This window comes from Hermetia illucens, chromosome 4 (genome assembly GCF_905115235.1).
Source record: "Hermetia illucens chromosome 4, iHerIll2.2.curated.20191125, whole genome shotgun sequence".
Lineage (NCBI taxonomy): Eukaryota > Metazoa > Arthropoda > Insecta > Diptera > Stratiomyidae > Hermetia > Hermetia illucens.
In genome coordinates, this window is record NC_051852.1 from 113,100,014 (window position 1) to 113,362,887 (window position 262,874).

A 262,874-nucleotide genomic window follows, 5' to 3' on the forward strand; every position below is an offset into this window, starting at 1 on the left:
TTACAAATATTTCACTCAAAAAAGTTCCATCCACTGGAGGTGCATCTCCACTAAATCTTATACAGCTTGAAGTCACGGTAAAGTGCTCTTTCCACTGGTTAAGAGTACTTGCATAGTGTTCCATGATATGGCATGAAACATATAAGACCACATGATTTTTATTCCATTTTTAAGGTTTTGTGTAAACACAAAACCTTATTAAAATCGGTTTACTGCCTGTCTGTCCGTCACACGTATTTTTCTCGGAGACGATTATAGCGATTGACACCAAATTTGGTAGAAAGGGGGGAACAGTGGGAACAGTGAACATCCACACATACAGTGAGTTACATCCTGTTACAACGAATTTAAGGGGGGTCCCCATACATGCAAAATGGGGGTGTAACATTTTTTTTCATCAAATATAGCCATGTGGGGTATCAAGTTAAAGGTCTCGGTTAGTACTTTCCGAAACCGGTCTTAGTTTTAACATTTGTTTGAAAGGTGGGGAGTGCGGGGGGTTAAAAGTGATCATTTCTTTAAGGGGGCCATTCTCAGAAACTACCAAACCGAAAAATCTGAAAAAAATCAGAAGGCTGCCAATATATGGTGCCTAGACTCCGAAATACCTTCCATATCGATATATGTTCAAATAGAGTTAATAATAATATAATATATTACTGTAATTTTTTGTAATTGGCTGGAAACCCCCCTTAAGTTCATCCTAGCACCACGTGCAGTGATGTAGGCTATAATATAGAGCATGACCTTAGCAAGTTTGGTGGAAATCGCACTATTACTAAGAAAGTTATAATATGTCAAAGTTGTAGCTTCTTTGAAAATTGAAGACTATGAATGTGAATATCACCCGAAAGTGGATACTCTCACATAATATATGGATATATTACGTGCTACGTACCAAGAAATACACAAAACCTTTCGTACCTGAAGCGTCCAGCTTCCGGTTTCCCGACTTGTTATTTATGTCAACGATATTTTAAGTTTCCAAAAATCTATCTTGTTCTATTCTTTACAAATTCCCCTAGGCCGCCACAATAGAAGTGCATCATGCTCGTTCTCATCGGAGAGATTGTTTTAGCTAGCTCCTCGCTCCTTGTGTTCATTGGTACCCCTGTAAGTCTCCATTATAGCACTTTGTGCGCAATATTTACAGCACAAGTTTTTTTTTCTCAGAAGTTAGAATTGAAAACGTCTTTCATTGAATTGCATAAGAACGAAAGTACACTCATTTGCTATGTCAGCAAGGACACGTCGCTTAGATACAAAAGCCAATTCCAAACAACGACTACGATCACTTTAACAATTGGAGCGACTCCATAATCCTCATTCTTTCCACTACACGCAATCCGGGGAATCTTGGCAAATTTAAATACAATTCCCACTCATCTGTCCCCATTACATCCGGCATTATCTTTTTATTCGTACTTAAATTAAAATTATCCATCGATGAAAATTCATGGCCAAAGTCATTATAAATTTCGCATTTGCTCTGGTTATCTACATTCCCGACGCGGCGAGCCTGGAACTTTTCAGCTCGTGAAAAATTATTGTGGCGATAAAAGGCTCAAGACAAAATGCTATCATTTTTGCAAATATGTTTTTTGGTTTAAACATATGATGATGTAGCTGCTTAGTGGAAGGCATTCAGTAAGAAGACGTCCTCGAACACTTTTTACTTTTCTGGCAGCCTTTTGCGATGCTCTTGTTTCCTCCATGCGACTATTCAAATGAAAACATAGGACAAAAGATAAATATCATTTTTGGCATAGGCACTCGCTGATGTGAAAAGTTGGCAGCTTACATCCTCTGTTTAGTGTTCTCTTGTTGTCCTTTCGGATTCCTCCTGACGTTTCATTCCGTCGACATGGGAGGAACAATTGGACACATGGTAAAAAGCGAAGGCATAACAATGGAAACTGTGGAGGCCGTTGTCTCTTGAATGCTGGGGATGAAATAAACGACAGCACGTCAAGGATAATGGCTCGAAAGTCATTTCAAATCGAGTGAAATGTCTGCTTAGCAGATGTTACATAAGCAGCAGTGTCATCTGAAAAAATCCTTACTAGGTATCAACACTTTCCACGACATTTGCTCCTTTTATATGTACAATGAACCGCAAATGGGGCTTTTCCATGGATTTGAAATTGAATAAGCTGCAAACCAAACACGTAGGAGTCAAAATGAGTATTCCGTGTCTGTAACGCCTTAGCAACGAACCTCAATTACTACAGACAGGCTTCTGTGACTTTGACCTCCAGATTGCTGATTACTGACTATGAGTAATGTTGGAATGAGGTACAAAAACAACGAATCAATGTACTCTTGTCAGAGCAGAATAGCGTAGCTTGAATAATTCGTCACTGATATGAAAGAAATGCAAATATTTACTTTTAAAGGGAACTGAATTCATCCTTTAAAATAAGGATATCCTCAGAATAATAAGATTTTCAACCGGACTCTTCTTCTTTTTCGATATGGCATTCTCACTGGCATACAATTTTCATATGGAGTTATCTTTCCAAGTTAGGGAGCAAATATTAGTTGCCAAGAGATAGAGCTGGGAAGGTTACACAGTGGACGGGGAAGTAATCCATAAAGCAAAGAACCCAATTCCAACGTCATGCTTGTGCTTTGTCATAATGAAACCAGATAAATTTCTTCTCTTAATTCAAGGGCTCTTTTGATTTTCTTCTCGTCCAATAACATAACAAAGAACTAGTCAAGTGCTGTTTTCCATTTCCATTTCTTTAGTAGAAAAATTTGATCAATCCACCTGAACTGTCTAACCAAATGTTTCAGCTTCGACCAATTTGTCTTTTACTCCTGAAGAGCGGGAATCCTAATTTGAGTAAACATAGCAATTAAAACATCGACATTTCTTGAGAGAAAAGTACATTTATTAATGTGTTGAACAAGTGGAAATTAACAATAAGTTTTCAGACCTCACAATTAAATTTAAAATGTATTTTTCGCCAATGGAATACATTGTTTATAACGTAAAACATGACTTTTTGTTACATTTTTTAAGGCTTTCTATTTAAATAATACCTTATCGGATTCCTTTTTTAAGGTTTTGTGTAAAACAAAACCTTATTAAAATTGATTCGATGTCTGTCTATCCGTCTGTGTGTCTATCTGTCTGTCACACCCGATTTTCTCGGAAACGGCTAAACCAATTGTCACGAAATCTGGTGAGAAGATGCAGTCTGTGAATCCCTTTACATATAATAAGTGGGTCCATTTTGTGTTGAGTTTGAGGGGTTCTCCCCATACGTGTGAAAGAGGGGTTTAAAATCTTTTTTCGGCGAATATTGTCATGTGAAAGGGTGCAGTTAGCACTTTTCGAAACTGATAATATTTTTGATACTGGATGAAACATAGGAGAATGGGGACTCAAAATGTCTGACCCAAAAAGCGTAACAGGTCTCGTTTTGAAAACTATCCAACCGAAAAACCTGAAAAAAAATCACGATGATGCATCCATATGAAATCTAAGCCTCAAAAAATACATTCCATTCCGATATCTGCTTAGAAAAAGTTAATAATAGTATATTACCATATTTTAGAAATTTACCCGAAACCCCCCCTTCAGTTCATTCCAGAAGTACAAAATTTGTTACAGTTATAAATAATAACATGATGAGAATCTATTATTAACAAAGCTATAGAAAGTAAAAATTGTGTATTTCACGTGAATTTTTTGTACTCTAAGACGTGTATGACGTCATCATTATATAAAGTGAACTCATATGAACGGCAGAGTTGCAGTTTGGAAATACATATGTATATTAGAGATATATTGAATTGGAGGTATATGCGAATGGAAAAACGTGAATACGAAATTTCTCACACAATATGAACACAAAACCTTTATACCCGAAGCTTCAGCATCCGACTTTTTTAAGGTTTTGTGTGAAACAAAACATGAGAAACGAGGGTACACTTTTTTTTCACAGAATGTGGTCATGTGGGGCCAGTAAGTACTTTTCGAAACGGGCCCCAATTTGATCTCGGGTGAAACGCAGGGGAGTGAGGGTTCAAACTATAACCCTCAGAAAGTGTAACAGGTCTCGTTCTCAGAACCTGTCTGGAAAAAATCCAGTGGTGTATCTAAACGAAATTTAGGGCTCAAAATAGATTCCGTTCAGATATCTGCACAAATAAAGTTAATAATAGTATATTAGCATTATAGTTCATGCCAGAAGTTCAAAATTGGCAGTGGTAGAAGGGATAACATAAGGCATAATTCTGGGAAGTTTGAAGGAAATCCAACAACAAAGTTATAGAAGGTAAAACTTTTACATTATATGTGAATTTCGCGCTTCGTGTCATCATAACGTATCAATTCGGCAATACCACAAAAAATAAGCTCACACAAATAGGAGGCCGGAAGGAAATATTTCATTTCAGTTTTTAATCATCTATATATCAATATCAATTTCTTCAGACATAAGATGAATACAAAACCCCTATACTCGAAGTGCCAGCTTCCGGTTTGACGACTTGTTTAATCGTTGGAAAGTGAAAAGTTTCAAAACCTACCGCTGGTTACTACAATACGGTTATGTGGGACTTCCACTCACTGCTTTCTCCTTCGCTTGCCCCGTGGGATATCACGATGTTACGTAGCGAGGCAGCAGATTATGGATCGCCTACATGGTTTTCCCACGGCACTTCAAGTTATTTCTGAAGGTCACATCAATGTCTCCGCATCAGTTTCTAACTTCGCTCTATGTGCACAAACGCCATGTTCGCTTAAGAATCGTAACTAACTTCACCACACCGTTGTTTAATCCACTTTGAAACATCTAGCAAAATTAGCAAAGGTCTAGCAAAGGTGCAGCGTCCTTTGGGTGATCGTGATAGAATCCCAAGCCCAGGTAAAGGAGAAGGGTTTGAGGCAACGTATTGTGTACTATCCCCAGTAAAACAAAAATAATATCAGGAAAAGAGATAAATAAAGTATAGTTGGTGTTACTCCACTATGCTAAATCCTACTTGATCGCTCTTAGTGACAGCTCAGAAAATGCATCCAAGTCGTTAAAAACAAAATGATAAGATTGAGTAACAATAAGCTTGGGAAAAATGCTAAGGCGTCCACCTTGGTCGACGCCCGTCGAGAAATGGGCAAGTGTTCTTGATGCACCGACGTAAGTTAGTCCGAACAAAACAACTACGTGTCTGCACGCTAAATATTGACACCCTCACTGGAAAGAGCGCGAAACCCACTAGAGCGAGGAACTCGCAAGAGCCCTTCAGCTACACAAGAAATTCAATGTTCTGGTGCCCAAGCTGTGACATAGAACAGGAACGTTGGCTATAAACTTCTCTTCTTTGGTAGCCCATAAACTCAATACGGTATTGATATTGCTATCTTAGAAGATTGCCGTGATGCCATTTAAAAAGTCGAACGATTTGACGACCGACTGACGAAGCTCACAATTATATCAACTGATCGCACTATTCACTTTTCACCGCGTACGCACCACAGAGAGGTTGATCTGATGCCGAGGAAGATACCTTCTGGCAACTTCTCGATGCAAAGACTTACAACATGCCATTACCGCGACCTTAATGGTCATGTGGGTGACAAAGCAGAAGGTAACAGGTGACATGGGGCAAAAGAGTTTAAAGCGTGCAATATGTGTAGCGAGCGTATAGTCGATTTTGCGGACATCCATGACCTTGTACTTATGAATACATCATCCTAGTATTCCTGGGAATAGTAAAATGCAAATCAACTATATTCTTATAAGACGCCGACATTTTACCACCGTTACTGATTGCAAAGCCGACCATTGATTACCGCCTTGCGAATCCAGCCACCGATAAAACAGTGCGAGGAACGCACTGGCCCGTCGAGCATTATTATGGTGGTGATTTTGTGAAAAGAAAGAAGAAATGATCTTACTTACGCGATTACCAACCATTACGAATGTGGGAGAATCATGGAACCAAATTAAAATCACAATCCACAAAGCGGTCTATGCAATTCTCGAGGTCGCCAAGCAAGGTAGCGGTTCATCAACCAAGGTACTTGGGTTTTGGAATGACGATGTTGAAATAAAGGTCCGTGAAAAGAAGCGGCTCTGCCACAAGTCCCTCAGCTATAACCGGGAAGCGAAGAAAGCGATCGCTATCACCCGAGCGGCCCATGACAAAGATCTTTAAGAAAAGCTTCCCTCGTGTGGACTACCTCTCCCGCCTCCGTTTTCTGAACCTTCCCTTCCTATAACAGCTGATCCTATCTGGATCTATGCACATTTTTTAAACTTTACTCGAGTCTGATGGACTGCTCCCCGGAAGTGCATTTACTTCGCTTCCAAGGGAACATTTACTGAAGATCGCATAAGGCATCTTCATGCTTCTCGAGAAGCACTTTTGGATATGGCAGGGAAGCCCTTCCATTTCGCTTCCAATTTTTCCTATTGGGATGTGCCAGTAAAGCTTGCGGGTAGTAGCCAATGTAATAAACTTATTTGTACCTGGGTCTTTGATAGTTATGTTCATATGAGTATCTAGGGGTTTTTAAAAATATGCCAGAATATTTTATATTCTTAGCTATGTAGCTTCTCGCATAAGATGACCACAAAAGCTTAAAATCCCAAGCGCCCAGTTTCCGGTATCCCAACTTGTTTAATTAGAAAAGCGGAACAAAAAAACTTTTTTGGAAATATTCAGTAAAAAGAACCATTACAAAATGAACTAATTTAAATAAGTTGTAATTCTGCTATTAACCGCCCCGAAACATCTTGATATAGTCCTAATTTTATAATCGGTTTTTCTTCCAACTAATTCCATTCCGTACAGCGTCACCTATACGTCATCTCACAAGTTTCAACGTAAATTCACCCTAGCATTGTGACAAAATTTCCCCACACGAACTGTCACCAAGTTCAGGCCCATGTGAAGTTTGAAGTCGGTCGTTCTTTCACTTCCGCCACGATCTGAGTCGTACACAGTTAAAATATGGGTGAGTGTTTGTTTCGTAAAAAGTCGTGTAAATAATGTGCGAAATTTCATGTTAGCCAGTTAAAAGTGTAGTTCCAACTCCTGCCTGTAAATTTCACCCGAAATTCCTGTGGAAATAGTTCAAAAACCTGGAAAATTCGTATTGAACTCTGACTCCCGTAGGCAGTCAATCTGTCACTCGGTCATAAGTCAAGTGCATTTCGTTGGGTACGGTTGCGTCCCGGTTCAGTTGCGGTCTCATGGGCGTGAGAAATCGTGAAAAAGTTTGTGAATCTGTCGCTAATGAGTTACTTGTTCACCGTTGAATTAACGGCATTGACGGTCCGTTGCGACTTTCGTATTTATTTGGCTCGATGAGGTACTTTTCTGTTATTTTTTTATCATTGGAAATTTTGCCGCGAACCTAACCCCAAAAGGAAAGGAAATGTTTGCTTTTGACTGGCTAGCAATGTGCGATTCCTCGTTTTCTTTAAAGTCGGTCATGACCTGTTCCTGGCGTAATTGGGAGCGTTTGTTGTGATTTTCGCACAACTGTCTCGGTTGACCCATTTCGGCCAGTTAACGGAAAAGTCAGTGACGCGCTCCTTAGCTCGCAAATGGGTGTATCAAAAGCTGCCTAACTTCATCTTTTCTTGTTTGTAGGAAAACCACGAGGTATTCGTACCGCTCGCAAGCACGTAAACCACCGTCGTGACCAGCGGTGGGCTGACAAGGACTACAAAAAGGCTCACTTGGGCACAAGATGGAAGGCCAATCCCTTCGGAGGCGCCTCCCACGCCAAGGGAATCGTTTTGGAAAAGGTGTAAGTACGCTTTCTATCTTTAGTGGAATCTTGATTTGCGTCAGTTTCGCCCCGACCACCGAAGGGTGAGGTTTGCAGGTCGCCTTGCAGTGTATTCCTGTGTTTTTGGTGTTATCGAAATCCAATCACAGGAGTATACTGTGAGCTGCCCTGCAAGGATACATCGAGGGTTTCTTTTATCAAATTAAAATGTTGCATTTGTCTCGAAACTTCAAATAAGCGAAATGTTTTGATTGAGTTGTGTGAATTATTCGCATCAAAAGCCGACGAACTGCGTCTCCACGTGTTCCGCACTACACACAGACAAGTGGGCGTGGTTTCTGCGAAAATTTGGATGCTCCCAGATTAGCTCGTAAATGCTAATTCGTCGGAAACAAGATTTGTAACGGAATTGAATTTTGAACCAAGAACTGTTAATTGATTTACTTTGCCGAGCGTTTACGAGTAGGAGTCGTTTGCCTTCTTCAAATGAATTGGTCGTGCTTGCTGTACTACGGATGGTGTCGGTTATAGCGGTGAAATCAGCATTTTAACTACTTGTGCAAACCATTTTGGTTAACGTGACTTTTCTAATGCTGTTTTCCGACATAGAGTGAACTCCGTTTGTAAGTTCAATGGCGTCGCTGCTAATTGTGAATTGGCAATGAAGTTTCCGCGTGTCTGGATGATAGCGGGCATTTGTTGAGGCCGGATTGAGTTGATAACCCTCTACGTCGATGGACATCTTGGAAATGCTCACTTGTATATCGAAAAATAAGACTGAATTTCTTAGAGACAACAGGGCGTTCGTGTTTTCTTCAGTGTCGTCCAGGAAGTTAGCGTAATATACTCATAACTTCTGCATTCATTAATCACTGACTTGGTTGCAGGGATAGTTTCAATCCATCCGCTTGCGCTGAGAGCATTGAAGAAACTACAAAAGTTCTCATGGCATGATCCGCAACTGACATAACTTTGAGATAGATTAGTCATGCAAATTCCCCTTAATCTCCACATATTTATCTATATCACAACCGTTGTATGTTGGTTTTTTATTTACGTTCCAAAATTATAATTCTCTGCACTAAGGCAAGTGCGATTTATTGCTTGAACACGATCACTTGGCAACTTTTATTCCTTAGCTAGGGGTCAATTTGTTTCCGCTAGCAAATGCACGTGGTAAGCTATTTCCACGGCAGTATTATGGTCAAACGGCCTAAACTCTTGCTGCTGGCTTGTTGGATTATTTACATATTTAAGCGGAAGGAAGCCAGTTGATACCAGGAGTATAAGTTGTCATGGCACAAATATGGCATGTGATCGCATCAGCACAATTCTAGAAAAAAACATCTTCGGTGTCATGATATGCATTGTCAAAACTGTTTCGAGGAGTCAGACGATTTTTGGATATTTCGAGAACAATTTGTTTACTCCCTTTGGTACTATACGTCGTATAGCCTTCCCGAAATTTTCTACATGTCTTTAGTTAGTTTAATGGAGAAACCATTGTTCCAAGCACCTAGGCCTTATGTAAGGCCCACTATCCCCGAAAATAGCTTATTTAATGGCCTACCTTACATGAATTGAATTTCTAGAAGCGCGTTGAATTCGTAGAGGTTCGTACAATCAAATGAACTGTCGATGGGCCACGATCTTTATGTTGGGAATCGCATTCTTTTTTTTTCTTTTAAGCAGGAAGGTCATGGGTATTTTAGTAAGGTTCGTGATACTGCTCCTTCAACTATCACCAGAAAAATGTTGGGCAGTGGATTCTGCTGTGTATAACCAACCTAAAGAAAAGGAGGAGGAGGGAGTGCCTGGACAATGTCCTTGTAATCCTTTGAAGTCCTTGGAATTACAAGTGCCTTCATCGGTGGCAGGCCTAAAATACCAATTAACCCGTCCTAAGCGCTTAATACTTTAATTCCCCCATCTTAATCAAATCTCAACTCAAATTGTTGAAACCTTGTTGATCTGATTTGCGCAATCGCAACTCCTCAGATGCTGTCTCACCTCTGAATTGGGAGCAGTGTTACCGAATATCGTTATGAGGTGGTATTTGCTCTCTTGTATGAACTCAAAAACACGTGTATGAATTATAACGAGGACAAAAATCGCCTAGTAAAATTTAGACGTAAGCCGGCCGAAACTACAAAACTTTGTACTGAAGAAGGGGCTATGTTGCTCCCGAAATATATATAAACAGTGCTGGACAAAAGAATTCGATCAGTAAGATTATGTAAAATTTTTATTGAAAATTAGTCTACGAAAAATAGGTAAATTTGGTGAATGTTTCATATCAATCATAAAACTCGTCGTATCAATGATTTTTTTGTGTTTACTTAATAACTGAACAATAAGTTCATAAATGCTTAATTACAATTTCGTTGCACCTCCTTCTGCCTTAATTACTTCTCTAGTCCCCGCAGGCGTTGATGAAATAAGATTCTGCATCATCTGCAGGTCAATTTCATCATTCCACTTCCTTAAGAGGCTTAAACCCAGCAGAAACTCTAACGATACCAATACTTTCCTCTCTCCAATTCAAGTTAAAATAACGCACTTACGCGAGTAGGGCACACTTAACTGACCGGATTTTTTTGCCCAGTTCTGTATATATACGTTCAAAACAAAGAATTGTAGTTTGGGGGAAGCTACTCCTTGTCTATTAAGTTTTAGGCTGGACTTCAAGTATAGACGAAAATCTAATCTCCTAAGCTAGATTTTTATTAGGGAATGGAGGAATCCCTAAGTTCGCCATCCATGTGATGAGTTGCCTCTGCCCTGGACGAAACCACTAATTATATTATTTTTGCAATTTAGGTGCCCAAGAACCGAGGGGCCGTGTACCACAGCTCTGGTGGAAGTAGTTGCTTTCCAATTGGTCCGGTCCGCCATCGGGCGATACCCTAGCACAAATCAACTTATTCAACCCATCACGATGCTGATGCGAGTATAATTTACAGCGATAAGACTGCTTGCCCCCAGAATTGCATTGCTTTTGTTGTCCAAGTTGGAAAATACTCATGGAGAGGACGCAGCCATTCCACTATTTGATGTTGCGATCGAACTTTATTCGTTTGTTCAAACTACACTGTTTTGATGCTACGAACTTCCTAAGACTATGGGAAGGGCAAGGGGAGCAGAATCCAGCAAAGGAAAGATAGATACTCTTCCATCCTGCCACTAGAGAATTCTTCGAGATCCCCAAATCAGTTTATTGTCCTAGTGTTCGCCGTCTGGTTCCATCTAGAGCTAGGCAATTACAAAGGGAATACCTGAAGGATTTTCCCTTCTCTCTGCAACTTTGACAAAGATATGGGTATCCCGTATCCGGCGTCATGGTCCATATAAGCCAGCCGTGCAAACCACCATAATCTTGTACGCGTTTTGCACGCGTCTGACCCGAAAGTCTTCACGTTAAAATCCTTTTTATATGACGGCCAAACCCTCCTTAATTTAGGCAGTGAACCTCCGTCATCTGAAGTCAGCGGTTGTTAAGCAGGGCGAGTAAATTCCACCCTTCCCAATCGTCAGTGGGTCGTCTACTGCTCCGACCGAGATAATGCCCAGTCGGTCCGCCCGTTCCTCTCTACGCTCTTATGGTCGAGAACTAAGGACAGGTTGATTTTCATCGCAAAGCCCTATCCCATCAGCTTGGACTACATCGCCATTAGGGATCGGATGCTCCAGACGTCGACAGGCTTCTGGTATAGCCAGTACCGCTTGGAATGCCCTGGTAGATCCTGGCAGACCATACGACTCAATTACATTGTATCCGAGAAAATCCCCTTACTGACTCCACAGACCCTCTTTGATTCAACGGTAATGAATATTGTTATAATCTTGCAACAAGTTCCTATACTATCCTGAGGGGAAAGCTCACAGCAAAATTCCTTTTGAGACTTAGCTTGCGTGTGACGTAATCTGCTGGGAAAGCGCGGAGTAAATCATTGCGCATATTCGACCATCTACGGTAAATAATAATAATCGTTGGTGCAACAATTCATATTGGATCAGGGTCTTGAAATGTGTTAGAGCAATTCATTCAAGATCGCAACGGTACACTGTAGTGCCCTTTATGAGGCAATGTGGTCAGTATTGCGCTCACCCGAGACTATTATCCTGATTTGACTCAGGTACTCATTCGCAGCTGTGTCGACTGGTATCCGACATCCAGTCACGATACAAGTTGCTCTGCTACCAGTGAGCCATCCGGAGAATGCGGTAAATGAGTGTGAGAAAAATTTCGTCCATAGGCTTGATGGTGGCCAGTTAGCTACCTCGTCCCTATTCCACCGATATGCAATGACATTTCGTACCCCCAATGCACTTCTTCCTCCTGTATTCTTGATTCAGACCCACGTGGTTTGACAACACTGCATGTTATAGCGTATTTAGTACGGAAGTCCAGGGTGAGGAGACGGGGCCCCAGTAACACCTGCACACACATGGTTCTTTAAATCCCATTAAGATTTCTTGTTCAGTGCCGTCCAATATGCTTAGAGTTTCACCCTTCACTGATTAACCAAACTGGCAAATGTGTTCAAATAGACTGTTCAAACGTATTCACTGATACTGAACCGCTATTTGGAATTGAATCGATCTTGTGAATGGACTCTAAGGCATGAATATCGTTAACGATGTGAGGAGAGCTGAAGTATGAAGGACAGTCAATTTCCTGAAATGATCAACAGAGTGGTGAACAAGTATTTTTCGCCATGATGTTTGGATCGTTGGTCAGTGCTGTTGCACGTACTCGAAGAGGGCGATTAGACCTGAGTCTGAGGGATTAACTTTGAAGTGACTGTTGTCACGAATCCGCATCGAAGGTTATCTGGAACTAATTTCTAGAAGGTCTGCTCTCGATCCGATTATTTGCTGTTGGCATCCTTGTTTCATAGTGATAATGATTACGTTCACATTTTGGTCATCTCCCATTCTCTTGTGCATTACATGTTAGATATTTCACATGAGGCCTAAATTTCTGATATGTCTGATAAATGCCGATGGCCAAATAGTCCCTCGTAGCGCACATTTAACACAGGACAAGATGTCAATTTTTTAAAATGAGTGAATTTGACCCAATGCAAAGATTAGGAGCATTTAATTCCCGGGCAAACAAGCAATTACGAAAGAAATATTAGATTGTAAAAAGAAAAGTGAACACTTCAAGGCTAGATCCAAATTAAGTTTTTGTGCTCTAGTGTCCTAGATACACGACAGTATCCACTTGTGTACTGTGTTCTCGAGATTTCTGCCTGATGAGTAGTTTATCCTGTTGAAATTCGGCGAGTTTTGTAGTCAAAAGATCTCTCGTGCCTTAGAGAACTTTAATTGAAAATGGATCAGCTCATTCCTACTGAAGTATGAATCCACCTTAGTTGAAGGGTGTGTCGCACATGATTTAATATATTACGGAGAATTGACTACTGGTAGATCAACGTCGATTCCGTTATTAATTTGAGAGAATTTGGTTCGTTGATTCATTTGATTTATGAGGACTGAACTTTTGCTTTCAGCTTGATCCAAGCAATTCGAAATTGTTCTGGATTAATGCTTAGTTCTGCGACTATAACGAAAGATGGAAAGTGGGCGGGTCTTTAACATCGAAACCACTTTGTTCAAGCGACAAGCAGCGAATTTTCTCAACTGGGCAACTTGGATAAAATGGTGTTCTCGAAAAATTACAGGGGAGGCGTTTTCAATGTTATGATCATATATCAGGTTGTCCACAAAGTTTTCGCACAAATCAAAGACAGAATTCAGCAGATAAGTTTATAAAAACCTTTAATTATTTAATCTAATATATAATTGCCTCCATTAGATACGACTTCCCTCCATCTATCGGGCAACTTCAAAATCCCCCCTCTATAAAACTCTTCCCCCTTCCCCTCAAAGTACGTGCGAAGTGCACTTTGGAGGTCAGCTTCAGAAGTCATTTTTTTACCATCCAGAAAATGTTGGAGGGACCTGAACAAATGGTAATCAGAAGGAGCAAGGTCGGGACTATACGCAGGATGACTCAAAACTTCCCAGCCAAGCTCACTCAATTTTCGCTGAGTAGTTAAAGATGTATGCGGCCGGGCGTTATCATGATGAAAGACAATATTTCGCTTGTTGACCAATGCTGGTCGTTTCGAACGTAGCTGGGTGTTTAATCTGTCGAGCTGCTCGCAGTACTTATCGGCGGTAATGGTCTCGTTTGGTCCCAAAAGCTCGTAGTGTATGGGGCCACGAACGTCCCACCATATACTGAGCATTCGCTTCTGCTGATGAATAGACGGCTTTGCTACCGATGGACCCGGTTGATCTCGATGAGTGTAGGCTCGTTTCTTCGCTACGTTTTCGTACACAATCCATTTCTCATCGCCAGTTACCAATCGATTCAAAAAAGGGTCGTTTTCGTTCCGTAAAAGGTTAGCGGAGCAAATTCTCACTCTATCGGCCAGATTTCGCTCAGTCAGTTCGTGCGGTACCCACTTTGTGCTCTTCAAAACATATCCAAGACGCGTAATGGCTACTGCTACTCCTGATTTTGATACACCGAGATCCTCTGCAAGCACACGTGTCGAAAGAAAAGGATTCGCTTCCAGTTTGTTGCGCAGGATATCGTCGTCAATCGTATAGGGTCTTCCTGAGCGAGGTTCATCTTCAAGTGTCAGGTCTCCGCTGTAGAATTTTTCGAACCAACCGTAAACTGTCCTGCGCTTTACCTTTCCTTCACCGAATACCTTCGACAAATTTTCAATCGCCTTCGGCACCTTCGTCCCCATTTGAAACTCGTACAAAATGCAATGACGAAAATGTACTTTGTCGAATTCCATGTTTATCCTTGAATATCCTTCACAACACTGATCCTTCAAGGATAATTTACCATGCATTTTATAGTTAGGACTCTGACCTTTCCATTGGGATATCACATGTTGTACCTGCTGTTTTGGTTTGTCTGCTAATTGCTTTTTAATTGTCACATTAATATTTGTGCGAAAACTTTGTGGACAACCTGATAATTCGCGCTGATAACAGTTCGTTATTTAAGATTCCCCTGAACATCGGCTTTGACAGAAAAATACCAAAAGTCGGACCAAAACAGCGCTGGCATTGATGCAGCCGGGCCAAGTATATGACGGAGAAAAGTGGACACAAGAGCTTGAGAAGAAGATAGACTGATATAAACTGATGTATTCATCCTGAAATCAAAAATTGACTGTTTTTGCGGTATGAACAGCGGCATAGTCGCGTTGGAAATTTGAACCTGCCACATATGCCGAAATATTACCAGAAGCCCCTATTTTATGATCTGTGATAACCATCTACATGGTTAACATTTCCCTATTCTGTTACGCCTTCTTGAAAATCAATTTTCCTTTTGAAAGCAAAGATAACCCAAGTTTCTGGGGTTGTTCAAGGCAGGTGACCTTTTTTGCACAAATAAAAGCTGGTTCTTAAGGGTTCACCCTTAATTTGACCAATTCTTCTACTGATTGTTTCCTCTTCCTCTGGTCGTCTCAAATAAAGCACATCTAATAAAGTGCCCTGAGATTGAATTGGGAATCTTAACTCTAGTTATTTCAAGTACAAATGAAGTAAGATTTCAATATGTAGTGCACGCGGTACATTTCGGCCAAATTTGCGATTGCCAATGGGCAATTGGAGACCACCCTTATAAACAAAAAATGTTGCGTTCGAAGCAATAATTAAATGTCGACAAAATCACAACAAACCTACTGAATTGTAGAAATCGTAAATTGTAAATCTGATCAGCAATTTTTGTTTTCAACGTCAAAAATGCCAATTCTTTTCGTTTTCAAGAGCCGCCATGTTCTCTTTTTTTCGATTTTTTGCTGGAAGACTGATCCTTTTGTTATGAAAAATGTCGGGTTTCTGTTTGATTCTCAATTTCCGTTGTTTTTGTAAATTTGTTTATTTTTATTTTTTATTTCAATGGAAAGTTATTTCATAGCATTTTTCTCTCTTCACAGAGGTGTTGAAGCCAAACAGCCTAACTCTGCCATCCGAAAGTGCGTTCGTGTACAATTGATTAAGAACGGCAAGAAGATTACCGCTTTCGTTCCACGGGACGGTAGCTTGAACTACATTGAAGAAAACGACGAAGTTCTAGTTTCTGGTTTCGGTCGTAGTGGTCACGCCGTCGGTGATATTCCCGGTGTCAGATTCAAGGTAAGATGTCAGCTAACAATTCAAAGGTTATAAAACTGCAAATGTTTGAATGTTGGTGCTTTAGCCGATTCTCTATTTGTAAACTTAAAACTTGATAATGAGGCAGAACGAACACGCTTTGTTAGTCCAAAACAAATTTTATGATGATAAATTAACAGAGCCAATCATATGATTCCTATGATTATTACTGTTAATCCCAATCAACTGAAAAATTAATTTGAAAGAGAGTTATACTCTTTTTGCGTGCGGTTCTAATACGTTTTCCTTTCTTTTCAGGTTGTTAAGGTCGCTAACGTATCACTTCTCGCCCTCTACAAGGAGAAGAAGGAACGTCCAAGATCTTAAGTTATTCCATGTAAAACGATAAAATTTTTAAAATACAAACTGAGATTACCATTTATTTTGGTATGATCGACAAAATATATGCGTTTTATTACTGATTGAAGGAGGAACTCTACTTTGTTGAAAATAGGAAAATTTTGAAAAAAAACCCCACCTGAAATTTGAATTGAAAGACCCTTTCCAGAAAGGAGTGTCATTCTCAGTGATTTAGAATGGCCCTGTCGTTTTGAGATAAGTTTAGACTAGTCTTGAAAACAAGCGATTTTTCGGATATAAACCCTGCGATCGGAACATTAATATTCACGAATTTTGAGAGGGTTTTAGGCAAATGTTTGTGACCGTTGGGAATTACTGAGGGAATTGAATATCAACCCAACAGCAGGCCCTCGTCCCGTCATGATTGACCAATAGAGGCAACGTTTGAAACTCACCGAAACATCACTGAATTCAAAACGGTCATTAACCCCAAAGAGGAGGCGAGCTGGCGGCAGATTTATATTGATTACTAACACTAATCAAGGACAACCGCGTTAAGAACTTGAAACAACTGTAGAGTGGGAGTCAAGTTAAATAAGAACTCGGACAGTGTATTCGAAAGAATATGTTATGAGAAATTAAAGCCATTAAGGCACTGAAGAGTCGGCTTGTACAAGAAGTAGCACTAAAAGATTTACATAAAGTTAATGCTCAGACAATAGATAGCGCTCTTCAATTTAGAAGCTATATTTAAAATTATTCCTGGGTTTGTGTGTGTGGTGGGGGAAAAGCTGCAGGTTCTGAGCCCTCAAGCCGTGTTGGCCTATTGTACCCGCTACCCCCATCTAACGGAATATTCCGGATTCGTTAGCGTATTGCAGGATTTCCGTTAGTGGATGTAATGCTACCCGCCGCAACTGCAGAAAATTCATAAAATTTCATTGGTATGATCGAGTTCTATTCAGATCATTCATATTCAAACGACAAATTGCAAAAGAAGCCAAAAGCTGAGACCATTCAGAATTTCTTAAAAAGTTAAGGATAGTTTTAGAAATAAGATACTACTAGTACTATTCATAGGGAAATTTCAAATTGTAGGCAAGGTGCAATGCCTATCGAGCCCTATGATGCAGCAATTGAAAGACGTCAAGTATCTCCGCAAGTAGCTCACGGAGCTGAAGAAAACAGTTTCATTGAGAGCTTAAATGACTAGCTGGGCTTCAAAAATTGCCTAAACCAGGCATGTAAAAAAATGGCATTTTGAATAGAACGATAAAATTATCTGAAGCAATGCAAGTAGCTTTCGAGATCGAACCAAAAGATTACAAAACATTAAAAATAAACAACGGTAGCATCTACCAACTTTTGAGGGTTTAGAAATAAAATCATTTCACATAAGTGGCTATGTGATAACAAGATTCATTTAGAAATAGACGGAATCTTAGCTCGATATATCTTATTAGGGAACAAATGCAAAGTTGACTGCGAAACACATGTATTGTCATTAACGCTCCATGAAGAACAGCTGATATTACCAATAAACATGAACAGTAGGGTGATTAGTAATGCATGTTACTACTCCAAAAACTGAGCTAATATAAAGAGTACATATGGTTTTAACTGAGCAGCGAGCAAATTGTATTCACAACAAACACCAGAGTACCTTTTTTCTCTTTAGTCCTTGTTCCGTTCACGAGGGGGGTCGGTTGCGCCATGTTGATCTATTAAAGGCCTAATCTGGATGTAGTCGCAAGGTTTTCAAATCACCATCTATCGCATCAAGCCACCGTTGCTTCGCTCGGTCTTTTGGTCATTTACCTTCGACTTCGATGTTCAGACCAATCTCGGGAAGTGAATTTTCGTTAGCGCGATTTACGTTAAAATGCCATCGAAAACGCCTCTCGCAATAGACAAAATGACTATATGTTTTTTACGCCGAAATAGTGGTACAATTTAACAAAACTTCGAAAGACCGTTTTTGAACAAAAAAACTATTCCACATTGTTAGCATTTTAAATTTCAAGCAAATCCAAACAGCGTGAAATGCCAAGGAGGACGATAAAATATTGTTCGTTTGGGGTGAATGCAATATCTACATCTTTATGTATATATGCCTTATAATTTGTAAAAAATATGAAGGAATATTTTGTGTTTTTAGCACAACACCAGCTTCCGGTATCCCGACTTGTTTCCCTTTTTGGATTTTTCATAGCACCTAGAAGCCAAAAACCCGCTATAAAATCAGCTAAGTTAAAAATATATAAAATTAATAATTATAAACAAGTCGGGAAACCGGAAGCTGGACGCTTCAGGTATGAAAGGTTTTGTGCATTTCCTTTATAAAGACATTTGGCTGTGAATTTGTCCCATTAGTACGTAGCACGTTATATATGTATATATTACGTGAAAATATCCACTTTCGGGTGATATTGATATTCAAAGCCTTGAAAATTATTCAAATTCAACAAACTAACTTTATTAGTAATAATGCGATTTCGAAAAAATTGCGGTGCTATGAAGGAATTAGGGGGGTTCTGTAGCTAATTACCGAAAATTATAGTAATATACTAATATTAACTTCATTTGAACAGATATCGCTATGGAAGGTATTTCGGAGCCCCCGCCCCCGCACTCCCCACCTTTCTAACAAATGTCAAAACTAACACCGGCTTCGGAAAGTACTAATCGAGGTCTTTCATTTGATACACATGACTTTATTTGGTGAAAAAAAAATATTCACCCTCCGTTTGCATGTATGGGGACCCCCCTCAAATTCGGCGGAGAATGATGTAACTCACTGTATGCGTGAGCGTTCACACTTTCCACTTAATTTGGTGTAAATGGCTTTAACCGGCTGCGAGAAAAACGCGTGTGACAGACAGAAAAACGATTTTAATAAGGTTTTGTTTTATACAAAACCTTAAAAAAAAGTCCAAGCGATACCTGGTGAATTATATGAAGAAGTACTGTACAAAATTGCAAAACGATTTTGAGTTATGGAGTATACGGACTTCAAAAATAACAGGTTTTACAAAATTGATTTAAAGTTTTTTTTACACTAAAGAGCCTCGCCTGGAACAACGGACGTTCAAATATCAATTTCAAATGTAAATTTTACTACGAACGACTTGAAATTTTAACGCAATATCCTTGAGACATTATGCATTCATTTAAAAAATGGAAAGAAAAAAGTTTAAGTTTAAAAAAAAACTTTAGAATCTGAGTGAAATTATGCAGTGTTTCCAACGATTAATTAATTGAAATAATAAAAACTTGTTGTTTCTTTTTCGTTGGTGTGTTAGCACTGATGAAGGGAACAAGTGGTTCCCGAAATATCGGTATTTGCAAGAATAAATATCCACACCAACGAAAAAGAAACAACAAGTTTTTATTATTTCAAAACTTTTGAAATCATATTATTACGATTTAGAAAAATTATGGCAAAAACATACATGAAATATATACATACATATATACTATATATTAATATTTTATAATTGATGATCTGCAATGAGTATCGATTAAATTTTCAATTTGAAATCAAATGTTCAGATGTTTTTTTTCCTGTGCTTTACAATAGCTTTATCAAAATTATTTAAATCACTAAATTTATACGCCACACGGTATTTTTGGAAGAAAATAGTAGACATGGTTCAAGAATAAATTTGTTGGAGATGTAGGAGGACCCACATATTGAGGGCAACTGCCAGGCAGGACTGCAGAGCCCCGGTAGTACCTGGACATTCCGAATCCTATGAAGTACAATAATGCTTTTTATTCGGCGCCTACCACCGCACAATGGAAATGTACAATAAAATGGGAGGAATCACGGTATGTACATACATCCAGTGAATCACCCTCGGCCGATTCCCCAAGGACTTCTTGCAGGCATAGAAGGCTACTCAGGCCTTCCTAACCTTCAGTTCTATGTTCAGGCTCCAATTTAACTTAGTATCCACGATCATACCAGTATACTTTACATTGGAGAAAAGAGCCAATTTTTGTTCACTTAGTCACGGGAGGTGGAATTTGGGTATGCTTCACTTGATGGTAATTAGCATCAGCTTCGTTTTCGTTGGATTAATGCTGAGTTCGTATTTTACAACGCGTCCTCCATGATTTCACTCATAACGGGGGAAAACATCGCTGACATCAATATTTCCAAGCGCAGTTACTCACGAAAGTAAATATGCAGAGCCCCTTTAAATCTTTCTTATAATTCCAATTACACAAAAACATAAAAATTGTATTGAGTGATATCTGTAGCTGATATGCCTGGAGTGAAGCCTCTTTGGTGTGGGCCAAAGATGTTCTGAGCGTATCCGGTCTAGCAAGATAGCGGAGAATATCTAATAGATGGTAGATTTCTCTCTAAGGTTTCATCCTGCTGACTTGTTGGTAAAACTTGCGCGCCTGGTGTGCTTGCTCCCTGTACTTTTCGAGTTCATAGACCTGTTGGTTCTACCAGGCTTCCTTTTTCCGTCTGTGAAGTCGCTTCTTTGTTCGACGAGTTCGTGATAAGTCTCTGCACATGCTCGCGTCCTTTGAGAATGCATCATTACTTGGTATGTAGCATTCTTCTGTTCCGTTGCTAGTTTACATTCATCGTCAAACCAGCCGTTCCGACTCTACGGCTGGGGCCAAGTATGTTTGTGGCCGTATTTATGATAACGTTCTTCAGGTGATTCTCAAGATCATTTCTTGATGCTTCATCTCCAGGATCTCTGCTGACTGCGGTTATTACGGCGTCCATTTCCCTCTTATATGTGTTGCGGAGGGCTGTGTTGTGGCTGGCTTCAGTGGTAACTCTCACCTGATTGTCAGAGGGGATTCTAGGTGGGTGTTATTCGAGCTCGGAGCACCATGCCAACGAGATAGTGATCCGAGTCTATATTGACTTCCCTATATATTCTGACATTCATCAAGGCTGAGAGGTGGCGGCGTTCAATCAACACGTGGTTAATTTGGTTGCAAGTGGTCCCGTCTGGAGAGGCCCACTTGTGTTTGTGGACCGCTTTCCGCGCAAACCAGGTACTTCCAACAACCATTTCGTGTGACACTGCTAATTGAATAATTTGCAGTTCGTTATCATTTGTATTTTGATGTAAGCTATGGGAGCCAATGTATCGCTTGAATATTGGTTTCGTCCCTACTTGGCTGTTAAAATCCCCAGGTATAATTTTGATATCATGTGTGGGACACGCTTCGAGGGTTCGTTCTATTGCTTCGTAAAAGGTATCCTTTTCCGACTCTGCAGTCTCCTCTGTAGGGGTGTGAACGTTAATGCGACTTATATTTTTAAATTTGCCTCTCAAGCGCAGAGTGCATAGCCGTTCGCTCATGTTTTCAAAGCCGATAACAGCAGGTTTCATTTTCTGGTTGACTAAGAAACCTACTCCGAGCACATCGGTTACTGGATGGCCGCTATAATATATGGTGTAGTGACTCTTCTCCAGGATACCGGTCCCTGTCCAACGCATCTCCTGTAGCTCTGTTACATCAGCCCTATATTGAGACAGGGTATCGGCTAGTTGCTTGGCAGCTCCATCTCTGTGCAGGGAGCGCGCGTTCCATGAGAAAATGCGCAAATCGTTATTCCTTTGTCGTGTCGGGTCCGTCGTTGTGTTATCCATCAGTCCGAGGCTCCTGTTGTTGCTTCGTAACTTCGTTTTTCTGTGTAGGGTTGTCAGCCCTACCCAACCCCCTAATATATTTAAGCCAGATGATCGCGGAAACGTGTGGAGAAAAATTAACAGTGGGCTGTAACCAAAATAATATGTAAGGGTCTGTTAAGCAAGCATACCCACCACAGTGTATTTTGGGGGTTTAGGGAGCATGGCAGCAAAAGGAGTTGAAAATATGCATGCGATATTAAGCTCGTAGAGTATTTATGACAACATTTGACCACTAAGAAACGTTTTGCACAAAAGCCGAAATAATACTAAGCTTAAAAAAAGATTTTTCTAAAACAGTCTGACATTGTCAATATTCTCCAGGGCAAGGGCAGTCATAACGTCAAGAGGATACACAATTAAATGCTAAGTGTCTTTTTATTTTTTTATTTATTCATTTTTAACTTTTCTGCATACTTTTGTGTCATAAAATTTGTGCTTTACCCAATTTTCCTTCGATATTTTGTTTTTGTTTATTGATAAGCTGTTTTCCTATTAGCATTGAATTGATAATCCTTACTTAAATAAAATACACTTTTGTTTTGTTACCAAAAATTTGTTTAACTAACATTTTCTTCAATAACAATCTACCCTTATAGCGTGCATACTTACTTTTGTGAGTAATCGTAGCTTTCCGGTATGAGTACCACATGTGCTGGTGTCCGAAAGAAGTGCAGCCCCGGTAAATCTCTGTAATTCAAAGCATGACCCTTACTGTTTCTGGAACATGACTGCGATTATGACATCTGGACCCGGGGATTCATATGTTTATAGTTCAGCCGATTTTATCCTCGGTAATTACTGATTTGACAATCTCATGAGGCTGGGATTGCAACCACGCAAAAAAGGCTCTAGCGGCAGTACTTTTAGAAGGTGGGAAGGTGAATACACAGGATGAATTCGTATGTTTCTTGGTCAGAATTTTACTGAGTCTCGAAGATTCTCTGGTGCTTTCAATGTTCTAGCAATAATCCAGCCTGGACCACTTTTTCGTAGTCTTGATTTCCACCTTGTATAATACTTTTTCAGGGAATTCTTCTATAGCTGCCATTATTTGTGCCTGAAGGTGATGTTGAATACCTCTCTGGTTAGCTTTAGGTGGACAGAGCTTCACTTCACCGCGGTTGCAATCGACTTTGATTGTATTTTGCAGTGCACGAGACTTTGAAGGCAAATGCTTTTCCAGAGCCTCGACCTTCTGCTGGCGATCTATACAATTTGATTACAAAGTTGAATCATTTAGCATCTTGAAAAAGTGGTAATAGTGCCAGCATTATTTTCTATTCCAAGTAATAGGTCACCATCATTCCAAGTTTCTGTAATAGCTCTGCAGCTTTTGCATATTTTGGAAAATTATATAGCTCGAATATGTGTTAAATGTTTCATATCGGAATAGACCTTTTTTTGAATGAAACTGGTAAAGCAACAAATGCTTTAATCAAACCAAGCTCGTCAACCCCTGTCTACTTTTAATAGGTAAAATCCTCATAAAACGAAACAGACCAGTTGTTCATTATCAAGGTATTTATTGTAATAAATCTGCTTCATAAATATATAATATTTTTGAAAGGAAAATGATACACACCATATAAATGAACCTAACAATAACATTATCAAGAAGGTATATCTACACGACTACGAAAAATTACATTAGAAAACTTCATATATAAACAAATTACTTTTAGTTACAACATAAAAGATATAATGCGAACAACACATAAATCACATTATATATGGAATGTACATGGAACTAACAGAGATTTATTAATGTTACAATAATGGATTACAATAGTAATTGGAGTGAACATGAATAATAGGACTACACTCTTCGGATCTTATTCAAATTTAACGAAATTGTTAAAACGATTCGAATCATAAAAAAGACAAACGGTTTCTTTCCTGTGAAAATTGACTACTTTGCCGGAAAACTATGTTAGGAGGTTTGTAAAAATCATGTATTTCACATATCTAGAGTAGTTTGTATTTTATAGTCTGCTGTTGGATGATTATACGATTTGATACCATCCATTGTCGTTTGTATGATGTCTGTGTGGTAGACAATGAACGGTGCTGGCTGTTAGGGCTAAGCCAGCCTTAATTGTTCGTAATCCTTAGCTGATACGGTATGTAACCTTACATTTTTTATGAATTTTTGCGAAAAATATTTTAAATAGTTGCTGCCGTTCAAGGGTGGCTTTAAAAACTATGTAGCAAAGTGATTGTGTTCTTTTCTCGTGAAAAAAGCTCTGGCCTAACGCATTCCTTATTTAAGGCACAACAGAAATCTGAAATGATTTCTGGCATTTCTGCAAATCTAAGACTACAGTTCAAGTACACAATGATTTCCTGCTTCAAGTGCGTTTCTGGTCTACTAAAAAACTTTTGAATGGTGTACATTTGTTCCTTGTAATTGATTAGTTTTGTATCATTTTGTTTGACTCCTTATTGAAAAATATATAACTTGGGGTTGCAAGCGAACGTGGAACGAATTGGTTTCTTAAACGCTCATTGTCAAGCTCTTAGTTAGTCCGTAAGGCGAAAGTTGAATTTAAATTACTGTCCATTGCATGACGCTTGTATCGTTTCCACCCGTTGATATAACTCTTGTATCGTCACACAGGAACTCGACGGCGGTGACGTGACTACTATGGCCTCCATACAAGTGGCATAAACTCTATAAGCAGAAAAGAAAACATTTTTATGTTACCGATTTCTTGGTTAACATTTGCTAAGCGGGTTACCTTTGGCTGTGCTGCAGGGAAGCTGTACAACTTAACTTTCCCGAAATCATCACCTGACGCAAGGATGGTACTGTCGTTACTTCGAGCTGCTGAATTGACATCAGTACCGTCTGCGTGCTCTGGCCATATTCCAACTGTATTGAATGATAATGTGCAGGTTTGCGATGCCCACTTAACATCACGAAGGGACGAAGCTGAAGTTATCTGTCGACATGTGCTCGCGTTCCCTGGAAGAAGAAAGTACGTACATAGTTTGTTATTAGAGAGTAAGAAACGGTTACAGAGAAAAGATGGTGCCCAACTTTTAATAAAACTAAACTGAGCCGTTGTAATTGCTTCGAATAAAGTCTGACTGATCTGAGAAATCTGGTCTGTCTAGAGATCAGTTGTGATATTTACATTCTTTTGCAACCTAGTGTCCTTAGATGAGTTGAAAATCCCTTTTAGCTTTTATGTATAACGGTAGATATAATGCTATTGTAACATTTTAACAATGGGTATATCTTTGATAGATTACTTGATAGATTACTCCACAATTGTCCGCCGTAGCCAAATCCTGCTGTACCACATTCTATTAGGTCTAATCTGAAGCACAAAGCCGCAATCATTTATGGAATCGATCGGAGAAATTTCAACTCATACCGGCAGGCGAAAATTTTTATGAAAAAGTGTGGGGGGGTTACAAAGCAACTTTTGGTATCCCTTAAATCCGAGTAGAGTTTTTAATAGCCGACTTTCCCTTAAACTACCACCAGGAGAAAATCGAGATGGTGGTTTGACTATGTGCAGACAACGTCAAGAATAGGATGACGCGGTTTTATATTTCATACCCAACTACTAAGTTTCTCTAGACCTTAGGCGAAAGCCTTCTTGAACGAAGCATTTTTGCACTCGCTGCTTCGACCTTTTCCTTTAGCATTCTCAGAATTGCAAGATTCTAAGACAATCGCAGGCAGGAAGCTGAAAAGACGTTATAGTATTACTTCCCATGGCTTTCTTAGGGCAGAAATTAGAGCTATTTTCAAGTTATACTCTCTGATAAACAAAAATGAGATGAAAACAGTTAACAATAACAATAGAGGTTCAAACGATTCCGTTCTAGGAATTTTGAAGGTAAATGAATGCCTCTTATTGAGTGACTATTACGGAAAGTTAATAAAAATGGGGAGTTAAATATCCACCATAAAACTATTTGGAATCATTTGCTTATAATTGGATTCTTCAAGAAGCTTGATAAATAGACGCCACATAACCTTAGTTTAAAATATTTACTCGAAGGAACTTGCTTAAATACATAATTAATTGCTAGAGGAGTATATGACCATATGGCCATGGTAAAACTTTTCACTGTCATGAGAGAATTCGGTTTCTGTACGAAATTAATTAATATTTGTTATACGAGTAGGCTAGATAAACAATAGGATCGATTTCGAGACATCTCTCATCATCTCGAACAAGGTGCCTTCATCCAGGTCGAACAGGCGGGCGAGACCTTCGGCACATTATTAAGGACGAAGTACTTGGTGACATCGTTAGCATCAAAAACGAAACTTTGAAATCCTGTCCCTATACTCTGTCTAGGATCGAAAATCACAATCGATAATAGCTATGACGACGAAATCTGTGCACGATTGTTGGCAGCCAACAGAACCTATTTTAATTTGCAAAAACCTCAGAAGTCAGAGAGATGCTAGTGATGGAAGTTGTCGCATTGATTTTAGTTTTCAGCTGACCTTGAGTAGGTCTCGGAAATTCAGCTGGGTTGCAGTATCTGTGGTTTCGCAGTATGCAGATCATTTGCAGATAACGGCGAGGGACCTTCGCCTCTAGGTAGAATTTTCCTTTCTCTCCTAAAAAGTATCGTCTAGCACCTCCATTATCCTACTTTCAAATTCCAATCCCGACTTCATATTGTCAAGAACAAAGCCCTATCCACTCCATTGGCCCGCTCTTATGACGGCGAAATCAAAGAAAGGTGGCAAACAAACCACGTCTGTTCAGTGCGTCCCTGCCCTGCTTCACCAGCCTGGAGGTAAGTACAAAGTCTTAATGGTGGCTTGAATGATTTTATTACCCTTGAGGCCGACCGAAACAATGGTGGCTTGATACGCTAGATGAAGATTTGAAAGCCTCGTGATTGCATTCGATGAGCCGATCCTGATTGTGAACGGAACAAAGGCTGAAGAAAAAGAGGCAAGAATCATGCCTCAACCATCGATAGGCCTGGTGAAGCGCGAAAGACCATACAACTTGGCCACACCGTGCGTATCCAAGAATATTCCCGCACCGACTACGTAGACCATCTTTAACAAGGAGTTATACTATAGATTTCCAGGTGATATTAGGATTCACCTTTTCTTGCGTTGCTAGATATTTGTATATATGGACATTTAGGTAGGAGCAGGGCCATAGGAAGTGAATCCGGGTCGGAGGTGCAAATTATGCGAGCCCCCTATTATCCTATTAAACACCAGGCTCGGTCCCTCTAATCAAAGTCAGTGTTAGAGCACAGTTTGGTAGCGATTTGTGTTTAATCAATTAATTGCGGTATACGGTTCCAATTCCGTAATGCACCGTTAGATTCATATTCCCTAATATGATTCCATAGGAAGTATTAGCGACAGTCTGCAAACATCACAGCAGTTTTGTAAACAATGAGAATTGAATAATTTGAATGATACCAAAAACATCGACAACGACAACGACAGGCATCGGCCAATAGAAAATACCTGATCTTTCGCTGTACTGGCCGAATCTCGCCAACCGACTACCACTTCTTCAAGCATCTCAACAGCTTCCTGTAGGAGAAATGTTCTAAAAACCAAGACGACATTGCGGCAAATTTTGGATTTGAAACGTTCGTTGATACGTCGATCACAAGGAATGTCAATTGCGGAACGCCACTTCATCTAGGTTGCGCTAATGCGTAAAGCAATATCATAATGCACTTCACCATTTGCTGATAGCATTCATCCGAGATATTTAAATCGCTTAGTTCTGGGCGGGTCACTGCCACTCACCGTGACAGTGCCTGTTTCATTAGGATTGGTCTTCAAAAAATCTGTTTTATTCAGATTCAATCAGAGACCGACAAGTTGCTCTATATTAGCTTTCTTATGCGGTGCTAGGAAAGCATCGTTTGCCATAAAGCACTGTATAGAGCGTTGGATGTTGGATGTCTCGGGTGATGGTGCCCATAGCAAGAACAAAGAGAAGTGGTGAGAGGGCGCTTCCATTATGAACACCGGCAAAGATGCAAACCGGTCTTGATATGCTCGCCACACTTCGAACTTCACTTCTAGATCGTGGTAGAACAATTTAACCCAGCGCACGAGTTCTTCTGGTACTAAGTGTTGCCTCACAGCATACCAGATGAGTTGGTGTCGCACACGACCAAACGTCTTCTCTAGATCCTGAAATGTAATGTAACGAGGGCGATGCTTCTCACGGTGTTTCGCCCTGAGGAACCGCGCAGTGTGTATTGCATCAGTAGTTCTGCAGTTCTTGACAAACCAGGTTGGATTCACGGTTATTTGAACGATGTTTTTCTTTGTAATTTTGTAAATTCAGCAAATTAGCATAATCTCAATTTCTCGTCGTAATTTTTTTTTGCAAAATTAAATACTATGCCACGCAAACTTGTTTAGCCTAGGGGCTCCTATCCTAATTAAGACGTAAACCTTGCAGAATCAGGTCGCTTTCAATTTTAGAGACGAATTAGCCGGTCCGTTTAGATTTGAATCGAGTGCTTTTCTTCCTGGATATGATGAATAAGGGATTGAATGACACTTTCGGTTACGCTACTCTCCTTACGACCTTTACTCTGCACAAAACCTTCCTCTGTACAAAATTCTTCCTTTTTCTAATTTCAATATTCAAGATATCTCTCCTACAACTACTAGTTTAGATTTCCCAAGGAGTTCTGTATTTCTCCAAGGCTAATCAAGTTTTAAATATTCACGCAACCAGAGAACTTCACAATTGGATTCAGTAATTTTTCAGATATCCGCCCTCTCACGTCCAGAAAATTTATCTTTTTTGTAAAATTGAGCGGAGAGTAGAAAAGCTCATCATCACATAATAGTTAATACTTACAGAACAATATTTCATAATCTCCTGAGTTGCTGCGTATCACCTGGCTATCCTCTGACCAATCTATATGTTTAATATAGCTTGAATGACCCTGCAAATGGAGACCAATTTTGTGATTCAATGATACTTCAAAACCAAATCTTCTGATCTTACCGAACACCTTCCAACACGAGCGAATCTTCTTGAATTTCCATTTATCTGATAGATATAAACAGAATTGTCGCGTGATCCAATTGCCAAGAATTGCCCATCCGGTGAAAACTTGATGGTTTGTATGGGTTCTTGCCCATCTGAGAGTTGCGCTAATAATTCTCTGGATGTTGTATCAAAGACCATCCATCGTCCTGAAATACCACCTACTGCAATGTATTCACCGTCAGGTGAAAAAGCGCATGACTGAATGTGTTCACCAATGTCTTTGCTCCAGACTACAGAGTGTGACAGGGAATCCCAAAGCTGTAAAAGTTGGTCAAAGCCTCCTGTTACGAATTGGGCCATATTTGGATGTGCAGCCAATCCCCATAGCTCGTCTACGTGACCCATCACAACAGGGTTGAAACCCAGGTCAAATGATCCAATCAGAATGCAATTTCGTGTGGTTCCAATCAGTAGTTGTGATCCTTTTCCTTCTGAAACAACACGAATTGCCCCGAAATGTGGTTCAACAAAGCCTTCTACACCACTTCGATTCATTTCAGAATCGAATAGGACGAGACGACCATCCTTGCCTCCGCCAGATATCAGACCGCCATCTTTTAATGTACACAAACTAAAGATGGATCCATCATGGACTTTCCTGTAAATATAATGAAATTATTTTTCGATTAGCATTTCTGAGTTATCCCTTTTCAATAAAACTTTAATTTTATACGTTTTATTTTATAACTTACTTGAAAAACCGGGAAATTGTGTTAGTTCCGCGACTCCAAACTATTATGTTTCCATTCGAGTCACCAGTGATGACATCGCCTGATTGCGTGAATGCTATACATGTTACATATTTTGGCTTCTCTCGGCTTTCGAAAACACCCATTCGTTTGTACAAGGTTCCATTTTGATCAAGGGTCCAAAATGCAACATGACCCTTTCCGACTGTAATAATTTGGGATCGATCTAGAGGGTGGAATTCGCCCGCCACAACTGTATCTACGGAACACTGTGAATTTGATTTTTATTATTTATTCAATTGGTTAATACAAGGACACTAATCAAATTAGGAAAACATTTTTCATTCGTAATTTATAAAGTTATGGCAGGTAATCATCATGGATAACCATCAACCACTCTAATCTAGGATTTTTATCTTGAAAAAGCTTTCGTGTGTTACTCGTGTGGAAAACTATCATTAAGTTGTCATAGGCATTAATTTACTCTACTCATTGGGAATTTCAGAAAAATAAAGGACGCAATTCAATGTCAAGTCTAGGAGAGGCATTTATATCCATTATTCATAGCATCAACCATATTTCAATGCAATTATTGACTTTTTGTATGACACTTACCCTAGTTTCTGTAACTCGAAGTCCTTTCTCCCCTTTCTGCCAGTCCCATACAGAAATAATCTTTTCAGGTGAGTCGTCGATGGCTGTGAGAAGGGAGCCACCGTCGGCTCGACTGAAGGAAATGCAATTGACGGAACCAGTGAATTCACCAGCTCCAATTACCGCTACTGTGGCCAAGGATACTGAATTCCATACTCTAATGTGGGGCTGAAAAATTGAAATGGATTCATGTAAGATATATCTATAGATAAATATGCGAACTTTTCATAATTATTTCTTTCAGTTCAAAGCAATTTTCCATAAATTAATATTGGCGTTTCTATATTTAATTTGCCAATTGCGAATGATAGCATATGTTATTGGTTTGATGTAGGGATACTTTTCGACTTTGAAAAAAAAAAACACTTCTTCCTTCATTGATTTTATCATTTCTTCTTTTAAGATTTTGTTGAATACAAAATCGTTTCACTGTCTGTCTATTAGAATTTATGTCTCGATTAATAGTTGAAGCAGATTTTAGTTTTGATATTGGTTGTGAAGGGGAGGATAGCGGGGGCCCGAAAAGGGTCCATTACTTCAAGGGCCCATTCTCAGAAATTACCCTATCGAAAAATCTGGAAAAAATTATGGTGGTTCAAGCACTACATATTTAGGCCTTAACATGTCCTCCGTTATGATATTTGCTCAAATAAAGTTAATAGTCCCATATTGTATTGTATATTACATTTTGAAAATTTAATGCAAACGCCCCAGTTAACCCTAGATCCGTGAAATTTTGGAGTAAGATACCAATGTTTTAAGTTTGGTGAAAATCATACTATTATTAACAAAGTTATAATAGATCAAATTTGTCTCTCTCACATTAAATTACTACTCCCTAAAATATAAAATGCTAGACTTCCTTTTCTCCAGCCTTTGTCCCGTTGGCCCCCTACATGAGGATGGACGATTCCGTAGCCTACATAACTACGAAATCTATAAGCGATACCATGACCGTCAGGTTGTGGATAGAATCCGGCTCAATAGGTTACGGTGGGCGGGTCTTTTAATCCATATGGATGAGGATGATCCATGGAAAGTCTATAAGGGCAATATTTATGGTAGAAGAAGAAGACGAGGCAGACCCTGGCTAAGATGGAGTGATGGCGTAGGCCAGGACGCCAGACAGCTTTCAGGGATATTGAATTGGTGGACCTCGGCGTAAAACCGGTATGTCTGGAGTTCCTTATTAAGGCAGGCCTAGACCGGATACCGGTTGCTGCGCCGTTGATGATGATGATGATTTGTTCCGTTTACAAGCGGGATCGGCTCGTCGTGATCGATTCCGCCATTTGGTTTTATCAAAAGCCTGATCTGAATGTAGGCGCGAGGCTTATAAATCTCCATCCAGCGTATCAAGCCATCGTTGTTTCGGCCGGCCTTTTGGTCGCTTACCATCGACTTTGATGTTTAAACCAATTTTGGCAAGTGAATTCTCGTTAGCGCGAATTACGTGATCTATCATCGAAGACGCCTCTCTCGCAGTTTTTCGACGATTTTTGTAACACCATATCGATTGCGGATATTCTCATTTGGGATGTGATCAAAACGTGTCACAACACAACACACGACGTTCTAGATCCAGAAATGCAATGAAAAGAGGGTGATGATTCTCACAGTGTTTCTGTATGAGGAACCGCGCAGCGTGTATATTGTCAGTAGCTCCGCAGTTGTTGACAAATCCGACTTGATTCACGGTTATTTTAACGATTTCGCCAATACGGTTGTTAAGAATGCGTTCAAAGACCTTCATGGTATGTGAAAGTAACCAGATCGGATGGTAATTTGAACATTCTGCTTCTGCCCTGGATGAAACCGTCAGTCAACTTTTTCGTTCTTTTTTGAAAACTTGAGTGTTTTACCCAAAGGAGGAGTCCGTGGACTATAAAAGAGGAAGTAAGTTCCCAAGTGGTCCGGTCCGTCACGAAGTGGGTGCGATCGCAGGACCCCCATCATCCTCAACAAAAAATTCTGCTGCATCATCTTTCTTTTTCCACGTTGGAACTGTAGTACTTTCTTGTTGGGTCCCAGTTTTTCGATTTCCAGAGCTCAGATGCGATGTCGTCAGGTCCTGTGGCTTTCCCCGATTTGATTCGTTTTATTGCTTCCTCGACTTCAGTTACACTGACAGGTGGAATTGCTCCAATTGCTCGACGGTCGGTAGGCAAAGTATCGTTCTTGCCATTAACGTAACAGAAGTGTTCGATATCCTATGAGTGTTCGTAATGTAAAGTGACGATGATGAGCATTAGTAGATATTGATGAGGTTCTGCAGGGAGTTGTGGCACTAATTGCAGCCACAAACACAAACCCATTCATTTTTATTCTCGACTTTGATTCTAGATTTTATGGAGAATACATAAATACATAAATAACGGAAAAAATTTGATGGACTGCTCAGCTTTTTTCAAAACAACCTCAGCTTCATTCTTACACAGTAATAAAAGTTAGTATAAAATTATAATTGAAAGTTGACATGAGAAATTTTGAATTCGAAATTAAAAATTCTAATCTTGAAATAAAATTGGTTTAGAAAATTCTGAAGATAATTTCGAGAGCCCTGAAACTAGTTTGTAAAATTCTGAATTTGGTTGGGAAAGATCTGATTTCCATACGCCATAGATAGGTATGCTTAAACCTCCAATGTTTAGGAGGCTAAACATTGCAACAGCGAGATGTAAATTAAGGCACTCATATTCAACCAGGTGAAGTCTAAACTAATTTGGGAACGCCTTGATAAATTAAATACATTTGGCTTGTACAATACGGTCAGGTATTCAGGATTCCAGGCCATATTTGATTTATAGGTAACACTGCAGTAGATGTACTCGCAAGAAAAAAGCAGAAACCCCATTTTATGGACCAGAATCTTTTCGATTCGGGAAGGGATTCATGGTCATAAAATTCAGGAGAGAGGAGAAACAGCTGAGCGAACTTAAGACGAGTGGAACATATACACTAAAGCGGTCGCAGAAGTTTTGGATATCAGCAAGAAGAGCCTTAGAATCTTAGTAGGAATACTCGCAGTTCATTGTGAGTAATGACTACCTGGGGAAACTGTAAATATTTGTGGACTTCGCCAAAAATTCTATGGAAAGAGAAATTAAACTTCCATACATATTTTGGAATGATGCCCAACACTTGTGCAAAGTAAGAAAATACGCTTGGGAGAATAACTAATACCAGGCGTCAGGCTAAAACACCTGGAAGTAGAAAGCATCCTAAAATTATAGGATTGATCGATACAATATAGGTTTGACAGGCACGCAGTGCAATCTCCTTTTACTATATTATGGTTATGTATATGGATCACTGGCAAAGGCAAAAATAAAACTCATAAAGCAAATATTAAAGGAAATTACCAAGTAAGGCGACTTTCACACAAGATAGATTAAGTTTTTTATGATTAATACTAATTTTCTAATGCTGAAGATGAAGAAGATGAGATTTTTAATTTGTTAATATTGGTGATAAAAGTTTCTGGAAATTAGTTTAACTTGCTAACAAAAGTTATAGAGAACCAGTTTGCATTTGAGGCGTTAAACATCAATATAATACTTCTGTTAGTGACATTTATTTGCTGCGACCTTACCAAGAAGAAAGTATTTCTATCAATTTTAGGAAGCTGAACGGTTTTAAAATTAGCTTTTAAAAAAATAATTATTATTTCACTTAGGACGAGGGAACTTGTTAAAAGCTGATTTTTGTTTGATTTGGCAGACGAATGGAGCTCGCCGTGGAACGAGGAAGTAAAGGGTTGTTTAGGAAGAATGCGTATTTTTTGGGCAGTTCTTGAAAAATTTGAGTCATATTACCCATAGGCGACAGATATGGAGGATGGAGCTTTTCTGTTCACTCCTTGGTGGAGTATAGGACATCCGCAGAGTCGAGTTATGCTGTAGTTTCATTATTATCACATTTTAACGCTATGCAAGTGATAAGCTCACAGCAGGGAGATAAACACAAGACGAACACAGACACTCATGACGACTGGGATTCGTAACCAGAGGAGCGAGATCGGGATGCTGACGCTCTACCCCCTCTACCATCGACCCGTCCATTTGTACCATGATCACTTATTCCATGGAGTAAAATATAAATTAAAATAGGATAACTAAAACGGTGAAAAACTGAGTAAATAACCGCCGATTCTATTTAAATTACACATCGAATATAGGAAGTTATGAGACAAATTGTCAAAAAGAGTCATCTGTAAGACAAATGTGGTATTTATTGAAATGGACATTTAATGTTCTCGGGTAGGTCGGACCAGCGAGGTGCGAGTGGTGCTAACGAGAAAGCAATTTAAAATGATAAACACTTGGCTATTAGTATAGTGGGCCTGACATCATAGCACCTGCATATATGCAGATCGAACGTATTTTCCTACTATTTCTGCTGACTCATTTGGGAAAATGTATAGTAATCATTATCTCAAACTCAGACCTTTTAAAATAATGGTTGAGTTTAGAAACTGGTACTAATTTATATAATTTGATTAGTTGCTTGATTATTCAACTAAAACTACTCTTTATGTGTACCATGCCAAGCCATAATCGTGGAAAAAAATATTCGAAACAGTTCGGGCCAGAACTTTCATTAACATCGCCACCAATGATAGACATCAATGTTAGTTACATTGTAAGCATTACATCTAGTATGCTACTGAAGTGAAGGGCACTCAATTGTCCAAATAGAAAAATAGGAGAGCCCATGAAAATTCAGAAACTTTTTAGGAAGATAACAAGTTGGGTTACGGAAGCCAGGTGCTCCGGGTATAAAGTTTCTGTGTTCATTCTGTGTTCTCATTCAAAATATTCTTTCATTAATTGCTAAACTAAACATAAATATATAATCCTAAATAAACAAACGTTGCCCATCCAAATTGATCTAATGCATCTTCATTGACTTTATATGATGATGGCGCCATAAACTTACGTGAAATGTAAAACTTTGACCTATAAGTTTGTTAATAATAGTTCGATTTCATTCAAACTTAAGTTTCAAAGGTTCTTCTACCCTATTTTTCACCCAATATCAATAGTAAAATAACTTTCATACTAATCGAGTCGATTTATTTAATATCCCACATGACGATATTAGGCCAATGCATGTGCAGGCTCACCCTTTGCTATATGTATAGGGAATCACAGACCACACCTTCTTACCAAATTTCTTGACAATTTGTTCAGCGGTTTCCTTGTAAATCGGCTGGTGCAGATAGATAGACAGCCAGACAGACAGACATTGAATCGAATTTTATAAGGTTTTGTTTCACAAATATGTCCGGATGACTCAAGTGGGTAGAGCGTTGGGCTGTCGTACAGGAAGGTCGCGGTTCAAATCTGGTGGCAGAGAAATTATGTGTATCTTGACTGAATGTCGCATGTCACTTGACATAGTTGTGAACGAATACCCGAGTCAAATCAGGGTTTAAACCCTGGGCAAGCGCAATGATGAACAGGTAACCTCACCGCAGGATTCCCAAGAGAACATTTGCTTCGCCAGATGGAACGACTTCCAATCCAATTCAATTCCAAAATTGATGGCGTCCTCATCGAGACACTGGTTGCGTTTAGCATCCTTGAAGTACGCTAATTGCGACAGCGACCACAATCACGTCAAAGCCAGACATCGACGTCGAATAGCAAATAATGTGAGTAGTAGATTTATCCTAGCTATCAGGGTCGATGTTGAAAAACTCCAGAATGGAGAAATATATACATATAAAAAAAGTCAAGCGACGACGGCTTTACGGTTTCTTACCAGGGCAGAGGCAAATCGTCAGACGCTGCCTCACCTCTGCCCTGGGAGCAGCGTGACCGTAGGGGCTCGCAGATGTTGAATGCTCATTTATATAATTCGTAGAACACGACATGCCTACGAATTATATTGAGCGCAAATCCGCCTTATTGACCAGAGCTTGGCCAGAGCTGAAATATTCGTTTTGAGAATGAAGGGGGTCCTAAGTCTGCATCAACTTAATGCAGGACCGGACCAACTTTTAAAAGTTTGGGCGCAAGCCCTAAGCGAGGGGTCCGTGGACCAGAAAAGAGGGAGTAAGTTGCTCCCCAGTTGGTCCGGCCCTGCATTAAGTTGATGCGGACTTAGGACCCCCTTCATTCTCAAAACGAATATATACATATGTCGAAGCATTAGAAGAACAAATCCTTCACACACTGAAAGGAGTCAGCTGAAAGACGCAATCAACACGAATTTAGAGAAAACTAAAACTGTACGTCTTAATTAAGAGACGCAAACATAAAATATAAATGCCGAAATCTTTAGAATGATCAAGAACTTCAAAAGGCACTAACAATTTGACGACAAGAATGACAACGGATTTCCAGCTTAGAATCTTATTCGAGGGATATGTAGAACAGATAAAAAATCGATAGGCCCAATATTTTAAAGGGCTACTCACAACCCAAACTCTGTACAACGAAAAAGCAGAGATCGTACAGGAACTTGTCCCATAACCTACTTCAAAGAAGTGAAGGATGCATTAAAAATGCAGAGAAAGAACGAAGCGCCGGGTTTGGATGAAATACGAAATCAAGGAAGGTTTTAAAGAAGAAATATAGAGGAATGTCGTTATTGCGTACAATAGTCAAAAGAACGCTCGAACACAAGCAAAAAATATTGTTAGTGAATGGCAGAGAGGATTTCATTCCGGAAAGTCAATGATTGATCAGATATTTTCAAAAAAGCGGATACTGGAGGAATGTTGGGAATATAATGCTGATGTCCATTTTTTCGTTGGCGTCAAATAGGCATACGACATATGGACTGAACGATACTACACAAAATATTGTGAGAAATTGAAGCTTCAGTGAAACTGATTAGACTCATCAGAATGACAATGGGTCAGTTCAAATAAAAATCCAAAAGAACCTGAAAAGATACTTCGATCCAGGTTCCCAACCCCATCCAGCCTGATCGAAACAGAGGAGGAGACTCTGGTGAAACTTGATGAAGTAGCGAAACAAATTGATCTAAAAGTGAATGAGGAGAAGACTAAAGTTATGATAGACACCAGAAGAATAAAGCCCAGCTTTGAGCAACTCGACGACAAAAGTTTGACTTTCTACAACTATTATTAGTTGGATTGCCTTCAGCATTATGTTGTTCTTTATACTGATTTAAAATTGTATACTTCTAGAATGAACTTTCCGGATCTTCGAGCAAATTTCTAAGATATAGTAATATGCTATTATTAACTTTATTACAGCAGATATCATAATGGATTGTATTTTGGGCCTAGATTTTGTATAGATGCATCGCTGTGATTTTTTTTCTCATTTTCGGGCCAGATAGGTTCTGAGAACGAGACCTTTTTCACTTTTCACTCCCTCAGAATTCAGATCATTTCCGAAAAGTATTAATTTAGCCTTCTCATTTGATACCCCACATTACCATATTTTTCGAAAAAATAATTTTGCTCTCCACTTTTGCATCTATTTAAACAACCTAACACAAAACAGAGGACCTGGAGATGAAGCATCAACAAGATCATTTGTTGATTGACAATCACCTGAAGAACGTTATCATGGATACGGCCACAAACATACTTGGCTCCAGCTGCAAAAGGAGTCGGAACGGCTGGTTTGACGATGAATGTAAGCTAGCAACGGAACGGAAGAATGTCGCATACCGAGTAATGTTGCATTCTCAAAGAACGCGGGCACGTCGAGCGGAAAAGCGACTTCACAGACGGAAAAAGGAAGCTTGGGAGAACCAACAAGTCTGTGAACTAGAAAAGTACAGGGAGCAACCGCAACAGGCGCGGAAGTTTTACAAACAAGTCAGCAGGATGAAGCCTTATACACCTCGATGCTCATCCTGCCGAGACAAAGAGGGAAATCTGATTTTCGACAAAATGGACATATTAGAGCGATGGGTTGAGTACTTTGATGAGCTACTGAACAATCAGAACATCGGCGAGTTGGAGGTCCCGCCAATTGAAGACGACGGACAAATACTGCCACCACCAAGTTTAGGAGAAACAGTCCGTGCAATTCATCAGCTAAAAAATCATAACTCGCCAGGAGCCGATGGAATTACAGCCGAATTGGTTAAATATGGAGGCGACCAGTTACATCAAGTGGTCCATCAACTTGTGCTCAAGGTATGGGACAGCGAATCAATGCCTGACGATTGGCAACGAGGCATTATCTGTCTCATACATACAAAGGGAGATATCACACAGTGCAGCAATTATAGAGGTATCACGTTGCTGAGTACCATCTATAAGATATTCTCCTCTATCATGCTAGGCTGGATAGCCCCATACGCCCAGAACATCATTGGCCCATACCAAAGATCAGATTTTCTCTCTGCGGCAAGCGATGGAATAACTGTTGGAATATGGACAACAGTTGCACCATCTGTTCATCGACTTTGAAGCCGCCTATGATAGCATAGCCAAGGTAAAACTGTACACGGCCATGAGAGAATTCGGTATCCCGACGAAATTAATAAGACTGACTAGGCTGACCCTGACCAATGTGCGAGGCCAGATAAGAGCAGCAGGATCACTCTCAAGACCATTCGACATCAACAACGGTCTACGACAAGGGGATGCGCTATCATGCGTCTTCTTTAACCTGGCCCTCGAGAAAGTGATCCGTGGTGCTGAGGTAAATGCAAGAGGTACGATCCTCTCCAAGTCCACCCAATTACTGGCCTATGCTGATGACATCGACATCATGGCAGCGAGCAGGCGGCGCGAGATCTTGGGCTGCACATCAATGAAGGCAGAACAAAATATATGGTGGCCACGTCAGCACCGAAGACGAATCAAGCAACAACATCAAACCGCACTGGTCAAACACGAAGAAGAATAAGGATAGGAGAATACAACTTTGAGACCGTTGGCAATTTCTCCTATCTAGGGTCGAAAATCACAACCGACAACAACTACGATGATGAAATCCGCGCACGGTTGTTGTCAGCCAACAGAGCCTATTTCAGCTTACAAAGACTGTTCAGCTCGAAACGTCTCACCATAGGGTCAAAGCTCTTACTGTACAAGACTATGATCTTGTCAGTCCTCATGTATTCCTCGGAAACTTGGGTTCTTAGCAAGAGAAATCGCGAACTCTTGGCCGCGTTCGAGAAAAGAATCCTCCGAAGAATTTATGGCCCCCTACATGAGGATGGACGATTCCGTAGCCTAGACAATGACGAAATCTATGAGCGATACCATGACTGTCCGGTTGTGGATAAAATCCGGCTCAATAGGTTACGGTGGGCGGGTCACTTAATCCGTATGGATGAGGATGATCCAGCCCGGAAAGTCTATAAGAGCAATATCTATGGTAGAAAAAGAAGACGAGACAGACCCTGCCTAAGATGGAGCGATGGCGTAGGTCAGGACGCCAGACAGCCTTTAGGGATATCGAATTGGTGGACCTCGGCGCAAATCCGGGATGTCTGGAGTTCCTTATTAAGGCAGGCCTAGACCGTATACCGGTTGTTGCGCCGTTGATGATGATGATAACACAAGATGATTAACTTATTACATTTTTAGCTGTTCACAGACTACACATTCTCACTAAATTTCGTGACGATGACGCCAGCCTATTCAAAGACCAAGTGGAAGGTAAACCCCGGAGCAGATGATAGGACTCAATGTCCAAATTGAAGGACGCGGTTGCTTGACCGAGGGTACTAGAAGTTAAGACTTCGGGAAGCCAAGGATCGACAACAGACTGTAGCGGCATAGTCGAAATACATATATTAATACGGGTATACCTGAAAGAGCGACCATAATCGTTTTTGGATATTCAGGGTCTCGTGTGAAACAAAACCTTACTAGAATCAATTCAATGTCTGCCTGTCTGTCACACCCGGTTTACTTGCAAACGGCTGAAGCTATTGTCACGAAATTTGACGAGAAAATGTGGTTTGGGAGCCCTTAATATCCAACGGGTGACATCATCCTGTGTTGGATTTGTATTTTTTTGTATGTCAGCATCAATAACTCGAGTTCCAATGGATTTACACAGGATATGTAATACCAGCGGTATTCAATTTACCTACATATACATACGTATATGTATGTATGGATTGTTTTCTGCATGCAGTAAATAGGAAATATCTAGATGAGTGAGATTAATTTAGATGCGCAGATATACACTAGGCAGAAAGTATGTAGTATGATACTTTTCCTTAGTAAAACAAAAAAATTAAGCTAATTTTTGTGGCGAATTTATTATCCAAACATTACAAATAGTTTCTTAGTTTTAGTGTATTTACTTCACTAAGTTATAAGTCTTACAAAAACCAGGTTATAAAGCCAAAAATTCAAAGAATCGCAATAATTCCGTAGAAAAAGTCTGCGTACAGTAAACAAATATTTAAAAAAAATTATATTTGAGTAAATATGAAAAGCAAATCAGTAGCTTGTAGGATACCCTTTTCTTTTTATGACCTCTTTTAATCTTTTCGGCATAGAAGATACAAGTTTAGATGTTTCTTCAACACTTATTTTATTCCATTCTTCTTGTAATACATTTTTCAGCATATCCTTTGAAGTTATATCGTATTGGCGAATTCTGCGTTCTAATAAATCCCACAGATGTTCTATGGGATTTAAATCTGGCGATTGTGGGGGTGTATGTAACTGTTTGGGAACTTTATATAACAGCCACAGCTTATTAACCTCAGCCGTATGCTTAGGGACGTTGTCATGCATAAAATAAAATTCGTCACCCAGGCGTAAATTTTCAGCACTTTGTTTTAAATTACGTTTTAAAATATTTAGGTAGTCATATTTGTCCATGGCAGACTCTATAAATTGCAGATTTCCTACGCCACCACTTGCCATACACCCCCAAATCATTATTCCGCCACCACCATGCTTTACCGTTGGCATCAAATTTTCTTTATTCAATGCTGTACATGCTTTTTAAGGTTTTGTGTGAAACAAAACCTTATTAGAATGGTGACGGTGTCTGTCTGTCCGTCTGTCCGTCTGTCTGTCTGTCTGTCTGTCTGTCTGTCTGTCTGTCTGTCTGTCTGTCTGTCACACCCGATTTATTCGGAAACGGCTAGACCGATTGTCACGAAAATTGGTGAGAGTATGTAATCTGGTGATCCCTTTACATGCAGTAAGTGGCGCCATCTTGCGTTAAGTTTAAGGGGGGGCTCTCCGTACATGTGAATGGAGGGTGCAAATTTTTTTTTCACAGAATGTAGCCAAGTAGGATATCAAATGAAAGGTCTCAATTAGTACTTTCCGAATCTGGTTCAATATTTGATATTAGATGAAACATAGGGGAGTGAGGGTTCAAAATATGACCCACAAAAAGTGTAACAGGTCTCGTTCTCAGAACCTATCCAACCGAAAAATCTGGAAAAAATCACAGTGGTGCATTTCTACGAAATCTAGGCCTCAAAATATATCCGGTTCCGATATCTGAACAAATAAAGTTAATAATAGTATATTTCCACATTTTAGAAATTTACCCGGCACCCCCCCTTATGTTCATCCCAGAAATACAAAATTTGGCATGAGTATAACGAAGAATATAATGCACAGTTTGGTCAAGTTTGAAGAAAATCCAACTATTATTAACAAAGTTATTGGGGGTGAAACTTTACAATTTTTTGTGAATTTCGTGCACTCTACAACCCGCATGACGTCATCATCACATATCAATTCGTCAATACCACAACGAAATGAATTCTTATGAATTGGGTCGCAGACAATTATTTTGTTTTAGTTTTTTAGTTATTTGTCAACCAGACATGTATATATGTAGGTATATAATATATGCGTGCTAATGAACTTTGCGGCTAGTGCCTAATTCAGATAGATATAAGACGTAAATCGGAAATATGGGTACGATAAATTTAGATACGTGCATATATGTGTACAGCAGGTAATAGGCAGTTTGTTTGTTTAGGGTGAGCGTGATATCTATGGCTCTAATATGTACGTATGTCTCGTAGTTTGGAAAAATATGAAGGATTATGTTGTAGCTATATACGGACAGAGAAATGTGCGTCTCTTACATAAGATGAACACAAAACCTTTATACCCGAAGCGCGAGCTTCCGGTATTCCGACTTGTTTCCATACTATTTTTCTTCCTTTTATTCCAAAAATGCAGTATTTACTTTCATCTGAGAAAAGCACATTTTCCCAGAATTCATTTGATTGGTTTACGTACTTATTCGCAAATTTTATTCGTTTTCGCCTATTAGTTAATGAAATAAATGGTTTCTTACGTGCAACTCGCCCATGGTAACCAGCTCTCTTGAGTATTTTCCGTGCAGTATCAGCACAAATTTTTTTGTTGAACTTAAGTTCAATATCTTTCGCGATTTGTGGTGCAGTTATTCGTGGATTCTTTTTCACCGAACCTATAATACTTCGCCTTTCCCTAATCGACAACTTCGATGGGCGACCAGATCGTGGCTTCGATGTTATTATTCCCGTCGATTTAAAGTTGTTAACTACCCTTTGAACAGATGAATGTCGCCTTCCTACTATCCTGGCTATTTCGCGGAAACTTTTTCCTTCTTCCCATAATTTTATTATAACTTTTCTTTCACTTATACAAATCTCTTTTCGCTTCAATTCCATAATAACAATTATACACACAAAATAACGAAAAAATGTCCTTATTTTTCACACTTCAAACACAGCCATAAACCAATAACTCACAATCAATTTACTCCAAATGGCAAGGATTTATATTTCGGGGAATCACCTAATTATGTGGCTGTACGCAGACTTTTTCTACTGAACATTTGTGACTTTTCTTATTTCCCTTTTTTTATTTCAGTTTCCTTGAATTCTAATTTCGTAAAAGTGGCCTTATTAAAGCAACAAGACCACAAGCAATATGCAAACAATAAAATGTTTTTAAAAAACTAATTTATTCGTGTGTTTTACTAACGAATAACCAGGAACTGCTTAGTGTACGCACATTTTTTCTAGCGAGTGTATATGTATGCATCAATTTGCGATAGTAGACGATGTTTGTTTGTTTAGGATGAACATAATATTTAATACGTACGTAGGTATATTTTCAAGTTTAAAAATATATGAAGGAATATTTTGAATTTTTAGCTATGTACGAATACAAAAATGTGCATATAATATTTACCGTAAAGCCGTCTTCACCTAATATTTTTTGAAATTTGGATGCTAAGCCCTAAACGAGGTACCCGTGGACCAAAAAAAAGAGGAAGTAAGTTGCTTTCCACTTGGTCCGGTCCGAAATCAAGTGGATGCGGACTCAATCCTTAAACAAAATATATTCAGCCCTGGCCAAACTTTGGCCCAAACTATAGGCGGATTTACGCTCAATATAATTTACAGTAATGTTGAGCGAATTATATAAAGGAGCATTTAACATCTGCTTCGGTCACGCTACTCCCAGGGCAGAGCTGAGGCAGCGCCTGACAATTTGCCTCTCCTGGTAAAAAACCGCAAAGCCATCTTTGCCTAATATTTTGTGCATAGGAGTTTCTTCATAAAAGATAAACACAAAATTTTATACGCGAAGCGTCCAGTTTCTGGTACTTTGACTTTTTCAGTTTTTGGTGTGGATACGAAGTATCAAATCATAGGCTTCCTCGAACCTTAAGGATGCCAGAAGCGTGGGGAGTACGCAGGTCAAATAGAAAAGTATCAATTAAGTACTAATAGACTTTCAATTGGAGTTCAATCAGTATGTGGGGGCTACGACCATAGTTGATGGAAGCAAGGAGAAGATTAGCTAAAGTCTTTTTCATGCGGCAATATAATACTTCGTGGCAGTTTAATGGGGGAAAAGGAGAAAAAGGGCAGTAGTTTCAAGTACTGGAGCATTAGCTATCTAACTTGAAGCAGAATAAGTAAGTGTAAATTGTGTATGCCAAAGGTGGTAGTGTAATATGTATCAACATGAGGAAAATAATCTTCAATTATTTCAATTAATGATTATTAATTAATTGAATATGGACTTACCAAGGCTTCACGACGATCATGTCCAGCGCATTGTCCCGTTGCGACTAGAAGTTTATTTGGGTGTATGGCCAAGCTGAAATAACAAATAAAAAGAAAAAGAAAATCAATTATTCCACTTAATCAATTAAGACAACTCAATTGTGATTACACCTACTCGCCTACCTCTTAACATCATCCGTGTGACCCAAGTAATGCCGCTGGCATTGCTCATCTGGATTATATAATACCACGGCCGCGGCAACGAAATATGCCATCTCCCCGGTTGGCAACTGATACAGGTTCGACCGGCAATCTTTTCCGCGGTATCCATAGACCTGTATTAGTTAAATTACAAACAAATCCGTTAATGATACATGTGCACCTATTTTGGCTCAAACTGGGATTCAGTAGTTGCAAAGATTATACCCAATTACAATTATGCACATATGTATATACAAAAATGAAGGCAATTATATAATTTACCCAGTCTAATTTCAATTTTCTGTTTGGAGCCGGTGAAACTTTGGAAATGTCGAAGTTGTCGCGGACATCCGACGGAGCGTATAAAATAATAGGCCGCCCCCGCAAGAACAGCTTCAGCGCTCCTTCCTCCTCATTGTATGTAGCCGTATGTGTGCTGTTCGGACAGAAGAAATTCATAGAAATTAATAAAATATTTATCTTTAATGAGCATTGTGTGTTGGAGAGATATTGTACGTTAATTATCTTACGGGTTTTTGTCAACATGGCAGGAGAGAACTATTCATACATAATTCGGTTTTTATTCAACCAAAGCCTAAAAAATGTAGAATTACGCTACAATTGCATTAGCTTAGTGGAAAAAAGTTTAGAAGAAAAGGCAATCAATCTTAATAATCCGAAAATTATTCAAATATTCTAGTATGAATTTCCAAGGTCTTTGTTTTAAGATTTTAGACTTGAGGAGAGGAACGAATTCGGCTGAACCATGAATGTCTATGCATGTGCTTCTTACACAAATGTAGATACGTACATACAATTCAAACAGTATTTTCCTTGTACACCTAATTTCAGTTCATAGTGTCGCTCGATCAGCTTGAGAATAATAATGTAATTATCTCATGAATTAGCTTGGGGGATTGTTCGGCCGGCAATTATGTGAACGTAGGTTTTATCATCTTCTTTAAGTATTTATTTTTATTTTGTTTTGGCCATTTATCAGATTGGAATGACCTTGTACTGCATTTCCATATTATTTGCTGGCTAACGAGGGTATAATTACCGATGTATCTCTTACATAGTTGGGGGCTTGTATTCCCTTGTGTTGCACTAAAAGGAGTGTAGATAAGTATGGCCCTGTGTATACACATATGTACATGAAAATTTGCTAAACGCAATGCAAGCGTGACAATAGCGGAAGTACTTTTCCGTTGCTGACTAACACGTGTCAGGTAAAATGTTAATCTCACAATGACTTTAGTATTTTCCGATCCATTCATACGTTTTATTCAGTGCTTCCAAAGAATGTTACATTTCTGTGGAAAGATTTTGATCCTGAAACCAGAGTCCAGCGAATAGTTTTCAAAATCATTGCATCGATGATTGTTTTTGTTGCTTTTGCTATTGATTTCAAAAGTTTTTTAATCTTGGAAGTCAAACATTCTGGAGTAATTTAGGCCAGGGTATAATAGAACACAGTACTCGTACTGAAAAATTTGGAAGAAATACAATGTTAGTATCACTTACGAAGTTCACACATAATACGAACTATGAATTGCCCTGGACTGACTAACCTTTCTGTTATGTTTGTTTTCAAATAGGACATCAGAATAAGAAGGCATCAACAGTACCTAAAAGCCTTACATTCTCTAGCTTGAGCGGTAATTACAGAGATGCAGACTGTACATTCGGGGTTTAAACGAGATGAAGTGATGAAACTGACACGAGTTTGCCGCTATGTTATTGAACTCTAGCAAGTGCCTCGTAAGCAAAACCAGTTTCAGCATTGATGCAATGGGGACCACGCTTACTACGGCCAACACCAGATATATACCATAGTAATCTCCTGAATATAATAAAAGGGGTGGTGACATTGGCCTTTGTTAAAATACATAAAACAGCTTAATAGATTATGGATTTAGACTATGCAATATGGTTCGAGAAATCATTCTCCAAACTAAACGAGTGTTAATAGACAACCGCACAAAGGAACCTCTAGCAACTGGAACATCAACTTTAGTGTGATCGAAAATGTTTACATACGTTGCAGATTATTAAACGAGTCTATTGCAACCATCTGCAGTCCCTATTAAACAAGGAGAGAGCTTTCCCCTTGCAGAAGATGCGACTTATTCGAAGGAAAAGGCATTGCAAATCGTTTACTTGTACGAAGGGTACTGCTTTCCATTCAGTACGATATAAAAAACGATACGTTGACCAACAACGTCTTGATATTAGGAAAGTAGAAGCGTAATTTGTAGCATACTGGGAAAAGGATGGGAGAGTTAACTGTTGTGTCACAATATCATTGTTACAACTCTCGAAACATTAGCAAGTAAAAGCAAACTTCAATACTTCTTATTAATCGGTGCCAGGATGAGAAAACCGAGCGCAATGACACAAGATCGAGCAGCTTAATAGCTTTTATGTTATACCCAGAACAAGGCCCGTGACCAGCGTATCAGTAACAAGGCATGGTGGATCGAAAGCAGAAAAAACTGTGTGGCATGAAGAGAAAAAATCGCCACAGTACGTCTGAGCATCTTATGCAATTGAACAAAGTAGAGAAATATAAAGAAATTATAAGGACTTAAGTCCTGAAATCTGGACAGTTTCTACATGCAGACACGACGGGGAGTTTCTTCGACAATAAGGAAATTGCCATTCCTATAAAAAGGATCTTTGAATCCGAGTAGAACTTTCGGCCTGCAAGCGTTTCGAGTTCGCTTGCAGGCAGGAGCATATTTGAGAAAGGTAATCAAGTAGTTGTAGTGTCCGGGTAGCTGAGTGGTTAGAGCACTAGGCTACCGTACGGAAGGTCACGGTTCAAATCTCACTGGTGACAGTGGAATTTGAATCGTGATTTGACGTCGGATACCAGTCGACTCAGCTGTGAATGAGTACCTGAGTCAAATCAGGGTAATAATCTCGGGCGAGCGCACTGCTGACCACATTGCCTCCTACAGTCTACTGTAGTGTACCGTTACGGTCTTGAATGAAGTGCTCTAACACACTTCAAGGCCTAGATCCAATATGGATTGTTGCGCCAACGATTATTATTATTAATCAAGTAGTTGCAATTGTTACGTGAACGTACTTACTATTCTTCAGAACGGGAAATCTGAACTTTGAGTTAATGCACTCAAGAAGATTCAGAATTAAACGGCAGGAATAAGAATAGAATAGTTATTTTTCCTGCTGTTTGCAATTTTCTCTAGCAGCGAAGTTTTCGAATAGATTTTAAGGACATGCGAAGGAGTTTACATCGAGGGAAAGGTTTCCAAATCACTAAATAAACAGGAGAACTCTTCCATTGTAATTCGTACATTGTTCTCTATCTCCACCCTATTGCCCCCAACAAATCCGTGCTTAAGTTTATTGGTAGCTTTACTGCAAAGTTTGCTATGGAGTCGTAATATTAAGTCTGGAAACGTTTCCAGATGTGCGATATCGCAGCAACTTTATACTTCGTCGTGATATAGTCGAGGTAGTCGAACTATTCAAAGCCGCCGGAAATCAGTTCGAACTAAGGACATGGTATACGACAGATCAGAATGGCATCACTGGAAGAATGAAACTTACGATTCTTGACAAAGCGGAATGCATGCGATACTAAACACTCGGCCAACAGCTCTTCTGATCAGTGGCCAACAGGGCCTCCACCTCAGCACTTGATGGGAAATTAACAGGAACTGCTTGGTACATAGAGGTAGAGTTTAACGTGATGAAATTTTGAGTGTTGGTGGTCCATCGCGTTCCTGAAACGTCCGTAGGGACTACTTGGAGGGAAGTTTGACACGAGGTCCCTTTAATGCTATTTTGCTGGATAGTACCGGGATACATATTGATTGTCGAGTCTGATAGATGGAAATATTGTTTTTGAAAGCGTTATCATTTCTGAGGAACCAAACTCTCCCTCATGGGACTCCAGGAAGTAGTGCTCAACAGATTTTTAACGCAGGGAAAATCGTTATGAAGGGATATTTAAGAGTTCGAAAAGAAAATCGCGATGAAGAGGAATAAAAGGATGAGAAAATGGACAATCATGCATCAGAAGTAAACTTTCTGGAGCAGTGATCAGATTGATAACGCCAAAAATTTTTCTCAGCCATCATCAAAAAGGATCTCATTATGAAGCAAACGAAGGCGGTGAATGCGTTCCTTTACGCCAACCTTGAGAAGGAGATTTGCATGAGCACTTGCGAAGGAACAGAGATGAGAATTACATATATCCGAAAACTAGAAAATACACTGTAGAGCTTTAAGCTACTTTAGGAACCTCCTCGAAGATATGGGTATAAATCAATGCAACCCGATGTTTACATCTGTAGACATGAGACCGTTTTGAAGTGGAAGCGGATTTCATTTCGAATTTCAAGCAATATAGAAAACTTATAGGATGCTTTGAATGGTTCATAGACCTACAACATGGTTGGCAACAGTATGCTTCAATAAAAATAACAGTCGCTCATCCTTTTGTTAGCAAGCATTTTTCCAGGGCCCATAAACTTCACCATAAAAATTTTTCCAAATATAGTCTCTCCAACAACAAGGAATGAACCACAAGGGTCACGAGCCCGTTAGCTACCTCGTACCTACCCTACCCTACGCAATGATATTCCCTGCCCCCTAGAGACTTGATCCTGTGTTTAGTCTTCTTGATACCGACTTAAAATATAAGGAGGAATAAAATAAAAACCGGATACTCCATTCGCAAAGGAAAAATGGGATCAGGAGACTGCGCCAGAAAACTACCCGAAAATATGGCGGCAAGATGTTAAACGAATTGTTGATAGTGAAAAAGGAGATTGGACAGTAAGTCGACCGTAGATCTTCGTTTGTATATTTATGTTAAATAATATAATATTGAGTATGTCTTGACTTTTTTGTTAAAAACAAGTGAAAAACCAAAAGGTTGAACCTTCAGGTTTCACACTTGTATATGTATTTGTATTGCGTTTGATCGCAGCTATATGTATATCCATTGATTGATATTCTACGCTTCTTAAAATTTTATCAAAAATAACAAGCTTGCCAGAATCTAAGAAATATGGTTGTATTAACTTTATTTGAGCAGAGTTCTGGAGGTTCTGCGATGCGCATTGACACTTCCATTAATAAAGGTTGTTATGATTTTGTAGAGGATTGGTTTTGGTGACAAGGTAGGTAATCCCCGTAGTGAAGGGGTGGAGATTCCTCCGGCCGACTAATGACCCGGTTTACGCGAACCGACCGTGTGTACTGGTAAACATTTCGTACCAGAAATTCTATACATTATCCAGACCACGACCCCTCCAGTTATTTGAATTGTTAAAGTTTCGTAAAAATTAATGACTGGGATAGTGGCATGACTGGTGCCTTCGCGGGTAATCAAGCTCCTGTTCCTTTGCTTTTGTTACACTAACACACTGACTGGAGACTCTATATTGCTCTTCATAGAGTTATCTGAGAAGGTTCTGCTGGTTCCTCGCCTACGTTAACTTCTCAACACGAAGGAAGCGGGTTTGCGATGCCATCGCAACTGACTGTATACGACAGAAAGTTCCTATTTGAGTGTATCCAAAATTTTAACACTAGGAATGATATAAGAAATAATAAAAAACTTGTTGTTTCTTTTTCGTTGGTGTATATATTTATTCTTGCAAATACCGATATTTTGGGAACCACTTGTTTCCTTCATCAGTGGTATTTGCAAGAATAAATATCTACACCAACGAAAAAGAAACAAGTCATTTCTTATTTCAGATAATTAATCGTTGGAAACACCGCATAATTACACTCAGGGGATGATATAGTTGCGACTAATCTCTTTAGTTAATTCTTCACTTTCTGCCAGCATTGCCAGTGCTGGTTTGAGTTAGCCTAGCAACGTCCTGACAGATTTTCCACTTGCAATTGCATCACAATACGCAAGTGAGTGTCGTTACAACATTGAAATATCAGCACACATACAAAATGCAATCTCATCATTGATTGGAAATAGAATTTTCGGAGTTGTTAGAGATGCATTAAACCTGGATGTACCTGGTTTAAACAAAGGATCCATTTCCGAAAATGCGATTCCCGCTCTTTGGAATTCGTCCTGAATCTCAGTGGAGACTTCAGCTTGCCGGTGAAGAAGAGCGTTTCGGCGAAAACTGAACTTGCTGCATGTTGTGCGGCGAGATGTTGCCTTTGTCCCCATCGACACTTGGTCACTAATTTCCGCGATCACCTCAACTCGAATACGCTCCCTCATATCGGTTTGAATTGTGTCGTTGCGGATAATAACGTGGTATTGGTTTGCAAATAACTGCATAGCAACGCCCGCCCATTGCGGGAAACGCTCGACGAATCTTTGGTTCAACAAGGTGCGGTAGGAGGCCGTTGAAGACCTTCAAATTTTCTTCTTTTTCATTTGATAGATTTGCATTTTATGCTTAACTACTAGGTGTGGTCATAACTTCCTTAGTGAGTAATCTAGAAGACAATAAATTTTCCGTACTTCCTTCACCTATCCACTGACAACACTCTAGTGGCCTAAAGTCATTTAGACTTAAGTTATTTATCCCTTCTCATTCTCAACCGGGCTTCTGGTTGGAAATGAAGGTTCCTTTCACAACTTTCCCTTAAATTTCGTTTCTGCCAAATCTGGTGACAAAAGATTACAGGGTGGCATGTCCAACACTATCGTATCGATTGCTACATGATGCTCCAACACTCCAAAAATAAAAAAAGTATTCGCTAGATAGGAAGACCCCTGGTGCGGTATAGAATTGATAAAAAGAATGCCCAATTTAGAGTGTTTCGGCTGATTCCTAACATTGAAGGGAGTCATTAATTCGTAAACTATTGGATCAACCACGAAAGTAGAGCATATGGAGAAATTTATCAATTAATTTACAGCTATCATACTACAAACCAAAAAAAACAAAAACCAAAGAACGAACAACATCGAATCGCACTGGTCAAGTGAAAACAATAAAGATAGGCGACTACAACTTTGAGACCGTTTGAAAATGTCTCCTATCTAGGGTCGAAAATTACAACCCATAACAGCTATGATGATGAAATCCACGCAAGGTTGTTGGCAGCCAAAAGGGCCTATTTCAGCTTACAAAAACTGTTTCGCTCGAAACGTATGGATGAGTATGATCCAGCCCAAAAAGTCTATAAGGGCAATATCTATGGTAGAAAAAGAAGACGAGGCAGACTCTGCTTGAGATGGAACGATGGCGTAGACCAGGACGCCAGATAACTTTTAGGGATATCGAATTAGTGGACCTCGGGGTAAAACCGGGATGTCTGGAGTTCCTTATTAAAGCAGGCCTAGACTGGATACCGGTTGTTGCGCCCTTGATGATGATGGTAATCACACATGTGTGCTGTTGTGGTTTCCACGCTTGTGTCCTACGTCTGGTTTGAAATTTACTTCGGCTTCCGTTCTAACAGTAAGTTTGTGGAACCTGTATCTTTTGTCTATGAAAACCAACCAAATTACTACCCTACATTTTGAACGCTAGTGGGTAGTTGTTTGCGAATATGTTGAAAACAACCCTTTAGTATATATTTGTCCTTATTTCTGCGGAAGCCAGAAAAAGGGCAACTTTTTTAACTTTTCGGTTTTCTTTAAGAAAGGGATTGCCCTGAATGATAATCGTCCACGCTAGTACAAAATTCGGCAGGCCTGTCAAGAGGGAGATGGAAAGTGAGCGATTCACCCGGGTCTGGAGTTTTCTCGGGAGCCTGAAGCAGGAATTTAAATGAGAAAGTTCATATTAAGGGGCTCGCATAGTTTTCAATCCAGACCTGTATAATTTTCACCACGGGTCTGATCTTCTCACATAATTTTCACCCCGGACCCAGATTTTCTCTCCACGGTCGTGTAAACAGGCTTTAAAGAAATGAATATATAAAAAAAATTGTTCCAAAGACGCTTTCAGAAAGTATATATACTTTAGTTACTACCTTAGGTGGCTACCTATTTTTCCTGTCTGCTATTGGTAAAAGGTATAGCTTTTCTGAGTAATTTGGTGGGGCAACCATCCGATGTTATTTGTGAAATATATTTCTAAAAACAACAAAGAGCTTCCAAATAAAAATTAAAATCCGGGAATCGAGTATAAACCAATCAAAGCGTTGATCTAGACATAAAAGATACAATTCCGGGGTTGAACGAAGTTACTAAATATCAAGGATGCTACAAGTAATTGGGGAAATTCTGAAGAAATAGCTGTTAGTTATTATTAGAGGGAACCAGGGTTGCATTCTGTTACCGATATTATTTCTTTTTGGTTTTAGTCAAGTTTTTCATGCTGCCTTGTCTGGAGGACGTAGAGGCGTCGTGACGGGGATTGCGATTATAATGTCGGCCCGCTTACTCACCGAGTTATGGACCTTGGCAAAATGGCTCTGCATTTGGAGAAGGAGGCAAGCAAAGTCAGATTAGGAATAAATTCCAGCAAAATCAAGGTTCCTATTTTGACTGGTCATAGAATCTTCCTATCTGAAACTGTTCAGCATTAATAATTTTTCTGTGTGGAAAATGATCAGCAGTGAACTCAAAAGCACCAAGTCTTCGTCAATATTTATTTGTGTCGTGTTATCAGGGTATTCTAGACTGCTTCTACCAATTTTTCGAACGAAGAACTCCGCCGGTGTACCGCTCAGATATACCAGGATGTGTTGATTAGGAAGTAGAAGTAGCAGTGGTTAGGTCTCAAATACATACAATTAAAATCACCATGCCATCAGAATCTGATCGCAAATAATCAAACTATACTTGCCGGAGAAAACGACCGGATTGAACTCTAGGGCTAATCAGAGGAATCTGTTAGGACCCCCTTGTTACTTGAAACCTCTGTTCGAAAGCAGTGCTTCGTATCATTTATTTGCGTTTAGGCAGCGCAATAACTTAAGTTAACGATATTATCCGAAATGCACCAGTTTTACTACTCTATGTGTTCTGTTTATTGCTGTCCATAGTCTTAATTCAATCTAAGAATTCATCGAACGAAAGACCGCTCAAGAAGTTATTGATCCATTTGAAAAATTTAATTGTTTAGAAGCCTAGGGTTGCTCCAATAATATTTTCAGCTTCCAATGTGCTAATATCCAGAAAAGGGGATTTTAGTGCTACATATGAAGAACTTCCAAGGTCATCTACTTTTTGCATACGTGGCCTTTGGTAGTCTTTATCTTTTAACTTTCCATCAAGTATCGTGATAATGAGTTCAACGATTTTTTCGTAAGCTGCCAGTAATAGACAGGTAGGGGGTGGATAGACAGAAAGACAAACGAGCAGAATCCTTCCTTGATAATTTGCAAAAAAATAAAACCCCCAAAATGCTCATTGGTTAGTTAAAACTTTTGTGTACTGATGGTATATGCATTTCCCGTAAGCGAAGGGATTAATCTTTCCAAATTCGCGCTTATCTTTGTTTGTTTTGCGAAAACCCGATAAAGCCTTTATCGATTCCACTTGTAATTTTCGTGTATTTTATTGACGCTAATAAATTCTGCAATGCATTCGCATGAAAATAATATTTGCGGAATATCTTAATTATGAGTATCTAATATTTGGCGATGGGCTGAACTCTAAACAGAGATATATGAATTTTTCCGCTTGTTAATATGCGTAGTACCCTTAAATAAGCAACAATAATTAATAACTTTACAAACCTCGACATTTCCGCAAGTCCTGGTTCTACAGTAAACGGTTTTTTATTCTTCCACCGAGATTAAGTAATAATTGTTGGTGTTCCACAACGGTGGTTAGCCAAAACTGCGAAACAACTAGGTTTCACCAATTTATTGTTCTGCTTCTTGGCCACTTCTGGAGGCTCCAAAGAAGAGATCTTTCGAGTTCGGGAACTCCACCGTAAACACCGCGCGAATAGATTGCCTTATATTGCACTCAATTAACACATTGGACTGACGATGCTTCCACTTCTTATATGGCTAATTGTTCTCCATCCGGCAATTCTGAATGAGAGTCAGTCCAATTACTTGAAAAATCGAAGCACTTGAGTCACACACTGACCGCGATTTAGTTCTGGCTGCAATTACTGCCAACAATTCCCGTAAATTGATACACCGAATGCTAGCCGGACCGACACAATGATTGATACAGGGGAGATGTGATATAATGATTTCTTGATATGTGTGGAAACGGTACTAGCGGCAAGAAAAGCCTTCACAGGTGAGAGTCAGACACCGTGTGATGTGTGGAGGTTTTTCGCGAAAACAAGTTTTAATGGAGCTGCCCAGAGTCGAATGACTCCAACTTGCGAGACGGCGACCGCGGCTTGCGGCTGCGTGGAGTCTTGCGTCAATTCCACTCCATTGGGAGGCTCTTTTGCGGCGAAAAGCCAAAGCCCGTCGTGGTTGGCCCCAGAAGCCCCAAGGCCCAAACCGGCGAGCTTTTGCTTGAGATGAATCATGCCTTGCTGGGAAAATCGTTTAGCAGTTTCATATGTTTGTGGCAAACGACTTCTGATTCTGTATGTGGATTGCTAGCCATGCTGGCTATAAAAGCTTGGATATGTTAGCACGAATTGAATATCTAAAGCTAGAAATGAACAATTCTAAACGAACTTCAAATAAACGGTGACCGAACAATAATAGTTACCCAAGCTTATATAACATACAAAAGTGGAGTTATGTTGGGTTGTTCTAAATAGTCAATGAAAGTTTTATGAAAATTTCAATAAAAGTATGTATGTATAATAAACTATCATATATATATTGGTGTAAGTAGATCAGCGCCCTTGTGAAAATGCAGACTCCGAAAGTGTGTTGAATAGGAAGAGTGGGGCGAGTTGCAACAAGGATAGGTTGCATCAAATGATTTAAATCTCGTGCCATTCGTGTTCTGCTATGTCGACCGTTTTGAGAAATCGTTCGTCCTTATGTTGGCCATCAACAGTGAGAAACGGGGGTCATGTCGTCGGCGCTGTCTCTTCTAAATGTAAGAACATTGTTTTTAGAGGCGATAAGTATAAGTAAGTCAGTTTTCACGTCATACACTCACTGTTAAGGTTTTGTGTGAAACAAAACCTTATTAACATCGATTTAATGTGTGTCTGTCACACCCGATTTACTCGGAAATGGCTGAACTAATTGTCACGGGATTTGGTAAGAAGATGTTGTCTATGAATTCCTTTACATAGAGCCACTGGTGCCATTTTGTGTCGAGTTTGAGGGCGGCTTTTTATGCATGCGAATGTGGGCTGCAAAATTTTTTTTTTCACCGAATATAGTCATGTGGGGTATTAAATAAAAGGACTCAAGTAATACTTTCCGAAGCATGATATTGGGTGAAACATAGGGGAGTGAGGACTCGAAATGTGTGCCCCAAAAAGTGAAGCATGTCTCGTTCTCAAGAAGTGTCCAACCGACAAATTTGAAAAAATTTACAATAGTGCATTTATACGAAACCCAGGTCTCAAATTACACCCCATTCCGATATCTGCTCAAATATAGTTAATAATAGCATATTAGATGGCTTTGATATGAATATACATAATCATATCTAGATTTTAGCAATTAATGAAAGAATTTTTTGCATTTTTTGCTATGTACGAATGGAAAATCGTGCGTAGGGAGTTCCTTACATAAGATGTACACAAAATCTTTCACCCGAAGCGTCCAGCTTCCGGCGTCCCGACTTGTTTAATATAGTAGGCTGGTTTGCTGAAGTTTTTTTAATTAATTTGACAGTAAACCTTAAAATTTAGTTAGAAGGAAAGATTTGTCTGAACACCATGGACGTGATAGTCCGTATCATGACAGGAGAACAAAGTTCTAGCTGCCTATGGTAAAATGGAGATGAGATGACGACTTTCTCGCTTCAAAGTATTGTTTTATTATTATTAGGGAAAGTTCAGACGAAAATTAGAATTGACAACGTTGTTAAAGGCTTCAAGTAAACTGGTAATTTTCTTGTTGATGAAGCCAAGATTCTCGAACATTTCTTTGTTTCGCAAGATCTGGTGTATGAGGTGGAAAGAGGCAAAGCCTCTGGAGACTTAGACACTAGTGGCCCATTGTACACGATTCCTCAGCCTAACATAATATCCCGAATTCATTTATGTATCGGAGGATTTCCGTTAGTGTATTTGATGCTATCCGCTGCCGTTGAAGTATGCGATATTTTTCGTGGATACCGCTTCCTCATTACAGGATGGATTTATGTTATCCTCTTGTAGAATCCCCATTCTGAACATATCTTAAACCTGGAAGGCAAAGACCATTCAATTTTGCTCCTTTTTGCAAGTAATCCCATTGTTGTTTTATTTGGATTTTCTGAAAGCCTGGGGCACCAACTATCAATCAATCAACGGCGTCATGTGCATTTCCACACACTGTTCTGAGATGCGACTCTACGTCATCTGCATAAGCTTAAGCGTGCGTTGGCAGATTTGCAGTTCGCAGTAGTAGTGAGTCGATCAACATACTCCATAGGCATTGCGAAAGCACATCTCCTTGAGGGCAGCCGCTTTGTTGTTAGGTAGCGATCAACCACCACTTCAGCACATAGCAACTTCTGCGATAGCATAATATAGGCATACTTAATTAAAGTTTCATCGACACCATGGTCTACTTTCAGAGTTGCACCCGCTATCTTTGAAAGCGAAGAGTGAACAGAAGACTCGCAGGACTTTTCACGCCGGTAAGCTGTTGATTGTCATTTAGTGGGTGCCAAATTAGCACCTTCTCACAAATGTGACACTCAAGCAGTGATTCCAGACATTTCAGCGAAAATTGCGTTAAGCTGATAGCAGACTCACAGGACGTTGGTAAGCTGTTGGTTTTTATTTAGTGGGTGCGACATTAACGTCCTCTCACGAATGTGACACTGACCAGCTTCTCCAGACATTTCAGCAAAAATAATGGTAAGCTATTTATCTGAAGTTCTTTGGATTGGAATAGTCCTCTTTCCCGGGCTTAGATGTGAAGACTACCCTAACCTTCTACGAAGAGGTAGGCAGCCCAGAGCAAGACATCCCCTTTAGAAGTAACTTTAAGTGCTCCACACCTTCATTTAGCATCGCCATGCCAGGTACTTTGAAGTGTTCAAAGGATAGTATGGCAGCTCTCGCATTTTCATTGGTAACATACAAACATCTGTTTTTTTTTTTGTGCGTACACGGAGGTGGAAAATCTTAGAAAGACACGTCCGCCGCAGCTCCGCCGCCCGAACGCCGGAACTACAGCGGGCGCGTGTGGGATTCACACTGCCACTAAAAACCACCCCCGGTCTCTCCAGCCCCAGCCCAGCGGGACCACCACGCGGGGTAGGTTTGCCCTTAGGCACTCGTCCTTCTCCTATTTGCAGCTTTCCTCCTTCTTTGTTCCTTCAGCAACTCCTCCTGCATTTGGATGATTGCGAAGCCAACTGCAGGCCACTTCTCCTCGAACTCCAGCATCTCAGTAACCAAGCTCTCCGGGGTCCCGCTCCTGGCCAGCACCTGGTTTAAACTCCTTCTCTCCATCGCAAATCGTGGGCAGTGAAACATCACATGCTCTGGATCCTCCGGTATGCCATCGCATCTGGGACAGTTCGGAGAATCATCTAACCCAAAGCGGTGCAGATACTGCCTGTAGCAACCACCGTGTCCCGTGAGGAACTGGGTAATGTGGTAGTTGGTCTCCCCATGTTTTCGCTCAAGCCACACCCTAATGTTGGGAATGAGCCTGTGCGTCCACCGACTTTTCGTAGACTCGTCCCATCTGCGTTGCCAGAGATCAAGCGACTCTGACCTTGCCGCATTTCTATGCTGTGCATGCCCCTCCATACGTCTTGCATTGTACAGGACACTCATTTCTTTGGCCAGGACGTCAACCGGGATCATGCCTGCCACCACCAATACTGCCTCATCTGATGTGGTTCTAAAAGCACTGCAAACCCTCAAAGCCATCCGCCGGTAAACCGAGTTCACCTGCTTCCGTCTCTGAGAGTTTACAAGTGCCTCTGCCCACACAGGCGTCGAGTAGAGCAGGATGGAGCGCACTACTCCGGCTAGTACCAACCTCCGGCAATGTTTCGGTCCACCAATATTTGGCAACATTTTTGCAAGTGCCGTGGTGGCACCGGCTGCCTTTTGGCATGCATACTCTAGGTGTTCCCTAAAACTCAATTTGGTGTCAATTACTACCCCCAGGTATTTAATAGCCAGCTTTGATACGACCGTATGTCCACCGACCTCCAGTTTCACAGTGTTGTTTTTTCTGCGGTTCGTTATTAAGACCGCTTCCGTTTTCGCGTCCGCCAAGGTCAGCCCGGCCTTTTCTAGCCAGGACTTTACCGCTCTCACTGTTTCCGTTGCGTAAACATCCATTTTGCTGCAACAACCACAGCTAGGTCATAAACAAAGCCGACAATCCCTGTGGTACCCAGGCCGTGACAATGTACTTTTTGGGACCCTCATCCGCCCCGTACCAGAGAGTCCTCTCTGAGAGGTAGTTTTCCACCAAATTCTCTAAGTATCCGGGGACACCTATGTCGGCCAACGCCCCTTTAATTCTATTCCAGTTGGCCGAGTTGAATGCGTTTTTGACATCCAATGCCACCACGGCACAGCAGCCGCCAGAAATCAGTGCACCTTTTGCGTCCACCGTAGAGTGGGTGCGTCGGAACCCAAACTGGCGTTCCGACAAACCATTGCTGGCTTCGACGATGGGCAGGAGTCTGTTGTAGATGACTCTTTCCATCATCTTCCCCATTGTATCCAACAGGCAGATAGGACGATACGACGCTGGGTTTCCAGGTGGCTTGCCAGGGTTCGGAAGCAACACCAACTTTTGCTTTTTCCACTGGGCAGGGGATATTCCTTCTTTTAGGCACGCCTCGAAGGTGTTGGCGAAAAGGTCGGGCCTAGTCTTCACTGCCAGTTTCAAAGCTCGGTTGGGGATGCCATCCAAACCTGGGGCCTTGTTGTCACCGAACCTACCATATATTTCCCGCAGCTACTCCACAGTTACAGGCGGTATTATGCCGTCATTTAGCTGGACAAAAATTTGCCTTCCCCTATTTTCGTGGTGAGGGAACAGAGCGGTAACAATCTGTTTCAGGAGGCGCGGACAGGTCACCTGGGGTGATTTCCGCAGCCTTTTCATCACCACTCTGTAAGCCTCGCCCCAAGGGTTTATGTCGGCATGGTCGCACAGCTGTTTGAAGCAGTTCTTTTTGCTCCTCCGAATGGCTTCCTTTAGGCGGCCACGCAATTGCTTGTGTGCCTCCTCTCGACCGTCGCCACCGGGTTTTCCCCTGAGCCTCTGGCAAAGCCTCCTTGCCCGAAAACATGCGGCTCGCAAACTTGCGATTTCGTTGTTCCACCAGTAGTTGGGTTGCCTACTGGGGAGCAATCGCCTTCTGGGCATAGTAGCATCATATGCTTCTGTCACCCATCGAGTGATCTGGGTAGCTTTCTCTCCAGTCGTACCATTCAGGGATATGTCGGATTTGAGCACCGCGGAGAACGTGTCCCCCTCGAAAGCTTTCACTGTCCAGCCAAGCATACCACCCGGCTCTTTTTCGAGCTCGATGCGCTCTTGATCTTCATGCAGATTGCCTGGTGGTCGCTGTGAGTATAATCCTCACTGATATGCCAAGCGATTCTACTGGCTAAAGTGGCACTCACGTATGTCAGGTCCACTATAGACCCCAGGCCCCTTACCAGGAAAGTGTACGAAAACCGAACATTCGCCAGTACCACGTCTAGCTCCGCGAATGCTTCGAGGAGAACACGTCCCCTCACATTAGTTATTCGGCTGCCCCATTCAAGAGCCCACGCATTGAAATCGCCTCCTATTATGATCGGCCAACGTCCTCTTGCATCCAAAACAAGAGCGGCAAGCACCCGCTCATACTCGACGAGTGTAGCGCTGTGTGGAGCATAGCAACTGTAGATGCGGATGCCCTTCACCTTCGCTCTGATGAAGCCCTCTTCCGGATGTTCCATTATTTCCTCGAAGGCTTGTTCTCCACAAGTCCACAGCGCTGTCTGGCCCGTTTGTTCTTTGACCCAAACGCTACCACCGTGGTTTCGGTATGGTGCACTTAGTATGGCCACATCGATGTTTTTCTCGCGGATGGTTTGCGCGAGTAGATCCTGCGCCGCCTCGCAGTGGTTGAGGTTGATTTGTATCAACCTCATCTGCGATTTGTGCTAAGGGCTTTCCTGTATTCCGGGCACCTGCTGCTGCCTGCAATGTGCCGATGGTCCACACCCTCCTTTCCTTTGCACAGTAGACAATTTGGGTCAGCTCCGGAGTCCATGCTGATATGGCCTTCCACTCCGCATCTCCTGCATTGCTTTGACCTGTCATTTGGGCTAGTGCATGGTGAATGTTCCTGCGCTCCTTTACAAACTCACACAACTCCATGATCTTTTTACGGAGGGGAGTAAAGGCAGCTCCAGACTGATCATTGCCCAAAACATCGCTCGGATGAATCGGCGTCAGTGATTCTTCCTCATCGAAGACTCCCGCTATACGCTTCCCACTGGGGGTAGCGATCGTGGGGGCTTGTGCCCGTGTGGGAGGGGATCTGCGAAAAATCGAGCTCCTTCTAAACGGGTCCGTCACTGGAGCCAGTTCAAGTTCCTCCCGTACGCTTGTAACATTAGACGCCACAGTAGCCAAGGATCCAACTACTGAGGCACTGCGGTCGTTGGATATCGACGGCCGGGAGCCCGCTTGCTCACTCCCAAAAACCGCCGGTACTGGGTTTCCGAAGCCCTGCATCGTAACTTCATTCTTCTTCTGCTCCTCCATGTTTGGTTTTATTTCTGGGTATCCTTCCCATAGACAATTTGTATCCACGGGTGGGCGTTTACTTCCCACCTACCCGGCCAGCGCATAAACATGCCCATACACGCACATCTCCGGATGCGTGCATGTGCATGGCCATGACACATTCGCCGAGCATTCCCTTATCCGCATGAAGGGACGCGCCTGATGGGAGATTTGGCAACTCCACACATACAAACATCTAATCAGATACAAATGACAGAAAGCCAATATTTAGAGAAATATAGAATGATGAGCACCGAATGGGTAGAATGGGCTTGCTCCGTTTTCAACGTCCTGAACGATAATTATTTATCTCCCTTAGAAGAATGTTATGTAACTAGGTATAGACGATGACGAAGGCACCTCTAGACCAGCATCCTTAAATCGTTTAATCGACATTGCTAAGGATTTAACAGCAACGAGCTGGATGAACAAAGTAAACACAACTTGTTTGAAAAAGTATGCATATGGATAGGTCCTCACAAATGATGGTGAGCCTTTGAAATATCCGAAAGAGACAAAAACAAAAACAATAACGAAAAAATATCGTCCTGTGAGTTGGGGTGTAACAATACACACAATAGATTAAAAGGGATAGAAATTTGTGGGCTAGCAATTTGCAAATTTTGAAACTTTACTGCTACTGAAACGTCAACAATCCCTTGGATAGGGACTGACCTGGTAAGTTTTTAGAATGCGCGCACGACCCTCGGAGAGGATGCTGGATTTCTCTAACTCAAGTGAGAATTCTAGCTATGTAAGCTGGATATACTGGGTCTAAGTGAAGTAAGGGGGACTCTTCAGAGTACTCCTCTCCCTCCTGACACACTTATGGTAATGCGTTTTTGTACTCTGGAAAGCCAAGCAGTAGCAGATGCGATTCCGGTGTTGAGTTGTTTGTGGCGGCTACCGCAAAGTGCGTCCTTTCAGCTGGGAACTGATCATCACAGTTACCCCACCAACGAAGACTTTCGATATAGTGAAGAAGGATGCCTTCATCGAAAAATTCAACGCAGCTCAGGAGAGGCTTCCTAAAGGTGACATTGTGATTGTGATGGGTGATTTGAATGCCAATGTAGGTTCTGACAACTTTCTGATCGGACATGTTATGGAGAAATACGGTCCTGGCGGGCGTAACTATAATAGTGGGAGTTTTGTGGATTTCTGCATCTTCTATCGTCTTTTCATTGGTGGCACATTTTTCGAGCACAGAGCCTGCCATAAGGGCAGTTGGGTTTTAACTGATCGAGACCGTACGAACCATGACGTCGATGACTCCGTGATTAGCAGTAGATTTAGGAGTTTTCTCCCAAATGTGCGTAGCACGTGAAGCAGTGACACCGGCTTCGAAACGGATCACCATCTGATGGTCGTTTACTGTCATTTGCGTGTTGCGTCTGCCGCGTCTTGCAGGGACCGCTTGTATGATCCAGTTTTTGTTCGTCAGTGAGATTGGACGGCAGGTACACTGAATAACCTGCCTGAGAATATCGACGAAGGGTGGACCACCATCAAAAACGCTCTTTTCTCGGGTGCTATGCTGAAGCGTAGCGTAGCGTAGCGGAATTCGCTATCAGCGAAGCGGAAGATGCCGCAGAGCGCAATGATTTCAGAAGCGTATACCGCATCACCGCATTTACCGCATGTAGTCGCAAATCTTTCGATGGTTTTGTTGAGGACGTTAATGGTCAACTGTTTACCCGCAACGACGATAAACTGAAGAGGTAGAAATACCAGTGATGAAACATCAACAAATGATCTGCACAACCACCTGAAAAACGTTATCATTGATACGGCCATGAAGATACTTGGCCCCAACCGCAAAAGAAGTCGGAACGGCTGGTTCGACGATGAATATAAGCTAGCACCGGAAGGGAAGAATGCTACATACCGAGTAATGTTGAATTTTCGAAAAACGCGGACACGCGCGGAGACTTATCACGCACTTCGGTGAGCGGAGAAGTGACTTCACAGAAGGAAAAAGGAAACTTGGGAGAACCAACAGGTCTGTGAACTCGAAAAGTGGAGGGAGCAACCGCACCAGGCGCGGAAAATTTACCAACAAGTCAGCAGGATGAAGCTTTACATACCTCGATGCTCATCCTGCATTGGTAAAGAGGGAAATCTGATTTCCGACAGGATGGGCATATTGGAGCGATGGGTTGAGGATTTTGATGAGCTGCTGAACAACCAGAATATCGCGAGTGTAAAAGAAACAATCCGTGCAATTCATCGGCTTAGAAATCATAAGTCGCCAGGAGCCCATGGAATTTCAGCCAAATTGGTTAAATATGGAGGCAAACAATTACACTAAGCGGTTCATCAACTTATGCAGACGACAGGCTGTCCCATACATAAAAGGGGAGATATCATATAGTACAGAAATTATAGAGGTTTCACGTTGCTGTGTACGCCTATGATAGCATGGCTAGGATAAAACTTTACACGGCCATGAGATAATTCGTTATCCCGATGAAATTAAAAAGGCTGACTAGACTGACCCTGACCAATGTGCGAGGCCACATAAAAGCAGCAGACCATTCGATATCAACAATGGTTTAAGACAAGGGGATGCCCTATCATGTGTTCTCTTTAACCCGGCCTAGAAAAAGGGATTCGTGATGCTGAGGTAAATGCGAGGGGCACGATTCTCTTTGAGTCCACCCAACTACTGGCCTATGCTGACGACATCGACATCATGGGAAGAACGACCCGAGACATACAAACTGTCTTCATCTAGATCGAGCAGGCGGCGCGAGATCTTAAGCTGCACATCAATAAAGGCAAGACAAAATATATGGTGGCAAATTCAGCCCCAAAAAAAACCAACCACGCAAGAACATCAAACCGCACTAGTCAAACGGGAAGAATAAAGATAGGAGTCTACAATTTTGAGACCGTCAATAATTTCTCCTATCTAGGGTCGAAAATCACAACCGATAGCAGCTATGACGATGAAATCCGCGCACGGTTTTTGGTAGCCAACAGAGCCTATTTCAGCTTACAAAAACTGTTCCGTTCGGAACGTCTCACCATAGCAATTCATAGCAGAGCTAATGATCGAACAATAGTGACTAATTTTGCTCTGATCCTGGGAAATGGAGATGAAGATAAATATGTGAGAAAATTCTTTAATGAAAGGTAGAACATTTTGCCGAAAAAAAAACGCAACCTGCAAAGTTTACTAGTTTATAGCGAGAGGTAATACATAGGTGATGTTTGGAAGAGCAGAAATCAAATATCTCTCCAATTTTGCATTGCTTGAGGATAGGCTTCTGATATCTTGCTGGAGTCATTCCAATCAGACCTAAGTGATACTACACTTTAGGAGTATCTTATTTCAACTCAAGGCAAGAATAGATGATGGGTCTATTTTCGCTTTACTTTCGACTCTCCCCATCACTTGGAGCCATTTTAGTTAAGAGAGCTTTATGTAGCTATAGTGAAAATTAAAACTATAATAAATTTGATAGTTTGGGATATTAGTTAGTTATTTCAATATGCGTAAACATTGAAATTTACGTAGTTTGTATATAGTGAGGCTTCCGCTTATTATAGTTCCATAATAAAATTTTCGTAAGATATACGGTTGCATGTACAATATATATGGGTAAACACATTACTTCAAAAACTATTAGTCATTTAACAAGCACATTGCATAATGTATATCACTACATGCAATAATAAGAAAAACGTAGTTAGATATTTAATTATAAACTACTATAATACTACATATAACGAATAACAAGCGACACATACCCATGCTTTATCAATTGACTTGTCAATGGTTTCGTAGTCAAATTTAACAATGATCTTGCGGAAAATCTAGAAAACGAAAACAATAACATAAAACAACGAAGAAATATATATATATATATATATATATCGAACTGAAAGAAAAAAAAACGGATAATAAAGAAAATAATTATAAATAAAATACATTAAACATGAACATCTTTTTGGAAAGTGCTATTAGATATGACTCTTGGTATACAAACTGAAACAAACTTTCCAGGACAGCTAGTTTACAACTTTAATTGTGTAGTCTTTATGTGTATGTATCAAAAGAAAATAATCTTTTGTCCTTAAATTATGCATATAGTGATTGATATGATTCTTTCAGGAACATGCAAAATTATATCCAAAGTAAGAAGGAGAACATTTAGTCCAATACAAAATGCGATAAAGTATATAATGATATATAAATCACATGTATTGTGGTATTTTTAACGAATCATGCTGTACTGATGATTATTTTCATTTATTATTTCCTTCTTGGATCATTACTGACTCCAAATAAATTGTTATTGAAACTAAAAGTTCGATTTATCTTCAGAAAAAAAACTCTTTCTTTATCTCCTTTGACACGATGTGATTACCTTCCTTGTAATTGTGCTCCAGATGCGCCAAAATCACCAGTTGAGCTCCACCTCTTCCCTAAGCCACTGTGCAGAGAATTAGGCCGAGGCGAAGGAGAGGGTGCTGGTGATACTGAACTGCTACTGTGCGAATCTGAATGTAGAGAGCCGTTTGACTGGTGTATGGCTTTATTTCGGTGTGCAAGCGTTGATCCTGTTACTGTCGAACGTCGCAGGACAACTGATTCTGTTTGATTTGTTGGGGTGGCTCGGGTTAATGTTCTTCTTAATTTCCAGTCGTTACTGCTAGATGTTGAAGAAGAACTATTATTTGTGGGGCTTGGCGAAGTCACTGAAAAAACGGGGCTAATTAGTGATTTGTTATTTCATAGATGAGCACTTTCATTGGATACTAGGACTGTTGTTCATTATGTATATCACTTACGTCTGTTAAATGTTGGCACTGGTGCACTCCTAGCTGGTGTGGATGGGGCACTGCGGCCACCATGTGTTATACTTGAGGGGGTTGTCGCAGGACCATTTCTTTCAATATTTCCTTCAATTAGGTTCAACCGTCTCAATACATCAGCCAAAGTTGATCGCAGGCATACAATTTCATCTTGTTGCGTGAGCACTCGTCTTTCTAAATCATGCACTCTCCCAGCTAAACTGGACTTTTCGGACTCCAACATTTCGTCTGCAATTTGAAAAGAAAATTATTTGATAAGTAAATAACTAACGGAGGAATATAGCAACAGACTAAGGAAATAGTGAAGGAATGATGGAATAGGATTGAATTTGAAAAATAAAAGATTTAACAGAAGCATGATTTTTGTGTGCTCTTTAAAAATTCTTATTTAATACAGTTGGAAAATGGGTGCTGTAATGCAACAAGAAATAAGAGTAATGTGAATCCGATAGTTTACACGCAGATAGGATCTTTTTCCAATAGATCAAGTGTTACTCTAGATAGAATAGAAGACATATCTTTAGATTACTGACTGTCGCAAACCAGAGAGAAATATACCTTAAGTGTATCGTTATTCAAGTTGAAGACTATTATTTTAATAGTGCTGAATGCTGATATAAGATAACCTAGAACCCAAGTTCACATAGAATATGAGCTTGATCATGGAGTAGGATACAAAAGAAATGTTTTTGTGGACTATCGTTAATCATGAATTATGTATCCGTGACAATGGTAGGTTTTGTACAACTCTCAATTGAACGTTCCTTTTCGATTGAAAGCGGGATCATTTTTGTAAAAAGGCAACGGTCTGTGGAAAATAAAACCCTTAATTATGGCAAGAAAAGTTCCGATTGATAAAATATTCTGTTGAGATAGCTTTCAGACCTTTACTGCCTTTAAAAGACATGTGGGCTTATTGTATTGTTTGAAACTTGTTTGTGTTATTCGAGTTCTGTGCATCGTATGAATATATTTCTTCCACCTCAGCTCCTCAGTAGTTAGAATCCCTAAGTGAATACCAAGTCTTCCTCATTGGGACAAGCTATTGTTATATAAAACCCGAAAAACATTCGAATTCGAAAAAAATGCTGAAATTGCGTTGTTTACGCAGGAGCTCCAGAGTGATGTTATCCTATCCTAAGCCCTTATCGTGTTTTCTACTTCGAGAAAGCCACATTAATAAAAGTTTCTTCTTCTTTATCAACCTTTGTCCGTTTCAGAAGCTCGTTGGGTGGTCTTTATCGGTTGCACCATTTTGCCCTGTCTAAGGCGTGATGTGGATAAAGTCGCGAGGCTTTCAAATCACCATCCAGTACATCAAGCCATCGTTGTTTCTTATTGACTTCAATGTTTTCACCAATCTTGGCAAGTCAGTTTCTCTCAGCGCGAATTACATTTCTGTAGTATCGAAAACGATTTTTTCCACGATCGGTGTAATTCCGTATCGATGGCGGATGTCTTCATTTCGGATGTGATCATAGCATGTTTCGGTACCGGTCGAACGTTACATCTTTATCTCCATTACCGCGAAGCGCAATTCTCTGTTTTTAATAGTCGACAGCACTCCGAAACAGACAGGGCAATAGAGAGGTTCGTTGATGCGTCAATTACAAAATATTAACCTGAGATATTTATCCCGACAGATCGCTGCCAGTGAAGGTGATAGTGCCTGTTTTATTGACAACACGTGCTCAAGACGACTGGCAACGAGACACTATAAAAAGGGAGATATCATGCAGTGCAGCAATTATAGAGGTTTCACGTTGCTGAGTGCCATCTATAAGACATTCCCTGCTATTTTGCTAGGCCGGGTAGTCCCATACGTCCAGAATATCATTGGCCATATCAAAGAGATTTCACTCCAGGCAAATCACATTTTCTCTCTGTGGCAAGCGATGGGAAAACTGTTGGAATATGGACTTCAGTTGCACCACATCTTTGTCGTCGTTAAAGCCCCCTATGAAGTACACGGCCATGAGAAAATTTTGATATCCCGACGAAATACTAATTTGAACCACAATATTAATAATCTGACTAGATTGCCCAAACTACCTATGAATTTCTTCCTCCGAATCGTAGAAGTAGGTAATCATAGTCTTCACATGTGACTTTCTTCAGTAACTTTTCTCACATTAGATTTATCTGATTGCTTCCATTCTTCACTTTGGCATTTAGCGATGTCTTAAAAATTGAATTCTGGGTAATTTCTCATCATTAATCAACTTGTGTGAGCCCGACGTATATCGAAACAAGGCGACACGCTATTGAAAATAATCATCATCATCAACGGCGCAAAAACCGGTATCCGGTCTAGGCCTGCCTTAATAAGGAACTCCGGACACCCGGGTTTTGCGCCGAAGTCCACCAATTCGATATTCCTAAAAGCTGTCTGGCGTCCTCCATATCAGGCAGGGCCTGCCTCGTCTTCTTTTCCTACCGTACCTATTGCCCTTATAGACTTTCCGGGCTGGATCATCCTCATCCATACGGATTAAGTGACCCGCCCAATGCAACCTGTTAAATCGGATTTTATCCACAACCAAATGGTCGTGTAATCGCTCATAGATTTTGTCGTTATGTAGGCTACGGAATCGTCCATCCTCATGTAGGGGACCAAAAATTCTTTGGAGAAATCTTCTCTCGAACGCGGCCAAGGGTTTGCAATTTTTTTGCAAGGAACCCAGGTTTGCGAGGAATATATGGACACTGGCAAGATCATAGTTTTGTACAGTAAGAGCTTTGACCTTATGGTGAGACGTTTCGAGCGGAACAGTTTTTGTAAACTGAAATAGACTCTGTGGGCAGCCAACAACCGTGCGCGGATTTCATCGTCATAGCTGTCATCGGTTGTGATTTTCGGCCTTAGATGGGAGAAATTTTCAACGGTCGCAAAGTTGTAGTTTCTTATCTTTATTGCTTTCGTTTGATCAGTGCGATTCCATGTTATTCGTTCTTTGGTTTATGGCGCTGAAGTTGCCACCATGTACTTTGTCTTGGCTTCATTAATAGGCTGCCCGAGATGTTGCGCCGCCTGCTCGATCTGGATGAAGGTAGACTGTACACCTCGGGTTGTTCTTCCCATAATGTCAAGATCGTCAGCGTAGGCCAGTAGTTAGGTGGACCTGAAGAGGATGGTGCCTCTCGCATTTACTTCTGCATCGCGAATCATTTTCTCCAGAGCCAGGTTGAAGAGGTCGCATGATAGGGCATCTCCTTGTCTTAGACCGTTGCTGATATTGAATTGTCTCGGGAGTGATCCTGCAGGTTTCATCTGACCTCGTTCTTTGGTCAAGATCAGCCTATTAAGTTTGATTTGGCGTATCTATTGCTTTCGAGTTAAGAATGCTATAAGTAAAGTGCAAGAATGTATGACTTCCATCTATGTATTTGGGACAATGCATTTTCCACTAGAAAGTAAGTGTTACTTGGCGACGGGGCTATCCAAAAGGTCTGTATCGACGTTCTCAGGAGCATTTCAATATGGGACTCAAAACACCCTCTTGAGTCCTAAACATATATATTTATACATAAGAATAGAACTGACCTTAAAATAGTACTTCACTTATTTTATTCAAAGAAAGTTCTGCTTATTTTAGAGCACGCCCTCGAGTGCACTCTCCCAAGGATCTCTTTGTTGGTCGTATATAAAGAAGAAAGGGGAAAGATAAATTGTATAGGTCCCAATGTGAGAAAATTTAGAATTGAAAAATCTAACGATATTTGTTGATTTTCTTTGCATGGTTTCACACAAAGCGAAGAATTAATGAATTTTTATTGTTGTTTGTTTCCCAACATTCGACCAAATTAAAAAGTAGTATTATTATCATGATTCAAGAGACTTGTGTTTCACATTAAATTCTAAATGTGAAAAATTTATTTGAATTCCTAACTTTTTCGTTTCCATTCAAACATGTTCAAGAGATCCAATTAAATAAATATATTACTGTACGTCATTATATTTTACTTCTTCCATAAAACACATCATTTCAGATTTCCATTTTTGGATTTCATAAATTAGAAATACTAAATGGTGCAGATATAAGGCAATAAGATACTATAAAAAAATGGAGGATCCGAATTGCGAATTTGGAATGTTTAAATGAAGTGATAAATTTTACAAGAATTAAGTTAGATTTATGTATGAACATATACGTAAACAAGCATTCTTAGCACGCCTACAATATGAGAGGAAGTTGTAGCAGAATTTACCTGTTTAATAGTCGCAGTCAGAAAAGGAGTTACGGATGAAGGAAGCGGATGTGCGTTGTTTTGTATGTAAATTTTAAGGTTTTGTAAGCAACATAATAGACGCACAACATAATAGATTCATAACCGTCAGAATATAGTTATGTTGAGTTGACATTATTTGTTTACATATGTAGTTATTTCCTTCGTTATTGGTTAGTCCTTCATTATAATTCAATGAATATGTTTTGTCATTTTGTCAATGCTGCTGTTATGCAAAAATTATGGATTGTAGTAATATTTGTAGAAGGTATTCCAAGCTCGATTGGGCCATTTATTGGATAATCGGAAATCCATAAGACGCGAACTTAGGTGTAAATGAGATTATTCAGTTCTAATACATATAACCGACAAATCGAAAAATGATCTGCAAAGCAAGAAGATATTTATCATCGACGGCCGGTAGTCAAAAGAAATATTAGTTGAATATTCTCGGTTTACATAAACTTTAGCAGACGCCCCCTGTATTGTTGAAGAAATTGATTTATGTCCTGGGAGATAATCTGACATAGAAAACTTATTAGCTTCATCTGATGATCATTAGAAATAATGAAATTATGATATACGAATTGGAAATTTCGCTTTTTTAGAGGAATGTGATATGCCTGAAAATCTGCATCAACGATAAATTCTTTCAGGTTTCATTCTGTCATCATTGATGACTACAAGCTTAGTTCCAATAGGAGCGACGACTGTATATCAAATTTGATTGAACTCATTGTGGTCAGGAGAAAGTTGTTTTTTTATGTGTGTAATAAAATGTTAGTGCCTACATCGACCACTGGAAAGTGTTGCTTTTCATTTGATAATTTTTTTCTTCTTCGACGGGGTGGCAAGTCAATTTGACTTTTGGTAACCAATGTGCACCTCCTTTAGGCATTCTTAGACCACATCCTTTAGGGGGGAAAAATTTCAGCAGCAGAATATTCGCAGATAGTGGTGGAAACTTTAAGGTATCGTAAGTCCATTATTGTTAGCCCTATTTTTGTTGTTCTTAACTTACGCTGTACTCACTGTCGTTTTTGTGAGTCATACCAAGTTTCGATGGAATTCCGAAGTATATACGTATGCCATTCATCCCTTGTTGGGGTAGGTGTTTACCACAGCTACGCACCATCGTTTGCGGTTATTTAAAATGTGCTTCAGCTCCTCCCTCGACATCCCGAGACGCCCGCATGGCGTAGCAGGCAACACAATTATCGCCACTACTTAATGTATGACCTACCCACTACCACTTCTGCCCTCCGATCACAATGGGTACGGGTGCCGGGACTGTGTGCCAGCCAAGTTTTTCGTTAGTATCAGGCCAGCCTACTCCGAGGATATGTCGTGGACAGATGTTGACGAAGACTTGGAGACTTCGAGTAACAGTGAGGATCACCTTCCAAGTACTATTTTCGTAACACAGGAAGAACACTAACGCAAAACAATCTCAACTTGATCTTGGTGTTGAGATAAGTGCGTTTCCAGATTTTAAACAGGGCAGTGAACGCGGAATTGTGCTGTCCATACGTCGGGTAACACCCAGTTCGGTACCACTTTCGGCAGAAACCACACTTCTTAGACATAAAAATTGTACCTTGGTGTTGTTGGTGTTTATTTTTAGTCCAATTCTACTTGCCTCTTCTTCCAAATCCAGCACCATTTGGCCAAGGTACATGACTCGGTGAGAGAGCAAACAAATGTCATTAACGTAACCAACATGTTATGAAAAGTGTATTTGAAGTGTTTGTTGCGGACAAGGCAGTACGTCACTGATAACAAGAAGAAATAATATCGGTGGCAAGATGCATGTTAGTAGACTCTGTTTTGGACCTCAAATTTCCTTAGATTTTACCCCGGTGTAGCACGTGTTATCTTGACCCTGGAGGAGGAACCTCATTGGATGTGATATGGTTGAGAATTGTGATGAAGTATTCTCACCACCCATTCGGTTGTTCATGGATGGGAAGCTGACCGTTAACACAGGACCATCGAAGTTCAGTGACCAAGTTCTTTCGTGATGAGATATATATTTCTAAAATCATTGCATTCTGCGTCTTCCGCCTTTTGTGAAGGCGCACACTACAGCGAACTACGGAGTTCCGTATGGTATCGGAGTTCGAGCGCACCACGCCTGCCATTACTCGTAGGGATCAATAGAACCTTCAACCCTTTCTGTGCATGGATCTGTTTCCACGATTCCGCAATCAGTAGATCTTATAACGTCCCTTTAGGACATGGCTGACGACCTGTGTAGCACCTGAGAAAAGAGCGATTTGATGACGGTCCAATGCTCATCGACATTTTCAGGCGGTTTACTCAGTGTATTTTCCGTCCTATCAGTAAGAGAGTTCTGTCGCTGTTGAGCCACAACTAGGGTATGCAGGCCGTTGACGTTGAACTTGAGGGGTTGCAGTTCTCCCACCCCGGAAGCAACATGTGAGCGAACGTAACCAACCCTTTCGAGGCCATTTCGTAGTGCGCGGTGGATGTTGCAAAATTCCACAAACCTCCTACCATTATCGTTACGATCGCCTGAACTATGGCTTCTCATCATCTATCCAGGTGAGGTGTTTTCAGAACCCACCTTGGCATTCAGATAATTACGATCACAATGCGACCAATGCCTTTCTGAAATGTAAGCAGTTGCTTGTAGAAAGCATCTTCCTGAACTATATCGGAGGTCTTCGTTGGCGGATAGCATTGTACAATTATGATGCTCATCAGCTTGGGCCAGAATCTTGCAGTCAGATTCCTGTCAAAAACCGGCTTCCAGGTCAAAAGCGCATGAATTGCAGTAGTTGTCAGAAATAACCCGACAACGGCTTCGGATCGGCTACCACTTGGCTTTCCAGAGTACAAAGACACATAAGTGTGGCAAGAGTGAGAGCTAAGGTCCAGAATATCTAGCTTTGATCGTTGGAATTGCTGATGAAATAGCAAGAGCGTGTGCATATTCCAGAAACCACCAACAGTCCGTTTTAGATAGCCAAAAGGTCTTCGCTGTGAGGTCAGTCCCTATCCAAGGCGTTGTTGATCTAGCGGTAGTAGTAAGGTTTGGAAATTTACAGGTTGTTAACCCACAAATTTCTATCCTTATTAGTCGTTTCTTACGACAAGCAGGGAAGACTTTGAGAGACTTGAATGGGGTCTTGTAAGACGCGAACAATAATGAAATACTTCTGTGGTCGTCACAGGTATCTTCCCTCCTATATGTAGGAAAGATTACTCTCTTATTTTAATAAGAGAGATTCTCCCGTTCTGCAATAAATCAGTTGGAATATCAGCGATTCCCGTCTTTACAGTGGTTTGCCTTCCAAAATCTCCAGTTCATAGGTTATTATTCAGGATCCATTCCTTTTGTTGGTTTCACCATGGTTTGAAATTCAAATGTGTTTTTTTCTAGTGTTTTTATTTCGTTTTTCAGTTTTGGAAATTTTTCTTCGACGTCGAGTTCGGTTGGTAATGCATTATTGAAGTAGTCGGACAACTCAGACATTAAACCCGTTTTCGATTAGAACATTGTCAACTTGATTGAATATGCATCCGATGATGTCCGCGTCTCTTCATGCTTTTATCAGTAGAAGGCAACGAATCGTAAGTTCGCTTCGTAAATTTTGTCCAATAGCCATCAGAAGTTGATAAAATTGGTTAGATGATGCTCATATACGGCGGTTTTTCTTTTATTGACTCTCCTATGGAGTTCAGTTCAATTTTGATAAAGATCTGTAGAATTCGCTTTTGATAAGGAGCTGTGAATTGCTCCAAATCGATATTTCATGCAATAGTTGGCGATGAGTGTTAATCCCTTCGTCAGTTTCTGTGACTCGAAATGCTCGAAATGACTACAAAATAAACGAGCGTGACTGCACCCAAATGTCGAGACAGTATTGACTATCAGAGTATGTGAAAAAATATGTAAGGGGATGACAACGTGCCTTTCGCTCTCATTCTTGTTCGGTCAGCCGACATTGGGATAAAAATCTGCACTTCGAGAACACCTTGGGAAACTGAAGTATCTAAACAAAGCCGCCGTGCACCTGTTTGTGATTCACATGAAATGCCCAAATCTATAGCAATTATAGAGGCTTAATTAAATTGGTACTACAACCTCATATTATAAAAAGTCGAGAAACCGGAAGCTGAATGCTGAACGGTTTTGTGTATTGCTTATATAAGCACATTTGAATATGCATTTGTCCTATTTGTACCTAGCTCGCCATGTTAATGGATGGAGTTTGTCAGACCATTCCTTTTCATATGATACTGACTGCAGCTTTGACCTCTGTTAGTAATAGCGCGATTTCCACTAAATTTGGTAGTATTGCATACATTACTGCAAAATTTGATGATTCTTGGGTAAACATGAAGAGGGTTTCCAGTCAATTCCTAAAAAATTAATAAATTAATTCCTAAAACGAATGGTAATATAATATTACTAACTTTATTTAAGCAGATATCGGTATGGAGAGTATTTTGAGGAAAAGATTCTTTCTTTTAAAATTTTTGAGTTGGGTAGTTTTTTGAGAATGGTTCCCTGAAGTAACTGATCCCTTTGGACCACCCGCTCCTTTCCAATGTAAATATTAATATCAGCTCCGGAAAGTACATATACACTATATTGGGTGGAAAAAAAATTTACTCGTCCCTTTCGCCCTATTTCGAAGTTAGGATAGAAATCATCGAATTGACCAATCACCCTTTTTTTGAAAACAAAAGCTTACCTTAGTCTGCCTGTCACACGCACTTTCCTTAGAAAGGATTGTACCGATTGATACGAAATTTGTTGAAAAGGTGAGAACTGTAAGCCACCACATTGCTCCACATTGAACCTTAAAGAGCCGCGCAAAATTTTTCTTCACCGAATCCAGTCATGTGGGGTATCAAAAGAAACGTAGATTAGTACTTTCTGAAGTCGATATCATTTTCATTGGTTGCAAGGGGATGGAGTGCTGGGCGTCCGAAAGGGGACAATTACACCAAACACCCGTTCTCAGAAAATATCCAACCAAAAAGTTTGGAAATATTCTCCTTTACGATAGAGCCAAATGGCGAAACCGATCACGAAAAGCGGACCCCGCTTGTGAACGGGACAAAGGCTGAAGAAAAAGAAGAATATTTTTGTATTTTGAAAATTTACTGCAAACCTCTCTTATGGCCATCCTAGATCCATATTTTGCAACAAGGTAGGTGTTAATAGGAAAGACCATACTGAAAAGTTTGGTGGAAATCATTCTACTATTAACAAAGTTATACTAGGCCAAATTTGTTGCCTTCGCGTCAAATAACTAGTCGCAAAGAGATAAAATGTCAGTAACACGTCGAATTGAATATCCGCTATCTTTAACGTTTATACAATACGAGCTATATATAACTGGAACCATTGTGTAGTCAAATCAACAAAAATTTTCATACCTGAAGCGCGAGACTTGTTTTTAAAAGAAATGTGTTGAAACTGCCGCCGTGGAATCAATGCCGGAATGACATTTTCTTACCCATATCAAACATACATGTATGTACATAATATCTCAGATAAATGCGACTGTTTTCAAATATACATTAAGTTCTCATTGTACTTTGGAACCTTATGTGGTAAAATCTCAGCCATGAAGGAGCAGTAAGTTTAGATTTGTATATTTGTTTTAAGCTTCAAGTAAATCAATGTGATGATTCATCTTTTGTTATAGAGAATTTTTAGTATTTGATGTCCTTCAAAAAGGAACTTCGACCTTATTATGGTACAGATTAAAGCTATTCCATATTTGTTGGCTTTTATGAATATAGAAAGTGATTATATCTATGTATTATAGCTAATTAGTAGTGTAGTATGAAAGGCGACAGTGCAATTTAACTGAAGCAAAACTACTAAATGACACTCAAAACAGCTTGTTTCCACCGTTACACGGGAAGAACTTTAACATCAATTTACATATTGCGTTCTATGTTGAATATCACACAACAAACAACTGGCATATGTTCCATCTACAACTAACAACAATTAACGCAAACTACATACGTATAATGACATCAAATCGTAAAAAAATACGTTACTGGCTTACAACATTACTACAAACTAGAACTTACGCCACGCCATGTAAACACCGGCCATGGTGTCATCATCGTTTTCATGGTTTACCGCCATGATCAAAAAATTTGATCTTCATGCATCACTGATCTTTCGACGTTTGGAGGCTTTAACGTTTTATTTTATAGGTTTTTTTCACTTCAATTGTGGTAACTGGCATTTTTCTCAACATTCCAGTAGATTTCACGATTGCATTTCAAAGGTACTAGAGATACAGATCTAGGTATGAGTATGGATGAGGTTTGGGAGTTATACACATGTGATGGTGTCGGAATACTTTTTAATAGTTGATTCGATATCAGAACTGATGAATTCCATTCTTGAACTGTTTTGAGTTCATAGAAAGGATTTTGTTACCTTACTGAGTGCAAATATATATGGTAGAATATGATATCATAGGATCATTATCAAAGGTTAAACTGACTACTGTTCAAAGTTTTGAAACTATTTTTCCGTTGAAGGGAGCGCTCCTATATGATAATAACTAATATAATCTTACTCATGAGCATAAGATCAATTTGTTGCAAAAATAAGAGGAAGCTAAGCAGAATTTTCCAATAACCTTATCTGAATTACTTCCACTCAGATCCAAATCCACGGTACAAATCAAGTAAACGTCGTTGGTAAAACCCTTTTGAAATTACACATCAAATATCATTATGACGAATCCTTACTTGGAAAAATTTAGCTTGAAAAATTCGTTAAAAATGAAGGGGCGATTCTTGAAATACAAAAAGACATGTTAACTAAGGAGTTTTTTGAAAAAATTTCTATCAAAATTTGATTTTTGGATGCAAGGGCTTTCAGCCTATTCAATGAGCTGTTGTCCAAATTCTTCATACAATTACCAATCTAAACACAGAATTTTTGGTATCAGATTCACTTAATGGTTTGCACTAGGTTTGATAAGAATAGATCTCTTGGAAGTTTCTAGTTTTATCAAAAAAAACTTGAGATTAGATTAGGCCAGATATATAAGACGGATGCATAAGGTTTGTCACTAGCTAGTTCAGGGTTAAGTAACATATCTATTTTTGGTCTTGTCAGCGTCCATGTGGTTGATTCTAACGTGACGGACCTATTAACGCCTTCTGACCCGACTTGACTGCGAAATATCACCTTTGAGCAGCATTAAATAACATCGCGGTACTGAATAATATGAAAGGTACATAGCGGTAATTTTACCTAACTAAAGATTTTTATGGCTCCGCCATTTAATTTTTTTTAAAAACCATGTTTTATTTCGTTTAAAATCCATGATAACAATAAGAAATTATTAACGAAAATACATAGTTGTGGTATGGACTAAAATAATCTGTAAAAATTTCGGCCCTTTAAATCACTTCACGATCTCAAAGTAACTATGAGGTGTCATTAGTAGGCCACGAACATAGGGCCAGTATGTACCACTCACGAACGAATGTCATACCACGCGAACAAAGAACATATTTTCTCAGTTATCCGAAAAATTTTCAGTCTATGAACAATTTACTCCGATTTTCGTTCTGCTAAAGCAGTTAATTTATGCAAATACTCAAACAAAGTTAGATAACTGTTGTATCCATTTGCAAGGGTTTTAGTTTGACATAAAATTTTAAATCTTGAAATGAATCAAGATTCACACCTTCCAGAAAACAAAGCCATGCCATTTCGGCAAGCCTAAACAAAGAACAAAGACGTTCAAATCACCAGGTATACTCATTTCTCTATTTCTAAGAATCTTTCTAGAGATGAGTTGATATTTGCATTTTATATGAACCAAGATACTCAGCATTTTGCATGATAAACATTGTTAACGGTGAAGTTCTGATTGCATCAATAGCACCAAAAAAATCAGAGATTGCAAAGAAAATTTCAAATTCAAATTGATTTAAATTTATTTTTATATGCTTATATTTTAAAATACATCAGAACCTTCCTTTCACCCCCTCATTTGAGTAATAATACAATCATAAAATTATTCAAAGCAACGTAACCTTTTTAAAGAGTTTTTTTATACATCCATAGCAACAACTGGAGATTTTTTCAAGAAAGGAAGTCTAAATGTACACATCGGATGATAAAAATCAGATAAGAGAGTGAAATAGAAGCGGATGCATAATCGAAATGTATTTCTTTAATAATAATATAATCGTTGGCGCAACAATCAAATTCGATCAGCGCCTTGAGAGAGAGAGAGAGACTTCACTCAAGCACTTCAGTCAAGACCGTAACGGTACACTACAGGATTATAGTATCCTGTAGTAGGGAATGTGGTCAGCATTGCGTTCACCCGAGATTATTACCCTGATTTGACTCAAGTACTCTTTCACGGCTGATTCAACGGATATCCGACGTCAAATCACAATACAAATCCCACTGCCACTAGTGAAATTTGAACTGTCTTCCGTAGGATAGCTTTGTGCTCTAACTATTCAGTTGTCCGGGCATCCGGTTTTTCTTTACAATTTAAATTATTTTAAATTATTAAAAGTGCTTTGTGTCACACTTTTGGCACTGTTTTTGAAACATACCACTATTGAGACATAGTGTGAAAACTTGCCTATCTTACATTTTTACTGATTTTTGGCAAAGCACTTTTCCCAGTACTTATCACACCCTTTTGGGACATATTCGACAATTTATTATAATTTGCGCTGTAGATAAAAGCAGGTTTGTCGGTGGACCTAAGCTCCTTAATATTCTCCGATGGGTGGTTCAAGATATCTATTTTCCAAAATTATAGAGCCCAAGCGTCCAAAAGCACAAAATAAAATAATTTTTAGACATTGAGGCGGCAATAATTGTGGGAAAAATCAATTTATATGCATATGCATACATACTACCAAAGTATTGCCGCAAATTATGTGGTAACTGTAAAAGATGGACTCATTTTCATCACAAATGGAAACTGAACAAAAAGGTGGTTTTCGCGCCTGGTTTATGTGTGCGTCATTGGGTCAATGAAGGCGTTCCCGACGGCATCCCTAGAGGACTTTCTGGGATTGACTCCGCTCCATGTTTATATACACATTCAGCAAGGAAGGAAAAGTTCAGAATGTCCGCGGATATTATCGAGGCGGAGGGCTGTCTAAATCGAAGAAAAATTGATATTCTTTCTAAGCGGTATCCTGAATTACCGATATCAAGGCATAGTATAAAAATTAGGTTTTATTTCGACAAGAAATTTGAAACACGTTGTAGTAACAGCGCAAACTTCAAGAGCGTGGCAGTTACTTACGGTCTGAACCAGCAACGAATATCTGGTGCACTGCCGGATGCCTCTCAACAGAGGGAACGATCGGCAGGATCATCAGTCAAACAAAAACGTATTTTGAACTAATGGGTGGGCAAAGTAGTGTATTTCAGGCAGAAATATATGCCATATATAGATGCGCTTTCTTCAACCTCCAAACTGCTATCGGAATGCCTTAATACACCGAATATGCTCGGTTGGCACAATAAGATATAAATACTCGCGTTACCACCCCTTACAACCGAGGGGCACGATTTCTACTCAGAATCTGCTGCGCCATGCAACTCCGACGAAGATTTATTTACCAAAATGTAAGGGGTCTAAGGACCAAGCTCTTGAGTTTCAAGTTGTCCGTTCCCCTTTCTTCCTTTCACCCATTGTGGCGGCTTTACCCTTCCCATGCTCTATTGGCTTATTACTCCCGGAATTCCTTCCTTCCCTAATAACTCCTACCACATCCTTCCTTTCTTTCATTCAGTTTCAACCGTCCTCCAACCTTCCAGTGAGTTGCTTACCCTGATACCATTTCTTACGCTCGTCTGGCGTCGATTATCGTCCTTCGAGTTTGATGCTTAAATCACCCACATCCACTCACTCACCGTGCCCAAGCCTGTCAAGTTTAATTTTCGTAAGCGTGAACTCAGTCCATGGGACAACCAACTCAGACTCCCGTCTCGCTCCATTAACGTACGACCATGCACTACGCACTTTTTATACCATTCTATCAGATTTCCTTCCATGTTACGTTTCCCCTCTTCTACGTTACTGTGCCCTTACTCAGTCTGGTTCACCACTGAATTGCACAAAAAGAACATCGCTAGAAAGCTACCGCTAGGAAGAAGGTCCTGTGCTTTGGAACCCATGCTTACTTCGTTTTTTCCCAAAACCCTACGTTCCTTGGGCAAATCTCTAACATATAAGTACAGAATCGAATATCAAGTCGCACTGGAGCACGGAAACCTGAAGCCATTCGGGTCTGATATTCGCAACCCCGGCGATGCCACCGAGCTATCACTTTCATTCATTAAATTCTCTAGCTCCTCTGCTAATTCCTTGCTCTCACACTTTCCATTCACAAAAGTGGCAATCGCACCCATACTGGGAATTACCGTCTCATTTCTCTGCTCTCCTCCTGTTCCAAAATCTTTGATAGTGTATCAGCAACTAGTTGTCCGCCCACTTTGGTTACCTTATAGTGGAAGTGCAACCTGCTCGACTTCACCAATTTTGTGATCAAATATCTAACCTCACGGCAGGGAGTGCATACATCTACACTGACTTTGCTTAAGCCTTAGACATTGTAAATCACAAAATACCTCCTTCATATCATTTGTAACATGATTGGCACCTTATCTTTCCAACCAATCCTGTCGTTTCTCTTTTAATGGCTGCTCATCCTGTTCCCTTTCGTTCGATCTCCCCCTTTCTTTATTTGTCCCTGTTTGCTCTGCGCCCACGACTTTCAATCAAATGTAGACACTCTGTTTTGCTGGTGCTCTGTTAATGGTTTAGCGCTAGATATCGGAAAGTGTCATTCTATCTGCTGCTCGTGCAAATCCTTATTCACTTCCTTTTGCTGCTCTCTTGAAGGAAATATCATATCAAAGCAGAACTGTACTCAAGACCTCGGAGTCACTTTCGACAATAAGTCCCGCCTTGACACATAAGTCGCCAATCGGGCTGCAAAATTGTTGGGCTTTATACTACGCTTTTCCTCTGATTTTGACTCCATCCGACCTCCTTCAACTCTCTTCAACTCCCTCGCTGGAAGTACCCTGGAGCACTGCTCCGTAATCTGGTTACTATGATTGTTTTGCCCTTGAGCTGGTGCAAAGTAAATTCGCCCCCGTTCTCCTGTCTTTAAAAAACTTTCCCCGTGTGGCTTACCCCCCACTTGACACTCTTATGACAATAGTATAGAACCCATCTACCCATCTTTTTGTACGTTTTTCAAATTTTTCTCGGGTCTGATGGGATGCTCTGCCTCTAAGGATACCACTTGCCGGCTCTTGCAAGACATTTTACGCACATATTTTCAACGTGCTCTTTGCGGAGCTCGAAATCTATTTCTTTGATTCCATGACTTTGTCAATGTTAGAACATACAACAGCTTAATCCCTCCCTCTTGCTTTCTACTGCTTCTGAGGACAATAAATAATTAGAGCTTACTCTGTTTACTGTCCGTTAATAAATAAATACTTTGGGTTCCAAGCCATACTGGGTTACAAGCCAATGAGGCCAGGCAAGGAGCAGGGACATTGTTATACGGATCAGAACCCTCTTGTGGAATCGGAAATCGGAATGAAGAGGAGTGGTTGGGGAACTATACTGAGTGAACGTACCAGGAATGGAACAACCCAGGATTCTTATGGGGGATACAAGTCAAGCGCTCGCAGGATTGTTTGACCAATAAGGCAATTAGGATCATAATGGGAATACTCATTGGTCATTGCAGGCTACTAAAACTGAGGAAGCTCCGGACTCTTTCTGGAGATTGTATAAGGAGAATTATGAAACCTCCATTTATATTCTAGGACAATGTTCAGCAGTTCTGCAAAGTAGGTTGAGGCATCTTACAGGATAGTTAATGCTGGGATGAAACGTTTAGAAATAGAAAACATTTTTTTATTGTTTACAGGTTTGGTCGACATACTACAGTTAATAGATACACTATGAAAGTTAGGTGGGCGAACTAGTTTTTTTAGAACGCGGTACCACTGCTCTTGACACTATTGTGATTATTATTACCTACTAGAGTTTAATAATAGGGGATAGTTTTTAGTGAAGTATATATATAGTATGCAAGACCAAGAAATTTCAAATGTAATAAATGTAAGGTTGTAATTTAAAATTTTCATGATTTCGGATGGTAGCAGATAAAGTATATCTGAATCGTTAGGCGATCAGAATGGGTATGGGTAAGCCATTTTGATTTTACTGATCAAAATTGGCTAGTGCACGTACGATTCTGTTTAGCCTAGAAAAGGCATCGTTATTTCGCAAGGGGGTATGATCGGGTCGTTTAGAGAGAGAAAGTTTTGACGGAATTGAATTATACTAACAGCAAAAGTTAGAAATGCATAAAATGTACATCCAAGTTGATTATTGTCAATCATAGGAACGGAGTTATTCTAGAAATGAATGTTGAATTTAAATCGTTTGTCTACGCCGATATTTGAACGCCACTCCAATTTTCTTGGTCATTTTAAATGGCACTCAACGTGGAGCCTGAACGTACAGCCCTGTGACAAACTGTCTCATTCTAGGCCGATTGACCTAGGTTACAATTATCTTCCCTTACTTTAGATATTAGTTAACTCTTGTTAAACTGTGTCACGCCGAAAGACAAAAATATCGGGTAAGCCTATTCTTTTTACCAAAGAACCTTGAAAGAGTCTATTGTGAGCCACAGCAGCCCCTTGTAAGAAAGCTCATCAACTAGCGCTTAACAGCCAGAATGGGTTACATTTTAGATGAAAAGTTTTGAGGTTGTAGGTTTATCAAGCTTTTTGCCATGGCGCCAAAGAACTCAGGTACACTTTCTCCCTACAGGGCCATTGCTGCTAGGAAGGAATATGAATTATTATTTCTGATTTCGGCTTGGTATTTGATCTGAGTGAAATTATGCGGTGTTTCCAACGATTAATTATCTGAAATAATAAAAACTTGGTGTTTCTTTTTCGTTGGTGTGAATATTTATTCTTGCAAAAACCGATATTTCGGGAACCACTTGTTCCCTTCATCAGTGCTAATAGTTTGGTTTTGGTTTTTGATACTTCAAAAATACCAGGGAAAGCTCTAATACATCCTGCAGTACACTTGTCAATTCTATAATATAATTTTCTAACACGAAGAGTAACTACGACTCCATGATACCATCTCATGACAACCCTACAAATTCATTGCACTTTTCTAGGAAGCGGAAAGCTAATATGCTGATTTGGGTCTCGCGCGTCTTATAGATGATTTCGTTCTTAAATTTCCTGAGAAGTAGAGATGCGCGAAACACCACCATAATAGGTAATGTGATATGGTATTGAAAAAAATAATATTACAAACTAATATCTTCCATTACCGTAACTGTATATATGATGTTACATAATCAACATCAAATATTAAGACTCGGCAGCATTTAATAGCAAATATTATTATATTTTTGCAACTAGAGTGATTGGCCTTGCATTTCTTACATTCTAGCCTAAAGTGTATGGCAGCGCCAATAGGCCCCTTGTACTAAGAAGTATTACGTAGATCAACACCAGCATCGCTTCGGCACTCGGCAGCTACCGCCGCCATTTGTACTACGATGGGCGATGATGTTTTAATTAATAGACAAAAGATTAACTTATGCTCAAACTACATTTTTTTGTTTTGACTTATATATACGAAAGCTAAAGCTGCCGAAATATATATATATATATCAAAACAAAAAAATGTAGTTTGGGTAAAGTTACTCCTTTCCCTATTAATTATACGCTGCACTGCAAGCAACAAACAAAAATCTAATATCTTAGAGATGATGTTTTGTAATCTGATTTCACTTTTCAAAACATTACCTATCACAGAATATCACAATCTTAGGTACTATTGTAATATTTGCATGGCGCTCGGTAATGGTGATGTGATATTAAACTTTAAAGTGATATCACTTCTCTGATATTACATATATCACCTACTCATCTTTAATGTGAAGTTTATTTTCTGAGATAAGTTTTCCTTGAATTAGTTTCCACAAAGAGCCGTAAGTTGATATTGTACAGTATATCTCGTAAGCGACTTTTATTCGTACCTACTAATATGAAAGAATTCATTAATACATATAACAGATTTTCTCTAAGGCAATTATGTAGATGTATTATAGATGATTCTAAAAGTGAAAAAAATTTATCATTACTTCATGCTCTAGATACATATATGTGTTCTGATTTTTTGAGGATTGTTTTTCATGTCACCTAGTCATTTCTTATTTTGTTTTAATTTGACCAAGCTTCACACTTCAGAATAGTAAATGACCTCTTGGAATTTTTCCAGAAAAATCTGTTAATCTATAATTTATAACAAAAAGTAGATGAACGGTGGCGAATCAGCAAATTAATTCATCTATTGTGTGCTGTATAGTTTATTTTTTTTCAATGCTTCTTCTGGAAGAGATTTTCATATATACATATGTTAGCATTGACTGTCAAAAAGATCTAAATGTGAAAGAAGTGATTGATATAATATTCGCCATCTTTGCAAAATAATTCTTTTTACTTTTCGCTGTGTGAAGTGAGAAATGGGATATACCACTTATATTCCCAGTTGATCCAGCAATCAATCTTCATATTATACTTGATAAACAGCAAATTCATTAACGAAAAAAGCATGGTATGACCTGAATAATGTTTTTTCGTCTCCCTTAGCTGCTGATAACAAATTGCTTAGTACCCATTGAAAGATTAGGAATTTCCCTGACGAGTTTAAAATTTCAATTTTCATTTCCTAAGTGCATTGTGGGTGGAGCATTTTGTACTTCATATTAATTGGCCTTTTAATATCGGCTGCATTTCCAAGTGGTTGGAAAGTAAAACCTAAGAAATGGAGTGCGGGTGTAACAAGACGTGAGTGACTTTAAGCATTCGCGTGACTTTGAATTAAGTTCGCGTGTTTATTTCACATTTACACGTAGTTCTATGCCGAAGTTCGGAGGCGGTTGTGGCGCTTGTTGTTTCCGTTGTTGTGGGAAATGGAATTCGGTTGGAATTTATGTCTTTTTGTGCTATTTGCTGGTACTATGGAATTGCTATATTTGGAGCAAATAGGTGTCACGTGTATAAGTGCTCCCCCTTTAAGATCGTTAAGATACATTTAGAATGTTCAATAAAGCGAAAGTAACATTTTTGCCCTAAAAAGTGCTGCCAAAAGATTTCCTTCTATGTAAACACTTTGTTTATTTGCACTTAATCATATCATGCGCTTTAGAAGGGATGATCTAGGCCGGCAGAATTTTTTTTTGTTCAGTACATAACAAAAAATGTGCGAATCGATTCTCCTCCATACAGTTTTGCTGGGGAATTCAAAATCCCTTAAATTTTTACGAAACGACAATATGATGTGAAGATTAATTTTCACTCGTTTATACGACTTCGGAGGGTGTAGGACGGGCTGAAGGTAGGCCCATCTAGCTGACGAAGATCTGTTTGCATGCCGGTCATGTGACCGGGGGAAGCGGATGTGGAAATGATGCGAGGCAACAGTTCGGGTATTATCTTTCCTGCACTGGAAAAGTTGCTGACAGGACCCCAAGTCAAGGTGGAACACCATATGCCGAGGGTTCCGTTGTCAATGGGGAGTTGTTTCTTTAGTATGCGTGCACTGAATGCTCTTGGACCCTTTGAGTTTCAAATAAGACTCTCATTCTGGTGGTCAGGGACAGGGTGGACATTTTTCCCGGACTACTAGTGGGACGGAAACATGTCCTCAATGAACAACAAGTCGGGAAACCGGAAGCTGGTTTCAGGTATGAAAGGTTTTGTATATTTCTTTTATAAAGACATTTCAGCACGCATTTGCTCCATTAGTACGTAGCACGTAATATATGCATATATTATGTGAGAATATCCACTTTCAGGTGATGTTTACATTTAAAGTCTTGAATTTGCAAAGATGCGACAACTTTGACCTACTATAACTTTGTTAATAATAGTGCGATTTCCATGAACCATGGTTGGATCATGCTTTATGTTATAGCCTGCTTTCGTGGATGAACCTAAGGGGGGTTTTGCAGCTAATTACTAAAAATTATAGTAATGTACTATTATTAACTTTATTTGAATAGGTATTGGTATGGAAGACGGTTTCAAAGCCTAGGTACCATATATTGGTAGCTTCATGATTGTTTTCAGATTTGGATAGTTTCCGAGAATGGGACCATTAAAAAATGATCAATTGCGATCCCCCGCACTCCCCACTTTCCCAACAAATGTCAAAACTAAGACCGGCTTCGGAAAGTACTAACTGATAGCTTTCATTTGATACCCCACATGACTATATTTGGTGAAAAACATTTACTCCCTCCTTTTGAAACTGGAAGCTGAACGCCTCAGGTAAGAAAGGTTTGTTTATTGCTTATGTAAGCATATTTGAATGATCATTTGTCCTATTTGTACTTAGCTGGTAATGTTTATGAATTTAGTTTATCATATAACATTCAGAGTCTTAGAATGCAGAAAAAAAAATTCATGATAGTGACAATTTTGACCGATTATTACTCTGTTAGTAATAGTGCGATTTCCACCAAACTCGATAGTATAATGCCATGCTGGTGATTCTAGGATACCCAGGTAATTTCTAAAAAAATACTTATAATAAATATGGTAATATACTATTATTAACTTTATTTATCGGTGTCGAGATAGAGAGGATTTTGAGGCCTAGATATAATGTGCATGCAGTACCATATATTTTTTTTTTAGATATTTATAGTTAGGTAGTTTCTGAGAATAATCATCATCAACGGCGCAACAACCGGTATCCGGTCTAGGCCTGCCTTAATAAGGAACTTCAAATATCCCGGTTTTGTTTTCGAGGAATACATGAGGACTGACAAGATCATTGTCTTGTACAGTAAGAACTTTGACCCTCTGGTGTGAAACAGTTTTTGTAAGCTAAAATAGGCTCCTTTGGCTGCCAAGAACCGTGCGCGGATTTCATTATCGTAGCTGTTATCGGCTGTGATTTTCCGGATAGGAGAAATTACCAACGGTCTCAAAGTTGTAGTCTTCTATTTTTATTCTTCCCGTTTGACCAGTGCGGTTTGATGTTGTTGGTTGGTTCGTTCTTGGTGCTGATGTTGCCACCATATACTTTGTCTTGCTTGCATTGATATGCAGTCCAAGATCTCGCGCCGCCTTCTCGATCTGGAGTACGTCTTGGATCGTTCTTCCCATGATGTCGATATCATCAGCATAGGCCAGCAGTTGGGTGGACTTAACGAGGATCGTATCTCTTGCATTTACTTCGGCAACACGGATCACTTTCTCGAGGGCCAGGTTAAAGAGAACGCTTGATAGGGCATCCCCTTGTCGTAGACTGTTGTTGATATCGAATGGTCTTGAGAGTGATCATGCTGCTGGGAATGGCTCTTAAAGTAATTGACCTCTTTCAGATCTCCGGATAATTCCCTTTAGCAACCAATGAGAAAACTAATATCGGTTTTGGAAAGTAGTAATCGAGACTTTAATTTGATGACCCAGACAATTATACTCGGTAAAAAAAAATTGTACACTCCCGTTTGCATGTACATCCTCCTCCATCCATTTAAACACAACGTTGCTCACTCCACAGGTCTCCGTACATGTACATGCGAACTGTTCCTCTAAACAGAAGGGAAATTATTCCAGCCATCAATCTACTTAAATGGAGTAAAATCGCTGGACTTCAAGGTTCCCGCCGCAGAGATATCTATCAAACTCAACTGCACCCATTCACTATATGTGTGGGAGTCCTGTGTGCTAACATATAGACAGATAAGCAGTAAGCCAAGTTTAGCAAGGTTTTTGTTTCACACAAAACCCTAGAAAGCAGAAGCTTTGGAAGATTTGGAAAATTATATTATGAAATGTTCAATTTTAGCTGATTTGCCTATTTACAAATTGACCAGTTTTTAAAGCTCAGGAGAAGAGTTAATATCAATCGGTTAACTCTCATCTTGCAACTTGATCGGGCTCTAACAGGAGGTGTCCACTTTTGTAATAAGTTTAAAAAGTAAAACAGCCCAGTACAAGACGTCGAAAAGTAGCAAAAGAGGCATTTGAAATTTTGAAATTTTTCTCGGGCATAATCCAGCAGAATATTCAAATTACCGTTCCAATGAAGATTTTTGAGCGCATTTTTGACAACCGTATTCGCGAAATCGTTGAAATAACCGTGAATCAAGCCGGATTTGTCAAGAACTGCGGAGTTACTGACGCAATACACGCTGCGCGGTTACTCATGGAGAAACACCGTGAAGAGCATCACCCTCTTTACATTACATTTCAGCATCAAGAGAAAGGGTTTGATCGTGTGCCACACAAACTCATCTGGTATGCTCTATGACAACACTTAGTGTCAGAAGAACTCATGCGCTGAGTTCAATTGCTCTACCACGATCCGAAAAGTAAAGTTCGAAGTGTGACGGGTGTACCAAAACCGCTTCGGTTGATGTTCATCAAGGAAGCGCCCTTTGACCACTCCTCTTTGTTCTTGTTATGGATACCGTCACACGAGATATCCAACATCCAAGGCCCTACACACTGCTTTATGCAGATCTCGAGCAACTTATCCAAAAATGGAATGATTGCCTCATGCAACACGATCTCAGATTGGATCTAAACAAAACTGAACTTTTGACGACCGATCACCATAAAACAGGCACAATCACTGTCAGCGGCAGTGATCTGCCCAGAACTGAGCGATTTAAATACTTCAGATTAACGTTATCAGCCAATGGAGAAATGCGTTATGAAATTGCTTCACGCATTAACCCAACCTGGATGAAGTGGCATTCCACAACTGTGTTCTTTGCGATCGACGTATCAACGGACGCCTAAAATTGAAAATTTACCGCAATGTCGTAGTGTTGGCCAAATATAAAAGACAATGAACGTCTTGCGGTAATGGGGATATAAAAACTTCGAGGTTGCATCCAGATGAGGCATTTGATCACGACGGGCCAACCCCGCTTGCAAAGGGGGCAAAGGTTGAAGAAAAAGAAGATCTGGGGACATACAAACATAAACAGATACTGCAATAGATACTCCGATTGAAAGGTAGATATGTATCATGCTTTTATTTCGATGGAAATGAAATATGGCAACATTTTTGGAATTATTCATAATATTGGCTTAGCGAATACTCTCTACTATTATAAAATAAGATAAAAAAACCTTCAGATGCAGATGAAATAACCGCTAAAGGATTTAGATATTAGTTGGACTTTAGACGTTAATTTACCGAAATCTTCTTCTCAAAGTACAGCTCTTTGCTAAGAGGTTATTAGCACTAGTAATCCTATTTATGTATTAAGAGGTTTACAGGAACCGCGGATCCAATCAGTTAGATGCATGTTGTTTCGTAACTTACGTGTACAATCAAAAATCGATTAAGTACGATATAGCAGGTTCCAGATTTTGTCCTACAAAGTAGGACTAACATTTTATTCCCAATTTCCAAAGTATATAGTATTTGAAACTTCTGCGATTGGTAACCAAGAGTACAGATTAGTCTTATTTCTCTATATTTGAGACCCAAACAATTTTTCTCCATTGTTTCCACTAATAGTGAGAAATCGAACATTTTTCAAGAGATTTTTGTCTGATCTTGTCTCACATAATCGATTTTCTTTTTTAAAACATGATCCGGAAATATTCCACTTACACACATCAAATTTTGATTATTGTTTGGAATCTCAGTTTCATTGAATATTTGGAGGAAATCTCTGATCACATCGGGTTTGCTGATGCAACAAAGAGTGATATCAGATAAATCTCTCTAAACACTTTTTTCCCTTCATATTTTCGGTATCTTTTTTAATCAATCCACTTTCCAAATTACTTTCACACATCACTGTATGTTTGATAACATCTTAATTTGAGACTTCTTCAAATTTGAGTTCCGCTGTTAAGCTTAACTAAAATTAACTCAATTATGGGCTGCAAAAGAAAAAATCGGGTTATGAGCAAATCAAATAGAAAGAAAGCTATCTTGAATCGCAACCAGCGGATAGTGATTTTGCGTGGATTGCATGCGAATCAAAGGTTGGCCCGTAACACGCTTGTTTGCGATTAGGGTTGCGGAAGTTTGTTCAGATATTGTAAAGGTAATGTAGTTTTTTTTATTCGAATGAAAGAGTGGAAGCAAACGGAGGTTTTGTGAAAGCAAAAGGAAATTACGGGGTAGATTCTTCAACAGTCTGCTGGCAAATTTTTACTCCTGTTTATTCGACTCATGAAGGTGTGGCTCTCTACATAGTTCCGTGGTATCTAATTAGCGTCGTTTGCAATAAGTTATGCAATGAGAAAATCCAAGGCTCTGCTAGATGGTTATCGACTGTAATTTTACTGGTAACTGCAATATGATTATGCAGATATCCACGTATCGACTCTTGAACTCCAGCCCTGCCAAAAGATATCCTACTTGGTAAGTTTCATTCAAGCGATCTGATCCTAATCAAATTCCAATCAATGGTGACTACCAATTTTGCCATAGTTTCTAAACTCAAAATTATTTGTAGGTATCTCTAATATCATACCATCTTTCTTCTTGTGCAATTTTCCTTTTCCGTTTTTCACTTTTTCTCAATAATTTGTAGCCAGGTATGCTGCCTCCACGGGAACTGCAAATTTTGTGAATGAAATGTTTGAGGAACCTATTATTATCATTTTTTTGTAGTTCCACAAAGACGAATCAAAACTACGAATTCACGAAAATGCTATTGACCCCACATCACACAATCAGACAATCAGTGTGTGACTAGTGAGAAGTTTGAGGAAAAGGTGGAATAGGTCGCGAAAGGTAGCAAATCTTTCACCGTTACTGAACAAATTAATTAGCATGACAAATTGCAGGAGAGTTTGAGAATGTCTTTTTGAAGATGTTCGTTGTCCTACTTTTTGTGTGTGTGACACTTTGTTTTTGGTTGCACTTGGCATGCGGTTGGGAGGAATGCAAAATAGAAGTACGTGACTATCGTATATGGAAACAATGAACGAGAAAAACTCTTTTTGAGATGAGTCACATCTGCTCATATTGTATTAAAGATAGTGAATTGTGTGTTATTCCGAAGCTTACGATTGTTAAATTAACATGCTATGACTAAATTGTTCTAAATTTATTTGGAATGCAGGGAAAACTGTTATGCTTGATAACAAGATGGGAGGGAATTATTCAGTTATTGCTTGAAGCATTTGGCCATCAAAATTTATTTTGTTGAAATTTACCCCATCAAAGAAGGCCAAAATGGCACCCCATAAGTTCTCATATGAGAATATTATATAAGCAGTTGGAAGTTGGTTGCAACATCTATATTTGTGTATTCAGTTACGCAGTGACCTTTAGTACTTAACATGAATTATGAAGTACATTATTTTTCAAAATGTTATATTGGCGCCCAATGCGGGTTCTTGTTAATAATTTTTCACCATTACGTTCTAGACTATGACAGGAATTTGAACCAATTGCTTCCAAATCAGCCAATCGTATTCTCAACCTTTAAGAAATTTGCAGATAATAATCTTCTATTTAGGACCGGTAAGAAAACACGACCGTTTGAATATCGAATAAGAAAAGTAAGTAATGTTTCTCATGGTGTCCATAAGGAAAGCGTCCTCTTTCCTTTCATCATCCAGCGTTCTACACACCATTTTATGCAGATGACGTTTTCCTCGCTTTCCGCAACAGCGTTCGTCTCTCAAGTGGAATGATCGCCTTATGCATCATGGCCTTCGATTGAATCTGAACACGCCTCGTGGCAACGTAGGCAAAAATGTTGCGTTGTACCAGCGGAGTAACACGCCAGAATCATATCCGAAATTTAGGGAAAATGCATCTTTTATAGCATGATTATGGTTATAATTCATTCAACAATCCAGTAGATGACATTGACTGCACTGTCCTCTTTGCTGAGGGTCAGCTGAAGTTGCGTGTTCAATATAAGAAAATTTAATTTCGAAGTGCCCTATTTATTGTGAACTTTCTGAACACTTAGCTGGTTTGTGAATGAATCTAATCATAGTGTATCAAGATTGCCTCTGAGAAGACGGTTCTGCTCCGATCGGTTGTTGCAAGAAAAAACTTCACTAAAACCTTAGGTAGGTTTTTAATGACTATGTTAGAGACTCCTTCTATTTATGTTTTTGATTGTGTAAAACAAAACGTTATTAAAATCGGTTTACTGTCTGTCTGTCCGCCACAGCATTTTCCTCGGAGACAGTTATAGCGATTGACACCAAATTTGGTAGGAAGGTGGGAACTGTGAACGCTCACGCATACAGTGAGTTACATCCTTTTACGTCGAATTTAAGGGGAGCTCCCCATACATGCAAAAGGGGAGTGTGACATTTTTTTTCATCAAATATAGTCATGTGGAGTATCAAATGAAAGGTCCCGGTCAGTACTATTCGAAGCCGCTTTTAGTTTTGACATTTGTTAGAAAGGTGGGGAGTGCGCGGGGTTGAAATTGATCATTTCTTTAAGGGGGCCATTCTCAGAAACTACCAAACCGAAAAATCTGAAAAAAAATCAGAAGGCTGCCACTATATGGTGTCTGGGCTCCAAAATCCCTTCCATACCGATATCCGTTCAAATAAAGTTAATAATAGTATATTACTATAATTTTTAGTAATTAGCTACAAAACCCCCCTCAGGTTCATCCTAGCACCACGAAATTTCCCAGTAATGTAAGCTATAATATAGAGCATGATCTTACCATTTTGGTGGAAATCCCACTATTATTAACAAAGTTATAATACGTCAAAGTTGTTGTTTCAAGATTATGAATGGCAATATCATCATCAATCACATAATATATGCATACATTACGTGCTACGTACTAAGAAATACACAAAAACTTTCGTACCTGAAGCGTCCAGCTTCCGGTTCTCGACTTGTTTGGTGTTATGTGAGATCTCCGGTCTTCCGTGATTAGACAACTTCAATTGACGCTTTGGAAGCTATCATCACTGGTGTTTTTCTTGAAATGCCGAGTGCTAAGGGTAGTCGGGGGAACCGTCAAACGAGATAGTTCTTAAAAGCTAAGTGCCGTAGATTGTTCTAATAATAAAATTTTCACTATAAAGTTCGATTTCATGTCTTTTATTAGAATTTCGAAAAGGTCCAAATGAATCGCCCTATCTGTTGAACTACAAGTTACGTCCAAATTATAACTCGTTTTTGGAGTACTTTTTATATAGGAAATACAGAAAATTGTTCATACCTGAAGCGCTGAGCTTCCGGTTTCCTACTTGATTGCTATTTTTATGTCGTTTAGGTTAAAAAATAAGGGTATCGCCATACAATAAATGAAATTATCCCTTCAGTTCAATACAGTTGCTATCTTAGTCCAGTTTAGGAGATCCATTTGCTCAGTGAGATTCACGCCTTTTCCTATTTGTTTTATTTTCATGCTCCGAAGTCATTGCCCCCACAATTAGAGGTGTGGAGACAATGTGTGTGTGTATGGTGGGGGAGAAACTACAGCTTCTAAGCACTCAGGCGGTGTTGGCCCATTGTACTCGCCACCCCCATTTAACGGAATATTCCGGATTCGTTAACGTATCGCAGGATTTCCGTTAGTGGATGTGATGCTACCCTTCGCAACTGGAGAACATCGGCACCAAATATCTGATGGGTCCATAGGCGGGGCATTCTCATAGGAAATACTCCGTGGATTCCGCTTCCTCATTATAGGAGGGATACGTATCATCTTGAATAATTCCTATTTTGAACATATGCCCAGCTAGTGAATTATGGCCTGCCAGAATGCCCACAATACTCCTGCAGGTCTTCTACTTTTCGACAGGATAAACTTTGCGGTACGCATGTTCGGTTCTGGCAGGAAAAGTTTGGTGTGTCGAGCAGCATTTAGGCTCTGCCACCTGTCATTGTGGGAAGCTTGTTCCCAGTTTTTGAAGACAGACTTAGCCAATGCTACTGATACTCCAATTGTTGGTTCCGGTCCCGGCATAGGAGATATTGACCCTTCTTCCGCTAAAGCATTCGACATTTCATTTCCCTCTACGCTACAGTGACCAAATACCCAGAGTAGTTCCACCGTATTGAATCTAGAGAGTTCGTTCAAACGGTTTCTGCATTCCTGAACGATTTTTGAGGTGATCACAGGACTAGCTAACGCCCTCAATACTGCTTGGCTGGCACTGCAGATTGTGATGGGCCTGCCCTTCAACCGCTCGTCAATCACCCACTTTGCCACCCTTAGGATTGCGTAAACTACGGCTTAAAAAACCGTTGCATATTGTCCCAAAGGAAAAGCCACTTCTCGTTTTTATTCGATAGGTAGACTCCGGCTCCCGAACCTTGTTCTGTTTTTGAGCCATCGGTGTAGAAGACTTCCGTATATCTCGCCATGCATTCCTCTGGGATTTCCCAGTTCTCTCTATGCTTCAGAGTAACTCCATATTTTCTACCAAACAGATATATGGGGCAGGAGATTCGGAAGGCATTGTAAGAACTGGATTAAGCATAAGCTTGAGCGTGTATTGGCAAATTTTGCTGTTCGCATAGTAGTGAGTCGATCAGCGTGACGATCCACCAGTCTCTCCAAACCTTTCAGCAAGAATGAAATCAAGCTGATCTGTCTGAAGTTCTTTGGATTAGAATAGAATCCTGGAAAAATATTTCTTAGAAATTGCTCTAAGTGCTCTATACCCTCCTTTAGCATTGCCACATAGATGCCATCCATGCCAGGTGCTTTGAAATGTTCAAAGGACAGTGGAGACAATGAGCCGGTAGTATCAGATGGAACACATACATAAATATTTTTTAAGTGGAAATCCAGGACATAATCACCATTAAAATTTTACATAGAAGCAGAATAACTAGGATCAGAATCCTCATGAATTTGAAAAATTTAAATTTTGATTTATTTATTATAAATTAAAGCAAAACAAAATCATGAAAAGGGACCGGGATTCTGCTGAAAAGTCGGAAATATTGATGAAAGTTTCCTCTTGATGTAAAGGAAAGTTGAGGAATTGAGTGCGACCGAATTTTCAAATTTTTTATAGATTGTATGAAATTGGAAAATTTTTCTATTTCAATATGTGAAATTTCCTATTAGCTCCAATAGAAGAGCGCTTAGTGGTTGATTCATCGAGTGCAGGTCCTGCAAGCTTTTATGTAAACAAAGCAACTTTGAAGTCGTCGTGCCTAAATCGTTCGCCCACATATTCTCAGGGTGTAATATTACCATCTATCTTTTCCCACTATTTAAGAGTTTATGTGTTTTTAAGATTTTCGCTTGAAAGCATATTTTTCCCTAAAGACCATGAAAAGTGCAACCACTCAAATCCTCTATGACAAATAAAACCGCAAGAACAATGACAGATTTCTCACACTTGCTCCCTGGGGGCAAGTAAAGCAACAACACTGGTATATTTCCTGCTTTTTCACCGGCATTCCAGTCTCATCCTCATCAACAGATGCTTTTAAGCATGCCGGAAAGCTTGCAGCAGTTCATCCCTTACGCCTTGTTTGTTGCCAATATTAGGTTTCAGACGTTACCACTTGGAAAGTAATGCCTGAGTGTAGTAGGTACTGAGGGTTATTGTTGGGGGAGAACTGCTCAATCACACAATTGATGGAAGCGGTGAGTGAGAGTAGTAACTTTTACCGCTGAACGCTAAACGCCGACGACGACAATTGTTATGGAGATGTTATTTATGTAACCTTGAGTAACCTTTTTGGATTTAAGGTGAACTTTTTATCCTGTTAGTACTATGAGTTAATGATACACGAAACTTTCTCCTTTTTCCTACTTCACGGGTATATGAACACATTCACAGACAATTGACAAATTAGCCGTATATTTACACAACCACATTTCCGGACGGAATGAAGATAAATCTTTCACAATGAAAGTGAAAAGATAATTAGAGTATTCGGTTAGGTAAAACGTTAGGTTACTAAACGGTTTTAACTGAATATTCCTTAAAAACTTTTCTGTAATAACTAAAACAAAGTTATAAAAGACACGTTTAGATCCGTTTTCGTGGACTCGACACCGAAAGCAAACTGAACTTGAAGATATTTGAGACAGCTGGCTGGGAAAGAAATATGAAAACCACCCTGTCTAGTTTGGACTTGCGCTCTTTGACCCGTTGAACAGAGGCGCACTTCAAGGGTTGATGGGGATGATATGATAGTCGATAATTCTAGATGAACCGAGATTTTATAGGGAATATTTGGTTTATCAATTCGGATATGAATTCCAGTTTATATCCTTGATGCTCCTGAATAAAGCGAAGGAGTTTTCATTTCCAATCTGCTTTTTTTAATTTGAGGTGTTATAGTGAAGTAGAATAAAAAATGCATATATCCTTCTCAATTTCTTTATTGTTCTTTATGAACAGTTATGTCTTGAACTTGGATATGGTTCAAGCATGACTGAAAAAGAGATAACAATAACTCTCCTAGTAACGAATATGGTATCTTATTCGTCCAACTAAAGTATTTATTACAAATAACAACAATGAATTGCATTCGAGCCAAATTTTCAAATTTTAGACTGTGATAGGTACCGTGGTCAAGGGCTCCACCTCCGATGCCTTTGTGTTTTCTTTGTGCTTACCGGTTCTTGTCACTGAAAATAAATCTATCCAGCCTTACATAAATGCTTCCTCAATCAACAAAAAGAAGAAAATCTACTAGGGTTACCCGAATCTTAATCTTAACCTGTAGTTATGTTGTGTTTGCGGAATAAGGATGTTAAAAAACAAAAGCATGTTACTTCTGACGGTCACGGTGGTCCTAAAAAAGGAGAGACAATGTGTAATGCCAAAATGAAATTAGTCGATTGGCAAAAGACTATTCTGAGTAACCGGGTCTCACTGTATATTTGAGGCAGGAGAAGCATCGACTGAAGATGCGATTCTTCGTAGATTTTCCCTCGGGACCGGAGTTTTATGGCTCAATGTGTGCGGTCGAGCCGGTATTTTTTTGTTTCATTTTTAGGTTTAGCTCTCGTATCGATCCTTCGCTAGATCTCTTCGTTTGAAATAATAATAATATATGATGACGAATGGAGGCTACTTTCGTCTGGTGGTTTATGAACCTCTGATATGAGACTTAACAAAGTCTATCAAAATTTACCAAAAACCCTTGAGAGTTTTCCGTATTTTTTACAAACCCGTTCTAAGTTGACGATTTTTCTTTTTAATGCTATTTAAAAGAAAAAGAAGTATTTTTTTGTTTAAGGCGGGCATACTAGGCATGAGACAAGATAAATGGATTGTAGGGACGTTTTCCCCTATAAGCGAACAGAAAATTGAAGTTAACTTCTGTTGTCTAAGGTTACCATTAATTAGTAGCGGATGGCAGCTTGAGCTACCAAAAAAATTTGTCAAAAAACTCGTAGACATCTTTTTCACCTTGAAAGCAATTGTAAATTTAACACGGTATTTTATGTACCCGTCTTAGACTGTTGGAAATCTAAACTCACAAAAAAAATGATTTCCCTCGCGATTAACTCTTAAGACCTTCTGTCTTCCCTCACGAATAACTTTTACCACCATGACTTCCAACCACCTGTCATCGAATACAGAAAACTCACTTCTCCCTTTCTTTGTCCCTAACTCCGTCCACTCAAAATCCACCTGATTCATGTCAGCGTCCAGCTAGGACACCCTAAAACAAAATATCTAACCTAGCTCTGCCGATCCAGGCCACTAATTTTTGCCATGGTTGACCTCGGCCTTGAACATTGAATTTAATGTCGCTGGGACCATAGCAAAACTGCCTCGAGTTTTTCCAGCTTGTATGCAGGCATCGTTTTCTATATGTCGCTCTATCCAGGAGCAAATGCTGCGATTGCGCGAATAATATGCAGCATAAATAAGCCAGTTTGCAGACAAAGGGTCAACGAGTGCAATATTACGGAATTGCTATAGTGAAATTTGGAAATATTAATATTAAAGTGAGGTTTAGAGTTAGAGAGGAAAAGGTACAAGATGATGGGTCTTACAAACATAATTTTGAAAATGAAAATAAATTGGTTAATTAAAATTTAATTCTTTTTTCGTATAAATGAATGGGATTTAGGAAATTGGAAGGAGTGTACTCGAGAGATAAAGGGGTGCTGAGACGAAACCAAAAATTAACAAATGTTGCATATAAGTAAATACAATTTCTCGGGATCAAATGCTATCGGAAATAGGAAATTAACTACTAAAATTTTTGTTAACCAAGGAATTCGAATTCACTAACTTCATTCCTACTTTGGATCATATGAAGTGCAGGAGTATCCGCCATTTCTGATTGATCCTGATGTTTCTACGGCCTAATTTCTATGTGCACCCTGGATGGTAGTGGTTCATTACAATCGTATTTAAAAGCATAATTAGAGTCTGTCCCTTGACTTTTGAGATGGTAATGTGTTAAGTGTACAACTTTGATTCCGTTGTTTTCCAATACCCATATATTAATATTTTTATTTGAGGACTAGCTGACTCGACAGACTTCGTACTGCCTCAATCGATAAATAAAAGACCTAAACTTTTGTATAAAATAATTTTAAAACAAACAAAACGAATCCGCATTTAATAAAAAAACATATTGTGAAGCATTCCGTCTGCGGATTCGATCAATTTAATTATGTCGTGATTGCTGTTGTTGTGTTTGATGTGCATGAACTCGTTGCATTCTAAGTCTATCTACTTCATTATCACTCACTAAATAAAGCAATTCTGACATAGCAATACGACTATTTTCTTGATTTGTCTCTCTCTAGCCGTCAGTGCGGTTAGCACCTGAAGTAGCTCTTGACACATTTGATTGACTGCGACGGCCTAAGTCAGGTCGTCTTCTCCTCGGCATCGTAAATTGTAAATAATCAAAGTGAGAAAATTTTCCGTTCACTTAGCAGTAAAGTGTTACAATCACAAAATATAAAAAAAAAGAGCACATTACCTGGAATGTCACTATCACAAAGGATTGCCAAAGTAAAAAAAGTTCTCGCGCACTCATAGATATCGTAACGCAATATCATAATACTTCTTTCCGTGTTGTAAAGTGCAACAGGATGGATTGACATATTAGTTGGTCTAATGTCAAATATTATCGTTGCGTTCAGAAATTTAATTTGTAACAAAGGTTTGTATCTAGTCTAGGTCTAGGTAGTCTAGATTGGTCTTGAAATATTTATGGAAATTCAGAGAAGGTTTAAACGGTGAGAAACAAAAATACTAAAAACAGAAATTCTATTTTCCAATACAACATGTTCTGAGCTGTGAAACATTTGATGTCTTTTGCCTTTTTAGAAATAAAATATTGTCACTTGGTTTATTTATTTCTAGTTGCGTTAAAAAATTTGTCCGTTTCATAGTTGTAATATGAGGTCCGCTGAACACAGTGAGTGATTGGACTTTATTGAATATCAATAAAGTTTAAATTGACTCTGAATTTTATTTAGAAAAAAACGTTTATATGGGAAGAAGAAAAGTGCTGTTTTTAGGGTTTTACCGGCAATTATTCGAACTTTTCTCACCTTTTAAACCTTCCCTAGACCTCCACGGACATTTCAAAACTAAGATAAGATAAATCCGTTCAGCCGTTCTCGAGTTTTAGCGAGACTAACGAACAGCAATTGATTTTTATATATAAGAAGATTAAGGCAGTCTTAAGTCCACATCCACTGAATGCGGACTGAGGACTTCCTCAATCCTCAAACAAAAATAATGTCACTCCCGGAGAGGTGAGACGGGGTCTGATGAGTTATCTCTGCCCTGGAGGAAACCGTCAGTCATTCCTACATATAATTTTAGCGGTAAGTGGTGGTTGGAATGAGTAGACTACAGACACGGAAGAGTTAAGAAGATCGCGGTTTATATTAGTCATATTAGTTTCATATTAGTCGACGCTACTGTGAATGAGTGCGGGAGTCACATTAGGCATTACCTATGTCTACTAAAGCACGGGCAAACGCAATACTGATCGCATTGTCTCCTAGCGTACTGTTACGGTGAAGAAGTGCTTTAACAAATTGGATTGCTGTGGCATTATAGATACCCAGTAGGCTTGGATGTCTGCCAATAAGGCGAAATTGTTAACACTAAGAACAAAAAAAACAATCAATAGCACTGGACAACTGAAAATAATGAAGATTGGAGACTACAACTTTCAAACTGCTGAAGATGTTATCTAGGATCTAGAACCAAAATAGCTATGATGGAAAAATTTGTCCCCGGTGGTTGGCAACCAACACAGCCTATTTCAGTTTACAAAAACTGTTCTGACCGAAACTTCTCACGGAAGCTCTTACTGTACAACACAATGAACTCGCTAGTCCTCATGTAATAGTTGGGTTCTTAGTAACAATAGCTACTGCGAAATCTTAGTCGCGTTCGAGAGAGTAACCTTCAGAAGAACTACACGAAAATGGACAATTTCATAGTCTATATAACGACGAGATTTATGAGCGATGCAATGACCGTCCGATAATGGCTAAAATATGGCTAAATAGGCTGAAGTGTCAGTCAATATCTAGGGCAGGGAAAGTAGATTTGGCAATCGCTGCCTTAGATGCAGCGATTGCGTGAGCCAGGACAAATGTTAAGTACATTGAGTTAGTGGTCGTCCTAGATCGGATACCAGTTGTTATGTTGTTGATGATGATTTCTCAACATAACTTCATTGAATCCTTAGTCGGTTTACTCTGCTTTCTAAAATTGTTCGCGTTTGAAAATACGAGTGCTCAAGTAAAATTTTGATCTTTATGGGTGGCATTTCTATTTCACTACTAAGAAACCTGCAGCTAAGGCTTCCGTTAGAGAAAGAACGCGCCATAAGTGGTCGTAATGCTACAAGAACTTCCACTTTGAAGTCGAAGATATATCAAAGTTAAAAAAAAATTATAGATGACTGTAAGGTGTAAGCCCAAAACAGGGATCTGACATCTGCTAACCACTTCGGTCACGCTGCTTCCAGGGTAGAGGCAGCGTCTGTTTAAGTTTCTTTCATTAGCCGTGACCAGAAAAAAAATCAACATTGCGTTCCCATAGGAATAGAAATTTCCGGACTATATCTTTAAAGGTTTGTAATTTCAGAAGATACTGGATAGAAACCAATTACTAAAAATATATTTCTTGAACGCCTGTAGAAATTGGTGGGAAACAAATTCGGGCAGAAAAGGATGAAACTAACAAAATTCCCATTACTTGATTAAGTGCATTCCGACTATTACATTGCACGAACTTCGGAAGCTTTTGGCAAGTACTTTTTACTGAGTTGTTAATTAGGAAGGAAAAGCATGAAGGTTCGGAAGCGCTAACCTCAAAATTTAATGGGTTTCGTCCTTTTGTTGTTGAATTTATAAGAAATCTGAGCTCAACAAGTTAATCCCCTCGTTACACACTACAATATATCATAGATATAAATAAAATAGAATTTTACTATAAAATAGTACAAGTAGGAACGAAAGAAGCAAAATATTCGTTTAAAAGATATACTTATGTACACTCGATGAAAAGAGAAGTTTGTCTAAAAAAAAATAGATAAATGAATTCAGTAAGTCCAACTTCAAGGAAAAAATCATAAAGCATTATCTTTCCATGGTGATGCGGATAATAGCGCCTCAGGAATTTAGTTATTCAGAGGTCCCTTTTCTCCTTTCGAGAAGATGATATTAGTACCGATTATATCCGTATAAGCGGGGTTGAATGGACACGTTAATTAATTAATTCCCGATACAATCGACGATGACATCTTTCCTCAAACACCTCGACTACGCTGATGACATCTGTGTGCTCTGTCACCGGATCATGGACTTTGGCCAAACGGCTCTGGATTTGGAAAGAGAGTCGATCAATTTGTATATCTAGCAACCGTGGTTTCTACCCTGCCTAAAATCTGGAAATGCAGTTATCTCAACACCAAGATCAAATTGAGATCTTCTGTGCTAGTGTTCTTTCTGTATACCTATATGGGAGTAGCACATGGAAGATGAACTCCACTGTTACTCAAAAGCTCCAAACTTTCGTCAATACTTAGCTACGTCGCGTCACCGGAGTACGCTGGCCTGACACTATCTCAAACGAAGAAGTTGGTCGGCGCACGGGTTTGGCATTCGTATGCGATCTGATAGGAAGACGGAAGTGGCAGTGGATAGGTCACACATTAAGGAGGATAGACATTTTCATAGCGGGCTATGCCATGCAGTGGAATCCACTCTCTAAGGATTGCCGACGAGTGCGTCGCTCCAAGGGCACTTGGCGTAGAAAAGTAGAGGACTAGTGCGAGCATTTCGGTAAATCGTGCGGGGAGCTGAAGTGCATTTCAGGTAACCGCGAGTGATGGCGTGCAGGTGTGGTTGACTCGCTATACCCCACCAAGGAGTGAAAGGCAACCATATATACAATACAATCTCATTAATCTCTTCAACTACAGTATCTTGATTCATTTTAATATGTTCTTAACCTGAAAAGTTTTATTCAATTCATACTATTAAAATATTACATGATTTGCTAAACAATGTATCTATTGATATGTATTCATCGTAACATGATATCCAATCGCTATTGATATAGAGTTTACATTATAAATGACAAAACCGGAATCTATTATTTTCTGATTTGCCCCGGTTTGTGATTTTCAAATGCCGACACCAGTTTCTTGGTTTCCGCTGCCATACCATGCTCTCGTAATATTAGTTGCTTATTCTCAATATTTCTATTATCTGACATTGTGGCTTTTTCGATAATAATTATATTAACAGGAGACGCTCAACACATTCTAGAGCTATAAATATTCATATATATTGCTAACTTTTCAAACACGAATTCAAAACGATTCTATGAAATTACCTCGTTTTATTCCTAAATAAATAAAAATGATTTTTACGTGTTTTTATGCCAAAAGGCACTTGAAAAATAAACTGGTGTTCCTCTTTAGTTTGATTTTGGATAATTGTCGTTTTAACTATCTTAAACAGCAACCAAAGGTTCCGTCAACGTTGGGTTATTATTCACAATAAGTACTAAAAACTTTGAACCAGAGTTACTTATATTTAACGAAAAAACTCCAAAAGGAAACAGCTTAAACTAACTATGCACAGCAAAAAACTGCAAAAATAAAGAACTTATACCTAGGTAAACTTGGCTTGGGAGTTGAAAAAATGGTGCTTGGGGAATTTATCTCAATTCACGTTTCTCAAATCATTTACTATTGTTTCTTATGGCTTCGAGGGATAGAATGAATACATTGATGCCGACCGTTACATAAAATTCCATGATAATTAATAATAATTAGATTTAACTTTCTTGAAAAGTCCCACAATTTAGATTCGTATGTCTGTTACCATAATTGGTTATTAAGATAAGCAATTAAAGATTGAAGATGCTGTTCGTGATAATTGAAAAGTAGGTTTCTTTTTCAGCGAAACATGTGTTGTAGATTGGGTTGATTGCACTCCTATTTTATGTCGAAATGATTGTCTGTTAAAATATTAATTTGATTGTTTAAATAAGATTTTTTTGTTTAGAGCTACGTTTCTTGATTGCAGAATTTAGCAGAATTTATAAAGATAATTTGATACTTCAATAAAGTGAAAATTTCAAAGAAAAAGAGAGATGAGTATTTATTTGAAAATTATTTATCTGTATGGGGAGCACGTTATCTTTATCAATTATACTTTATTTTTCTAGAAGAGTTGACATTGACTGGATTATCCAGTGTCTACTGTTTTTAATTTAAGTAACTGAATGCTTCGAATCAGCATGGCTAGTAGAGTTCTCGGAGTAGACGTTCATTTCATTCAGTCTTTCCTTTTTAAAGTTTTGTGTAAAACAAAACCTTATTAAAATCGTTTCACGTTCTCTGTCTGTCTGGTTTGCAGTACTAATATAGAGCATGATCCCACCAAGTTTGGTAGAAATCGCACTATTACTAACAAAGTTAAAATAGGTCACAGTTATCGCTTCTTTGCAAGTTCAAGACTTTGAATGTCAATATCATTTGAAAGTGGATATTTTCACCTAATATATGCATATATGTATAACGTGCTGCGTGCTAATGTGACAAATGCACACTCAAATGCTTTTACAAAAGGAATACACAAAACTTTTATATCTGCAGTCTCGAGCTTGCGGTTTCCCGACTTGCATAAAGTTTTGTGTAAAACAACACCTTACTAAAATTGGTTTACTGTCTGTCTGTCTGCCCGTTCGTCTGTCTGTCTTTCTGTCTGTCACGCCTTTTCTCTTAGAAATGGTTACTCCTATACGAAATTTGGTAGAAAGATGAGACCTGTGAATCATATTGTATGCAGTGAGTAACATAGTTCCACATTGAATTTAAAGGTGGTCTTCATACATGCAAAAAAACGGTGTCAGTTTTTTTAGACCAAGTATAGTCATGTGGGGTATTAAATGAAAAGTCTCGATTAGTACTAAACTGATATTAGTTTCCACATTGGCTGCAAAGGAGAGGAGTACGGGGGTCCAAAAATGGTTAGTTACTTCAAGGCCCCGTTCTCAGAAACTTCCCAACCAAAATATCTGAAAATAAATATGGTGATTCATGCATATGCTACTCTGTTTAAATAAAGTTAATAATAGCATATTACTATATTTATTATAAGTATATTTCCTAGAAATTGGCTGATCCCGTCGCTGGACGTTTTCCGGATCGGTTTTCGTCCACGGTCATATTCCGAATGCATAAGCCAGTGAAGCGATAGCGACTATATTCAATGCGATTATCTTATTATTCCCCGAGAGATGCGATTTCAGTACCAGCTTTACACGTCGCAGGAATTCGGACAGCAGAGCATCCTTCCGATCAACAACTCGAGTATGGGTTCCTTGCAGAAGTCTGTCTCGTTCATAGATTGGATACCAACGCTACGTTCGGCAAGCGGCTCGTGATGACCTTTGGGGTGGCTTGGATTCGACACTTGTCTAATCCAAATTTCATCCAAATATCACGGCTAAACAGACTACTAAGGTGGTTGTCAGTACCAGTATACAGCTTGATTTCATTTAAGCACACTATATTTGATTGCGAAATCATGCCCTCTAGCAACATTCAGTAGCTATGAAAGGGGATTCAGTGCCTTGCAAAACCAAAGGAAATTCAAAGAATCCCCTTGGAAGATGCACGTCCATATAGAGATAGGTATCAGCACTCTCAAATATATGCACTGATAAGGCTTCTGTTTCGGATCAATGCGTTATAGATGTAGGACATCGATTAGACAGGTATGCGGAACGCTGTCGAAAGCCGAGAATGTTACATACGGTGTTTGGAATTGGTCGCGAACCTCAACGGAAATTTCACCCGGAAGGTGAAGGAGAGTATTTCGGCGAGTACTTTAGCTGTTGCCTGCAGTGTGGCGTGATGTTATTGATGCCACTGCTTGTGTCCTCATTGCCGCTTGGTCACCAGTTTTTGCGATGACCTCGAGTCGAACACGTTCCCTGATGACGGCCGGGATTGTGTTGCTGCGCGTAATGAAGCGGTATTGGTCTACGACCCGCTGTAAAGTCACGTGCGCGTATTGCGGGAAACGCATGACGAATCTCCGGAGCAACAAGGGACAGTAAAATGTTGTACATGCCTCGCTGTTATTTTGTAGAAGGAGCGGATGATAAAGAGGTATATCTCTTCAGACCACTTCTTCCGCTGCCTACGCGAACCTACTGAAGTAGTCGCCACAAATTTTGGCGGAACAGCTGCAGCAGGCGGAGCCATGCTCCTGGTCATCGTCAGGCGGTGCTGCTCATTACGGGAACACGACCCAGTCAGTGAGTAATCTGCAAGACTGCAAAGTACTTGTACTTTCCACACCTACTTCCGCTGCCGTGACATACAGCCATTCAGACTGAAGCTATATATCCCTCCTTCTTTCACAGCCGCCCTTAGCACCGGCTATGGCGGAATATATTTGTCATTATTTTTCGGAGGACAGCAGGCTTTTCGAATGTTGTTCGAGTGAGAACTCTAGTGATATTGACTCGGTATTCTGGACAACATCGAAAAGAGGACAATGGAATTCTGGTGGGTATAAATCTCTGGTCAACATTTGCACGTAAATAATAGGTACCAAAAAAGTCTATAAGAACACAAATAAGCGATTCCATTACTACGTCTGCTGTTCATCATCATTTGGAACATAGGACATTTACACTGCCGGTTTTTTCGTATTGTCCCCCTACACGAAAACAAACATCCCCGGGAACGAAATCAAGTAGCCGACGCTCTATCCCACTTCCATTAAAAGTGGCACAAACTAAAATATTGGTCACGTTGCAAAAACGACGAGGAGTCAAATCGACGAACACTGGGAACTCGAATGCTAGCTTCCAATTGGAGAACGAAACGATTCATTATCATTAGGACTACTAGGCAATATTGCTTCATCTAAACGGTCGCCAGTTTCAGATTGAGTAAACAGAGGAAGTAAAGTGAGAAAGTGATTGCTAAGACCTCAAAAAATATAGAAGTGTTTATCTTTTCTCTGGAGTCGTAAAGGCCTTCCTTATGTTCAACGTGTAGCATTGTTATTCCTTTCTTCACGAAAGAATTCATGTCAATCAATACAGTTACTTTTGAGAAAAGTGCATGTGGCAGATAGACGGAGGGAAAGAGTCGTTACAGGGTGAGGCAGCAGAAGTAAAAGTAAGCAAAAATCGCGTAGTTATACAGCGTAGGATTTGGATGAGATTACAACGAAGGAGGAAATTTGGCAAACCTTACGATCCCAGCTGGGAATACAGTCGGTTCAGGAGGCAGATATTCTACGGCAAAGAAGACATATGGGGTTACATAAACTTCGTCAATAAGTTTAACTCTTGAAGCAGACAAAAGAGCTATTATTGCCAGTAAAGTCCGGATTGGTTGGGTCGTCTGTCGATGCTTCAGATGTTTGGAATTTGAGTAAGTGACGAGAAAATGTACTAGCGTACACGATAGGTACGCCATGTGCCGTAAATGCCGAAAAAAGACCACATTGCAAAAGATTGCGAAGAAACACTCAATTGTCTGTTTTGCGGGCAAATAAGTGACATTGACAACGCCCACGTTACAGGCGTCAGCGCATGTTCGGTGTTTAGGAAAACGATCGATACCATGCGGAAATGAGGTTCCTGCTGCTAAACTTGAACCAAGCCGTTTGGCTGAGGATCTGCTTTTCCAGACGTTATTGGAAAACAAAATCGACGACACTTTTGTTTGTGAGCAGTGAAAAAATTCAGATATTGGAGTGGAGACGTTGCTGATAAGAACAGAAAAGTGGCGATATGGACATGCTATAGAAGGAACCACGAAGATCCTCGAGAGTGGCTTTACTATAGCAAAAATAGCCATAATATCCATCTACAATTGCTATGCCGCACCAAGCCTTATGAAAAGGGAGTTCCAGTCCATGGTGGAGAGGCTAGCAATGGATGCAAACGACCATAGCTCTAAGATAATAGCTGGGGATTCGAACGCATGGGCTGGAAAATGGGGCAGTCGAGAAACGGAGGCAAGAGGACGTTTATCAGTCGGAGCACTTTCTCGTCTGAAACCTGTACTTACTAACGCTGGATTCATAAACACTTTCCGAAAGTGAAAAATGGGGTCCGTGTTAGATGTCCCATTTGTTAGCGATATTTTAAGTAAGGATCTCTCGCTGTGGTACATTAAGGAAGAATATATACATAGCGACCACCTGACCATAATCTTTGAAATCATACACCGTACAAAAATGAATTGGTGCTAGAACACCACTGAATAGTAGGCAGCCAATAAGTTTGACGAGAAGATTTTCGAAGAAATTTTACAGCAAAATTCAGCACTCGAAGGGAACGCGGAACATAGATGAGAGAGGTGTGTTATATCCCAGAAGTGAGTTCCGAACTTTTAACTTTGAAATCGGAGAATACTCCAACGACTGCCTGAAGGCCGGAAGGTGCAGTCAGCGAAATAGAAACCGTTCTGAATACTAGCAATTAGGAAATTATATGTCGTTATCATAAAAAGTCAGAGTCCGCAAAATGTGAGTACCCTTAACCTTCGCATTGTCGAGATAGACGTAGCTGAAGTTTCCATGGTAAGTGAAGAGGACGATCTAGAATATCCTGCTCGTCGGCGGCACACGAACTGAAGCTATCGCAGAATGGCAGCATTTATCGATTTGGGCATGATGTCCAAAGTGCCCGACTATTGCAGAGGACGTAGAATACGTTTTATTTCATTGCCCGAGATTCGCAGCCCAAAAGGCTGCATTGAAAATTACAAGCGGGGAGCACTTTACACTCGAAAGTATATTGGAATATATGTTAAAATCAAAGAGGATATGGACCAAAGCGAAAAATTGATCGCAGTCATCCATAAGAAGCTTAGGCGAGAAGTCAGCCGGAAGAGAGAGAAGCACAAATGTTAACACGAGTGAAGGATAAATTCTGATCCAACCAGCGCGACTTAATACTATATGGGAGTCCTGCGGGGAGAGTGGATGAAGAAGAAGGTGGTCTTACTGGGTAAGAGTTCAACATAGCCGTGTGGTAGAAGCTAGTGGTAGCTTTTGAAGCTATCCACTTTCCATCGTCAAAAACAAAGACAGACAGACGGACAGACAGTGAGTCTCATCGGGTTTGAAGAGGGGGGCCCTGCCTTACCCATAAAGTTTTCACCCTCCTGAGGGATGGGCCTCAAAATTCTGAAAACTATTGAAAATATCATCCAAAAAAATGGAACATTGGTATATCAACCTGACATGCACGGCAACTGTCAGCCAGCAGCGCTGTTGAAATATCTGAAGAAACAGACTCGTGACTGGGAATAGAACGAATCAGAGCCTCTATTCCAAGAGTTGCTAAAACATCAGAAAGGGGCAGTGCAGAACCTGCGAGTTTGAACTTCCACTTTAAGAGTTGCCGAAGCATTTCAACAATATGGTGAACAAATTTCAAATCTTTGAGCAAAAACATCTACTTTCAGAGCTGCTGCAATTCCTAAAGAACAAGACACATAACATAGTGATGCTGAAAGCTCAGGACAGGTTTGATCAATAATGAGAATGGATCCCCATAAAGCAGCATTAAATTCAATTGTCCTCATTAACTTAATGGATATATTGTGCTGACATTGTCATGTTTTGAAGTTTCAGTACCATATGCCCGGAATGTGTGGCTAGGCCGACTTTACACCACTGACTCAGCCGCCAAACCCACTTCTAACTCATATTACTGGAGCTATTCAAGAATCCTCCTTTTACAGTATTTTTGAGGGACAAATATTATAAAATATGGTAACTTCACACCCATATTCAACGTTTCCCGGTGGCATCCACTTTGAGATTCTTCTTGGCCACTTGGTGTTGACTCAACCGACAGGGTCGCTACCCTGTCTGCTACGTCATCATCTGTGAACACAAAGTCCACTTCAAAAGCCAGTCCTCCAGTCCCTGTGGAATTTTGGAAATATACACAGGCAGAACAAGGTCTGCCGGGTTCAGTTAGTAATTAATAAAATGAAATAAATGTTTTTTTGCCTACTGAATCTGCCTGTCACGTGGATGAATAAAGCATTGAGATCGTGAAGGCTAGAATGTGATCTAAGCCCAGGCCAACTTTTACCTATAGTGGACATTGATGGTCCTTTTTGAACAATTGCTAAATAAATATGGTGAAAAGTTTGCACCATCAATTTAGCCTATCTCTATGAATTGCAATATGGGAAATCGAATGGAAAAGGATGACCTTTGTTATTCAAACCTCTAATATTGATGTAATCTACACTTGATAATTCAATATTTCATTATTAATAAATTTATATGGATTCTATCCATCGATGTAGGCTTTGGTGACCAACATGATTTTAAAGGATGTTATCTGCCGTTCCGAATACAGACCCGCTTTATTGTAATTTCCTCACATTTTCCATTCTATTATACTTCGGCAAATCAAAAGCGAGAATATGGTATCGATTGCGAGCCAGTACCTTGAACTTTTTGGGATCTTATTAGACTAAGTAAATATACAATGCAAAGTCACCGAAGCTAAATTGCATTTTGGCAGTTATCCAATGCCCTGCAGGATTTCAGCATCCTTGATGGTCCTCGCTCGTTTACTCAACTACACAGAGCACGATGGGCCTATATAATAAATTTGCTAAAAATCCATGGGAGTTGCTTGATGAAAACGGCAATCGGCGCACTGCGGGCTTCAGCTCTACTTTAAGGATAATATGTATTCGTGGATGCTATAAATGCCTGTGTGTATTATATACATGCTACTTCTAAAACCTCCCGATAATCCTTCTGAATGGAATGAAGTCTAGACCAGATTTCAGAATTTTTCTTGTACATGTTTATGTTGGCGTCGTTCATGCTGTTGACTTTTAGGCATGTTAGCTGTTCAGTGGGTTTTCTGCTAAGATTTTTAGGTGAATGAAATTGTGGATCCACAGACAAAGAGAATACGCTATGATATGCAAATAGGGAGATGGTTGCAAGAGAATAACTAATTATGCGGACAATAAGTTTTTAAGTGCATACTGAGTAGATGATTATAATATTTGCTGAAAGAGGGCAATGATCTCCGAGAAATGAAGAAACGAAGAAAGGACTTCCAAACTGCTTTCATTCATTGGAAAGGACTTCTGCTTTCATTCATATAAGTTTACAATATTTTAGAAGTCAGAGATTCATGCATCGTTACGGATGGAGTGAGTTCGGTTGCATCCTGGTATTGCGAAAACAAATGAATTAGTATAATCAGGGCAAGCACAATAACCCGAATCTCCAAAATAACGAGCCTGGCGTTACTATTTACGCAATTGAAATAAATTAGCGTAGCCAGGATCGATTTCTTTTGAAGTAGTGAGTGATGACCAAAATATCTTAGAAAAAAACAATGAAAAACCTCGCTACACATGCAGGTTTTCCCGTGTCATTAAATTCCATTTCCAGTTCAAATTAGGTACATGATCTAAATTTAGATTAAACAGAACTCTGGAAAAAATGACTGAACGGATAAAAAACACGAAAGGAATAAAGGATAGAAAAGGATTTCATGTAGTTTTCTTATGGAACGAGTCCAATTGTAAATAATAAGTGTAACAATTGGTGGAAGCGATGGGATTGCGTAAGCCCAAATGGCAATGTCCGAGAATCGAAAAGTGGAGCAGAAGAACGAGTTGGCAGCGTTGGAATTGCCTACAATAGGGACAAAAGCATTACTATAGAGGAGACTTCCCAAAAGTTTTTTTTTGGATGAAGGATTATCATAAGCAGAAATATAGGTTCGTGAGGAGGAATAGCAGCAGAAAAATTAGGATGCACCCCTCAAATACTACATTGGATATACACTGCAATAGTAAGGCTTGTGATTATTTATGAGCCGTAAAGGGACAGATAGAACTGAACTCAGCACAACACACAGAGAGTTGTAAAAAATTGGCTTGCGTGTATTGGGCATTGAGGACATGCTCAAAATCATCCCTTAAGGTCTTTCTGGGATTGATTCCTACCCATTTTCGCGTACAAATGCAGGCAATCTTGACAATGCCTTTGGGTATAGATGAGTTGGAGAGCTGCCCAAATCGAGGAAAGATTGACAATCTTTCTAGGCAATTATTATTGATTGAATATTGGTAGAATTATTGATACTAAGGGATAGCATAATAATGAGGTTTTCTTTCAGCAAAGAATAGAGCAACAGAGTAAATTGGAAGAGTGTGGGGGTGAACCATTACCTGGTACACTACTAGGTCACTTACAGGAGCGGGCGCGGGATTATTGGTCCAAGTGAAAACATGCTTAATTTAGGGGACAGAAGATTGCTATTCTAACCAACAGTCAAACGGCAATGAAAACAGTTAGGTGATGGGGGAATTCTTTGATAGACTGAATACGCTCAGCTCGCATAATAAGTTCTGCATACTCAGAGTTAGAGGTCATATTGAGATGGATGGTAATGAGGCACCGAATGAGCTGGCCAAAAAAGGGATTAAATGAACGGATTAATCATTTATACTAAGCAAACTTACTTAGAATGGAACAATTTAGGGTGGTTATGGAGGGATACGAACCCAAGGGTTCGCAGGATTGCTTAATTATCACCAAGAAGAACCTTAGGATCATAATAGAAATACTGGCTGGTAATTATAGGCTAAATTACCACCTGAGGAATCCAAGGATATCTAAAGAGACTGTCTTCTGTTTATTCTGTAAGTAGAATGACGAAATCCCCATGGTCTGGGAGAGTGTGTAGCAGCTGTGCAAGGTAATTTATGGTAAGAGAACATTTAATACCAGAAGCAAAGTTGAAAGATGCGGAACAAGCAAACATCTAAAAATTCCTATCAGTTATAAACTTGATCAATATATAGTACTATAGTTAGTAGGCAGACTCTAACCATTAAAGGGGCACAATAGTTATTCTAGGATGTAGTACAACTTCCCTTGACACTGTTCTCATAATTATTATGTTGTTTGAGAATTATAACGCAGGAAGACTGTACTTTAGCAGAGAAAATCGAACGCCATAGTAGAAGAAAGTGCTAGCGTCGGCAGTAGGATCGGCAACCCTCCTTGGCAACACCTTATTGCCACGAAACTTGAAGACACTACTCGGAACGAGTTGGATCAACGAAAATTTCCATGTAAAAGGACAAGGCACTGCTTTCTTATATCCTGAAATGTGCGATCTTTGAACAAACTCTTAGCACCATATATCCTTCTCCAGCAGGTCACGCCGAAGAAACTGAATATCTTAGCTGTCAAGGAAAGTAAGTTAATAGATATTACGGATATGAACTCCTACATTTTTTTAAAAGCAGGAAATCTAAGGAAAGGCTTGTTTATGGTGGTATTAATTGCTTCTGAAGCCTGTAAGCCACTTGTTATAGACTTATAGACCCATGAATGAAAGATTGCGTGCGGTTCGAATATTGGCTTAGTTTCTTTAATTAAACCTGAATGTTCCTACTGAAGGAAAGCACGGTGATATCAAAGACGTAAAAATATTAGGAGGATTTTTAATTGGAAACGAGGACATGCGTCGAGAAACAGTTTTGAGTCTAGTTGGAATATGATTACAGGCTTCATACACAAAAGAGCGGAAAGAACCTGTGCGTCTGACCAAATCGATTATGTGCTTATTCAGAAAAGATAGGTCTCTTGTATTTTTGTTGTTGACACATATCGAAAAGCGAATTGCAATAATGACTGTCTAGTGAAGGAAACATATCGTTGCCGTACATGTACCCTGTATGAAAGTAAAGCCAGCCCATTAAGAGACTCAACTCATTGGTATACTCTAGAGTGAACCAGTAGCGTATGTTCTCCTACTTTGAGCAAGCAAATACTCATACCTGATGAAATGAACATAAACCCGTCAATAATATCTGGATAACACTGAAAGCTGTTATCAAATCCGTCAAGAAGGTAACATTTGGAACGGAACCTAGGATAACAAGAAACGATTGGTTTGACGAGGTGTGCACAGAAATAATAAATAGGAAAAATGATGCTTACAGGCAAATACATACAACGACCTATTAGAAAATATACACAACCACTTACTAGAAAAACTAATTAAGTGCCAATCAAAAATAAGTATGCGTAGAGATAAAGGCAGGAAAGAAAAGGCGGACGGGCAAGTTAGCAATCCCGCAAACGTAAGACACTGATACTGGAGTCGATCTCAATACTTTACTGGAGATTAATACAGCGACATAGACCCTGTCAGTAAGTAAAACTATGTTGATAAGGTCTTCGAGGGGCTATTAATAGGCAACAAGGCAGATGTGAATAGGCCATCTACATACTTATCTAATAAATATGAGAGAAAGGCGAAATTCCGCCAGAATGTTTTAAAAACTTTATCTGTCAAATTTAGAAAAAACCGACAAGTTGGTCTTGGATGATTGGCTGAAGCGCTATGCGGAAAATGTCGTCGGTGGAAGGCAGGGCGGTTACAGAGGTGGCTATTCAAAAATAAATCAGTGCTGGAAAAGTGCTGAGAGTTGCAACGCAGAGTACGAGGTTATACTCCAGCTAGACATCCCAGCAAAGCTATTTCGTCAATGCCAAAGAAACCTTCGTGAAGCTCAGTGATGCAGCAAAAGAGGTAGAATTGTCAACGAACAAAAAAGAAGATGATGGCTCAAACTAGGAAGCAGTAGCCAGGAGGACTAAATTTCACGTTTGGTGTATACTACTTGGAGAACTTTGATAACTATTTGAGGACTAAGTTATCGAAATACGTGCACATAGAATAAGATGTAGGATTCAACTCACAAATAAATTATAGTATTCGGTCCTCCTCATCATAAGGTCTAACTAAATACACAAGAAGAAGAATCTCCGAGTCTATAAAATAATGTGTGTGAAGTATGCGAAACGTGAACCTTGATTAGGCTGAAAAATTGCCAAACCCTTTTGATGGAAAACTGCTAAGAAAAATCCTTGGAGCAAGCGACACGGATAACGAGTGGGAGGTCCATCAGAGAGTCGTACGGAAGTCTCTAAGGTGATAAAATGACAACGTTCAACGAATGAACAGAGAATACTCAAAATATTCACAAGGAAAATTGATAGCTCCAGGCAGATTGGAAGGTTGAAAAAAACGGATCGGAGGATTCAGTCAACAACGACATTGCTTCATTATTTGGTATAAGAAACTGGCGGATGCGGTCATTGAACTGAAAGCACTAGAGGCAATGCATTCGAGAACCCGAGACTTAAAATGGGATGTAGTATAACGAAGAAGACAAGAGCTGACTATGAAGAAAGTATTACAAGACTAGAGGAATGGAGTTAAACTAACAAAGAGAATTGATTTTAGAGAAATTAAATAACACTTAGAAGTTAGATCATCATCATCAATGGCGCAACAACCGGTATCCAGTCTAGACCTGCTTTAATAAGGAACTCCAGACATCCCGGTTTTGCGCCGAGATCCACCAATTCGATATTTCTAAAAGCTGTCTGGCGTCCCGACCTACGCCATCGCTCCATCTTAGGCAGGCCCTGCCTCGTCTTCTTTTTCTACCATAGATATTGCCCTTATAGACTTTCCGGGCTGGATCATCCTTATCCATACGGATTAAGTGACCCGCCCACCGAAACTTTTTGAGCCGTATTTTATCCACAGCCAGCCGGTCGTGGTATCGCTCGTAGATTTCATCGTTATGTAGGCTACGGGATCGTCCGTTCTTATGTAGGGGCCAAAAGAAGAAGTTAGATACTTAACACTTATTCAGCAAGTGAGTGGATATTTCTAGAGTTGGGAAAAGTGAAAATGAAATGTGAGAGAGAATGGGGCACCTAGTTTGGAACAACATTAGGGGCAAGTGGTGAACATCTGGATGTCGCCAGAATCATAATGGAAAGCAAGCTGCAGTCCTTTCAGGCTGGTTCCAACGACTGCTAGCAACGAAGAATGCGAAGTTTGAAAATTAAAAGTATCTTTCCACACATTAGGCAAAGGAGGCGAAGTCAAATGAAAATGAAACCAAAGCAATTGACAGGATGAACTCCAGACAGACAACAATATTTCTTGGTCGAACCAGTTTAGGCGACAGACAGTGTGACGAGTATCACTGTTGAAAAAGATATATATGACGTCAAACAAAAAAAAGATACAAAAAATGCATAATAGTAGGGTAAAAATTTAGTCGGAATACTTGGTTAAAGATGGTTCGAATATCGATAATAAGTAGCGATATCAAATTAATACGACTTATAGGGGCGCATAGCTGAGTGGTTAGAGCGCAAGGCTGTCGTACGGAGGGTCGCTGTTTAAATCTCACTGGTGGCAGTGGAATTTGTATCGTGATTTAACGTCGGATACCAGCCGACTCAGCTGTGAATGAGTACCTGAGTCAAATCAGGGTAATAATCTCGGGCGAGCGCAATGCTGACCACATTGCCTCCTAGTGTACCGTTACTTTCTTGAATGAAGTGCTCTAACACACTTCAAGGCCCTGATCCAAAATGGATTGTTGCGACAACGATTATTATTATAGGGGCGGTAAATTTGTCCACCCACCACTTCCGTAAGCACTGTCGATCTTTGGAAAAATTCAACTTTAAATTCTTTAAAGAGGAAGTCAAAAGAGCGAAACCGTGGAAAACAATAGGATCTAATATCATTGCAGCAGCACTCTAAAAAGTGAAGAACTGGAAGCCAATATCCTGGTTCACGGAGTCCATCAATTGCGTTATTGAGGAAGATAGAACGCTACATGATTGGCAATAAAATAAAGAAATTTTAAAATACTGAAAATAAGTTTGGTGGAGTTGTTATTCACGATAACGTTGAAATCACGGTGAACCAAGCTGGGGTTGAAAAGAACTCTGGTGCTACTTACACACATGCGCTGCTCAGTTATTAATGGAAAAACTCCGTGATAAATATCACCATATTTTAAGGTATTTTGCATTGCATTGCGACAACACCCAGTATGAGAGGAACTCATGCGTCGGGCTAAATTACTCTACTGCGATCCAAAGAGTAAAGTTTGAAGTGTTGTAGGTATATCACAATTGTGTTGTATTTCAGTTGATGCTCATCAAGTAGCGCTTTCTCGTAACTTCTCTTTATTTTTGTCATGGCCAATATTTTCCTTCATAATTGACTGCACGTATTTAACGCTATTTCACCTATCGAATTAATTAATCATGCATTATACACTTATCATAGCAGTTGCGAATCATAGGTGGTCGGCGATAGTAAAACCTTTGCAAACCTCTCGTGATTGACTGGTGAACTGAAATATTTCGAATCGAGCTCATTCAGGCCTTGCAGTTAAAGATTTTCAAGCTTATCCCGATTGTCGGTTCGGGTATCGGTTATAGATTGCTCATTCCAGCATTATTGACATAATACATAAAAGGCATATGGGTTTGTACGATAGTGGTTTGCTAGGATGCTTTGAGCAATGGCACTAGCTTCTATGGCTTCCAACGCGGAGGAAAGGTTCCCTCCACTAGGCGGCGGCTTAACAGCTTCAAGGCTTTATTGGATGTACCGTGAAGGATCAAAATTTTGTTGTCTCTAATTTTGTTCCAAATTTCCGACAACTCTGCCGTTGTTACTGGAGGTATTACCTTTGGGTCCAAGAGTTACTGTTATTCCTACTGACTTGATTTTTGAGTCTAGTCGTTACAACTCGCCAGGCCAATAGTGAATTGGTTAACTTTCGCGTCTGTACAGAATTATCTGAACCTATCCCTCCTAGCGAGTTTTACGTTTGCCGTGAAAGAGGTAGTTGTAGCTGCCATCAAGGGCTAATTCACCGAAATTACCCATTCAGAAAACCTGGAAATATTCGCGGCGATATTTATGATTCAGTATGACATTTATACTTTGAATTACTTTAATCTCTACCCATGAAATGAATAACAGTGTAACCATATTTTGAAAATGTACTGGAAGCTCCCTTTAAGTTCAGAATTTATACCATAATATGGAGCACGCTACTGGAAAGTTTAGTAGAGGTGCCACTATTATTTACATAGCTATAGTGGGTCAAACATCTGACTTCCTCAAATTCAAAATCTACCACTGCTTAGTTCGCTCCACCACTCTCTATGGTTCTGAGTATTGACCATCTACCGAAGACAATAAAGGACACCGTGCGGCAAGAGAAACGAAGATGTTATGTTGGGTTAGTGTCATAAGATGCTATGATCACATCGTAAATGGGGACATCCTCACTCAAAATGAAGTTGTATTCATCATGGAAAAAATGATGTAAATGACAAGAACTGATTAGCTAAAATTGGTCTGAACATTGAAGTCGTGTCAGTAGCAGCAATCTGCCCGGAACTAAGCGATGTAAATATTTCGGATCTATGCTATCAGCCAATGGTAAACTGCGTTATGAAATTGCTTCACCCATTAGCAGAATTCGAATGGCGCTTCACAACTGGTGAAGTATCAACGAACGTCTCAAATCTAAAATTTGCTGCAGTGTCCTGCGCCTTGTCGCCCTCTATTGTTCTGAGTGGTCGACTATGAAGGGTAATGAACGGCGTCTCGCGGAAATGGGGACGAAAATGTTGCGTTGGACTAGCGAGGATATCCCCGATCGGAATGGGGCTGCACCGATCGTGGAAAAATTGCAAGAGAGGAGTCTTCGATGGTATGATCATGTAATTCGCGCTAACGAGAATTTATTCGCTAACATTGGTGCGAACATCAATGTCGATGTGAAACGACCAAATGACCGGCAGAAACATGATGGCTTGACACGGTTTGGTGATCGGGACATTTGAAAAAGAAGAAGAAGTGTTTCTCTGGTTTTTAAAAAAGCAATTTCGGATTTAATACGGATAGGAACGAAAATGAAGACTTCCTCGTGCAAATGTAAATGATTTAGTATGTTGAAGAACAGAATAAATATATGTGTGGGATATAGTATGTTCTGGAACGGAAGTTGCAGTTTTCAGTTTTAGTTCTTCTATTAGCCTTAGGAGGACCTATATCTTCGATCGAACAGTAGATCTATCGCGACAGTTTTGTGTTTGATACGACACGTGTCGTATGTTCGTATGATGGAAAAAAAATTGGCGTACTAGGATTTTGGAAGACAGTTGCTGCTTTAATATAGGAGAGTATATAAGTCATGAAATACGATACTTTTCCTTAAACCAGTTGTAACCATAAATATCCCCAGTTTTGTTGGAAATTCTCATTGGGTCGCTGAATGAGACATGACTCAGGAGATTGCTCGCACAAACTGAAGGTATTTGTGCAGGTCTTTATTTATGTGTAACTGTCGCAGCATTGAACACTAAGCCTGCTTTCTCATTTTTCCTTGCCGACAATGAAATCTGATCATATATGAATATCTCTTCTCTTTTATTGAAATAGTTACTAGTTGGGTAATGGTAATACCATTTGGGTGATGTCACTCTCACCATGGCATTAACTGTGGCCTTACGTAAGTAGGGAATATCTGTTATGTTTAAACCACTCAGGATTTCCAGCCGGCTATGATCTAATCCATTTCTTTGATTGCAGTTGAATAGGTTCTCGTAGGCGATGCCTTTATATATTTAGTTACAAGTCCTCAATGATAATAAGCCTCATAATATGCTAAGAGCATCTTGCATCTCCACCTTCTTTAAATATAGAAAAGATTAATAATGTTCTCAGTTAGGGTGTTTGAATGTGTTCAGATGAGGAGAAAGCTTCCAAGTTAAAAACGATGTACACATGACTTGATGCAAGGAAGTTCGATGCAAATACAATAAAACATACAATTTTCGGCTCAATACTTTTATAGACTCTAGGCAACGGTAAAATAGATAAAATGGCTTGCATGCAATATCAATGAAGATCCGAAGTCAAGGACATCTTTTGCCTCTTCATTGCATTTCCAAAAGTGTAAACATTCAATCAATGACGTTTTTCGATCACATGAATTGCATATTATGTACATTCAATAGCTGCTCATTTTGGAACCGGACCTCGTGGCTATATAATTTGAGAAGAAGAGAAAAAAGTTGTCAAAATGAAATTTGCAGTCAAAGCTTCACTTTATGCAAATGAATGACATCAGTACCACTACCGGTCGCAGAATTTATAGCTTGAAATTATAGTTTTCTACTTAACATTTACTCAGGAAAGCCCGAGTATTGGTTTCTGATTCGATAATGTTTTGCTGGTGACATAAGCTCAATGTTGATCCCAACGAGTACTCGTGTATGCAGTCTCAACCAACATTTGACTTTATATTATTCCCAAGGTTATCAGATAAATTTAATTTTCCGCACTTCCATTATGTGCTAACAACCGACAAAAATATAAACAATAAGCGAATCATTTAGTTGTGGTGATAATTTGATAGAAAAGTTGTGGACGTTATGGCTTACTGGGCAATGTGTTTTATCATAGAGCGATCTATGTTAAGGTCTTGTTTTGAATGACGCATATCTTTACAGGTACTTGTCCGCGATAGGAAACTTGGAGCTGGTAGCTTTTTAAGGTTTCGTTTAAATATCAAGCGTTCATAAAATTGCTGGCTGCCGAAAAGGTTTTCGTCCCGTATTAAATAAGATCATCATTACAAACCTCTATTTTGTACCCTTAGTTTTTTGAAGGAACGTTTGTTAAATCCTGGGTGCAAAAAAAACGGTTAAAGGGGATAGAAGACAGTTAACCAACAACTTGCCAAAACCATTGAGTCCATGATCCTTCATTAAAGTGGACATTCTCTTTGACATATTAGGCCAAATAAAAAGGGTCCTTTATGTCAGGGACTGGTAGACGTGTTAGCTCTTTGCCACTATAATAGTTTATTGGGCAACAAGCTAAAATTTGGATCTTGGAACAATGGAAACGACAAGCTCTTCCGGAAGTTCACTTGCGATCACTAGACATATTGAGGCATTACAAACAGGGCAGATGATTCAAGACAAAATAAATATTATATTAATCTACGAAAGAAATATGTGTGTATCAAGTGGTGGAGAGGCAAAGTCTCTGAGCCCCAAATCCTTAGTGGCCTATTGTACCCGATTCCCCCGTCTAACGGATTTCGCCGAATTTTCGCTAGTAGACGTGATGCTACTCGCTGGAGCAGATCAGTACCAGAAATCTGAGCTCTGATGCGTCCATTAGCGGTGCACTCACATAGAAAATGTTCGGTGGATTCCGCTTCCTTCCTACAGGATAGGCACATATCATCTTGTAGAATCTCTATACTCCAACAAGTGAATTATAGCCAGTCAGAATGCCTTCCTGCTTTTCGACTTGATAAACTTTGTAGTATGTTTGTTTGGTTTTGACAGGATAAGCCCTGGTATCCAGCAACATTATATTTATACCACCTGCCATTATGGCAAGCTTCTTCCAAGTTTTTGATAGAATCATTGGCGATGTTAACACAATGGAGGGAAAATTAAATGCTCTTTTGATAAGGCATTTAAAAATTCATTTCTCACTACACCATAGTGACTAGGTACCCGCTATAAAAAGAATTTAATCGATTCTTTATTTTCTGAATGAATTTTCAAGTGATCGAAGGACTGCTCAATACTTTCAGTGCAGCTTGACTATCGTCAATCACCCAGACTACTGCTCCTAGGATTGCATACATTATAACCTAGAAAACCGTTGAATATTGTCCCAAGCGAAAAACCCAGTTCTCACTGTTCGGAAGGTGGGCACTCCTGGTTTAGAACCTTGTTCGTATTAGTTTTCTCTGCTTTTGAGGACAGTTTAATATCTTCTATCGTACAGATGTGTGGAAATCTGAGAATCAGAAGGCATTGTAAGAACTGGATCCAAACCCTCTTCGAATGTGTTTTGTGAATGTTTCATGACACCCTTAATACCCAGATATATAGTTAGAGAGCTTCAAGTGGAAATTGTTTTCTTTCTCCTTAACCTTAACTATCGATGCATAAGCGAACATCGGCCTATCGATAGCAGGATAAGACCTGAGTCCCCATGTCGGAACAAAGATTTATCTGCATAGCCCTGAGTGCCGTGAGAGCTCGTTTTATCTTTACGCATGTATGTCCTAGAGAAAATTCTTACCCAAAATAATGCCCACATATTTTACTCCTTCGAAGAGCCCTCGTTTCTGGAAGACAAAGCTCCCTCCTTTTTGTAAATAATACTCTTGCGGTTTTATTTAGATTTGTCAACCAACTTAATGGCGCTTTGTATATTTTTACATACCGTGCCGAGATGCCAACAAACTACCACAGCCACATCAATCGCATAAGCTTGGGCATATATTGGCAATTTTGCAGTTCGTATAGTACTTAATATACTCCACAGAAATGGCGACACACATCTCCTTGGGAGGTTCCTCTACATTAGCATAACATAACATAGATCCACTTTACTAAAGTTTTATCGATAGCATGCTCTCCAGCAGCACCACATCTTCAATTTCAACGCCTTTTGGAGTTGCGTTCTCTCCCCTTAAAAACAAATAATAGACTTTCCACACTAGTAAGTATATTGATTTCCATTGAGTGCGTACGATATCAGTGCTTTCTCGGGACTATGAGCCTTTCCAGACATTTCAGCGAGAATGTTGTTAAGCTGATTTGTCCGAAGTTGTTTGGGTGTGAAAAGTTATCTTCCCCGGGCTTCGTTATGAAAACTACCTTAACCGTCTGCCAAGATATATGCTAAGAAAGTATTTTTTGGTAGTCGCTCTAAGTGGTCTATACCCTCCTTTAGCATCGCTGGATAGACGACATCCATGCGATTACAGCAGCTCTCGCTTTTTCGTTGATAATTACCGTTCTCGCAGTGTTCCAATTCTCGTTACAACATTGGAATTCGTAAAAGTTCCAACCGGTTTTCTAAGGGAGTCCAACTTGCGCTTTAGACTTTCCAAATGATCTTTTATTGACGAAGCTTTGCTGCCAAAAAGTTCATTGAATTTTATCAAATCTATTTTTCTAAGATTCGGTCTTTGTGGGCAGCCTGTTCGCCTCAGTCAGACTAAATTTTAAGTAACAATAGTTCTTCAAGGACGCGGTGCGACTTTCCCTTAACAGAATAATAACAGTGACCAGAGAGTGAGACTTCGTTAAGCATTCGCCAATCTTTCAACAATTCCAGGAACTTTGAAGAGTAGATTGTTGAATCAGTTACGTTATTTCCTTTTGGACCAATGAATGTATGTTCGCGGTCATGAAACCAGCTGAAGTGAACACATCAAATAACTTATCTCCTCTAAGATTCTATCCGCTACTCCTCAACAAATATAGTTTGTTGAGCACTCTCATCACAACCCTTTAAAAGTTCAAGGCCACTTGATTCTACATACACTACCAGATGCCTTACTTCTTGCGCCGGTGAATGATACAAAGAATCATAGGGGAAGTAAGAATAGGCGACTGTGACTCTTCCGCTCTTGCCATTAAGCAGATATTATAAGATGACAGGAAATTGCAATATTAATTTGATTAAAGATATAAGTGCAGTATAATATGAAAACCGCCGCTAAGTGACGAGTCTGCTACATCTGGTGCGGTTCTCATCAGCAGAAAAGTTACCCCACCTTCCGCCGAAAGTTTCGCTTTCTTGAGCCCGATTTCTTTACATATTGCCACACTTGGCGGTGCAGCAGGGTTCATGTCCTCAATCCCAAGAAGCTCCATTTTGTTTGCAGTTTTTTGCAGAGCCTTTCTAGATTCATGTTGTCTGAGCTGCATGAATCCATTTTCACATACCGGCATTAGTTGGGTTCACATCTTCACCTTCCCTTTCTTTCGCTTTTCGTGGTAGAGGCGAAAGAGAAGATTCTGGCAGGTAGAATGTAGTCTGAAGTCCTCTCTCCTTTATGGGCGAAGTTTCCTTCTGCCGAGCCTTCCTCTCCCATTTCTTGGAAGAATTAGGAAACATTAGCAGGCGAGCATTCTATCCCATGAAATATCATGCCGCTAAATGAGCTAGAGCCATTCTGCCGAGTTGGGAATGGGTTCATGGCTACTACGCTAAAACACGAACTGTTGAGGGAACTGTATTGGACGAACTTACCTGAAATGGAACAGTCCGGGATTCTCATGGGGAATGGGAACCCAAGCACACGAAAGATTGTTTAGACCTCGCCAAGATGAGCCTCCGAATCATAGTGGGAATACTCACTAGTCACTCCATGCTAAACTATCATCTAGGGGAGCAAGGGATGGCTACGGATACTGTCTGTAGATTCCGTGATGAGAGTGATGAGACCTCCACACATGGTCTACGACAGTGTGCGGTCCTAAGCAAAGTAGTTCGAGGCGCCTGCGAGAATAGTTAATACCAGATGCCAGGTTGAAACACTTGAAAGTAGGTTATATAGTAAAGTTCCTGCCGTTTGTTGGCTTAAATGGCGTACTATAGTTTATATGTACAAAAACCAGAACAGGGGCACAATTGTTCTTTTAGGACACATCGTGCGTCGTTCCTTCACAATATTATTATTCAGTAACAGTGACCCACAGACCGATCTTAGTCGGGTTTTCAGTTCCTCACATTATGGGAGAGTACAGAAACTCTCCTTTGGGGCTGACCGCGACGTAGACACTGAATGCAGGTTTTATACTGAAGTGGAGAGCATTGTTTGGACATTTATATGATTCTTGAGAGATCTCCAAAACCCTGCCTCAATCGCGACTTGATTGCTAAAAGTCGCGGATATATTCGAAGTCAGTGACTTCTTAAGACTTAAAGATTTGGTGGTGGTGTCGCTGTCCAGGCATGGGGGCTTCAGTATTGGGGTCGGGAGGTTAAATATCATATCGGGGAATCCCAAAAGCCACAGTTTCCATGATATACTCGTTACTTGGTATCTCTTAAAAGTGTCAGGAGTTCGTCAATTTTCGAAGCTGACTCACCTATATAATAGCAATTGTAAGCGCGACAATTCAGTTGAATTAGAGCCTCGAAGGGTGTTAGAGTGCTTCGTAAAGGTACACTCCAGGATTACAGTACATGTAGAATGGACGGTTTTGTTGGTGGCGTCATGTTTTATTATGGAATGTTTTCCAAAACGAGCCAACGGATCAAAGCAAAGCAACAGTGGGTTATAATTTACCGGTGGAATTTTTGAGAAAGCTACTTAGACTGATGACACATTCGCCCTTCTATTTTATTAAAGAAAGATAATATGCTCTTATTCGCAGCAAAGACTGTCTTTTATCTGCTGATAGGAACCTTCTCTCATTTGCCATTGAAATTTGGCACATTTCACTAAATATAGGAACTACAGAGCCTCTCAAAACTAGACTGCTCTGCTTCTGATCTCCAGTTTTAAATCAGATAAGTACACATATCGAGAAAGATTCACGTTTTCAGTACAGCTTGAAAACAGAGCAATCATGAAAACGTTTTCTGGCACCACCTATTGTAGCATATAAAATGATATACCTACATAAATATATACACTTCAATAGCAACAATAAACTGAATTTACATACTATATTACCCATGAGTGAAACGGCGATCAACGACGACTTCTGTGTTGACTTTTATTTTTCAAGTACATCTAATTGATTCAAAATATTTACACTAGGTTTCGCCTTACGAAGCACAATATTATTCTCGTTTTTCGATCCCACAGAGCTCTTATGACAAGGTAGAAACCCGAGGAAGGAGCATGTTAAAGTGCAAAAATATGAATATTGAAATTGGATGATGGATTCGAATAAACATTTTCTAAGAAGCGGAATGGATAACTTATTGCCTATCTCACTTTTAGCTACCTCGGATATTTGTTCTCCAAATATTCCATTGTTCACTCAGATATTTTTAGAAAAAATCTGGAGTTGACAGTATGACTTGTATTTCCTGCAATGTCTGACTGAAGGGGATTGATTTGGATCATAGGCATCGATATTTTGGTGCTAAACTTACCCTTCTTCTTTTGCTTTAATCTAATTATGCAAAAAGTTTGAATTAGGAATTGCAGTGCGACATTATAACTTACTTATATTTAATGATTGTGTTATTATATCAATTGATCGTGCATAGTAAAATATAATTTGAGGTGAAACAAACACTCAATAGTTTACCTGTGCCTGCGGAAAATTCGTCATTCTCTGAGTATTTATTCCCATTAACCTTCAAAGACGTTAGAGGCAATGATTCCTCTTCGATGTTTTCAAAATGAGACTCGTCTCCGCCGTTAAGTCTGAGTCCATTCATTTTGAATTATTCTTATCACTCACGGTTCACTTCGAAATTATGCAATTTCTAACATTTACTATGAAAATCCAATTTTACGATTATTTAATCCATTCATCTTCCAAATTTGATTATATCTGCAAAAGAAAAAGAAATGGGGACTGATTAGTAGAAATTTTTAAAATTGTTTGAATGTCTAAAGTGAATTTATTGTTATTGATAAAAGTGACACTCCGGCCGGATTGCAATTTTTCATGAAGAAAAAGATGTTGGACGTGTTTATGGGATTTGTCATTTGAATTAATTTGAGTTTATGTAATTATTTGTTTACTTCAATGTGTATACAGAAATGGTATCTCTGCCATGAAATGGAATGGAATTTTGATACTTTCTTACCTTGCCGTAAGTCCATATCAAACTTCTTTTATCTGGAATTCCTCATGATATTTTAATGAACGTACATGCATGTATCATATATGTAAGCTTAAGTGTATAGCAAGTTTTTGTCTTGTTAAGGGTGTGATGCATCTCTGATTGCTTCTACGTATATTTTATTCATATACTTGTAATTGAGCTAGAAAGTATCTCACCTGACACTGTATAGATCGTTTAACCGAAGTCAAACTTATGTGCAGTCCTACAGCTTTACCAGCGAATTTAAGTGAGTTTAACTACCTGCGAAAGTGCCTAAACATGGTAAATCATGGGCCTTGAACACTGATTCAATATCGAAACCGATCCCCTCTTTCAATGAATATCGAATCATTAAAGGGTGACCGTAATTGACATGAAGTTTTAGGGTGGAGGGACGATGGTTAATTGAGGAGCCTCAGTATGGCGCGACGTATGTATTAGTTACAATCAAAATCATTAAAAAATCTTTGCCATGAGTAAACTTTCATGATAAGATAAGCTGTTTTTATATGACAGAAAGTTTTCATTCGTGATAAGAAACTTTTCTAGTCCTCTAATCTTTGATATTCTGTTTACAACAGGAACAACTAACTGTGGATCACCTGAGTATCGTGTATTCTTTTGGGTCTTCCTTTATTTTCTTTCTGGTGCACAATCCCCCCTCCTTTTCCCCACCGTTTCTTGTAGATGAAATTGTTAGTTAACGTACATGAGGATACCTCCGAACAGAATGCACTCAAACGGAGTAAAATCACCATCCGATCAGTTACTTCCACTGGTACAGAAATCCTGGGAATCCGAGACTTTTCAGAGAGTGAAGGGGATGGTTGTGACAATTGTGTGGTGTGACAATTGGAGCGGTATCTGCGTGTTCTCTGCCGTCGCAAAAAAAAGCAGGTTAGTTTCTACTCTGGATTGACCACATTAACCTCTACCGATTATTTAGAAACAGTGCACGGAATTTAAACTTTGAAATCATCTGCGCTTCATCTATTTCGAGAACGCTTTCGACAGTGAGAATACGGAATCCGGAGAAACTAATTACTAAAGCCTCAGAGGAATTTGAAGTCCAAAGTCGAGTCTGCCAGAATTGCATCTTGCCACCGATACTATTTCTTCTTTTTATCGGTGATGTTCTTCATGCTGCCTTGTCCGGAGGACATGAATCAACTATGACATCTTTCCTTTAACACCTTCACTACGCTGATGATATCTGCTTGATCTCTCACCAAGGTTCTCAGTCTGGCGGCTCATCGCACTCTCCCTATCTGCATTAATTGGCAGAGGGTCGAAGCCGTCGCAGTATATCTAGCAAACGTGGTTTTTGCCGACGGTGGTAGCAAATAAACAAACAAAGTCATGCATTGCAATAACAGCGCAAGATCCGCTTTCACTGACCGGATCGGGAAATGCAGTTATCTTAACACCAAAATCAAGTTGAAACCATTCTATGCTAGTGTTCTTTCTGTGTTACTGTATGCTTCAAGCCTTCGTGAACTCCCGTCTACGGCATATCATCGGAAATTACTTGTGGAAATAAACGGATAGGTAAATGAACAGCCAGTTATCGAAAGGACAGTAGCGTACGAAATGTTTGTAGCCACGATAGTCAGGCCCATTTTGCTCTACCTGACATTAGTTTGTCAAAGAGCTACATTTTATGTAACGTACATAAACCGAGGATGATCTACAGAAGGTCAGTTTCATGCACAGCGCGTACTCTTCTATTGCCCGAAATTTGTGGAACTTGAAAGAATATGTTGCTCCGAGCCTCAAAACACTTTCTGCAGTCTTCACCCCGTTATCATCTTCTGAGTTCGGTTCTAAACACTGTTCCTTAAAACAAGGAGATAGATCCAGATGAGCGTCCAATGATCTAATCTGCAGAATTCAATAGATACTGGAACAATTCTAAACCCGATTCGGATATGACCGGCCCTCACATGATCGCCCTTGCCTTTCATTCTCGATATTACCTTTTCTCTGTAGTAGGATTTTGTAGGTAATTGGATCTTAGTGATGGATCCAAATTTCATCCATGGTCATTAATTAGGAACAAATCGGCGTTAGACATCCTGGACCATCTGAATATTTTCCTTTTAAATGTTAAGTTGCTTAATTTTTGGTTTATTAGCCACATGTTTACTGCCCGATCCAGTTGCTGTCCTATACCATGAAGATTTTTGAACCTATCCTTGACAACCGTATTCACCATATTCTTCAAATAACGGTGAATTAAGCTGCTGTTAGAGCGCAAGGCTGTCGTACGGAAGGTCGGGGTTTAAACCTCACTGGTGGCAGTGGGATGAATGAGTACCTGTGTCAAATCAGGGTGATAATCTCGGGCGACTACAATGCTGACCACATTGCCACACTACAGTGTTCTGTAATCTTGTAGTGTACGTCTTGAATGATCCTGATCCAATATGGATTGTTACGCTGACTGCTGACACAAAACATGCGCGGTTACTCATGGAGAAACATCGTGAGATGTATTACTCTCTTTACAGTGCATATTTGGATCTAGAGAAGAAGTTTGACCGTGTGCCACACGAACTCATCAGATATGCTCTGCGGGAACACCTAGTAGGAGAAGATGGGTGAAATTGCACTACCATGATTTGAAAGAAGCCGATCTTGGAAAAATCGCGAGAGAGGCGTCTTCGATGGTATCAGTACGTAATTCACGCTAATGAGTCTGAACATCGGAATCGATGGGAAACGATCAAAGGCCAACCGAAACAATGGCTCTTGACTTCCTACAGTTGTACTTGTTGACAGATAATATTATACCTTTCCCATTTGGATTTCCTTTCTCCGATTGCTAGTAGTGTAGATAAAATAGTGTAGCTCATAGAAGTGACGATCTATTTACATATTTTTGGGTATGTAAATAACAGCGGGTAAAGGTAAGTAAGGTAAGATGAGTTACCTCTGCCCTGGACGAAACCGTAAGTCATAAATTTGGCAACTTGGGTGCTCACCCAAGGATAAAGGCTCCGTGGACCACAACCGTGAAAGCATGCTGCTTTCCAACTGGTCCGGTCCGCCGTTAAGTGGATGGCAGACTTAGGAACCCCTCAATTCTTAAACACAGTTTTAGTGTAGCCTCGGTCGGCTTAGGCCTAACATTTTTCAAGGCGGTATGTTCAATATAATTTATACACACGGCTGTTTTTGAATTAATAAAGGGAGCAAATATCACCGTGTAACCACTTCGGCCACGCTTCTCCCAGGGCAGAGGTGATGCAGCGTCTGATGAGTTGCCCCTGCCCTGCACATATTTCCATTTATATTTTTATGGGGACTGCAAATATCAAATTCAATATCAATCATTTCTTTTGGATTATCCCTCATATATAGTGCATCAACCACTCTTACACGCTATCGCTGTCATTTGTGGCAACATTCTTCAGCTCTCTCCATCACTTTTTGAGAAGATTTCACTCTTCCTCAACTGTTCTACGGAGATAGTGTATTCATACCTAGCAATGGACTTACTGCTTTCTAACCAACACGCCCACATGTATCTGACGCGTAAGCCGATGAAGTTTTCATTTAGTATTGTCTCAGGCGAACCAATGACTCGACTCAGGCATTTCCTAAAAATTGATGGCAATGGCAACAAAGATTTGCATTCAAGAAGGTATGGCTGCATAATTTGATTTCATTTGGAAAATGTTGAGCAGCTTTGCGTTCACATCTGTTTGCGCATCCAAGGTTGAAATTCACGTTGGCGACGAGGTATGAAGTGTAACATCAGTAGTCAAAGCCTAATTTTGTTAGGACAGGCAGGCAGGCTTTAGCCTATTACCCGAGCGGTAATGACGTTTTAGGCCGGTAGGCGTTATTTTATTCCGTTTTACCTAGTTCCTTTCCTTTTCATTTAATTTTGTTGTGTATATTACTTTGTTTCTTCAGACTATGTTGCTCCTGTATAACCGCCAAGCACGCGCGGCATCTAAGCGTGCTACAACAAGGTCTGGTTTTTGACTGGAGGTGAGTTCAATGGTTTACCGTTGTATGGCATATGCGGTTGGGTCTGGGAGTGTGCTCCGAATCCAGTAACATCCCTAAAGGAATTGAACGCACGATTACACAGGATTAAGAGGAGTCTATAGCGAATGTATATCGCGCGGTTGAGCAATGGTCCAGGTATGCTTCGATATGTGCTCAACGGAGGCGTTGGACTCGAATTGGTTGTGGTGTTAAATAAGTAAAACTGGTACAGTTTCATTCCCTGGGAGGATATCTTAAAGATGCACTCTTCGAAAAATCTTCTATCTGGTTAGTAAGATTTTGGGGGGAAGTATGGCCGAAAGTCTTAAGTATTCTCAGGCGCGCAAGTTAGACACAAAGCAGCTTGTTCCTTCAGACTACCACGCCGAACAATTGCGGAGTCATACTAGCGTGTGTGAAAATCAAACAGCATTCAATCAAAGAAATAACAAAAGGAATATGTATGCTCAAGGTATACATAGTAAAAGTAAAGCCAAATATTGTGAAGTAAAAATCGCTAAAGTATTATTTTTGACTTTCTAATGAAGTTGCAAGGTCCTGCTCCGGATGTGCGTAACCACCTTGACTCTGCTACACTAAATGGGAGGGAGAATACGCACAGTTTAGTTGGGAGGCTCAGAAACAAGCAAAGAACCTTCCTTTTTTCAGCAAATTCTTCTAGTACTCATCATTTTATTCTTGTTGCACCCATGTAAGAACAATATTCCGAGCTTTTAGGTCTTTCCTGGCTTAATGGATTCCAAGCAACAAGATGGGCACGCTCGTTCATAACGTTAACGCTATGGCGAGGGCACCATTGAATACATAGTTTTCGCTCCTCCCTACGTTGTGCATTGTGGTCTCAAGATGGATTATTGGACGAGCAGAAGTAAAAGCATTGCAGGCATATAGTTTATTAGTGATCATCGCCAATTTCCTGGCCTGTCTTTCCCATGCTCTTTTAAGACGAAGAATACTAAAAGAAAGAAGAACCAGCAATGTTGTCCGCTACCATCTGTCGCTAGAGTCAGGAGGCAATCATTTTCAAGGCACTTTACTGAACACGGTTTGTAGGAGAGGATTACAATTATAGGATTTCAATTTTTCGTTGATGCTTAGGCCTTGCACTGCCTCATTGATTTCGAGGAAAATCTCTCTTGTAGTGGGTGTCGATTGTACCATGATATTTTAATTGTCGCAAAATTAACATTTGTATAAAAATTTGAAAACTTTGATCTTTCATAACATTCCAGAATACGATGAGGCAAATCAAAAGCTGAGGTGCAACTGTTAGTTTTCTCTCAGGTAAAACTTCAACCCAGGGAAAGCAGATGGAACAGAAATGACAAGCAGGATATGGCCAACAGAGTCAAACCTTGTTCATTCAGATGGTTAGCGAAAAAGTTAGTAAACTCTAATAAGTTAGCAATGGTATAGCATCTCCTTCGAACCTTATGATGTTGCCTCACAGTGAGACCATAGAGAAGAAATAAGAGATAAAAGGGAGGGGGATTGCAAAGAAGGGTTGATATAAAGTCAAACGAGAAATAATTGCGGAGAAGCTCATATGTAGGATTAAGAAATGCAATCTTCAGAAAGGAAGGTAGTCCAGCTGAGTATTCAAATTATCGACCGGTTGCCGTTCTATACAATGAAGATTGTTGGACGCATTCTTGACAACCGTATTTCCGAAATTGTTGAAATAACCATGAATCAAACTGGATTTGTTAAGAACTGCAGAACTACTGATCATGTGGTAGCACAGCGGGGCGAGATTGAGTGATGCGGCGGTCACAGGGAGAAGGAAGCAATGTGTAGGTAGTTCAGTGCATCGGTGGAGGCGTTGACACTGCCGGCGATGCAGTGAGTGGTGCACATCTTCGCTATGCCGCGACAATCACATCTGAAATGAGGATATCCGCGATCGATATAGGGTTGCATCGATCGTGAAAAAAATGCGAGAGAGGCGTCTTCGATGGTATGGTCGTGTAATTCGCGCTAACGAGAATTCAGTCACCAAGATTGGTCTGACCATCGAAGTCGATGATAAATGACCAAAAGGGCGGTCCAAACAATGGTGACTAGATATGATGGATGGGGATTTGAAAGTAGCGCAATTGCATCCAGATCAGCTCTTCGATAAGACAAAATGATGCAACCGATCACGATGCGTCGACTCTGCTTGTGAACGAGACAAAGGCTAAAGAAAAAGAAGAATCTTCAAATTTTATGTCGGAGGCGAGTGGAGCAGCCAAGGAGCGGGAAATTGGAACATGGGAACTGAAAGGCTTATATTCCCAACGCTCGAGAAAGCCTTCAATGTTTGGTAGATGTTCATAATAAGCATTTCTAATTAAGGTAACTTGATCAACTGCATTTCATCTACGACGAAATCTGAACTAAGGGTGGTTTTCGCAAGTATAGCATCACAAATGTCGGTTGTTAACCAAACCGAGTATTTACACAGGCTCGGACAGGAACAGGGGAGCGAAGCAAGGAAGCACTTTTCCAAGGAAATCATAAAATGCCAAAAGAGCCTGGTAATATGATATATTTTGGAAGACTATTGTTCAATCAATTGAGGAAGACTCTCATTTAAGGCTAGAAACTGGGCATTGTGGAAATTGAATTTCGAAACTTTGAGTTTTCATTGTACGATAGACCAATTATTCTAGCAGACCTCAAGCTCAAGGTGAGCTGCTGGGTGATATTGACGGTCAGGTAAAAATCAGATCTAGAAGATCTATTATGATTGTTGTGGACGTTAAGTTCTAAGAGGGGTCGCATTCAATTGCGGGAAAATTAAAGACCCTCGGAAATGAATTAAATTAACATTAAGAAGACCCGGCTCGACAGTGTATGAAAATGTTTATCAACTAGAGGACAGGAAATGAGTGAATGGGACACAGATCGAAGGTGAAATGCGAACAGTGATTGGCCCATAGGGGTGGGTGCTTTAAACGGTAATTGGAACAATATGAATGTGCTGTTTCAAGGCAACTAACTAACTTCCTGAAAACGTCCTCCAAATAAATTTGAAGTAGCCAATTGATGAGAAGGCGTTAAAGTTTTCCGTGAAGGTCATTGATACGATGACAAAGAACGAAATGAAGCTAACTTATTTTCAGTGAGCAGAGCAAAATATCTGACCAATGCTCTCGATAATAAGTTATGAGTGTAGTTTTCAACAGACCACTGCCTTCAAGCTTCTTTACTCCCTGAAACTTATTGTGTGTATTGTTTTTGCACAGTTTTGTCATTGGTGGCAGGTTGTTTCAGTTCAGGGTTTGGCACAAGGGTTCAACTGACCGACACCGTACGAGCAATCAGATTGACCACTTTGTGGTCAACATCAGATTTAGGGCTTGTCTTCTGACTGAGCATAGAAAGGCGTTGATATCAGCCTAGAATCATCACGTATTGGGTCCGCTACCTTTCACAGGGTAGGAGACCTCCGAGCTCCCAAAATCAGCATCGACCGCTTATATAATCCAGCTGTCGCTCGACAGTGGAATAGCAATTTGCTGATCGGGGACAGAATAATACGCCTAAAAATATTGATGAGCATTTGGGCAGCCATTGAAAATGCTTTTTTTTTGGGTGCTACGCAAGTTACTGTCCAGGTCCTGAGATCCGGCTAACCGATTTCGCGACCGATGGCGAGCGTAACGCGTATAGTGTGTTGTGACAAAGGGGAATTCGTTTGTTTGTCAGGGTAGCGATAACGATTTTGTCACCGTATCATGAAGGAAGTTGCATTCCGCTGCAAATCGGTTGATGGTCCTGTGAGGGACCTTAATGGTCGACTCCACGATGCCGTACAGCTGAAGGGGAATTACCCACGGTTTTTAACTGTATGATTTTCATTTTGCCTCCCGCTGAAAAAGTAGCTAGTCACCGTAGCATCCGGATATGGACTGATCCTCCAAATAGTAGAGAAATCGGTTTTGCTATCAATGAGCTCAAATGGAGTAAAGCCTCTGGGTTTCACGGTCTCCTCGTAAAGATATTCATCGTTCTTCCTGTAGTTTCTGCAGATCTATTCTCTTCCACTTATATGGTGGTCCTGGAAATCCGAGACTTTTCCCAGAGTGGAAATAGGGGATGATCAGACTAGAAAAAGGGGATAATCGTTAAGATTCCGAGAAAGAGCACCAACCTTGAATGTGAAAATTGGATGGCAATCTACGTGGCATTTACCGTCGGAAAGATAATAGCTAAAATTATCCTGGAAAGCATCGAGGAACATCTCCGCTCGGAATTCTTCTGTATTGACGACAACACCCACGAAACAATTTAAAACAGTGCGCGGAGTTTATATCTCCGCTTCACCTGCTCTCAACCAACTTCGAGAAGGCTTTCAACAACGTGAACAGCCAGTGTATCCTGAAAAACTAATAGCTATTATCAGAGCGACTTCTGATGGCGGAAAATGTCATGTGTTGTATTGAGGTAAAATCTCAGAGGAATTTGAGGTCCAAAGCAGCGGTTGCATCACCAATATTATTTCTACTTGTTATCGGCAACGTTTTGCATGTTGCTCTGTCCGTGGAATGTGTCAACGGACCAAACAACTTGAATACGATGATGAGTTCCGTTTGACCAAATGGCTCTGGTTTTTTAAAGTTGTTGGACTGAAAGTAAATACCAATAAAACTAAGGTATTCGCACTTTTCTTATCTGGATTAAATGGCCGATAATCGAAGGAGTTAATCAATTTATATACCTAAAAAGCGTGATTTCTGCCGACGTTGGCACCGGACTTTACGCCGCTAGACGTATTAACAACGCAAGGCGATCCCTGCCTTGTTTAAAATCTGGAAATACATTGGGGGTCCTCTCGATATGAAAATTATTCTTTATATTATTCTATGAAGAAGATTTATGTCTGTTGATGACCAGGCAGTGACAGGGCCAAGCAGCTTCACAGTGTTTTTTAAAATTTGGATTTTGATTCAAAGCATTGTAACAATTTACATACTTTGCAGCTCATTCACACGCTGTAACTGATCCATGGTGAAGAAAGCACCCCGATTTTTTGCAGATTAGAAGCTCAGAAGGCTCCAATGGAACTGAGGCAGCCTAGTAACCCTATCGGAAGCTGGTTAGCCTATTTTGACCAATAATATTGTGTGGCGCATAATTCCCTGATATAGTCCAAAAAACCAGACAATAATTTCGTGAGCTGAACTTTAAATGGAAGATTTTCGGGAAACATATTAATTTGAATATTATTAGAAAATTCTTTTCGTATTTTGATCCATGTATATGAGTGGGAATTTTGCTTTCCTTAGAACATTTTTTGTGAATACGGGTTTCATCAGACCGTGATAAACTTTCCCAAGGCAGCCAAACTCAACAAAGTTCAAGACCCTATTCCATCACTTCACCAAAGTGCAATAACATCTAGATTGCGCGTTGTGACGAAGTCAACTGAACCGAATATGTACCTCCAGCATAGTCTGTGCATGTAAATGCGTTGATTATTTAAACCACAATAATGAAAAGGAAAATGCTCCATGGCGTGAATTGTAATGAAATTTGAATTTTTCTGTTTCAATTGCTAGCGACACGCGTCATAATAAAGAAATACTTCCGGCCCCAGATTGAATTGGTGACTGTGCTTCTTGCTTGGGACGGGGAAAATAGGAATGTAAATTAGATTATCTGCCCACAACGGATAACATAACGTGCGGGAAATAATTCATTGCATTGAATGGGTTAATATAGTGGTGATGTTTTGGCCTAGGTAAAAACGATTTTGGTTTATTCGAGATGCGTGAAGAGATTACCTCTGCGATAAGATGATAAATAGTGGAGATTGGTAGGTATTTCGTTGATTGAATTTCAACTCGGTATCGAATATAATGCATAATGAACAAAATTATGGTTAGTACACTCTCGATAATAGTTTGCTCAAACCTTCTTAGGTAAGGTTTTCTGGTAACCAAGTTCCCTTATTCTGGGAGCTCTGCCTCCTTGAGAAGTTGAATTGGAGTTGACGAGTGAAGGATATTCCAATGGGACGAGATCAGGACTTGCTTCGTACTTTTGGTATAAGTTTTCGATTTTATGTTTCTATACCTGAGTCAAATCAGGGTAATAATCTCGGCGAGCGCAATGCTGACCACATTGCCTCCTAGTGTACCGTTACGGTCTTGAATGAAGTGCTCTAACACACTTCAAGGCCCCTGATCCAACATGGATTGTTGCGCCAACGATTATTATTATTATACAAATTACATCTGAATAAACATGCATGTACAACCGAAAAGAGGGACGAGTAGCGACCAATCTAAGGATAGGGTGAAGGCAACATTCAAAGGCCCACATCACAGCGCTGCGAAATGCTTGTGATTATAATATATAGACAGACAAGTATGTATAATTACTTATGGCCAGTTTCGAGATGTCCTTTTCGGGAACAACAGCGTCTTTGCTATTACTATACTATTCCATTTTCATTAAAATAAAATTTCAAAAACAATCTGGTATCTTGCTTTATGCGATGCGTTTATTTACTTTCATCGCAGTCGCTGATGATCACTGCTGTAATTAATGAAGTACATGGACTGGTGAGAAGCCACAATTTCTCATTGATGCTTTTTGTTCATGTCAATAGTATTTTATGGGTGTACTTGAAAATATTTGTTTAGGAAGTGCTTTAACGATGCAGTTATCTTGACGCGGTGATCATTTTATTAACTGATTGTGGAAATCGATATCTCTCAAGATCAGCGCATTGCCTTTCGGCGCAGATTGAAATTGAGCACGTTCTGATGAGGTTTGTGCTATTTCCAAGATGTTTTTATTTGAAGTATTATGTTAGGAGCTCGAAATGCTAGCTCAACTAAACTAGTCTGGATCAATGACATCGTTAATTTTTTTACAAAAGCGAGTTTGGTTGGTAGCTGTAATGGCAGCTGCTTAGAAGGTAGAGTTGGCACATGTGGTTGGCTACTTCGGTTTGTAACAAGGTGTCTAGAAAGTTTTTGCATTGGATCAAACATGTGGGCAGAGTTGTAGGGATTTTCTCATAATAGGAAGGAAGTAGATTCACTGGCATAGTTATAGCCTTGGTGTCAATAAAAGAATCTTCCATTGAAACAAAAAAACTTCGGCCTTCGTATATGAAGACGTTGCCTCTTGAAGACTATATATGCACCGAATTCAAGTATAGAATGAGAAGAAAATTTCGGATGACTACTGATTTATTTATCTTATACGTAAAAACGTAGGAAATATTTTTTGAAATTCCAAATGAAATCATTGGATTAAATTTCAAAGAAACTTTAAAGTGGACGACCAGCAATGGAACAACTTTTTTGGGTGCACCATGTTCTATTTGGAATATCTGCAAAATTTTTAATAACAGGGAGTTTAAACTCTGAAAGCTTGATATTTCATATTAAACATGATTTTGAACGAATATTGGGCAGAATTTGAAGTCATGATGATAATGGCAAACCAAGCAAGGGTCCAAACCAGCTGATAAATATTTCCACTCTAGTTCTGAATTAAGGGGGTCATCCCGTGTGTAGGATCCGAAGAATCGAATTTTTTTACATCAATTGTATCTAGATATAGTGTTGAATATATGGGCAAAGTGATTTATTGATATTCGGAGTTGTTCGGAAATTAGAGTGTTAAATAGGTAAAATGTCGCGTATTCATCGGGCCGAATGACGTTCGAGTGACTTCGCTAGAATCATAAGAATTGAAACCAAGGCTTTACATGTGTTTCTTTAAGAAACCTAAGGTTTATGGACTAGGTATAGCAGATTAATGGTCAGTTATTTTATGGTTAAAAATCGCATTCTACTTTTTAAATGTGCTTTTCTCGGAACTGCAAGCTGAAAATTTGCTGCCACCATAGCCAAAAATCTATCAAACGAAGTTCTTTGAAATGTTCACGACTTATTCAGAACATATTTTTACGGTCTGCAAACTAGGATAATTGCGATTCATTCACGTTAAAATTCGGTTTACATTTTTTAATCTTTAAGATAATCACAGCGCCCTCTAGCGTGGCTGCAGAAAAACACCTTTTTTTGGAGATGGGTGTATAAGTTACTCTGTATTTCAATAATGAACTATGCTATCAGGTTGGAAAAATTACTAGGCATGCTCAAGATATTAATAAATATATGGTAAAAAAGCGAAAAAAAACGGCCTTCACACGGTATGTATGTATCATCACTTTAAAACAAAGCGATAAACAGGGTTTAAATAAATATCACATATAAATCTACCCAGATAGAGGTCTCTACCGATGATGCAGATAAACATCCGGGCACGGGTCAAAAGTAGCGTCAAATTTGTGGCTCTTATAAGTCCCCATGAGAGGTATGATTCCTCAACCACACCTATTTATCATGGTTCCCTTAACTTTCAAAAAAACTTGTATTATTGTGGACTACATTGGGAGCAAAACCAACCCATCTGCGGGGACTCTATAGTGTGTGAAGCTAGCGAAGGATGGCTCCAGCAATAGCTTCCTTCAAGGTAACGTATCCCTACGACCTCGACGCCATCGACCAATCTCCTTCAGGACCTCATTCATAAACTTTGAACTCTACTATCAAAATGTGAGAGGTTTCAATCTATTCGCCCTGACTTACCAGCACCATACGGTCTGTATTTGTGAAACATGGATGATAAGGATTAGGATTCTGAGCTCGTTGGCCTTTCGTTGTAATAGAGATCACGGCGCTTTGGGTAGGGCATAGGCGGAGGCATCTTAATAATAAAATAATCGTTGGCGCAACAATCTGTAGCCTTGAAGTGTGTTAGAGCACTTCATTCAATACTGTAACGGTACACTACAGGACGCTGTAGGAGGCAATATGGTCAGCATTCTGCTCGCCCGAGATTATTACACTAATTAGACTCAAGTACTCATTTGCAGCTGAGTCGAATGCCCCAGTCAGATTTGAACCATGGCCTCCTGCTACGACAACCCAACGCTCTAACCACTTGAGTCATTCGGATACAGGCCTCTTAGTCGCTGTAAAGTCCCCCTCCCGTGCTGAACCCATCATTCCCCCAACCCTTCTTCTTGTGACTGCATTATCCTGGGCAATTCCTCGCCTATCGCAAGTCTATTTGTCATTACCTGTGTGTATTTTCTTCGTCTTAGTCCTTCTCCCATCTACGAGGAATTCTTCGATAAATTAACGGATATCCTCAATGTAGTTTTCCTTTTTCTCTCCTTCATTGTTTCTGGCAGCTTTACTCTTCCTATACGTTCCTGACCCTTCACAAGTCCCAAGTCACTCTTTCCACCTTTCTTTTCCCTTGTATAATTTTATGAACCCCTACGCGAGTTTTAAGTTTAACCTCACAAGAAACCACTTAAACTGCACCTTTGATATTATTTATACCATTCTTGCTAGCCTGCTTCCTTATTGCATCTCTTTCTAACCGAGGTGCCTACGCTCTTACCACTCTGGTTTACTACTGAGATTCAAAAGGAGCTTCGTTTGAAACACGCTACAAGAAAAAATAATCGACTTGCGGGAAGCATGCTGATCTCACACATTTGAAAGTTCAGTGAGCTTCAGCTTCAGTCACTAATATATAAGTATTTGTCTGGTTGGCATGCGGAAACTCCTTTTGGTTTCATATCAGCAAAACCCGTTACTCCGCCTAGCCATTTCCCACTTTCATCAAGTTTTCAGGTTCCTCTGCTAACTCGCTGTAATTGTCGTATGATATATTTTGTAGTTACTTTTCCTCGATGTATAATTCCTCTGCTCCTCTTTTTTCCCTTCTGCGATTTGGTCCAACCGGTTGTGTATTTTTGGTAATACCCGTCCCTACACCTCCTTTGTCCGAGTACTTTCAACCAAATTGTGCAATCTTCTTGAACATTTTTCATCTCCCTCTCACGTAGCGCTCTTGAGTATTGCTCTGTGATGTGGTACCCTTCTCTCAATTGTGATTTTCTTGCCACAGAAAAAGATGAACGCAATTTGCTCCTTCTTCCATTTAGCAGCACAGAGAAAACTTTGGCGTGAAATATTGGTATTAAGATAGATGGATTTCCAGATTTTGCATCCTTCTCCAAATCCAGAAACATTTGGCCAGGGTATGATCCAGATGCCATCAGTATAGTTGAGGTATTGGAGGAAAGATGTTACGGCCCATTGAACTTCTCTGCGTCTTTCGGAAAAGGTAGCATGGAAGGTGTCACCATTAATGAGAAGGAAAAAGTATCGAAGGCAGAATGCAATCTTGACGGACTTCACTTTTTACCTCGACACAGATTTTGCACCTTCTGCGCCATATATCACTCCGATAACAGCTAGCAATTTCGCTGTAATGCCCTTCTACGAGTACGAAGACTTGTTTCTGTTGATGCTGAAAGGCTCCTCAAAATTGATGAAGAGCCTATGAAATATTATTATTATGTTCTGAAAGGTGTTAATGTGGGCCATATATGACGATCCGGAACGGAAACCAACCTGCTCTATGTCGATTCAAGCATTGTCCTCCAATTGTTGCAATTAACAAAGGAGCCCTTTCCAAAATCTTAGCAATGCTAGAGATCTCATCTTCCCAGGATTTAGGGGTAAATACAAGTATTAATTCTGCTGACACTGCTAAGATTGCAAGAGAAGTTCTGTAGGGATACTGTCAAGCCCCGTCGTTTTACTCGGCTTCAGCAAGTTGATGTCAAAGATAACGATAACGATAAGGAAATGGATAAAATCAAAGTACAGATCGTGCTTGCTAACAAAGATGTTACTTACTCTCTACTCGTACTCTTATGACGTGGACAACAAATTAGGCTGAAATCAGCCATAAGTATCTTCAAATACATATTTTGTGCACCCATTGTAGGGCCAGGGAGCTTTCCTCCGTCAAAACGCAAAATATGTATATGACGAAATTAATTTTTTGATAGGACGTGGTTTATTAAGTAAGACGGCCAACGGAATATGTGACAGCACTTGGTACACGACGAAAGCCACATTTTGAATATGAGGAATTCGACCACAATATCACTCAATAGAGAAGTATGAATCTGTATTAGTCTGGTTCATAGAATCAGTGATCACGACTCCCTTTGAGTCCTTTTTTACCGAATATACTCATCTGGGGTATCAAATGAAAGGTTTCGATTAGTACTTTTCAAATCTGTGTTACGTGGTAATTTCTCCCACGGACCCATTTTCAGAAGCTACCCAAAAACTAAAACAAAACGTGAGCTGCCAATATACGGTGCCTAGACTCCGAGATACCCACCATTTGTTCAAATAAAGTTAATATTAATTAATTAAGACTTGCTGTTTTCTTTTCGCTTGTGATATTTATTAATCTTACAAATACCGATATTTCGGAAACCATTTCATCACACATTGCCTCCTAGTGTACCGTTACGGTCTTGAATGAAGTGCTCTAACACACTTCAAGGCCCTGATCCAACATGGATTGTTGCGCCAACGATTATTATTATTTCATCAGTGCTAACAATTTTGAGGATTTGTTGAAAAGCAAGTCTTAATTATTTCAAATAATTTAATTGCTAGAAACACCCCGAAATTACACTTAGATATAGTTTTTAATAATTGGCTGCAAACCCTCCTATAATATAAAACATGATCCAACCGAGCTTGGTGGAAATCGCACTATTACTTTGGATGTCAGTATCACGCTAAAGCAAATATTTTGACAAAGATTTTTATATAAGAAGTACACAAACCCTTTCACACCTGAAGCGTCTCGCTTCTAGTTTCGCGGCTTGTTTTATTTCAAAATAGGATAAATGACACGTGAAAGCTTTGATTATAAGGTGGGAGGGCCTGGAGTGACTGAGAGGACCCCCTTACTACTAAGTCTGGCAAGCATAGATGCGTTCATGCGCGTGACGAGACTTTCATAGTCAATTTTGTCATTTTTAATGTTTCGTGTGAAACAAAACATTATTAGAATCGAGTCGATGTTTGTCTGTCCGTCTGTCTATCCGATTGTCATCGATCGATTGTCTAGATATTGGTTAGAGTGTGTTGTCTTTGGACTGTAGGGCGGTGAAGGCTCAAAATAGGACCGTCAAAAAGTGTAACAGGTCTCGATCTCAGAACCTATCCAACCGAAATATCTGGAAAAAATCACAGTGGTGTATCTAAACTGCACAAATAAAGTTAATAATACTTTATTAGCATATTTTAAAAATTTTGCCGGAAACCCGAATTAAATCGAAAATATGCTTACGATTAATTTATATAGGTGGAAGTATGGATATGTAAAGTATTCAGTAATAGGCAATATTTGTTTGTTTAGGGTGAGCATGCCTTTAATATGTAGTTTGAAAAAAAATATGAAGGAATATTTCGGGTCTTTAGCCATATACCTATGGAAAAATGGGAATGTGTGCCAGCTTCCGGTATTCCGACTTGTTTTGATTTTTGGGATAGCTCTACCGTCTTATTTGGTCAGTCAAACCTTCAGTTATAATTTTAAAGCTTCTCTTTATACTCTGTCGCTGCTATGCCGAGGGCCGCAAACAGCTATTATGATGAATTTGGCGCACGTTTGTTGGCTGCCAACAGAGCGTATTTCATCTTACAAAAACTATTTTATGATCTTGCCAGTCTATGTACTCCTCGGAAACTTGGGTTGTTGGTGTCGCATTGCTTCTGACGACTACCGAGAGGTACGCTCTCTTGAACTGGAAGCCGGTTTCTAGCAGGCTTCTGCTTGTAAGACTCAGGTGTAGGTTAAGGAGCATCACACAGCGAGACTTCACGTATAGTGGAGAAGGACGCTTTCTAGCAATTACATGCAATTCAAGGAAGGCTTCCTAAAGCTGACAGTGTGATCGTGATGGGTGATCTGAATACATTAACAATAAAATTGGGTGGTTCGTGGATTTTTACAATTTTCACAGTTTCGTTATTGTTGACACCTTCTTCGAGCACAGAGCTGGGTTTCAACTGACCGACATCGCACGAGCAATCAGATTGATGTTGCCCCTCGGAAGGGGTTGAAAGCTCTATTGACCGCTGCGAGTGATTGCGGGTGTGATGGACTCGAAGAGAGAATTCTCTATTGCCTGATCACCCCACGGTCTCAAGGAGGGCGATCCAATCCGACTTTGCAAGGGACTCGTCTGAAGTGGCTCTTGCCATGGAGCCTCATCGGATGTTATCTGGTACCTTGGGAACTCGGATGGCCCTCTGAGAGCATGTGTTCCACGATAATTCCTGGAGGATGCGCTTTCGGCCCGATTATTTGCGCTTGCCCTTTGTGAGAGTTTCGTGGTGGTTTTGATTGTGCCCATATCATGGGCAGATCTTTTTGTGTATGTTAGAGCGGGGCTCTTACCGTTGTCTTCAAATCAATCCGAAGAGGACCGTGGGATTATGTAAGGAAATCTTAGTAATTGGAGAACAGCCCAAAGAAGGGCACCCATACTGAATGTGACAATCTGATTCCTCAAAGATAATGGCCGAAATAATCCTGGAACGCAGGAACGAACATTTCGATAGTTTGATTGACCGAGAGTAGGTTGGTTTCCGCTTTGGATTCTCCTGCCTTCACCACATCAACACCCTACGGATCATTCTGGAATAGTACGCGGAGTTTAGATTTTCACGCACATGCTTATCATCGATTTCGACAAAGCTTTCGGACAGCGTAAATAGGGAGTGTATCTAACGTGCTATACGCGGGCGGGGTATTCCGGAGAAACTAAGAACTGTTATTGGAGCGAGCGGCATATGATGGGGCAAAATGTCACGTGTTGCATCGAGGTAAAATTTCGTACGATTTTGAGGTTGAAAGCGGAATCTGCCAGGATTGCATCTTGTCAGCAATATTATTTTTTCTTATTATTATAATAATTAATTATATCTTATTATTATCTTGGAAAGGGAGACAAATAGAGTTGGACTGAAGATAAACACCAACAAAAGCGAGGTTCTGTGTGTGGCAGGTCATCGGACCCTCCCTATCTGCATTAATGGGCAGAGCATCGAAAGCGTTGATCAATTTGGATATTTAGGAAACGTGGTTTCCGCCGACGGTGGCATCGAATTGGATGTATCTCAAATGAAGAATTTGGTTGACGCACAGTAATCTGTAGGCGATGTGATTGAAAGACGGAAGTGGCAGTGGGCAGATCACACATTAAGGAAGGGCGACAATTGGACTGCGGACGACGCCATACAGTGGAATCCACTCTCCCAAAATGGCCGTCGAGTGGGTCGCCCCAAGGGCACTTGGCGCAGAACAGTAGAGGATGAGTGCCAGCTGAAAGGCAATCTAGGGAACAAAAAAAAGAGTTTGGCGGGATTCGGCTACCATTTTTTTTGTAGTCGCTGGAATCTCTTCGCCATCGACTTGAATAGTTCTAAAATTCTACCTTTCAAAGGTTAATTTCTTCGTGTGAACATCAAAATCTAATTTTTATGAAAGTACCATCTTTGGATCCACCATGTGCACAAATACCAAGTGGTGTTTACTCGTACATTTCGGTTTTTATTGCAGAACTCTCATTTACCACAATCACGCTGAAATCACTCAAATGCAATGACATAACTTAAGTGAATTACGGGCTCTTTAAGAAGGTAATAGTAGACCTGGCCATAAAAATGTGCCTATATAAGAGGCGCGCGCTTCATTTTCAATGTTGAGTGATACCGTGCTGCAATGCTGAAGTATGAGGCCTGGTTTTTGTGGTTTTTTGTCACTTCGCGTAAGGCGAAGTGATCATAGAGAAGTAGTTCAACCTTGCACTGGAAACCAACTCGAATCCGCTACTTTTCCTGTTTTTGTCGCTAAAGTATCACTCTTTGTTCATAATAAGTATCTTTACAGTACTATGACTTGATATGCTTTAGTAATTCTCTGTGGAAACTTTGGAGCTCTCATCATCCGACTGAATTCTTCTTCATTACTACAAAGCGGAAAATAAATTTGATACTTCAAGTTGCTTGCAGTCGAACATTCTACCATGTCCTTGCGTTGTCAATGCAAATATGATGAAGTATGAATATAAGCCTTCGTTTCAGTACCAGGTGAGATTTGAATTTCTGTGGGCACGGAAGGAAGGTTAATTTTGATATATTAGACAATGTACAATGAATTGTCGTCTTCTCTTATAATAGTTTCACACTTGGTAAATATAGGAAGAAATGTTTACGTGGGATTGGGTAAAGCTAATCCATATCTTATCCTTGATATTATCTAATAAATTTAAATAGAGTTATGAGTTTTCTGGAGAATGAAGCTAAGTTTCGATAAAATAAGGTTAATTTCAGATTCGCAATAAAAAATAGGGTTTCAACATGTAAAATGCCGTAACAAATTGGACAAATAATGGAAGGAATGGAGAAAGTTCCACGACGGTAGCTGCCTCAACCAAACTGAAGTTTATTTGTTTACGATTCTCGAGTTGATATTCGAAATGGTTGTCATATCTCCAATAACCAGGTTTTGTACATGAACGTCCGGTCTTGATTTCATTACGCCACCAAATCAACGTTAATCCGCGTATGTAATTCCGATCGCATGAACCACTTGATTGTTCCCATATTCAAAGCGACCACTCTGTGGATAGGCACAGAGGCGAGCGCTTAGAAAATGCATTTCTAATTAGGCCTTAGCGACTTTGATGAACGGCCGACATGAATGCGAATGTCACCTTCTTCATCCCAAGATAGCATGGCTAAGTGCCATAATCGCGCACTTTTACGCAATTAGCAGTACACTCTGCGTAATGAGTAGTCGTCACTTTACTTGAACTCAAAAATGCGGTCTACGGATTGTTTCGAGATGTCGGCCAGTGATTTATTATGGCGTAATACTAGATTTTCTAAACTGGATATTCTTGCCGGGGGCGAGTCTTTGACAGATTTGGAGTCACCTGAAATTTCTAACAAGGTTGGACTTGATGTAAGAGGCTGTAATACATTCTGATGTTGTTTAATTGTCAACTTTATGACAACTGGCTACTAAATACGTAGGTAAATTGACTTTGAATTGGATTTGGTCTATTCATGCTCACGAGCTCAACATTTGAATGAAATGGAATGAAGTTTTATGGCCCCGGCCAATTAAGTAAAAAGTGAAATCCGCTTTTAATTTGAACTCAGCTTTATTTATTTTCCGAATTATCACAATCTTGGCTGATGCCACATAGGACGTTCCTAGGTGAACTAAACCTCCGCAATATACCTAGATATACCTACCCTTATCCTAAGTGGCTTTGGTGGTGTCACCGGTGATAGCACTATGGGAAAACTCAGTACCAATCTACTGCAACAATAAATGTGTAAGGGGAATAACGTATTTCTGGATTATGTTAGAGTCCAAGTAGATCTAGAGAACTTTAACAAAGATAACCATAGATTATTGCTTGTGGTACATACGAAAAGTGATTAAAAAGTGTGATTTACTCTGTTCAGATAAAAGGCGACAAGCCGACATGTAACAATTACATAGGCATCTCACTTCCCTATACGTACGGAGAATTAAACTGTATTCCGAGAAGACGAATGGTGAAAACCAAGGTTTTCGGACTGGAAGACTCGCAATTGATTGAGCTATTACGATCAAACAGGTGCAAGAAAAGCGATGGGAATTCAACATCGATGTCCATCAAATATTCATGGACTTCAAGTAGGCATATGACAGTATTGACCGGAATGTACTGTACATAGTACGGCTGGTATTGGGAATTCCAGCAAAACAGATAAGACTTGTGATGACAGTGTCCCAGACAACGACGTGGGTTAGAGTCAATAATAGCCTGGCAGGTGCGTTTGAGATAAATGCCGCATTAAAACAAGGAGATAGACTGGCACTTCTAGTGTTAAATTTCGCACTGGAGCAAGTTGTACGACAGTTGCCTCTGAGGCACGCTGCTGTATAAGCCCTGCCGCCTATGCAGACGATCAAACTAGCATCTTTCATAGCAGCAAAGGAGATTTTGATAAACCTCGATAAAGAAGCAAACGAAGTTGGTAAACCAATTAATGAAAATTAGACGAAAACTATAACGCAACAGAAAGCAAGTCGGGAAAGCAGAAAGTGGACGCTTCAGATATGAAAGCTTTTGTGTATTTCTTCTATAAAAACATTTGGGTGGATGGCGAGTAGGATTTGCACCAAACTTGGTAGAATCATGCTTTATATTTCCGGGCCTACGCATCAGTTCACAGTTCTCATCTTCCTACCAAATTTGGTGTCAATCACAGACAGATAGAGAGTAGACCGATTTTAACACAGTTCTGTTTTACACAAAACCGTTGCCGCGCTAGACAATATCTAACGATTGAAGAATACAACTTAGAAAATGTAAACTATTTTATATAGTTAGGTGTACAACTGACGAAGAATTGCGATGTAATTGACGAAACGAAACGCAGAATTCAGCTCGCAAACAGATCCTTCTAGTCGGTCCTGCATACATAGAAAAACAAAGCTTCGAGTAAACAAAACTATAAAAGGACCTACTGTCGATGTGAAACATGTGCAAACTGCCGAAAAACGATGATTCAGCAAATTTACGCGAAGCAGATAACTTGAATTGAATATAACTTATAATAGTAGTATTCCAACTAAACTTCCATTATCGTCCTCCATACTATGACCTATATTAAATATGCTTTATATATAGTGGTCTTAAGGGAATTTTTCAATAAATTTTTAGAATATAGCAATATATTGTTATTCACGTCATTCGAGAAGATATTGGAGTAGAGGCTACTACTAACGCCTCGTTGGAGAAGTATCAATCGGGGCACTTTTTTGTACTCATATTTGGCGAAAAAATTAAACTTCCGACAGACACGTATTGGAGCTCTCATCCCCTCCCCCCCTCTCCCCCCTCACTCAAAATGAGCGTAGAACGATGTCATTTACTCCATACATGAAAGTTCATAGTTCCACCCTTCCCAATAAATTTCGTATCAATATGAACAACCGTTTCTGAGAATAGTGCGTATGATAGGCAGTAAACTGATGTGGATAAGTTTTTATTTCCAACAAAACCTTAAAAACCAGGATAACCAAAATGTGAATGTGTTATACGAACGGAATTAGTCCCTAGGCCATCACTCTATTTCAGGAGGGATCTGTTAACATCTTCTCTTTCTCCCATCTAATCTAGGTGACACGTCCACTGCCGTGATATCACTTGCAGAACTTTTCGTTATATAGGCTAGGAAATACCCTGTATGAGGTTGCCAATAGCCCTCAATGGAGCATAGTGCGTCCCCCAATCCTACGTATCATTTTTATTGCGGCTTTACGACGACCGGCTTTGGGATTGTGGATTTATACCGTGCAATCAGATTATCGCTCTTTTTCAAAGTGTAACTTTCCCACCGCGATTCCAGCCTTTTAATCACCATGCCTACTGGCCTCTTTTCATTTGAGATTGTGTTGGGCCAAAGTACACCGTTGACACGGCGAAGACAGATATTTGACGCATTTGAGTAACAGCAGCTCACTTTCAGATACTCCGTTGTCCTGCCCAGTAATTTCGATGAAAGAGTTGTTTGGTGTTTATCTTCAGTTCACCCACGAATACTGTAGCTCCATTGAGGTGTTCCGCTGATATGGGCTTACACGCTTCTATGCTAGTTAAGCCCGGGACTATGGGAGGTTTCGGACACTTCAGTCCCGCACGTCCTTTAGCAGAGGCGTGGGACCGTATCGGAACCTGAAATAATGAACGGGATATGCAAAACTAAAATAGGAAAGGTCGACCGTGGATGAAGCCGAAAAAAACTCTTGATTCGAGTACACGTGTGCGACGACAGTAGTACTTCAGGGTCAATTTCTTCCTATTTTTAGGTTTTCGGTATAGCTCTACCCTCTTGGGTCACTTGGACCAAATTCGATGGTCTTTTGACAATCTTTCAATCAGAGTAAGTCATTACCACTCGAACTAATAAACATAAAATTAATCTTATTGCTAATCTAATAGCGGGAATTATGCACAGTAATAATCAATCATTAGCAGGTCATATAATTAGTATCTGGTTTCAGCCAAATGTCTATGATGATGACGTCTTAGGGTGCGATAAATTCACGTGGAATACACAACTTTGTCAATAATAGTTGGATTTTATTTATTTATTTATAAATTTTGTCCTTCTAGGATGAATTTAGATGGGATTTTCGGGTAGATTTCTAAAATATAGTAATATTTAAGCAAATGTCGGAATTTGATGTATTTTGAGGCTCATATTTCATAAAAATGCACCATTGTGACTTTTTTCAGATTTTTTGGTAGGATAGTTTCTGAGAATGAGACCTGTTACACATTTTGAGGTACACATTTTAAGCCCTCACTCCCCTATGTTCCACTCAGTAACAAAAATATCATCAGATTTGAAAAGTAGTAACTGAGCCTTTTCATTTGATACCCCACACGACTATACTCTGTGAAAAAAAATTGCACCCTCTTCTCACATGTTTGGGTATTTTCAGGTATATGAATGGATTTGACTAATTCAATCCTGGAGATGAAGGCACACCAAAACTACTCAATTTTTGGTATGGAAAAGGAGATAAAACTTTACCTTGTGTGGTTAAAACTGTGAAACTGTCGAGCTGCTTACAAATGAGTAAATTTTCCAACAACTTTTGAAATGTGGTTTTGTCGATACGTGTTCTCTTATGATAATCTTGCAATTATCGATCCATAAGAAATATTAATCATTATTTATGAAAAACTGGATATTGGAATAATAAACTCAGTATCTTTCTCCCGCTAAATGCTTATGAAAATACACGTTACGCAAACTAAAAGATAAACTTTTAATTATTGGAAGTATAATAAATATGTTTCAAGGAATGTGTTGAAGTAATTCATACAATTTGCAACGAAGCTTATTATTAGAGTACTATGTCCAAAGGATAATCTTTTAATTCTTCTAGAATTCGCTAGCACCTTAACTATATGCCCGGGAACATAAGTTTTTAAATATATAGCTCCCCTCCTAAACTACATAATAAAACTAAATGTCGAGGTTCCCAAGTAACTGTGCTTACACATTCCATGATAATTTACTGATTTTCAAAATTATCCAACTATGAATGCTTCGTGCTAACCACATCACTCCTAATCTACCGATACGGTCAGGGATAAAGTTACTTCCAGATAAAAATATTTTCTCACAAATCGTTAAAAATAGAGTATTACACTATTTTATTGCATAAGCAGAAATTTCACATGTGCTGGTTATATTTAGCATACGATAGTGAAGTTGAAATAGTTGCGCTCGCAGACTGAAGTATAGAATTACAGTTTACATATCAGCTTAGATTCGGATTGACAATGTTTTTTGAAGTGATGTAGTGAAAGTAATTTTGTAGATATATTTATGCGAAATTTGACCGATGCATTCGTAACATATTGTAAGCTTTATATGTGTAAATGGAATTGGCGTTTGAATATAATGGAAAGAATGGGTTATGCAATCTATCCTAGTAGTTTTACTTTTATGGAGAGAGGCAACATTCTTCCGACATGTCTTTAATAAACGTTATAGGTTGATAAAGAGTCTATAACTCTTATAATATGGCCATGTCCTGGAAAAGAATGCCATTAATTTACCTGTAGACCAGTGTTGGTTCTTTACCTTCTATCATTTAGAAAACGATCATTAACTTGTTTTTTTGTTGTTTGCGGAAAGACCAAATCATGTTGCATATTATGAAATACATTAGTAACGCTTGTTTCTGGCTAAGCGAAATTTTGCCCACGAAAACGCGAATAGGGTGCGATATAACAGGGCTTCTATTGTGTGTAGATTGGGGTGGTGGTGATTCTCCCCCAAAATTTGGAAAAAAAGCAATATTGTGCTGCTGATAGTGTGATTTCAGGAAATTCACACGACTTAACCAAGTTTAATTTGGACTTGCTATTTACACAAATAAACTTCGCTTGATAGGAAAAGATTGTCGTTGTTGCTAAAATCAATTACTTCAGAGATTTAGCACTATCGGAAGTAATTGAATTGTACCTTATGCTGTTCTTACTTTTCTAATTCGTAGAAAAAGGGATTAGATACTTCATTATTTCCCAAAGTTAATGGAAACCGTGACAACTCATTCAGATCACAAACTAAACAAATCTGTATTATTCGTAACCCTAAAGTTCTGGGAGAGAGGCCTCTATTCAATACTACCCATTTATTTTTGGCTTTGATATACAACGAAAGAGGTAGGAGGTAAACTTCACATGGGTTAGAGTATTTACTATCAACGTCGAAGGTCATGCCTCGTGACTTTCCTGTGAGCTGGGGGTTGAGAATTTATTCAAAGTGTTCCATGCTTGTTATAGCAGAAAACTAAAAGGGGTACTAATCTGTAAATTTAGAATTATTATGCCTGGCACTAAACATATTTTTGACTGCGAAATTCTGTACACTAACAGAGACTTCCAATAAAGAGGAGAAAGAGGCTTCTTATGAACAACTGAATGCAGTGCAGGAAATGTGACTTACGATCGCGATGGGTGATCTGAATGTTACATGTGATAGAGATAAACAGACTGCTCAAGTCGCGATTAGCAGAATAATTATGAACTTTTGGTTATGCGTGCAAGAGATTCGACGACCTTAATTTCGAGCGGCATCATCCCTTAATGGTTGGTTACTTTCTCTTGCATATTGCGTCCGCGTCTACCTGGAGTAGTGGAAATCCTTGATCCCTGAAGCCCAAAACGGTGTACTTTTCTACTTTGTCTTTCTTTCGGCAGGGGAGAATTATTTTTCTGGCTGGACGGCAGATATTTTGAGCATTTCGCTGGAGAATCTTGATCAAAAAGGCGCTTTTTTCTAGTCCAAATCGGCCCACCTTCCAAATACATGCCATGAGATTTGATTAACTGCGGAAACATGGAAACGGATCGACGGAATTCAGGAATGGTTGTCTTTTATTACCACATCAAGTGGTGTAATCGTGATGCGCTTCGGCTATGGTAACGCTGGAAATCTCCGCAGCGCAATCTAATCGAAAAGAACTGCATTATTAACTTGACTCAAGAGATATAATCTGCCACAAATAACAACGATTTCAGGATGCTCCAGCACAAAACAATTTCGCCGGGTGAAAGGCGTTCACGATAGATTTCTTATCTAGGATGATGAGCAGCTGAAAAGATGAAAGAGGCACTTCATTCTATAGTTTAATTCTATTCATTCGCGAAACCAGCAAATCTGAGATTATAGCCGAACGGTGGAAGGAGAGGACGTTCATTGTAATTCTGAAAAAAAAACACCCATGTTGAGTGTTCCCTGCTGTCACAAAGATAGTATTGTTTCCTTTTCACTCCTTGGTGGAGTATAGGGCGTCTATAGTTAGATTGTGCTTTAGTTTTACTATCATCACACTTAACGCTGTGCAAGTGATAAGCTCACAGCAGCGAGACAAACACAGACACCCATGGCGAGTGGGATTCGAACCCACAGCAGCGAGCTGACGCTCGACTCCCCCAGTGCGTTCTCGAAAATAGTAGCTCAAATTATTTTGGAACGTGCTGCATTGAGGTAAACTCTCAAAGGCATTTGAAGTTGAAAGCGGAATCCGTCAGGGTTGCATCTTGTCACCGGAGTATTCCTTTTTAAGGTTTTGTGTGAAACAAAACCTTATTAGAATCGAGACGGTGTCTGTCATGTCTGACATGTCCGTCTGTCCGTCTGTCTGTCTGTCTGTCTGTCTGTCACACCCGATTTATTCGGAAACGGCTAGACCGATTGTCACGAAAATTGGTGAGAGTATGTGATCTGGTGATCCCTTTACATGCAGTAAGTGGCGCCATCTTGTGTTAAGTTTAAGGGGGGGCTCCCCGTACATGTGAATGGAGGGTGCAAATTTTTTTTTCACAGAATGTAGCCAAGTAGGGTATCAAATAAAAGGTCTCAATTAGTACTTTTCGAATCTGGTTCAATATTTGATATTAGATGAAACAGAGGGGAGTGAGGGTTGAAAATATGACCCACAAAAAGTGTAACAGGTCTCGTTCTCAGAACCTATCCAACCGACAAATCTGAAAAAAATTACAGTGGTGCATCTCTACGAAATCTAGGCCTCAAAATATATCCGGTTCCGATATCTGCCCAAATAAAGTTAATAATAGTATATTTCCACATTTTAAAAATTTACGCGGCACCCCCCTTATGTTCATCACAGAAGTACAAAATTTGACATGCGTATAATGAAGAACATAATGCACAGTTTGGTCAAGTTTGAAGAAAATCCAACTATTATTAACAAAGTTATAGGGTGTAAAACTTTACCAATTTTTGTGAATTTCGTGCACTCTTCAACCTGCATGACGTCATCACCACATATCAATTCGTCAATACCACAACGAAATGAGTTCTTATGAATGGGGTCGCAAAGAATTATTTTGTTTTAGTTTTTTAGTCATTTGTATATGAATATTAATTACACAACCAGACATGTGTGTATGTAGGTATATAGTATATGCATGCTAATGAACTTTGCGGGTAGTGGCTAATTCAGATAGATATAAGAAGTAAATCGGAAGTATGGGTACGATCAATTTATATATGTGCCTATATGTGTAGTTTTCGAAAATAGGCAGTTTGTTTGTTTAGGGTGAACGTAACATCTACGGCTGTAATATGTACGTATGTGTCGTAGTTTTGTAGCTGTATACGGATAGAAAAATGTTAGTTGAAATTTCTTAGATAAGATGAACAGAAAACCTTTATACCCGAAGCGGGAGCTTCCGGTATTCCGACTTGTTTTAATTGTCGACTCACTTTATGCTGCTTTGGGGGAAAAAGGGGGGAGGGGGGTATTCAATGGATTGTGGCAACTTTTTTCAAATAACTTTTACACGTTTCTGCTGACGGCAGCACCAATTCAATGTATTTAAATGCAGATAAAATCCGCCTTCCTTGTTTTGTCTAAAAGCTGGAAATGCATCAATCAGTCAACAATATCAGTGAAGATGTTTCGCTCCAGCGTTTTCTCTGTGTTGCGATATGCGAATAGAACGACGAAACTTTCAGAAGTTCGAAAGTACCAAATTTTCGTTAGGTCTAGACGATGTAGTTTGGCCAGGAGCAATCTCAATTGAAGAAATACATCGGAGTAAAGGCTAGGTGCCGGTAAACGTGTTGGTTAGAAAGCGGTAGCGGGAGGCGGTAATTGAATTAACTATCCCAGTGGGTAAAATTCCAGTGCAGTTGAAAGAGAGCACCGATTGCGGCTAAAACTTTGGAATCAACGCTAGAACGAATCTGAAAGACAAGATGAATGCCCCCGAAAGTGAAAAAAGGCAATCATCTGAAAGAAGGCAATTTAGGGCACAACTGCAAATGGCTTCATTACTACATTTGCTCTTGAATACATACATATAAATACTTTTCCATTAACAACAAGCAGTACCACAAGAAAGGGTGCAGAAGAATTCAACTACCTAGTAGAACAGCAAGTGGGACCGATATTGATTTGGATAATAGTTGAAAATTAGCTAGAACAGCATTCGTCAAATATTTGCTGAGAATTAAGAAAAATCTCTCCAGCAGTTTAAGTCGGACAACGCAAGTGGCGTTGGATTGAACGCCCCTGCAAAGGAAATCAAGCAATATAGAGGGACCAGGTAACCGGAGGGCAAGAGAAAGGCAATAGTGCCGAGACAGTTTAAAATAATTGGCATAAATTGGGCGGAAATTGCAGGAGTGGCGGATGCAGGCGTCTCGATGGGAAAGCTTTGTGTAAGACTTATGCTGTAGTGAAACAGGAGAGCACAGAAAGCGGGAGATGCTCTTTACCTCACACTAAGGGGATTTCTATGTCAAAACAACAACACTGCTTGAGAGACTGATGGGCAGACAATGTATCATAAATAGTTATAGTTAAAGAAGACTTGTCATAGCAGCCATTGTGAATCAGCTGGGCATAAAATTATCAAAGGGCGACCGTTAGGTCCTCCAAAGAAGCAACCATTTTAAGTGCATCAACTGAACGCTTGATCCACACAGGACTTTTAATTTTCGCTCCAGATCCTCTTAGTTGAGCAAAATCACTAGTCTTTCCAACGTGAAGATGTCAATGTACGCAAAATATCAAGTGTTGCACAAAGATAATACAGAACTCAGTGGATTTGAAACCCTGAAATGGTGACCTTCAGACACAACCCTGATAATATTATTTCTCGGAGGTGGGATTGAAAATAAATGCCAACAACACCAATATGATCGCTCCACTATCATCACCCTTCCATCTAAAAAATATGTTAAATATTGCAGTCACATTGGAATTTCTCAATTTATATAGGTAGCGTCATATACAATTGTTTTCTGTCGCAAAGTAAGCGAGACTTTTTCAAAAACAAAACCAATTTTTTTCTTTTTCTCAAAGATCATTTTTTTATTCAAAGTAGTCTCCTTGTGGTTCGATACAATGTTTTTCACGTTCAATAAACATGTCGAATTAATTTTTAAACCGTTCTGCAGAAATGTCCTTCAGAATAGCGGTCGGTGCCTTTTGAATGATCACATAGCTTTCCTTTCAGCGCCAAATGTAGTTGTTGTCGCAAGGTGCCAAAGCAGAAAAATATGGTGAGTGACTGACGGTCAAAATGTGATTCTTGGTCAAAAACTCGGTGATAAGTCTTTTCACAGTATTGCAGCCTCATGCGACGAATACGCGACAACAAACGTTTCATTACATCAAGATAATACTAATCGTTAGACGTTGTGGCATGAACTGCTCTTGGATTATTCTTTTGAAACAAATCAAATATGTCCCCACTTTTGACCCACTTGTGTGCTTCCATTGGGCACTCTGTTTAGTAGTTTTGGTCTATTTTTAAGGTTTTGTGTAAAACAAAACGCCATTAAAATTGGTTTACCGTCTCTCTACCTGTCTGTCACAGCTATTATCTCAGAAACGGTTGCATCGAGTATAGTCGTGTGGGATATTAAATGAAATGTTTCGATCAGTATCTCTAAAACCGATATTAGTTTTGATATTGGTTGTGAAGAGGTAAAGTAGCGGAGTCGGAAAGGGATCTGCTACTTCAAGGAACCGTTCTAAAAAACTACTCAACCCAAATACCTGAAAAAAACTAAGGTGCACATGGTATCTAGGCTTTAAAATGCTCGCTATGCTTCTTAACTAAAGTTTATAATAGTATATACCATATTCATTATAAATATATTTTTTAGAAATTGGCTTTGGCCCCCTTTGATGAATCAGGTTTTGCAGCTGGCTGCATTATGGAACACGATGCTACCAAGTACCACTATTATTAACAAAGTTGTAATAGGTAAAAGTTGACACTTTTGTGCAAATTTAATATATTTTAGGGCTTTGAATGTTAGTACCATAGTGTCTCATCATCATCGTAGTCTGTCAAACTAAAACCTTTCGGTTTGATTCAGGTAATCATTTAGCTTCCAGTTTCCCGGCTTATTATAAATTCACCTAAAGTTTCAATGTTACTTGGTATAATCACGAAGCTTTCCCGACCGGGATGTTCATCGTTTTTGATGTCCTGAGGTCCCCCTTTGAATCGTTTCAACCACTGGTGGTCTCCGGTACGGGATAAACCAGTGTCGACGTGTACTTATTTCATTACTTCAAACGTCTCAGTAAAAATTTTACCAAGTTTAAAACAAAACTTAATAGTCGTAATTTATTTGAAGTTCATACTATATGTACAGTGTCATTTATAAAGCAATGACGCGGCTTTTCATTGTCAGTTTGTCATGAAATTTTGACAGAACGAAGGATGTACCTTTCCAACCTCTACTCTCATCGTCTACTTTATGACAGATCTTGAATTGCAAACATCCGGAGGTATTGTTACTTTTTTGTTCATTACAACCCAATGGAATATTTTCCAATGTGCATTTCGAATACCCAAATACAAAAAAAAACAAGTCGATAAAGCGGAAGCTTGACGCTTCAAGTATAAAAAGTTTTGTGTTTTCGTATGTGAGGAGCATAACGCCGTTCCCCATTGGCTGATAGCATTGACTCGAGATATTTAAATCGCTCAGTTCTGGGCAGGTCACTGCTGCTGACAGAACTGATGTTTAAATGTTTTGGGTGAATGCTATCAGTCAATGGAGAATTGCGCTATGGAATTGCTTCACGAATTAACGCAACCTGGATGAAGTGGCGTTCTACAACTGGTGTTCTCTGTGATTGACTTGTTAGCGAACGTCTCAAATCTAAAATTTGCTGCAATGACGTCCGTCCTGTCGCCCTCTATTATGATTTTGAGTGTTGGCTGACTATAAAAGATAATGAACGGCGTCTTAATGGGGACGAAGATGTTGCGTTGGACTAGTGGTCCCCATACAGAGGACCTCCCTCCTTTAAATTCGGCGTAACAGGATATAATTCACTATATGCGTGAGCGTTCATAGTACCCACCTTTCTACCAAATTTGGTGGCAATCGCTATAACCGTCTACGAGAAAAATGCGTGTGACGGACAGACAGACAGATAGTAAACCGATTTTAATAAGGTTTTGTTTTACACAAAACCTTAAAGAGGGCTGGGGAGAATTAGATTCTTTATGAATGGAATTTTAATATTTCCCTCGAATGTCAATTATTCTCGTTAATTATGACGTCAACATCTTGTTTGCATGGCTTAGGATGTAGGTAATTCGTACAAAATTGATAAGTTTGAACTGCTATAACTTTGACATTAATAGTCGGATTTTGATGAAACTTCGCATGCGTACGATACTGTCCTCTAAGCTGGCGCAAAATTTAATACTGCCAGGATGAACTCAAGGGAGGTTTTTTAGTCAATTTCTAAAAGGTTAGACACTATTAGTAAGTTTATTTGGGCAGATATCGAAATCGCACATATGTTGAGGCCAAAAATGAGTGCTGTCTCACTTTAAGTGTGAACATTTTGTCTTCTTACTCGCGCAGTTTACAATTCACGCCAAAACTAATATCAGTTTCGGAAACTACAAAGCGCGATCTTTCATTTGATACACGACTATATTCGGTGCAAAAAATTGTTAAACCCCCCCTTTGCATGTATCAGGAGCTCCCCTTTAAAGTGCACCTAAATTTATGCCAGTCACTGTATGCGTGATTTCATAGTTCCCATTTGGTCACCAAATTTAGTTCGGATCGGTTTAGCCGTTTTGGAGAAAAGTGCGTGTGACAGACAGACAGTGAATCGATTTTAATAAGGTTTTGTTCTACACAAAACCTTAAAAACAGTGCCAGTAAATTAAATTATACCTGAGTTTTAATTATGAATTAGATATTTACTTTTTCAACAAAACTGACGTAAATTACTTAGAAAGTTGAGGAGAAGTGTTTGAGGAAGGATCAAGACTGATGAAGTGCAACTGTGTTCGGTATGTTAGGTCATGTGAAGAAGTCCTGCACTTATATACAAATATGGGCGCTTTGCCATTATTTTTGAGGATATTTGTTCAAAAAGAGCTGAGATGGTTGGAGTATGAATAGCGATTTGGGAATGCTGCTATATTCTTAGATGCCGCCTCCCAATATAGCTGTTTCTCATACTTTCTCCTACTCTTTGTTTGAAGGATATCGAAGATTGTGCAAAGCAATCTTGATGCTCTAGGGCAGTATAGTTTTTCTTAAAACCTAGCGACCCACTTTTGCCAATTGCTCGCTAAATATCGTCTTAAGAGAAATTATCTTGATTCAAAGGACATTCAGGTTGTTAGAAAGTTAGTACATTCTTTATACGGAGTTAAGTGTTGTGATGTGGGATTTGCACTTTCACTGCAATGCAAATTCATGATTTTTGCAATGGATCGTGGTCTGGAAAAAATTCGTAGCATAAGCTAATATGGTGGAGTATACGGCACGCAGTCCCCTTCTCGTATTGCTATATTTTTTTTCCTATTTGATTTTCAATGAGACTGCGTTTCAATTTAATCATCACCACATTTAATACGATGCAAGTGATAAGCCTACTGCAATTGGATAACTCAAAAATAAACACAAACACGGACAAAAATATCCATGGCCAAGCGCAATTCAAACCAGAGAAACGAGATTGAGAGGCTGAAGTTCAACAAACTCGAACATTACGCCACCAAATATAGATAGGTCTGCGGCTTATCATCAATCTATTGACCAATATGTCACCCGTTAGTATAGAGTATTCAAATTAATAATAAAACCTGTATTACGCTATGGACCCAGACATCTCGCCCGGCTCTCACACAAACTTTTAAGAAATTGTTAAATGGTTTCGAGAGAAGGGTTGTTAGGGGAAAAAGGAGCAAGGTGAATTGGGCACTAACAGCAAGAGGCAGTTCGGAGGGGCAAGAAATATTCAAAGAACTTAAGGACCCCAGGATCATCAAGCTCTAATGGGATGGTTACGACTAAGGTACGGACGATCTTCGGATATTCAGAATGATATCAAAAAGGGAAAGCTGGGGAACGAGAACAATGAGCATGCCACTGCTCAGATTTATAAGTTGGAAAATGTGATTCAAAGATCGATATGGTTGGAGGGATAAATATCCCGAGTGTCAAGGGTCTTGAATGGGACGAGCAGTTCAACAAAGGTGCTAAAGATTAGGGTTTCCTGTTTGTCAGGGTAATTAGCATAGAAGTCATCACCAATCACCAACCTTTCACGTTTGAAAGTGGCTTTGTCAAAATATCGTTTTCATTCCCAATTAAGAAAAGCTGATAATAAGTGCTTTCGAATTTTCCATTTCCAAGTGTGCGAGGGCTGTTATGTACATGCAACTATTATAAGGAATTTGCACAGATACTTGTCTTGGTTTTTCCAGCATTCTCTCTTATTCGATTTTTCTGCAATAGCCTAAATCATAAAATGCAACAACATGGATACACTGGATCTGATACACACCACAAAACTAGACTTATCATTCTTCAGCCTTTAATTATGTCAACCAGTCTGCGAACTCAGTGTAAAACTATCATAAGAACTGGTCGCATACTCACTGAGCCAATCTAGCACTTATAAAGATTGAATGACAAAATGAGGATTGTGAAGTGGTTACTCCCATGGTTGGTGTTCGATCGAATTAAAGTCCGCGATCGTACCTTATGCTGCTGTCACTTTCGCTTTTTCAATTCAATTGCGTGTGCGTTCAGAATACAAGTCATCGACATGATATTTCTTAAGTATTTCACGGCTCATTCCACTAAGCGATTACGCTAGGAATGGCTTTGTTCTAGACCGCGTGTGGAGGACTTTTTTGTTAATTTTAGGTTGCTAATCTAGTTAGAGGGGTGTAACCGAAACTAAATCTAATAATATTTAAGAGCTATAATCGCACCTAGGCCTTTTGTTATGTCGGGACGCCTCCTGTATCAGAACTCTGTTAATTTTTATTTTGATTCAAATGTTCGACTTAATTTCAAGCTATAAACTTTAATGGTTATGATCAACCATAGTCAGCAATCTGACAATGGCCGGTTTCGCGTTAATGCTGCCTCCAGCACTTTCATGATCGAACCATCTACAGCATTTTTGCAACAGTCACTACTTTCAAAAGGAAATTGTCCGCAATCAGTGCTACTCGTCTCATAAATAATAGAAACGCATCCGGCGTTTTCACCTCTAATAGGCCACCAATAAATTCAATATTTCTTTGATATCTTTATCTAATTGTTCCATCATAATAATCCTCATTGAGATTTCCCACGATACATTTTCCAGTAGCTAAACCATGGGAGCGTCTTCCTCGGCTGCTGATTGTTTCTGTTCGCTGAACAGCCTCCATCTAAATAATTCTTATTTATGGCCTTCAAAGCAATGTCAACTTTTCCTTTCATCTATTCAATTGTGGAATGAAAACACTCCATTAGAAACGTTTATAACGTCGGCAAGCATATGAATGTGGGAGTATTTAATTGAAGGTGGAAGCCGACATACAACGAACTGTCGCACACCTTTTCCTTGGTTGTCCCATCATTACATAGTAGAGTAGCACCGGCTACATTTGGAATGATAAATTGCTTAAGATCGAATGCCATTCATCAGGGTAGCTGCAAAAACCCATTCATCAACTCGGTCTTCAAAAGAGGCAAAGTGAAAAGCGAATCTGGTCTTCCGCCCGACACCATTTCATTGCATTTTGATGATCACAGACCCACAATAAAACTAAGAAACAATGAACTTCCCAAGATACTCTCATGTTCAGCAACCAACGCCACTACTATTAGGCCCTTCTCTACCCTACTCCAGGTGATAGCAACACCTTTCGTCGATTTGGCACTACCGCGGATTGTTTTAAGAAAGTCACAGCCATTCATTGCAAATATGTGTTATTAAAGAGAAAGGTCTGAGTGATATTCACCAGCACCTCCGTGATGCGAAAAAACGTCGGTATCACAAAAGTAATTATTGGTTTTTTAAACTAACGCAAATTAAATCAATCGATAATATGGCGATGATAGTTCGATTTTGCTCACGCGTTTTTAACTTAATTGTATGATGTTTTAAACTCACCGAGTCATCGGTGAAAAGATTGTTCATTAGATACGAAACGTAATTGGAAATTTAATGATTGATTGCTTCGTAGAAAGATACAAGATATAGTTAGTGTTTATTATGTAATTGCTGTTTGTTGCTGTTGAAGTTGTAGATAGTTTTGGAAAAGGGTTATATGTGCTCTTATCGGAATGAAGGCTATTTCGATTGATTTCAATTCGACATGAATGAAGAAAAACACGCGTCCCTAATAATGAAAACTATTTGGAATAACGAACCCGAGGTGGGAACCATATTTAGATTGAATTTTGTTTTTTGTTATTAGATGTAAGATACGAAGAATCCTTAGGTGAAGCGAGAGAGAGATTTATCCTTGTGAGCAGGGATTTGAAATTTTACTCACAATATTAGTTGCTTGATATAAAATTCGACTAAAAGGAGTAGAAATCGGTATGCCAGCAAGTAGCATATCCCATTCTACTGCAACGAAACAGGATTCTAGTTTTTTCTGTTAAACCATAGGAAAAAATAGTCTCCTTCTGAAATATGTTTGTTTATATTTTAGCTCGGCAAAGGACGTTTCCAAGCTTTGTGAGTTGGGGTTTAAAAATGCACTCAAAATCTTGCTTCCTTGTCGTAAGAGGTGACTGAAAGGAATATAAATTTGTCGGCTATCAGGCTGCAAATTTTGAAACTTAATTGCTTCCGAAATGTCAACAATGCGCTAGATAGGGGTGATCTCACGCCGAAGACATTTGGCTATCGGATTATGGATTTGGATTATGATTGGTTTCAGGAATGTACGCACGCTCTTCGGTGGCAACGGTAGTGATAGTGCTCAGAATGCTCGCCTACTCCAATTCAAGTGGGAATTCTAACAATATAAGCTGGAATTTTTTAGACTTAGCGAAGTAACATTAGAGAGTACTCCTCTCCCTTTTGCCACACTCGAAAGCCAAGTGAGAGCAGATGTAAATTTGTTGTTGCGTTGTTTCTGACAACTACCGCAAGGCGCGCTGCTCTCTTCACTTGGGAGCCGGGTTTGAACTGCAACACTTCGGTCCAGGTTAAGAAGCATAATTGGAGACTTTCAATAAAGTGTAAAAGGATGCTTTCTACGACCAATTACATGCAGATCAGAGGAGGCTTTCTAAAGGAGATATTGTGATCGTGATGGGTTATCTGAATGCCAAAGTGGGCTCTAACGATACCTTGCTCGGATCTGTGATGGTCGAGCATGATCTTGGCCACCGTAACAATAATGGCGACAGGTTTTTGGATTTCCGCGATTTCCCCCTCCTCATTATTGGTAGCACATTGTTCGGGCACAGAGCCTATCATAAGGTCAGTTGGGTTTCAACTGACCGACACTGTACACTGCACAAGGCTGTCGTACGGAAGGTTGCGGTTCAAATCTCGCTGGCGACAGTGGGATTTGTATCGTGATTTGACGTCGGATACCAGTCGACTCAGCTGTGAATGAGTACCTGAGTCAAATCAGGGTAATAATCTCGGGCGAGCGCAATGCTGACCACATTGCCTCCTAGTGTACCGTTACGGTCTTGAATGAAATGCTCTAACACACTTCAAGGCCCTGATCCAATATGGATTGTTGTGCCAATGATTATTAACAGGCCTAGACCGGATACCGGTTGTTGCGCCGTTGATGATGGTGACACTGTACAACCAATCAGATCGACCAGCAGTAGATTTAAGATTTGTCTCCTGGATGTGCGTAACAAGAAAGATACTGACTAATCCCCTGAGAATGTAGATGCACAGGCTCCCATCAAAAATGTTTTTTTCTCGAGTGTGTGAATCATGGCGCTCAGGAAGTAAGTTTAAGTAAAGCGTCAGCAAGTGGCAATGTTCCGAACACCGGAACACCGTAGTTTCCCCGGCCGCATCTTTTCTTCAATATAGTCACGGCGCTATTGTCGCCACAAGAAGAGGGCTTCAAAAATACCAGGCCCTAGTGTTTTCACCACACCCGCGGTAACTAAGAATCGACATGTGAGAATTCGAAGGAAAATTTAGAATGGATTCTCATGAAAAAATGAAAAAATGGAAGGTTGTGAGGAACCTATCTATTATTGAGGTCTTGGCACGAGGATTTAAAGTCTGAATAGTTTCATTTCCTTAAGCTTCAACTTTGAAAAAGAAGCAAAATGTAAGATGATGGGCTCATGTAGATCGACTAACTACGTCCTTCGTACTAAACTATTTCTGTGCCAAGTTCAGTCAGATGGTTTGTATTTATACAGGCCATCGAGCTTATAATTTCTTCTCTTCTCCGTTGTGGATGCTCATGGTAATGTCACTTCCATAGGAATCAAATTAAGGTATAAAACATTTATACAATAACGCGAGGGATAGAAATCGCAAAAGTCACCTGCTTTCCTGCTTTGGCTAAGAAAGTGCTACATAAGCCATGCTGTCGCTGCTTCTGTGAAGTAATTTATAAAGAGCTAATATATATAAGCCCTGTTATCGCTTAGTGCTATGAACCAATATTTCGATCCCATACTCTTGTGATGCTCCGAAGCAAAATCTGGTCTGAAAGTTTTCATGCGGAAGTACATTGTCATGTTGAAGCCATACTGCCTCTGATGGCCTGTAGCCAACAAAGTTATTTAAATAAGGCGCGATAGTTACAGCTCTTGCTGAGAATAATAATAATCCTTTCCTTAAGCAAGGAGTATAATTTGTCAATACCTCTGGATACTGTGGAGAAACCACTGCAGATCTGTATACGTATAACAGCGAATTTCAAAAAAGCTCTCATCAGACTTAATTGTTATTTTTCGAAGGTTCTTTTTGGTGAGGTTTAAGCAATCCTTTGTACGCATGGGTTCGTATCCCCCAATAAGCACCCTGGACTGCTCCATCTCTGGTAGGCCCGCCCAATATAGTTCCATCAACCGTTTCTCTTCGTTTCTTAGATTCATAGCCATGAAACCGTTTCCGATTCCACAGAAGGGTTCTGGCCCGTGTAAAGGTATCCCTGCTCCCTTCTTGGCTAGTTCATCCGCTGCCTCATTGCCTTCCAACCCAGCATGGCCTGGAACCCAAAGTATCCAGACCTTGTTGGACGAGCCGAGTGTATTCAGTCTCTCAAGGCATTCCCATACCAGTTTAGAGTTCACCTGGTTGGACCTAAGTGCCTTGATCGCTGCTTGGCTATCGGTGAGAATAGCTATGTTCTGCCCCCTGTAGTTCCTTTGCAGATTAAAGGAGGCACATTTGTCTATGGCGTAAATTTCCGCCTGGAATATGCTAGTGTACCTGCCCATTGGCTCAAAGTACATTTTCCTTGGACCAATGACACCGGAACCCGCTCCCTCTGCTGTGAGGGATCCGTCAGTGTACCAAGTAATCAGTTGCTGTTTTAAGCCGTATGTCGCAGCCACGCTCTCCCAGTTTGCCTTGTTACTCCAACGTGTTTCAAACTTCTTATCGAAGTGAAACCTCGTTGTCATGTTGTCCCTCGGTATCAGTAATTCGGAATACCGCCTAGAAAGGATATCAATCTTCCTTCGATTTAGGCAACTCCCCGCCTCACTCATACTACCGGCCATCCTGAATATTGATCTCCTTGCCTGCATCTGTATGTGCAGATGGAGAGGGGTCAATCCCAGAAGGACTTCCAGGGATGCCGTTGGGCATGTCCTCATTGCCCCACTGATACACACGCAAGCCAGCCTTTGGAGCTTATGTAATTCCCTGGCTTGTGTGCTGAGTTGGGTTCTTTCTGCCCAGATTACCGCTCCATAGGTAATCATTGGCCTAACTATTGCAGTATGTATCCAAAGTAGTATCTTCGGGCTGCAACCCCATTTTTTTCTTGCTATGGATCTGCAAGTCATCAGAGCCCTCGTGGCTTTTCGACTAGTGTTTCCATGTGTCTTCCAGAGTAATTTTTGGTCTAGCGTGATTCCCAAATATTTGACCTCTGTTTCTCGTTTCACCTCCATATCATGTAGTGTTATGGCTTTCAGGTGATCCAGCTTACGCCTCCTAGTGAATGGTACTATGGTGGTTTTGGTTGGGTTGATCCGCAGTCCCACCTTCCTGCACCAGGCACTAGTAACCCTTAATCCAGTTTGGATTCTATCACATAGGGTATCTTCATATTTGCCCCTACAGATTAGAACAATGTCGTCCGCGTAGCCCTGGACTTGTATTCCAGTGTTAGTTAACACGTCCGGGAGTTCATCCACTACCATACTCCACATCAGCGGCGATAGTACTCCACCCTGTGGACAGCCTTGAGTGGTGTTCATGATAATAGAATTTGTACCTGTTTGTACCTCTATTTGTCTGCTTTCTAGCATTTTGCCCATCCAGAGTGCCAGGGTGTTTCCCACTCCTTTGCAGCTCAGGGCATCCTGTATCTCTGTGTGCGATGTGTTGTCGAATGCTCCTTCGATATCCAAAAACGCGCACAGTGCAATTTACGATATACGATAGAAGGACTTGTGGATCAGGCTTGGGATTCTATGATCTTCGATAAAATCTAATAATTTAAAATAAGCTTGATCTAGAACTAATGAAACAGCTATCTATGACGCCATTGAAGTGGACTTCATTGGTATCAATAGCAGTAAACAATAATTATTTCTGGAATGTATGCTCATGAAAATCACCCGATATAGAAATCTAGAGATGTCACGGTCATGGTATTGAAAACACATATCATACGACCTCCAAATCCAATGATAGGAAGACACTCAATTTTACAAAGCCAGATAACTAAACATAGCTATCACAGCAATGACCAATCGATTCATTATTTAATTTCCATGTTGCATGAAAAGAAATTTCAGTGTATTTCCCAAAACGTTTATTTCATCTTAGTATGTACGAGTATGTTGCATGATTTTTGATAATACATACATCAACTGAAAACGTGCTTGAATGTTTAAGTTGCATTAGCCATCAAAGTTGCCTCTTCATCATTTCTAAATTTATCATTTGTGTGCGGTACCAGATAATTATTTTCGTGAATGACGACCACGATTCGACCTTGCCACTTGATAAGAGTTGCTATTGCCGTGGTAAAAGTTTATAAAAGTCTATACGACGCAACTGTCTCTGTATTGGAAACACAATTTGGCAAAACATGGGAGATAAGAACTATGGCGCTTTTGGGATCTTATCGAGCAGATGGCATAATTTTTTATTGTACAAACTGTACGTGAAATTAGTTTTATAATTGTTGAATTGTGTATTCCATACAAACAACGATTTCTCCTGCAAAGGGAGGAACTGATTTTAATGATATTTCAAAATTGCTATATATTTCTCACTATAAAGTGGCGTAATCAGACTGGCATGGCAGAACCACCATAACAAAGTCTATCATAAGGGAGGAGCTATTATAGTAAAATCAAAAACGTACTTTAAGATAATTATTTTCTCATTTTAAAAGTTTTGTGAGCATGATACTATCAAGTTTGGTCGGAATCGCATTATTATTAACAAAATTATAATACGTGAAAGATGTCGCTTTTGTGCAAATTTAATGCACTTTAAGACTTGAAATGTTAGTGCTACAAGTGCAGATATTGTCAATGTTAATGGAATGGTGAATTTAGGGTGCTCACTTTTCATGGCATTATTAGCGTTCACAATCAACTTCTACTATTGCGGTTTGAACTTTGATGGCCACTAGAAGAATAATGGATTCCATTCTTTTCATATCCTTTTATCTTTGTCTCCAACTGGCAGAGTTATACAAAGTTCCCGCCGCAATTTCAGCTCCAGAATTCGAATTTATAAAAAGGTTTGTTTCATTAATTACGTTAAGAAGGAATCAGGCACTATCACTGTCAGTGGTAGTGACCTGCCTAGGACTGAGCGATTTAAATATATCGGAACAATGCTGTCAGCCAACGGAGAACTGCGTTTTGAAATTGCTTCACGTATTAGCGCATCCTAGATGAAGAAACGTTTCACAACTGGCGTTCTATATAATTGACATATCAACGAACGTCTAAAATTGAAAAATTACCAAAGTGTCGTCCGGCCTGTCGCCCTCTATGATAGTGAGTATTGGCCGACTATAAAAAACAATGAACGTCACCTTGCCATGATGATGACGAAAATCACATCAGAAATGAGGCTATTTTGCGGTCTGATATGGGGTTGCAACGTTCCTGGAAAAAATTGCGAAATAGACGTCTTCGATGATGTGGTCACGTAATTCGCGTTAAGAGAGAGAATTCATTTGGCAAGATTTTTTTGAAGATCGAAGTCAATGGGAAACGTACAAAAGGCCAACTGAAGCAACGGTGGCTTGATATGATGGACTGCATCCAGATCAGGCCTGTGAAAGAACAAAATGGCGCAAGGGATCAAGAAGAACAGACCCCGCTTGTAAACGGGACAAAGACTGAAGAAGAACTATAACCCCAAATGAAATTGCCGCCTTTTCTCAATAAACGAACTTACTAGTTGCTTTCGGACTGACACATCCATAGGTATCTGGCCCGTACGCCGATGAAATTTTTCATCTGCTTGTTGTTTGGCGTAGAGTTTTTTGGAAGCTTGGAGCTCTCAAGTAACAGTGGTAGCCACCTTTTATATGCAATTCCCACATAGAACCACAGACAGAACGTCTCGTATCGTTGTTGTTAAAATAGTTTCTAGATTTTGGGCGAAAGAACGAAGCTGAATTAAGCGTTATTAATGCGTCGCGACATTAAAACTGATGTAAAATCTGATTGGTTAGGACAGAATATAAGAAGCGGGATGATTCCCCAATTTGCTCTCTAGACAAACGGATATAAGGGACTATCTTGCTAAGAATATAAGCTAGTGCAGCGGAAAGTCACGGCTTAAGTCATTGGTAACAGACGCATTTGTATCGTAACTGAATCTCCGATACCAATCGACTCAGTTGTGGATGACTATCTGGGTCAAATCACGGTAATAAGCATGGTTGGCCACCTAAGATGTACCGTAGTCTCGTATGGTCTTGAATGAAGTGAATTAGATTATCGCGCCAGCGATTATTATTGCTATTAATATGGCTTATAATTCACCAATTTTCTACCTGCATTGTCGTGAGGAGAATTTATATGGAATGGGTTAAATTCTATCAAAAGTCAAGGTTTAATCCGTATCGGATAGACATAGTCTAGCAATATCATGATTTAATAATAGATGCTAGGATAGTGTCATTGCAGATTATGAGGCAATAAAGAACTAAACCTTGTTGAGCAAATTACGAGCGAGGCCAAATGATTTCTTGGCACAGGAAGGATGTAGTAGTGTTGCTGAGTCAGCTCACATCAAACTAGGCGCCACCGTCTGCAGAAATAACGCTACCAAGACTGACCAATGAATCAACATCATCGATGTTCTGTTCGTTAATCCAGATTTGAAGTTCGATTTTACTTGTCTTTCTTTTCAAAACCAAAGCCATTTGGCATAGATCCATACCTCTGTGAGAGAGAAAGTTATTAGCGTTGGCGAAGTGTTTGAGGAATGATGTCCTCTACGTACTCGGAACAAGGCAGTAAGCACCGATAATGAGAAACTCTGCTAGATTCCGCTTTGAAGTTCGAACTCCTCTATAATTTTACCTAGATGCAGCAGGTGGCATTTTGAGGAGGCCACTCGTGCGTGGAACATTCTCGAATCAGTGAGTAGCAGGTGTAACCAAGATTTAAGCTTCGAAGAAATTGAGAATAAATAGGTATTGCAATTCAAGAACTGCCAACGTGTAGGTCATGTGGCAACTAACTGCCACTTAACTTACCGCAACGTGAAGTATGACCAGGTTCACGGTCTTGGCGGATGTTCCAAAACACCGCAGTAGGCACCAAAGTGCGTTATTTGCGACTATCACCTTCCGCCTCTACGCCATTCATCCTATTACTAACCCGGCTTTCGCACGTCCGTCCGTGCTCTTCGCAGACTCATCATACCACCCGTCCAGTCCCATCCTGCCCCCTTAATGTATCCAATCCCGATTTTCTTGTGAAATTAGAATTCCTGCAGATGTTTAACGCGATGGCTGGTATTCTAACTTCCATCAATGGACATTAGGATCCGCGAGTTGAACATCAACTCCATTATCGGCCGAACCCGCAGACACCAATTTGAGTTATTCCTTGACGAACAGAAGCCCCACCTAGTACTCCTATGTGTAACTAGGTAGCACTATAAGTACCAACTTCGCTTTCCCAACTTCGACCTTTTCCATACTCTCATACGCTCCATCAGCGGTAGTACAGCCATCTTTATCGCCCCGAAATATCTGTCCTACCAATACTTTTCACCTGGTAACAGCTTCAAATCACACGAAGTTACTCTTATTTCCTTTAAAACCCAATCCTCCCCCAATGTTAGCTGTCGCCGTCCACTGCTCGGACCAGTCGCTCGATACGCACGATTTTGAATGGACTCAGTCTTTTTGCGCTTCCCAATCAAGAGCGCAAGGTAAACCCTATTTGATAATAGGTGAGGACCTCAACGCCGGGCACCAGTATTGGTTTAGTGACCACGATGCTGTAATCCAGGATATTAAACTTCCTGAAAGGGCCTATCATCTCGCCCCACCCTCAGTTCCAGATTATCAGAAGGTGTACTGGAAGCTCACCGGATCCTTAAGTGCAGACTTGATCCACTACTGCTCCCATCCAACAGCATGGCATCTAACGACACCATTGATCGAACAGTTCGCTAATACACTGAATTAATTGAGCAAGTATGCAATGAACTGATTCCAACTCATCTCTTCAACAATTTCTCATCTCTTTCACCAATGATATCCTCGACGATATTAAATTCAGAAAGACCCTTCGGCAGAAACTAATTAGAAATAAACATTCTACGCAGTTCTCTCACATCGGTGAAGAAATCCGCAACCTTGATCGGTCAAACCGCCTCCACAAACGCCTTTCCAACATCGAATTGAAGCAACACGTTCAGGGAAATGAGAAAAACTTGTCATCGCCTGGGCAAAGCAACCAAACAAACACTAATTCTACCCCAAACCATTTCCCTACTTGAAAAGGCTAACATCCCAGCAAAGCACTTTCTGCAAGCAAGCCATTATACATTGAAGATCCGCGTCAAGATTTTATGAACCGAGGTCAACGAATTAATTTTCCGACTTCAATCGATCCCATTTTTCTATCGCATCCAAACTACACAAAACCTCTTCAACCATCGCCTTAATCACGCGGTTCGCCGGGAGAATATCCCACCCACCCATTTTGTCCCCATTTTCCCACTGTTTGGAATAGTGCTTGTATAACTCCCATTCCAAGAAAATAAAACTCTCTTAATCCCGATCGCAACAGTCCTATCTCCACACTTTCGTCCGCCAAGATCTTCGAGCAGACCATTATGCCCATTACCGGTGAGCATTCTGACTCCAACTGCACACTTCCCGCCTTCTAGTTCCTAAACCAACCTAACCACTTGGTCGAGCACAAAACAGACATTCTTCTCGGTATTTATTCAAAGACTCTAACCATAGTCCTTCTAGACCTAAGCAAAGCTTTCGACTTCGTATGGCAATACGGTCTCGTCTTCAAGCTTTCTAAAGTGTCTCTAGTGTCTAGTGTCTTCTAGTGAAAATATCTTTCATCCCCATACACGCATTCCCCAAGGTTCAGTCCTTTCAGCCACCTTGTTTTCCTTGCTCATCGTTGATCTACCTGAACCGAGTTCTGACTTTAATCCCAATAAAATTCTACAATATGCGGATAACCGGATCCCTTACACGTCCACTAAACATATTTCTTTCGACGAAGTTCGTCTGAACTCCCATTTGGACGAGCTTTATAGATACTTTTCCCGTTGGAAAATTTCCCTCAATCCCCAAAAGTGTGAAACAATTGTGTTTCACGGCAACACGAGGATCACGCCAAAATAAGGACAGAAGTTGCCGTTCTTTCACCTACCTAGGGGCAAAGATGATATCCCGTTTTTCTCACGTACCCCATATTTCAAAGGCACTGAACCGTGCAAATGGTGCCTGCAAATCTCTATATTCTGTCTTAAAATGCAGCGCCCCACCACTCCAAAAAAATAAGCTGTTCTGTTACAAACAGCTTTCCAGACCCCTCCTTACTTTTGGCTTCATTTTCTGGTCCGATAGTTCACCATCCCAAATAGAGAGGCTCGCCTGGGAGAATGGAAGATCCTCCGCCAGTGCTACAAAATCTACAAGAACGATGACCATTCCAAATATATGTCCAACCAAACCCTATACAATTCTTGTCACGCCATTATTGCCAGGCACACTCCAATCCTCTTATCGTCCAGGCCATGCAGACTGAAAACTCTGAAGACTCTGAAGACAATATTTTTCCTATTCATCTGTTCCCTCAACTTGTCTTATCCCTACAATCCCAAAACCGGCTCTTCTATCCTCAAGGTAGAGTAGTCTTCTGCACCGATAATAAGTCCCAGTCCCAATTTACAAAACCTACCCATTCTTAGTATCAACCCCTAGCTCTTAATCCCCAACCCCCTACCGCATGTATTCCATCCTACGCCCGTCCCTAATCGTACCTCTTTATACCCTTATCAATAAGTTAATTTAATCTTTAAATTATACCTTAGATTTAGTATAACTGTTAAGGTGGCCGCTAAGTTAGTTATACTTTCAATTTTAATTATAATGATTGAATGCCTAAAAGTGTGTGTTGTTTTTCAACAAATAATTATTTTTTTGTCAGTTCTTCAACTTTTTTTCAATCGAAAAAGGCCAAAGTAGGCACCCTTTTGTTCAGACGTAGTGTCTGGATAGCTCAGTAGTTAGAGCGTTTGGCTGTCGTATCGAAGGTCGCTGCTCAAATTTCATTGATGGGAGTGGGATTGCTATCACGATTTGACGTTGGATACCGGTCGACTCAAGTCAAGTCAGGATAATTACCGGACGAGCGTAATGCAGATCATATTGCCTCCAACAGGGTACTGTAAACTTATAGGGTACCGTGACACTTTTGAACGAAGTTCTTTAATAATAACAATTGGATTGTCGCGCCAACGAGTACAAAGTATAATAAATTAGCACTCCAAATTTCGATAGCTTTTATCATTTTGTTATGACAGGTTAGAAGAAAATGGCAGTTTTTCGTATTTCGAAGTGAGTGAACTAATTCCTTAATTTATCTTTGCACTATTATTAAGAACGTTGTATCTACGGTAAGTGTAATGTAAGTAATATGCCTATACGAGCGGATAATTAGCATGAGTAGACTGAGCAGCGTCTTTTATTGGCTTTAAAGAATGGATCGTGATAGTAACAATCTAAAATATATATTTTAAATAAGCATATAAGTCAAAAAAATTATCAGTGGATGAGAAATATATATATATAATAGTACTAATTAAGATCCTGACTTAAACTGTTTCACGAAGACAACTCTTCACCAGCTCATAGGTTATAAAATTTTTTGGAGGGTGGGGGTTGAAAGTGATAATTTCTTTAAGGGGGCCATTCCCAGAAACCACCCAACTGAAAAATCTGAGAAAAAATCACGAGGCTGCCACTATATGGTACCTGGGCTCCGAAATACCTCCCTTCCTGATATATGTATATTACTATATTTTTTGTAATTGGCTGTAAATCCCTCCTTAAATTCATCCCCCGCTGTGATGTAGGCTATAATGTGGAGCATGATCTTACCAAGTTTGGTGTAAATCGCACTATTACTAATAAAGTTATAATACGTCAAAGTTCTTGCTTCTTTGAAAATTGAAGACTAGGAATGTCAATATCACCCGAAAATGGATACTCCCACATAATATATGGATATATTACGTGCTACGTACTAAGAATACACAAAACCTTTCGTACCTGAAGCGTCCAGCTGCCGGTTTCCCGACTTGTTATTTTTTTCTGAGATGGTCCTTTGCTACAATAGAGATATAATCAGGTTTCGCAAATTGAGAAGAAAATTTTTGGTTCTTCTTAGGCTTTATTTCTAACTAATCTGGTTCATATTTTTATAATTTTTATTAATATTGCTTGTAACATTAGGATGAATAATAACTCCCTTATTTCAGTTTAATTGATTGCAGATATGTACATACATATGTCGATCAATGAAGTTCATTAATAAAATATTTCTGCTCCTCATGCTGTATTAATGTTTACCTGTAAGAAGAAAAAAATCCCAATTAGAGTTTAGTAATAAATGTTTACATACATTTTAATTGGAACGTAATTCAATCTTTTACCTTTTCTTTATGATATTAGAAATAAAATATGGTAGGAAAGATGCGAAAATCAAATGAAATTTTCTGTTTTTTTCGTGCAATCTCTGGGAAAAGATATAGTCTTACATGCCATCCAAATTAATTAAAAAAAAAAAATAAAGTAATAACTTAATGTCTGTACGCGAGTTTCTCAATTCTGACTCCTTCTAGCCGGAAAAATGCTCTTCAGTAATACAGGAAGTACTTTATGCTAAGGAGTTATCTCGGCGAAATGGTCAGACGCACATATAATAGATCACAGTCATAATCATATCGATGTTAATAAAAGTCTTATGAAATTGAAGAGGCATTTAATGGCGGTAGATTATGGTATATCATAACTGAAAGTGAATAATGCAATCAGTGCATGACATAATTAAGTAATCCGGTTAGTAAGAAAAAAAGCTGTTGAGTTCGCACGTATGCACATTCGCGTTACATTTCTTCAGCTGAGGGTGGATTATGCGGACGGGCCATCATAGTCGTGATATGCTTTGTGAAAAATTGATTTTTACTCTTTCTCTGTTACACAACTCTTGGCTGTAGTGTTACCGTCGTGGTTCATTCTTGCAGAAGATGTATGATAATTGATTGTTATATATACACAAACTAGTTATGCTGCTCCCTAGCCTTGGGAGAGTTTCCAGCTTCTTGAACTGAGCTCAAGAACTATTATACATTGACTCCTCTGCTAAGAGGAGCTGAGAAACAATTCTTTCATCAGGGACTCTGGTAAATATTTTTTAAATAAGTGTTAGTTCAGAGATGGATGCCAACGAAATAGACAAGATGAATTTAGCGGAATTTAGGTTTTGTCCTTTTCAATATAATGCATTTTGTTTTAAAATTCTTGGTGTAGGGCTTGCATGTTGCGCGTAAAAGATTCTAGTAGTCTAGCGATTTTTCAGCAATTGGAGTTATGTTTTCATGCATTCATGTAAATGTTGCTGGGGATACTGATATTGCACGGTAACTTGTGTTTTCGGCCGCACAATCCCTTCGTTTGCTGAGTTTTATTTTTATAGCTTTTAAGCGGGGTGACTATCGTTAATTTCCCCATCTTTCAATGGACAGACGTGGATTTAGCTGGCTTCCTTATTTTAGGCTACCTTACTCCAGTCATCACCACTTCCTTTAAAAATTGTTTTCCTTTATGGGCTAAATTATTTGTCAGCAGTTACAAAGACTATATTTCGGGAACCAGCTGTTGTCCCCAGCAGTGTGATTTCCTGCTTTTTAGAAAAGAGAAATACTGTCTTTCTCTAAAAAGACTTGTAACAAATAATTTTCATCTATAATGGAAAGCTTTTCACAATCTGTTTCATTTGATTAAATGGTTATATTTGACCAAGCTGAGGATAGTACCAGGTACGTAGCATTGAATTTCTTTTTATTACGTGAAGGACATGATGGATATTGCTGAAATTCTCGATTAATGATATACTTGTATGAACCAGTATTTTTCGATTTTAAGGGTTTTTTTTTTGGAAAACAACTCAGTTTGAAGGTGATTCAGTAAATAGGAACCCAGTACTCGTTATTTACTTACTGGCACTTTGAATGCAGATACAAATTTATCAGAAGCGTTTACTGAAGTCTACCCAAAAGGGGTTTGGCACAGATACGAGCTCATGGAACTAATTATGCACGGAGTGGAAACACGCAAATGTCGTTACAACCACCAAGTGACTTGCACGATCAAAATGTGTGGCTGCCCGAGGGAATATTAACCAGCTCACATATCGTCTTTTCATTATTAGAAAAAGCTTCCCAGCCACATTGACCGCAGGAAAATGGTGGCAATTGGGCTTGATGCTAGTATAATGCACATTAGTCCCACTTCTACAATATTTATCTAAGCAAATAAAATGGAAATCTATATGTTATAGTAGTTTACTTTCTTTGCCAGCGGATATCTCTCTGGTTGAAAAAGGCCGATCAACAAAATGCATCCAATGTAGTTGAAAACAAAAATAATTATCCAGAGAGAATTCCAAAGGCTGTGAGAAAGGGCTTTCACGTCAGTCGATGCGGCAGCACAGGCTCCGCTTTGTTTAGAAAAGGACTAGGGTTTTTAACACATGGAAGACGTCAGACATATACGTGTCTGCACGCTAAATATTGGTATACTCACTGGAAAGACCGGTGAATTCGGAAGAGCTCTACAAACAAGTCGGAATACCGGAAGCACGCGCTTCGGGTATAAAGGTTTTGTGTTCATCTTATGTAAGAGACGCACATTTTTCTGTCCGTATATAGTTACAAATCCAACATAATCCTTCATATGTTTCCAAACTACGAGACAAACGTACATATTAGAGCCATAGATATCACGCTCACCCTAAACAAACAAACTGCCTATTACCTACTGTACACATATATGCACGTATCTAAATTTATCGTACCCATATTTCCGATTTACGTCTTATATCTAACTGAATTAGGCACTACCCGCAAAGTTCATTAGCACGCATATATTATATACCTACATACACACATGTCTGGTTGACAACCAACTAAAAAACTAAAACAAAATAATTGTCTGCGACCCAATTCATAAGAATTCATTTCGTTGTGGTATTGACGAATTGATATGTGATGATGACGTCATGCAGATTCTAGAGTGCACGAAATTCACAAAAAATTGTAAAGTTTCACCCTCTACAACTTTGTTAATAATTGTGGGATTTTCTTCAAACTTAACCAAACTGTGCATTATATTCTTCATTACACACATGCCAAATTTTGTACTTCTGGGATGAACATAAGGGGGGGTGCCGGGTAAATTTCTAAAATGTGGAAATATACTATTATTAACTTTATTTGTGCAGATATCGGAACCGGATATATTTTGAGGCCTAGATTTCGTAGAGATGCACCACTGTGATTTTTTTCAGATTTTTCGGTTGGATAGGTTCTGAGAACGAGACCTGTTACACTTTGTTTCATCTAATATCAAATATTGAACCAGATTCGAAAAGTACTAATTGAGACCTTTCATTTGATACCCTACATGGCTACATTCTGTGAAAAAAAAATTTGCACCCTCCATTCACATGTACGGGGAGCCCCCCTTAGACTTAACCCCCCTTAACGCCACTTACTGCATGTAAAGGGATCACCAGATTACATACTCTCATCAATTTTCGTGACAATCGGTCTAGCCGTTTCCGAATAAATCGGGTGTGACCGACAGACAGACAGACAGACAGACAGACAGACAGACAGACGGACAGACGGACAGACAGACACCGTCTCGATTCTAATAAGGTTTTGTTTCACACAAAACCTTAAAAAGGCACACAGACATTTGGGCCCTACAAGAAACTGGGTGGTGTGGTACCAAAAGTTGCACCATAAAACCCGAACGCGGTAGAAAAAACTGTAAACTTTTCTATTTTGGTAGCCTACACCCTCAATGCGGTGTCGGCATTGTCATCTCTTAGGGCTTCCGTAATGCCATTCAAGAAGTAGAGCGAATTGATGACCGGCTGATGAAGCTCACCATTATATCAGCTGATTGCACTATTCGTTTCTTAACAGCATACGTACCACCGACAGGTCGATCTGATGCCGAGAAAGATGTCTTCTGGCAACTTGATGATGCGGGGTTCTGGGTGACTATATGATCATATCAGGCGACCTTAAAGGTCATGTGAAAAGGCAGACGGAAACAGGTGCCATGGGGAAAAATGGTCTGGAGCACGCAACGAGGGTGGCGAGGGTATAGTCGATTTTACGGACACTCATGATCTTGTACTTGTGAATACATAGTTCATAAAAAGATTGTATCATTTTCCTTAATTTTATAGTGGGAACAGTAAAACGCAAATCGACTATATCTTCATAAGGCGCCAATATTTTACCATCACTGATTGCAAAGACCTCAACGTCCGCTGTTGATTGTCGTCTTGCGAATCTAGCCGCCGATAAAACAGCGTGAGGAACGCACTGATCGGCCGCGCATTAAATGGTGGTGATTTTGTGAGTAGAAAAAAATAAATGATCTCACCTACGCCTTTTTCAGCCAGCTTTCGAATGTGGAAGAATCGTGAAATCAAGATAAAGACACAATTGACAAAGTGACCTGCGTAACCCTCGAAGTCACGATGCCAGGTAAGCGGTCTATCAACCGCAATACTTACCTTTGAAATCACGATGTTCAAATGAAGCTCGATAAAATGAAGTGCTCCTACTACATGTTTCTCGACGATAAAAGCTGATCAATTGGCAAATTTACAAGAATGCTAACCGGGAAGCAAAGGAAGCGATCGTTGTTACGAACTTGTTCATTTTCCACCCTCTCCTCCTTCCTCAAGCACTACCGACATTTGGAACAAATCTACCTGTCGGCGCCACAGAAGCCTATGATTTTATGTGCTGGGTGACTATAAAAGATGAAGAACAAGTTACGTAATTCGCACTAACGAGATTTCACTTGCCAAAATTGGCCTGAACATTGAAACCAATGATAAACAACCAAAAGGGCTGCCGCAACAACGATGCCACTGCATGCAGACCAGGCCTTTGAGAGAGCAAAATAGCGCAACCCATGAAGATGAGCTAACTCTGTTTTTGATTTTAACGAATCCTTTTGGCTGATTAGGGGAGGTAAGTAAGGTTGCTCTCTCCCCACAATACTGCACTCGATAAGTTATTTACTTATTTATGAAAGGAAGTGGTAAATTTAAAGTAGTATAGAAAATGAAACCTAAGGAACATAACTGCAGAAATATAGAAAATTTCCCTCCCCTGAAAAATTCTCCCCAAAATGTATACACTTTCTATATTATAAGATGTAAGCAGAGTTTTGTAGGTGACCTGGCGATAGTTCTAGTTGGAAAGCGTCCCGAAACGCGGAGTTATGTGGAAATAAAACTATTCATGCTATCATGATAACCGATGGGCAAAGTAGCTCTGGCGGACGAAATGGTGGATGTAGTCCTACTTATCAGCTGGAGGAAAAGCAATTATGTCCATATCCACGTTTGTAATTATGAGGACCTCTCATGTTGTTAGATTCATGTATTTATAATCGACATCAAGCTGGCTTTGAAGAGTGACACGGTCTACATGCGAGAAAAATAGCGAACAGTAGTTCATCTCTAACAAGGATGATGCTTAATGTCGTTGGCCAATGAAACATAGGCGCTGTGGTTAAGATGGTTGAGCGCCAGCGTCTCGATCTCGTTTTTCAGGGTTCGAAACCCGGTTGCCTTGAATGTTCGTATTCGTGTTATCCATACTACATTGTTAACTTGCTCAGCATTAAATGTAATAATAAACTTGAAGCACAGTCTCATTGAAACTTTAGACTATATCGATGGCCAATACTCCACAAATGAGTAACCAAAAGGAATACGAATTAGCAGTAGGCTGCTTACCGCAGGGGTTGAGAAATTCAAAGGGCAGGAGGTCATATGTTTCAGTGGTGGTGAAATTTACTTTAATTTAATTTATCCGGCTTCTGCGTGGAGAAGTGGGCAATGTTGTGAACTACGGCAGGAGGGTGTTGGCATACCGGTCAATTATGCTGAGGTTGTGTAGCACGTACGGGCCAGCATCGCGTGAGACCGGGCGTTCCATGATGGGAATGATTCTTTTAAATGTTTTAGTATTATATTTCCGGAGAAGGTGGTACTCCAAGGGGACAGAGAGGGAGACGTCGGCCAGGCCAAAACCAAGCGGCCAAGGAAAACCTTGACTAGGTGGCATCGGGAAATACTGTACCCTCTTTGATTCGCTGCTCGTGATGCAGTAGGAGAATATTCCAAGGCTTAATTAGAGTGATCAATCCCGAGTCTGTCACTCATCTGAAGTAGCTTCGGTAAACCGGAACCGGGATAACCCTCTGCATTTACATGTTTGAGGAGAATACCTGGTTCATGTACTTTCTGCCCGGTTATTAACGGTTGGCTCCCTAGCGGTAGTTTCACGAGGGTTGTAGTTAAGGCCAAACGGAGAAAGAGATCTTGGAGCCTTTCAGCGTTTCAACACGGACGTCGTACTTCTTAGTTCGGTAAAGTTTTGGGTAGGTTTTGCATCTACCAGTATTAATGCGGCAGTACCAGCCTATATGGAGTGCGTGGTCCGTATAGACTGGTACTGCTGTTATTTTTCAGAGTGGGGTTTTGATTATGGTTAAAAAATCAATTCTTGTCTTAAGGAAATCGTGAGGTTCGGTCTAAACGTCGGGTACTCACGTTAAACTATCAGGATTTAACGGCCCACGGAAGGATACAATCTGTTACGAGACACGGTGGTCATAAGAAGTATTTGTGCCTTTTCTCCTGACTGTTCCCAATACGTTACTACATTGGAAGATCCGGAGTGAGATTCATCGGTGAAAAAAAGAGGTTGAATGAGGCCTTCAACATAGTTATCGGCCCCATAATCTTGTAGAGAAGACGATGGGGGCCGAAGTTGCAATTCAAAGAAATTCTAGGAAGTGGGCTGAGTTCGCAAGGCGCGACGGACACATGATTTGACTGTGCTGCTGCTTCTTCCGAAGTTGTACTCCACAATGGTCCCGCAGCGATATGCGTCTAACATTTCTACCTATAACAAGAAAATGACAGTCAAGGCAGAACAGTCCTTTGGGCTATTACAAAATTGGAAAAGGGCGCAAATGTCAAGAACGGTTCTGCGTTTTTGCAGATAAGGAAGAGGCAGAAGCGCAGGCTAGTTTGATATTCGAAAAGGGAAAGCTTTTCCTAAAGAAGGGATGCCCGATGTATGATTTCGATAGCAAGCAACGATTTATATACGAAACTCGACACTCTGAATGTATGATTGACGACGCAGAGGCGGATGCCATTAAAGCGGAATTTACAGTTGAAAGCTACAGCGACGTCTTTGAAGGAGATATTCTTAGAAAGGGTGGACGCTGGTGAATAGAGAGTAAGAAAATGTAGTTGGGACGGTTTTGAGCAATATCGGATCGCATTTACTAACAGTTAGTACGAATCATTTACACAACGCATTTTCTAACGGTTAGTACGATACAGAGAGAACGGTTTAAGGTATTCGGCATACTGAAAGTACCGGCAGAGAAGTTAAATAGGACGATAATTCGCCTTTTTTGCGAATGGGAATAACAATTTTTTTTTAAGTGAACGAAACGTTGTAAAGCTTGGTCAGATAAGTTGAAGTTTGCCAACTTGACTCCTACTTACTTTGCATTTTAGTAAAAAAAAATCTTGAGCTGACAAAAGGTTCACTTAGGGAGGTCGCTGACGTAGGCGAATGACCATGAAATTTACTCGCAATTTGTTTATTTGGAAAGGCTTAATGAATTCTCTTTACGGACAGAAATTGTGATGATGCCAAGAGCGTGGAGAACAAATTGCATTGCAAAAGATCAAAAGTGTGGCGATGCTAGCTTAACGCCTGAGTGAGGTGAACGACAGCTGTTATCAAGAACTTTGTCCGAGGAAGTACCAAATACAAATCTGAAAGCGAAAAGTGGTTTAGATGGCGAATCTACTTTTAACTGAGGTTGTCAGAACGAAATCTGGAAAAGTCTGCATCAACTGCACATTGAATCGCAGCTAGTGCTATAATATATCGATGCAAAAGATGAAACCCCTCTCTTTATGGGTAAACCACCCTACAATCGAAAGGGATCAAATGTATCTTATACTGTTGACTGCAGGCTACACAAGCAGTTTTAAAGAACACACAACTTGTTTGAAATTTTCCGTCGAAGGATTCTGTATATTCTAATGTACAACGGCAACCCTCACCAATGGCGGCATTTTCAAAGTATCATATTTGTACTCTATGAAAAAATAGTAATCTAATTGATGGTGTTCCTTCACTGCTTCTCGAGTTATTGTTTTATTTGGTTTCTGCTATTTATTGCTCCCTTTTTACTCGAACACTGAACCCAATTCGGTGTTAGCTTAATTCATAAGAATATAAAAGTGCAACAAACGATTACATAACACTTTTCACGGAATGGTCGCAGTTATGCCTGAATGTGGGCCAAAATTGTAAATTATACGCTTAATGCGCTTTTTTCTGTGTTCGCGATTTTCATTGAACTCATTAGACTGCTTGCCTGCACTAACTTGAGGTGAGTGTTTTGTTTACCCATCAGTTTGAAAGTCGAGTATTTTGGGTTGGAGGAAAGAAATACGTAAAATGTAATATCATTAGCGCTTAACGCTGGCAAATTAATATCTTTTATGATGGACTCTTAAGATACGCGAAATATTTATGACCCGAATTGTTTGAATGGGGTAGATAGAATCTGAAATCGAAAGTTGAAAATGAGGCAATAAGCTCAATGTTAATGACTCTCAAATTGAAGGATGTTCTTCGAACTTTTGAAGTTTTCATTGTTTATATGTATATTTCGTAAAACATTTAAATTTCAGGTCTAAGTGCATATAAGTGCATTATCACGACCGTTCTACAAAACTAAAGTGACAAACAAATAAAAGCGTTTCAAAGGGGTTCACCTTAGCCTTTTATGCAAGTACTTTCATTCTGATCGGAAGCAATGCATTCGAAATTGCAACAGATGCATGACCTCTATAAAGAACGAACAATATTTCATATGAGCGCAATGCTGACCACATTGCCTCCTAGTGTACCGTTACGGTCTTGAATGAAGTGCTCTAACACACTTCAAGGCCCTGATCCAATATGGATTGTTGTGCCAACGATTATTATTATTAATATTTCATATATTGATAGGAATAATGCAACATGAACAACTCTCAAACAGGATATCAAAATCGGCTTGAATTCCACTCGATCTGAAGTACTTAGAAATAGAAAAATATTGACATTTTCGCTGCAATATGTTTTGACTAGTGCTAGCGCATTCTATGAGGTCATTCCAGCCTAAAAACGCTAGCATTTACTGCTGTCAACTGTGCAAATATAACATAGAAAACAAACAGAAGCTTATTAGCGTATAATATTAGTGTTTGTAAATATTGTGCTAACATACATCCATAGGAATTTAAAAACGAGTTAAAAGTAGATACTGTACACACAAAGCTAAGCTAGAAATATTTAAAGTACTTTCAAGACTAGAAGTATGTATGCATGTTGTTCATATTTATGGAGAAATCAAAAAATTGGAGATAGGACGCATAAGCATCTGAGCGTTACACATTTACGCATCTGATCAAATAGTCAATTAGTCAAAAAAATAATCAAAGACGCATCTAAAGAAGTTGACCAACCGAAATTATATTGGTAGAAAATGAAAGACCCGAATTCAGTAGCTTGCCTTTGGAGTGAACTTCATATGCGTATCTTCTAATTCCAATTACAAGACTACTCCCTTCCCGTGAAGAGAATTGACTAAGGCTTTTGATTTGATCCCCCCCCCCCCCCCGCACTAAGGTCGCGTGAAGAAAAAAACACCTCCAATCTCGTAACTGCAAATGGTCCTCAATTCAAATAAATCTAACTCTAAATGTCCAACAAAACACGAGACTCAAGGCGGGTGAAAACGATGGCCATAAAAATTAGAGCCCTAGGTCATAGGCGTTTAATATGAGGGCGGAAAGTGAATCGGTTTTAATATTTATTTTACGCATTCTTCTTTCAAAAGCGCAGAGTAGATCGTTGATAAAAAAAACAAACAACAAAATGCAAAATGCAATGACCTCCTCCTCCTGACCTCCTCGTTACACCCGGACAATGTACTTACACAGGCTCACTGCGAGGACAAGTCAAAACTTGAGGTAGAGAGGCAGGGGAAGGGGGGGTTTTTTAACAAAATGAGTTTAAGGAGGCCACTGGGAACACCATAGGCGCCAAGGTTCTCGATGAGGTACTGGACTAAGGAAGGTTATTGCAGAAGAAGCAAATTCGGTTTGATTCTGTTATTTGGCTTAACTAGCTTAACTTTATTGAAAAGAGTGGCTATTACAATTGTTTGGCATACCCGTCTTTTTCCGTAATTTACTTTATTTGTGTAAAGGTAATTTATAACTTAAGTTAATACTATTTTTTATAATAGCACGTTACATTTACAGTGCTTAACCTCTGCGTACCCCTACCAGGCATGGAGTATCAAACAGGAAATAAATGGTGGGATTCATGTTGGTGCTCACAATTTGGCAGTGCCTTAGGAATGTGATATCATGTTTTTATAGATGCCTTACAAGTGGGTTTGAATGATTCTCCGTTCTTTCAAAGTATCTCTCTATAAAACTGAAAGCGAACTCTTGAAAATGTTTTATCTTTACTCGCCGGTGCACTTCCATGCTGCGCCTCTCCAATTATAGGATAAGCCGGTACAGCGACGTAAGATTCGATGTATTATACAAATGCCTCACATTTCCCCATGGCTTTGAGCAAGCGATCCACGTAAGGGCTACGTGCAAATAATCGGTCTTATAAAGGCTTTGTAAAGTGACAGCATAGTTCTGGTGCATAGGTGCTGGTGAGCTCAAGGTGTGGGTCAAATCTCAGAAGCTCATGCAAAAAGACTACATACAGGTGGAGTTTCTAGGCGGCATAGAATGTCATTATATGGAGGTTAGGTAGAAGGTAGCTAACTGACGGGTGTATCGAAGATACCTAGATAGTTTTCTTACGTATGTTTTCTCACCCCATCATCATCACATACATGACACAAACAGCATTAAAAAGATGCACGGAATTCTTCAGGTGGAAGTGATTGAAGAACGTTGAACATGCGGAATGTTTTTCTTCCACCATACAAATTCAAGTAATGGGCCGTGAGATGAATCTCTTGTACGTAACCTTCTTGTTCCGTTGTGAAGTTTCAAGTGTTTAGCTCTTTTGTGAATATATCTAGATCGACTGTATCTAAGCTCTCTCCGAAAGGTATAGATTGCGTTTTGGTTTCATTGGCTTTTACACCGCAGTTATGGTAATATTTGTCAAGAACTACCTAGTAGTTTTCGGCTGCCTTGTCAGGGTGAGGATTCCAAGATAAGATAATTGTATCGTCAGCCAATTCGATAAGATCATCAGCGCGAAAATATTGTAAAGGGTTGGTTCTGAAATGGATTTCTGAGGTGGTAATTTCCGTCGCTGACATAAAAATGTCAATTTTCGAAAAGGCTTCTAGCAAGTCTAACCTTTGGGATAGATAATTCTTGGTAAATTAATTTGCATATGAGTCCCTTTACCCTTATGGAGTCAAAGTCCAGGGCATATGCTATCGTAGGTTCGTTATTGACGCGAAGCCTACTATTCACGGTATCGTGAATATAGCTCAGTTCGTGCTGTGTTTCATGTCTACGCCGAAACCCAAACTCTACAGTACACCCGTTCTCGGAAAGAAATGGACCTGAAATTTTATGGCTCCTTAAAATTCCCTATTTTCTCATGGCAATTTGCTGTCTTCCATGTATGGTCGTCATTTACCACTTGGTGGGGTATAGCGCGTCAATCATACCTACGCGGCATCGTCCACGGTTACCTGAAAGCCCTTCAGCTCCTCCCACGATTTCCTAAGATCTCTGCACTTCTTCTCTACTATTCTACGCCAAGTGCCTTTCGGACGACCCACCCGTCGGTAATCCTAGGAGCGTGGAATCCGTAGTAGTAATGCAATTGTCGCTTCTCTTCAATGTGTTACTTATCTGCCACCCCTTCCGCAGTGTGGAAAAATAGCCATTATTGATTATTAAAGACTGCAAGAACAAAACTATTAAGATTGAGGTAGATTTTTAATCACAAAATTAGGATTTTTGTCTAGGCCAGTTGATTTTTTACCCTTGAGATTTTTGGTAAGATGAGATAAGCTTAAAAGGCTTGTTTTATCAGACGATTTGTTGGATGAATTCGAAGTAGAAAAGGCCGCCAATTTATCCATATTTTTAGAGGCGATGGCTTTGATTATTAAATCAACAATTATAGTCGGCTCCAAAGATTCCACTAGTACCAATGTCACTGTAGATAAGTTGCAGGATTTGTTCCGACCCATCAGGCAATTGTGCTGTCAATATTGAGGGCATTTAGGAGCCTAGCCACCAAATAGGAACAGCTATGTGACTTTTAGCAGATTTTTTGATTGGGTACATTCTGATAGTGAGACCGTGGAAGAAATGACCATTTTTCAGCCCCTGCCTACCCTGTTTTGCATTAAATGAACTGAACTGAGGCCTGCATTGAAAAGCACTAATCGAGACCTTTTATTTCGTACCCCACGTGATTATATTTGGTTAAAAAAAGTTTACTCTCCCCCTTTTGCATGCATGTAGACTCCGCTTAAGTTCCACATAAAACGATATAGTTCACAGCATGCCTGGGCGATCACATACAATACAAACGTTTGTGAGAAAAGTGGGTGCGATAAACAAACAAACAAACGGTAAACTGATATTAGTCAGGTTTTAGTTAAGATAAAACCTTAAAAAAGGACAGAAGGAATTAGTGAAGAATAAACGGACAAGCGGGTTTTGTGGGTATATGGGAGAGGCTCATCTCAGGCTGGTTTCATAGATGCTGGTTGTGGATTTATTTGAACTGTGTTTGCTTATTCGCGGTATTATCCCTGGAGGTGTGCCTTGGGTCTTTGAACCACAACTGGAGATCGGTTATAAAGTCAAGTCATGTCCTAATTGCTTAGTTGGGTGTGTAGACATTAGCTTCCAATATCTGCCTATCAGCAGTAGTTTTAACTAGTGCCGTTGGAGAGGAGGAAGTTACCAGGCTGCAGGGGCCAATTACTTCAAATTCGTAGCCTTTTCTAACTAAAGGGGCACAACTGATGTTTGCGGAAGAGGTTAGCAGGCTGTCGATGGCAACTTTTCTGTAATTCATAGTCTTTTGTGGCTAATAGGCCGCCTTGATGTTGGCGTTATTTCTGATAATGTTATATGCAGTGAAATGTATAATATGTCTGCTATTTAGGTGTGCCTCCGAAACGCAGTAGAAGTCTGCTTTCAAAAAATCGACCACCACTTGGGTTGCAGCACGTTGATCAGAGTTGAATGTTACGATATTTAGCTCCATAAATTCATGTTTAAAGCCTGAGAATTATCGCTGTTGGTAGACGTTGTTAGCACTGTTGACCGGGGCGGGCAAAGTACAGGCGCTTTAGTGGCCAAAGAAGCACAGGCACTAGAATAGCGTCTGGGAGTAAGCTCATCTCTTTTAGATCAAAATACTTCAGCATTTCTTTGAAAAAAAAAAACAAAAATGATGCAATTAATAATATCACAAAATTTCTCAAGTGGAATAACGCGATAATTGGGTTTGAAGATGATTTTACGAAAGGGCTTTCTATTATGGTACCTATGATACTAGATTGAACTTGTGCATCAGTCGCATATTTTGTGATTCACTAACCATTTTTTAGATACATACGGTCGGAGTTATTTCTCAAATTGGTTATTTCGTTCCATTCAGTAAAAATTTCTTCGCGTATAGGGAGTCAAAAATAGAAGCAGGAGATTCTCGGTGAATGTCACATGATTGAAGGCCATACTTTATAATGTCCAAATCGAACAGCAATTTACATAGCCACAAATAAATCTCTTGTCACTTCTAATTAGCACCAAGTAAGAACAGTGAGAACACCAAAAGCTGAATGCTTCGGGTATAAAGGTTATGGGCTCATCTTGTCTGAGTATTTTCCTATTCCTACGTACAGGTAGCTAAAAATTCAAAATATTTCTTGCTACATGTAATTTCAAACCCCAACTCCGCATTCATATGAGCTCCCCTTATATAACGATGACCAGTGATGCGTGCTGCAAAGTGGATTAAACGACGCCATTGAGAGACTAGCTACGACCTAACCCAATTCTCTAGTGGACATGGAGGGTATTGCGCAAATTTTTACCACTTTGGGCGCTATAAATCTCGAGATTACTTGACATGTGATATATGAATTAGAAGGATGTGCAAGACGCTGTTTATAACTGTCCGAGTTGCGCCGCACACAGGGCGAAGGTAGAAATTGTCAACTGTATCGTGGAGCAGTTATGCTAGCTTCAGAAACAACTTGAAGGATGGTAGAAAAACTGCTGAATGCGCTCCACAATACGCTAAGGAAACTCGGGGAAGATGATACGAGAATGATGGGGAGCTCGCAATTGGTTCTACCCCGCAAGATAATACCGAAATGTCAGTCCCGTGGGGTATGCGAAGGAGGGGGAGTGAGTTTAGCCAGGAGGGTACGGTAGATTCCCACCTTCCAACGGTAAGAAAAAAGACAGACATTGGGTCGATTCTAATAGGGTAGCTAGGTGCCTAAAATATATATAAAGGAAAGGAGATCGGACTGGATACCTGATCAGTTGCCGGTGCTGCCCATTGTGCAAAGGGTCGAGTATAAAGTATTACAATAATACTAAGAACTCTTGCGAAAAGCTTGAACTTTACTGCCTTGGGTACATAGTTTAGGTCTAAAAGTATCGCGTGTTGCTGAAAGACACACTCGGCAGGATTTATAAGCGGTGCACCGATCGTATGAGAAACGAAATATCCATGGTGAGTGAAAAGTTGAGTACAATTGTTTCACGTCTAGTGGCTATGATAGTTTCGACCGAAATCAGCAAGGCTGGAGATGTTGCTAATCATATTGGAGTAATGTATGAGGACATTAGACGTTTCCCTAAAGAGTAGGTTCAGAACCAATACGGTTCTTAGATTTGGAGGACAGTACGCTATCATTTTCCAAAAAATGGGCTTGTAATGTGAGATTAGACACGATGTAAATGCTTTACCCATAGATATCAAAGAATTGCTTTAAAAAGCCTTTAAATTTCCCAAAAAAATATAAGAGAAGTTATAGATAAAACATAACTTCAGTAAGGCAACGGGATCTCATAATTTTCTCATTCTATTTCTTCAACAGTCGTATATACTCGTCTATACATACATTTCTTTACTTGTGTATTATGCACTTTGGATCCATTATCATCTCCAATGTAGGAATAATCAACCATGACAACGGTTCGCTTATAGACGAAATCAACCGTGACGAGAAAACATGTACGAGTTTTTATCTGTAATTGTAATTTGTAGCTCTTGGGGGAAATGGTTTCGTTCAGTTGAGACGAATGGAATACCTATTCAGATAGGTAAGTTTACTTTATTTCACATTGCCAGAATAATTGACGTGGGATATTAACAGATTCCTCGGCTAACCTACTAAAAAAGATTCCATGAAGAGTATAATTTCTAGGAAAATTTGGACATGGATTATAATCAAAATGTATTTTTTTCACTTTTCATCCAAAATAGATAATTTTAAATTTTTATGACGAAAGTAGAACGGCTAGAGAATTTACATTGTGGTAATAATCAAAAATTCTGTGAATTCCAAAGGTGCAGGGAGCAACCGCACCTGGCGCCCAAGTTTTACCAACAAGTTAGCAGGATAAAGCCTTATTCACCTCGATGCTCATCCCGCCAAGAAAATGGGTTGGGTATTTTAACGAACTGCTCAACAGCCAAAATATCGCGAGTTGGAGATGTTGCCAAATGAAGACGACGAACAAATTCTGCCACCACCAAGCATGCAGGAAGCAATCCGAACAATTCATCGGCTTGAAAATTGTAAGTCGCCAGGAGCTGATAGAAATATAGTCGAATTGGTTAAATATGGAGGCGAGCAACTACACCTAGCGATTCATCAACTTGTATTCAAGGTGTGCTCCAATTCAAGCAAATAAATCTTTCATAAGTTCCCAGTTCCCTGATTTTGTATATTCATATATACATGAAACATGGGGTACCATAATGCGCTATGCTATGTTTCCTTTCCTTTTAGTTAACCACTTACATATACAGTTTAATTAGAACTCTGCCAAATGCTGATGACCTTACCTTTTACAACTCTTCGAAGTGAAGTCTTAGGAACTTGTGGCATCGAAATGCACATCACAGTCCTAATTGGGCACCAAGAGCGGCCACTGGTATTTACCTGCCACGAAGGATGTGGTACGCCACCAATCCCGTTTTCTCATTCTCTCATTTGAACATACTTTACCGATACATTGTCAAGTAGGGACTTACACTTTACTAAAATAAACAGTTTTTTGATGGAAAAAAGGTAATATCAGGAAGGAAGATATCACGTAGTGCAGCAATTGTATAGGTTTGAGGTTACTGAGTATCATCTACAAGATATTCTCCGCTATCTTGCTTGGTCGGATAGCCTCATATGCTTAGGATATCATCGGCTCATATTAAAGAGGCTTCACTCCGGGTAAATCAGCAATAGATCAGATTTTCTCTGTGCAACAAGCGATGGAAAGGCTGTTGGAATATCACCATCAGTTGCACCATTTTTTTATAGGCTTCAAAGCAAGCCGCCTATGATAGCGTAGGCGGGGTAAAACTTTAAAAAGTCATTGGAGAGTTTGGCAGTCTGACGAAGCTGATAAGACTGACTAGGCTGACTCTGACCAATGTGTGAGGCCAGATAAAAGCAGCAGAATCACTCGCTCGACGAAATTTATGTGCGAAACCACGACTGTCTGGGTATGGATAAAATCCGGATTAAAAGGTTGCGGTGGGTGGGCCAACTAATCCCTATGGGTGAGGATGATTCAGTCCGGTAAGTCTATGATAGAAAAAGAAGAGTGGTAGACCTTGCCTCAGATCGTCAGGACGAATTGGTGGATCTGGGCACAAAGTCGGGATGTCGGGAGTTCCTTACTGAGGCAGGCTTTGACCATATACTGGTAGTTGTGCCGTTGATGATGATAATGAATAAGAAAGTAATGGTGCCGGTTTGGAATAAAGTAGGAAATAATTATTATAACAAAAGAGCTTTGTTTCAGGAATATAAATACTGGCCTTCTGCTAACTGATGCTGAATATTTTCGTATCGTAAACATTTTGATTTTTCAAAGTTTCAAAATTAAATGGGAAAAGAGCAATGAATCATATATTGGTGTTCGGCGAATATCTACCAGACTATCAAAAATCGAAAACATTACTTCGTCAATACTTGGATACCTAAGCTCTATTACGTTATTTTGTATTATCAGTTTGTCTTTAAACCTTCAAAAAATTATGATTTAACATACCCCATCATCAGGGGTTAGATTTCGTCCGCAAGATTCTCTATTAAAACCTGGCGTTCAAGTATGACTTAGTAGTAAACTACCACTCCTACTTAAGGTGTACTATTTAGTCAAGCTACTAACACCACTGCTTCCTGAGGAAAAATAATACTTAATAAATCGATGCAGCCCCTAATTGCCATTTTGGCGACTGGGTCAGTCTCAAAAGTTCTACCTACTCTGTAGACGAGCCGCGCAGGCAGTCGATTTAAAGGCTGCAGTTATCTATCGAGATGCTAAAAAAGGTTGTCATCATTGAGGCATGAGCTACAATCCGAAGAATCCTGGTCGTGGCCCCTGGCCCCTCGGGCTCTACTACTGTGCTTACGGCAATGAGGGATGTAGTATACACTTTTGCATGGTAATATACACTTTCAAATAAAATGCAATATAATTGTGATGCCAGTCCGGTTGAATTCCAACCGAGATCGTTGTATTTTTAATCATAGACGACTCCTTTTCACTCCCCTATGGAATTCCAGATACAGATACATATACATCCTACTGATGTTGCACTAAGATGATTGGATTGGGCGAATTGGGCCATTTTTGAATTTGAATTACCCTTGGTCGCTAACTTCACATTCCTTTGTAGAACAGGAATGCGGCAGGAACGCCACAATTTTGAAGTCTGGAGTACCCTCCCCAGCCATACGTCTGCTCCAAATAAATCATTTGTTTGCTCCAATTCAAGCAAATAAATCTTTAATAAGTTCCCAGTTCCCTGACTTTGTATATTCATATAAACATGAAACATGGGGTACCATAATGCGCCGCCTTTTCCTGCTGTGTTTCCATTCCTTTTAGTTAACCATTTGCATATACAGTCTAATCAGAACTCTGTCAAATGCTAATGACCTTACCTTTTACAACTTCTCGAAGTGAAGCCCATTTGACTTCATACTGTTGCAGGCTGTGCCGATATATTATCAAGTGGAGACTTATCCTCTATTTCACCACCAGGAATTTTTGACATCGAAACGGCGCATTACAGTTCTAATTAGGCACCCGGAGCGGCCATTGGTATCTACCTGCCACGAAGGATATGGTACGCCACCAATCCCGTTTGAATTCTCATTTAAACATACTTTACCAATACATTGTCAAGTAGGGACTTACCCTTTACTTAAAAAAATCCCAACAACAGCCTTTTGAAGGAAAAAAGGTAATATCAGTGCCAAAAATGACTCGAAGCAGTCTAGCCAAGCATCGTTATTACTTCTGGCGTCTCCAAGAGCCTTCAGAGAGTTTACTGGCTAGAACACTTAGCTTTGACAATAGACGTTCGCAGTTCACATCATTGTAGGTTAGATATCGGATCTTAACCAGCTCAGCTGTAAATAAGTAAATGAGTCCGATGCGGATAACGATCCCCAAAGGGTGCAATATTGGCAGCATTGCCTTGCTTGAGATCAATACGGTTTCGAAGAGAAGAAAAAATCGCCTCCTTGTTAATTTTGGGATTCATAGTGACAGGGTGGAAGTTTAAGTAATTAAAGTAGTTAACGCGGTTTCTGGCTTTCTTTTTCGAAGTAAGTGACTGAAATCAGTTAGAACTGTCACATCGCTCCCATGCTGGTGATAGCGATTATTCGGTTTAATGTTTCATGATTTCCACCGTTGATTTGTGGTGTAGAAGAAACGGCGATGGGTTAAGAATTCACTTAAGTTCTGCCTGGTAACGATTTAAAAATATAACTTGTCAGTTTGCTCCTGTACCTAGGTTCAAGAAAGGTAGCTAAACCGATTTTTGGGATGGGTATCATCACTGTTTGTCTGCTTTGTTGCTCGTCCAATACGGCTGTTGGAATGGTTTCTTTGGCCCGCCGTCACGAATTAAGATATGATTTGTAATGGGCAGGCCCGTGAATATTGTACTGACTTCCACTGACTGTAAGTAAAGTTGAAAAACTTTACTTGAACACATTGGTGAAGTTAGACATGTATACATGCTCGTTGCTGAATTGTAAGAGGAATAATGCGCCTAACAGGCATAATGGCTGGACCATATATCATCCCCGCACCAGTTGCAGCGAGGTTTTCCTCATGTTCATTCTTTTGTCTAGCGGTCATAGTGACAATGTACTGCTGTTTTAAGCTGATACCAAAAACGCTTGACTTTTGATCCCTGGTAATTATCGCAACAGGTTTATTGTTGAAAGGGCAGTCTTCGCCTAAAGTAATCATCATCAACGACGCAACAACCGGTATCCGTCTAGGCCTGCCTTAATAAGGAACTCCAGACATCCCGGTTTTGCGCCGAGGTCCACCAATTCGATATCCCTAAAAGTTGTTTGGTGTCCTGACCTACGCCATCGCTCCATCTCAGGCATGGTCTGCCTCGTCTTCTTTTTCTACCATAGATATTGCCCTTATAGACTTTCCGGGTGGGATCATCCTCATCCACACGGATTTTATCCGCGACTTGATGGTCATGGTATCGATTATAGATTTCGTCGTTATGTAGGCTACGGAATCGTCCGTCCTCATGTAGGGGGTCAACAATTCTTCGGAGGATTCTTCTCTCGAACGCGGCCAAGAGTTTGTAAGTTGCCGAGGAATACATGGGGACTGGCAAGATCATTGTCTTGTACAATAAGAGCTTTGACCCTATGGTGAGACGTTTCGAGCGGAACAGTTTCTGTAAGCTGAAATAGGCTCTGTTGGCTGCCAACAACCGTGCGCGGATTTCATCATCGTAGCTGTTATCGGTTGTGATTTTCGATTCTAGGTAGAAGAAATTATCAACGGTCTCAAAGTTGCAGTCTCCTATCTTTATTCTTCTCGTTTGACCAATGCGGTTTGATGTTTCGCCTAAAGTGCCTAGGCGAAATTTTGGATATTGCGAACTAGGTTAGTAGGTTGATGCAGGTGCGGCTGTTGTGCACGAGGTCTTTGGCTTTTGTGGATATATGTAAGGGTATAGCCCAAGGACTGTTTGGTTGAATGGATTGTTAAAGCTAGGACACTTGATAGGAAAAATACACTTGACAAAGTTATTCTCGATTGGAATGAAAATTTGTGTAAGGTGGAAAAGACTGAGTTGGGTTTTCGATGAATGCCCACCGGTTGTCCGTCGTCTACCACCCACGAGAGAGTTTAGGAGAGGAGAAGTGTCCATCGAACCCGATTCAACATTAAGCGGAAGTACGGGTCTAGGTAGAGTGCATGTTAAGTATCTATATCAGAGTGAAATTAGTGCCTCTGCCATTTTGAGTTATCGTTGCCTTGTTGGGAAGCAATGCAACTTAACTCCAAGCCAAAAGATCCTTTTTACGCGATTTATGTAGATTCTCAACCATAGCAAGCACGAAATATCCACACAGAATTCAATAGCAAATAACGGGACAGGAAAACTTCAAGAAAGTTTGCTTCAAGGGGGCTAACCCAGCCCCTGTGCTACCAGATCAAATGTCCGGTTCATGTATTGAGGTATTTAACCAAAAATATTAACTCGAAACTTAATTAATTAATTTTCTTAGTTGCCATCCTGACAACCACTGGTAGCAATACATTGCAAGTATGCACTTTTGAAAATTTGTCTTTTCACTAGATTCAAATAAGATAACGTTATCATTTAGGGGAAAGATGCAAAGTAATCTTTAAAAGTATCTTTTTCATATATTCGCAGCCGCAGTATTTCACAGTCGAAACACATTTACGGTATGATAAGGTAATTATGATAAGCAAAAAATGAACTTCTGAATACCAATTCAGAACCATTTCGATGTTTTTTCAAGAGAAAGTTCATTTGACTATTAGATAGTCGGTTTTTCTCCTCTAATCTACATAGCATCACCTTAATTTTCGGGTTCTCTAGATTTTTGTTGTGAAATTTTGTTTTCATTAGCCTAAATGAGTTAACGGCATTCCTGGAAAAGTTAACTTACAAATTAGGCATAGGCTCCTATCTTATCTTTAGATTGCTTAATTGGGCTATTTGGTGATAATTATACCAAAAGCATAAAATGGATTACAATCAGTGTACCCTCTTCGAGTAGCATATCCACATTTAAGTACGAAAACTAGTTCTAAATCGATGTTTCATGATATTTTTGAATCTATTTCATTTCGCATGGGTTCCTGATTCAAGCTAATGTAATGGAACTTATTCAATTGTTCCACTACAGTAATTGCACTTTCTTCCAAAGAATCAAACAATAATGCCATTAGCTTGTCATGCGAAACCAGAAACATTCCAAAGCGCCGTAGTCTATGAGGAAAGGTAAGGAAAGAACGAGATTTGATCTTGAAGGCGCTAGGGGAAAAAACAAAGCCAAAGAAAGAGTCACAGCAACCATGCAAAGTTTAACCACCCGGCGCAGTCTCGGTATCGCCAATCTTCAATCTTAAGGTCTATTCCATTATGCTTACAACAGCATGGCATCCGAGGCGATCAGTTCAAGTAATCTGGATGAATACTCTGTATATAATGCGGACTTCATCTTGCTGAAGTTCCGCCATTCCTACTGCTCTTATTTTTCCTGTAGCTCTGGTTGCTGCTCCAACTTGTGCTTTTGTTGTGTTGACGATACTGGCCGGTGCTATTTCTTCATCTTCGTCCGCTGATAACTCTCTCACGAAACCAGTTTCAAGCCTCGCCGTACTGAACTCTACCTCCGACTGGAAATTCTTTACCGCTAAATCACACGGATCCCTGGCAAATGAAGAAACCCAGCTTCGTAAAAAAATATGAAAGAAATGACCACAACGGAAAACAGGAAACATACGACCATGAGGGAACGTACATGGCGTTTTGATGTCTGATGTTCGTGAAACATTTGTCAAGCAGCAACGAAATTAAATTTAGTGTATATGGTCGAGATAGGCAATCAGATTTATTCTTTTAATGGATTTGAGATACAAGATATTGCATACATGCAAATGAAATCAATATATCAATGACATGAAGGAATCATTTATGCATATTCAATCTGGAAAGTAAGAAAGGTTTGATAAAATGAGTACTTTCTGTTACATCCATTAATATTGCAAAAAATTGTGGTTCCGGTTACGGTACTAAAAGTATCTAATTTTAGGTTATGATACGTTTATAACAGATATGACTATTCTAGCTAGCTTAACGTATAGTAAATCAAGAAATTACTAAAGTTCGTCTTTTCTGAGCCTTATTCCACCAAAAGATTGTCCCAATCCCGTTTGCAAGAGGAAGAAGAAAGAAGTCTCTATAGTAAAAAAACCATGTAACATCTAGGAATCTCAGGTAGACTTGTGCGAAGTAAGGTGGGGGAGTCTGGCGAGTGCTCCTTCCCCAAAGGGGCACTGCGATTTCGTATTCTGGGAAACTGCTGAATTGATGTCAATCATCATCATCAACGGCGCAACAATCGGTATCCGGTCTAGGCCTGCCTTAATAAGGAACTCCAGACATCCCGGTTTTGCGCCGAGGTCCACCAATTCGATATCCCTAAAAGCTGTCTGGCGTCCTGGCCCACGCCATCGCTCCATCTTAGGCAGGGTCTGCCTCGTCTTCTTTTCCTACCATAGATATTGCCCTTATAGACTTTCCGGGTGGGATCATCTTCATCCATACGGATTAAGTGACCCGCCCACCGTAACCTATTGAGCCGGATTTTATCCACAACCGGACCGTCATGGTATCGCTCATAGATTTCGTCATTGTGTAGGCTACGGAATCGTCCATCCTCATGTAGGGGGCCAAAAATTCTTCGGAGGATTCTTCTCTCGAACGCGGCCAAGAGTTCGCAATTTTTCTTGCTAAGAACCCAAGTTTCCGAGGAATACATGAGGACTGGCAAGATCATAGTCTTGTACAGTAAGAGCTTTGACCCTATGGTGAGACGTTTCGAGCGGAACAGTTTCTGTAAGCTGAAATAGGCAACCGTGCGCGGATTTCATCATCGTAGTTGTTATCGGTTGTGATTTTCGACCCTAGATAGGAGAAATTGTCAACGGTCTCAAAGTTGTATTCCCCTATCCTTATTCTTGTTCGTGCTTGTGTTTGACCAGTGCGGTTTGATGTTGTTGGTTGATTCGTCTTTGATGTCAATGCCTCCCACTAATTGTACTCTCATGGCGTGTACTGTCCGCCAGTTTCAGATGGCAGTTTGACTGCAAGATTCCGGATCATATTACGGAGCATCACAGTAGTGTAGTGCCGCACACTAACGGACATTTTTGGTATGGAGTAGAGGGATGCTTTCCCTGAAAAACGGGAAGCAGTCCAGGAGACGCCTATTCTTTTCCTCCTTAAGGTAAGACTGCGATTGTGGATACTAAGGTGCGCTCTCACATCTTGTGCTGATCGTAACAATAACGGTGAGGAGTTTGCAGATTTCTGCAAATGTAGTGAAAGAACTTCAAGGGATGGTAAATAATTCGAGGGTCTGGTCAAAGGTGTTAAAGACATGCCTCTCACTCATTGATTCTAAGTAACTTAGGGGAACGAGGGTAGTTTGGCAGTGACTTACCACATAAAGTAGTAACTGATTACTTGATACAATGATGACTCTTTCACAATAAAGGGAGCGGGCATTGGTCAAAGAAAGGCACTTTAAATCAATGGGTATGGCGGATGAGATAGTCAGGAAAGAAGCTGGAAATCTGGAAGTGGAATCAGAAAGGGATTCATTACCGTGACGATTAGAAATGAGGAGGAATGATTTTGGGAACTATTCCGGGCTTTACAGATATTAGGTAAACAATTCCATCTTGGCTTGAGCGCACTTCGGAGCGTTGGAGGTGTTAGCGAACACCGCGGATAAGATCAATGAGGTGCATGCGCGCCCCGCGGTAAGTGAAGTGTCGCGGGAGGCCATGCGACAAATTTCCGAGCTTCAGTAGACGGTGTCAACCCTGCGGTTACCGTTTCTAAGCTGGCGGCAACGGTAGGAGCTTTGCGTTCGGGTGGTAGCTCCCGAACTCGTTCGTGGTCCCCCAACCGTATTGGGCGATTGAGTGGTCAGGCATCGGGGACCTCAACGAGTCCTGGAATTTTCTGGTTCCATCGCATTTTTGTCGACAAAGCAAAGAAATGTATCAGCCCGTGCATGTTCACGGCTTCAAAAAACTAACTCCGGCGGCGGCTACCCAGACCGCAGCGCCACGCCGCTCAACAATATATGATTTCCTTAGCGAGCGGCATTATCTGATCGACACAGGCGCACATTTTTTAGTTCTCCCGGTGTTGTGGAATCTGAATCTGAAACTGATTCCGCATCGACTCAAACTAGTGGCGACAAACTCTTCAACCATATACACTTAGGACTACAGGTAAGTGGACGTAAGCAGCAGTCCTATTATAGGGGCAGACTTTCTAGGTCACAATGGATTGCTAGTGAATCTACAGAATAGGTCTTTAGGGATCCTGTAACTTCGTTCAGGTCTTCAGGAAAACTTGCCACCTGTGCTATGTCAGTCTTTCAAACATTTTTGACGAAGTGACCGACCATCGCTTTCGCGCGCTTCCTCAAAATTTCAGCAACATAACTATCGAAAGTTGTCTTTCGTAGTCAGGTAAGCATGATGTATAGCACCACATCCACACTAATGGCTCCCCGCTCTTTTCTACGGTGTTGCTAAGAAAGAATTAGACACACTTCTAAAGCGGGGTATTTGCAGTCCTTCAAATAGCTTCTGGTCTTCTCCATTACACATGGTCCCAAAGTTGAATGGTGAATGGAGACCATTGGCGATTAAAGAAGTCTGAATGCGCAGACCATTCCAAACTACTATCCCATATCACTCATTCATGACTTTGCGCACAACCTCGCCAACTGCCGTGTTTTCACGACCTTGGGCTTAGCCAAGGGGTACTATCAAATCCCTGTAGCTCCTGAAGATATTCCGAAAACGGCAATATGCACACTCTTCGGACTCTTCGAGTTCACACGGATGATTTTTGGTCTGTTCAAAGCGGCGCAAACTTTTCAGAGGTTCATCCATTCTGTCCTGCGAAATCTTAACTTTTGTTTCGTGTACTTGCATGATATTTTGGTCACTTCCTCCTCTGAGTGAGTTCCTTGCGGCCGGTTTTGTGCTTAATGTTGAAAAGTGCAAATTCCTTCAACAGCAGGTGATGCTACACGATTTCCCCTGACGGAATTCAATCGGATCCAGAGAAAGTTCAGGCCATCACAGACTTCTTGCAACCTAAAACGGACAAGAATTTGCGAAGGTTTTTGGGCATGTTAAATTTCTATCGTCGACTCATGGGCGATTGCGTAATCTACGAAGGCCGTCTAGGTTTTTAGTCGATTTTCGGCAATCGCCGAACTAGTATATGGGAAGAATTTGAGACTCCCCAGCGATCCTGTGTTCAGTATCAGGTCAGTCCTTTCCACAACTGGGCTTTTGCGTTTGCTCCGGAATACCGCGGAAGAATTAAAATCACCTCCGCCTTCTCGTCATTAGCGCGTTAACATTCACTCACTCACTTACTCACTCACCCATAAGGAATTAAATGTGTGCACACACATCTTGGCTCGCGTGCATGCTGTCCGGAAGTCCTTACGGTCACCATATGAGGGCCCATACGAAGTGTTGGACAGAGAAGAGCACCTCTTTGCGCTTGACGTCGGCGGATATTTTTTGGAACTGCCGTTTATATTTGAGTTTAGCTCGGTATTTGGTGGAGATCTTTCCACAGAGTAAGGTATCGAGATCATGTATCTCGGTCTTTAGGAGTAACCCTAGCCGCGTATAGGTTTATTCTAAGGAATGTCTAGCAGGATATCGTCCAGGAGAGAGATGACGTTATAAAGCTTGAGGGAAGTGTTGGCACGAACTCGTCACACAGCTCCTGAATTCAATCAGTGCATTGAGGAACCATACGGTCAATTGTATTTTTAGCAACTTTGTAGTCTTCTTGATGCTAGAGCTAGGAAGCTAGTTTTGAATTCCAGAGATTAGTTTGCGGGCAATCTTGCTCGATTAGGGAGTTGGATATCAAGGATGACGGTATCGCATTCACTGATGCCAGGGGCAATTTCAAGGAATAGGACGGAATTATGGTTGAAGTGCATAGTTCCAAAGATAGGACGCATCGTTATCCCCCACCCACCCACCCCCTTCGCTCCTTTGTAGAGTATATTGCATCTACGAAGTGTTTTGTTGTTTTATTGTTATTTCTCTCTTATTTTATTTTCAATACGACTGTACTTAAGTTCCATTGTAACAGCATTTAATACTGCTTAAATGAGCCTGTACTAAAGTCACGTGTGGGCGTCTGAAGTGTTAAGGATCCTGCTTATATTTCCGTGGTTTGCAATATTAAACTCAGGTAGTCATTGATCACTTCACACACTCTGGTCAGTTGTGTTTGAGTTGGTATGCGTGGTCTTTCCAGCTCCTTAGAGTAATATTCTACGGTACAATCGATATTCAGGACATTTATTTTACTTTTACTTCTTCATTTCGATTGATATCTATAATTTCTCCAGACATTGAACATTTCCTGCTTTAAAATAGACGTTTCGTGGCAAATATTATGTAGCTATTTTTGAATTGTCTCGAGCTAAATTACTTTCATCGGAAAGTGAAATGCTCTATATTTGCATTGAGTACCATTGTTTTTGTATGTAACCTGTAAGATTTTATCTCTTTGCGGAGGTGCTGACTTTTCACACCATTTTACTTTCATGCAAATCACGCAGAAAGCTTATATGAGGTCTGTGAACTTTTTCATTGAAAGATAAAATATTTTGACTGCTTTGCTTTGCTAGCGTAATGCGGTTATGGTTCGAAGACTCATAATTAAAAGTCGAAACAATGGAGATAATTCAGACCTATGTACGTACTAGATCTAAGCAAAATCTGTATTGCGTAACGTTAGTAAGAAGCCGAGGTTTGTATAATGCACGGTGTATCTTTTTGAGAATGGAGCAGATATATAAACAGAACACGTAGAAATATAAAACTTGGGGTCTCTTTGCAAATCGTACTTCTTACATGTTTATGTGCTTTATTCATTATCGTGAACATATAACGTGTATTGCATAAAGTGTGGGATACAGTAGCTACAATCTGCAGATGTTTATTTGCTCTGGTGCTATATATTTCGTATTTTGACTACTGTATATATTATCGATCCCGCCGAACTAGCTACGTAAATTAACTGATGACTACAATAAGGGCCAAGTTTAAATTTGTCATTCTAGAGATATTATATGCAGCAGTGGTCATAGTAAGAATGGTAGTTTCCCACAGGATGTGATTTAAGTGCAGCACTCAACTGCTCAAAACTCTGAACAGGGAGATGTTTCCTGCTGAATAAATTCATTCTCGCCTTTTGAACCAAATAAGTTCCAAACACCAACTCCGCCGTGGTTGTACGAAATTGACACATTCTCTCTGTAGTATACTTCCAGTCTGTATCTCCTTGATTTGCAGCGGATGCTTCAGCCTTCTTCAGTGATATGCTAGACACTTACCACATGTTTCTCTTCAAAGATTTCTCCCTACGAGTTCGTGAACCTCAACACTTCGGAATATATATAAAGGACATCTTCAGGCAGGCCCAAGTGCAATTTGAGTCCTCAGTTAAAGTGTATGACACTTGAGTTGAAAACGAGAATCGTAAATTGACATAAGAAATTTGCAGTCTCAAAAGTTAGTATACCATTAGTAAGCAAGTTGTTAAAAACCTTTAACAACCCTTCAAACACGGCGTAAATGCCTATTAACAACCAATTTTTCATGAATGGAGTTTTTCTTCTGAACGCTTAGGTTACTTTCGTAATAGAAAAGCGTTATCTGCTTTTCAGTTTCAAGGCAGTGAATTTGTTGCCTGTAATGATGTTATGCTAATGAAATTTGGATTTTTTTGCTAGGACAACTTGACAATTGTATTATAATGTATTGATATTAATACACTGACTTCATTCTAGGGATGCAACCGTCAGTTTTTCATTATTAGCAATTTAAACTTTAGCCTGCTTTTATCGGTATATGGACAGACTTCAAATTAGTGTGAATCTTTTCCTTTTTTTCTTCGGAGGTTTAAACCCCTTAGATAGCACAGAAACATTGCTTATAACATACTGGTATCATCCGCCAGAAGATCCTGAAGTGCCCATGTAGTTATGGCAGCCATTTCTGATAGACTTCAACAAAAAAGAAAAAATGGAATCTAGAGCGAATGGGCAGATTCTAAATTTATGGTTGGAAAGTCTTGTGGAACATTGTCCTTCCCGGACGAATCAAAAAGGGGTTCCACTACATAGCTGACACGAGGCGTCAGTCGGTGCCTTTTGACGTTTGTCCACAGTCTTCCTCACGAACATAGAGAAACATCTCATTCAGGAAAAAACACTCCCGGGGCTAACTATCTTTAGACACATTAGAGACGAAAGCAAGTCATTGTTTTCGGTGGAAGATTTTAGTTCTTCGAGAAGCTGGCAGATTCGTTCCAGGCACTACGCGTGCCGAAAAGTTAAAACGACGCGGGAAGCGCTCCTTAAATTGATGGCAAATTTTGAGAACACTAGGGTATCGTGTGGAATACACTGTCGATATATTTATGGATACAGTCTGTGTGATGCGATAAGACTGATTCTATGTCGTCTTATCGCATCACACGCATCCGTTCTTGATCAGTTGGATTCTATTAGACTAAATTATAAAATATTGTCGCTGTAAGGCAGGCAGTCAAATGGTAGCATAAATCCGAGGATGAAAACATGGATTGATACCCACGATAGAGCATAATACCTGGCAAATACCTGCTGAATCAATACCAACAGCTCTACTCCCAAACTACTACCACTTCCACGTGGTGCTCGCTGGGAGGTCTTTCCTTGCGAAAACCTTGGAGACTTCGGTTCTTAGGAGGAAAAATTGTGAAAACTTAGCCACGTTTGAGAGAAGAATCCTTCGAAGAACTTCTTTACCCTCCATGAAGATGGACGACTCCGTTATCGATATATATAGAAAACGTTGAAATATACGAGCGATACCACTTAATTCGTATTGGAGAGGATGATATAGCCCGGAAAGTCTATAAGGTACACACATATTTATAAGGTCCATAGAAAAAGAAGACCAGGCGGACCCTGTCTCCGATGGAACGATGGTATAGGCCAAGACGCCAGGCAGCGGCTAGGGATATAGAATTGGTGAACCTTGGCGCAAAACTAGGATGTCTGGAGTTCTTTACTAAGGCTGGCCTGCATAGGCCAAATACTGGTTGTTACTCCGTTGATTATGATGATCGAATACCCACCTGGTTCATCAAATTCCGAACCGTACTGGCGCAAAATATTCTGCAAACCCCTTTGGTCTTGAATTGCAGCAGAATGTAGTCATCTTGTGAATCAGCTCATAAATTGTGGCATTACCTTGGCATACTCGGTTAATATTACTGGCGAAGATGTTCTCTTCATTCCCAGGGTATGTTTACACTTCGATCTCGGTGAAGTTCCCACCTGCAGCCAGTTGAGTTAGTTTGGAGCCCAAAACGTAGTGGAGTTCTAATTAATGAGTTGTGATATAAAACTGGAAAAAGAGCGACACATTTTGGTACATCCACAAGGCACTAAAAAAGTCGTGGAGAAATAAAAGTAAACCTCCAGGACGAAAGGAAATTTTCCCGCTAATATCTTCCTACAAATTCTATTGAAACTTTGATTCTGTACGCTAGGACTAAAACCTGAAACTACTGAAGTGATTGACCACCTTATTAACAATCACACCTTCAATTTGGTCTTCCTGGCCAGTATAGGTGCTTCAGCGTCTAACCAGCGGCACGCATGTTGTCAAGTTGATTCCAATGACCACATCATCTACCACGGCAATAAATTCCAATAACTCCGGCCATCTTCAAAGAACAAAAATATCTGGTTGTCCTTTTTAATGGCCTGAAACACATAAATATCATTGAACTAGCAACTTTCATTCAATGGAATACCAAACCAAGACAAAATGTAAACGAAAGTTTAAATATGGGAACGCACATAGGTAACTCGTGAAATCATCAACCTACGTCAATCTCATGATCATCCCTATATAGGCACAGCATGCCAACTTTTGTTCACGTGTCTCTACCGAAAAGGTGAAGAGACAAAAAGCGCAACACCGTCTCCGTTGCAAGTAATGGTTTTTGTTCGACATAGATCAATATTTCGGGAACAACTTTTTCCATTCTTCAACGCCGGGTATTTAAGTCCATCTCTGTATAGCGCTATTCGTTGATATCACTTCAATGATTGAGTCGACACTTGGAAAGCATAGACATATGTAAGCGAGGACATTCTCTTGAGAATTTTAGATGTTCGCAGCGTATACGAAGCCACATACTATACCTTCCACCATGTACAATGGTCTAGGACATGTGGAGGCCGAATCATGTTTCCTTTTTCACTTGCCCTTGAAGAATGATCCGCGATGTTGATGTAAATGCCAGAGGCAGTATCCGCTTTAAACATATCCAACTGCTGGCTAATGCTTCCGATACTGAAATATTGGGAAGAACAACCCGATATCTGCAAATTGGGCTTATCCAGATCAAGCAGGTCTTCGACATTAATGAAGGCATCACGAATTGATTGAAAACAATGAAGTTAGGAAACTACAACTTGTCTCGTTCACAAGCGCCATTTTATTCTATCAAAATCCTGGTCTGGATGCTTTCGCTGGGCTTTTAAATCGCCATCCAGCGTATCAAGCCACCGTTGTTTCGTCCAGCCGTTTACCATCGACTTCGATGTTCAGACCAATCTTGGTAAGTGAATTCTCGTTAGCGCGAATTCCGTGACCCCATATTGGGCGCGGATACCCTCATTTCGGATCTGATCAAAACATGTTACGCGACTAGTCCAACGTAGTACCTTGGCTCCATTACCGCAAGACGCTGTTCATTGTTTTTTATGGTCGGTTAACACTCAGAACGGGGGGGCGACAATGCGATCACGGCGACTCAAGAACGATAGTTGTGAAACGCCACTTTATCCAGGATACGTTGCGTGAAGCATTTTTATAACGCAGTTCTCCATTAGTTGAAAGCATTGACCCAAGAAATTAATATCACTCAGTTGTCACTGTCATTGACAGTGATAGTGCCTGTTTTATGAGGATTGTTCGTTAAAAATTTAGATTTGATTCAGATTCACTCTGAGACCGGGTTGTATGAGGGTCGAGATCATTTTTCCTATGAGACGCCAATGTCCATAACCACAACAAAGAGAAGTGCCGAGAGCGCGCTTCCTTGATGAACACCGATAGAGACATGAAGTGGTTTTGTTACACACGCCACACTTTGAAATTCACATTTTGGATCGTGGTAGAGCAATTCAACCCAGCCCACGAGTTCTTTTGGCACTAGATGTTGTCACAGAGCTTAACAGATGAGTTCGTGTGGCACACGGTTAAACGGTTAAACGTTTTTTCCAGATCCAGAAATGCATCCATGAGTAACCAACCGCACAGCCTGTATTGCGTCAGTAATTCCACAGTTCTTGACAAATCCGGCTTGATTTACGGTTTTTGAAAAACTTCACGAATACGGTTCTCAAGAATGCGTTCTAAACTCTTAACGGTATTGGACATTCTTTTTCCTTTCCGTATTGAAATGGTGGTACTTTCTTGCCAATCAGATGGTGTTCTACCTTCTTGAAAAATGTGATTCAAAAATTCACTGAACTCTTTGCTTTCCATAGGTCAGATCCGATGTTGTCAGGTTCTGTTGCTTTCCCCGATATCATTCGTTTGTTTTGCTTATCGACTACAGTGGCGCTGATAAGTGGAATTGCTCCGAATGTAGGGAGTGCTTGTGGAAGTAGCGGAGGAGCACATTTTTCCGTTGAAATTTGCTCGAAATATTCTCGTCATCTATCCGTCGCAACTCGGTAAGCAAAGTACCATTTTTGACATTAACGCAACAGATAAGTGCAATACACAATGTGCGATGGCGTCAGTTTTTGATAAGTCGATAAAGGTCTCTCTCCCTATCCCGAGTGTCCAGTTTATCGTAAAGATCTTTGTAGTGGACCGCTTGGGTGAAGATGATCGATAACAGCTACGACGATAAAATCCGGGCGCGGTTGTTGACGGTCAACAGAGTTTATTTCAGTTCACAAATTGGAGGGGCATTTGGCAGGGAATTCTACGAACTTTTAGCTGCATTCAAGAGGAGAATTCTTGGAATCATTTTTGGCATCTACAGGAGAATAGAAGATTACGTAGACTATATAATGATGAAATTTATGAGCGATGTCATTATCGTTTGTTTGCGGATAAAATCATACTCAGCAGAGTATGATAGGCGGGCGGATCACCTGATGTGTAGATAAGGTCTAGCCTTGAATGTCCACGGTAGACAACAGGGGCAAAGACTTAAATTGGATCCAACACATTGTACGCATAAGAGCATGTTATCGGTTTTGGTCCATGGATTACCGTTCTGAGTATTCAGAAAATTTCCTAGAGTTTCTATAATGAACTTTGAACAAAAAAAATGTTGGCAATCCTTCCATCAAATTTCAATCAAACTTATGAAGGAGGATGAAAATTATCCTAAATTCTTACGAGCTAATGAGTAATTTACTGCAAGTGCAATAAAAGTCAAGCGCTTTCTACCTCGTCGTGCCTTTATCTGAATCTTTTCTAAACATGAAATGATCCTATTTCACAAATAAGACATTTTGCGACAAAGACGTGTAAGTCCCATCCAAACTTAATGGCGATGTTTCAAAAACTTCATCCAACCGAAATGCAAATGTTTATAAATGATTTATCCAACATTCTAGCCGATTTCACGGAATTTTAAACAATTTATTTCTCTCTTCATGCGACATAGGAAAACTCGTCTTGCTGGAACGTGTGGTCTAGTGTAGTTTCTAATTACGATGTCAAGATCCTCTTACTAACAGTTTTATGGCGTCACTGTAGGTTTAGTGTTGCGCAATCTGTTTGGCGAACAATGTGCGGCTGAACACTATGAGTATTAATTTAAAACCTTCCTTTTAGCTATTAGCTTAGCTTTAGTGGAAAGAAACATATTCCTAATGGGTACCGGCATTCATAAATTTAACCCACGGAAAATTCTTCTCAAAGCCCAGGCGGCTTCAAGAAAGAGTGAAATTTTCGAAGCGTAAGTCTTCAAAAAATTAAATTTATTAATGGGAGGGAAGGGCATGGAGTAAAAACCCACTAAAATCCACACAAAAAGAAGGTTAACGCCGTTCGCACATGAGGGCCTAATAAAGTTTACAATTTATATTTTACTGAGAGTGGGTCCGCACCGGAGCCACCGTACCGGTTGGAGAAGTTATGTGACCCCTCAACATTGAAGGGTTAAGAGCGCTGTGTCGGCAAGGTACAATGAAGTGACGGCTCTAAAAATTATACTTAGTCTTGCTAACGTGTACGAGTACAGCTTGAGACCATTGTGGGTACAATAATGCGCAATACATAAACAACAAGCACAACCATTGAATGATGATGAAGACCATTGTCCAGGTATTAACGGGTCACATTCATACTATTATTATCATGAGCATCTCACGAGTGCCTACCAGTCCATAATAATAGGAATTCTATTCATGCTAAGAAAGAGGCGGCTGGAGGACGGTTCAAGTCCAGTAAACAAATTTCTCATTTTTGCAATGTTGTCTTTGAACTGTTTGCTAGATGGTTCTCAGTTCAAGGGACATACATATGTAATCCATGATGAGGAAAATTATCCTAAATCTGTCCCAATCATTCTGTTTAGGAGATATATTTCAGTCCTCCTACAAATCTTACTTTAAATGGAAGATCCTATTTCCTGGTTAATGGGACTCTGAGAACGGCTTTAGCTATTCTGGCTGTATGGCGGAACTGGTCAAACTCAACGAAGCATCTAGAACTGGCCGAGAAACATTTTCATTGGAATGAAATTCCTTGTTTAACCAAGCGAACGAAATTGTTTCCTTGATTCCACATACAATGAGTAGGAACTTTTATGGAGTTTTATGAGCACTTTACACTAGACCAAAATAGCTTGAGCTATTCATTTCAAAAAGTGGAAGGTAGTGCTTATATACATATGCTTATATATTATACATAGGATGATCGAACTATATGGGATTTCCAAGAAAATCCTGGGTAACAGCATACGTGAGATTCGGGGGCTGCTATATTTTGACTTCTGCCCATCGATATCATTATGCAAAAAAAATACGTCTCTGCTTGCTCGGAAGCCGAATACTTCAGATATGAAAGGTGTTTGTTCTTTTTTTGTATACATAAGATTATTTGATTGGGTGATTGTGCCATTTGTACCTAGCTCGTAGGGTTTATGAATCGACTTTGTCAGACTATTTACTTATAATATATATATAATATAGTATAATGCTGACATTCAAAGTCTTAGAATGCAATAAATTTCCACAAGGGAGACAACTTTGATCTATTATTACTTTGTTAGTAATAGTGCGATTTCTACCAAACCTGGTAGAATCATATTCTAAAGTGTAGCCTATATCACTACAATTTGATGATTCTAGGGTGAACTTAAGGGGGATTTGCAGTCAATTTGTAAAAAATATACTTATAATAAATATGATAATATACTATTATCGAGTTTATTCAAAAAATTTTTGGAATGGGGGTACTTTGAGCGGGTAGCTTTGTGATTTGTGTGATTGTGATAAACTTACTACCACCACACTCCCCCCTTTTGCCTCGAACGTCAGAATTGATGCCAGCATTGGAAAATACTCATCGGGTCCTTTCATTTGATACCCTACATGACTATATTCGTTGAAAAAATGGCACACCTCCTTTTGCATATATGGGGACCTTTAAAGGGGGTAACCGCATTAGGAGGTTTTCAGAATCGACTATCTTTTTATTTTTTATATCGCTAGCCTGGCTATCGCAGAATACGTTGTAGAAATTTCAAAAATAATTTCGTGGTCCTTTTGTTTTTATAGGGGTAGAAGCGAGAGATTATCGGGAACAGCCTCAGGGTCCACCGCCCAGCAGGTAGTCGTTTTATGTTCTCACGAAATCTTGTAGAATTATGTAAATTGTGTATTCATAAATACTAGGCGTCATTCCCGGGGACGAGTGAAATTGTATTTGGTGTAACTATGTTTTGTTCGTAATTAAAAGTGATACATGCCTTCGTATCCTAAAAGGGATTTTTCAAACAATTTAGTTCAGAATATGACTAATATAATGTTCAAATTTGATTGAATTCCGAATAATTCTTCCTACCTACAAAAGAAAATCTCGAAAAAGTACGTGATAAAAGGTCTTCTAATGTTGTTTCCCCCCTTAAACTCAACGTGGAATAATGTTATTCACTGCATTCAAGATGATACACAGTTCCCTCCTTTCAACCAAATTCATACCAATAGCAAGAGGAGTAATCGCTTCTGAGATAATAATAAGATTTTGTTTTACACAGGCCTAACGACCATCCCAAGTGTGCATTGTCAAATCCCTTTTTCGTTAGTGCAAATGGCGCCTAATGTGGGACCCGACATTTCTTAGATTTAAGGACCAAGATTCGTTTGATTCAAATCCTTGTATCAGTGGAAGATATCATATTCAGGCTCTCAACTTCGCTTTGCTGTGGATGATGCCTTGATGGAATACGTCGGCAGTCGGCTAATGTCGAGCCGTTCCATCCTCAATGATTCATTCTCACTTTGTTTTAGGATTCCAATTGAAGAAGATTGAATTCTCGCGATCCCCTCTGGTTATCTATTATAATACTCTGCGAGGGAGAGCAAATCGTTGGATGCTTCTCTGTTTGACAATGCACTGAGTGCGTGCGAGTTTTCCTGCACATAGGTGAAAAACAAATTTTTGAGGTTGAGATGGAATTTTCGGCTTTTTTAAAACATTTTTTGTTTTGATTTGGATTATTATTTGCCTTTGATTTTTCTCATTCTTTTGATTATTTTTACTTTTTTTCTTTTTGACTATTTATCTTTCGAAAAAAAAAAACTGAAGTTACCTAATTTAACTAAATCAGCACAATTTTCTCATATATACTATTTTGCATTTTGTTTGATTAGGTTTTTATCACGTTTCTCGGAGTACTTTTTTGGTTGCTTCCAATTTTGCAGCTGGGGGGTCTTGAAGAGGCTGGGACAACACGAAATGTTCCAAGGCTGGCTGCCCCCGGAGCAGCCGTGCTGCTGAGAATATCGCTGCTGTTGCGCAAGATGTCGGAACATCAAGCAGACAACGTGCCATGCAATTGGGCATTAGTCGGCGGTTCCTAGGCAGAATTTTAGTGGAAGATTTGAATATATTGAGCTACAAAGTGCAGACAGCGCTTCAGGAGGACGATTTTTCATGGAAAATTATAATGAGCGATGAGGCTCATTTCCATCTTAGTGGTTACGTGAATAGCCATTACACTCGCTTAAAGTTACTGCGTGGTGTGCTGTTTACACTGGAGGATTCGTCGGGCCGTTTTTCTTTGAGAACGCCGCGGGTCAAACAATGACTGTGGACAGCGCGCGCTACAGAACAATGATTACCGAATTCTTTTTTCCTCAATTGGATGAATTGGGACTGGGGAACATGTGGTTCCAACAAGACGGCACAACAGCGCACACTGCTCGTTTTGGTGATTTGCACTGGTCGCCAGATCACCCTATTTAACCGTTCCAGACATATTTTTTACGGGTTTTTGTGAAGTTGGGGGTTCACGTCAATAAGCCTCAAACTTTTGAAACCCTTAAGGAGAATATTCGCTAGGAATGCGAGAGTCTGTCGCGCATAGTTCTGACAAGAGTGATGGAAAACATAAAACGGGCCCGGATGTCGACTTGATGGAATAAATTCTAATGGATTAAATAAACACGTTTTACAAGCTGAACCAAAGTTTTTCATTAAAAGAAAAATACTGCAAAAGAATTTCGGGTGATTATTTTTACCCAGCTTTGTAGGTAATGGACAATATGTGTCATCATGGTAATTATTTTTCGCAAGATCCACATCGACTTCTTTTTGCGTTCGCTCAGGGCAATGGAGCTCTGCTTGACCCCTCAATACACCGCAATGATTGGCGGTGGCACCAAGCCACGAGGAGAGATCCTATGGGTTGGGGTGACTATTCCACGCAAGATGCAAGAGCAACGGACAGATATATCGCGTCACGAGTTGAAGGATTCAATCGAGATCTAGGAATTGCGCGTCAGTCTCCATAACATTTATCTGCATCAACTCATCCAGCACATTTAGCTAACAGACATCATGATGGACAAAATACGAATACCTTTCATCGACTTGACGATAAGTCAGATTCGATAACTTTTACGTATAGAACGACAGAATTGACTTATCTACGGTTAAGGCGAAACGACCGCTTAATACCTTCTCAATGGATCCTGTCTATACAATTATTGCATCCTGGGATCTGGTTTCTGATGGCACTTCAATATCTATGTCAATTAACTAACTCTTGCTCCCTGTAGAATCACTGACTCACTCAACTCTCACTCACTTATCTACACACGTTTTTTAGAAATAGAGCAGCAGATAAGTACTGTGATTACCAACAGTCTGTGGGACGAATCGGGTGGACTCTTTTCCGTGAGGTCTTTCCCCGGAGGTTTAAGGACTGGAACTAGATAACTGGGATATCCTTGAACCTTATGCAAGTTCGATGTGAAGATTTCGACATCTACAATAAAACTGTGCGCTCAATGGCCAATAAGATAGAAAAGTCCTTAACGAAAGACAAATTGGTAAAGCTGCTACGTAGTGGGCTGAAATTCAAAGTTCAGGAAAACTTCTCTATTTTTCAGCTAGCGTAAGTTAGCACAACAGAGCGAGAAGTGTTTCTCAAGCAGACTCTCGCGCCAAGTACACAGTTATTCTGCTAAATCTGGAAAGGAGGTGAATATGAAATTGTGATTTGGATTTGGGCTGCGGGAAGTTTGGTCAAATTGAACATGCATATGAAGGTTGTTTGGAAGATCCCAAAATTTCCTGTTATGTTTGCGGTTTTCCAAGTACGACTAAGCCTTTGTGTCAAAATAGTCAAGTTCCAGTGCCCAACCCCAATCAGCAGGGCGTTCCAACATCGGACGCACGTTACCGTGAAAGCATTGCGACGACGTCTTGCCACTTTAGACACTTTAGCTATGACACACTTAGATTCCACCACTTATTGTTTCAAGAAAAGCGACGCTATCGGTTCTGAGGCCATTGCATGTGATATTGCAACAGAATCAAGCTGCCAGAGCACACATTTTCGGAGTGGCAGAGATTATGACACAAAAAACAAAGCGCTCTACGCTTCGCCTACGTCGTCTCTACAACTCTGCCGGTCTAGCAAGCCGGCGCAGTCATGATATCCGTCCTTATGCCGATGTGATAGCCTTGGGTGAGCGTATCTCGGTGCTGGTTGATAGCGGAGTTACCGTAAGTTTGGAAATTCATTAGCGACGGTCGGTATAAATGGGAGAGATCGATTTCAGGAGATTCGACGGGACTAGCCACTGAACAGTAGGTAGAGTATCGGCTGACATCACGTCTCCTGATCGGACGGAATCGATGTCATTTTTCCTTATCCCGTTGTTACTCCAAAACCTATACCTCGGTGCTGATTCTGTGCACAAGTCCGGACTCGGAAAAGACTTAATTGTACCCTCAGTTTGTTCAATAAATAAGGTCGAGAACGTCAACCACCACTAGTTGACTGGTCTTCGCCGGTCACCCTTGCAGTGAAACCTAGTATAGTGGCGCTCTGAAAAAGAACGATAGCCTTCTCTGGTATACTAACGTTGGAATGAAAAGAAAGCCCTTCATTACAAGATAGAAAACAAAAAGGTAAAGGAGTACTTACTGTGTAGAAGTATGGCCTATAGTGTAGGGAAAGTACATGAAGTGGGCGCAAATTCCAAAACGAAGCTCCCTCGAAATTGCCAAATCAACTTCAAGTTTGTAAAGAACCCGGAAGTTGAAATTGGTATATGTCACCCTGCGGCTAGTTAATATCGGTGCCTCTCACAACGATATATCCATCTGTATGCCCTCTGTCGCCGATGATGCGCGGATGGAGAGCAGTGATCATATATCTGATCGTAATCCCTGCTCAGGGGATTTCCACAAATTCACCCTTGCTGTCATTCCTCTTCTTTTCATTGCATAATATAGCCATCGACGCAATCTTCACCTTTTTTTAAATTCCTGATCTAACATTGATACTTCTAATCACTCTAGTATTTAGCAACCTTGAAGTCACATAAGTTAGGCTACCTTGATATAGAAACCATTCAATGGTTTTAATCCTGTGAAATTCAAAACTTTGAATGTCAGTATTACCCGAAAGTGTATATTCTCACATTATATATGCATATATTACGTGCTAGGCTCTAATAAGACAAATATCCACGCAAATGCTTTTGTCAAGGATACACACAAAACCTTTGATAACTGAAGCGTCCAGCTTGCGGTTTCCCGACTTGTTTTCTTTTTGCGATAGCTCCGTTATCATGATTGACCATAGTCATTCTATCCATTCTCAATGATCACTTTTCATTATAGGACCCGGGGACGTCTTTTAAACGCAAAGTTTCGGCAGATTTCGCGCTGACGAAAGCGTTTCTAAGGTTCTTCGCCTGAGGTATGAGGTAACCACGCAATTACATATGAAATACACTGTATTTTGCCAATCCTGCATTAGTTGCATGTTTCTGCTCGAATATTTCCTTTTCAATTTTTCCTGCATGCTTGTACTGTAAGTGCTATCCTTGCAGATTTGTTTTTCTGTAAGAAGTCTGTAGTAAAGCCGAAATTGCATATCCCCTGTGAGTTGACTTTACACAATTTTTAGAAAAGAAGTTAGAATGATCGAACTTTTTTATGCCTGCGAAGGGATTTGTAGGGTTTGCAGATTTGCATGAAAGTGACAATTACTTTCACGTTGTGCCATATTATTGGAATATAAGCAGGTTCCAAACATATGTGGTGGTATGTTCTTTATAAGGAGGGCCAGGACGTTTGTTCTATTGAATACTACAAGAATGATGTCATCTGGAATAAGTTCAAAAGCCATTCAACTCGCTGTAATCTCATAGGTTTTTAAAGTGACTCTCACCCTCTGAATTACAGGCTTTGTTACTGTAGTTTTGGGTGGTGCCTGAAAAATATATGTGAAGAAGATGGTCTACCGTTTTCTCATCATTTTCTGTGCACCTCCCATTCTGTAAATCGCAATTGCCCACTTGATTCCCCCAATTTCAATTTCAATTTGAGGTTGCCTCAAGTCTTCTTATCACAAAAGCGCTTCTATGGTGATTGTTTGATCAATTTTATGTCCTTCTTCAGAACTTTCTGAGCCAGTTTGTATCAACTTCAGTCTCCAATTGGTTGGGCCATCAGAGTTCAGTTGAGGAGTGCCCTTGCTTTTCTCTCATGTTTTGCTAAATTGGAGTCGTACCAATTGTTTTCCACTTCTTTGGGGTACCGCGAGCAGAACTTTTCTCGTAATAATATTCGAAGGGAATCGATTTGATATGCCTCCTAAGATCGCGTGGTTCAATGTTAGCTTGTATATTACTTATTTTGTAGTTCAAAGCGTTGATACTATTCTCGGTAGTCTGCATTGACGAGGATGGGTTCACTGCTCAAGCTGGGGATTTTCAGTCCTGTTCCTAACACATATTCTAGTAACTTTGATCTGCAAAAATTAATGTTAGAACCTCTTCAGCAGATGTGAAGTTAATTTACTCCACTTTACTTTCTTCAAGCCTCTACTCTTGAAATATTTGATACCTCCATAATAGAAATAAAGGTAGCCCTGAGTACTCTCGGTTGGCCTTTTATAGTTAACTTAACTGTTGTCACCATTACATAGACCGCTAATAGGAAAGTCGGGATGTTTTGTAGGATCACCAAGTAAGAATGGGATTTGTTGGCACACACAGTAAATGATCTCTTACCGGAAATTTAAGTTCCTCATTTTCCCACTAACAATCCAACAACAGCATCACATCTACAGCTTAGATGAAGAGATCATGAACTGGGCATTGCATTCGGTCTCTCAGCTTTCCATAAGTCTACTGTGATTTTGCCGATTTCAACTACATATTTTTTTCATAATGTATCAAAAGCCTTAAAGAGCAAGTTACCAGCTTTTCATTTGTAGGCGGTGATACGTAGAACCCAGGACTTTTTGAGAAGTCTATGAATGTTTTTTAATTCATTGTCACAGATCAAAATATCCTGTGTATACAAAACTATAAAGATGACTGAATTATTTAGACAATTCAGAATCTGTCCAAGTAGCACAAACCCCTCGTTAAAGAAAAAGTCTCTCGTTAAATTTGATGCGGAAAGTCCATAAATTTTTTTTTTGGTAATTCTGAGTCACCGTTTGATCTTCCTTGGGAAAAAAACCCGGCGCGGCGTGTCTTACAGATAACGTGCCAACTAAAGGTTGGGACAACGACGATAGCGCGTATTGCGTCATACGTTTGTACCGCACCAAAAATTCACTGATCTCAAAAATTGGTTCGTTAGATATGTTGCATATTCAGAAATTTGATACAGTTTAAAATAGCCCATTGAGGGACAAATAAATTACAAGTACCATACAGAACAAAGAGAGAGATCTGGTCAAAAAAGACCCGATTTCATAGGAAATTTATAATGAAAATATCATAAATTGCTCCACGACTTTTGATTAACATATCGGGAAAATTGAGTACCCCAAACGATATTCGATAGGCGCGCTACGCAAATAATAGCTCCAGCGCAAGCGATATCGTTTTTATGATAACAAGTACAGCTTTCTATATCAACACATGACGTACAAAACGTGATACTTTTATTTATTACTCTTAACTTTAATGATATTATAAAGTTTCGTATGAATCCACATTCGCTCTTTATATCAATGCAATAAAGATAGTCTGAGGATGTGATAGATGATCTGTATTATTATTGTGCTAATACCTACGAGAAAAAAGCCTATACTTATGTGCTAATATATCGTTGCTTCTTAAGAGACTCTTGCGTTACTGACACATAACCCAGGATTTGCGTTAATGTACTACATCAAAACAATGGAACTTTCCTTTCCATTCCAAATGTCCCATGAAAGGATAGATTACAACAGTCCCGCGCCTAGCAACCTGCAGCTGCACCATAGTCCATCTTTGTTGGAAACCATTCTTTCCCTTGTCCAAAGTATGGTTAGCTTTTATTGCTTTCTCCCCTGCATATTCAGGTGCCCCAGGTGTTGGCCATCACCATTAAGTACTTCATAATGGATTTCGAGAAGACATCATAGACATCAACCGCATTGGTCTTTTCCTGCATCAGTTACATTTTGAATATTCATAACACGGATTTGATGGTATGAATGGTTTAACACACATATGCTTTTCGGGACTACACCATTACAAATGGGCCATCGTTGCTTCCTCGAGAATGCCAAGGTCAAGTACTCCATGGTATATAAATCTTTATTAAATAAGTCCCGCTGCGGAGGCGTGGAGAATGGATTTCGGCACAATGTACTTCTACATCCGGCTCTCCACTAACCGAGCTTGGGGCACTCAATTCTACTAAGGCACCCTCAATGCAACCCAGGTTGGTTTAATTAAAAACATTTTTGATATCAGGCATCACAACCGCACCGAAGGACAACGCATTTTGAGTCAAATGCATGACCTTAGCGACGGAATCGACCACAGAATAAGCACGCTAAAAGAACGGCAATAAACAACTGCTTCCAGGAGGTGTGCAAAATAGTTATTTTGTAGATGCAGCACCCGCCAAAATTCAAGCATTATTCATAGTTAATAGATTTCAGGGGGCGTAGGTGGCGGTATGGGCGGGAGTATAAGATGTTTTGCAGACATGCACTTTTTGCAAGGTTGGAAGTTTTAGATCATAATCCGAAGTAACATTTTTATTCACGTCTTTGAACAGTTTTTAGAAGTAAGAAGGAAGGCAAAGGCAATCCACACAATCAGGATAGGCGACCGATCCCTGGAGGAAACTAAACGTCGTAACTATCTTATCAATTATAGATTTGGTAGTATACCTGTGCACGTGCACAGGACGAAACCAAGGAAGGATGCTTTGGAATACACATCAGGTGGAAAGCCTACTGAAGTAGCCGAAGGAATCGCAGAGGTTACAGAAACTAAAAGGGTAGGGCCGGGCAGCGAAGTGGACCTGCTACCCACAGAAAAGGAGAGGGTGGACGATCATGACCTAGACCTTCTAGGGCTTAAGTCGGGCAGTGAAACGCAAGGAACTGCCATGTTGGATAAGGAAGATAATACTCCCATGTTGTAGAAGACCTGCATGCAAAATATTGGTATATATATAAATAGCATGGACACGGGCAACGGGCAAGGATCCTTTTCTCCCTAAATCTCAACCGAAACTCGCGTGTATCAGCTGACGTACAGGGTGCGGCAGCATAACTTCCTTTTTTCAAAACTCAATAAAAACTATTGCATGCATCGGAAAATATTTATTTATTTTTTATAATGTAGGTACATATACATACAGTTTTTATTTACATTGTTTTGAAGATCAAATCTGTTAGATGACCTCCCCCATTCTCCATACATTGCTTAAACCGATTTCTGGCGTTTGTCATGACTCTTGTTAGCATAGCAGGTGTTATGTTGGCAATTTCTTCTTGGATGTTGGTCTTCAAATCTTGTAGGGTTCTTGGACGGTTCACATAAACACGGGATTTCAAAAAACCCCATAGAAAAAAATCACAAGGGGACAGATCGGGAGAGCGTGCCGGCCATTCCAAATCGCTTCTAATTGAGATAAGGCGCTCTGGAAAGTGTTACCTCAAAACAGCCATCGATGCTCTTGAAGTGTGTGTTGTTGCACCGTCTTGTTGGAACCAAGTCTCCCCCAAATCCAAATTTTCTAGCCGTGGGAAAAAAAATTCTGTAGCATGTTTACATACCGGTCGTAATTCACTGTCACTGTAGCCTGATTTTCCTGAAAAAACCAGGGACCAATAATTCCAGCTGAGGAAATTGCACACCACACTGTGACTTTGGGTGAATGCAAAGGCTTTTGTTGCAATTCTCGAGGGTTGGTGTCAGCCCAGTAGCGCATGTTTTGTTTGTTAACCGACCCACACAAATGAAAATGGGCTTCATCGCTAAAAAAACAGTAGCACCCTCGGGAACGACATCAAGAAGAAGGTCACATGCGTTCATCCGAGAATTGAAGTCACGCTCTGAAAGTTCCTGCACTATCGCCATCTTATAGGGATGAAAATGAAGATCATCACGAAGAATTCTTCTCACAGAACGATCGGATAGTCCAAGGGCAGATGCGTGTTTGCGCGCAGAACGCCGTGGCGATCGCAACATTGACGCTCTCACTGCTTCAATGTTCTCAGGTGATCTAACGGGCCGAGGGACTCCAGTTCTTCCTTTTGTCGCACTTGCAGTTTGTCTGAATGTAGTGACCCATGTAACAATTGATTTGCGGTCTGGGACGGGAGCCAACGGGGCAAAATTAAAGCGATTTCGAAATGCACGCTGTGTTGCAATAACCAAACATCCGCTTGAAAAGTAAAGTAAACCTTCACTATTGGAACGGATGATGGCGACTGAACCGTGTCGGGATAAAACTTTACAGCATCCCTTCTTGAACGAGACCACTAGCGCTCCGCTATGACATCAACTAACTGAGTGGCGCGCATTTTAAAAAAGGAAGTTATGCTGCCGCACCCTATATGTAATACGGGTTGCCGTAGAAACAAAGGAAATAGCCCTCCGTGTGTTTTTGGACATCGAAGTAACGTTCACCAACACATCGCAACTAAAGACATCAGATGCTCTAATCTGCGGTAAACATTTTGCGAACTATTTTGGCTAGGTAGTGGTCTCAGGTAGGGTTCGTTTTAACCAAACAGTATTCTGCAAAGTCTGTTACAATCGTAATTTTGGTGAACCGCCGGCAAACGGTAAGGATAGTAGCATTTTGTTTGTTTGTTGTTACAGGATCGGTGCTACAGTTTAGAAAACCATTTTTCCTTGGTTCAGTTAACTAAAGCGGATCAAATGCACAGCCTGCCGCTAATTACAGTTCAGAGGTAGTTCTTGAAGGAACATAGTCCGATATGATCCGAAAATTAGGGTAGAATCAAGAAAATAGTATAGAAAACTTCCAATAAGCAAGTGAGTAGCAATTCTTGCAAGGAATTTCGTTGCATCTACCTAAAAACTAGCACGTTGCCAGTTTGATAATTGCTTGGCCTACGTACATTTGCCAAAGCAAAGACTACAAGAAGTGTATCCACTTTGCTAGGCCCAAGTATATGCAAAGTTCTGCTGCACCAAAGGTTCCATTTTATTTTCGAGGCAGGTTGGGGGATGGACCCTGGATGATGCCAGTAGTTCATTATAGGTCTGATGAGCTTTCTGTAAAAGCTTGGAGCCAGCGTCCGTGATATAACTTCCTCGACCGTTTGTTGACCTGTGAGTTATGCCAATATTGTTTATCTTTGATATTTGATATTTCTAGGCAATTTTATGTTGAGAGATCTTTCCATTCTCTGATTATTCCGTCCGACGCCGGGTTCTCCCTAGTGATTTCTATCGGAACCCAACGTGCTGGTCTTATTGAAATTTAGCTTTTAAGGCTAGAGTACCACGTATCTATTAAAGGCAATCGCTTAGGCTTGCAAGTTTTGAGCTGCCTAACAAGATAAGGATAAGTCATCAGCATACTGGAGCACGGCCTTGTTACGATCCACAATTTCGTGTAGCTCAGCTATAACACCTTATGGAGCATTTTGAGGTCGAAAGCGGAGTCCCCCAGTGTTGCATTTTGCCACTGATATTATTTCTTCTTGTTATCGGTGACGTTCTTCATGGTGCCTTCTTCGGAGGACGAAGAAGAGTTCAACATACTATGACATCTTTCTTCAAACACCCCGACCACGCTGATGACATTTGTTTGCTCTCTCTTCGGGTCATGGATCTTGGCCAATGTTTCTGGACTTGGAAGGAGAAGCAGGTGGAGTTGAACTGAAGATAAACACCAACAAAACCAAGGTTCTCAGTGTGACGGGCCATTGATGGAGAGGATTGTTTCGCATATCTAGGAAGCATGATTTCCGCCGATGCCACAATGGCATCGAACTGGATGTCGATTGGCGCATTAGCGGCATTTGATCCGCTTTCGCTTCACTGTCTAAAATCCGAAAATGCGATTATCGCAACACTGTGGCGCAGCGCGGTTAACAGCATTCGAAATAATTTGCTACCAGATCCGCGGAGCATTCGAAATAATTTGCTCCCAAGGCTACTAAGTGATCCGGTCTTCGACAAGAGATCGGGACTCACAGATTCGGGATTGCTGCGCCTGCAAAAAGACAACCTTCGCCACATTAAAGCCACACCTCCAACTCGACACTCGTCCGCACCTGCCTGCGCGCCCAAGGAGCTGGACACGTGCACGCACGTTCTGGTCAGGACGGATGCTGTCCAGAAGTCGCTACAGCCCCCATACGAAGGCCCGTACCGTGTTCTCGAGCGGGGAGAGCATTTCTGCCAGCTCGAGATCGGGGGACATAAAAGGCTGTCTCCTTATCCAGGCTGAAGCCCGTTTATGCCCCAAATCAACGTCGTTCGCTTCGCTGAATGATGGAGAACGCAGTTCCGGGTTCAATCGCTGAAACCCCTAGGTTTCATCTGGAGACGGAGTGATGTGGCGCAGCGGGGTTAACAACGCCAAGATCAAGTTACTATATGCTAGCTGCACATAGAAAGTGACGACTACTGCGACTTGAAAGCTCCCAGCCTATGGCAGCAACTGTCTACGACGTATCACCGTGGTACACTGGGCTGATACTACTTCAAGTGAAGAACTTGTTCGGCGCACAGGCCTGCCCCCCGCGGACCATGGGATCGGAAAATGGAAGTGACAGTGTATAGGTCACACAGTAAAGAATTTAATAACCAACGGTTCAATTGCTGGTTGCAGTTAGAGTAGAAATATATTTGTGGTTTTGCAAAAAGGGGTAAATTGTTGAATTGAAAGCTCCCAGCCTATGGCAGCAACTGTCTACGACGTATCACCGTGGTACACTGGGCTGATACTACTTCAAGTGAAGAACTTGTTCGGCGCACAGGCCTGCCCCCCGCGGACCATGGGATCGGAAAATGGAAGTGACAGTGTATAGGTCACACAGTAAAGAATTTAATAACCAACGGTTCAATTGCTGGTTGCAGTTAGAGTAGAAATATATTTGTGGTTTTGCAAAAAGGGGTAAATTGTTCTCACTCGAAAACTTTTTCGAGTGCCACGGTGTGTATAATCACCAGTCTATTTCTGGTGAGTTGATGATCTTTTGAAATATTTGGTTAGAGACAGCGATCTCGATTTCTGGCTGAGCATAACAAGCTCTCAAGCCTTACCAATTTCGAACACCTCGGATTCCGAAAAGGCCTGGAATGGTAACCGCAATTTTGCCTTTTTTAGTGGGATGGTATCAAGTTGTATCCTTGAGGTTATTCTTTGTGGACCTCGACCCTTCTGATTTTTTAATTCCCGAAAACACTGGAGTTGACCTAGAGAGGTTACGAGATAAAAGTTTGCTACTATTTTTAGGTATTCAATAATTTTTATCTTATTCTTCATGAAAGAATCTGTGTTGTTCTGAAGTGAAGTAATTTGGCAATGAAGGTCAAGATTTGATCCATTACTACACTGCCAATGCCAGAGCTTCTTCTGTACAATAGTCAAACTGCCATTTATGCCACCTTTGCAATTTGTAGCCACACTCAATCCGTGGTCGTTCTCCAATTCCTCAGCCACAGTCACATAATTCCAGCACAAGCAACCGTTTGATAGATGAATCGACCTCCCAGCAATTGCAATTGTTTAAAATAATGATCCCGGATTTACTTAAATGTTCGGCTCTACCGCAAGCAGCACATATAGTTTCGCCGCAACTAAACTCACTAATCTCAGGCTGGAATCCAGGTTTTCGCCTGGCACTCTCAGCACGAGATTAAACGTTCAATGTAGCAAATTAAACAAATGGCAGGTGAAAACGTTGTAAACTGGATCTATAACATTGACTTAGAACGTGTTTTCCCAAAGACCAAAGCCAATGCCACTTGACGGCGGCTTTTGCTCCTTTGTGAAAAAAGTGTTCATTAGTTTTCTCCAAATCGCATCGTATGGGACCCGTTTTGTATCTTTCCGTCTCTTCATGCAATTCAACGAGTATCTTTCTTTCACCACTGGGAGATTCAGAAAAACAGCTCAAAGTGTAATTTGAATCGAACACATATTTGAATATCGCGAATCGAATGTGAAATTGAGAGCAGAAAAGCTGCTATACTCGTATGTGCATGCAGAGATAAGACTATCTGGGGTTAGATCTTACCGCATGGTGACGGATAACAATTTCGGGCCACTTACTCCGTTTATTTGTTCATTTGCGCACGTACATTTCTGAATGCGAAAATCTTTTACTGGAATTAAATAATGGGAGGACTGGATCGAGGTTTATGGGGAAAAATTAGTTGCATCTATGTAATCTGGCGATAATTTGGTGGTTTGGTTAGTGGAGTTGAAAAATTGAAAGCAATTTTATCTATTCGATTTAAATTGGTGCGTGAACGATTTTTAATTGGGAATTACGGTCGCATTATGGACTAGGTTTTATAAACTGCTCAAAGTGAATGACACATTGTCTCGATTTCTCTTGAAAAGACTAAATTATCCTTTCTTCTATTCAGTTACATAATTTTGCGTGTTTTTAGTTGTCATTCAAATTCAGATTTGATTTGCAAAATGGAATATATAATTTGGTTGGTATTTATATCAATGAATTAGGAGAAAGTGGGGTGGATGACCCTTGTCAAGCAATTGGTTCGTCTTGGTATACATGTACGTACATATATATTACATAATCATATAGGAATTGGGCGAAGGGAGAGAAAGGGTGCATTCAAATTAGCAGGGGGCTGATCTATATATCACAACTGTCTAGACGACTTTGATAATTGGAAATTCATTTGAATGCATCCAATACAATGCAGTTTGTCCATTTAAATGGTGGCGCTCAATGATGAAATAATGATAATAGTGAAATCTAAACTAAACCCAAGCTAGTACACTTTTCAAGATGAACATGCAGAGATAAGACTATGAAAATCATCTAGGCTTTCTCAAGAATCTTCTTTTTTTCAGCCTTTGTCCCTTTCACAAGCAGGGTCGGCTCGTCGTGATCGATTTCGCTGTTTTATTTTATCAAATGCCCGGTATGGATGCAATCTCGGGGCTTTTAAATCCTCATTCAGCGTATCAAGCCACCGTGGTTTCGGTCAGCCTTTTGGACGTTTACCATCGACTTCGATATTCAGAACAATATAGGGGAGTGAACTCTTGTTTTCGCGAATTATGTGACCATATTATCGAAGCGTAGTCTCTCGTAGTTTTTCCACGATCGGTGCAGCCCCATATCGATCGTGGATATCCTCATTTCGGATGTGATCAAAACGTGTCACGCCACTAATCCAACGCAACATCTTCGTTTCCATTACCGCAAGACGCTGCTCATTGTCCTTTATACTCGGCCAACATTCAGAACCATAGAGAGGATGGACGACATTGCGATAAATTTTAGATTTGAGACGTTCGTTGATACGTCGATCACAAAGAACACCAATTGTGGAACGCCACTTCATCCAGGTTGCGCTAATGCGTGAAGTATTAAGTTCCGCATACAGTAAGCACTAAATTGCTATTTATATAGTTTTGAGACCTTGTCAAGTGAATCACGAAAGGCAGTAGATTGATTCAGGAAAATGGAAAATGGAAAATGGCCGCCGCGTAAGGGGAATACATAGACTACAACGAAGACAAAATTTTCTACTATCGATTGATCATCAGCACCACTGTTAAGAAAAGGATTGAACTGATATTTACTTTCTCCAGTCCCTTTAGAATTCAAAAATCTATCTAAGTTTTTGCCAAGGATAAGTTGAATCGATCTGGATGTTTTTGTGACTATAGATCGAATTCAGTGACAATACATTGTTAAGAACACGTCAAATGTAGCCTCGAGATATTTTAACTAACGTCAACGACGAAAACAAGCTATACCGAGATCAACATACTTTCTGCAATAAAACACAAGTCACGGCAGCCAATCATGGAACAAAAAACAAAAATAACCTCGAGGGAGGGAGCAATTTATAGTTGATCGATGGAGAACCAGATTCTCCACTTGTCCAAATAGGACCCAACCATTAATGAAGGAGCTGGAGAAGGTCTCTTCTGCCAGCATCCCTGACCCCGGGATCCAGTCACCTGTTCAGCCCAAAGTTTACTCACGGATAACAGATTGCCCCTGTCCAAACCGCCTGCAGGAAATCAATGCTTCCGGGCGAATCGAATTAAGTAAACCACTTTCAACCATACCGTTTTCAGTCAAACTGCTACACCTTAGCAGGCGCTGAAACCAACAGTCTAATATTTAGGAGTCCATAAGGGCAATATCTAAGTTAAAAAAAGAACACGAGGCAGACCCTGCCTAAGATGGAGCGATGGCGTAGGCCAGGACGCCAGACAGCTTTTAGGGATATCGAATTGGTGGACCTCGGCGCAAAACTGGGATGTCTGGACTTCCTTATTAAGGCAGGCCTAGACCGGATACCGGTTGTTGCGCCGTTGATGATGATGATGACTATTTACGCGTGGAAAGGTTTGTTAATCATACGGTTATGCGTCCATCAGGAAATTCCTCCGCAAACATCAGGTGGCTCTGATGTCCGCCGATCAATAGTTTCTAGAATCTTGCTTGACAAGACATACTCTGTCGCAATCACCTACAGGGAAATTTTGATGTCCTGTATAGTTATAGGCACATCCTATTTAATGATAGAGCAGCAGATTGGTAATGCAATTGCAACCAGTCGTCGGGCGAATCGAGTAGACTTCTTTTCGTGAGACCCTTCGCCCACAGTTTAAAGATTCTATAAATAACTGGGACATCCTTGAGCTGATGTGAGACCGCACGTAAAGTCTATCCAAAAATTTTGATAGTTAACACACTGTAAAACGTTCGCTAGTCAAAAGGTAGAAAATTCCTTAATGGAAGATAAATTGATATAGTCGCTATTTTGAGAAGCCGACATTCAGAGGCAACTTCTTTGCTTTCCGTTTGGTACAATTCCTGGTTAGTTAGTGCAGCAGAGCGCATAGTGGAGGTGAACATGAAGAGCATATAATGAAATCCTCAGCCTGAGAATCGAGATTTTGATTTAGATTTGATTTGCACGATTTGTCCGCAAATTATACGAGGACTGTTGGGACGATCCCAAAGTATTTTTTTTTTGTGGTTGTCGATTCCCAAACCCGCGTAAGCCCATACGTCCAAAATGTTGATTTGAAAAACTCAGCCATCAAGGCGTTTCTGTATCGGACGCACGTAACCCTGAAAATTACCGTGTTGTACCCTAGATATGATAAAAGCGTCTTTGCCCACATCACTGATAATTGCAAGGACACGTAATTTTTTGTATAACGACACGTAGGAGATCGAAGTGTTCAAAGGAATGACCTTCGTTTCTAAAGCAAGTTTGCAAAAAACTTTTATTCTCGTTGACCACACACTTCTGCCATCTTTGCACAGCTTCTTTGATAGTTAGGAGTACTGGATTAATGCTACCGTTGTCGGTTTAGCTGCACCTTACAATTTCATTGGGTAGTTTTTGAGGGATCTAGGTTGTCCTCGGTTCTGCAGTCTTCATTGTATTCTCCCTCCCTTCTTCTTCCAGCTAAGCTCCAGACAATCCTCTGAGGTGAAGTACTTTCCTTCTATCACCAAAGCAGCTGATTAAGGGGAAATGTTCTTGCAAGCTGTGTGTGTGCGTGATACTTTTTAATTTTCCTCTGAAGTTAGAGGGAGCCTTCTTCTGATTTTAGGATTTGACAATTTTAAAATATTAAGCCCGTAGACAAGGTAGCCAAAGTTTCAAAATTGGAAAGCTAGCTAGACTAAGATAGTTAAACTGAAGCATTGTACCATCTGAAGCTTTTTATATAAGACGCTTTTCAATGACAATATGTCTTAAATGCAATTCTTTCAGTCAATTTTAAGGTCTGACCTGACGCTCATCATATTTTTCAATCGTAAAATTTTTCCTATTTTCGCCAAAGAAAAACTTTTCACTGTCTTTAATTTCATTGTGAATTTGAAGAGGTAGAGATTTTCAAAATGATTCCCATACACAATATGAACCACACAAAGTGCTGACTTCACAAAGAATGGCCGATAAATGGCCACAAGTCTTTTCGGATTACAGACTTAATTATCTTCACTAACGGGTCAATCATGGAAAACAGATCGGTTGCAGGGGTGTTTGCGGGAATTCTAATTATGGAACTGCCTCGACCTCTCGGGAAAATGACGACCTAGCGGAGATGTACGTCATTTCATTAGCAGCAGAAGAATGTTTACAACAAAAATGGAGGGGTCGTACCATTCGAATCTGTTCTGACAGTCGGGCAGCACTATCTGCACTGAACAGCAACGACAAATCAAGCCGGTTGGTGTGGAGTTTTGATCACGTGCTGCTGAAAATTGACTAACAAAACGAAACATTCCTGATATGGGTGCCAGAACACTCAAACATCGATGGTATTGAGGAAGCTGACAGACTGGCTAATCAAGGATGTGGATCCATAATGATGGGGCCAGAACCATCCACTATTAACTCCACTCTAAAATGGGAAATTTCAAGGATTCACGCAGCCGAATGGAGAAATTTGAAATTCTGCCGGCATGCGAAAATTTTTGTGAAGGAACCCAGGCTGCAAGATCGTCATTTTTGTTGTCCCTTAAGGAATAGGACACGAAAACCCTAGCAAAGCTTTTAACGGGATACTGGTGGTTTCCGCTAAATGAGGTCAATGTGAGGAGTAAGAAAAGACGGCCCTGTACTTCGTATGCAGCTTCCCGGCCTCCGCAGGCCTCAGAGGAAGAGGTAAGGTATTTTTCAACGAAAAGTCTGCGCATTTCCTGCGTTCGCGCCAGGGGCCGTTGAATGGACGATCTGCGGGAATAGTACAATCAGCCTAACAAAGGCCTGAGTGCTTGGAGCTGCAGCTCTCTCCACTAAACTAAACTACTGGCAAGAAGTCTTAGCAACTATGAGTTTGACTTAAAGCATCTCTTTTTCCAAATATCTGTAAATGGCGAACTTTTATTTTTAAATTGGTGCTGTGCCTTGATTGATTCGCACACCTACATGTTCAGACCACGGAGTCATTCGCAATTGGTTTGAGCTGATTAAAGTGGACATTTGTTCAGTTTGAACCTAGCACGTAATGTATGTGCATATATTATATCAAAATATTCACTTTAGGGCGATACTGACATGCAGTCTTAGAATTTGCACGGAAGCCACAACTTTGGCCTACTATAACTTCGTTAGTGTGATTTCCACCAAATTTGTTGGGATTGTACTTTATATTATAACCTATATTACGCCAAAATTTCATAATTCTAGGATGATTTAAAGGGGGGTTTTAGAGTCAATTACTAAAAATTATGGTAACATACCATTATTAGCTTTATTTGAGCAGATATCGGCAGCATACATTTTTTAAGCCGGACATTTCCAAAGCTGGCGAATGTTTTCTGGACTTCGCAATACTTGAGCTACATAAGTACCAACTTTTTCAAATTGTTTAATGGGGTCTAAAAACTCAATGTTGTTGTATATGTTGTATATGTTGTTGGCTAAGTTTTCCACAGCTATTATTTTTTTTATTTTGAATGTAGTTCAAATTTGGCGATAATCTTTTAAAGAAAAAATCCAATTTTTACCAGTTTTTTTTTTCCTTTTACAGGCTGGAAGAATCGAATAAAACAACAAGTCAGCGCACCAGAAAATGGATTAAGGGCATCAAAGATTTCGGTTTTGGTTTGATACTGACATTCAAACTCTTAGATTGCAGAAAATTTGACATATTATAACTTTGTTATTAATAGTGCGATTTCCATCAAACTTGGGGGGATCATGGTTTATATAATAAGCCTATGCTTCAAATTATGATTATAGGATAAACTTCACAGTCTGCTTCCCAAAAATATAGTGCACTATATTTTTATTGAGAGTGACAGGCAGACAAAGAGTTAACCGATTTTAATAAGATTTTATTTTACATAAATCCTTGAGGAAGACAACTTATGGAAATCGCTTTTGAAGGTAAATGACAATGGAAAACATGATTGGAGAAACTTACTAAAAATTAAGGAAGGTTTTGTGAACTTTTTATGTAAGAATGTTTGGATACACGATGGTTCTATTTATGTATACATGCATAGCTTGTAGTATATATGCGTGGAATAAGCTCAGTATTCAATTCGATGTGATACTGATATTTTATCAGTATTTTGACGCGAAAAGGACAACTTTGATCTATTATAACTTTGTTAATAATAGTAGGACTTCCACCAAACTTTCCAACTTGAGGGCATTTTACAGTAAAATATACTAATAAATTTTTGTTTTGAACCCTACAGGGCTATATTTAGTGAGAAAGAAAATAACGTACCCCACTTCTGCATAGCCTCGCCCCTTAAATTCAATGTGGAGTAATGTAATTCATTTCACAGTTCTACAAGTCCCCCAATTTTGTTAGTTCCTGCAGTGTAAGTAATTCGTTGATTTGTCATTACGCTGGTAGAAAAAATTATCCACTCATTTTCTAATATCAAATATTTAACTAGGTCGCATATTTACAGGCCCTGTTAGATAATTTTAAGTAGCAAAGGAAGGGTCGAGCACGCTTTATGCTCTAGAATAATCCTAAGCTCAGGGGTGGGGGTGTATTCGTATTAGCCAGTCACTACTCTTTGAGCTGATCCTCCTTCTGGGCAACTTGAATCGTCATCTTTGGAGAAACATTTGTTTCGTTATTTCAGCCTTCTTAAGATACTCCTTATTTTGTGTTTTTATGCTCCTTAATTCTAAATTCTGGCAAGATATTATTTGAAAGAAACGCTAAAACCTCTGAATTGCATAGAACAGCTACAGTCCCGTCGTTTCTCAACTTCTGCAAGCATTTCCATGCTCATTATGTTCTTTCTACAACGTTCCACATTTTCCGTATATTAATAAACTACACTTATCCGGATGCATTATGCTCCCGCTTATTCATTTAATATTCTGCCCCTAGTTCTGCTACCATTACGAATTTATCAAACGTCATATGGTACATTTACTGAAGACAATTCCCATTATGAGATTTCCGCTCCTTTCAGATTTTCTGACACAAAAGAACTGTGTTTTTGGTTTTTTGAGTGGCTGCAACAAAAGATCTCCGATTCCGGCAAGTTTTCCCTACAGCGGAGGGAATATAATGGCGCATTATACAAGGGCTCCTATTCCGGCGTTCAATGGTTCCGTTAAAAATTTTACGTTTAAAGAGGGTCTAGCCTCTGTAGAGTTGATGAAATAAATGGAATGGGAGCAATGCGTCTATTTGTGTATGCTTACTTAATCTAATCATAAGCTGTCGTTACTTAGTTTATAATTTACTTTGTCTTTACATAATTCACACATAATGCTTGTGGTTGACTTCACAAACATCTCTTGAATATGAATTTGAAGCTGAGCAACTTCATCGCTTTTTAGTGCAGATTTTGTGGATGATCCCAATTAGCAATGATGTGCGTGCCGAATAATCTTTGTGTAAATTGTTTCAGTATTGAAATGTACTAGAGATATTAGATAAAGCTTATCACGAAAACACCCATGACGAATTAACTTTCGTTTAAAATGCAATTTATATACAAATACATATGTAGTTGACCAAAATACTGCGTCTTTGTCATAAATTATAGATTATTTACATCAGTATTCAATTGTGATGTTGTAAGGTTTCTGCAGTCTGAAGGTCATTAAATGAACGCGGATAAAATCGAAAGATTCTATCCATTATTATAATATGGCCCTCTGAAACTAAACGGAGGCTGGACCAGAATAGAAAGACAAAGAAAACTTGAACAAAGGAACCACTCACGGCGATATTGAATGGAAGCAAGAGGGGCATGACAATTGCGCTTTGCTTCGATCAGAAAAGATTGAGGACGGAAATTAATTTGATCGAATTTCTTACTACGCATGATCATACCTTGAAATACGTATATAACAAGATACTACGAAAAATAAATAGAAAATTCTCCACTAATAACGCCAAAATAAATGAGATCAAATTGATTGCAAATATTCTACTATAATCGCGAAGTTTCATTCGATAACCAAATATGTCTGAAGAAGCTGCAAGAAATCATTCTTCAGAGACCGCAAAGGCAGCTAATTCTTTTTCGCCTGAGCTTCGATGAATAGCGGAGAATACATCCATATGTTGGGGTAGCTTCAGGGGCTAAAATTCCATCAGTCCTAGTGCAGTTTAAATTAACCTCTATGTTGAGAATAGCGCCCCAACCACAACTACGCGCCATTGTTGTCGTTTCTTGGTAATGTGGTTTAGCTTCCCCGACGATTTTCCGAGAGAGTACTCTTTCCTCACTGTTGTTTTGCACAACGTAGTTCTAGGACTCTCTACTCGTCGGCTATTCTGGAGTAGTAAATTTCTTTACATAGCATAACTCCTGACGGAATTATCGCCCTTTCGTGATATGTGGCTTATCTATTGACATTTCCGCCTTATCATCAATACGTCTACGAGTATCTAGTCCGTATGCAAATAAAATTTGGTATTATTTCAGACTAGAGAATTCTGATTACACGACATAGACATGAGTTGATGAAAGCTTCGAAATTTTCAAATTAGAGAAGCTCCTTTGTGCTACCCCCATATATTAGCAGAAAACACTCCAATTGATGATGATGGTATTGAGATAGCGGAATTAGAGCTGTTAATATGTCGAGAGACATCAAGTTCGGTACCGTTTCGGCCAGAGAGAATGGTTTCTGCCCTCGATATTCTGTCCGTTAAGGAAGACAGTAGGAGTACGGCCACTTGCAGACAGGGAAGCTTGGTTTTGTTGCTATTTATCTCTCTCTCTTTTGGTCCGGGAAGGTTTCAGAGTCTCAAAACTTTCGAGCAAGTGAAAGTAACATTGCATTAACCACAGAGGCTGCAAGGATTATTTCCCAAGAAAACTGTTAAATCCAGCGGCTTCACTCCCTTTGTGCGTCTTGTTGACAAAGACGATTCTGTTTCTAGCAACGCTCATTTACACACTACGCTAGTTTACAATATCATCCACGAAAGGTGAAATTGTAGTGAAGTGCTCTTTTCGCTACTGCAGCTGTTTGTTGCACGATAATGGGAAACCTACATCAACGTCTCTCACAGGATCATTGAGCACCTGCAAGCTAGTTTATGATGTGGTATATGGTAGCGAAATCGGTGCAAATTTCAGCTCCTTATGTTCATAAGTTCCTCTTCATCTGCCCGCAGTCATGTTTTTATGACATTCTTTTGGGATGTGGACGACAACTTCACTTGCGTTCGCGTTTTGTCGCCCCAATTAACTTAGCTCGGAGTCTCTCCGTCAAGATCCTGTCGGAAATCGGTTCCTAGGTCATGAGAGGAACATTCTCCACAGTCCCACCATCTTAATTTTTCTTAGGTCAGAATAGCTAGTCAATAGAATTCTTGCTCAAGTTGAAGGTTAGTTCACCTTTAGTGAAAGTTGAACCCAATTAGAAAAATTATACAAAACGTCTGCTGAGTCTGGAAACTTATGAACATACATCTGCTCAGAAATATCAAATTTGTAGGATGACAAATGTAAAAAACCGTTTAAAGGAAATGCGATGAACATTTGTATAGGAGATGGTGCAGCGGTAGGATAACTTCGAAAACGGCCTCTGAACTCGCGTGCGACGATACGGAGAATTAACTTACCACCTGACATAGGAAATGTTTACAATTCTTTGGATTAGGCAATACTCCCAATTGTTCGAAAAGTATTGCGATATTAAGCGATCGAAATCACATGGTGATAGATTGAACGACGCCTTTAATATAATTGTTAGACCCCAGAGCATGAAAGTGCGATGATTGAGGCGGTAGAGCCTTCCAATTTCGCTGCATTGGATTCAAATACCAGCCGCCATGGGTGTCTGTGTCCGTCTTGTGTTTATTTCGCTGCTTTGAGCTTATCACATGCACATTGTTAAGTGTGATGATAATGAAACTGAAGCACAATCTGACTGTGTGGATGCCCTATACTCTACCAAGGAGTGAATTTGAGCAAGCATAATGCAAATAGAATCCAGAATCAGTGGCCGAATCCCGGAAAGCGTCATGGATCCGTGGCTTGAAGGCCCTCAAGTAAACCAGATCGTCTCCGCCTCCGTGAAGGTCTTGATATAAGGACAATGGCGAGAGTGGTTTTAATAAGTATCAATCCCGCACCCGGATGCAACCTGGCGCCGCAGCCTGTTTTTAAATCTTCAATCTCGATCCATAAAAAAACACCCAGTCAACAGAATGCGACTAAATATTTATTCCTCTGGACATTAAAATTGCCAATATCCATAGAGAGTTTAATCAGGACCATGTTCTTGAATCTGGGATTAACTTTTTTGTTTATATTTGAAGTAAAACAAATAAAAAGTCTCTAGAGTATGCTTTTTCATGAACTGAACATTCAGTTATTCTTCAATGGCGTTCTCAATACTGTAAGTCTGGTCTAGACAGTACGGATCTGGTAATATAGGGGCACTTCCGCTTCTGATCTTTCTTTCTTTAAGGTGTGTAAAGGATAATCTTATTAAAATGGGTTTACTGTGTCTGTTTGTCGGTGTGTCTGTTTGTCTGTCACACCCACTTTTCCCAGAAACAGTTATACCAATTGGCACCAAACGGTGGGTTTAATCTTTCTAGATGAAATTTAGGGAAGGGGGGGGGGGTTCATATATGTAAAAGGTTCATTGAGTATCCAATAAGAGGGCTTGACTAGTATTTTTCAAAGCTGGTCTCAGTTCTGATATTGAATGCACAAGGGGCGGTCTGGGGCTGAGAAGTAGCTGTTTCATTTATAGATCCATTATCATAACCTTCCCACCAGAAAAATCGGAAAAAAATCGCGATATCTGTTCAGATTAAGTTAGTTTTACTATATTACTATCATTTTTAAGTAATTCACTGCAAAATCCCTGTACAGGTCATTCTATAATCATGAAATCATGTTATAACATAAGGCTATAATATAAAGCATAATCCTACTAAGTTTGGTTGAAATCGCACTATTACTAACAAAGTTAAAATAGATCTAAATTGTGGTTTCAGTGCAAATTCTGAACCTTTGAATTTCAGTAGCACGTGAAAGTGAATATTCTGATATTATATATGTATTACAGTGAGTGTTAGATGCTAATGGGACAAACGTCTGTCTACTTTGAAGCTGCAGTATCAAATAGGTAGCAACAGCAATTAAAGGCATTGAACCTGAAGTTGACCCGACTGAAATCTTTGAAGCGCTCTCAGAAGAAAATCTTAGAATTCTCGCAAAACCACAAAGACTGGTTCCTACCCTCGGAACAGATTTGTGCCTACTAAAACCCGGTCGACCTTGTCTTATGCTTATGATGTGAAATTCAATCGTCCCAAATCAACACAGTGTTCCAAATCCGCAACTAATCTATCATGGTGTAACTCATTCAAAGCATGAACCAATTTACGTCATCAATGCAAAACATGATGCAATAACCCATGCGAAACCAGCCGCTGATTCTTCAAACCCTTCTCGTAAAAAAATGAGCTCTGCTTCAGTCTGCCACTGGAGTGCGAATGGTATTCGCCAACTTAATACGGTTCGTAGAAGTTTTATTGAAGCTGAGGACTTCAATGCCAAATATACGTATCGGGGCTCTAGACTTATCTAGCCTAGAGGCGAAGCCCTCCGAGCTGTCACATCGACGAACTGTGAATTGGATTTGTTATCCAACTTATTACCGAACTGGTCACCGTAAAATCTTCGAACTTATCGACTTTGGCAAAACGAGAAATACAAAAAGAAAGCAGTTTCTGCGTTACCTTACTTTAATCTAAGTTGCGATCAATCGCCGGACCTCATAATTTTTTCAAATCTCTAATGAATCCCTACCGAGTTTACCAAACTGACGACAAGGCAAGCTGATTGGCTTAAGTATCAAAATACATCTCTTCGCATTTGAAAGCAAACGTGTCCTTGAAATCAAACCTCAAACTCGATCAGGCTGTAGATTGTTTCACCGAGGTATTGCCATCAGCTGCTCTGCATGCAACAACCTCTGCATGCAGCTTCACATAATCCAAAGGGTTCAAAAATAAGAGACTAGCTTATAAAAAAAGCGGCAGCTGAAGCGTGAATGGTAACAGTTTAGATGGCCGAATTTGAAAATGAATCTGGCAGCAGCTGGAAGGCAGCTACAAGAAGCGTTGAACAAATTTAAATCTAACATCCTTCTCCGACCACAAATTATTCCCTCTGGATAGGGGTGAAGAATTTCGATCCGATTGTCAGATGGCAGCTGTTCTAGAAATAATGACAAAAGAAGTTAAATGTTTGCTCAATACACAGTTAATGGAGGAAGAATTATCACTTTCGCTTCTCAAAGGTATCCACCTATCGATTCGTTTCAAATTTTCAAACACTTCTGTTTTCGATTTTATTACGCGCAAAATGATCCAAGAATTGCGAAGATATGCAATTATTCAATTGGCACACATGTTTAATGGTGTTTTATGCCTAGGTTATTTTCCGAAATGCTGGAAATAGCCTTAAGTAACGATGATCCCGAAAAAAGGTAACGATCCTACGCTTGTCACGTCCTATAGACCGATAAGCCTGCTTCAATCACTATAAAAGCTCTTCGAGAAGATCTCTACCCTTTCTCTGTAAGCTGCAGCAACACTTGGATCACCAGTGCGGATCTAGAAGAAAACATGGAACTGTTGCCCAAGTTCATCAGCTTATGAGATAAGCTATGTTCTGGGAGGTAGAAAGTACTACTTCGCCGTCTTCCTTGACATCGCACAAGCATTTGACAAGGTCTGGCATGAAGGCTCATCTAAAAAATCATGGAAAAACTGCCTACGAATACCCACGAAATTTTTGAGTCATATCAGACTGGGACGAGATTTGTTATTGAAGAAAAAAATATTCAACTCACGAGAATTTAACATTAAAGTGGGGTACCCCAAGGTAGTGTGTTTCGCCCTCTACTTTATTTGCAATATACTGCAGATTTGCCCACAAATGAGCGTCTGTTTACGTCTATTTTCGCTGACGATGTGACGATATTTTCCACCTATGGTATTTCAATCCTGGTGTTGGATCTCGAGACCAATCACAAGAAAGAGGTTGAGCAAGAGGCCCGCTGGAGGATCAAAGTAAATGAAACAAAGTGTCATGTCACTTGTTAGTTCTAATTCGGGCTATAACTACATAAATATGTTCTTAACAAAACTGCATTTACATTTTCTTCTTGGAGTGCTCGGTGTTATCAAAAAATGCAGGAGAAGTTGGATCAAATCTCAAAAAAGGAAAATTTTAACATAAAAAACAAGCAACTCTATAACAATAACTGGATATATTTTTACTTTGACTTTATTTTTAGCTTCAAAATAAGTGAAAAGTGCCCTCAAGGGGGACACCACATAAGAAGGGACTTTGCCACATACCTTTTTGAGTTTTTTAGCGGGAAAAATAAATAGGAACTCAGTAAAATTTAGACATATTCCCAACAAATTTTGAGATTCCCTTTTGGAAAAATGTAAATAAAAATAAAAGAATCACGCAACAATATTCCGCTGAAGAGTTCTCCAACTGCGGCATGTTTAGCGATTTCAGTTTTTATCTGCTTCTAATTTTATATCACCAACTTATTTTCCAAGAATACGAACCTTAATGGCGGTTATCTTAATGGCCATGTGGATGAAGAGGCAGACGGTAACAAGTGCCATGGAGGAAAGGGTTTCGGAGTGCGCAACGAGGGTGGCGAGCGTATAATCGATTTTGCGGACACCCATGACCACAGTAGATCTACTATAGGCAGTACCCTTACAAAAATGACCCCACTTGCAAATGTGCTTGCAGAAGCTTATCTGTACACATCAGAGACGCTAAACAAGGAAAAGGCATAATCTTCGTCAAATCGTATTGGTAAGAGAGAGACCGGTGAGCTTTTGCTATTCTGGTACTACGGCGTGCTCACCCATATAGCAAAAAGTTGTTTCACGTATTCACTTATACATAAGCAAAAACTTGCCAATCTCACCACTACATTGGCAAGTCCGGGCGGTATGTCAAACACAGCTGATCAGGTTTTCGGTACATCTCGCTCATGCTCAAGGGCAAAACAATTTGAAATCGTGTGTACTCGCACTGATTTCCCCCCTTGAGGGGCAAGGGGGAGTGAGGTAGCTGTCTAGTATCTAACTGTGCCCATGACCTTGTACTTATGAATACATGGTTCATCAGACGATTGTCTCATCTTCTACATTTTGAAGTGGGAACAGTAAAACACAAATTGACTATATTTTCATAAGACGACAACATTTTACCACTGTCACTGATTGCAAAGTCGTTCCCTATGTGACAATCGCGGCTCAACATCGACCGTTGATTGCCGTCTTACGAATTAAGCCACCGATTAAACAGCGTGAGGAACGCACTGGCCCGCGACGCATTAAATGTTGGCGATTTGGTGAGAAGAAAGAAGAAACGATCTTACTCATACGATTGCCGACCATTACGAATGTGGAAGAATCATGGAACCAAATGAAAGACACGATCCACAAAGCGGCCTCTGCAGTCCTTGGGGTCACCAAGCCAGGTAAGTGGTACATCAACCGAGATACTTGGCTTTGGAATGATGATGTTGAATTGCAGGTCCGTGAAAAGAAACGCCTCTACCACAAATTTCTCGACGATAAAACGCCTGCTAATTGGCAAATTTATAAGAATGCCAACCGAGAAGCAAAGAAAGCGGTCGCTGTCACCCGAGCGGACCATTACAAAAATCTTTACAATAAACTGGACACTCGGGATGGCGAGAGAGATTTGTACCGACTTGCTAAAAGTCGTAATGAACGTACACAGGATATCGAACACTTTTGTGGGGTTAATGACAAGAACGGTATTTTGCTTACCAACCATCGAGCCGCAACGGATAGATGGCGAGAATACTTCGAACAGATTTCAACTGAAGAATTTGCTCATCCTCCACTTCCATAATTATTGCCGACATTAGGACCAGTTCCACCTGTCAGCGCAACTGAAGACGAGGAGGCAATAAAACGAATGAAATCGGGAAAGTCACAGATCCTGATGACATCGCATCAGAGCTCTGCAAAGCGAAGAGCTGGGACCCAACACTGTGGTTCAGTGAATTCTTTAATCGGGTTATTCAGGAAGGAAGAACACCATTTGACTGGCAAGAAAATACTACTGTTCCAATATGGAAAAAGAAAGGTAGCCCAGCAGAATGTTCAAATTACCGTCCGATCCGGTTACTTTCCCATACCATGAAGATTTTTGAACGCAATCTTGGCAACCGTATTCGCGAAATCGTTGAAATATTCTTGAATAAAGTCGGATTTGTCAAAAATTGCTACTGACGGAATACACGTTGCGCGGTTACTCATTGAGAAACACCGTGAGAAGTATCTTCGTCTTTACATTGCATTTCTGGATCTAGAGAAAGCGGGTGTATCAAAACCGTTCGTGTCTCTGTATCATCAAGGAAGCCCCCTATCACCACTCCTCTTTGTTCTTATGATGGACACCGTCACACGGAATATCCAACGTCCTGCGCCCTACACATTGCTTTATGTAGATTATGTTTTCCTAGCATCTGATAGCAAAAATGATCTCGAGTAAGTTGTCCAAAAATGGAATGATCGCCTCATGCAACACGGTCTCAGATTGAACCTAAACAAAACTGAATTTTTGACGACCAATCCCCATAAAGCAGGCACAATCACTGTCAGCGCCAGTAATCTGCCCAATACCTCGGGTCAACGCTATCAGCCAATGCAGAACTGCATTATGAAATTGCGTCACGCATTAACGCAACTTGCATGAAGTGGCGTTCCACAACTGGTGTTCTTTGTGATCGACGTATCAACAAACGTCTTAAATCAAAAATTTACCGCAATGTCGTCCGTCCTGTCGTTCTCTATGGTTCTGAGTGTTGACCAACTATAAAAGTAATGAACTACGTCTTGCGGGAATGGAGGCGAAGGTGTTACGTTGGACTAGTGGCGTCACACATTTTGATCACACATTTGGGGTTGCACCGATCGTGGAAAAGTTGCGAGAGAGGGGTCTTCGATGGTATGGTCATGTAATTCATGCTGACGAGAATTCACTTGCCAAGATTGGTCTGAACATCGAAGTCGACGGTAAGCAACCAAAAGGCAGGCCGAAACAACGGTGGCTTGATACGCTGGATGGGGATTTAAAAGCCTCAAGATTGCGACCAGATTGGGCATTCGATAGAGCCAAATGGCGAAACCGATCACGACGAGCCGACCCCGCTTGTGAACGGGAAAAAGACTGAAGAAAAAGAAGAATGCAGTTGAAAATTTCACTACTTTCAGCTGCATTCTTCTTTAATATTCTCAGTAATTTTGCAGGTGTTCGAAAAAATGTGAGATGCTTCTTTCTGGAGTCTCAAAATTTCATGATTACGAAAAATGGCGGCTGCTGTGTTCAGCGTTAGAACGCAAAGAAAATTAATTGCCCGTGGCAGTGCCTAGGTATACCAAGTGACTGGTAACCGATTCAAAAAAGAAAATATTTCTTTAGTTTTGAATTTGGCAATTGAATTGAATTGAACATAGCATACTAGATTTTTGTCGTTTTCTTATTCATTTTTATTATTTTAATATTGGAAAGAAATAATGTTTTCTTTTAATTTATTTTCGTTAATTATCCCGTAAGATTGTAAAAAAAAATTGGATTAAATCGGTTCATTAGTTTATTTACCGTGCTATCTCGAGCACCAAAAAACCACGTTTTAAGAAAAAGCTGAAACCAGAAAGCTATAAACCATCCTTTGCACACAACCAAACCAACATTTTGAGTTTATGTGCAAACAAAGGTTCCAGTAATTATAATTTTGTACTTGATTACTTTGTTTTCAATTAATCGTTGATTAATACTTGAAGAGTTTCGAAGAAAACTATTTCAGGAAGGTAATCTCGAATCTAGAAAAATCTAGCCTAGATTCCCCTTCTAGGCTCGAGTAAATTACTTATCAAAGCATAATTTCGAAGAACATGACAAAGAAATAAAACCTTACAGAAAATAACGATAAAAGTATCCATAGTAATCTAAGGTATTGCGGGCGTCGGAATTCCATTGCGCGTTTTTCCCTAAACATTTTCGGCCAGATTTTCTTATATTGTGAATAGAATGCATCCAGTTTATACACAAGTGAAGAGGTCATCTGAAAATAATAAACGAATCTACGGTTCTGGAGAAATTGTACCCAATATGTATATAAGCAGCTATAGTAACACGGTAGCAACTGGTCTAGGAAAACTAGCTGGCCATCTTCACCAGCAAGAAAAGCGTGAGACGTGCTGATTTGCAGTGGAATATTCACATAAAATTAGCCAACTGCTAAATTAATTATGCATGCTACTGTCCGGAGCACAGACCCCATCCAGAAGGTATGCTCTGCAGACGGATATGGCCAAAAGGTGCAGGGTAGCATGGTCAACAGGTGCTTCATGCATAGCCGTACCGTGGCTGGTCACAGCGGAAAGTAAGTTGATACCGGGTAAATACGTAAATCAAACATTTGTCCAAGTGTAGGGCAACTAAACAAACTTGTGTGAATGGAAAAAAAGTTTAAACGGATTCTCACCTGGCGTGGGCTCTTTCCGTCCCCTGGCAAAGTGTTCCACTGTCTGCTAACAATAGGAGGCGTATGCTGGTTAGTTTTGTTCCAGAAATTCACTTAACTGAATGCTTTCTCGAATACACTGTACACTTCACATGCACCGCACTAGGTAACACTTTTTATGTTTCTTTTTAATCACGTTTATAGTGAGCGGATCATGCACTTGATGGCGGCGACTTTGACCTACGTTCGATCGCGGCGACGAAAACTATCATTGCGAAAAACTACAAAAACAATTCAATAAGCCAATTTCGCACTCTATCACGACCTGATGATGTAACTGTAAAACAAACGCGTTTTCCACTCTATTCAAATTCCAAAGGTGTGCGCAACCGTCCGCAAATAGGACGCCGATTCTCGGACCTCTAAACTAGCCCAGTCAGGGGCCTTCACAGATTTGCAGGCGACGAAAGCAAAACAATTATCATCGCGATAAGGAAAATCGCCAATAAGACGGCCTAGAGCGAATGCTTCGGAAATGGGCGACTCTGGTTATCACTGCGTACCACGTCGGAGGTAACACTACTCTAGCTGATAAGTCTAGCGACGAGCGACCGAATCCACTATCACCCAAGCAGTAAACGACTAAACGGAAACTGAAACCGAGAGCCGACCAAGTCACTCACCGGGGCCGCTAGAGATAGTCTGCAATTCCGAACGTTACGGCAACCCAGGCTACCAATCTACACTCAAACAGAAAGATACCTGAAGCACCTCACCGGTGTGCATTGCATATCAGCCGCTCGCACCGTCCTCTATCATGCACACCTGAGAAAGGCAGATAGGGCCGGAGTACGAGACCGGAACACGCGCTCACATGCTAACCGCGAGACACGACTGTTGGTCAATTGTGGATACGACGCTGCCAGCATGAATATCTAGTTGCTGGGACACTCTGTCCCGGTCTATGGTTTTGAGGGAGTCGATTGAAATGATATCTTTTAGGCTTAATACAGATTCATAGATAAAATGGCGCGACTCATTTATAAAGTCATCTTCGATTGAAAACATGAGATAGGTTGTGTTAAATTCCACGTTTATTAACAGAAACTATTTATCTGCTTGGCGTGCGCGCAGATACACTATCGGAGAAAATATAGTGCAAACACATCCATTCCAAAATCAGTGCGCTTTTTATGAATGATATCTTACCAATGCACCTTTGCTACATTTTAATTATAAAATGGGGATTCCCCTAAACAAAATTGGTATATAAAATTTCAAATTGTGGACTTCAGGAAATCGGAACAAACTCGTAGTTCCACATTCACATTCAGACAAAATAAAGTGCAAAACGTGCATTTGTCAAGAGCACATTCTTCCTGAAAAATTTTAAAAAGAGTATTGTGATTAGATATAAAAGTAATATCATATTTATTACATTACACTCCATAAAATTGCATTCGGGATCTTTGGACTTGTAGGTTTTCGCAATGAAGCCTTTGTCGAAGAAAGCGAAAATTTGTTAGTAAATAATTCTGCTGGTGGTCAAGAATATAACAAGTCGGGAAACCGGAAGCTGGGCGCTTCAAGTATGAAAGGTTTTGCTTGCTTCTTGTGTGAGTATACTTGAGCGTAGAACTAGCCCATTTGTACGTAGCCCGTTAAGAATATGCACTTAGCTTGTCAGATTTAGTACTTTGGGTTGTAAATTTCCACGGTAAAGACAACTTTGAGCTACTGTAACTTTGTTACTAATAGTATGATTTTGATCAAACTTGGGAATAATATGCTTCATATTATATTTTATACTACTACCAACTTTTATAATTCTGAGATAAACTTAAGAGGGGTTTTACTCAATTTTCCTGGAAATATGGTAATATACTATTATTAACTTAATTTGAACAGATATCGATATGGAGAGTATTTTGAGGCCTGGGCACTATATCGAGGTAGCTTCATGATTTTTTTTCAGATTTTTCAGTTGGGTAGTTTCTGAGAATGGGTCCGTTAAAGAAATCATCACTTTCCACCCCTCTCACTCCCTGCCTTTTTAACAAATCTCAAAACTAAGACTGGCTTCGAAAAGTACTAATCAAGACCTTTCATTTGATACCCCACATGACTATATTTGGTGAAAAAAAATTTTACACCTCCCTTTTACATGTATGGGGATGTTTTAGCTAAGGATATGCAGTGGTATATGAGTGACGAATATACACATAGCGACAACACCATCAGGCATGGTAAACGAATGAAACGGCTAATAAGTTTGGCGAGGAGATTTTCGAAGAAGTTCTGCAGCAAAATACAGCACTTGAAGGAAGCGCAGAAAATAAAGCTTCACAGATTGGCGAAAAGTTGCGACGAGCATATGACGTATCCACGCCAAGGTATGTTGTATCACAGAAGCTAGTTCCGAACTTTTGGTGGAATTCTGAAATCGAAGAATGCCGCAATGCTTGCCTCAAAGCCAGAAGGCGCAGTCAGCGAAATAGAAACCGATCTGGATAAGAGCAATTACATGAAGAATATAAAAACGTTCGGAAGAAATTACATGTGACCATCATGAAAAGTAAAAATGAACACTTTAAGCGACTGGGTAATGAAGCTGACACGAACCCCTGGCGTGGCGCCTATAAAACCATAATATCTGAAGTTAAAGGCACACGATCCCCATCGATCTCTTCCTCTACTCTGCTTGATGAAATAGTAACGGATCTTTTCCCACAGAATGTGAGTACGGCTAACCTTCCCACTGTCGAGATAGTCACCGCCGAAGTTCCCATGGTAAGCGAAAAGGAAGTCCTCGAAGCTGCGGATAAAATTGTTGGAAATAAAGCAACTGGCTTGGATTGCATCCCCAATAAAGCTCTCAAAGTAGCAGTCAAAATAGCTCCAAATATGTTTGCCGAGGCGTTCACCACATGCCTTAAAGAAGGAACATTTCCTACACAATGGAAGAAGCAGAAATTAATTCTAATCCCCAAGCCAAATAAACCTTTGGGTAAAGCTTCGTCCTACAGGCCGATATGTAGGGTAAACTATTCGAACGAGTAATATATAACAGATTAATTCGAATTGCCGAAAAGGAGGGCGATCTCTCCGAAAATCAGTTCGGTTTTCGAAAGGGGAGTTCTACAACGGATGCACTTGTCCTAGTAGCTAACGCAGCTAATACCGCACTTGACGAGGGCAAATGTTGTGTTGGAATGATTACACTTGATGTGAAGAATGCCTTCAATTCCGCTAGATGGAGCAAGATACTTGAGTCCCTAATCAACTTAGGCGTGGCGAAGTACCTGGTGCGTATCGTTGCCGACTTCCTAATCGATAGGATTCTGTGCTGCGAATAAGATGAAGGAATGAAATCATACCAAACGATAAGTGGAGTTCCACAAGGGTCTGTCCTAGGGCCATTCTTGTGGATTATTATGTATAACGGGGTATTGACGTTAGACCCTCCTACTGGTGTGGCCTCCATTGGTTTCGCAGACGATATTGGTGTGACGGTTGTTGCACGCCTTCTCGAAGAAGTCGAGCTTTACGCAAATGAAGCAATCTATGAGATTAAATCCTGGTTAGAGAATGCTGGTCAACAGCTCACAGAGCATAAGACGGAAGTAGTACTTATTACCAAGCAGAGAAAGTGCACTTCCATGAAGATCAAAGTTGGAACGCAAACAATTCATTCCAAGCCTGCACTTAAGTACTTAGGTGTAATGATCGACCAGAGGTTAAATTTCAGATTACATGTGGAGGGTGCAGCAGCCAAAGCATATAAAATCGGAGCGCTGGTTGCGAGAATGCTACCAAATATAGGTGCCCCGAGGCCGAATCGTCGACTCCTTATTTCAAGGGTGGTCGGTTCGATCCTACTGTATGCAGCCCCGGTATGGGCAGATGCACTGGAAAATATAGCAAATAAGAGAAAGATTGGAGCCGCGTATCGCCTAAGTGTACTCCGAACATGTTGCGCTTACAGAACAATATCTAATGAAGCAGCTTGCGTGATAGAAGGAGTGGTCCCGATTGAGATTCTGGTGAAAGAAATACAACGACTTTACGACCGAACGTACCTCATCGGAGAGTCTCCTGCCCGTCGGCGACAGTTCGCACGAACTGAACCTGCCGCGGAATGGCAAGAGAAGTGGGATGAGTCAGAAAAAGGCCGCTCTACCCACAAAATCATATGGGATATCCCGAAATGGATCGAGCCACCCCACGACGAAGTAGGTTTTGACCTAACTCCATTCTTGAGCGGACACGGAGGCTATCGAGCATATCTGTATCGATTTGGGCTAGATGATTCGCCATATCGCCCAAAGTGCCCAAATATTGCAGAGGACGCAGAACACGTTTTTTTTTCATTGCCCCAGATTCGAAGCCCAAAGGGCTACATTGGAAGCTACAACCGGGGAGCACTTTACACCCGAAAATATCATGGAACTTATGGTGAAAGCCGAGGGGATATGGACCGATGTTGAAAAAGTGATTACAGCCATTGGAAAGAAGTTTAGGCAGGATTAAGTTATCCGAAAGAATGAACGCGAGAGGAACACGAATGTTGACATGAGCGCGGAATAAATTTTGATCCACCCCCGCCACGTAATACCAAATGGGAGTCTCGCGGGGAGAGTGGAAGGAGAAGGAGGTGGTTTTAGTGGGTAAGAGTCCCACATAACTGTGTGGCAGGAGCCTGCGGTAGCTTTTGAAGTTTTCCAGCTTCCATCGAAAGAAAAAAGGCAGACAGACAAACAGACAGACGTGCAGATAGACAGACAGACAGACACTGAACCGATTTTAATAAGGTTTTGTTTTACAAAAAAACCTTAAAAAATGGCAGCGAAATACAAAATTTTCATTTTTAAAGCAAGAAAAATGGTGGAAAAATATAAATTACGCAGAACGATTGAAAATTTTACGAAATTGTGCGGACGAAAGCGGAAGACTACTGCGGTGGATGATCAAAAAATTTGATAAAAGCTGAAAAAAGGTCAAAAAACTTCTTAAGAGAAATAAAAGAAGCCACCAATTTGAACATTTCGTCACGTACAATGCAAAGAAGACTAGCTGAAACAGGAGTTATTTTTCCAAAAAGAAGAATATTAGGAAAGGACCCTAATTTGCAAAAAATATATTAACATGCCCGAATCGTTTGGTGGAATGAATCAATATTTGAGTTGAAAAATTCAAAAAAAGGTAGTCAAGTTTGGTATGAGCCTTCACAGAGACTAAAACCCGAACAGCCACGGTTAAACGCGGTGGCGCTTCCCTGATCGTATGGGGATGCTTCTCTGCCGCAGGAGTTGGACAGCTGGCAAAAATTAATTCAAAAATGACTGGAACGCATTATGTAAATATTTTAAAAGAAGACCTCGCGAAAAGTGCAGATAACTTTTGCTTGGGTGATTATATTTTCCAACAAGATAACGATCCCAAGCACACGAGTAAAATTGAAAAATAGTTTCTTATCGAGAGTGGCATTGAACAATAAGACTGGCCGGCTCAATCGCCACATATGAATCTGATTGAGCATCTGTGGACCATTCTAGATAATAGAATTTCATTAGAGGCCCGAGCAAATCTGGATTCTCTCTGGAGAATGCAAGAAGAGTGGATAAAAATAGCTAGAAATACCCTAAAAAATTTAGTAATAGTGTTCTAAAAAGACTAGCTAAGGTGATAAAAAAATAAAGAGGCACATCCCAGATATTAAATATGACGTATTTTGACACTTGTTAAGGTTTTGTGTAAATCAAAACCTTAAAAATTTTTGTGTAAAACGAAACCTTATTAAAATCGGTTTACTATCTGTCTGTCTTTTTTTGAGGGGATGAAAATCTTAAAAATACCTGGACACGTCAGCGCTTGGGATTCTTACCCATTAAAACCACCCCCGACTCGCTCCAAGCCCCGTGGAACCACGATAAAGGAGCTTTCTTTAGCTTGGTCACTTTTCGTCTCTACGCGGCGTACGTAACTGCGCTTTTCTAGTCTCCTCTGCCTTTCGCATTTTGCTCTGGATAAATGCGACCATGGAGTTGATCAGTCCTCCTGCATTGGCTAGCATGCTTCGCACCAGGTGTGACCTGCAATGCCTTTCCCCAAACTGGAACTGCATAGAACAAGATCAAACTCACTACCCTAGCCATAAGTAACCTGGAAGCATGCCGTGGCTCTCCCAAAGGCATCATTCTTGTCAGGGCCACACTTGCGGTGGTTACTTTGTCATAAGCATATTGCACGTGTTACTTGTAGCTGAGCTTTCCGCATATCATCACTCCCAAGTATTTGATGACAGGTTTAGAAGTGATGATATGATTCCCAAGTTGAATACGGGCATAATTTCTTCTACGGCCCTTGGTGATGAGGACCGCTTCCGTTTTTTCCTTCCTGATCGATTCGCATGAGTATAACTCAGCATCTTTGAGATCCTTTGCTACTATAACCAGCACTATATCGTCGGCGTAATCCACCACCGTGGCTTCCTCCGGAAGGGGAAGGTTAAGTACATCGTTGTACATGATGTTCACAGCAGGGGGCCAGTTTGGAGCCCTGTGGAACACCCGCAGAAACAACGTACTCCTGGGGTTCGACATCAGTGTCACACCAAAGCCTGCGTTCTTGCAGAGAGCTGTTGACAATAGCTGCAAGAGAGGCGGGAATACCAATCTTTGCCAGAGATTCCTGTGTTATGGCCCAATTGAATACATTTTTCACATATAGGGTCAAACTCAGAGCTTTGTTATCTACTATTCTAGCGCAGATCTCCAGCAGCTCATCACTGGTGTCTGGCGGTATTTCCGTCACATTCCGAGGTTGCTGGAAGCTGTCAGTAAGGCTGAAAAGCGTGCTGGTTTTCATGTAGTGTGTGCGAGCTTAGTGACTTCTTGCGTATGTGAAGCTCAATAAATTTCTCCAGACATTTCAGTGAAAATGATGCGAAGCTTTGAAACCTACTGGTCTATCAGTAGGTTTCTGCAAACTACAATTTTATTTTATAGTGTATATATATTTCGGGAGCAACTTACCCCCTTCAAAGCTACTGAAAACAATTGCATTATACAGTTCTATTTATACTTAAACACTAATTACCTAAATTACTTTTTTAACAACAAAAAAAAAACAACATTAAATTATTAACCTAATTACCTGTTAATTACCGCGACGAGTCTTATTAATTTTGAGGGGCAATTACCAGAATCTGTGTTTAATAACCGCGTCGCGTCTTCTCTCAAAATTTCTAGACTTTCCCAAAGGTCCAAAGTTGTCGGGCGGTTTGTATGAGGCGAGAGTTCAAGATTTTCGCGTTGAATGGCATGGGCTTCCTCGACTATGTGCGCTGCCACTGATGATCTTATGCACGGCTTTTTTTTCCGAAAACTACGTACCGCTTCGGTGATGTGTTCCTTATATCTAATCGTTATCAGGCGTTAAGTTTGTCCTATGTATATTTTATTACAGTCGCTGCACGTTATTCGGTAGATCCCGTTTTTTTCCTCCGCTGCCAAAGGATCCTTGACGCTTCTCAGTAGATTCTGCAACAACTTCCAGTTGGTACTTGTTTACCCAATTCCTGATGCTGTTAAATAGGTAGGAATACGGGATACTTACTCGTCTGGTGGCTGCTTCCTTCTGCTGCGAAAGTAGTGTTGTATAGGCATGCCTATTGTGTTGCTTGACCTTCCTTCCAATCAATTTCTCAATAGTCTGATGATTATACCCATTCTTAATAGCGGTGTCAATAATATACTGTTATTCCTTATTGAAACCGTATTCTGAAAGAGCATGCAATTATAGGCAGCCATTTTTCGGGTAAATGTGTGGTGCGAAGTTGCTGGTATCGTTCTCTGCGTTGCTGTAGGCTTACGGTATATCTCGAGCTTCCTGCTAGAGTTGACGATATTTAGATCCAGGATGGGTGGAGCCCCATCCTTTTCTACATCTACTGTAAACTCGATTTTATGATGAATCTTGTTCATAGAGGAGATGACCATGTCTATATCGTCTCTTCTAACAATCGCAAATATGTCGTCTACATACCTAAACCATACTTTAGGCATTATTCCCCTTGACTCAATTTCTTCCTCGATTGATGACATGAACCTTTCAGCGAGTAACGGCTACTCCCGAAGTAGTTTTGTAGAATGTATCCCGAAATGTAAAACACTTTTCGTTCATGCAGAGCCTAGCAAAGTTTGCATAGATACGAACTTCTCTTCTCCACTCCGGGCCAGATCCAAACTGGCTCAGCCATCTCTCGAGTTCGAAAATTGACTCTTTCACTGGCCTGTTGGGAAACAATGCCTTCACATCGAACGACACCATCACCTCGTCATCATCTTCCCTCAGGTGGTTTACTTCCAATGGAGTCTGTACAGACTCACCTCTTGAGTTCGTGAGATTTTTGTCCGGTTTTTTTAAGAAAGTCCAACTTGGCGAACTTATCCTTGGAAGTCTTCCTTTCTGCCTTTAATCCCTCACAGTATGCTCTAAAGGAGTTTCATTTTGAACATTTTAAGAAGTTTAACTTCTTTCTTGCTTTCTCCTGATTGATTTGCTAAGTTATCTTCTTCAGTTCTCGGTTCCAACGTTTTACGGTTTTCGCCTCGGGAAATAAGATAAGCCTTTTCATAGCACTCTAAATTGGTCTTCTATCGCTAAAGGAGTCCTTAGTTGCCTAGGAGTCCTTAGTAGCACTCGCCAGTCTATAATCACCTCTAACAATTTTATAGTGCAGATTGTTAGGTCGATAACTTTACTTCTTGTTGGTCCTATGAACATAGGTACGCACTCTACGATCGCAGTCACCAAAACGGTGATAAAATCAAAACAGCTTCCCTCCTTTCACATCTGCTACTACCTCAACAAATATGTTGATTACAACCTATTAAGAGTTCAGGCACAGAGAATCGTAGGGTAAGTAAGCGTGATATTATAGGCAGACCAGAACTAAGTCCTGGATGCAGAACTCTTGATAGAGTCTAAGTGTAATTTGGCAGTGTTTCTAGCGATTAAATTGTTTGAAATAATTAAGATTTGCTTTCTTCTATTCGCTAGTAATATTTGTTATGGTTGCAAACACCGATATTTCGGGAACCACTTGTTTCCTTCATCAATGCTAACAAGTCTGCTAACTGAAAAATTTGTTTCGTTCACTGTGGATCTCACCAAGGTTACCAGCTTGTACTCACCTACTGCCGAAAATTCCCCTTTCTTTCATTCGATTTCGCTGAATATCGTCACCCTTGGTGGTTTAGTAACGTTCATGTTCTCTTTGCTGAGAAATTTCGGCGTGCCCTCCGTTGCCGCTACCAGATTCATAGTATCCGAGCTGTATGGATCGGTTTCTCCGTACCGGTATTTGAACAATAGCGTTTACATCATTACCTTCTATCATGAGAAATGAGAGAGAAGGTTCTGGCAGGTAAGCCCGTAGCCCCTCCCCTTTCAGGTTGAAATTTCCCCTTGCCGAGCTTTTCTATAGGTTTTCTGGAAGATTTAGGCAACAGTGTCACCGACAGGCCGGCCGTAGTCAAGTTTCCTATTGCTCTCATTAAGTGAGGTGCTACACTATCCTTTCTGGATGTCCCCGCCGTAGACCCTGTGTTCAGGCTTTGCACTGAAGTGGAGAGCATGTATACAGATTTCTCCGTGGGGGAAGAAAAATCTGATGAGGCTTTCAAAAGCTGTGCCTCGACCTCGATATACTCAAAGCCGCTAGTGGTTTCGAAGTTTGTGACCTATTACCACTTGGAGAGTTATAATCCATTGCTTCCATTCTGATGTGTTTTGAACAGTCTTAGTATAGTAGTAAATTACTACAGGCTTCCCCACTATGAGGAGGTGGTTTCCGATTGGAGAATTATTGTAGGAGTAAACGTAATAGAAAAGAATACCAAATGTATGGTTAAGATATGTGCATGGCATATTGGCAGCTATCTCAAAAACCAGCCTAAATAGTATCTAGAGTACGATCAGTATACTACGTCCTCACATAACGTCTACTCTAGAGAATAAGGAACACAATCAACTGCTTTCTTGAACATATTCGTAAACTGTCACAACGGAGAATGAGGACAGGAGGGGAACAATATATAGCGCCTACTTTCTCTTGTAAGTAAAATAGGGGAGGTTTTACCATAAGGCTTTTTATAAGAATCACTAAGTTAGAGCGGCTCCCAACGCGAGCCTTTTATGAACAGACCTATTTTGCGGCCGGAGAAGGAAGAGGAAAATAATGAAATTCGAAGTTAAAAATGAGTAACTCTGAGGAGAAACTTGAATTTCGAGATACGTCCTCGTTGAGGAAAAAATATTGAGGAGAGATCGCTCAACAATCTCAGAGCTGCCTTTAAAAAAATGAAGATTCAATTGCGGCTATCCATCTGCAAAGTGTCTTTCTGAATTCCAAAAATGCCATAATGGACGTGTTGGCCTTTTTGCAAAGATTATCACTGGCGCAATCAGTAGTTAGGTAAAATGGGTCACATTCAACTCAAACGATGGGAGGTCTTTTGCGGAAGCTTTTCAATGAATTGGCAGCAACAAAAAGCCAAAAGACGCTTGGGAGAGGTGCCAAATCTATTTAGTGGAATCGAATCGGCAGTCTGTTCGTTTGGTTGGGTCGAGAGTTGACAGGGAAAAGGCAGTGTTTGCGACTGTTTTGAGCATCCTGGAGAGGAAAGGAGCTTTTTCCTGCCTTGAACCTTAAGGTTAAGGAACGATTAAACGGGTTTACCCATTTAGATGAGACTTATCACAACGAACGATTCATCATAACCTCCGCGAATATCTACCAGGGGTATCGTTAGGAAAATAGGGATAGGTGAATTCCCCTGAGTTTTCAAAAAGGACAAGATCCACCCATTACCGCCTCAGCAATCGAATGGAAATTCCGATACGATATTCAGTGATCAACCTCCGTGAAGGATCGTTATAAGATCTGGCTAACTGCAAATTTGTAGAAGCGGATCCATGATCGAAAGGCATTGAATGCTCTATTGATCGCTGCGAGTGATGGCGGATGCGATGTGGGCATGTTTCGATAATAATAATAATCGTTGGCGCAACAATCCATATTGGATCAGGGCCTTCAAGTGTGTTAGAGCACTTCATTCAAGACCGTAACGGTACACTAGGAGGCAATGTGGTCAGCATTGCGCTCGCCCGAGATTATTACCCTGATTTGACTCAGGTACTCATTCACAGCTGAGTCGACTGGTATCCGACGTCAAATCACGATGCAAATTCCACTGCCACCAGTGAGATTTGAACCGCGACCTTCCGTATAATAGCCTAGTGCTCTAACCACTGTTTCGATACCGTGCGGTATTCGGAGAAGTTCAATGGAGTGTGCGCTGCGACAAAATGGAATTTGTTATTGTACTGGTCAAGAAAGCGAAAGATGCCGAAAAAGTAATAATTTCAGAAGAGCATACTGATGTAGTCGAAAGCATTTAGATGATCCTTTGAATAATTTTAACGGTCGATTCCTCATCCACGATGACGATCGGATGGAGAAGTGGTAAGTAAACTTTACTTCCGTATCAAATTCGACGAAGTTCCGCCTTTTGTGGATGAAATGAATAGTCCCCGTTACCTGCGGATACAGTCCCAAATAGAGGACAAACTATTTCGGCTATCAGTGCACTCTCCCCGTAGAGTTATTTGTCGTTGCATCTGCAGTTTCCACAGATCTGCTCCATCCACTCGTATGGAAATCTTGGGAATCCGAGACCTTTCTCAGAGAATGGAAGAAGGCGATGATCTTAAAGATCCTTAAGAAGAACACCCATTTTGAGTGCGACAATTGGAGGCTAGAATAATCCCGGAATGCAATAAAGAACATCTCGAAGGCTTGATCGACGGTGAGCAGGTTGGTTTCCGTTCCAGATCTCACTGCAGTGACCACATCAACAATATACAGATTAATTTAGAAGAATGTGTGTAGTTTAGATCTTCGCTTCACTTGCTCTTCATCAATTTGGAGAAAGTGTTCGACGGTGTGAATAGGGAGTTTATCTGGCTTGTTTTTATTAGAGCTACATATGATGGTACAAAATGTTAAGTACTGCACCGAGGTAAATTTTCGGAAGATTATGAGTTCGAAAGCGAAGTCAGCGGGGGTTAAAGCGGAGGAGTTCAATGAACCATGATGACATCTGTCTACTCTCGCCCTGGGACATGGATCTTGGCCAAATGGTTCTGGATTTAGAAAGAGAGGCAAGTTGAGTTGATGTGAAGATAAAACCAAACAAAACCAAGATTCTTAATCTGACAGGTCCTCGCACTAGCCTAATCTACAGTATATCGAAGATGTCGATCAAGGCGAATATCTAGGAAGCTTTGTTTCTGGCGACCACGTTGGCACCGAAGCATTAGCAGCGCTAGAGCTGCTTCCCGCAATCATTCTAGTAGTGTAAGCTCTACAGGAGGCAACAATTTTATTGCCCTAAGAGATTCCCCGAAAAAGGTAGTTGGAAAATAGCTCAATAATATCATTTTTTCACTTCATTCTTGGTCTAGAAGAGAAGGAAAATTAAAGAATATTTTCCAATGCAACATTTGACAAAAGACTTTTATTGAAAACGTCTTCCATTTCACAACAAAACCTCGCTCAGGGAAAAGGATGTGACACTCGTTGAAGAGAAATTCACTGAAGAATAAATGCTTTGAAATACATAGGGGAAACTCCATGATATGGAAATTCATAGGGAAATTGAGCTCATTATTTAAAAGGAAAACCAAGCAGCCTTGAGTCCTGTGTTTTGTTAAAGTTACCATATGCAGCTAACCATGTAAGGTTCATAATGGAAAGATATGTATTTCTCATAAAATCAATACACTGGCGACTTTTAAAACTGCGAAAGAGGAAAAGGAAAAGAAATTCTTGATAATTCTATTCGGACATATAGTATATTCATCATTCGGGAGAGCCTTTGCAAAGAATTGTACTTTGCAAAGCCTCTCCCTCCGGTACTGCAAACATTGACCGACATTTTCCAAGTCCTGACTCACTGAATTTATTTCTAATGAACATCATCAGGTGAGGCACGTAGAAGGACAAGCACATAGTTACAAACGGTCAGAATTTTTATGACTATGGATATAAATTACTTCATACATGAAACCAGTTAACGATGATGCCACATGTTGAAAGTATCATATGGCCTTTAACTGTCGCTGTGTTACTACAGGGACGAAAAATGATTATATGAGTGAATAGAAAATTAGAAGGGTTGAATTTCTGAAATATTACATACATGAAATTTTTCAAATGTGAAATCAAATGTTAATAAAGCTCTATAATCGCCATGGTTTTCGCCGAATGGAATCTGGAAATAGTAGATGGTAGAAATCGGCACTAGTCATTTAACAAAAATCTTCTTCAAATTTGGTATTGGAATGAGGACTCTTCGTTGAACTAGTTATTCTATATGAAAAGCTAATTTTTATCAGATTTTTCTTTTATATATATACTGGTAAGTATTAGATCTTATCCTTGGATCACTAGCTCACGCCATTTCACGTCTTACAACCCCTCCACTTTTTTTCATTTTGAATTTTCCCCAGCACACGCAAACTTTTGTAAACAGCTTTTTGATTAACAGCGACTGAGTGGATTCTACAACGATGGACTTGGCAATGGGAACGGGCAAACTATTTGTGCATTGCATTCCCTTCAGAGAAGAGTAGCTGCCAACTAGCAAGCCGAATCCTGTCCCAAATAAAACTAATGTCCCAGCGTTGTAAGAGATGTGCTGAACAGGGGCCAGTTTAGTCGAGAAGAGCCATTACACCATATATTATAGCAACCATTCAGTAAGCCATGTGTTCGGAGTAGGTTCCCTAGTCAGCCCAAAAGTGAACCCTGTTGTTATCGGTTTGAAAATATAAGCAACGCTATGTACTCTGCGGTTGCCAGACAAACTTCGAAACATAAGCTTCATTAATGTTCATGTCCTTACAGAGGAGAATGCAGAGTCGGAGTAGGATACTTTCTACGAGGCAATAGAATGGACTCTCGAAACCTGTCCAGCTTTGATATCTAAATCATACTTTTAATAAGATAAGATTTTAATAGCAAAATATTAATGGAACCCGTATTCAGGCGATACGTTGGCTCCCTGAGCTCACATAAGAACAGCAATGATAACGGATTGCGGATTATTCAATTAGGAGTCTTACACGAAATAGTTGTTGTAAGTACCTGATTTGCGCGGAAAGCGGTTTACAAACATAGGTGAGCCTCTCCCGAGGGGGCCACTTTCAACCAAATCGGCGATAATAAATATCAGAACAAAAAAGGGGGGCCAATGAAGACTTGGATCACTATTTCGTTGGCATGGTGCTCCAGGCTCGAGTATCAGTCATCTGTGAGTGAGAATAAACACCCTTTCATTTTATACCCCATATAAATAAATACTCTGTGAAAAAAATTTGCTCTAACCTTCCGTATATTTGGGGAGCCGCTCTAAAACTCAACAGAATGATGCCACTCATTGCACATATAGTGGTTCACAGGCCACATATTCTCACCCAATTTTGTGACAATAAATTCAACCAAATGTCGTGTTGCAGACGGACCTGTGCCAGATCTCCTATCAGGTGCGACCCCAGGCAGCGGTGGGGCACACCTATTGATATGTAAATATGTGCCCATGTACTTATCTTCTGATGTACTTGTTTATTTATGGTGCGTGGACCACAACTGCTAAGAGAAGGATACCCAGAAAATAAAACCAACGTGGAAGAACTGAGAAGTAGGAAACTTAAGATGCAGAGGCTCGGAATCTCAGTACGGTAGCTTTTGGAATAAGCAAGCGGCCTCCCGGCCGTTGATATTCCTCGAGCACAGTGCCTCGATGGTGGATCACTTAGCCACCGTGACATCCAATCTAGATTTGGAGGAAGAGATGTTCAAGCGGGGTAAGACTTTGCCAAGAACACCAATAACGAAGACGAAAAAGGATGGGCTGATAGGGATTCGCTAGCCAATCATGGCGGATTCAACAGTCAACGTGTTCGCCTAAGAATTACGACTACTATAGATAAATCAAGATCAAGGAATTGATCCATTCAGTAGAAAGTCTTCAATTCTCCGATCTCTATCAATGTCAAAGATGGCAAGAAAGCACGTAAAATAGTAAAGGGGAAGCAATGTTTAAAAGGTGTAATCCGGCCAGAGCGACGAACTACTCTCCATACAGCTTGGAGCGAAGATCGTCAAGCTGTCCGTTTATCAAGAACAAGGAAAATGTGCACCACGCTATCAAAAACATGTTGAGAACCATTAGAGCCAATTATAATCGGTCACAATTATGTGTTTTAGGTGGGTACCTGTCTCGTGGACTTAACCCCACGGTCCTCTTCAGACACGGATTGATTTTGTGACCACAATCAGAACCCCGCCGCAGCAAGTTACGGCGGTACCAGTCTATATCGAGTACATGGCTCAGCATTCATACTGGTGGATGCAAGAGCTACCTAAATCTCTACCGAACTAAGGAGTACGGCACCCGTGTTGAAACGCAACATCACACTGAGACCCGAAGGTCTCTGTTCGCTTGAACGCAACCACAACTGGAGTTCAACTGAAGTATGTGAATTCATGGGCTATCCCGGTTCTCATGGTACTAGTATACCCTGGTAAGGTTTCGTGACCTATTGCCACTTCAGATGAGTCCCTAATTAGGCCTTTAGAGAATTCGCCTACTGCCGGCAAGCCAAAATGAGTACAGCGTCTTCCGGTGCCACCACTATGGGGGTTCTTCTCGGCCACTTGGCTTTCGTTAGCCCGACAAGGTTACCGCCCTGTCTTCCTCCCCACCACCTCTGGCCACCATAATCGGTCATAGGAAGAAGAAAGGGACCGGAACAAAAGCCGAACCCTGTCGTCCCAACAGTTTCATAGGTCAACCAGGTGACACCTAACCGTAGTGCCATTGACTTGCCTTCAAATGCGGAGGAGTGAGGCGGAAGTCCATATTACCAACGTGTACAATATGGACCCCAAATACTTATATTGCAAAGGAAAGGAGGGGCAGGATAACACCAGAAGTGGTAAATTCCCATCAATTTAGCAAGGCGATGACTGGAATGAAAAAATGAGGTTTATTCAGATAAACCTCAAGCATCGCTAAGTGCACTTATGAATCTGAGAAATTGCCATCATGAGTGAACCCTACAAAAACGGTGACAGTGGCGTATGCGTCACAGACTGGTGGGGCAGCAATATGGGTATACCGTAGTCAAACTATCCAATGCACCATGAAGCTAGTGGCCGACTGGCTTCGTGTGGGCGAAGATAGGGGGTGTCTAAATGTGCAACTGCTACGCTCCACCAAGTCTCACATTGTCCGAATTTGAAGTCATAGAAGACTTGTAATTGCCGGTGATTTTAATGCCCGGTCCTTCGAATCGGAGAGCAAAGGTAATAACATAAAGGAACGAAGTCTTCTAGAGGCCTTCATCCAGTTAGATATAGTTCTGGCCAACGAAGGTAACGTAAATACCTTTCGGAAAGGCCACTCTGGTTCAGTTGTAGACCTGATTTTTGTCAGTCCTACGCTGGTGCGTGGTATTTCCTGGCACGTTAGCGTGGACTACATTCACAGTGATCACTAGATAATTATCTTTGAACTATGTAGAGAATCACACGGCAAGGAAAGAGCATATCCAAAGCCGAGATACTTCTCGTCAGGCAGGTCAAGTGTTGGATGAACCACTACTATAAAAGCGTGGTTAAACTCACATACAAAGTCTTACGGGCTGATGGGAGGAGCTCTCCAAAGCATGGGCGCATATTTCCCAGTAGAAGACACAACTACTGGTGGAATGGTTAACTGGCCAGCGTTCGACCAGTTTGCAACCGAAACAAACGAAAGGCTCTGAGGGAGGTAAATAGGATGGATCAAATGCAAAAAAAAGCGCGCTTCTAGGGAAATATTCAAAACCTTCAAGTTCGAGCTGCAGCAGACCGAGAAAGAATATTTGAAATACCTCTGGTCGGAGGCCGATATAAACCCGTCGGGGAGCACCTACAAAATTGATATGGGACGACTTAGAGGCCAGTCATTCCCGCTGCCACATGTCCTACCCTCTTGTAGAAACTAATCCGGGGATTATGATCTTTCAGAGATCTGGGAATTTGGCGGCCCAAGACGATCTGCTGGAGATTTGCAGTAGAATAGTGACAACAAAGGTCTGGGCCTGAACGGAATTCCTTACAATTCCTTAAGAGAATTGTTCGAAATGTGCACGTCCGAAGGAATATTGCCTGCAAGATTGAAGCGGCAAAAGTGGTCCAGCAACCTAAGATTGGTGGTGAGCCACCCTCCTATAGACCTATATGTCTTCTAGACACTCTGGGTAAAATTTTAGAGAGGGTTATCAATAATAGATTGCTCAGACTGGCAGTATGGGTCCCATAAAGCCAGATCAGCCATTGATGCCATCAAATTGGTTACTGGCTTGGCCGAAAAAGCGATTCACGGAAAGGGCATATGACATGGTGGTTAATCTGGACGTGAAGAATGTATTCAACTCGGCCAATTGGGGTAGCGTTTAGGTGTCTCTGGCGACGATCGGTGTTCTACCCATGTCGCTGCTATTGTCAATAGCTACACGGATGATGAACCCATGGAGTGGTCGCCGCGAATGATCCACAGGGCTCCATACTGGACCCACTATTATAGACCAGCATGTAAAAGATATCCTTAATCTTCCGCTTCAGAGGAGGCAACAATGGTGGGATACGCCGATGATATACTTAGTACTGGTTGTGGGCGTGAAACATCTCAAAGATGCTAAGCAATCAGTGCTAATAAGATTAGAGAGCGCTTGAGTTGCGGTCCTACTCTCCAAGCACTGCAAGAGAAATTATGTTTAGACATGGGAGTCATATCATCATTTTCAAGCCTATCATCAAATATTTAGGAGGGCTGATAGATGCGAAGCTAAGTTATAAGCAGCACATAGAGTATACTTGTGAAAAGGTATCTACTGCGAGCATGGTCCTGGCAAGGATGATCCTGAATGTAGGAGGCCACAGTATACTTCAATATTGTCATGGCGGTGAGTTTCGTGAAGCTGTATGCAGTGTCAGTTTGACCTAGATTATTCTATTCTCGGAACGAAAGCAAGAGTCCGGTGGGAGATTGGAAAATGAAGTGGTTGTGTGCTTTACCTATAGCCACTCCGCCCATTTGGGCCGGATCATAAGTCGCGTAAAAAGGGAGTACTAGACAATTCAAACATTAGATATCAAGGGTCAATTTTTCGCACATATAGCGTTGGAAACAAAGCAACCGGCGTATCGTTCTATGCCGTGTTTTCCCCTGATCCATCGGCAGGTATGAAGTTACTTCACATAATGGTTAATGTGTGTGTAAAATAAAATCTGGTTTTTTGAGTTCTGGTCTGATCGTACGCATCAGATAAATGACACAAAAAGTTTTGGTAAATCACATGTGGGAGAGTGAAGAGCCAAAAATATGCCTCCACAATCTGAGTCTTCGTTAGCACAGAGGTCGCCATTTCTTTTGTTTTTCAGGATTAATTTGCTCTGGTCAATTCGGATGATTTTTGCTCATCCCACATTCTATTTAGTCATTACAAAGGTTGGTGGAAGGCCTAGTATTCTTAACAAGGATATGTTTATCTTCTGTTCACATCTTCGTGGAGTATAGGGCATCCACAACGTGAGACTATGCTTCAGTTTCATTATCATCTCCTGTGCAAGTGAGAAATTCGCAGCAGCAAGACATTCACAAGATGAACACAAAGCAACTAATATGTCGATTCCAGAGCAACGGGATCGAGAGGCCTGTGCTGTAATCCCTCAACAATCGCGCCGTCTATATAATAGAAGTAAGTATGTATAGAAGGTTGAAATGGCTTTTTCGCGTGAAATTACTCCTGAGGCAAAAAATGCGAGTATCATATTAGTGTATGTGTCCGGAGGGCTTAGTGGCTAGAACACTAGTTGTTGTGTAACGTCATGGTTTAAATCTGTACAGTGACAGAGAGATTTGTAACGAGGCTGGCTGTCAGATATCAGTTGATTGAGCTGTGAATGAATGCCTGTGTCAAATCATGGTAATAATCATTCGAGAGCGCAATGCTGCCCATATTGCTTCCTACAATGTACCTTAGGCGTGCAATGTATCATTACGGTCATGAATGAAGTACTTTAACACACTTCACAATTGGATTGTGGCGCCAACGATTGTTATTACTAGCATATTGAAGTGAATAGTCGGACATACTTATTGCGTATGAAATCTGAGCTATGTATATTCAAATGGAACGGTCATCTACCCCAATATTCTTCAAGAAACGCTGCGTAGTTTTTTGAAATACCAAGTTATCTAAGGATTTTGTTTAAATTAAACAATGTTTCCCAAACTTTTGAGACTTTATCTAAAAATTAAATGGTTTTAAAATAACGGCATGAAAGAGACGCCATCTGTATTTTCAAATGCAAAGTAACAGATATGGAAGGTGTCTACATGACGTCAGTTTTATCAGAGCCATCTATCAGATGCTAGGAAAAAATGGAACTGGAAAGTACATTCCTTGCAAAACTGGTGTGATAAGCCCTGGTGGGATCTAAAGGAACTTTTTTTCAAGCCCAATCACCAAGGAAAGCGACAAGTAGCGGCCAAAAGCGTCTGATTACATCACCTCTGCCCTGCAATTGAAACCGTCATTTAAGACTTGCAGTTTCGTCCAGGGCAGAGGCAACTCATTAGACGCTGCCTCACCTCTGTCCTAGGACCAGCGTGACCGAAGGTGTTTGCTCTCTTTTATTAATGCAAAAAGCCGGTTCAATAAAATAAAATAAAATAAAATAAAATAAAATGTTAGTTATGAACCATTTTTTCCACAGCAATAGCCTCTGTATTCAAATGTTCAGTACTGAAAAGGCTGCCTGAGTAGTTTAATGTGACGACTGTCTTATTATAATAGAAAGGCGTTTTGCGTTTGTTAGATTTGCCAAAACACGACACAAGAAAAAATCTACGCAGCTTGCATTTTTGTTTCAGTTCAGTTCAGTTCATAAAAAATCCCAATATCAAAAAAAAGTTTCAAGTTCCTGATTCGACTGATTGACACGATCAAAATCGCGCAGAAGGATGAAAGGGAAGAATATAACTTCTTCGATAGTCAAGCTGTATTGAGAGCATTGAGCAGACCTTTGATCAGTTCAAAAATCATTCAGGAAAGTAGAAATTGATTAAACTCCACTCCTCCACTCCACGTAACATTTTCTACGTGAATGCCCCGCCTATGGACGCATCAGATATTAGATTTTTGGTACTGATGAGCTTCAACTGTAGTGGGCAGCATTACATTCACTAACGGAAATCCTGCGATGCATAAACAAATCCAACCATCTGTATTTTCAAGTCCCTTTACACAAATGTAGTTGAGAGCGTCTAATTTGCTTCTAAGCACTTCGTTTTGAAAAGTTTGTATGACTTTCAAGTTAGTTTCCTTGGTACAGTGCCAGAGCTGTATGCCCACATGTCCACATAGGCTTTAGGATTTGTTTGTAAATTAAACGTTGACAATAAGACTTTGGGCGGGGACTTCCTCAAAACAGTCAGTACATCTGTCTGTATCTGACATTTAGCTATCCCTTCTTTGCTAGCCTGTGGCACGTCTTGTTCGTTGATGTTTATTTTAGCTGGATTCTCTTTTTTGTTAGTGAAGATAATGTATGTGGATGTGTGTGGGTTGGTATGTACAAGTATTCAGTCAATGGCTTTTTGTGGCTTTATTTTTGCTTCCTCCATGCTTTTATTCATGGTATGAATAGCAGCTTCGTATTTCACTCTAAAAGACACTTGAATTTTTAATATTTTATGATCTCGAAGAATTCCGGGAGGTCCGTATGCGATTTATTCAGCATTCCTTGATGCCAGACTTTATCGAATGTCTGGAGATACCAAGAAAATAACTGAGCACATCTGCTTTTCTTCCATTGGATTTTCAATCAGATTTGCTGCTTACATTTTACGGTGCTGAGCTACTATAAGCCTTTGATCTACAATAATAATAATAATAATCGTTGGCACAACAATCCCATTGGATCAGGGCCTTGAAGTGTATTAGAGAACTTCATTCAAGACCGCAATGGTACACTACAGTACACTGTAGGAGGCAATGTGATCAGCACTGCGCTCGCCCGAGATTATTACCCTGATTTGACTCAGGTACTCATTCACAGCTGAGTCGACTGGTATCCGACGTCAAAAATCACGATACAAATCCCACTGCCACCAGTGAGATTTGAACCGCAACCTTCCGTACGATAGCATTGTGCTCTAACCACTCAGCTATCTGGACATCCACAATGATTTTCCTAAATTTCTTAAGGAGAAGCCATTCAAATGCTTGGGAGTAATGATATTTGGCGCTACGATTCGACTCTACTTGGTTCTTCCCCTGGTGTAGGGACCATTATAACTTCGGACACTTTCAATTGTTGAGGAATGTATTTTAATTTAGACGTTGCATTGATTAATTGTAAAAATTTAATTACATCGTTTTCTGGCAATTCTTTCCGTTTTATCCCTGCAAGTTTTTAAGAGGCAAATTGATGTTAACCTTTGTCCTCAGCTCATTGAATTATACACACCGTATTAAGCAATCGTCAAATTTTCGGACTGTGGTGATGCATGTAGACGCCGCGCTGGTGTATCTAGGAGTAGAGACGGAAGGCACTTTCTAAATGCTTCGTGATATGTCGTATTCTATGCAGAACGAACCCAGTTTCCACTTTCCTGTTTAACGGGTTGGATTTGTTATCTGGGTCTTTTAAGATCTTTCCCAGTTTTTCATAGTGAATAGCCTGTGTCTTTTTGAGCTGTCAGATCTGAAACAGATCTAATGAGGAGCACCTTTTCATATTTATTAATTAGGTATAACTATATATATATGTATAACTTCTTAGATATGCCGGAGGTAATTAAACCTTCATTCAGTCTTGGCTTGGCATTACTCGTCTGGCTGATGGAACGGATAGATAACTTTGTCCACTAGTGCGCCTTCTGATGAATTTGAAGAGCTAGGAGTAACCGTTGCCTCTAGAGAAGTTCTCTTCAGTAACGTTTAATTTCCTTGTATCTCTGTGCTTCACGTTCTCCTTGGAAACCATGTGGTTAGTTAGGACGATATGTTCCGCTAATTTTGATCTAAAAAACTTTGTTTCTTTCAGGTGTCCCGGTAAATGTGCTTTGTCTTTTTCATCACTCCCTCCAAGGAAATGGTAAGAATTAGGATTCCGTTATTCATGTGATTGAATGAGGCGACTTTGTACTGATGAGCGCGGTTCGAAGTGCCGAGAATAACTGGGTTGGTGTCCGTCGGTTTCCTGTAGATTTCCAGGTCTAATTTTTTTTCGCTTGCTCCTCAGCAGCAAGTCCAAGAAAGGTAGTTGACTATCTTTACCCATTTCAAACTAGTAAACTTGATACATGGTTGCAGTATTGTATTCCTTCGCTCTTGTAAATAATGTTGAATTCCTAGTGTGAAGAATATGAAGTTGACTATTATTAATACTGTTCCTCCCAGACGAAATGATGCTATTTGCATGAATGCACGGAACTATCATGCGTTCAAAGCTGTTCACATCAGGACACAAAACCTTCTATACTTGAAGCGTCCAGCTTCCGGTTTCGTGACACTAGAGGAAATTTTCTCATCTTTGTTACATGATTACAGGAAACGTCCTTATTACATAATGACACTGGTCACGTATAGGAACGCAATCAGGGAAGCAAAACGAAAAGCTTCAGTGAAGGGGCAGAACAAACCGCAGAAGTATCCAGGCTTTATCAAGCCTGGAGCCAAAGAGAAGAAAATATATTTTATCTGTCTAAAGAACGAACATGGGGAATTTACCGAGAATGAGGAGGATAGGATACAACTGCTTCTCAGAACTCATTTCCTGGGGTGCTACTCACGGCAGATGATGATAAAATTTAGTGTGATACCCGAACAATGAACGAAAGGGGAAGAACTGAAAAATATCGAGAGAGGTATGATCAGGAGCTAGAGTAAGATGAGTAGTG

The 262,874-nt window shown here is 40.1% G+C and overlaps 2 protein-coding genes across 4 annotated transcripts; one reads left to right on the forward strand and one right to left on the reverse strand.

Annotated features, from left to right (window-relative positions):
• The first annotated feature begins 6,826 nt into the window (after nucleotides 1-6,826).
• LOC119653793 (40S ribosomal protein S23) lies at nucleotides 6,827-16,359 on the forward strand. The gene is made up of 4 exons (XM_038058799.1): nucleotides 6,827-6,973; nucleotides 7,615-7,774; nucleotides 15,739-15,937; nucleotides 16,214-16,359. Exons 1-4 carry the CDS (start codon nucleotides 6,970-6,972, stop codon nucleotides 16,280-16,282), a joined length of 432 nt encoding a protein of 143 aa, XP_037914727.1. The 5' UTR covers nucleotides 6,827-6,969; the 3' UTR covers nucleotides 16,283-16,359.
• Nucleotides 16,360-23,433: 7,074 nt separating this feature from the next.
• Nucleotides 23,434-240,435, reverse strand: LOC119653573 (echinoderm microtubule-associated protein-like 2). 3 transcript variants are annotated; one of them, XM_038058303.1, is made up of 14 exons: nucleotides 239,809-240,435; nucleotides 125,807-126,055; nucleotides 66,023-66,274; nucleotides 65,599-65,929; nucleotides 64,979-65,044; nucleotides 44,729-44,882; nucleotides 44,429-44,580; nucleotides 44,267-44,339; nucleotides 30,263-30,469; nucleotides 29,651-29,916; nucleotides 28,914-29,556; nucleotides 28,764-28,851; nucleotides 24,669-24,895; nucleotides 23,434-24,601 (listed from the first exon to the last, which is right to left on the reverse strand). In XM_038058303.1, the coding sequence occupies exons 2-14, from the start codon at nucleotides 125,937-125,939 to the stop codon at nucleotides 24,476-24,478; spliced, it is 2,718 nt and encodes a 905-aa protein (XP_037914231.1). In that variant the 5' UTR covers nucleotides 125,940-126,055; nucleotides 239,809-240,435; the 3' UTR covers nucleotides 23,434-24,475. The 3 variants fall into 3 exon arrangements, with proteins under 3 accessions (XP_037914231.1, XP_037914232.1, XP_037914233.1); XM_038058304.1 differs by lacking the exon at nucleotides 64,979-65,044; XM_038058305.1 differs by lacking the exons at nucleotides 125,807-126,055; nucleotides 239,809-240,435 and adding an exon at nucleotides 76,358-76,519.
• Nucleotides 240,436-262,874: the final 22,439 nt, after the last annotated feature.

What these genes read in the sequence shown, in the direction of transcription:
- LOC119653793 (XM_038058799.1), top strand. An exon ending in GGAATCGTTTTGGAAAAGGT is followed by an intron (nt 7,775 to 15,738) that starts GTAAGTACGCTT and finishes CTCTCTTCACAG; the next exon opens with AGGTGTTGAAGCCAAACAGC. An exon ending in TTCCCGGTGTCAGATTCAAG is followed by an intron (nt 15,938 to 16,213) that starts GTAAGATGTCAG and finishes CTTTCTTTTCAG; the next exon opens with GTTGTTAAGGTCGCTAACGT.
- LOC119653573 (XM_038058303.1), bottom strand. Translation starts at nt 125,939, where the DNA reads ATGAATGGACTCAGACTTAACGGCGGAGACGAGTCTCATTTTGAAAAC. An exon ending in CGAATTTTCCGCAGGCACAG is followed by an intron (nt 66,275 to 125,806) that starts GTAAACTATTGA and finishes TTCAAATTGCAG; the next exon opens with ACGAAATGTTGGAGTCCGAA. An exon ending in ATGATCGTCGTGAAGCCTTG is followed by an intron (nt 30,470 to 44,266) that starts GTAAGTCCATAT and finishes TCAATTTTTCAG; the next exon opens with CCCCACATTAGAGTATGGAA.